The 281,884-nt window shown below is 41.6% G+C and overlaps 5 protein-coding genes and 1 pseudogene across 8 annotated transcripts in view; 3 read left to right on the forward strand and 3 right to left on the reverse strand.

Annotated features, from left to right (window-relative positions):
- Window positions 1-2,966: 2,966 nt before the first annotated feature.
- Acer2 (alkaline ceramidase 2) lies at window positions 2,967-39,768 on the reverse strand. The gene is made up of 6 exons (XM_027400385.2): window positions 39,513-39,768; window positions 27,234-27,348; window positions 26,334-26,475; window positions 21,915-22,052; window positions 10,750-10,887; window positions 2,967-7,053 (listed from the first exon to the last, which is right to left on the reverse strand). The coding sequence occupies exons 1-6, from the start codon at window positions 39,618-39,620 to the stop codon at window positions 6,867-6,869; spliced, it is 828 nt and encodes a 275-aa protein (XP_027256186.1). The 5' UTR covers window positions 39,621-39,768; the 3' UTR covers window positions 2,967-6,866.
- Window positions 39,769-52,291: 12,523 nt separating this feature from the next.
- LOC100759202 lies at window positions 52,292-58,560 on the reverse strand (annotated as a pseudogene).
- A 6,761-nt stretch (window positions 58,561-65,321) lies between these two features.
- On the forward strand, window positions 65,322-68,312 carry Rps6 (ribosomal protein S6). The gene is made up of 6 exons (XM_027400384.2): window positions 65,322-65,470; window positions 65,952-66,083; window positions 66,475-66,685; window positions 66,895-67,041; window positions 67,925-68,082; window positions 68,181-68,312. The coding sequence occupies exons 1-6, from the start codon at window positions 65,465-65,467 to the stop codon at window positions 68,274-68,276; spliced, it is 750 nt and encodes a 249-aa protein (XP_027256185.1). The 5' UTR covers window positions 65,322-65,464; the 3' UTR covers window positions 68,277-68,312.
- Window positions 68,313-72,920: 4,608 nt separating this feature from the next.
- On the reverse strand, window positions 72,921-179,191 carry Dennd4c (DENN domain containing 4C). 3 transcript variants are annotated; one of them, XM_027400382.2, is made up of 33 exons: window positions 178,899-179,191; window positions 162,846-163,167; window positions 154,586-154,838; window positions 152,924-152,993; window positions 151,081-151,250; window positions 149,155-149,393; window positions 146,702-146,768; window positions 145,475-145,533; window positions 143,307-143,451; window positions 138,800-138,975; window positions 136,347-136,447; window positions 135,197-135,415; window positions 126,008-126,153; window positions 124,172-124,207; window positions 123,952-124,082; window positions 121,943-122,075; window positions 117,946-118,152; window positions 115,245-115,373; window positions 114,099-114,243; window positions 113,707-113,853; window positions 108,518-108,637; window positions 107,479-107,625; window positions 103,923-105,097; window positions 102,945-103,122; window positions 101,790-101,899; window positions 101,340-101,515; window positions 92,516-92,698; window positions 91,480-91,675; window positions 88,727-88,972; window positions 87,545-87,662; window positions 76,470-76,620; window positions 74,847-74,911; window positions 72,921-74,149 (listed from the first exon to the last, which is right to left on the reverse strand). In XM_027400382.2, the coding sequence occupies exons 2-33, from the start codon at window positions 163,148-163,150 to the stop codon at window positions 74,013-74,015; spliced, it is 5,880 nt and encodes a 1,959-aa protein (XP_027256183.1). In that variant the 5' UTR covers window positions 163,151-163,167; window positions 178,899-179,191; the 3' UTR covers window positions 72,921-74,012. The 3 variants fall into 3 exon arrangements, with proteins under 3 accessions (XP_027256183.1, XP_027256182.1, XP_027256184.1); XM_027400381.2 differs by having other exon boundaries at window positions 108,518-108,640; XM_027400383.2 differs by lacking the exon at window positions 113,707-113,853.
- A 62,854-nt stretch (window positions 179,192-242,045) lies between these two features.
- Plin2 (perilipin 2) lies at window positions 242,046-264,523 on the forward strand. 2 transcript variants are annotated; one of them, XM_027400380.2, is made up of 9 exons: window positions 242,046-242,197; window positions 243,398-243,453; window positions 243,536-243,731; window positions 247,328-247,410; window positions 249,728-250,013; window positions 251,769-251,950; window positions 253,538-253,672; window positions 254,542-254,832; window positions 264,153-264,523. In XM_027400380.2, exons 2-9 carry the CDS (start codon window positions 243,424-243,426, stop codon window positions 264,231-264,233), a joined length of 1,284 nt encoding a protein of 427 aa, XP_027256181.1. In that variant the 5' UTR covers window positions 242,046-242,197; window positions 243,398-243,423; the 3' UTR covers window positions 264,234-264,523. The 2 variants fall into 2 exon arrangements, with proteins under 2 accessions (XP_027256181.1, XP_027256180.1); XM_027400379.2 differs by lacking the exon at window positions 264,153-264,523 and having other exon boundaries at window positions 242,047-242,197; window positions 254,542-255,407.
- A 2,596-nt stretch (window positions 264,524-267,119) lies between these two features.
- The window catches only part of Haus6 (HAUS augmin like complex subunit 6), a 32,923-nt gene continuing 18,158 nt past the window's right edge, over window positions 267,120-281,884 (forward strand). The window contains exons 1-9 of the mRNA XM_027400378.2: window positions 267,120-267,504; window positions 270,638-270,733; window positions 272,613-272,691; window positions 274,019-274,151; window positions 277,166-277,310; window positions 278,715-278,780; window positions 279,233-279,281; window positions 280,623-280,793; window positions 281,273-281,466. Of these exons, the coding sequence (XP_027256179.1) occupies window positions 267,377-267,504; window positions 270,638-270,733; window positions 272,613-272,691; window positions 274,019-274,151; window positions 277,166-277,310; window positions 278,715-278,780; window positions 279,233-279,281; window positions 280,623-280,793; window positions 281,273-281,466 (1,061 nt within the window). The 5' untranslated portion in view covers window positions 267,120-267,376. The remainder of the gene's footprint in view (window positions 267,505-270,637; window positions 270,734-272,612; window positions 272,692-274,018; window positions 274,152-277,165; window positions 277,311-278,714; window positions 278,781-279,232; window positions 279,282-280,622; window positions 280,794-281,272; window positions 281,467-281,884) is intronic.

Below are 281,884 nucleotides of genomic sequence, written 5' to 3' on the forward strand. Positions count from 1 at the left end.
GTTGGCCAAAGATGGTCAGAGACAAAAGTGTCACTTGAGACAAAGCAGGATGGAGCTGCCAGGACCCTGAAGAGTGGCAGAGGCCTGATACAGGCAGCCCCAGCTACTCTAGAAGTTGATACAGGAGGATCACTTGAGGGCATAAGGGATTAAAGGTGTGTGTCTCCGGCTGGCCAGTTTTTTTGTTTTTTTGTTTGTTGGTTTGTTTTCTTCTATATATAGGAACATACAGTATTTATCTTTCTTTATGTACCTGGCTTTTTTCACTTAATATGATGTCCTCCAGTTTCATCAACTGACACAAGTGTATTTCACTATTTATATGGCTGAAAAATATTCTCCTACACTTATGTACCACATAGTCTTCATTCATTCACCCATCAGAGGACACAACGGTCAATTCCATATCTTGACAATTGTGAATAGTGCCGCAATGGAGTTGGCAGCAAGGGGCCCCTCTGGCATATGGGTCTCGTTTTGTTTGGAATGCTTGGTCTCCTACTAGTCTTTTTTTAAATTACATGTTATTTGTTTGGGGGGAGGTGGTGGTGGTGGTGGTGGTGGAGGTGGTGGTGATGGTGGTGATGTGGTGTGTGAGCCTGAGGTCAGGACAATATGCAGGAGTCTTTTTTACCACGTGGATCCTGGGGATTGAAGCTTGACAGCAGCTACTTTCCCATTGAGCCCTCTCGCCAGTCCCCCATACTGGCACCTTAATGCAATGCATATCTTTGGGTTTTAATCCTTTTCTTTTTCTTCTCTTGATTTTTTTCCCCCTTCCAGAAAAGATCTCACCATGTAGCCCTGGCTAGCCTAGAATTTGCAGCAATCCTTTGGCCTATGTTTCCCAGGTAGTAGGATTACAGGCATGCAACACCACCCCCAACTGTGATGGAAAGTCATGAAATGTCCCTAAAAAAAGAATCAGGGGCTAGGAGTTTAGCTCTGTGACAGAGTGCTTGCCTAGTACATACAAGGCCCTGGGTTGTATCCCCAGCACATACAAGGTCCTGGGTTATACCCCTAGCATACAAGGCCCTGGGGTACACCCCTAGCACATACAAAGGCCCTGGCTTACACCCCTAGCACCACTTAACATGTCTGTCTTAAGGAAAAGAGTTGAACTCCAACTCTGGTCTTTTGAAACAGAGGGCAGAGAAACCTGTAGAATTTCTATCTCCTTCAGCCAGACTCACACAAGCAGACTGCACGGATACCCCAGGGTACACTCTGAACTGTTTCCTGAACACAAAACAACCCCCAACTTCTGTCGCCCCCCAACCAGCCTCTTCTTTAGACAGTGTCCCCACTACCCAGGCTCTGTCCTTACTACCCAGCCTCTCTCCCCACAACCCAGCCTCTCTCCCCACTACCTAGACTCAAAAGATATTGGAAGTCCTATTTTCAGGATCAAGAGACCACTCTCAGAACCAGAAAGGATTCAGATTCTTGCTTAGTCTTGCCACAGAAGTGGTTCTTTATCAAGGTGAGTGACTCCTAGGGACATCATCCCCCCCCCCCCCCGAGAATCACAGGCAGAGAGAAGACTCAGCTTCATCAGGCATCACAAGGCTCCAGGCCACCAGTGTCGCTTCCTCTTAACCATAGAAAAGTACAAAGAGCCCACTGCGAGGACTTTTGGTAATGCTGACCCATCCTCTCTGGTGCTCACCTTATTTAACCTTGATGGCCAATGAATCCTTACATTGAAACAACTGTCACAGGAAATCGTGGGTGCTGCAACAAAAGTCATTGTTGTGAAAGTCACAAGATCTGCTTCCAGTGGCTGCTGGAAATGCACTACCAGTGAATCACAGAATTCCTAATCAGTGCACACTGCTGTTTGGTACTCTGTGCTTAGAACATTTTGGTGTGTTGGTTTCACAGCTCAGAAGGAATCAGCAATGAACTGTATACTTCTTTGAAGCATGTGTGGTCACAGATGCCCAAACCTCTCACCAATGGACTCAGGCAAATACACTGTGTTCTGCAATTCATGAGCTGCTTGCTCAAGGTGGTGTCTCCTGCCTTTAACCCAAGCATTCCTGAGCCTGAGGCATAATGATTGCTTTAAGTTTGAGATCAGCCTGGGCACTCTATAGAGTGCTCCGGGCCAGCCTTGGCTACAATATGAGTTCCTATCTCAAGAGAGGGTGGGATAGAGGGAGGGAGGGACGGAGGGAGGGAAAAATGTAAATTTTCCTTACAGATACTTCAGAAATTTTTTTTGAAGATCCAGGCATGGTGGCTATCTTAGTTACTTTTTCATTGTTGAGATAAAACACCATGACCAAGGGCAACTCATAAAAGAAAGTAATCAATTTCAGAGAGTCATACAGTTTCAGAGAGTCATAATCTATGGTGATGAGCAAAGGCATAGTGGCAGCTGAGAGCTCTCGATCCACCTGCAGGAGGCAGAGAGTGCACTGGGGATGATGGAATATGATTTATTTTGAACCCTAAGCCTGCCCACAATGACACACCTCCAACAAAGCCATATCTCCTAATCTTTCCCAAACAGTTCCACCAACCGGGGACCAATTGTTCAGACATATGTGCCTTGAAGGCCATTCTCAATCAAACCACCACCTTGTAATCCCACTGGGAGGTAGAGGCAGGAGCATCAGAAGTTCAGGGTCATCCTCAGCTGTCTATATAAGTTCAAGACCAGACAAGCCCTTCATGAGACTGTCTAAAAGACATGGGGGCGGGGGAAGCAAATGAAGGGGTTAACAGGATGGCTCAGTGGGTAAAGGTGTGTGCCATACAAGCCTGGCAACCTGAGTTCAACTCCTGGGACCCACGTAAAGGTGAAGGATTGTCTCCACAGTGAGGACCACCACTCATACACGCATCACACATACATGCACACACAGATAATAAAATGTTTAAAGAAAGAAAAACTAATTTCAGAAATAGATACATATACATATTTATTCACAGAAAATGCCAGTTGATGGCTTTAATATTAACTGTGGTTATCAGAGTTCACAAAAAAAAGCATAAAGTGCAAAAGGTCTATAAATTCCCCCAGAGTAATGATTAATGCTACCTCAGCCAGGGTACATACCACCCATACACAGCACACCCTACATAAAAGTATGAAACACAGTATATATCTGAAAATACTCTATTTACTTGGATTACATATTGTGGTTATAAAATAGTTTTCAATCTGACTTGACATGTAGGAAAAGACACAAGCCCTTTGGAGTAAGAGCCGCATTTTAAAGTCTGTGGTAGAATGTCTATAAAATCCAGTGAGAATCCAATGCGGCCAGAGATGTGTCATTGGCTGTTAGGACCAACAGCACCCAGGTCAAGCCCTGGTTAGGAAGAATCCAAGTTCATCTAGAGAAAGGAACTGGGAGAGAGGCCCTGGCTGGCCAAGCTCCGGCCCCTGCCTGTACTCCTGAGATGGTTAGTCGGCAGACCTAAGGAAAGAAGGGTCAGGAAAAGTTCAAACCCCAGTGCTAGCTCGGGATGGGGGTAGATAGGAAATGACTCATGGGGGAGGTTTTAGTCACCTGAGAAACCCAGTCAATAAAATGGGTGGCAGTATTTTTACAAAGCCCATGTTTGACAACCATCCAGCCATGCCCCTCAACACAGCACTGTTGACCCACAATGACTGTTTTAGGCACTTTTCACCAGTGGCCCACACTTCCCCCCACATGGATCACCTTACAAATAGATGCAGACAGAGAGCTTTGGCATCAACCGGGCACTAGAGAAAGGAACTCTTCCCCTAAGAATCAATGATGGATGAAAACTGTAAAATCATGGACAGAGATGATCGCTTACATTCTTGGCTTTCTGTGTCCTGAGATATCAGGCAGATAGGGACTGGAACAGTCTGACAAACCCATGCTGGTAATGGTGGTCATGACCTCACTCATCAATGTCAACTCTGCCGGGAGGGAGGAGACTCTGGATGGCACATCCAGTGGTGAACTCAGCATGTTTTGTTTTTTACCACTCTCAACACATTAAAAACCATGAATTGCATCTTTAACAGCCGTTTACTGTGATGCAGAGATCTGAATGTGAAGTGTTACATGGCAAAGCTGAAATCAGTTCCTGTCTCAGGGGCCACTCAAGTCAGGCTTCATGGACAAGGTATCTCTAGTAGTGAGCTCAGAATCCAGCACTCAGCATTCAAGAGACAGCCAACTTGAGTGTATTCCACTCTCCATGAAAACTCTGGTATTCAGATTCCATTCCAGGATAAATGGTCTAAATGATATCAAATTATAGCTGAAGTAGGGCAGAAAGGATAGAAAGGAAACACACACACACCAAAGACAAAATATTGGCAAGGGATGCTGTAAGGCAACAGAGTTAGGAGTAATTTTTTTCTTCTGCTGCTTTTTTCTAGTGTCCCAACTTCCTCTAAACATATAGAGCTTTAATATAAATATGAACAATGCCCAAAGCCCAGCTCAAAATTAGATTCATATATGTCTAGTTCCTTGCTAGCAAGCTACAGATTTCTGTTTAAGATGGGTGTAGTAGCTCACTCCTATAATCACACCTAGCATTTGAGAGACTGAATCTGGGGGCTCACCATCTGTTTGAGGCCAGCCTGGAGGAGCAAAGCTCTGTCAAGACAGAAGAAAAAACAAAGTGTTTGCCTCCAAACACACTCCATCCCAAGCCAGGTATGGTGGCACAAATGGGGAGAAGTTGCTTACTGAGTCGGGGTGTTATTTCCTTTCACCTAATCATGTTCAAGCATATCCACCAATAATTTTTATCCCTATTCCTAGGGATGTCTGCAGAGGCCTTATGTAGTAAGTCCCTTTCCTGATGAAAAGAAATGATTCTTCCCTGACTTTGAGGACAACACCACTGCCACAGAAGAACCCTTGGGATGAATTAAAACTTGCATCTAAAAATCCTCTCCTACAGCCAATTTTTTAATTATCTATTTTATTTACTCTATGTGTATGACCATTTTGCCTGCCTGTATGTGCACAACGTGCACATCAGAAGGGGGCACTGGATCCCCTGGCACTGGAGTTAGAGGTTGTGAGTTTCATGTGTATGGTAGGAACCAAGTCCTCTGGGAAAGTAACATATACTCTTAACTGCTGACCCAACTCTCCAGCCCCAGCCGACCCTTCCAGACCCAGGCAGCTGGGTGTTGTCTTCAGGACATTTATATAGTGTAAAATAGATAAGATCAGGCTACAAGCCTGGGAATACAAACCAGAAACAAGGATGGTTTGATTTTGCCCTCTGAAAAATTGTAGACTCAAAACCCAAAGGGCTCAGCAGCAATGCTAGTCCATGAGCCCCTAGGTTGCCACAAACATTCAACTCAAAGTCATTTTAAATATGTTTTAAGCTATAATAATATAACATATACACTCACTCAAAGCCAAGTATTTCTGCCTTGGAAATTCCAATCAACTAACGTGTGTGTTTGCTGCCTGGGAGATTTAGTAAACGCTATAAATTTAATAAAAGACAACTTACTTCACGAAGCTGTGTCCCATAAAGATTCGTTACTATAGACAAGAAATAGCCTAGCAAGTTACTTATAAAACTTCAAGGTCACAAAAGTAGAATGAAGTCCATTCATGTAAAAAATTTAAGTTCAGTTTCTATTGTGGACCCTGTGCAAATTCTAGCCAAGGTAAGAGTTCCTGAAGTGTCAGAACCTGACTAGCTCCTCCTGATTCAGGACATGCTCCACCACTCAGAACAATGGCATGACTCCACCCCCTGAGTACTACCCCACTCCCCACAATGGAATGTCAGAAAGCAAAGGTGCATGAGTTACAAACATCCCTGAGATACCCCACCTCATACCCTGGAGGCCCCTACCCACCTGTGACCCCCAATCAGCAAATCAAAGTGTAGTGACTGACAGAAGAGCAAAGAGTCAAGTGCTCTCAGAAACCAGTTAGCACCAGGTATTGTGAGAGAAAAAGCAGGAGGCCCACACCCCTGGAAACAGCAGAGGGATGGCATCAGAGTCTTGGAGGTAACGACATCCCGGAAGCTTCCAATAAGAAAGGCTTTCCCAAAGCTTCGCACACACTCTACAGACAAAACCAGAGCTGCCTCAGTGACTCAAATGAGCTGTTGGTGCTCTCACAGAGGCCAAGTACAAGCAGAGGGGCTGTGTGTGGAGTCTTCATACCAGAGTGGTTGTCTGTGGGTTTGAGGCTATGGAGCTTCAGGGAGAGCAGACACAATGACACTATTTAATATAGTGCTTAAAGCCGAGGGCAGGTTTTGGCATAGAGGGTATTACTTGTTTTACCCTCTGATGCCAAATCTCTATCTCTCAGTAGAGGTAGTGGTTGAAAGGATCCACAAGCTCTTGGAAAACCTGGGAAAGCTGAGAGGTGCAAGTGACAAGCCAGCCCCCTTAGCCACAGCTCCCATGTGGGTTTTATCCACTTGGTTTTGTTGAAGGACAATTTTCCCCCTGCAAATGAAAAGCTCCAGTACTTTGCATCACAAAATCAGGTCTTGTGTATCCCAAGGCTGACTCCTGTGTAATCAGAGAGTGTGGGGATGGTGGGATCTACAGCAAGCCACCTTCTGCAGCAAGATGCTGCCCTGGGTCTCCCAAAGAATTACTCTGCCACTGCCATAATGGACATAACCCAGCAATCCCATGTGCCTGGAAGGGATACTGAGTGACACACCTACTGTCCCTGAGCCCTCCATCCCCCATCCTGGGGAAAAGATGTACCTCCTCCCAGGCACAGTGGTCCAGTTAGAACCCAAAGGAACAGAATTTTAAACAGACACACCCACACCGATTCTTCAACCTCCGTGGCCATCTTTGCTAGTAAATGAAGCCCAGTGCATGAAGAGAAATAAGTAGAGAAGCCACTGCCTTGCTGTCAGGTGATCTTGACTGGAGACTTCTTGTGGGCACACAGGAGGGACACATAGGGGACACCGATAAAAGCCCATTTCTCACTGGGCCAGAATTTGATGACTGGACCTTGCTCAGGTATCTCTGAGGCAGCATCAAAGTAGGCAAAGCACACACAGCCCAGGTATGCAGCAAGACAGATGAGGATGTGCCTGCAAAAGACGGGAGCGGTGAGCCTGACACAATGCCAGAAGGGCTATGATAAATCCTGAACATTTGAGACCATCCTAGAATTAGAGACATTTTCATTTGAATCGGCACAGTAGCTCCAACCTATAACCCCAGTGCTCTAGGAAACCACCTCAAGAGGACTGTCACAAGTTCAAAGCTACACAGTGTTGGCATGTGCCTTTAATCCCAGCACTCGGGAGGCGGAGGCAGAGGCAGAGGCAGGTGGATCTCTGTGAGTTCTATTTGATAATTGGACCAAATACGTTTAGGGCTTCCCAGTGAGACTGTGGGCTAAGGGTAAAATCAGAAGTGCCTGAACCCAGAATAAGATCCCACCTTCTCACCTCAGCAATAAGTACAACCTGTGCTTTTCATCGGAAATCATCCTACATTAAAGTGTGCTTGCAGCTTTATGGGAAAATCCTTTTTTAAAAAATTATCTTTATGGCTGGGCAGTGGTGGTGCACATCTTTAGTCCCAGCACTCGGGAGGCAGAGGCAGGCCAATTTCTATGAGTTCGAGACCAGCCTAGTCTACAAGAGCTAGTTCCAGGACAACCTCCAAAGCCACAGAGAAACGCTGTCTCGAAAAACAAAAAAACAAAAACAAAAATTTATCTACCTGTCAAAAGCTTCAATTTTGATATTTAATCTTTATCAAGAAATAAATCTTTTAAAGGCAGACAGATTTTTTCCTTATACCCTATACTGAAGCCCAATTCCAAAGGAGTTAACTATTTCAAATATGGACCCGTGAGACATCCCAGTAGGTGAAATGATTGCCACCAAGTCTGATGGCCTGAGTTCAATCTCCAGAACCCACATGGCATAAGAAAAGAGCTGACCGGCTCCCAAAAGTTGTCCTCTGACCTCTACACAAGTCCTATGGCACACACATGTCTACACACATATACATACAAGCACAAATTAACAAATAAATTAAAAATTTTCAATTTCTTAAGAAAAGATTTAAAATATAACATTAAAATGGAGTGTTTTAATTTGTATGTATTTGTGTGTCCTGTGTCAGTGTATAGACACACCTGCACAGGCACCAGAAGAGGCGAAGAAGGGGTATGGGGTCCCCTGGAACTGGAGTTACAGGTGGTTGTGAATTGTTCAATCTGGGTGCTGGAACTGAACTAGAGTCCTCTGTAAGAGCAGCAAGTGCTCATAACTGCTAAGCCTTCTCTCCAGCCCCTATGATTTTAATATACATTCCAAAAGACCTATATTTTCATAACTTTGATGGAAGAGGCTTTCCTTAGAATGACACAAAGTCCAAAACCTATGAAGAAAAATCAGACATGTGTGACAATATAATTCCAAATGAATACAGCACAAAGCTATTCATGTGCTTTAAAAAAAAAATAGGAAACTGGGGGAAAATATTTGCCCAATGTGATAAAGAGCTAAAACTAATACCAAAAATGTTATAGATTACAAATGTTGTGTGAGCTGTGCTTTAAAATGGATTTGGATGAAGAGTGGGGATGGAAGTAGAAACAAGACACAGCCCCCAGTGATACGCAGAAGCTGGAGTTAGCGTACGTGGCAGCTCCATGCATTGTCCTTTATCCTTTAAAACCCTCTTCATGCTGGGTACAGTGCTGCACGCCTTATTCCCAGCACTCGGGAGGCAGAGGCAAGCAGATCTCTGTGAGTCTAAAGCCAACCTGGTCTACAAGCTAGTTCCAGGCTAGCCAGGGCTACACAGTGAGACCCTGTTTCAAAACCAGTTATTAACTAACGAGTAATTAATTAAAATCTGCTTAACAAACAGCACATAGCCATTATAGGCAGTAATGGCCGAAGACGAAAACATTACAAGGCATACTTCAAAGGGGGAAAACACGGCAAATTGGGAAGATTGCAATTAGATTACAATCTAAAGCTACCCATTCAGATTATAATTTAAGAGAATCTAGTAACACTAGATTTTTAAAGATATGAAAATAATTTTTTTTTCTTTTTTTAGTTTTTCAAGACAGAGTTTCTCTGTGAAACAGTCCTGGCTATCCTGGGACTCACTCTGTAGACCAGGCTGGCCTCAAACACATAGAGATCCGCCTGCCTCTGCCTCATGAGTGCTGGGATCAAAGGCATCCACTACCACCACCCAGCTCCATTTTTTTTTTTTTCCTATCAGGTTAGCAAAGATTTAAAAGAGTTACTAATCTCTTGCATGTGAACGTGTGGGTTGAGGGACACTAAGAGATGGCAGTAAAGTGATCGCAGGACTGGGGTGTAACTGTTCAGGGTAGGAGTGGCAGAGTACTTGCCTGGTATCAATGATCTCCAGCACTGCCAACAGAAACAAAACAAAGTCTGAAATGGTGGCACTAGTCTCAGTTCCAGCACTTGGGACTGCACAGTAAATTTGAGACCAAACTGGAATACACAAGACTGCCTCAAACAGGAAATAAATAGCTGAGCATGGGTAGCACATGCCTTTAATCTCAGCACTGAGGAAGCTAAGGCAGGCAATTCTCTGTGGATTTGAGCCAAACTGGTGTGCAGAGAGTTCCAGGTCAACTGATACAATATAGTGAGATAGTGTTTGAAAACAAAACAAAAGCCAGGCAGTGACGGCATAAACTTTTAATCCCAGCTCTCAGGAGTCAAAAGCAGGTGAATCTCTGTGAGTTTGAAGCCAGCCTAGTCTGCAGAATTAGTTCCAGGCCAGCCAGGGCTACACAGAGAAAACCTGTCTAGAAAAACCAAAACCAGCCAGGTGGTGGTGGTGCACACCTTTGACCCCAGCACTCAAGAGGCAGAGGCAGGTGGATTTTTGTGAGTTCAAGGGCAGCCTGGTCTACAAAGCGAGTTCCGGGACGGCCAGGGCTGTTACACAGAGAAATCCTGTCTCTGGGGTAAAAAAAAAAAATCAAAACCCAAAACCCACCCCCCTCAAAACATACACACACACAAATAAGAATAATAAGATAGATAAAATAAGGGCCTTGTGCATGCCAGACAGGCACTCTACCACTGAGCTACACCTCTCCACTCCTCCATTTCTTTCTGAGTGTGGATCTGATGTGATTTTGTAACCTCCATTTTCTTTTCTTTGAACTTCAGAGTCATTCTCAGGCTTCCCAAAATATAGATGCTCTATTTCCTTATCATCAAAGAGTGTGAGTGATGTTCAGCAATAAGCTTTAGTCCCCTAGGCTTTGTCTGTAGCTGTCAGAAGAATAGGTGAGACTGTCCCTAGATGACCTGCGAGGTCCAAGCTTTCATTGGCCACACGGCCCCCGAAGGCGTGGTTCCTATTGAGAACCATCCTGTCCTCACACCACACAGGTCCCCCAGCTCCCCCTCCCCCACCATCCATCCAGCCCTTGGAGCTCAAGTTACAGACTCACTTTTCAGGTTCCCTAGTACTAATTAAGGAGCTGCAGGAGAGGCTGCCAGCTTGCTGTGTGGCACAACAATTAGCTCTTGGGCCAGTGGGGGGAGGAGGGGGCCTAGCTAAACCTGCTCCCTGGAGCCATTTTCACACTGTACCTTACTTTCCATTGTTTCTAAAATGTCTGACAGGAGAGAGAAAAAAAGAATGCTTGGCTCTGTGCTCCTCCCCTGAAGCCACCTGTGCACCTGGCAGGGTGCACCCAGGCCAGCAGCAGCAAGTGGGGACACCAGTGTCAGTGCCACCACAGCAGGACAGGAACTTACCACACACAGTGCAGGTATGGAAAGTGAACTGAAGAGAGCAGCTCACAGAAGGCACGGTCGCTGATCCAGCAGAAGAGGGCAAGGGTCCACCAGAGGCCGGAGAAGAGGCCCAGCTTAAACACTCGGACATTGTCACACCTACAAGGCAGAGGGACAGAATGTCAGTACTGGTTCCCTTGGGGCTACCTCTCCTGTATTTCCAAAACTTCTTGTCTGCTCAGCTCTTGACACTGGTGTCCTATAGCTGTAAATATCACGTGTACACACGAGACTCGCATAACCTCACACAGTCCTGGCCCCTGACTCCAGATACATAGAACTGCTACCACCTTGTAAGGGTACCCTGATGTCTAATACAGATACAAAACAGATGCAAAACAGATGCAAGCTCAACTAGTCTTTCCTCCTGCCCACAGATGCCACATCCGGTTTCCTAGCTCTTCCTTCAGAACCCACCCCAGACCTGCCCTCTGTCCACATGGGCCCAGGCCACCACATCTCCTCTCTAACCCACTCTCACCTTTGTCATTGTAGTCAACTGCCAATGTTCTGCTCTGAGGCTTTAATGAGAGAGAGAGAGAGAGAGAGAGAGAGAGAGAGAGAGAGAGAGAGAGAGAGAGAGAAAGAAAGAAAGAGAGAAAAAGAGAGAGAGAGAGCCACAACGTTCACAATGGTCACAAGCCCCATGTGTGGGCTCCCTTCCACTTTGTTGTCTCTCCATGCTTGGGACTCACTCACGACCTTTGCTCAAACTATGCTGTTCCTCAAATGCTTCAGGCCTTGGCATGAATGGGCCCTACAACCTCTGCCAGGGTGCTCTTCCCTCGCATAGCCATGTGGCAGCCTGTGTGGCAGCCTCTGTGGTTTGAGACCTTCTCATTAAATGATCCCCAGTTGGGAGTGAGAAGGTGTGACCTTATCAGAGGAACTATGTCACTGGAGGTGGGCTTTGAGAGTTTAAAGACTCATGCCATTTTGAATTTGCTCTTGCTGCTTCCTGTTTGCAGTTCAAGATGTGAACTCTCAGCTTGCCACCATGTTTCCCGCCATGATGGTGATGGACAAACTGTTGCAGACATGACATGTCATGTGGGAACAAACAGGGAAGATGCTGGAAGGAAACTCATTACAGATGATTGTGACCCAGGAAGGAAACTCATTACAGATGATTGTGACCCATCTTGTGGTTGCTGGGAATTGAACTAAGGGAAGATGCTGGAAGGAAACTCATTACAGATGATTGTGACCCAGGAAGGAAACTCATTACAGATGATTGTGACCCATCTTGTGGTTGCTGGGAATTGAACTAAGGGAAGATGCTGGAAGGAAACTCATAGATGATTGTGACCCATCTTGTGGTTGCTGGGAATTGAACTCAGGACCTCTAGAACTTCAGCCAGTGCTCTTAACCACTGAGCCATCTCTCCAGCCCCAGCTGGAAGGAAACTCAAGGAATGCCAAGTGCACCTTTTTTCTGGGAATCTTATCAAAGCAGAGAAACTTTATTTTTCCTTACTGGGACTTGGGTGGCAACTGAGTCACAGAAGGGAGCAAAGACACCTGAGCCCTGCCCATGCAGTGTCCCTCTGTCCCTCTGTGTCAAGCAGAAGTTGAACAAAACAGTAACACAAACTACTTTCTAATCATGGTTACAGTGAATGCTATAAAAGAGGACACATAAATGGCTGAGCCTTAAACCATAGAGCCAGTAGCAGTTAGCCACACTGAGGGTCAGAAAAGGGAAAAGGGAAATGTGACCAAAGTCCTGGAGCTAGAGGGACCTGGGCTCAAATGAAGATATAGAAGTCAGAATGGTAGAAAATGGAGAGAAGGGTAAGCTTCGTGTGTGTGTGTGTGTGTGTGTGTGTGTGTGTGTGTGTGTGTGTGTGTGTGTGTGTGTGTGTGTGTGTTGGGGAGTGCTCAACTTATGGGGGCAGCAGAAATGTGTGTGACAGACTTTGAATTTTATCAGTATTGCCATGCCAACAGGTAGGACAACGACCAGGACCTGAGGAGATGTTCGGGGAATACATCTTCTGACTTGGACATCTGGACATATAGTACTCCTATTTAGCACAACTGGAAACACTACAGAGAAGATAGGGATAGGAAAGACAGGTAAGGACACAACTTTGTCAACTTGAACTTTCCATACCTGTGACTCTTAAAATTATAGGAGTCAGGTAAGCAGCTAAGTAGAAAAAATAATAAATAAATAAATAACCCTAAAGATAAGAAAGACAGCATAGCTTTTAATCCCAGCACTCCAGAAGCAGAGGCTGGCGACCTCTGAGTCTGGGGCCACAGAACAAGTTCCAGGACAGCCAAGCTTAGGCAGTGAAGGAAACTATGGGAAACAGAAAGCTGATGAAGATGTAATTGAATGACGGGGCCATGTTCCAGCACCAGCAAGCAGCAGAACATGGCAGCTTCAGCCACGTGGTTCTGGCTTTAGAGTCAAGGATTAAAAAAAAAAAAAAAAAAAAAAAAAAAAAAGCCATTATGGAACCTTCCTCTGCAACTAAGGAAAGCGGCTGAGGCCAGGCATGTTTCAGGGGTGTTCCTGAATGGAGGACTGGAGAGGCCATTGCATGGAGCTATGAAGGTGAAGCCAGCATAGCCTTGGAGACCCCAAGATGTTAGAGATGACAGAACTGTGGGATAACTAGCCAAGGAGAGCTGCTAACAGGGAGTGAAACCGGGCGAAGAGAGGGAAGTGTGTTGCAGTCCACAAAGCTGAAAGGAGTTGGAGATCTGAAGAACATTTTGACGTCAGACATGGTGATGCAGAGTTTGGAGTCTGCCCAGATGGCTTGCTTTGGTCCAGTATTTCCTCACTGTGCTTCCTTCCCTATCATTTTGAAATGATAATGTATATCCTGTCCCATTATATGTTGTAGGTATGTGATTTGTTATTTTTTTTATTTTGATTTTACAGGGGATTACATTTAAGAGACTACATGAATCTCAAAAGAGACTTGGAACTTCAGACTTTTAAATAAGTTTGAGACTGTTATAGAATATGGAAACTTTTGAAGTTGGACTGAATGCATTTTTGTGTTATGATATGGCTACAGGCCTTTGGGGGCCGGGGAGTAGAATGTGGTGGTGGGGAGTGGAATGTGGTGGTTTGAAAGAAAATGTCCCCCATAGGGAGTGGCACTATTAGGAAATGTGGCCTTGTTGGAGTCGGTGTGGTCTTGTTGGAGGAAGTGTATCACTGTGGAGGTGGACTTTGAGGTCTCATATATGCTCAAGTCATGCCAGCGAGACAGACCATTTCCTGTTGGCCTACACAAGATGTAAAACTCTCAGCTACCTCTCCAGCACCATGTGTGCCTGCATGTGCCATAATCGACCATCATGATAATGGACTAAACCTCTGAACTGTAAACTGTCACCCCATTAAATGCCTTCATATGTGTGTGTGTGTGTGTGTGTGTGTGTGTGTGTGTGTGTGTGTGTGTGTATGTGTGTGTATAAAAACTATATATGAGTAAAAAAGATAGACAACATAAACACAAAGTGGTGGTACATGCCTTTTTCCCAGGAAGCAGAGACAGAGACAGGCACATCTCTGAGTTCAAGGCCAGCCTAGTCTACATAGTGAGCATAGTGAGTTCCAGGACAGCCAGGGCTACACAGAAAGTCCTGTCTCAAAATAAAACAAAACACAAAACAAACATAAACAAAAAAAACCAGCTAAATATAGAACATTCTATTCACTTCAGACTGAATAAAAGCCAGTATCACTAGACTGAATACTCCAAATATAAACTATTTTAGATCAATTGCTTCACCAGCGATTTAGCTACATGTCTTCCACAGATCTTTAATATTTGTTAGTATCCAGGGTTGGATAGATGAAGATGCATGCAAGTAGACCCCGAGCCTCAGGCACCAGATCCTTAGGCCACAGATAACGAGAAAATGCAGTTCAGTGGGCATCTCCAGCCAAGAACACAAGGGAGGACCCCTTGAGAGGAAAGGAAAGGTCCGTACAAGAGAAGCTGAAACTGAAGGAGGTATTTGTCTCTCTTTACATTGATTGGGGTTCTTGCTGAAGCTTAAGGACAGGAAAAGGAAGGCAGCTAGTGTGGTGGTTTGAATGAGAAATGCCCCCATAGGCTCAGGTGTTTGAACCCTTCGTCCCCAGTTGGTGGTGCTGTTGGGGAGGTTGAGAAGGTGGGGCCCTGCTAGAGGAAATATGCTGCTTGGGGTGAGCTGTGAGAGTATATGGTATAGCCTCTCCCTACTTCCAGTTTTCTCTCTCTGCTCCACGCTTGCTGTAAAAGATGTGGTGGCCTTTCTGCTTCTTGGCTCCTGCTGGCATGCCTCTCACTTGCTAGCATGCTTCCCTATTCACCATAGACTCATCCCTCTAGAATTGTAAGCCCAAATAAACTCATTCTTCTAGAAGTTTCTGTGGTAAGGATGTTTTTATCAAGGCAATAGAAAACTAAATAATAAAACTAATATTTCTTTTGTGTTTATTTTTGTTTTGAGACATTCTCCCTGTGTAACTCTGGCTGGCCCAGAACTCACTAGGTAGATCAGGCTGGCCCCAAACTCACAGAGATCTACTTGCCTCTACCCTGAGGCTACCTCCAAGTGCTAGGATTAAAGGCAAGCATTACTATATACAGCCAAAACTAGTATTTCTTGGATATCCATCTGACAAATTCTATACTAAATACAACTTGTTTATACTCACTAGAAGATCAAAAGAAATAAGCTTTGTTTGTGAGTTTCCTTGTTTGTTGAGAGAAGTTCTCTCTAGAGTTGCAATTCTCCTGCCTCAGTTTCCTAAGTATTGGCAGTGCCCCAGCTTTGTTTACTCATTTCTTTAAAGATTTATTTATTTTCTGTTCATTTATATTTGCCTGCATGTATGTATGAGGGTGCTAAATCCTCCGGAACTGGAGTTACAGACCATTCTGAGCTGCCATGTGGGCATGTTTTTTGGAAGAGCAGTCAATGCTCTTAACTGCTGAACCATCTCTCTAGCCCCCTATTTACATTTTTAATAGACCTAAATCTTATTATGGAAGACCCAAGGATGTGAAGAAAACATCCTGAATTTCTAAGCTACTGGAAGGCAAAGCCAAGCCCCAAACTTAACACTGTCTGAACCCATTTATTCTAGCATTTTCCATTGAATGCCTGCCTTCTCAAGTGATTGTGTGAATCTAGAATGAAAATAGCAACCTAGCAACCACCTGGGGAATACAGACGAGAATTTTCAGAGGTAATGGATACCTTGGAAAATTTGCAGATATGTATAATTTCTGTCTTTGAATAATACTCCAGAAAGAAAGAAGGAGGAAATTGTCCATATTCATAAGAGCACACACTGAACCCAATACAAAGGCACAGGGTCCAGGAAGAAAGACACATAGCTAGCTGAGGAAGAGGAGGGGTGAGGAAAGCCTCAAGAAGGAGCTGATATTCAAGAAGCTGTTGGGTGGGGGCGGTCTTTGCAAAGCAGTGATGGGAAAGAACCATCGACTGGGAGAACAAAGTTTGAGCAAGCATGAGCTGAAAAGAGAAAAAAAAAAGAAAAGAAAAGAAAAGAAAAGAAAGTAGCCTGTCCATGTCACCAGGTACGAGGAAGGAAGCAAAGACAGAGAAGGCTGAATAGTAAGGAGCCACGGAAGGGTGGTGCACACAGACAAAGGAGTAATATGAAAAATACCCTTTAAGGAAGAAGACTAGGGGAAGAAGAGAGGAGGCAGGAAGCAAATGCAACAGCCTACTGGAGAGGTGTGAGGGTGGGGAGTGGGGAACGGGAGGAGGCAACAGGGGAAGCACTGTAGAAAGAGGTCCTATGGTGGAAGTCAGAGGTCTAAGTGGCAGGAGATGTCATCAAATGGCATTAGAAACAGTGGTGCCTTTAAAATTATTTGGAAAATTTTGTTGTTGTTTGGTTTTTTGAGACAGGGTTTCTCTGTGTAGTCCTGGCTATACTGGAACGCACTCTGTAGACCAGGCTGGCCTTAAACTCACAGAGATTCGTCTGCCTCTGCCTCCCAAGTGCTAGGATTAAAGGTGTGAGCCACCACTGCCCAGCTTGTTTATTTGTTTTCATTTGGGAATTTTAAAATGGAATTTGGGGAGAATGGTGAGAAAAACAGTAAAGAAACAGGGAAGAGATGGAGACAAACCAGCAGCCTTGAGTACTGGGAGACAGTCTAATGGAGAATACCCAGCAAAAACTGAAAATAAGAGGCTGAACTAGCTGGTGGTGCACATCTTTAATCCCAGCACTTTGGAGAGGCAGTCGAATCTCTGAGTTCAAGGGCAGCCTGGTCTACAGATCGATTTCCAGGATAGCCAGGACTACACAGAGAAACCCTGTCTCTGAAAAACAAAATAAACAAAACAAATAAAAAAGGAGGGGGGATCAGAACCATAGAGGAACATGATGCTGGACTCAGGTGAATGAGACCTTCAAGAAATAAACCAAAAGGCTCAAATTTGGAGACTGGTTGCCCTCAGAAAGGCAAGGAGGACAGTGAGAACAACCAAGTGGAGCAGTCTGGATTGTTGAGGTCACAGAGCCAAGGGAAGAAAGTAAGGAGGAGGGTGGCTTTCTGAGTCCTCATTCCTGAAAAGAAACTTTACTCAACTAAACAAAGGTTCTTTGTTCCAATTAGGAAGTTAAAAGTTGTTATACAGACTAAAATACACAAAGATGTTCATTACCTAGGTATTTATAACAATGGAAAACTAGACTCTAAATGTTTAAAAATTAACTAAATTTAATGTAGCCATAACTCCGATTCTCATTGTTCTCCCTCTTCCCCAACCCACCTCCCTGTGTGTTTGTTTGTCTCTGAGACAGGGTATCAAATAGCCTACACTGGCCTTGAACTAAATATGTTGCTAAGGCTGGCTGCTGCCTGTACCCAAAGTGCTAGAATTACAGGTGTACACCACACCCTAAGGTGTTAAAGAAGGCCTGGAAGGTTATACTTCTTTACCGAGAAAGATATCTATAATACATCCCCAAGTGAGAAAACCAAATTTCAGAGTACCTTGAAAAGAAGTAACCCATTTTTATAAAGCTGCATACTAGTGAGCTAATGTTTTAGGCAAATATGTAAGATGGCAAAGAATAAAGACTCTGGAGGCAGAGGCAGGCTGTTTTCTATGAGTTCAAGACCAGCCTCGTCTACAAAGTTAGTTCTGGGACAGCCAGGATTGTTACACACACACACACACACACACACACACACACACACACACACACACACACACTGTCTAAAAAAAAATAAAATAAAACCTAGAAAAACTAATAGTTACCATCCCAAGACCATGAGGCAGGTTTAGTTATTTTTGTTCAGTGATATGAGCAAGCACCACCAAATAGTTTACTTAATAAAAGATTGTTTTCTTTTGTGCTTGTGTATATTTTCCAATTTTTCTCCAACAAAGTAGTTTCTTGATAGGAACCATCTTTTGAGCATGCTCATCAGTAACTCCACACTGATGAGGAGGGAAGCCCTGCTTCAAGGAAATGGAGAAGGTGTGGCTCAGAAGGAAGCCAACAGATAGAGATAACACTCAGAAGCCTAGCCAGGTAGGACAGAAAAGCAAGTCACTGTGCCCCAGAGCTGCAGACATAGACTTTAGCCAGTCACCCTGGTCACAGGACAGGCATGCATATATCTGAGCAACCTGTGGTCACTGTGGCAAAAAGAAACCCAAGGGCACACTTCAGTGATAGCTGAGTCTTCCATGCACATCTCACTGAGTGAGTGAACATCGTCAGGGAGGGCACTGGATCAACACGAGCTTTATTCAAAGATCTGTCTCTGAGAAGCAGCCTGGGTTCTGTGGTAGAACACAGCTCCAGACTTACACAGTATTCCTGGTGATGAGGTCACCAGGAATTTATTATAGGCTACGCTTTCTCTCTGTCTACATCTCCTCATCACTGAGAACAAACTGCTACAGAAAGTAGACAAAAGCTGACCATCACATGTGGGAAACATGTAGTTTGGACAGATCCATGGTTCCAGAGACAGAAACACCTGTTGTGTTCCTGGAGCTTGCTGTTTTGTTAATAGTTTTACTGGAATATAATTCATGCACTGTAAAATCTACCCACGTAAAGCACACAATTCAATGGACTGTAGAATATTGAGAGGTGTTTAGCCATCACCTCCATCCAATTTTACAATTTTTCCTGCAATGGACCAAGAAACCCTTGCTTTATTTGCTGTCATCCCTTTTCTTGCCCCACCCCTACCCTGCCATTACCTCCTCACAAGCCCTTCTGACTCTATTCTTAACCCCGAACAATGGGGTTTTAGCCATTTAAACTCTCAGATGCCCATAATTAAGTTTATAGCAGCCAGGTGCAGTGGCACACACTTGTAATCCTAATACCCAGGAGATTGATAGAGGAGGGGGGTCAGTTTAAGGACACCTTACTATATAGTGAGTTCAAGGCGACCCTGGGTCTCATGAAAACGTTTCTCCAAAAAAAAAAAAAAAAAAAGGGAGCTGTCACAATAACTCAGTGGGTAGTGGCACTTGATGCCAAACCTGACAACTTGAGTTTGATCCCCAGAACCCATTTGGTGGAAGAAGAGAAACAACTCCCACAAATTGTCCTCTGACCTCCACACCTGTGATTCAACACAGGCATGACCATCCATGTGTACACACAATAAATAAATGAATAAATAAATAAATAAATGTGGGTCTTTTATTAAGCTTATTGGAGAATAGGAACTTCTCTGGTTTATTCAGTTATATGCTTTTATACTGCTATAGTTGTTCTTCTAGGGCCAAGTCGGTTGATTTCTAAAACAGGTCTCTTACAAACCTATCCTTACAGGCCTCACAGAGAAGCCAACCAAAGGAAACCTGACAGTATTCTTTTGCTGCCAGGCAGCACGTTCAACTGCTTCTTCCCCCACTTCTGCCCCTGGATGCTATTGCTGATGATCAAAGCAGCTCTGGGAAGCAAAGCAGCCGCAAAGAAATTATCATTTCCTAAACTGAGCTAACACATGACACAGTATTGCTGTCTGAGAAAGACCAAACTTCAATTAAGACCTCACTCAAAACTGTGGTACTGTAAACCTAGTCAAACCCATGACTGAGGGAATCTTGGCCCCTAAGTGGAAACTAAACTGAAATGGTCCCAAATTGCCTTCTAAGTATTTGTGTTTCTATTCATAGACAAAGCTGCTTCCTCAGCTTCCTCAAAGAAGCAACGAACAGCAGTGAACACAGAGACTTGTGGCTGCTCAAGTGCCGAGGGTAAGTGATGGCTAAGCACTTGGTGTGAAACAGGACATCTATATCACCGCTTCTAAGGCTCAGGGAACATGGAGAAGAGGAGTTGGAAAGACTATAAGAACTGGAAGATAAGAATGAAGAAGGGCTGCAAAATGCCATCTTCTGAGCAGGCATAGCCATTACAAATATGATCACACAGCAACTGTGATTGCTGCCTTCACTGGGTCTACACAGACTGGGCCTATCAGTCGTCAGTCTGATCAGAGAGGGCTCCATGGAACCCTACCCCTGCATAATGAACTACTAGCAACTGGTGGATTCTGGGGGGGGGGGAGCAGTCATTGACTTCGGTTGTGTACTCATAGGTGTGCCCATCAGGTTCCAACAGACAGTTCCAACCCCATATTCATACAGACAGCCCTGGTTAAACTCAGTGGATTAAAAAAAAAAAAAAAAGACAAAAATACAAGAAATGAATTTGTAGGGAAGAATGAAAGGTATTGACAAGGAATGGGAGGAAAATAAAAAAAAGCAGGGGTGAGAGAAACCAGAATATATTATGTACATGAATGAAATTATCAAAGACCAAATTTAATAAAAAAATATTAAAAAAAAATACTTGGGGACTGGAGAGATGGGTTGAGGGTTAAGAGCACTGGCTGCTCTTCCAACATCCACATGATGGCTCACAACCATCTTTAACTTCAGTTCCAGAGAACCTGGTACCTTCTTCTGGCTTCCCCAAGTACAAAGCATGCAAGTGGTACATAGACAAACATATAGACAAAGCACCCACACACATAATTTTTTTGTTGTTTTTAAAACCTCACTCACGGACCCATTATTATCACACTTACAATCCCAGCACTAAGGACGTTATGGTGGGAAATCAATATGAGTTAGTCCCCAGCCTGGCCAGCCTTGGCTACATAGCAAGAACTGGTTTCAAAAATCTAAGATATTCAGGGTTCAATGTAAGAGAAAGTATGGGTTAAAATATATTTTAAAGTAACTATAACAAAAACAATGTTTTCATCAAATCTTAAATTAGATCAGTGATCGTATGTATTTTGTGGCTAGAAGACCCACACACAAGACCTAAAATAAAATATTTATTTTTCTATTCTCTTTATTTTGTGTGTATGAATGTTTCACCTGGATACATGTGTACCATGTGCATGCCTAGTGCATGCCTAGTGTCTGCAGGTCAGAAGAATGTGCTGGGGGCTTGGTAGATGCTGGAAATGAAACCAAGGATCCCTGGGAAAGCAACAAGTGCTCTTAACCACTGAGCCATCTCGCCAGCCCACATAAAATGTTCCTGGAAGAACTGGAGAGATGGCCTAGAGGTTAAGAGCACCCTGTTCTTCTAGATGACCCAGGTCTGGTCTCAGCACACAAGCCAGGCAGGTCATAACATACATGACCCCAGTTCTGGGGCCTGGACTACTCTTCTGGTCTCTGAGGGCCCCTGGTGCATACACATGCAGACATACACACACACACACACACACACACACACACACACACACACACACACACACACACAAAATAAAATATATGCACTTTAAAAATATTTTTAAAATAAAAAACAAAGCTGGGCGGTGGTAGCACACTACTTTAATCCCAGCAATTGGGAGACAGAGGCATGAGGACCTCTGTGAGTTTGAGGCCAGCCTGGTCTACAGAGCTAGTTCCAGAACAGCCAGGGCTGTTAACACAGAAAAACCCTGTCTCAAAAAACAAAATAAAATAAAATAAAAATAAATAACAAATATTTCTTAAAATGTTTCAGCATATGAACCTGAAGTCTTCATCTACAACTTCCCAGAAGAAAATGGTTACCTGGGCAACAACAACAACAACAACAACAACAATAACAAAAATAAAACAGGAAAAACGGCACCCACCTCTTCAGTTCTGCAATGAGTAGGGCAGTGCATGGGACCCCTAGAGTCATCAGAGAGATATTGTTGATGGAGGGCTTGACAAACGCCAGGCATGTTGTAACTGCAGACAGGACACACACCACTGCCTTGAACCTGCCCCTGAATCAGTGGAATAAAAACCAAATCCATTAGCAGAGGAGATCCTGCTTGTTTAATAACATGCTACCCCAACCCCAATCTGAGGATTGAACCCAGGGTCTTGTGTATGCTGGGCAAGTGTTCTCTCATTACTGTTACTATTGGTAAGGTGCAGCCAGCACTATTTGTACAAGCTAAGAACTTCTCAAGCTTCCTAATGCTGTGACCCTTTAACATAGTTCTTCACATTGTGGTGACCCCAAACTATAATATTATTTTGTTGCTACTTCATAACTTTAATTTTGATGCTATTATGAATCACAATGTAAATATATAAGCTGTGACTCCAAGGGAGTCTTGACCCGTGAGTTGAGAACCTAAAGTATTATTAGGTCACAAATGAACCACATCTAAAAGCCGCCCACTCTACTTCCAGGAGCTGATTGCTGGGAAGTCAAAGACTTTGAAAACATTAAGCTGTGAACATGGTTAAACCGCAATCAACCTAAGGCTCTGGGGAGAGCCCCTGACCATGATTTCCCTGATCTTATCTGTGTTTCTTCAGATGTTCTTGACAGGACTTGACAAACCTCTTTTCTATAAGCCAGACACATGGCACAGGACTGTAATCCCAGCACTTGGAAGGTAGAAGCAGGAAAATCAGGAGTTCAAGACCAGCCTCAGCTACATAACATGTTTTAAGACCCTGTCTTGGAACTGGAGAGATGGTTCAGCAGTTAAGAGCACTAGCTGTTCTTCCCATATGGCAGCTCACAATTGTCTGTAACTCCAGTTTCAAGGAATCTGACACTTTTGCACCAATGCACATAAAATAATTTTTTAAAATGACCCTGTCTCAAATTAAAAAAAAAAAATCTATAAAGGGGCAGAGCATTTTAGGTTTTGCAAATCCCAAGCTCTTTGCTGGAGCTACTCAACTCTGACTTTATACCAGGCTGTTCTGGAACACACAGAGATCCTCCCATCTCTGTCTCCAGAGCACTGAGACATGCACTATCACCACCCAGCCATGCGTGACTTTTATGAGACAACCAAAGACCATTAATAAAGCATAAGCATTACTACTTTAAAAGAAAAAAAAAATCCCTGTGTGCCCAGCCTTTAAAACTAGGTTTTGGGAGAAAAAAAATCAAGTGAATATTTCCTGGCAGTCTAAAGGTCTAGCGTGAACTAGAAGTCTGTCTTGATAAGTTTTTAACATGATAGATCACTGACTCTCTCACAGCCTGCAGAGAAGTGGAGGCAGCCAAAAGTGGCGACGTGATCCTGGACACACTTCTTCCTCTCTCTGGGGACCCTGTTTCCTGATCTATAGAGCAAAAAGGCCCTGGCCTAGCCACTCTCAGAGGCCTTATCCATGACTTCAATTAAGGAGCACATGATTTTCCTGTAGTTTCTGTTATTTGTCATTAGCAGAATTTGTTTTGGCCAAGAGCACTGGAGCAGGTCACAGTTAGGAAACTGATTGGAATGGAGTTCTATTATAAAGAAATCAAAGAGCATCGACCCCTCAAAACACAAATTTATCTTCTAAAGAGGAAAAGCATTTATCATCAAGGCACAGGAAATCATTGATCAAGCTGCCAACCTTCTGACTGGAATGAACGGGCTTTGTAACCCTGAGCCAGAAGGGAACAGACATGTGTGAAAGGAAACAGGCAGCAAATGCTCACTTGGGAGACTCGTGTTTTCTTCCTGACAGCCCAGAACTCTTCAGCTACCGGAAGCAAGGCTGCCTGTCCAGCCTGAGGACAGCCCCACCAGCACCAAGCACATGGATGGCCTCTGGGGCACTGGGGCACTCTCCCTGCTCCTGACGCACCAAGGCTAAGGCCTTATGCTGGTCTCTCTCTGTTCTTTCTCTCTCCTCTCTTTGTCACAGGACAAGCCCATGTGTCTCCTTACTTCTCATTGTACCCCACATCTGTGCATTGTTTTACCCTTTAGTCCTCATTGTCAGTTTTCTTTACTATGAATTATTCTACACCCCCTCCCCTTCGATTGGAAACATGCAGCCAGAGGTTAAGAGGCGAGAGAGAAAGCTAGGCTAGCATAGTTCTTCCCGAGTATGCATTAAGCCCTGGGGTCCCCTCTTGCATCTCAAAAACTAAGTGTGGCCGTGCCTATTTGTGATCCTAGTACATGAAAGGAGGAAGCAAGACCTTCCTCAGCTAGCAGGCTTGGACTGAGTGTGGGACACCGGAAACATTGTTTGAAAAACAAATGAAAGAAAGGGAAGGAAAGGGGCAAGGAGGGAAGATGTGAGAAAAGAAAATAAATTTGCAAGGTATATCTCCTCCCGTACCCAGAGGATTAGGATTCAGGCACAAGTTGGAAAGAGGAATACAATGTTTAAAAGCACTGATGTTTCTGATGGGACAGATATACTCACAAACCCAGCTCCACTGTTCAGTGACTATGGGACCTCTGCAAGAAGCTTAACTCCTCAAGCCTTCCCGACTTAAAACTGAACCACTAACACCCGTGGCATTCTTGTGAGCACTTCAGCCCTTAACAAAGGGTCCAGGATAGGTGATGTGCCAATAAGACTCTTTCTTAGAGGAACTACTATGTTAATAATATCACTATTGTTGAGCTGGCCATTGGGGTTCATATCTGTAATCCCAGCACTTAGGAGGCTAAGGCAGGAGGATTGCTATGAGTTGGGGCCAGCTAGACTAAGAGCATGATCATGTCGCAAAACGAAACAGAACAAAGCAAACAAAACAGAAAAAAAAATATTATTGCTGAAGGAGTGCAGGATGGACAGCCATTGTAATTCCCAAAGGTTCCATCCAAGTAATACTGCCAAATAGTTTAAAGGCACATACTTTAGGAGACACTTGCAGACACCTCCCCACACTGGGTCCAGAGGGAGTGGAGGAATGTACTGGACAATGAGGACATCCTGTCCGAACACACAATTTAGCAACTAGTCAAAGTAAACAGAGGTCACATGACCAAGAGAAAGCCAGCCACGCCAGCATACCCAAGCAAGAGTCACCACAGGCCCTAGGTGTTAGAGAGATAGAAATTCCAGGAGCGAGGGGCCCTGACAGTGTGTGTCCTAGACTGTGATGGCAGGCCCTCCCTACCTCGGTCCTGTGTTTAGCTGTCAGCCCATACAATCTCATGCTAGAAACTCTTAGCACCCCCTTCTTCCGTATTCCCCAAACCCAAATCTAGCAATCCAACTTCCTGGCCATTATCTCACAATAAAGTTGGTACTGTTATCGTTAGCTACCTTCTAAAGAGGAGGATTTCCACCTTAACTGACCCTGGGGTTTTTTTGTTTTTTTAGTACTTGGTAACGTCACCTTTACTCCTACAAAGTGAGATGGATGTTATAGAAGGTAAAACCTGCCATCATTTATGGGTAATAAAACCATGCCCGTAAACTTCTGACACGTCCCTTAAGATGTTAGGGCTCAGTAGTTTCAACGATCACAAAAGAAACATCACCTACTTAAAACAGGGCTCTTGTCATGTCATGGTACTACAGCACTTGGCTCTGGGAAGGGCTTCAGAGAGCTCTCCCATCCCTGTTGTTTCCAAAGTGAGGCACCAAGGCCCAGAGAATTTACGCTTCTAGCCTTATGCTTGCTAAGACAGACAGGGCTAGGGCTGAAGAGATGGCTCAGAGGTTAAGAGCACTGGCTGCTCTTCCAGAGATCCTGAGTTCAAATCCCAGAAACCACACAATGACTCACAACCATCTATAATGAGATTTGGTGGCCTATCCTAGAGTGCAGACAAACATGCAGGGAGAACACTGTTAACATAATAAATAAATCTTCAAAAAAAAAAAAAAAAAGATAGGCAGGGCTTAGCCTGCTCCCTAGCCATTCAAGATTCTAAAAGTGAAATGGACTATGAAATGAGGGCTGGCTGTAGGTTTTGTAGAAGGGACTCAAAAACTCACATGTACGGCTGCAGAGGTGGCTCAGTGGTTACTGGGTTCAATTCCCACCACCCACATGGCAGCTCACAACTGTCTTCAGTTCCAGGGAGTCTGACACCTCCACACCAATGCACATAAAATAGTTAAATAAACTTTTTAAAAAGTGCACATGTAAGGGGTTATTTGGGAAGTATAGACAGCTCAACTGCATTGTCAGATCATGAAACTCAGTGTACAATGAGCTCTTTGCTAGCTGAGCTCACTCATGCAGTAATTTGCTTGGTGAGTTACATTGCTAACTTGATGAATGTGTTCTGTCACCAACTTGATGAGTGTATTACATTGGTAACATCTACCAAAAGTCTTTAGCACAATCTTACCTGTCATTCCGAAAGATCTTTGGTAAATACCTCCTGGGAAACCACATGGCCAAAGCACACATGAGAACCCAAAGGATGGCAAGTTCATCAAGCATCTGACCCAGGAAACTGAGAGTTGCATGGAAGTAGACAGATCCAATTCCTAGAAACAATCACAACAAACAAACAAAAAAGTTAATGCAGAACAGACTCACACAGGCCCACTGCTTCAGATAGCCCTGGATAGCCCTTCTCTAGGTGCTATCAGACTCACCAGATCACTCTAACAAGAGAGACAGAGAGAGAGAGACAGAAAGAGAGAGACACACACAGAGAGAGAGAGAGAGACAGAGAGAGAGAGAGACAGAGAGAGAGAGAGAGAGAGAGAGAGACCTGGAGGCTAGAAAGAGGGTTTCAAGTTGGGCTCAAATGTCATCAAAGAATTCCATGGCCAAGCACACTCTGTCTCCATCCTCTGAACATTCACGATAACAGGCAGTAAATAAAAGTCAACACTATCTCCCTGTTAAGAGTTCCCAAACTGCCAGAGAGGAAATGGAAATCACATAGTATTTCACAGAACAATGAGGGACCAACCATCTAAATATTTTTCTTTCTTTAAGTCCTTTGGAACCAAATCTCATCAGGCTTCAATTGTTTCAGAGGTTCTTCAGAAGTTCTCAGAAAACCACGCTGGCACACCACCAGTGGCTGCCCACAGACCCTTAGTGCTAGTCTGTGATAGTTACAGGCAGCCTTGTTATCAAACCGACACTCAAGAGTCCTTTTGGCATCAGGGGAGCAATGGCTAAGACGTCAGAGTGGCTTTGGTTTATAAAACATTATGTTCAAAGGGGACAGGAAACGTTCGGGGTCCCACTTCCTCCCTTTCAATCCCGGTTCCCACATGACTTCACTTACCCACTACAACTAGGAGAGTCCATATTAAGTAGATGCCGCTGTTGAAACACGTTGCATACTGGCGGAACAAGCACATGCAGATGGGTGGTAAAATGAAAAACAAGATGTTGCTGATCTGGAAGGGAGAGCAACATGAAAAGATGAGTATTAAATGAAAGCATGAAGAATGCTTGTTCCAAGTGTGTCCTTTGCAAACCGGGGTGAATGTGGCCATGCACTTTTCGAAATCTCTTCACTTTTTAAATTATCACAGTGGGGGTAAAACATAGAACATCTTTTTTTTTTTTGGTTTTTCGAGACAGGGTTTCTCTGTGTAGCTTTGGAGCCTATCCTGGCACTTGCTTGGAGACTAACTAGGCTGGCCTCGAACTCACAGAAATCCGCCTGCCTCTGCCTCCCAGTGCTGGGATTAACAGCGTGCACTATCAACGCCCAGCTAAATCATAGAACATCTTAAGGTCTATGTAAGGGGGCTCCTGCTATGTCTTTTGATCATAGGAGCAAATGTAAACATCAGCTTCAAGGCTAGAGGTGTAGCTCAGTGGTAGAGCCCTGGTCTCGCATCAAAGCCATGGGTCAATTCACATTATCTGGCAGGAGAAGAACTTGGAATACTTTGCTCTATGAAATATTCCAAAATTCCTCGTTTGACTCAAAGAGCTGATAACTCTTGCTTTCTGCACGAGGACAGCTCTCTTTCTATGGTGCCTCTTAGTTACACTGTCATTCTCTCATCCTTATCAAAACCTATTTTTAGAAGAAAAATCAAGTTTGTATGCTTCTCCCCAGCAATAAGACTGTTTGGCTGGGCATAATGATACCAGAACTCAAACTGAGGCAGGAGGATCAGGAGTTCAAGGATAGATTCAGCCACTGATAATGAGCCTCTGTGACATGAAACTCTGCCCCCCATCACACCACCTCCCACCCTGTCCCCTACCTGTACCTCCCCCCAGACAAGAAAGAAAATTTCATTTTAACTTGCAAATTTTATTTGAACTTTAACCTATTGTGTCTCCCAGGAAGCACTCAACTTCTTAAAAAAATTAATAATGCTTTAGCTAATGTAATATTGTAATCACTATTAAAATATCATTAGCTTGTAGTCATATCCTAATTCCTTGGGAAGCTGAGGCTGGAGGACTGTAAATTTAATTAGCTGAATTTATGGAAACAATGGATGGATGGATAGATAGATAGATAGATAGATAGATAGATAGATAGATAGACAGACAGACAGACTGACTGACTGACTGACTGACTGACTGACTGACCGGGGAATAGAGAGATGCCTTAGCAATTAAGAGCATAGGCTGGTTTTCCAGACCTGGGTTTGATTCCCAGAACCCATGTGGTAGTTGACAACCCTCACTCCAGTTCTAGGGAATCTGATGCCCTCTCCTGGCCTCCAGGAGCAATGCATGCATGTGTGCACAGACAGACATGTAGGCAAAAACACGCATACATATTAAATAAAAATTAATAAATCTTAATAAAAAAACAATAAAAGAAAAAAATCAGTAAAAATAGTGGTGAAATATTGTACATTCTTTGGTTCATACCAAGGCTTTTAAACCCAGTGTAAATTTCACACACATAGCAAGTCTCAGTTTGGGACAGTCACATCTCCTGTGTTCAGAAGACATACTGTTAAAACGCAGTTCTACAACCTCACTCTAAGTTTTAAGAGCTGGAAATATATCTCAGCTAGTAAGATCCTTGTCTAGCATTTATGAGGTCCTGTCTTCAATCAACAGAATCACCATTCCTCACTCCTACTCCCCTGCTCAAAAAAAAAAAAAAAAAAAAAAAAAAAAAAAAAAAAAAAAGGAGGAAGAAGGGGGAAAGAAAAGGGAGAAAGGCAGCAGCTGAGAGACAATGCCCTCACCAAAAAACAATCGCTGCCATGCGCATGCGTCTCTAGTCTGCAGAACCATGAGAGCCTTCTGATATTATAAACAAATGGGTTTAAAATATTTCTTATAGAAGCAGGACTAGATTTGGCATTGATGACTTGGTAATTCTACATTCAATAGCAAGTTTTTGAGGCTTTTCGCTTTTGTTTTACACTCCTACCAACAGTATACAAGGGTTCTAATCCTCGCTGAAACACATCATACTAATTAAGAAAATGCACTACAGATTTGCCTACACTGCAAGCCAATCTCATGGAGATATTTTCTCAATTGTGAGTCCCACTTCCCAGACGACTCTAGCTTTTTTCAAGTTGACTAGCATAGTAAGTAAAGATGAAAACTCACAAACAGGGTTAAGAAGGTTTCCAAAAGAAAGGTATGACCACCCTGTTGGCTAATCTAGAAAGGTGACTTAGACGATGGATGACTCAAAGGAACCGTGTGGGCACCTGAAGTCCAATGAAGACAGAAGGACATCAGGGCTTTTCCTCAAACCTCAGAAGCCACACTGGCAATGTCCCAATAAATGTGTCACAGCAGGGACTGGGGAGATGGCTTAGTCAGTGAAGTGCTTGCCACACACGCATGTTGACTTAAGTCTGGATACCCAGCACTCCAGCACCCATGTAAAAAGCTGGATTTGATGCTGTCATGCAAGTGCTGGGGAGGCAGAGACAGGGACTTTTCAGGCTCACTTGCCAGCAAGTCTAGCCAAATCTGTGAGCTCCAGATTCCACAAGAGACCACATCACAAACTAATAAAGTAGAAAGAGATTAAGGACAGCAACCAACTTCAAACTCTGGCCTCCCCACACGAGTATACACATGTATGCATATGTCACACACACACATACAGCAAGAAAAAAAAAAGTGTTAGCAAAGTCCAGAACTTAGGCACCCCTTGGAGATGATACAGTTTTTGGAAAGAAAGAAAGAATGTGAAAGAAATAAGCAAATAAAAAAATTGAGAGAACCGAATCTTTATGTGTGATTGATAACATTGAACGAAATTGAATAAATGTTCTCAGAGGTCCCAGGCTTGGAAATAGAATCAATTCTCATTTATAAGAAGTAAGCAAGCTGGCCGGGAGTTGGTGGCTCATGCCTTTAATCCCAGCACTAGGGTGGCAGAGGCAGGTGGATCTCTGTGAGTTCGAGGCCAACCTGGTCTCCAGAGCGAGTGCTAGGATAGGCGCCAAAGCTACACAGAGAAACCCTGTCTCGAAAAACCAAAAAGAAAAAAGAAAAAAGAAAAAGGTAAGCTGGCCAGTGGTAGCCCCACACCTTTGATCCCAGCACTCAGGAGGCAGAGCAGGCAGATCTTTGTTGAGTTTGAGGCCAGCCTGGTCTACAGAGGAAGTTCTGGGACAGTCAGAGATACACAGAGAAACCCTGTCTCAAAAAAAAAGGAGAGAGGGGAGGAAGGGAGGAAGGAAAGAAGGAAGGAAGGGAGGAAGGAAGGAAGGAAGGAAGGAAGGAAGGAAGGAAGGAAGGGAGGGAGGGAGGGAGGGAAGGATGGAGAGAGAGAGAGAGAGAGAGAGAGAGGGAGTCATGGGAGAGATGGCTCAGTGCTCAGTGGTTAAGAGCGCTGGGCTATTCCAGAAGACCTGGAGTTCAATTCCCAGATGACTGCTCACAGCAATCTGGAACTCCAGATCCAAGATCTTTAACACCCTTCTGACTTCCAGGAGCACAAGGCATGCATGTGATACATAGATATAAGGCAGGCAAAATACCCATACACATAATTTCTTAATTGTATAAAGAATAACTTTAAAAAATGATGTTTAAAGAGAAAAAGAAGTCAGGGTAGGGCTATAGTCCAGTGGCACAGCATTAGCCTAGCACGCATGAGACCCTGGGTTCAATCCCCAGTACCCGGGAAAAAAAAAGACTAAGGTGGAATGGGGCTTACCTTACCTACTGCATACATACCAATTTCTGTTCATGCTATGAACACAGCTTCTCACTTCTAGTGAAAACATTTAAAGACCTGGGGCTGGCTGGAGAGATGGCTCAGAGGTTAAGATCACTGGCTCCTCTTCCAGAGGTCTTGAGTTCAGTTCCCAGCAACTACATAATGGTTCACAACCATCTCTAGTGGGATCTGATGCCCTCTTCTGACATAAAGGTGCACATGCAGATATATATTAAAATTTTCAAAAAGACCCTTCGACCCTTGCTTTCAGGGGATATGGAGACCCAGAAGGCTCCTCCCACCGCCATTTCCAGGGTTCACCTCCAACTGGGCCATTCACATGGGAACGTCCACTTTTTCCTTCACTAAGAAGACTGAAGGCCATCACTCTGTGCTCACATGCCCCATCACATGATTTAAACTTGAGTTTCATATGGTGGGGAGGACAGGAGATGAAATGGAAGAAGGTGTAGAAGGAACAGAGAGAGAGGGAATAGAAAAAATGAATTGCAGCTCAATCATTTTCCCTCGTGTTCATGAGCAAGCATTCCCTCTAAGAAACATCTTAAGAGTTAAAAACTCCTTTCTACCCTTCTCCCCAGAAGCAAACACTGTTCTGGATGCAAACCCTCAGTCCGTTTCCTTGTATTTTGTGAAGGAAAGCAGACCTGTACCACACAGCAAGGCTATCATTCGGTGAACCTCTTCATCCTAATGAACTTGGATTTAGCTCAGTGTTGTTCACTGCTGCAGAGAGCAGGAGGGTTTTTGTTTGTTTGTTTGTTTGTTTAGCCATTTTTCAGGGGAAAGGATCCAATTTATAGAGTCTCCTTTTCAATGCTGGGAAATATAATGCACTTGGGGATGTGTTTGCTTGTTTGTGATAGGCTCTCAGGGAGCCCTGGTTAGCCTTTAATGCACTAGGTAACCAAGAATGACCTTAGACTCCTGATTTCCTGCCTCTACCTACAAAGTACTGGAGTTACCAGTGTGCACAACATGCCGTTCTACCATGCATCCTGACCTTTACTCCAGCATGGCTCTGTCCCCTGAAGGCCTATCACTCTCTCATGCCTCAGCCAAGTGCAACTGTGACTGGCAAGCTGTTCATTACATGGCTCTATAGATTCATATTATCACAAGAGAGGGGCAGTCTTTTTTTAAGATTTATTTATTTATTATGTATACAACATTCTCCCTCCATATATGCCTGCATGCCAGAAGAGGGCACCATATCTCATTACAGATGGTTGTGAGCCACCATGTGGTTGCTGGGAATTGAATTCAGGACCTCTGGAAAAACAGCCAGTGCTCTTAACCTCTGAGCCATCTCTCAAGCCCGAGAGGGACAGTCTTATCACACATAAATGTGTTCTTATGCTATTGGTGAAGTCATGAGTTCATTTACTGCACCTGCAGTAAAATTAGACTTCAACATTGTTATTATTTATTATTTATTTTATTTTTTAAACTTTTAAGACTGATCTCACAGTGTAGGCTAGACTGATCTCAAACCATCACAATCTGCTGCTTCAGTCTTTCAAATGCTGGGACTACAGGCATTTTCCACCACGCCCACATTATTTTTAAGTTCACATATGAGCACTGTTCTGATATATGCCCCCTACTAAATCACATTTAAAAAAAAAAAAAAAAAGAACTTCTGAACAGCCTATCTACTTGGCTTGCTGGCCATCACTACTCCTTTTAAAGACATCAATATATGGAAAGGAAAAGCCTAAATTAGAGGGTGACCGTTCTCAAAACAAAAAGAGGAAGGAACACCAAAATAAATACGGAAAGACAAATGAGTTATGGCTACAGGCAGACTCTGTGGCTCCATCTCTACTGAGAGACAAGCTCTCATTCAAAACGATGAGGGTCTCTGAAGCTGTACGGCAGTTCGGCTAAATGGAGATTGTATTTTAAGTTCATTGCTCAATTATTCCTTGAAGAATTGGTTTGTTCCCTGTCTAAAGAAGATTTTTTTTGTTGTTTTGTTTTGAACTACTTCAAAATGCATTCATTGTTTCCTTTAAGAGTTCCCTATTCTGTGGATTCCAAAATCTTCTCATGAACATATCGAGCTCTCATTCTGATGCATTAGAACGAGGTTTTCCCATAGAAGTGGGGAGACCAAAGGCATGGTCAGGAAGCTTGCTAAGCATGGGTGCCAGCAGCCTACGACTAAGTGTGTTGTCTGTACCTCCTAACTGTGTGCAGATTCCCAGTCCTCCACTGAGCTGTCCCACTCCTGCCTGTGGTGTGGCCAAATGTCCTGGTTTGCCAAAAACTAAACGGGTCTTCCAGAGCATAGGACTTCCAGTTATAAAAATCAAAAAAATTGGGCAGGAGAGATGCTTGCTGCCACACCAAAGGACCTGAGTTCTACCCCTAAACCCAAATGGTAGGAGAGAGCTGACTCCTACAGGTTTACCTGTGACTTCCATATGTACACACACACACACACACACACACACACACACAACTAAATACATAGGGGTGGATCTATAGCTCAGCAGTTAAGAGTGCTGGCTGCTCTTGCAGAGGACGCTAAGTTCCCAGCACCACATAGCCACTCACAACCCCCTGTAACTCCAGTTCCAGGAGGATCTGATGCCCTCTTCTGGCCTCCATGGTTACTGCTCATACATGGTACACATACATACATACATAGAAGCAAATATTCATACACATAAAATAAAATGTAAAGAAATTAAAATAAGTAAACAGAAATGCTTTTTAATTAAATTAAATTAAAATTTTCAAGCAAAATACTTAGGATAAGTTTGGTAACCCTACTCAGATGCCTGCTTGCAACCCTCCTCCTAGCCCCACAATGCACACGCTGATGCCACGAGCTAACAACATCACAGCAGCTTGTATGTGCCACAATTACGAACCCCAATGCCCAGTTACTATTTCCAGATCTGGTTTATGTGACAGGCACACAGCAGTAAATGCTTAGGCAGGCTACCAGCCAGGCAGATTCTGTCCAACAGAGAGGGGGACCCTGACATGGACACATATAGAGAGCTTAGCTTTTCTTGTTGGGATAGTTGGGTGCAGAGGAGGAGGTAAGAGGCTGTGTGCTGATTTTATGCATATATTTCACTTTTCTTCAATACCTGTTTATTTCTGAGTTTATTTCCCAAGTCACTGGTCAGCAAGGGAGCCTTCAAAGGCCAGACCCAGTGATCACAAAGCCAACTCTACTTTTCTCAAAGCAGCCTGTGTAGCAGAAACCCCAAAAGGAGCCAGACATATTGGCTCACACCTGGAAGCCCAGCACTTGGGATGCTGTAGCAGGATTTCTGTGAGTTCAAGGCCAATCTGGGTTAGAGAGCGAGTTCTAGGCTACATTGGGCTATAACATGAGACTCTGTCTTAAAAACCAAACCAAACAAACCCACATCATTCAGCCCAGTAAGGGTTGTATGTAGAAGGAAAAAAACAGTATCCTAGATGAAGAAGGGAAGAGAAGGAGTGGGTTCTTTTTGCTTTCTGAAACAGTGTGTAGCCCTGGCTCGTCTACAACTTGCTATTTATACCAGGTTAGCCTGGATCTCTCAGGAGACCTGCCTGCCTCTGCTTCCTGAGTGTTAGGATTGAAGGTCTGTGCCACTACACTAAGTGATGACTCCTTGGAAGAGACACTGGTATTTATTGGGAGCCAGGGATGGATGATAAGAAGACAGCAGGCTAACAGTGGGAGGACTCTCTCTGGTGGGCCATTTGGCAATAATGGTCAGCATTTACACTGAACCTTTTCAAGTCAGGCATGACTATTCATGCCTGTAATTCCAGCACTTGGGAGTAGAGGCAAGAGAACCAGGAATATATTGCTATCCTTGGCTACACAGGGAGTTTTCCTCAACTTGAGCTACTTAAAATCTTGTTTTAAAAAAAATCAAAAATAAGCCAGGTGATGGTAGTACACACCTTTAATCCCAGTACTTGGGAGGCAGAGGCAGGCAGAACTCTGTGAGTTCTAGGCCATGCTGGTCTATAGAGCTAGTTCCAGGACAGCCATGGCTACACAGGGAAACCCTGTCTCAGAAAAAAAAATCAAAATTAAAGTAAATAAATAATACAGTGAACACATTTATCCAGACAGGTGTCAAGATGCCTGCAATCCCAGTATTTTAGAGGCTGAGGTAAGAGGATCACTGGAAGTTTTGGGTCAGTATGTTTTACATTAGTAGGTTCCAGGCCAGTCAGGACTACTGACTGGTAAAACTGTGTCTTGAAATAAAGACAGAAGCAAAAGCCAATGAATACTCTCAGCAGAGCAATTCTCTGATGAGAGTTAATGCTTGTAAAGCACATCTATGTGGGCCAGATATATAGCTCAGAGGTGGAACACTTGTCTACCATGCACAAGGCCATAGGTTTGATTCCCAGTGATGAAAAGAGAAAGAAAAAAAAAGTATATCCAGATGTGTTTATGTGGACTTTCTCTGTATCCCTCTTCAAAAGCCAAAATGAACACAATAAAGCATCCAGAAACACTCATGTTCATGAAGAAGGAGTTAAGTGGCTAAGTGAGCCTCGTCCAATCTATTACAGGGAGCATGGGAAGAGGAAGGCAGCTCTGTGCAGCCAGTGTGACTGTTGGGAGCACAAAGGTCCTTGCACTCACAGATAAGCACTAGGGAAACCAGAAATGGTAAACACACAGTATTGTGTCTTCTGTGGGAGAGATGTATAACCTGTTTTCTACCCAGAAAGCTAGGAATGGAGGTAGCTAATAGCCTGGGTGATCTCTGTTCTATCTGTATGGCCAGGGGCTCCCCCAAGCTCCCACAACTGGGACCAGAGGTGATTAATAGCCCAGGTGACCTCTGTGCTATCTATATGACCAAGGCCACACCAGATACTCCCCTAGATCCTTAAGATAACACATGCAGCCTATCTATAGAACCCACCTCATGGAAGAAGTGACATGTACTTTGAGAAGAGTTTCTATGTAATTATGCCTCCTTGTGCATACAGGATTGGGTTACACCAGGAAACTTTTTCCAAATTGTACCTTATCAAGTCTTTCTCTGTCCCGCCAGCCAGTTCCCAAATGATGACACAGAGACTTAATAATTATGAAAGCTCGGCCTTAGCTTAAGCTTGTTTCTAACTAGCTCTTATAACTTAAATTAACCCATTTCTATTCATCTATATGCTGCCACATGGCTCTCGGCTTTTACATCTCCTCCTGTCTGTCCTCCTTCCTCTGCATCCAGCTGGTGACTCCCCTTTCTTCTTCCCTGAGACCTCTCTGTCCCCAGAAGTCACAGCTAACCTCTTCCTGCCTAGCCATTCAGTTCTTTATTAAACCAATCACAGTGACACATCTTCACACAGTATAACAGAACATTCCACAACACAACATAGGTACTGATTAAACAGTACACACATATACACATAATATAAATAAATATAATATTAGGTACTTACAGAAGCACTTACATTTACAAGAGAACTCTTGGCAGAATGAAAGGGACTAAGCTCTGACTCCATCTCTATCTACCATTTTCTTGACTTCAGCAAGTGATATAAATTAAATAGGCCCTGATTTTCCTCCTTTATCTAATGAATACACTGGGCATAATGCTTGTGGTGATGACAGAATACCCAATGGAGCCACAACATATATCAAACAGCTAAGTGTAGCCAGTAGTAACTGAAGTTCTATTAGTTACCGATTACCTTCTAAGACTCACAAAGAAGGCTCTAGATCCCTCTCCCACTCTTCTCCTGCTTTAATTGTCGATTCTTTTAATTTTTCTCAACTCCTTTAACTTTTTCTCAAAATTAATACTAATTGCCAATTTTGTACAAAATAATTAGGCTAGGCACGGTGGCACATACCTGAAATCCCAGCATTCTGGGGACAGAGGCAAGAGGATCTTGGTGCATTTGAGGACAGTATAGGCTACATAGTAGGGGCTATACAGTAAATTTAAGTCCAGCTCTGATTACATAGGGAGACCAGTCCTAAAACAAATGAGATGAGCAAGGTGATACATGCCTTTCATCTGAGCACTTTGGAGGCAGAGGCAGGCAGATTTCTGTGAATTTGAAGCCAGTCTGGTCTACACAGTAAGATCCAGGCCAGCCAGAGCTACATGGTGAGACCCTGTCTCAAAACAAACAGGGGCTGGAGAGATGGCTCATCAGTTAAGAGCACTGACTGATCTTCCAGAGGACCTGGGTTCAATTTCTAGCACCCACAAGTCACAGCTGTCTGTATCTCCAGTTTCTGGGGGCCTGACACCCTCACCCATGGATACATGCAGGCAAAACACCCAAAGCACACAAAATAAAAATAAAAAACACAAATAAACAAATGAATAATGAAGTCTGCTGCCTTATGAGGACCTTAGGAGGTGTTTATCATCAACAATTTATTGCTTGCTATTCTCTGTGTATGAGAAAGAAAGGTTTGGGAAAGTCCTGTGGTAGCATCAGCACTCCGGCAGAGTCATGGTGAGAAGGAAATGGTTTTTGGCCTTACACATAAGAACCAGCTGCCCAGCTATTTCTCTGAGACCCTCCACATTCCAGAGACAATGTGGTGATTTATTAATCCCAAAGGAAAAGTTTATGGGTAGATGGGCTAGATTAAGCAGCCACAAACACTGCAGCACTTTTCTAAAACAGATTTTGGTACTCACTGAATACAGCTCCGGGAGGTAAGACTCAATAGAAAAAAGCAGCCAGGTGCTTCTTGAGAAGCTGAGATGGGAGGACCTCCAGTTTAATTCCAGTCTGGGCTACGGAGGAAGACATTTGCCAGAAAGAGAAAGGCTAAGAGGAGAGGGCAGGATGGGAGGGAAGCAAAGCAGAGGGAAGAAGGAAAGGGAAGGTAGGTAGGTCATCACCCCCTCCTCCAGCACTGGGAGTTTTTTTCAAGGTTGGCACAGAGCAGCTATGCAAGAGCTTTGGGGGCCCTAATGACAGGGCTCGGCAGGCCTCACACTCCACAGGAAACTGCCATGGTGGGTGTGCGAGAACCTAACACCAATCTGTCATTCCTTCAACTCTGGTGAAATCTTTAGTATTTCTCAGCAATTTTCCACTTGTTACTACTAGTGTTTCTCCTGGTTCAAAGTACCTTGCCCAGCTCCAGCCCTTCTGTTGGTGCCTGTGGTACCTGAGAGCAGTGTGCCCCACCAGGTTGTATAATAGGAAACGTGTGGCTATTTCCACTAACTAGATCTTTTCCTATGTCTCTGAACTTCAAAAATCTGGTTTTCTTAAGCAAGTAACCTGACCATATAAAAAGACGGAGGTATGCTGATATGGAGGACAACTGTAAGGCACGTTAGAGAATTCTGGGTTGTAGCCCCAGACATACCAGCATGTGGGCATGACAGCTCCCTGCCCAATAGCCTAATCTTTTCGCCATGGGAATAAAAGAGCAATACAAACAAAAACGGGGTGGGGGAGGGGATCAAAAGTAAAGGGGAGAATAAAAGAGACCAGAGATCTATCCAGGCAATAATGCCTGATTCTCGATGAGGACTTTCTGTCCAGAAATCCAAGAGAGGGAAAAAATCCTAAATAACAATCTCAAACTCACAATGACTCAAACCAGGAGTTCCTGTTTTCTGTGTCTGAACAGCAAAAAAAAGATAAGCCAGAAAAATGACCATGCAAAGTCACATTGGGTACCAGAGTCCTGAGCGACTGGCACAGGGAAAAAGCAGGGATATTTCCTCTCCTGGGGACAACCCTTCCCTCCCACAAAGACCAGAACCCTAGGATTCTGTAAATTTCCGCTTGTCAATATCCAGGGACCTACGCAAATCCAGAAAACCCACCCGGTATCACTCCCAAATTTCACTGCCACCATCCGGAATTGGCTCAAAACTGGACTCTGAAAGCAACAAGAAAAAGAACTCAAAGTAATTAACTTGATTCCGGGCAGAAATAATTCGATCAACATCGTCATAGTTTAGTGGAAAGGGCACGCCGACTTGTGGGAGTGGGCCCAGCCCCTGGATGTGCCCAGGGCTCCACTCTCCCAATGTGCCAAAGCAGGTAGGTACTCAGGGCAAAAACGCACAATGAGATTCAGGTGCCTTACGCCACAAAGATCCTAGGCAGGGAGCAAGGGAGCTGTCCCTGTGGGTTCACATCCCCAAATGACCTAAACTGAAAGAAAGGGTTGACGCGGACCCCCGGCTCCCGGACTACGGGAGCCAAACAAGACAATAGAGCCATCAGAAGAAAAATGACAGGAAGAGCTGGAGGAACCCAGATGTCCTGGATAGGGACCGGAGAGGGGTGCAGAAATAGCGCTGGAAGCAGCGCCCAGAGAAGGGGGCGTGGAGCGACTCCTGCCTCGGACATCCACGGTCACCCGCTGCCTGCTTCCAGGCGCCGCAGCCACGGAGACAGCTCTCTCCCTCCGCCCGTCTGCCCTCCCGCTCCCGCGTCCCGCACCGTGTTGTAGAACTCAGCGATGGCAGGCACGATGGTGTAGTTGTCCTCGCACCAATCCACCTCCGAGCTGCCAGCCCGCAGCTGGTCCCACCAGTGCGGGACGCCCATGGCCGCTCTGGAGCATCGGAGCAGCTTCTCGGCAGTGGCGACCGGCCCGAGCGGCTGCGGGGCACACTGTGCGTCTGCCGCTTTATGCGGTGCGGGTCTGCCTCCGGATGCGGCGCCTCCCCGCGGGCCTCCGCAGCCGGGCTGCTCCCTCCCGCCACCGCCGCTACAGACCCGCCCCGACCCCGCCCCCGGGAGTCCCTGAGCATGACTGCCACGCCCACTCGGGGAGGGACCTGACAGGCTGAGAGCCCCGAAAGGGAGGGGTGGGGGGGATTGGGGACTGAAGCCACTGGCTCTCCAGCTCCGCGCTGGTGGCAAAGGCCTTTAGAGTCGCTCTTGTCCGCGTGCGACCAGGTTGTGTTAAGAACGCCAGAGCCTGCCCCGCCCCGTAAAAATGTAAAATATGGCGAAACGCAAGGACCCCTTTGGACTCCTAGAGCGTCCACAGCAATTCGCTTCACTACGCTTGGGACGCCGGCTCTCAAGCCTAAAGAAGGCTCTTGTTCCTCCTGAAGGCGGGACAGTCCTACCAGGTGGCGACTCGCTGCGGTGGCTGGGGCAGAAAGATGCTCCAAGCTGTAGCAACAGGTTCTCTTGACCCTCCCAAGCAACCTGGGCCACCCACTCCCTAGGGAAGCGTTTCAGCAATACTGTGTCCCTGTCCTTCTTTAGTCGTTTATGGGGAACACAGACTTAGGGCGAGTCTTCTGCCATCCCAACCCACAGAGGATGCAGTATATACAGCAGGTAAGAACGCACAGGGCAGGCCATAATACATATATAATACTATAGTAATATGTGCCGGCCACTGTTGTTGAAGTGTTCATATGTCTCCTATTAGGTGTCCCCGCGGGCATCCCGCGCCTTGGGTTCTGTTAACAACCCTCTTTCTGCCAGTGTGTTAGAGCTAATCAAGTTCAGGCAGGATGACTTTCGATCTGTTCATATATATGGCTTGCGTCTGTGATTACTCTGTAGTTTCTAAATACAAGCTCACTGGTTCCTAAGATCTTGAAGAAGTCCATTTTATTCTTTTTGGTGGCAACTCAAGGCCTTCTTCGTGGGAAGTTCCAGGTAAGGACAGTGGCAGATAACACCCTGAACAGCAAACTACACTGATTGTCATTTCCTTCCTCAGACGGACCTCCCTTCTCTCCTAACTGGAGCATCTGTAAGCGGTGCATTGTGTCTGTCTGCCACAGATTCCCACATAGCCACTCCTGTTTCCATGGCAGGCAGAAGCTGCAGGTCTCCACCAGGAAATCCAGCTTTAATTTCTAGGGGCCAAACCATCCTTCGTGTCTTCATTGTCCCATCTTCTGACCCTTCTTTCTTTTCCAGAGCCATTTCCACCGTCACCTGGAACCCAAGGAGGAGAACATACACTATAGCCTTCTTTTAGGGTCAGTTATGGGCCAGCAAGAGTGAGCAGGCCAGAGCCACAAAAGAGAAAGGCTCTGTTAATGTCTCCCTGTCAAATACCAAACACCAACTGTCCAGCAACAGAACCGCTTTCTCATAGGATCATATTTTACTCCTCCCAATAGCTTAGGTGAAAATAAGCTAGGTGTGGTATCACACGCTTGTAATCCCCCAAAGAACAACAGTCCACATTCATCCATTCTAATAATATAAAACAGGCTTTCTCAAACTGTAGTCCATAAAGTCAAAATGTTTCCTATAGATGCTGTGACATTATCTACTATTGACAATATTTTTGTTTTTAATTTTTTGAGACAGGGTCTCATGGTGGCCTCCAAAGTGCTGGGATTTACAGGCATGTACCACCACATCCAGCTCCCTTATCACTTTTTTAAAGAACTAATATGTATTGTAATTTTTCAGAGGCAGTAGTGTGATATATGGACACCTAGTAGAATGTTTATGTGTTCATAGGTATTAAATACCTCAGATTGATAGGTAGGTAGGAAAAGATGATGGACCCTCATAAACAAAGGTTATTCAGGGTCCTCAATACTTTTTTTAGAGACTGATTAATGTGGACAGGGTATCTGTGTGAGTGTGTGCACACAGGGGGAGTGCTGCACAAACTTGTTCATGCATACAGAGGCTGGAAGGCCTGGGGTGCATGCCTCCAGCACTCTCTGCCTTTACCTTTAAGACAAGGTCTCTCCCTGAACTTGGGATTTGCATTTTCTTGACTAGGCTGGTAGCCTGCAAACCCCAGCACTATTCTGCTTTTGTTCTCCTCTGGGCTGGGGTCCAGTCATGCATCAGACACCCAGTTTCTTTTCTTGTTTTTTTTTTAAGATTACTTATTTATTTATTATATATACAACACTCTGCCTCCATGTATGCCTGAAGGCTAGAAGAGGGCACCAGATCTCATTATAGATGGTTGTGAGCCACCATGTGGTTGCTGGGAATTGAACTCGGGACCTCTGGAAGAGTAGCCAGTGTTCTTAACCTCTGAGCCATCTCTCCAGCCCCCAGACACCAAGTTTCTTACATGAGTTCTGGCATCTGAGCTCTGCTTCTCATAATTGCATAGCAAGCTCTCTTAACTACCAATTCATCTCTTTTCAGCCCCTAGTGTCCTCCGTTTTATTTTTATTTATTTTATGTGTATGGATGTTTTGCCTGCCTACATGTTTATCTGTTCACTACATGTATACAGTTCCATTGAGACCAGAAGGGGCACTGGGCCCCCTGAAGCTGGAGTTATAAATGGCTAGGAGCCACCATACAGGTGCTAGTAATTGAACCCAGGTACTCTGGAAGAGTAGCCTGTGCTTTTATGGAGCCATCTCTCCAGTCCTTCACTGGAGCACATATTGTCAGAAACAATTCTAGTTTAAAGATCAAAGTCCTCTACTGTGAGAGAAAGAAAGCTCTTTTACCCCCTTAGTTCTTATGTAGGGTCTTTGGCTAGACTTAGAATCCCAATCAATACAAAAGTTGGTTTGTTGACAAGAGAAAAGCATAAAAGTTCTGTTAATTTCACATATGCCTGGGGGTCTTCACATGAAAATAAATTTTGAAGAAATTCCCAAAGAATGATATTTTTGTATTTCTTAAACTAGAGCAATAACTTTTTTTTTTGAGACAAGGTCTGGTTGGCCTTGAGCTCACAGAGATGTGCTGCAGTGCTGGAATGAAAGGCATGAGCCACCATGCTCAGCCTAAAAGCAATAACTTTGTAAAGTGAGTGGACAATGGATCTAGAGCACTGGCTCTCAACCTGTGAGTCTTGACCCCTTTGGGGGTGAGTCACATGTCAGATATCCTATATATCAGATATTTACATTCTGATTCGCAACAGTAGCAAAGTTATAGTTACGAAGTAGCAACAAAATAATTTTGTAGTTGGGTGTCACCACAGCAGGAGGAACTGTATTAAAGGGTTGAAAACCCCTGCTCTAGGGGCCCTACTTAGAGAAATATGGGGCAGAAGATACAGGCACTCGGAGAAGAATCAGCTTACACAATGAGCTTGTTTATCTGAGTCCACATCACCGGACTCCAAGCTATTTTCTAGTCTTGATATGCATAAAATATCCTTCCCCTACCAAAACTCTTCTCATCATTTTGTTTCTGTGGTGCCGGGGATATAATCCAGGGCCCCAAACATAGTAGGCATACTCCCTCCTACATTCCAAGCTATCCTCCAAAGCCCCCCTATGACTTGTTACTTATAGGAGAAAGGCTTGTTGCATATAGGGGGAAAGGCCAAATGGCCCTTTATGAAGGCACAGCTCCTTAAGTGATTTCAACTTGAAATAATCAATATACCAGCGCAGCATTTTCTGCCTTAATGCTTCCACCTCCTTAATGCCTTCTCATTACAAACGCACAGTGTGAGCCACTAGCTGTGGATGAGCGGCAGAGAGCACAAAAGTTAGGGAATCCTCCAGTGACACCAGTGCTGGCCCGCTGACCACTAGTAAAATGTTTCTGATAATTGCACTTTTCCAATAACTACAGTATACTAACTTAATATTAGTAGCTATTGTCAGGTAATCCATTTTGAGATTGAATTCCATTAATACTGTGGTACTTGAAAAACTATCCAATGGTTTCATACTCAATTCTGATATCTTGCAAACAGTTTTCAGGTGTGTGTGGGTGGGGGGTTAGCAACAGTAACGAAGCCCACTCAGTTCTGTGATGAGTTTGCTTATAGTACCTTTGGTCTAAATATGAGTCACTGATAGAAAGCCATGAGACCAGGTTCTGGAGAGTCACCACGCAAGTGAGCCAACATGCCCATGATATCTTCGATTTTTACTTAGTGTGCAACAATATTTACCTAAGCGAATATCTGATGGGAAATATCCGGCTCAGCTGGTTCCACAAGTGAAATTTATCAAATCACAGCATCTTTACTGGGAAAAACAAAACAAAACTGTAGGCACCTGAGTAAGTAAAGCAAGAAGGGCCTAATCAAGGATGAAATTCTCTGCATTTTCCCGGTTGGCCAGAGTATCGCTCAGCTCAGTTGACTTAGGCTGGTGATTCCAAAGGTCAGGCCAGCAGCAACAGCAGCAGCTGGGAACTTCTCAGATGTGCAAACTGCCTGGCACTCACCACAGACACACTGGATGAAACGGAGCAAAACTCCCCCCTCTATATGCAGGCAAGTTCAAGAAGTATGAAAAGGGGGGGGTACAATTTCACTCTGGACTTAGATTCTTTAAAAATCCAAATCCCCTAACAGTGGATGAGGGGCTAGATGAGAACAATGTGCAGTGACTAAAGCATAATCTTTGTCACCTTGCCTGGATTTGAAATCACGGAGGAGATACAGAAGAAGGAATGAGGGACCCTGAATGCGGGTGATTCCATCCTGCTGTGGTTCCGAATGGAAGAAAGAAAACCAGCTGAACACCAGCTTTCACCTCTCACAGCCTCCTGACAGGAACACACTGTGACCAGTTTGCATTATGCTTGCACACATCACCATGTTTTCCTTCTATAATGGACAATATTTCTACGAATTCTGAGTCAGAATAAGCCCATTCTCCTTGGCATAAACCTTTGTCAGACATTTGGTTGCAGCAACAAAAATAATTAAAACATATGTTTTAAAATGTCATAATGAAACCTATTACTTACTCGAGATCCTCTTGCCTCTCCCTTAGGAATGGTACAATTATGGCATGCACCACCTTACCTGTCTCTTTGCTTTTAATTTGAGACTCTAGGGTCAGGGATGAGGAAGAGGGCTCGTTGTAAGTCTCTCTCTCTCTCTCTCTCTCTCTCTCTCTCTCTCTCTCTCTCTCTCCTCTCTCTCTCTCTCTCTGTGTGTGTGAGTGTGTGTCTGTGTGTGTCTGTGTGTCTGTGTGTCTGTGTGTGTCATGTATGAGGTCTGGGTTCTAGCCCTTCACCAAAAAAGAAAAAGAGAAAGATTAGGAAGAGGAAGAGGGGAAGAAGAAGGGAGAAGGGGAAGGAGAGAGAGAAAAGAAAGGAAGGAAGAAAAAGAGGAAGAAAGGAAGGAGGGAGGGAAGGAAGGAAGAAGGAAGGAAAGAAAGAAAAGAAAAGAAAAGAAAAAGAAAAAGAAAAGAAAAGAAAAGAAAAGAAAAGTGGGGATTTGCAGGCAGCAGGTCCTTGCCAGGAAACACTGCAGCCACAAGTGGGCACGTGGTTGCTGGGTCAGGTGCATGCTTCTTGTTTGCTGACAAGCCCTTGATGGCTGCTATAAGTGTCCTCTTCTGGCTATAATCTGCGCTGAAAACTACAAACAATGTTAGGACTGGATAAACAATAAAAATAAGTGGGCTTGAGGTTGCAGACACACTTCATTTTGTAGGATGCTTGCCTAGCAAGCCTCATGGCCATGGACATGAGGCCCAGAGCTCCATCCTCAGCAGCATATAAAACTGTGTGGCAGTGCACCCCTATAAATCTCAGCATTTGGGAAAAGATGGCAGAAGGGACAAAAGTTCAAGATCCGGGCTGGAGAGATGACTCAGTGGTTAGGAGCATTGGCAGCTTTTTCAGAGGACCCAGGTTCAATTCCCAGCACCCACATGGCAGCTCACAACTAACACTAACCCTAACCCTAACCCTAACCCTAACTGTCTGTAACTCAAGTTCCAGGGGATCTGACTCCTTCACAAAGACATTCGTGTCAAACACCAATGCACATAAAAATTAAAATAAAAATAAAAAGTTCAAGATCATCCCTGGCTACACCGAAAATTTGAGGATTGCTTGGGCTTCATCGGACATTGCCTCAAAAATAAAATAAAACAAAAAACAAAAACAAACAAACAAAAAAACAAGGAAAAATGTAGAAAGCTTTGCCCGCTTGAAGAGCATAGTATAATTACGGTGTGTTTTGTCTAATGATTCTGGATAGATGGCTGTTGACTTACTCTAGCTTGCAAAGACTTAGCAGGCAGCTCTTAAGAATTTCCATATTAGCCGGGCGTTGGTGGTACACGCCTTTAATCCCAGCACTCGGGAGGCAGAGGCAGGTGGATCTCTGTGAGTTCGAGACCAGCCTGGTCTACAAGAGCTAGTTCCAGGACAGCCTCCTAAGCCACAGAGAAACCCTGTCTCGAAAAACCAAAAATAAGAAAAAAGAAAAAAAAAAAAAGAATCTTCATATTAAGTGATGGATAACATAAGGCCAATAAAAATACTACTCTTGGCTCCAAAGAACCCAATCCAATAGCTGGATGTAATAACTCAACCCTTTTCCCTAGCATGAAGAATACAGAGGCAAGAGACTTGCTGCAAATTTGAAGCCAGATGAATTCCTGACAAGGCAGAGCCTCGGGGTGAGACTCATTAAAAGAACAAAAATGTAACAGGATTAATTGGTAAAAATTGAAGGCTCAGTATGGTGGTGAATGCTGTTAATCCCAGCCCTTGAAAGGCAGAGGCAGGTAGAGTTCAAGGCTAGTTGACACACCCTCAACTGAGGCTGTTCCTTGGTCTGGATCTTAGAATGAAGAAAATTCATGAAGTAAATCAGAGCTTCAGGTGAATACTGGGCCAATACCTAACTTGGGCAAGTGTACTATGTTACAAACTACTGACATGAAAGAGGCTTTGTCCTCACCCCAGCATGACTTAATAAAGGCTAGCAAACACAGGAGAGTCAACAAAGCTAAATCCCTAGGAAGAAATTAAGCCATGAAAGAGTGGGAAGAAATAGAGACAACTTCGAATGACCTGAGTAGTCCAAAAGGAGATTACTAGGCCAAAAGCCAGATAAAAGGGAAAACTTAGATTCATTTTGAGTCAAGGTACAGGCTGAATATCTGAGAAAACACAAGATAGGAGATTAAGAACATATTGGGATTAGAGAGATTTGCAGATCATGGGGATGAGACTCTTGAAAGCTGGAGCAGGGGAGGAGGGTGGGAGATAGGGAGCATCTCCTTGGGCATGCTGACATCTACAGCTGCCCTACGGGAAGCCACAGGGCCTGGATACTGAGCAGTTGGAGGGAGTTGAGCAGTGGGCAGGGCTGAGAAGCAAGAGATGAACTGTATGAAACTAGGAGAAGGGGTGGTCATGGTGACAGCCAAACCATCAGGACTACTTCTCAATCAATAGACATGGCGGTTCATGATTATACTCCAGCCTGAGGCAGGACGATGAAAGTTGGTTGCCTGAAGTTCAGGCCAGCTTAGATCTATATTATGAGACCCATTAGGAGGAAAAAGATCCTCACTTACATCTTACTACCAACTTCCAGCAACAGAAGTGTCCTGGTGGACCTTGCTCAGGGTATTCATGCAGATTGTGATTTAGTAAGCCAGGTGCACAGCTCCACAGCTATATTTTATTTATTTATTTATTTGTTTGTTTGTTTGTTTGTTTGTTTATTGTTGGGGGTTTAGAGACAGGGTTTCTCTGTATTGTTTTGGAGGTTGTCGTGGAACTTGTTCTGTAGACCAGGCTGGCCTCGAACTCACAGAGATCCGTCTGCCTCTACCTCTCCAAGTGCTGGGATTAAAGGCATGCACCACCAACGCCAGGCCTATATTTTATTTTTTAATACCTTTTTTTCTTTTTATGTGCATTGGTGTTTTTCCTTCATGTATGTCTGTGTGAGAATGTTGGGTCTCCTGTAACTGGAATTACAGATAGTTGTGAGCTGCCATGTGGGTGCTGGGCACTGAAACTAAAACCTCTGGAAGAGCAACCAATACTCTTAAAACTGCTGAGCCACCTCCCCAGACCTCACAGTTATGCCTTTTGTTTGTTTGTTTGTTTGTTTGTTTTGTTTTGAGACACAAAGGGTTTCTTTGTGTAGCCCTGGCTGTCTTGGAACTAGCTCCTGTAGACTAGGGTGACTTCAAACTCACAGAGATCCACCTACCTCTATCTCCAGAGTGCTGGGATTCAAGGTGTATACCACCACCACGTGGCCAATTATGTCTTAAAAGGAGGGCTTGTAAAAGGCTACCACGACTTCATTTCTATGACATTCCTGCAAAAATAAAGCTATTGTAGAAAGCATATCTGTGGCTATCTGGGATGGGTGGGAGAGGCAGATGGGCACAGAGCCCTGGAAGATGACAGAACTTTATGAGATCATAAACTTCAGGACCGTATTTAAGGGCAAATCTGATCAAACTAAAAAATAAACAAAAAAGGAAACTTGTTTAGAGATACAGACTGAAGCACTTACAGTAAAGTAGAACATGTGAGATCCGTATTGCAAAAGTGGGGGAGAGTCTGGTCTGGTGAGAGGTACAGATGGAGGAGCACTGAGCAGATGGGTAACTGTTCAAACTAGGTAGCAGGGGCTTTGGACTAGTGTCTTTACTTGATGCGCCTCTACATTGTTTTCAGAAACAAAGGGTTTAGCCATCTGTAGTGGCGCACCCCTTTAATCCCAGCACTCAGGAGGCAGAGGCAGGCAGATCTATGTAAGTTCAAGGTCATCTTGGTCTCCAGTCAGTGCTACAGAGAGAAATCCTGTCTCAAGAAACCAAAAGCAAAACAAAAAACAAACAAACAAAAAACAACCCAGAAACAGAGCTTCTATAGATTGTCTCCAAAATGCGTCACTTATCCAAGACCAAGAGAAGTTAGACGCAAGGGTAGTTTCTGATCCAGCTCAAGATTGTTATCTTTCATCTTCATTCCAGAGAGCACAAACAAAGCAGCCAAGGGTTACCCTATCTGAGGACACAAAGGACATCACTCACTCTCTTCCTGGGAAAGTCTGGACCCAGAAAGCTCCAGTAAACAAGCTACTGTCAGCATTCTGGGTAGGTCTAGATGGTTCAGTGGCCACAGATAAGTTAGAAAGGTCAGGAACTAGTCAGTGTCACAGTCTTCAGAGGAATGCTGAAGGCAGGTATGAGGAAGCTAACACTGCCCATCTTATCTCTGGGAGATAGCTATGTGGAGGTGGCCTACCCAGTTCATGTTTCCTCACTCTGTCAATTATCAAGAAACACCTGAGGGAAATGGAATTAACATAACACTGAAGGAGGATATAAAGAAGAACTAAGCCAGACAGGGTCAAGTGTCATCAGAGGGCAGCTGACATATGACCCTGAAGGAAGGCATGTAGATTGAGCCAGAGCTTAAAGGGTGTAGGGTATTCCTTTTGCATAAAAGTTTGGGGCAAATTGGAGCCCAGAGAAAAGGGAGCTTGGGTAGAAGTATTTTAAAATGTCAAAGAGCTGGTTGTAGTGGCACACACCTTTAATCACTTTGTTCAGGAGGCAGAAGCAGATGGATTTCTGTGAGTTCAAGGCCAGCCTGGTCTACATAGTGAGTTCCATGACAGTCAAGGCTATATAGAGAGAGACCCTGTCTCAAAAAAACAAACAAACAAATAAATAAAAATGTGAAAGAAGTCAGGCATGATAGGCATGGTGATGCATACCTTTAATCTCAGCGCTCAGGAGACAGAAGTAAGTGGATCTCTTTGGCTTTGAGGCCATTCTGGCCTACATAGCAAGTTCCATATAAGTCAGGGCTACACAATGAGACCCTGTCTAAAGATAAAGGGAAGGGAGAGGGTACACAGGAGAGATGTGTCACAGAAGAGACATATCACTGTAGAGATGTGTCACTGGGTGGGAAACACAGGAGAGACTTCTCACTGGGTCAAGGCACTGTTTGCTGTACTGAAAAGCCCGATGCCTCTCTGTCTCCCCCCGCCTATGCCGATGCTGGGTGTTCTCTCTGGAGCAGCCGGGATGGGCTGGGAAGAGCAATCAATAAACCCTCTTGCTCTTGCATCCAGAGTTCGTGGTTTCGCTGATTCCTGGGTGCGGGTCTCCTTCTACGAAAGTACCTCTTCTGAGGTCTTTCAGTACAAGCCTAGTGACCTAGCTTTAACCCTGGATCCAATACAAAATGGAAAGGAGAAAACCATGGCCTACAAATTGTCTTCTGATCTCTGTATATATCTACAAACACACACACACACACACACACACACACACACACACACACACACACACACACACACACACTCCACTCACCCTTCCCCTAAAGAAAAGGTGAAAGAAAAAAAAAAGACAGAAATGAGAGAAAATACTATCAATTACAAATTTGAGGTATGAGAGTGAGACTGGGAGTGAAAAACAGTGGGAAAGATTGGGACCAATTAGCTCATGCTACTATTTTTCTTAGATATTTATTTATTATTTATGTACGTGTGTTCTTTGCATGAGTTTTACATGCACCACATGCACACAGTAGCCTGGAAAACCAGAAAAGAGGGTCAGACCAGAACTGAAGTAAAAATAGATGTTTGTGAGCCACCACATGGGTGTTGGCAACTAAACATGGGCCTTCTGTAAAGCTGTAAGTTCAAGGCCAGCTGAGTCTACATAGTAAGTTCCAGGCCTACCAGGGCTACATAGAGAGACCTTACGTCAAAACAAAACACAAAAGCCAAAGTAGTAAGTGCTCTTAAGTGCTGAGCCATCTTTCCCACCCGAATCCCTAACTTCTCTGACCATTATGATATGAGAGGCATGAGGTTGAGATACAAACCAGGATATTTGGGTGTGTGTTCGTGGGAAAGTTTCAGACTGGACAACAAAAACAAAAGTTTGAGTCTTTTTCTTTTCTTTTCTTTTCTTTTCTTTTCCTTTCTTTTCTTTTCTTTTTTTTGACACAGGGTTTCTCTGTATTGCTTTGGAGTCTGTCCTGGAACTCGCTCTGTAGACCAGGATGGCCTCAAACTCACAGAGATCTGCCTGCATCTGCCTCCTGAGTGCTGGGATTAAAGGCATGCACCACCAACACCTGGCAAGTTTGAGTCTTATTAGCAAATGCAACCTTGGGAACAATTATACCCTAATTAAGAGACACAATGCTCCTCTGAAGTGTGTAAATTTGCAGAAATTTCCATCTAGAAATATTTGGTGATTCCCTAAATGGACTTACTGACAATTTCCATTCACAAAGGTACTAATCTTAGCATGGTAGGTGAGGCTGGTCCCATACTTCTCTTCCAGCCTCCACCTGCCATGCAAAGGGGAGACAGTCATGCACCCCTATACTTGACAGCATTTCTTTCTCTCTTTTGTTTTTGTGGGGGTGTTTAAAAATAAGCTATTTACCAGGGTGTGGTGGTATCCAACAACAGACAGGATTCTGTGAGTATGAGGCCATCCAGTTCTACAAAGTGAGCCTTTTAGAAAAAAAAAAAAGATTTTTGCCTGGAATGGTGGCATGTGCCTGCCATTTCAGAACTGAGAAGGGTAAAGAAAGCTTGAGAGTTTAGGTCTGCCTGGACTATATGTACATATGAAGACAGAATGGATTTTGCCTTCATTGGTTTCTTTTTCAATATTTCTACTTTCTTTACATGGGAATGAGTTCTGTCTCAAACAATTTTCTTTCTCTTTGAAAAATGTATTTTCATATTTCTTGTAAACCTGGTGTGGTGCCTTTCATCCCTGCACTCTGGAGGCAGAGGTAGGAAGATCTCTGAGTTCAAGGCCAGCCTGGCCTATAGAGCTAGTTCCAGGGCAGCCAGAGGTATAGAAAGACCTTATCTCAACACCCCCACCCCCAAAAAAAATCTCTGTGAAAGGGACTAGCAAGATGGCCCCCCAGGTAAGGAAAGTTCATCTTGCTTCTCTCCAGTCTCCTTGAGAATCCTGAGACTTCTCCCTTCTCCTTCATGCTCCCTTTTTGTCTGTAAGTTCCGCCGAACCTCTACCTGTCCAGCTATTGGTCAATTATTTTCTTTTTTTTTTAGATTTTATTTATTTATTATGTATACAACATTCTGCTTCCATGTATATCTGCACACCAGAAGAGGGCACCAGATCTCATAATGGATGGTTGTGAGCCACCATGTGGTTGCTGGGGATTGAACTCAGGACCTCCGGAAGAGCAGCCAGTGCTCTTAACCTCTGAGCCATCTCTCCAGCCCCCCAATTATTTTCTTTATTAAACCAACCACAGTGCCATATATTCACACAGTGTAAAGGAATATTCCACGAATGAGGAACCTTTCTTTCTAATTTCTTTTTTAGGTTTATTTATTTGTGTGTATAAATGTTTTGCTTGCATGTATGTATGTGTACCACACACATGCATGCTACCAATGGAGGTCAAAAGAGGGCATCAGATTCCCTGGAACTGGAGTTACAGATGGTTGGGGGCCACCATGTGGGTTCTGGGAATCAAACTGCTGCAAGAACAACACATCTTAACTGATAAGCCTCTTGTTTGTTTTCTGGATAATTATTTTAACTGAGATGAGATGGAATCTTAAAACAGTTTTAATTAGTATTTCTCTGCAAAGAGTGTTAAACACTTTAAAAATATACTGGCCTCTTATGTTTCTTCTTTTCAGGGCTGTATTCAATTTATTTTTTTCATTTATTAATCAGAAGACTTGCGGTTTTGTTTTGTTTTTCCAAAAGCACTGTTTTATTTATACAGAGTCCTAACTAGTTCACAGGCAGGAGGAGTGGAAGAGGTTCCATCTTCAACCCAGAGGCCTCTATGACGTTGGTTTGCTGTTACCACACACACAGGCAAGCGGCATCATGGATTTGGTAGACTAATAGCAACGTTCAGTCTCTCTCTGCTAGAGCAACAAGGTGGGCATCGATCTCTGCTTCTGAGAGAATTCTGAATTTAGGATTTTCAACTGTAACTACTCCAACTTCAATTTCTGAAGGTTTGAAATCAATCGGCAGAACAGTAGACAGGCATGTAATTGCAGTTTCCACTGTTTGTTCAAATGTCCAATCAAATTTCTCCTTTACTTTTTTTTTTCAAGAAAGATGGTTGATCTGTCTGTTTAACTCCTGCTGTGATGGCTTTAAAGCCACAGTAGTAGCCTGCAGGATCACACTTGTACACTTGAGGGCCTTGTTCTTCGTCTATACCAATTAAAATCATACAACAACCAAGCAGCCTCATTTCAGCATTCTGTGTGTAGACTTGAGAAATATCAGCAACTCTTTTGCACAGCATGTCCACAGGAATCTCATAGCTGTATTTGTATTTCCAATTAGCTGCCTCATAGCGTGCCCTCTGTACCTGGGATCTGCTGTCAGCTGTCATCCCAGTCATCACACAGCCAGTGTTTTCAGTTATTTTGAACAAGTGAGTCACGGTGCTGGAATCCAATAATTTGTCAGTGAAAGACCCCGAAGAGGCACTTTCGTAGAGGGAGACCCACACACCCAGGAATCAGCGAGGCCACGAACTGGATGCAAAAAAACAAGAGGCTTTATTGGAGACGCAGGTACCTGGGGCGACTTAGCTTCTGTGTGGCTAAGCGCGCCCGCCCCAAGGGAAAGGCGTCCTTATATAGGGAAAAAGGCGCAAGCTAGGAGCAGGGATTCTATTTGATGGTTCAAATGAGGCACAGAGCCATTCCAGATCAGCATATTCTCAAGGTCTGGTGTCTGGTACAACAGACTTGATTCCTCCCTCCGCGCCCAGGTGGCTGACCTTGGGGGCGGAGACCTTGGGACGGAGCGGTCCGGCGGGGGCCGGGGCCGGCGGCGGGGAAGTGCCGGCAGCTGTGGGGATCAAGGGTCAGGGGGTGCAGGAGAGGATGTATTCGCCAGCTGCATGCGGGAAAACTTAAAAGAGAAAGCTAAGGGCGGGGGTCTTTCATTCCCCCATTTCTCTTGTAACTGAATGGAATCTTTCATTCAGAGGTCTCTGGTTAAGTCTTTCTCTAAGCTTGGCCATGCTGTCTCTAACTATTAAAAATAATAAATCTAACCCTCGTCTGTTCTGCAGGACTACCTCAGAGAGTGATGTTAAGGATTTCTCGAGTGCATTGACTGACTCTTTTAGGACCTGGATATCTGTGTGCATGGCTTGTTGTAGAAGCTTAAAATGATTAATTCCCTATGCCGGCTGCTATGCCCCCCACTGTTATCCCTCCTAATAATAGGGCCACGGTAAAGGATATTGGCTCCCTCTTATATCGGGTTGATTTCCCTAATACGCTGTAAAGGAAATAAGGAGAGGCATAGAGGTGGTACCGGTGGAGCCCTTTTGCCACCCTCTGGTTACCTGAATCTTGTCCCATGAGGATGAAGGCTTCCAGTGAGCATCCCCTGTCGTTTCGCATCCCCATGCAAGGGAGTTCTCCTTTTGACTTAGCATTCTAACCAGGGAAAATGGACGGCGAAATTTCTTTCCAAACTGCTTCCTGCTGACTTTGGGACGAAGTTAGGGACCCCAGAAGGTTGAAATGCTAGTCAAAAGCAAAAAGGAATTTAGGCAATGGGGAATCCATCAGGGGCTTCTGGTTAGCAGACACTGTTGCAGAGATAGGGGGTGTCCACATCAGCAGACTGGTTCATATCCATAGCAAGTCCAGGGCTCGCAGTCTACTTAGAACAGCCTGTAGTCCGCAACTGATATTCAGATGTCTGTCAGAAGCAGAAACCTGTTTAAGACATATTTAAACTGGGAACAGAGGTTAAAACTTATTTATTGAAGCCCACAGTGCAGAAAAAGCAGATATCTGGATATCTGTTCAAACAGCAAGAACATATTTATAACTTTGAGTCCTAGCAAGAACTACAGATTTGGGCTATAAGCATGTACATTTTTCTTCTGTCCAGAGAGCTAGGTATGGATTGGACAGGGGTGCCTTTGGCCTGATGAAAAGCCCTTTAAGTTTGTACTTAGATGACAACCAAAATAAACTTAAAAACCTTGAGCTTGTGCCTGAACAGTAGATAGTCATTATTTTATCAGCTAACATACTGACTAGTCTATAGTGGATCTGACTGTCTGATGCTGTCAAGCTGACAACCAGTAATATTTCAGAGATCTGAGAAGGGTATATTTTATCCGAATCTACTAAAAATTGACAGAAGCCAGTTAGAAGCAAGTCCATATACAGTTAGCCAAACCCAAGTTTCTCCATTATCGTTGGAGGCAGCTGTCTCAAAGAACAACAATCTTCGCCAGGCCTATACTGTGAGAGGTTTTATTTTCTCTCTGTGGAAGAGGGACATGGAAAAGACTGACCTTGTTTTGTCTAGGCAAAGGGGTACAATCAATTTTCCAGCGTCCAGCAGTTTTGTCCACGGTCTCGGCCAGGTTCTGGCAGGCGGCAGGTTTTATATCTGAGCATCTCGCTCACTGGTCCAGGTGCGGGAACCGAGGTGCCTCGTAATCTTCGGGTCATTGTCAGGATCTGGCAGTCTGTCTGACATTAAAAACTTTAAAGATAACAATTTGAATGCCATATTCTGAAGATCTCTGAAGCATTAGAGGTCTGTTTGTCTGTTTTAATTACTTGCCTTAAGCACACATTAAGTATCTACAGGTGGCTAGGTAAGGTCTTATTTCTGTAAATAATTAGCACCTGCTCTAGAGAGGTACAGGTGATGCAAGGCCAGGGCAGGCACATCTAAGTGCCAGGATTCCTTAAACAGTAGCTTAACTTCTTTCTTAGGCAGGGTTTTTCTGTGACTTGTAACAACCTTTTCTCTGACCTTTGACAACTTTCCTCTGACCTTCTATAACTTGCTTTAACCCTCTGTAACTTTCTGTGACCTCCAACAACTTGCTTTAACCCTCTGTAACTTATACCGCTTGCTTTAATTCTCTATAACCTTTTAGTTCATTTCTCTGACTCTCTTAGACATTCTTAGACAAGTTTCCTTTTTTTTTTCTTTCCCTCTTTATTATTTAAGTCTCCTATATTTTTTTTTTCATTTCTCAGTTAACATCAAAATTTTATCAAAGTCCTTTTTACAGTTCTTAATAACTTTAAGGCCGTTTAGATGTCCGGATCAGGCCAGATAAGTTTATACGCTCGAGCTGAGGAACAAAGAGTAATTCATTTGCGTTTATGCACATCAATTACAAAACAAAGGCCAAACAACACAGAACACAGAACAGGTTTTCGCAGCGCGGTTTCGACAGAGAGTCGAAAGAATTGAGAAGGGGGTGGGGTCGAAGAAGGGGGCCCTCCTTCTTCGCCCCCAGTAAAGATTGCAAATCCCTCAAGCCGAGGGCCTTCTCCAAAGAGACTGGGAAGATGTCCAGTCATAGATCTAAGTTCAAAGTACAAATCCCTCATCCCGAGGGCTTCCCAAGTTCAAAATACAAATCCCTCATCCTGAGGGCTTCAAACGCTACCAGGACGTCTCCTGGAGCCGCGGTCGGGAGTCCGAGCTCGTCAGCTCCTCTCGGATCCGCCAAATACAAATGTACACAGCTGTATACTACAAACGCAAGCGCAATTCACAAAACGGACTCAGACCAGACAAGACAAAACAGCGGATCCGCACAACACTTACCTCCCAGACGTGGGTCGGTGGTCCCTGAGTGGGGGGTCTCTAATCCCGGACGAGCCCCCAAATGAAAGACCCCCGAAGTGACACTTTCGTAGAGGGAGACCCACACACCCAGGAATCAGCGAGGCCACGAACTGGATGCAAAAAAACAAGAGGCTTTATTGGAGACGCAGGTACCTGGGGCGACTTAGCTTCTGTGTGGCTAAGCGCGCCCGCCCCAAGGGAAAGGCGTCCTTATATAGGGAAAAAGGCGCAAGCTAGGAGCAGGGATTCTATTTGATGGTTCAAATGAGGCACAGAGCCATTCCAGATCAGCATATTCTCAAGGTCTGGTGTCTGGTACAACAGACTTGATTCCTCCCTCCGCGCCCAGGTGGCTGACCTTGGGGGCGGAGACCTTGGGACGGAGCGGTCCGGCGGGGGCCGGGGCCGGCGGCGGGGAAGTGCCGGCAGCTGTGGGGATCAAGGGTCAGGGGGTGCAGGAGAGGATGTATTCGCCAGCTGCATGCGGGAAAACTTAAAAGAGAAAGCTAAGGGCGGGGGTCTTTCAGTCAGGTACTTTCTTCTGTGTGACAATTACTGCACAGTCTTTTCCTCTGATGGCCACAGATGTGAGTCCATCTTGGTTAATAGTCTTAAAAGCATATTTTACCTGGTAGAGTCGGCCCTCGGGAGAGAAAATAGAAATGTGGCGGTCAAAACCGGCGCTGGAACCACGGGACATGATGTTCCCGCTATTTCAAGCACACACTGCACCCCATAGCGCACACACCAGGCACACCAACCCCGCCCCAGATGTGATTGCCCCGGTTTTGTTTTTTGTTTGTTTATTTTTTTTTAATTTTGGAGACAGGGTTTCTCTGTGTAGCCTTGGCTATCCTGGAACTCACTCTGTAGACCAGGTTGGCCTTGAACTCAGAGATCTGCCTACCTCTGGCTCCCAAGGTAGGATTAAAGGTGTTAACCACCTCTGATAAGCAAGGAAGACTTGTTTTTTTTGTTTTTTTTTATGCTTAAATTTTGATATCCTTTATACATTCTAGATACTAACCTCTTCCTGAAGTATAGTCAGTCAAGCCCTGCCATTCTGTAGACCGTCTCTTCACTCTGCTAATTATCCTTGGCTACTCAGGAAGTTTTACATTTTCTGTCCTCCCTGTTGTCCGTCCTTAGGTGCTGCTGTCGGAGTCCTTTTCAGAAAGTGCTTGCCCATGTCCGTCTTTAAGTGCTCCCCATTTTCCCCTAGCAGCTTTAACACTTAATTTTTATATTAAGCTCTTTGATGTTTAGTCTGTATTAGAGTCCATAATCTTTTGAATTGATTTTTATACAAGGTAAAAGATATGGATCTGCTTTTGTTATTCTGCTTGTGGCTTGGCTATCCAGTTCCTTTTCACCATTTATTGAAAAGGCTTTGCCCTCTAGTTTCTGACACCTTTCCAAAAGGAGGCTGGAACTGTGTGGACCATTGGATTGCTGATGGAGATTGCATTGAATCTGTAGCCTGTTTTCAGAAATGTAGCCATTTCCACACTATCCAGTCAATCCACGAACATGGAATCCATGAGCCTTTCTACTTCCTGGTGTCTTTCTTCTTAGATTTCCCAATGTCTTCCTTTCTCTTCTTTGGTTTACTTTGAGCTGCTTTTAAAAAGCTGATGTAAATGGGGTATTTTCCTAATTTATGTCTTGGCAAGCTTGTTATTGGTATGTTGAAAAGCCTCTGGTTTTGTATGTTGATTTACCATCCTGCTGCTGAAATCCAGCAATTATTTTACAGCTTTGTTATAAAGGATGGGAGGGAGGTTCCCCCAGGAAATGGCAGTTAGATGAAGTTGTTTAGTCAGGATAGAAGTTTTAAAAGCAGAAGATACCAACTTCAATATGGCTTTAGGCTGGTGGGTGACAGGGGAATGATTTCAACACTTAAATTGTTTCCCACCTTTGCTGTATTTAGTTTACCTTTAAATTTCTCTGTTATAGTTGCCTCCTTATGCCTGCCTGCCTCTCCCTCCCTCCCTTGCTTCTGTCCTTCCCAGTTCTGGGATGAAACCCAGGGCCTCATGCATGCCAGAAAAGTAAGTAGTCTTCTAGTCAACTTCAGCCCTAGTTCCCTATCACGCCCCTTCCCCAGTTTTGTATTTTTTTTTATTTTGAGATAAAGTCTCTCTTAAATTACTCAGGTAAATGCCTTTAATCTCGGCACTTGGGAGGCAGAGGCAGGCCAATCTCTGTGAATTTGAGGCTAGCCTGGTCTACAGAGTGAGTTCCAGGACAAACTCCAAAGTTACATAGAGAAACCCAGCCTCGTAAAAGCAAAAAATAAACAAATTAATAAATAAATATTTTTATTTATAAATAAAAATTTTAAATTACTCAGGCTGGCTTTGAACTCACTCAATAGCTTACATAGGCCTGAACTTATTTTCTGCCCACTCTCCCCCATCATAATAGGTTTCTCTGTTGATGCGCTAAGCTGGATCAAGCAGAACTGAAAAAGTATAAGAACAGATTTACTTGAGAATAGCAACTCCCAGGCAGGTTCTCCTGTCCCAGAGATCGAAGCCAGAGAAGCCACTCGCTCAAACTAAAGCAGGCAGAATATATAGATTGTAGGTGAGGGGTGGTGATGAGTCTACCACAAGCTGGGTTTGTGGTCAAAAGCTGCTGACCACTGTAGGCAGGGACTGGGGCAGCTGGCAACTTCAGGGGAAGAAGCTGCTCTGACCCTAACTCTAACCCTAGTCCTAACTGCCAAGAATTTGGAACTGAGCTTCTTGGCACTTTTCCTTCATTCAGAAACTCGGAGTGGATGGGATTAGGAGAGACATACAGGAATGGGGTTTTCAGGATCAAGCAGGGGCAAGCTGGAGGTTCCAAACAAACAGTGGTCTTATTTTTGCCTTTAGGATTAACAGCATACATGCAGATAAAATGCTTATATGCATAAAACAAACAAGCAAGCAAGCAAATGCCAGATCTGCCAGACTTGGAGCTACATGCCTATAATCCTGGTGCTCAGAAGCCTGAGGTAGGGGGATCAGAAGTCAAGACTACCCTCATCTAGTTTGAGAGTAGCTTGGGCTATATGAGACCTTGCCTCAAAAGACAGACACAGGGACACAGAGATACAAAAACAATATATCAGATGTTATTTTTCACACCTCTGTAAAAATATGTTAGTCCCTGATCCAAAGGGTGAGATATCCATGGCAATTTCTGCTCCTGAGGACAGTTACAGAAGTAATTCCAAGGGGTTCCCAACCTTCCTTATGTATGATAAAGTGTTCCACGCTTTTAAAATAGTTTTTTCCTTATAAGTAGAAATTGTCCTTAAAATTGAACTGTTTAAAATCTTTTTCTCTGTTTCCAAGACTGGGCTAGAAACAGCTCTCTGAAACACTGGAACCCATTTCCTCCCCTACAACTTCTCGTCTGGAGTTTTATTGTTTTTTGAGAAAGGGTCTCACTAGTTAGCTCAGGCTATTCTGCAACTCACTACTTAGCCCTAGGCTGGCTTGAAATTCATGATCCTCCTTTCTTAACTCGACAAATACTGGAATTAGAAACATGCACCCACCACTGACTGGTTGGTTCGATCCTCAGCTAGTCCATATAATTGAGGCTAGCCTTGAACTACTGCTCTTCCTGCTGAACCCTCCTGAGTACTGGAGTACAGGCACACACTACCCTTCCCGGGTTGGTGTTTCCTCTTCCAGCTTCCTTTCATGGAAGCTGCATTTTCTAGATATAATAATCCTTTTTTGTTTGTTTTGTTTTGCTTTTCGAGACAGGGTTTCTCTGTATTGCTTTGGTGGTTGTACTGGAACTTGCTCTGTAGACCAGGCTGGCCTTGAACTCACAGAGATCTGCCTGCCTCTGCCTCCCGAGTGCTGGGATTAAAAGCCTATGCCACCAACACCCAGCACAATAATCCTTTTTTTTTAAGGTTTTGTTTGGTTTGTTTGTTTGTTTGTTTTTCCGAGCCAGGGTTTCTCTGTGAAACAGTCCTGGCTGTCCTGGAACTCACTCTGTAGACCAGGCTGGCTTTGAATTCACAGAGATCCACCTGTCTCTGCCTCTGGAGTGCTGGGATTAAAAGCCTGCACCACCACCGCTCAGCTAGATACAGTAATCTTGAATATTTGGAAAAGGAAGAGCTACAGAGTGAGTGCCGGGACAGGCTCCAAAGCTACACAGAGAAACCCTGTCTCGAAAAAAAAAAAAAGCAAAAACAAACAAACAAACAAAAGAAACAAAACAAACAAACAAAAACAAAAAGAGGGGGCTGGAGAGATGGCTCAGAGGTTAAGAGCACTGACTGTTCTTCCAGAGGTCTTGAGTTCAATTCCCGGAAACCACATGGTGGCTCACAACCACCTTGAATGAGATCTGTGTACATAATAAATAAAATCAATAAAAAAGAAAAGGAAAAGGAAGAAACTGCACACATAGTTAAGATTTGTAGACCTTTTCTTGCTAATACTCTCCTAAAAATACAATAAAACAGCCATTTGTATAACATTTGTACTGTTTGGGGCATCATAAATGATCTGGGGATGGTTTAAATAACACAGGAAATGGGATGTGTGCAGCACTGTTACGCTCTTTTACATAAGGAACTGAAGCATCTATGGACTTTGTATCCACAGGTGTTCCTGAAACCAACAATTCATAGAAAGTGAGGGACAAGACTCCACATTTGCTACATGCCTAAGGCTGACCTTACACTCCTGATCTTCCTGCCTCATCTAGAGTGCTACAATGATGGCAGGTCTGTACCACCAAGACAGATGTATGATACCAATATTTAAAACTTAAAGCCAGGCCGGGCATTGATGGCACATGCCTTTAATCCCAGCACTCGGGAGGCAGAGGCAGGTAGATCTCTGTGAGTTTGAGGCCAGCCTGGTCTCCAAAGCAAGTGCCATGATAGGCTCCAAAGCTACACAGAGAAACCCTGTCTCGAAAAACAAACAAAAATACAAAACTTCACTTTATTTTGGGGAGACAGGTTCTCTCTACATACCCTTGGCCTCAAACTCACAGAGATCAATATGCCCCTGCCTCCAGAGTGCTAAGATTAAAGGTGTGAGCCACCTTTTTTAAGACAGGGTCTCCCTATGGTGCCCCAGACACTCGATCATAGGTAAAGTGTGTGTGTGTGTGTGTGTGTGTGTGTGTGTGTGTGTGTGTGTGTGTGTGTGTGTGTGTGTGTGTGCGTGTTGTTTTGTTTTTGAGAGGTCTTGCTAGGTTGTGGAGGCTTGCCTGGAATTCGTGACTCTCCCACTTCTTCTTTCTGAGTATTAGTTTTACAGGCCCAACTCTAGGAATTTTGCAAAATTATGACAATCAAAACAATTTGAACTGACACTGGACAAATAAACAAACTACCGAAACAGGTCAAGTGTGGAGAAATAAACTCATACCACTAGTACTAAATCTGTGAGATAGAGCCCCCATCCCATGGAGTACTGGAACACCTAGATACCCACATGCAGAAGGAGGAGGCTGACTCCACTCGGAAGAGACACATTAGGATAACCACTCCACATTTACAACAGTGTATGTCTTGTCATTCTAGTCACAGGAAGGCTGGGACAGGAAGACTGCTGGAACAACAGGAATATAGTGACCAAGAGGCCAGCCTGGGAAACTTAGTGAGACTCAGTTTCAGAAACAAACAAACCTCAAAGTGGACCAATGACCTAATATAAGAACTAAAATATGATGGGCATTGGTGGCGCACGCCTTTAATCCAGCCCTCAGGAGGCAGAGGCAGGCAGATCTCTGTGAGTTCAAGGCCAGCCTGGTCTACAGAGCAAGTGCCAGGATAGGCTCCAAAGCTACACAGAGAAACCCTGTTTCAAAAAAAAAAAAAAAACCTAAAATAATTAAAAATAGGGACCAATTTTTAAGATCAGATTGGTGGTAACACAGGTCTACAATAATCCCAGCACTTGAGAGGCATCGCAATGAGGATCAGGAGTCATCCTCGGCAGCAATGTAGAGTTTGACATCTGCATGAGCTACAGTGAATGCCTGACTCCAGAAAATACAGTAATATCACTCCCCCAAACCCAATCTCACTCATTTGTTTGTTTGTTACTTGAGGCAGGCTCTCACTATGTACTCCTGCCTGTCCTGGAATTTATTATGTAGACAAAGCTGGCCAGGAATTTGTGGCAATATTCCTATCTGCCTCCACAGTGCTGGGGTTAAAGGCACATATCACTAAAGGTAGGCCAAACAATCCAAATTCTAAAACAGGCAACAGGACCTCAATGTTTAAGAGCAGTAGCAACTGATTACCATCTTTAACTCCAGTTCCAGGGGAACAGATGCCTTCTGATATCATACCTTCTTCTGATGTCTGAGGTTGAAACATGCAAGTGGTGTACAGACATACATGCAAAATATCTATACTCATATAATTGTGGTAGAACTGTCCATTGGTAAAGCCTTTGTATAAGATACATTTTTTAAAAGATTTTATTTATTACATATACAACATTCTGCTTCCATGTATATCTGCACACCAGAAAGGGCACCAGATCTCATAACAGATGGTTGTGAGCCAGCATGTGGTTGCTGGGAATTGAACTCAGGACCTCTGGAAGAGCAGTCAGTGCTCTTAACCTTTGAACCATCTCTACAGCCCCGAAGATACATTTTTAATTCCTCAAAATTTAAAACCGGAACGACTTCCTTGCTCTTTGGAGGAATAGGCAGAATTATGAGTTCCTAGCACAATATAATCCTGTCTCAAAAAATTAAATATAGAGAAAGCTACAGTATGTGGATATATATATTCAAAAGCTACTCTATGTAGGTATATATAATCCTGTCTCAATATTTGTACTCCAGTGTTGATTGCAACACTGTGTATAATAGCCCAAAGGGAAGCAACTTGAATGTTTGACAAAAGAACACACACACAGGATCACATGCTAAAATATAAACTGTGAAGACTACATTTAGTGAGACCAGCCTATCATAAAAAAAGACAACTACCGTATGATTCCACCCACTTGACATGCTCGGGCAAAATTTTAGAGACAGGAGTTGGTGACACAGTGGTGAGCATAGCTGCCTTCTAAATTTTCAGGGGCAGAAAATTGAAGGGTGAGTAGGTAAGATGTTATTTAATCAGTATGAATTAATAGACTGGAGTGATGGCTCAGTAATTAAGAGCACTTGCTGCTCTTGCAGAGGACTGAGTGAGTTCTTAGCACTCCTGTTGGGTGGCTCACAACTGCCTATAAACTCCAGCTCTAGGGGGATCTCTGGTTTCCTGCAGCACCTGCACTTATATGCACATGCTCACCTACATAAACATAATTAAAAATAGTCTTTTCCTGGGCGGTGGTGGTGCATGTCTTTAATCCCAGCACTCGGGAGGCAGAGGCAAGCCGATCTCTGTGAGTTTGAGGACAGCCAGGGCTGTTACCTAGAGAAACCCTGTCTTGGAAAAATAAAACAAAAAAGTCTTTTATCAAAAAAATGTATGACACCTTTTACAAGATGAAAATAACTGAAAGATGTTTCAAAACAAAGTACACTTAACATTCCTGAAATGTACACTGAAAATAGTTAAAATAATTTTACATTTTACAATAAAAAAACATACAGTTTTTGAGATTCATTTGTAGTTAAATGTATCACGCCCATGTGGACAGGGTATGTACACATGCAAGTCCCAGTGCCAAGAGAGCCCAGGAAGCCCACTGGATTCCCTGAAGCTGGAATTACAGACGTTTATAAAACACAGGATAGTGTTTTCTTGAAGTGAAAAAAAAATCGTTAAAAATGTAATAGACAAGCCGATCAGTGGTGGTGCACACCTTTAATTCCAGCACTCGGGAGGCAGAGGCAGGAGGATCTCTGTGAGTTCGAGGCCAGCCTGGTCTCCAGAGCGAGTGCCAGGATAGGCTCCAAAGCTACACAGAGAAACCCTGTCTCGGGGGAAAAAAAAGAAAGAAAAAAAAAAATGCTGTTTAGAGATCCCGCTCCTGGCTGGTTCCATATATTCTAAACTAATACACATATGGCTGAAGTTATAAATTAACAGATATTTACTGAACACTTTATTTAGTGTCACGTACTTAGCCGTGTTCTGAGGATGCCTGAACTTTAAACCTGAGAGCTCTGACTAAATTTATCATCTAGTACAGGGGCAGACCAGACCATTCAATCATGTATGCGTAATCAGCAATCAATATAAAAGCGGTGCTACACTCCAGGAAGGAGGGGGTCCTATTTTAGGTAGAATGCTTAAAGAAAGGTTTAGAGCTGATATTTAATCGATCTACATAACATCAGCTGGCGTCTGTTCGAGTACAGCAAAATGAGAAGGTTCGCGAGGCCGTGGTAAGAAGTTTGAACAGCAGGCTGGTGAGAACAGCTCACACTCCTTTAGAAGCACGCAGACAAGAGTTGCAGACGCAGTCGGGAGGCGGTGGCGCACGCCTTTAATTCCAGCGCCCGGGAGGCGAAGGCAGCCTCGGGGTTATGACCCCTACCCGACCCGCAAAAGGGAAAAAAGGTGGCGTGATCGAGAAAGCAGGGAGACTCAGACCACGAAGCAGCTGACGGTTGCCCGTGCTTGGTAAACGTGACTACTTGGCTTCTGCGACCCGGAGACTGCGGTAGTCACTCCGGTAGACGCAGAAAAAAGCGAGGTTTTCATAATTTCTAGCTGTCGATCGCCGGAAGCAGGACAGAATCCTCAACTGGAAAACTCCCGCAGACATGACAGGCCCGCCCGGGCGACAATTCCGGTTGTGCTTTCCTACTTCGCTATATTATACTAGACCTCGGTCGGGAGCTGAGGTTCGACTCCTCCATGTAGACCAGACCCTCATCCCAGGCCGCGCGGGGGGGATTAGCCAGGAAGCCGCTTGCCCTCAAGACCAAAGACAGACGAGCTCAGCGGAAAACCCAGTAAACAAACCAACCACGCCGCAAAGAGCCGGCCTCGGGGCATCCTAGTAATCCTGTCCCCCGGAAGTACCGCCCCTCCGGACTGACTTCCGCCGCCCTCCGCACAGGCCAGTCTCGCGAGAATTGACAGCGCTATGTGACCTGGGTTAGGCGGAAGTTAGGTCTCTTTTTCGTGGCGCCTCCTGCGCGGTCGGCTGCGTCAAGATGAAGGTAGGAGGTGGTAGTTGGGCCTGAGTGAGGCCGGGGAGCTTAGTTCGAGCCCCAGAGAGCAGCATTGCCTCCGCCCCAGGCTTTCACAAATCCCGCACTAGGTGGAGAAGGGTCTTGAGGCAGGAGGAAGCTCTCTCTCGTGGGCTTGGGGCTCCGTGGGACAGCGGATGGCGGCCGATTGCAGCGTTGGAACGGCGGGCGTAGTCCAATGGCGGCGCCCGGCTCCTGGCCCGGCCTGCGGCGGGCAGTCCGGCTGCTCTTGTACTCTCGCCGCCACTTGCTCTGCGTTCCGGGATCGTGAGGGGCGCAGAGCTGGAGGAAACCATGTCCCATTAATGGGGTACTTAACCATTCTTGGGCTTGCAAGAATCCGCGTCTCCAATTTTCTGCCGTGTATAGGCGATGCATCAACACGTCGTGCGACTGAATTGTTGGTGTTGTGTAGGTTTCCTAAGGTTTTGTTTTTTGTTTTAAATCCTAGCTGAATATCTCCTTCCCGGCCACCGGCTGCCAAAAACTAATTGAGGTAGACGACGAAAGAAAGCTTCGTACTTTCTATGAAAAACGCATGGCCACAGAGGTGGCTGCTGATGCTCTGGGTGAAGAGTGGAAGGTAATGTTATTCGCATTATTCCTAACTCTTGACAGTGTTGTAAGTAGTGTTGCCATCTGGCAGTGATATGTTAATAGGGAGTTAAGGTTCAAGCTGGTGGGACTATGTAGTAGATAAAGCTGAGGGAAGTGCCAAGAGGAGTACCTTGTTTTCTGTTCTTGACTGTTATAATTCAGGTACTTGAAAGTCCTTCGTGTTCGCTCAGGTAAAACTTGGGTGATTAGTAGTGCAGCCAAATGGAGAATTTGCTAGTTGAACTTAAATTGGAAATGTGAGGTTGAAATTGGTCTCAGTTATTCTCCTTAGGTGTGGCTCACGAGAGGTCAATCAAGATCGTGTATTTTGTAGATTGGAAAAGACTGGTAAATGTACTATTTTGTTTTCAATGCAGGGTTATGTGGTCCGAATCAGTGGCGGGAATGACAAACAAGGTTTTCCCATGAAGCAAGGCGTTTTGACCCATGGCAGAGTGCGCCTGCTGTTGAGTAAGGGGCATTCTTGCTACAGACCAAGGAGAACTGGAGAGAGGAAGCGCAAGTCTGTTCGAGGATGCATCGTGGATGCCAATCTGAGTGTTCTCAACTTGGTTATTGTAAAAAAAGGTGAGGCTTTTGTTTAATTTGTTGGTCTGGAACTCAAGATCTGGCTCTGCCTCCTAGGTGGTGGGACTAAAGGCCAACACCAGTGCTTCTGACCCCAAAGGGTTTTTAATTGGGATTGTCTGTATGTTGGTCGATAAACAATTAGGAATTACTAATTAAACATTATGCTGGTAAAACTTAATATCTTTGTTCTGATTGTTTCTCCTAAGGAGAGAAGGACATTCCTGGACTGACAGATACTACTGTTCCTCGTCGTTTGGGACCTAAAAGAGCTAGCAGAATTCGAAAGCTTTTTAATCTCTCTAAAGAAGATGATGTCCGCCAATATGTTGTGAGAAAGCCTTTAAACAAAGAGGGTAAGAAAGGATTATGTCTTTTGGAGGCATTTTGTACTTTTGTAGCACTGTTGCCATCAGCCTGGAGTCTGATTTACCAATTAAGTTCATGGCTTTGAGTTTATGAGTGACAAAGATAGGAAGTTGTGAGGTTACAAAAATATTGTGTGCGGGTTCAGAACAACTTGCAGGAGATCAGGTTCCAATTTGGTGCTTTGGATCAAAAAAAGAAACACCATCTACTGATGGGTGGGCTGGTATTTTTAAGTCTCTGGGATATGGATTATCCTTCATAAGGGAAATGTCTGATTTGGGGGTACAAATAAGAACACATGCATACTTGTTAGCAACATATTCATTAATAAAGAGCCATAGCATCAGGGAACAATGTTTAATGTTTCTACAGTGAACATAGCATTTATATTAAATACAATAACTCATGACTGTTGATTTAGACATGTAGTAGCAGAAGTATGGTACTAGAGAAAATATTTAAATTGACCCTGGGCTTCAAACCCCTGTGTGCCACGTTGTTCCTTTGTGGGCAGAGTAGCTCAGCTATAGTGGAACTTGCATGTCCATCTATATATTTGCTTTTGGTGGTGAGATTACATCAGATTTCTGTTCTGAATGTGAAGAATTTCTGTCAGAATTGTGGAGTGCAAATCCACAAGGCTAAAATAAGTAATCATAGTAGCCCTAGACTTGTAAGTAGACAGGTGAATGGGAAATTGAAAATAAGGTGGAATTATGTGAAATTGGAGACCACAGGAGCAGAGTGCAACACTTGTATTAGGTGGATGATAAGGCTTGAATTGGGGCCTTGTGTGACAGGCTAGTGCTATACCATTGGGTATACCCCATCTAGCAAGAATATTAAGCATTAACTCACTTCGATTTTTAGGTAAGAAGCCCAGGACCAAAGCACCCAAGATCCAACGACTTGTTACGCCACGTGTCCTACAACACAAACGTCGTCGTATTGCTCTGAAGAAACAACGAACAAAGAAAAACAAGGAGGAGGCAGCAGAATACGCTAAACTTTTGGCCAAGAGAATGAAGGTAAGGCAGTGGATAACGAATGCAGGACTGCTATTAGGTTTGCATTTTCACCCAGGAAAGCTTTAACTTTTTTTTTTTTTCTCTTTCATTCTGTTTAGGAAGCCAAAGAAAAGCGCCAGGAACAGATCGCCAAGAGACGTAGGCTGTCTTCACTGAGAGCTTCTACTTCTAAGTCAGAGTCCAGTCAAAAATAAGTCTTTAAGGATAACAAATAAATAATCACACATTGAGTCTCTGTTATTTGATTTTTTTTATTAATGGTGTAACTGGGTAATTGAAGTTGGATAAAGTGAGTTGAAAATGAATATACATACAGGATTGTGCTAAGAATAGGGGGAAAGTATTCCTATGCGTTTAGCCCAAGGCTGCTAGAGGCTTGGGTTGTGTTACCTGTTGTGAGCAAGTGCATTCATTCATAGACCATAAGACTTAAAGAGTCAATGACTCACTAAGGCCTGGGTGCTGGTGGCACATGCCTTTAATCCCATCACTGGGGAGGCAGCCTTGCCTGGTGGTTCTGGATCTCCGAGTTTAAGGCCAGCCTCGTCTACAAAGTGATTTCCAGGACAGCTAACTAAAACCTGTCAAGGCTTTATCTTTAGATGACACATGACCCATTGTGCTTTTTGAGGTGTTTTTCTGTGGTCCAGGTTGGCCTTGGGAGTAAGAGCTTCAGCCAACATCCCAGCTTTGACTTCAAAGTGTATAAAACAGGTTTTTCTAAGGCAAGGTCTGGCTGGCATGGAACTCAGTATGTGGCTAGTCTCTGCCACCATGCCTGGAAAGAGCCGGATCTTAAGGTATATGAAATTCAAATCATGTAATACAAGCTCAATTTCCCTATAAAACAGGTTGAAATAGCCGTGTGTTGGTGGCGCATGCCTTTAATCCCAGCACTCGGGAGGCAGTGGCAGGCGGATCTCTGAGTTTGAGGCCAGCGTGGTCTCCAGAGCGAGTGCCAGGATAGACTCCAAAGCTACACAGGGAAACCCTGTCTGGAAAAAACCAAGGGAAAAAAAAAAACAGGTTGAAATAGTAAAGTAATACTTGTGATCACCAGAGGGTCTGCATGCAATGCAAATTTCTATACACTGCTTATGGAAGGCAATAGCAAGCCTGGCCTGTACAATGAATTCTGGGATAGCTAGGGCCACATACTTTTCAACCTTTTTAAAAGCCAAAAGGGATTTTGTATGTATCATGAGATTACGTTCCCATATATGACCCAAAGAACACCCTTGCTTTCTAATTGTAGGGATGCAGAAACAAAAATGAAATTTGCCTCTTGTTCATGATGAGGGAATTTTAAATATTAAATGAATTAGTCACTAGAGAAGTACAATCTTAAACTGGGGTTTGTAACAGCAGCCTGTAGGCCTAGCACTCAGGAAGCTGCTTTCATGGGGTATACAATGAGGTGTTGGTTAACCATGTAGGTTGTCAAACAAAAATAAGATAAATCCGCTTGGCAATGGTGGCACACACCTTTAATCTCAGCACTTGGGATACAGGCAGGTGGATCTCTTGAGTTCAAGACCAGCATGGTCTACAGAGTGAGTTCCAGGATAGGCTCAAACAAAAATCCAAGTACCAAAAAACCTAAGATATTTTCTTAATTTTGAAGGTTGCTTTTAGAAGTCAGCCTACCTGGTCTATTTTTTTTAAGGTCTCCTATAGCCCAGGCTAGCCTCAAACTCTGGATCCTCAACTTAAATTCTGGGATTGGTAAAGGTGCTAGAGAAAACCTCTAAAAAATTGAACACAATCGGTGACAGTGGCACATGCTGGCAGAGAAGCAGGCACATTGAATTTGAGGCCAGCATGGTATACAAAGTGAGTTTCAGTACAGCTAGGGCTACACAGTGAAACCTCATCTCAACACAATGTTACACCAAAAGATTTAACTCCATATCTTAACTGTCTCATAAACATAAAGTACTTTGGCAAGAAGCAATTCAGGTTACAAAGACCAGAAAGAAAAAAAATCCCAAAACAGAAAAAGGAGCCCAATCCTAGAAATTGCAGCAGCCTTAGAAATGCAGCAGACAGACGAGATTGGGCACGTTCAAGGGTGGTATGGCTGTAAACACCTTCAGCAAAGTGGCAGGATACAAGATTAACTCAAAAAAATCAGTAGCCCTACTATATATAGAAGATAAATGTGCTGAGAAAGAAATCAGAGAAATGTCACCCTTTAATAACAATAGCAACTAACAACAATGTATCTTGGGGTAACACTAACCAAAAACCGAGAAAGACCTGTACAGTAAGAACTTTGAGTCTTTAAAGAAAGAAATTAAAGAATAAACCAGAAAATGGAAAGATTCCCCATGCTCTTGGATAGGTAGGATCAACATAGTAAAAATGGCAATCTTGCCAAAAGCAATCTACAGATTCAATGCAATTCCCATCAAAATCCCAACACAATTCTTCACAGACCTTGAAAGAACAGTACTCAACTTCATATGGAAAAACAAATTGAAAACCCTGATACTAATCCACACACCTATGATTTTTGACAAAGAAGCTAAATTTATACAATGGAAAAAAGCATCTTCAACAAATGGTGCTGGCATAACTGGATACAAACATGTAGAAGACTACAGATAGACCCAAGCCTATCGCTATGCTCAAAACTTAAGTCAAAATGGATCAAAGACCTCAACATAAATCCAGACACACTAAACCTATTAGAAGATAAAGTGGGAAATACCCTTGAATTAATTGGTACAGGAGACCACTTTCTGAACATAACACCAGTAGCTCAAACATTGAGATTGACAATTAATAAATGGGACCTCCTCAAACTAAGAAGCTTCTGTAAAGCAAAGGACACAGTCAACAAGACAAAATGACAGCCCACAGAATAGGAAAAGATATTCACCAACCCCACATCTGACAGAGGGCTGATCACCAAAATATACAATGAACTCAAGAAGCTAGCCACCGAAACACCAAACACTGGGATTAAAAGATGGAGTGCAGAACTAAATAGAGAATTCTCAACAGAGGAATCCAAAATGGCTAAAAGACACTTGAGACAAGTGCTCAATATCCTTAGCCATCAGGGAAATGCAACTCAAAACCACTCTGAGATACCATCTTACACCGGCCAGAATGCCTAAAATCAATTAATACCAATGACAACCTATGCTGGAGAGATGTGGAGAAAGAGGAACTCTCCTCCATTGCTGGTGGGAGTGCAAACTTGTACAACCACTTTGGAAATCAGTATGGCAGTTTCTCAGGAAAATGGGAATCAGTCCACATCAAGATCCAGCAATCCCTCTCTTGGGCATATACCCAAAGAATGCACACTCTGCACACTCATACAATTAGGACGTATGTTCAACTATGTTCATAGCAGCATTATTTGTAATAGCCAGAACCTGGAAACAACCTAGAAGCCCCTCAACTGAAAAATGGATAGAGAATATGTGGTATATTTACATAATGGAGTACTACTTGGGGGGGGTGGAATCTTGAAATTCGCAGGCAAATGGATGGAACTAGAAGAAACCATCCTCAGTGAGGTAACCCAATCACAAAAAGATAAACATGGTATGTACTCACTCATTTTTGATTTTTAGACATAAAGCAAAGGATCACTAGCCTACATTCCACCCTGCCAGAGGAGCTAGGAAACAAGGAGGACCCCAAGAGAAGATTGCATAGTCCCTCGAAGAAGGGGATGGGGACAAGAACCCCTGACCAAATTGGAGCCTGTGGGCAGGGAGAGGAAGGAGAGTCTCCATCCAGTTGCTGTTCGAAGCAGAAACAGACACCCATAGCTAAGCACTGAACTATACTACTGGAATTCAGTTATGGAGAGGGAGGAAGGTTGAGCAAAGGAGCCAAGACCGGGATGGAGAGACCTGCAGAAATAGTGGACCTGACCTACTGATAGCATGGAGACCCTTGTCATAAAGCTGGGGAAACAGCATTGGACCAAACCAAACCCTCTGAATGTGGGTGCCAGCTAGGAGTCCAAGACAGTCTATGGGTCCTCTAACAGCCAGTCTTTATCCCTAGAGCACAAATGGACTTTGGGAGCCCATTCCCTACTGAGGGATACTATTGCAGCTCAGATACAGCAAGGAGGGTCTAGACCCTCCCCCAAACAATATGACAGACTTTGAAGGTCCTTGGTAGAGGACCTCACTATCCCTGGGGAGCAGTCGGGGGGGGAGGTGGGAGGGAACATGGGAGGGCCAGGGAATGGGGGGGCTGGATATGTAAATATGAATAATGAAAAATAATTTTTAAAAAGTTGAAAAAAAAAGAAATGCAACAACAACAAATTTAAGATTTTTCTTTTTATTCAACTTTAATTTCATATATGCAAGATAAATTTATTGGGTCAATAAGTGTTAAGGTATAAGCTGTAAAAATATATATATTTGAAACAGTAAAAGATCCAATTTGAATGTAATAAAGACTTTACAAAATTTCTGATAAAGTTTTCATTTAACACTCAAATTCAGACTAGAATTGTCCAAAGTTCAGATTAACAACTTTCTAACATTGAAATGCTGGTACATAATTTTTAAAAGTTCCCACCATGTGGAAGAGATTCATGCTATAGATGTGTACCATATTGAGGTAAGTTTATGTGTCAACTGGTTTAGTCATCTGCATACATAACCACATAACCACTGAGTTTCTAAACCATGTAGACAGTTAAGGCAAATTTGCTGTTCTTATGTTAATGAATGTTTTAAACAAGCACAATAAATGTCAAGGTGGGGCATTCAAGGTCATGATTTCTTAAACCTACTGGCAATGAGTTCAATAAGCTTTTAAGACTTAATTGATTCAACCTAAAAAGAAAAACAGTATTTACAAATACACACTTTTACACTTTTATTCACAGGAATATAAATCAAAATATCATACAAGAATAAAACTTTTATGTGCAGTGCAAATTCTCCATCCCACAGTTTTTTTTTTTTTTTTGTTTTGTTTTTTTTTTTGGTGGTACTAGGAACTGAACCTAGGGCCTCACATATGCTAGGCAAATGCTCTACTACTGAACTACATTCCCAGACCTACCTCCTTTCAACTTTTTATTTTGAGATAGGGGCTTACAAAGTTGTTCAGGCTGGCCTTCAACTTGATATCCTCCTGCCTCTGCCTCCTAAGAAACCAGGACTATCAAAAGTAATCAATACCAACAAGTGGCAAAGACTAAGCATTCTAAGCATGTTCTGGATAATTTTGGTAGGTTACAAATTTAATTTCATTTTACCCATTGGATTCCAATGGAAGCAGTGGTACTGGAAGAAGGAAAGGAGTACCTAGGTATCCAACATACAACCTACTAAGCAAGATAATACATAATTTAAAATGTAAAGACACAAAATTTAAGTCAGAGTGAAGGCAGTTGTTATGACTTAGATGCCTTTGGAACTGCTGACTACAAAGTTAGTAGTCCTTTACTGAGCAATGAGGCCTCCTTAAGAAACTATTGCAACATGTAATCTAAGTATTTTAATAAATAGACACACACATACCTCCTGCATAGCCCCACACATATACAGTCATACATAGTTACTCTTATAATTGAAATATTTCAGTTTTGGGGTTAGGCAAATTTAATTTGCCATTTTCCAGCCCAGCAACTTCAATAAAACCAAATATCTAGAAAGATCACAATTTTGTTATTTCTTTTACACATACTGTGAAATCCAAAAATAGTTTTCAACAGAGGCAGAGAAATAGGTCAGGAACTGAAAATAAACCTCTGGAAATTGAGTAGTATTTCACATTCTGAGATGATTTGGTATGAATTACAGTTCATTTGTATTATTATACCCCAAGATTTACTTCATTTCAGCTTTCACCAAGTCACGATTTGGAAAAAAAAACTAGAAAGTTTCCAGATAGGATCTACTCTCCCAGTACTCTACCAAAATTGGAATGAATCTTATTCAAATGAGAGGTGCTCCAAAACACTTCCTGCACCATTCCATACTGACACTTGGTGGGGCATCGATTTTCTGTAACTTTTCAAGAATCTCTGAAGATAGACTTCTGTATGCGAGTCCATATTCATTGTCAAAAGCCTCTGAAAGACATTTTCAAAAATGCAGTTGTAATTTTTTTTAACCAAAAGCTATATACTTTTTTTTTAAAAAAAATCATACTAAGTCACATGACACAGACTACACTGTCTATTTAAAAGTACTAATTATTTAGTATTTTCTGAGTTGAAAGGTTTGGGGTGGAATAGAGTAGGGAATACATGCCACAGGGGACAATTTGAAGGATTCAGTTTTCTCCTCCCATCATGTAGGTACTGGGGACCAAACTCGGTTATCAGGCCTAGTGGGAGGTGGCCTCTACGCACCGAGCCATCTCACCTGCTGTTTTAAGAATATAGCTCACTGCCCTTCAACTTGTGATCTTCCAATATTAGCCCCCAGGTGCTGAGAGTATAGACACCAGGCCCAGCTAAAGGAGTAATCTATCCTTCTTTTTAAAGAAAGGCTTTATTTTAGCTTATAGTTCCAGAGGATAGTCCACAATGGCCTAGAAGGCTTGGCAGAGGTAGGAAGCTGTCTGATTACATCTCAACCTTTCTAAAGGCAACAATTCACTCAAACAACTACACTTTCTTCTTTTGTGTGTGCTGGTGAATGAATCCAGGTTCCTGTATGCTAGACATGTGGTCTAACACTTCTACCAGCTCCATTTAAAACAAACAAAACAATTTTAATCAGTAAAACTAAAACCTTTTAATAATTCCCCATTAATCAACTTACCAATATCAATATTTTCTCTTCCAAGAGATACTAATGATAAGAAAAGGATTTCTCTGTATAAACTCCTATTAAAAAAAGAAAAAGAAATTCTCTGAAGTGGCCAACAACAACAAAATAGGCAAACAGCAAACAAAACATATGCTGATAGAGATTTTGGTTTGGGGATTTCTTTATGACAGTCTCACTCTAGCCCAGGGTGGCTGGAACTCACTTTGTAGTTAAGACCAGCCTCAAACTATTGGCAATCTTCCTGTCTTAGCCTTCTAAGTGCTGAGCTTACAGATATGAACCAGCACACCTGGCAGTGTACAGTGCAAACACATTCAATTCCACACTTGGTTAATAGCTCTGCAATTATTTCCTGCATTCATGTAGTGCCTTGTGTATATGAAGTCTCTTTCCAGAAGCTAATTGAGGGGTATGATAAACTCTACATGTAAAAAATATCCTGTGAGCCTCTAATTCAAATTTTAAACATTAAAAAAAAGTTGATGGGGGTTGGGAGGTGTGGCTCAATCACACAGCATTGGTTGAACATGCACAAGCTCCTTGGGTTTGAACACCAGTGTAAGAATTCAGGCATTATGCTGGCCTACCTGTCACCTGGCAGAATGCACTCAGGCACCCTGGTCAGACCAGGTGCAAAGGACCCCTTTAAAAGAAAGACCTCCACCCACTTACACTCTCTTTCCACTCTCTCTCTCTTGCTGTTCCCCTGAGGCAGACGACTTTTCCTGTCTCCCTCTTCTGTCCTCTGTCTCTTCATCTCTTTTCTCCCCACCTCCTTTTCTAATAAAACTTCTCACTTAAGCTCTGTCTGCCTGGCATGTTTGTCCCTCCATCTTGCCTGCCATGGAATCTGCCAAGGTTCTCCACACTGTATTCCTAACAACCAGTACCATTGCTCTAGGGTTGTGGCAAAGTTGCCTAGCATGTATGAGGGCCAAAGTCTAACCCTTATCTAGCTATGGCAAACACTAAAAAATAAAGATGAGGTGGACCTTTGAGATGAATTTATATCAAGGAGGGCATATGTCTGTAATCCTAGCACTTTCTGAGTTCAAGGTCAACCTGGCCTATATACTAAGTTCCTGGGCAGCCAAGACCACATAGGGAGACATGTCTCCCACAAAAAAAGACTCTGGGAAAATTCATAATGCTTGATATAACTATGCCCACCCTTTCCAAAGCTTCTACAACAAAATGAACTTAGTCAAGATGAAAATGTGTACAGATCCTAACAAAAAGGATCTGGAAAGTAGTTTCACATCTTGGTACTTTATTATTTGTATAATTTCCTAAACTGATCCTACATCTCATCTCATAAACTTTTATATCCAACAAGAAAAATTATGTGGTCATCACAGCATGGTACAAGTTGTACTCATGTATTTCAAAGTTTAGAAATTCAAAGACTTCCAGTGAAGAGGAGAAACATTTCCAAAATACACACCTTAATGATCAATGACTAACCTAGTCTTTGAATGACTGACAGTGCTTGTGATCAGACATGAATGCATGTATTTGAATACTCATTTGTTTTACAATTAGAGCTATTAAAAATAATATATACCATAAAATGTTAATTGAGTGGCATCAAGGAAAAGATATTGAGATTGTTACCTTTGTCTTTTCACGTTTGGCTTCAGTTGCTGGGAAAGCAGATTGATGGGTTTAAGAACGTCATTCTGCTGAATACTCTGCCTGATAGTCTCAACTAAAGCATTGGCTGCCTGCTGCTCCTCTGACAAAAACGACAGTTTCTTCTCCGAATCTAAAGAACAACACATGGAAAGCAAGTTTCCCAACAGTAACAAGGTTTCCAGAGCTATGTCATCTCGAGTTGTCTATTTAAAATCACCTCCCATTTGCCAGTAAAACCATGTGACAATGTGCTCACTAAAACATATTTCCAGCTTTCTTTAAATAGATTAACCCTCTTGCCTTTTCTCAGACTTATAGCTTCTTCCCAGAGGCTGGGGTGTGATATACTATATATATTCCAGAAACTGTAGTGGGACCAAGGAGCAAACTTTACTGATTGTAAAAGTGAATACAACAGAAGGAGCCAGAACTCCCAATGATAAAGGAATTGCTTAGAAACTACCCAGTTCATGAATTTTCACTAGAAAATAAAAATCAAAGGCTGGGCAGTAGTGGCACACCTTTAATCCCAGCACTCAGGAGGCAGAAGCAGGAAGATCTCTGTGAGTTCAAGGCCAGCCTGGTCTACAAATCGAGTTCTAGGACAGGTTCCAAAGCTACACAGAGAAACCGTGATGGAGGGGGAATTGAGTTGAATCACATGCATAAATTTTAAAAGTGTGTGCTTAGGGACTGGAGAGATGGCTCAGCAGTTAAGAGCACTGGCTACTCTTCTAGAAGACCAGGGTTCAATTCCAAGCACCCACAGGGCAGCTCAAAACTGTCCAGGAGATCTGACACCCTCACACAGACACATGTGGGCAAAACACCAATTCACATAACATAAAAATCAATAAATCATTAAAAAAAAAAAGTGTGTGCTTAGTATGGGAGAAAAGGTACTTTGATGTAGATATTTCAGGTTTTGACCAGGAACTTTTGATGTTGTCTGGGCTGACCTTGACCTTGTGATCTTCCTGTCTCAGCTTTCTGAGTGCTTGAACTATGGGCATATGCCATCATACACAGCTAAGGAATTTCTGTGCTAGGGACTTAACTCAAGGCATCTTGTGTTAGGAAAGTGCTCTGCTTGTACCTGAAGTCCTCAAATTTTAAAATTTTATTATGTGCATGTGTCTGCACAGCTGTCCTTGAATCCAGAAAAGGGTATCTGATATCATCTGGAGCTGGAGTTACAGATGGTTGTGCACTGCCTGACCACTCACTTGATGTGGCTGTTGGTAACTGAATGCCAAGCAATTACTCTACTCTTACTGAGTCATCATTCTAGTCCCTCCATTTTTTTTTTAATAACAGTTATTGAGACACAATCACTAAGTCAAGCAATTCATCTAAAAAAATTCTTTTGGAGATGTTATTTTGTATATTTCTTTTATTGGTTGATGAATAAACACTGATTGGCTAGGCAGGAAGATAGGCGGGGCTAGGAGACGAGGAGAATTCTGGGAAGTGTAGGCAGAGAGGAGTAGTCATGTGAGCCCGGAAGAGGACTCCAGTCAGGCGTTCTCTAATAAGATAAAACCATGTAGAAATACATAGATTAGTAGTTATGGGTTAATAATTAAGACAGAAGCCCAAGTGACTGGCCAACAGTTTCATAATTAATATAAGTATTATGTGTTCATTTGGGGCTGACACAGCTGTGGGACCAGGCTGGCGGGAAGAACAATCCATAACACTTTTGTGCATGTGTGTTCATACATGCATGCATGCCCATGACATAGCATACATGTGGAGGTCAGAGGACACCTTTCAGGAATTGGTACTTTCCTTCCACCATGTGGATCCTGGGGTTAGATATAGAGGTGAGTGCCAAGCCATCTCACTAGTCATCTTTTTTGTTTTGTTTTGTTTTGTTTTGTTTCTGCCCTATGGTAGGGACATGAAGCTCACCTACAATTATTTTTATTATCTCCTTTTTCCTAAAACAAGTCTCCTTTCCTCTTAGTCTTTTTCTGTCTTCTCTAACCTTGCCTCCCCTTTCTTCCCTCTCTTCCTCTGTCCATTTCTTTTTTCTCATTATAACCTTTACTCTAAAGTTTGTAACTTCTTTTTGCCATTTTCTTTTCTATGGTTATCAGTAGTAGTTCAGAAGCTGGCTTCAATTGAGTTGAAGTGTATATCTATGCCTGATTTCATATGATGCTGTTGTTATCATGGTTATTTTTTCCACCTGAGAAGTACTGAAGATTGAGCCCTGAAGGAAATACTGCTCACTAAAACCCCTAAACAAAACTGGAAAAGATATCCATATGTAAATTTTAACATAAAAACAAGAAACAACAAGATGACAAAGGCCAGTAATCCCAGCACTGGAAGTCTGATTTAAGAGACTCCAGGAAGATGGCAAATCAGTTAGCCTGTTATATAGAACAATTTGCTGTCTTCAAGGACAACAGAAATACACCACACAACAAAATAAACAAAAAATCCCCAAAGTACTATGAATCCCCCCAAAGCTTTAAGTTTTCAATTACCAAACTCAAGACATTAAGATGATAAAATGCTAGATGAAAAATATCCAAGTTTATCTCTGAAACAGATCAATGTTTTCAAAGAGAATACAAATAGAAAATGAAAGGAAATAATTTTCAGGAGATAAGAAAGTCAGCAATATAGATGAGAAAGTTGTAAATATGAATTCGTAACTGAGATTAAAAAAAAAAAACTAGCAGTGATAGAGATGAACTCAGTCAAATTACAAACACAAAAGAAAGCATCCTGTCAGCAGAGAAGGATCAAACAGAAGAAAGAATATCAAGGATAGGAAAAAGGTTGAAGAAATGTTGCATCCAGATACCAATGAAGGATAATAAAAAATAAAGACCTAAGATAGCTCAGCAGATCAAAGTGCTTACTGTGTACTCGATGTTCCGGCTGACAAGAAGAATGTTCCAGTCCCTGATGTTCCTTCTATTATTCCCCCCAATTCTATTGTTGCAGGGCTATTTAAGCCCACTCTAAGCCCCAGTAAATCGAGACCTTGACATTGCACAGACGGACTCTTGTCCTTTCTTGCGCCGCTTGGTCTCCATTTCTCTCTCTCCCCCATTGACCCCCCTAGGTGACATCTCCTCGAGACCCACAAATAACCTGGCCTGCTGGACGGGTCAAGTGGCGCCCAACATGGGGCTTGAGGTACGGTGGTCTCCTGACAGCACCAAGAGAAGAAGAGATTAGTCGACCCAAAGTGGAGACGCCCTGCATCGCTCGTGCACCGGTCTGTCTCGAGGTAAGTACGGCTGTCCCATTATAGTCATGGGCAATACAGCCTCTAAGGAGGCCCTCTTTATCAGAGAAGTAAAGAGTAGTCTTAGGGAGAGAGGAATAAGAGTTAAAAAGAAAGATAAAAAGGAGTAAGAATTAAAAAGGAGAAGATAAAAAGAAATAAGAGTTAAAAAGAAAGATTTAGTTCATTTTTTGTTTTATTAATAAAGCTTGTCTATGTTTGATTTTAATGGGACCAGACATAGCTCCCCAGACCTGGGAAAAGGTTGGGAGAGATTTAGGTAAGATGTATGAGTTAACCCCCCCAAAAAAAAATGTTCCTGAAGTTATTCTTAATTATTGGGCTCTTCTCAGGGACGTCATTCAGAGCCCTGAACTCGTTGGTGAGAGGTCTCGCCTCTTGCTGACTGTTAAAGACTTCCTTCAGAAGTCGCGACCATTGTCATGTACAGAAGCCAATGACTGACCTTCCCCTATTCCCTCAGCCTGTGCTCTCACCCTCCCGGGGCTCTGCATACTTGCAAGCCACGGAGGACTCACTGGTCTGCTCCTTGCTGGCAGCATTTCTTAGAGGCGGTCAAGCTTGAGGGCTGCAACTTGCAGCCTTGGGAGATGCCAACATGGTTGATGGCTAATTAATGTATATAAATGCTATTGATACAGCCAGACAGAAACTGTTTTTGAGACTTATAGAAAAGAAAAGGCAACATATTTAAGATCAGAATTGTTCAAATTTTGGATGCTCATATTTCAATGATTGACTATAAGCTACTATGTTAAAAATTTCAATTAGGATTTTTCTTTTCTACAAGCTGATCATGACCTAGGCAAAAGGAGAAATGTGAGACGTATGCAAGTTATGAATGAATGGTGTGGCCACACCTGGATGCGTGATGTGATTGTGAATTTATGAATGTGGATGAATGGAAATGCCTAAATTGCCTTGCATATGATTAGAGATATTTACATTGCCTTGGATATTGTTTAAAAAATATCAAAATCACTTTAATAGAGTCAAAAAGAGCATCCAGTTAATGAGTCAATGTCTTAACAGGAAAAATTATGATTTGAGCCCTAGGAGATAGTCAATTAAAAAGTTAGCAAAAGTTTATAGCATTAGCTTGGAGATATGAGGAATCTATGATACTATAAAATTTGGCAGATGAGAGGATATAGGTCTTACTAAATTTTTATGGTTAAAAAAGGACATCTAGAAAATAAGGGTTGATGCATGATTTTGAGAAGGATTTATGAGAAGCCTCAAAAAAGAGCCAACCTGTTAGATTCACAGCTTGGCAGGTCAGCTAACATGCAAGTGAGGTCTTATCAGCTTGTCAGCCTCAAAGATTAGATTAGAAAAGGCTACTCAAAAACTCTAAATAAATCTAGAGAACTGTTAAAGACATATGTTATATTCTAAAGAAATTGGGGATTAATAGATAACAATTAGAAAAGATAGTTTAAAAATCTTTTAAATGACTTTTTAGAAATTGTTATAAAATATTCATTGGTTAAGTATTTTTTTTTTGGGACATCTAATGATGATTTAAATCCTTTAAGGAAAATTCTATAAGGAGATAATGATCCAGATATACCTAAACAACTAACTAGAAAGGTAGACAAGTTCATATCTCTCTCTCCCTGATGGGGATGCTGGAGAGACAACAATTCCATGATTACGCTATGCTGCCCTAAAAGAGGAGTGATGTTAACCATTCTGGAGTTATTAGGGATTCCATGGCCAAGCTCAGAGAAAGACTCAACCATCGGTGAAAGGAACGGGAGTTCCAACAAGGCTGGTTTAAAGGAATCTCCACCCTCTTAGGACCCCTACTTATTCTTTTACTGCTGCTTACTTTTGGGCTATACATTCTTAATCACCTACTCCGATTTATTAAAGAATGCTTATCCATAACCCAAGCCCTAGTTCTTAATCAGCAATATCAGGCTCTCAGGCAATAGGCAGGACCATGGGTTTTAGGATTAAAACCTCACAAAAAAGATGGGGGAATGAAATATTTTAGTTTACTGAGAAAAATTAAAAGATTTTAGTTCACAGAGAGAAAAAGTTTCCCACAGGCCTTGGCCCATTACAAGGGGGTTGGCCCCAACCCCGGGCACGTCCCATGGTTTAGACAGGGGCAATCGCCAAGACAATCCTCTTTGGGTCACACCTGGCTGGCCAACAGACAATCAAGGACTTCCCAGGGTACATTCTATGGTTTTTCCTTTGTAGAAAAGCAAGTCACACCTGGGTGACCACTCTAACATGAGATCATACTTTGTAATCAATCACTTTATGCCCCTTGCCTGTATGCTGATCTGTGGTTTTTTTCTGTATAAGGCGCCTGTAACCCTTGCTGGGGTGTGCAGCTTCCCCGATATTGCTGACACCTTTCTGAACCAATTGAACGCATTCGTTCAATGTTTTAAAAAGTATTTTAAAAGAGAACCAAGTATGATACATGTCTCCTACTCTAAGCAACAGTTTAATTGATGGTTTCAGAACAATGATTTATGGGTGATTGTCTTTGCTCAGTTTTCAGGAAGAATTAATAATCAGTTTCTAGCTCATGAACTGTTACAATTTGCACTAATGCATTTTTGTATTTCCAAAATTGTAAAAAGCAGTCCTATAAAAATATGCTATGTTAATTTTTACCAATAGTTCTATTGGGAGAGTCACTTACATAGGTTATTAATAGAAAGAAATAGATAGAGCAGACAGCTCTGGTTTCAGCTCAAATAATTAAACTGCAAGCTGTTATAATGGTCTTTTAAATCCTGGTAAATAATTCATTTAATTTATATACTGACAGTCACTATGTCTTCAAGGATCTTATGGTAATAGAGACAATTCCATACATAGGATCCAATATTAGATTAATTTGAGCAAATTCAAAATGTTATTCACCTAAGAGAATTATCATGTTTATGGGTCACAATGGGAACCTATTAAATAGGCCTTTCACTGATTACTGGCCAAATGGAATGAATTATCTGATTAACAAAATCAGTTGATTTGCCTTAAATAGAAAAAGCTTGACAGGCTTGTAACTTTCTTCATCATGATAGCAAGTCTAAGAAAGAAATTTGGCTTAACCAGAGAGACTGCTGGTCAAATCATCAAACAATGTAAAATAGATCCACAATATGGCTATGGCTAATTTAAGGATGAATCCTCAAGGCCTGCTCCCCAACCATTAATGGCGAATAGATGTGACTCACATTACAGAGTTTGGCAAGTTAAAAATGTGCCACTCCACAAACAGGAGAAGCCACCAGGCATGTTATAAGTCACTGTTTAAGATGTTTTGCTTACATGGGAATGCCAAAAGTTATAAAAACAGATAATGGGTCTGGATATACTAACAAAGCTTTCCAGCAATTTTGTGCTTAATTCCTGAGACCGGTGCTACCGGGACAGCCCTTGTGACCTAGTCCCGCCCAGCGTGCATGGACCTGCCTGCCGAGCCCATGGCGATGGGCATGGCTGGGCCTTTGGGGATGCAGCATGCCGCTGACTTGGGGGAGTGCCTCCGTGCTTCTGTAGCAGCGGCCAGACATGAGGCTAGCCCACAAGCCAGGCAGTGATGGGGCATGCCTTAATCAGCCGAGGATAGCCTCTGGCATCCATCAATGGCTCAAAATTATACTCAAGCCTTATGGAAAGATCCCCTAACTTACAAATGGCACAGACCAGATCCAGTCCTCATTTGGGGAAAAGGACATGCATGGATTTTTGATACTCAGGCCAATAATGCTAGATGGTTGCCTAAATGCCTTTTAAAACTAAATAATCCACCCAGGGGAAGCCCCTGAGAAGCCTTCTAATTCTGCTTAATTCTAGATAAAAGATGCTGTCTTTTTGGCTACTTGTGTGTTCCCACCTTCAATTGCCATTGCCGCTGGAAGCCCTTATCAGATCTACAACTACACCTGGATGATCCTCAACCAAACCAGTGATGCTGCCAATGCTTCCACAACTATTACGATTGCCCCCTCCTATTCCCCCCTGACAGTTGATTTATGTGCTTTAGCCTTAGGGGCCTCTCCAGACTAGGGAACCCCTGACCATTTTCCCCCCAGGACCTCCCTCCTCCGATGACCTTATTATCTCCTTAATTAACCCTTCTGTTCAGGCCCTTCATCAAGCCAACCACTCCCTTATAGAGGACTGTTGGGTCTGTTATTCTTCCACCCCTCCCCTTTATCAGGAAATTGCAGGCACTTACTAATTCCTACCTTGCCTGTTCTACTTGATTAACTACTTAAATTGTCACCTCTACCTTTTCAAAAACTAACCAGATTCATTAAGTCTCAGATTGACGCCATCCTCGAAAAACTGGTTTTGGTCCACTACCATCTCCTAGAGGCATTAGATTCTGAGCTGCCTGACGACTATAAAAACCCCCACAGTCCTAAAGGACTGGAATTCTCAGGCCTTAAATCCATGGTAAATGCTTCTGCTTTAGCCTTACAGTCCCTTAATAATTCTCCTATCAGGAATGCTGGATTTGCTTTTCCCCTCGGCCGCCCTTCTATGAGGACATGCTAACTTTCAAAAATCTTCTCTTCACTAATGAGACTTCCTCACTAAGATGGCATTCCGTGAATCATGAGGGCTTGACCTTAAGTCAGGTCTCAGGCAAAGGCTTCTGTATTAGAGGACCGGAACTCCATTTCCCAGAACTCTTACAGCCAATGTGCAGCCAAACTATCATTATTAGCCAGTCATCTACATATGTAGCTGCACCTGATGGAACTTATTTTGCTTGCTCTCAGGGACTCACCACCTTTTTTCCATCTTTCAGTTTCTAGAGAGTAAAGATTATTGTGTTTTGGTACAGCTTTTGCCCCGCCTAACAGCACAGGCTCCGGAGGAGCTGCTCCCTAGCTGGGAGGAGAGGCCCCGTCACAAGAGAGAGTCCATTTCAGCCATCACCTTAGCTGTCATGCTGGGCTTAAGGGCAGCTGGAGCCGGAACAGGAATAGCTTCCCTAATAACTTCCAAACAGCAATATGCACATTTGACTCAACTGTCCCAAGCAGTAGATAAAGATATAAAAGAACTACAAACAGGACTCCAAAATCTAAAGGACTCTCTGGTCTCCCTGTCAGAAGTGGTACTGCAAAACAGGAGAGGACTGGATTTAATTTTCCTCACAGAAGGCGGACTCTGTGCAGCTCTTAAAGAAGAGTGCTGTTTTTACAAAGATAAAACTGGATTAGTACAAGATAATATAGAAAAAATAAAGAAAAACCTAGAGGATAGAAAGAAACAAAGAGAGCAACAAGAGTCCTGTATAAAAATTGGTTTTCAACCTCCCCCTGGCTTTCTACTTTGCTACCATCTCTCCTGGGACCTCTTATAGGACTATTGCTGCTGATTTCTTTTGGCCCGTGAGCTCTCCAAAGAATGACTCGCTTTATAAAAAGTCAGATAGATTCACTTCTCCCTAAAGATTTTGTCTCCGTACAGTATCACCGGATGCAGAACCCAGGTGATGAGCAGCGTAACGAGCAGAGCAAATCAGGCAACCCCTTGGGCCATCAAGAGAGGCTTAATTTTTCTAAACTGTTAAAGGTCTAGTCACAGGCTTTAGAGCCATACTTGCCATCTCTAGGCATGCAACACTGGTAGCCCCGGGTACAAATGGCCGCCTCAACGACGGGCAACTTCCTTCCCTCCTTGACTAACCTAAGACATGGGACCCCCTGGATGGCGGGTTTTTATCACACTAAGACGGGTAAAGTCAGTGAGGTGGCAAGGTCGAACTAACCTAAGACAGAGACGGTCATGAACAAAGACCCCCTAAGAATGCTACCTGTGGCCTAGTCCTCACCTCCCTCCTTTGTAAAGGAAAAAATAAGGGGGAGATGTAAGGGGCCGTGGGTCCAAAACTATGCGGCTTAAAGCCCACCTTTGTAAGACTTTTAATGACCTGTAAGTTTGCGGCTTAAAGCCAGCTCTGTGAGCCTCCTGTAACCTGTAATTAGATACGGTTTGGCCAAGCGGAACTGCTAACTGCTTCTGTTCCGAGAAAGGGTCTGGAGCTTTTCTGTTCGCTGTTCCAAGAAAGACCACTAGATGTTCCGGCTGACAAGAAAAATGTTCCAGTCCCAGAAAATACCTGATGTTCCTTCTATTATTCCCCCCAATTCTATTGTTGCAGGGCTATTTAAGCCCACTCTAAGCCCCAGTAAATCGAGACCTTGACATTGCACAGACGGACTCTTGTCCTTTCTTGCGCCGCTTGGTCTCCATTTCTCTCTCTCCCCCATTGACCCCCCTAGGTGACACCTCCTCGAGACCCACAAATAACCTGGCCTGCTGGACGGGTCAAATCATGACATATTTTACTCGAAATGCTGACTACAGAAAAAAAAAGTAACCCCCCTTACATGCACTTACATGCACACACACACACACACACACACACACACACACACACACACACACACACACAACATAGCTCAAATAGCCAAAGTGAGAAAGAAGACTTAGAATAAATAAAGGTCACTCAGTATATTTTGGTCTGGACCACATGGCAACTACTGCTGCTTAACAAAGTCCCTGCATTTCAATACTGAAGACCACACTTCTCCGGCACCTTTTAACTTTCATTTTTAATGATTCTCACTATTAATGCCTTTCCCTTTGGGAAATTTTGTGTGGGCTTTGGTAAAGGAAATGCCTACACTTTAAATCCAGAGCCTGAGGCCATTAAAGACAAGAGTTCAGTTAATATAGAGAAACCAGAATGGTATACAGTATAATGGGAAAAGAGAAAGACATCAATCAAGACCCTTCCTTTTGGGAGCATTGTGAGGGGAACAGGCCCATATAGTTAAGACTAAGACATAGTAGTGTTTGCTCCCTAGAAGAAGTCCTTTTCCAAGATCAGGCATTTGGATAAGGGTCTCCATTCCCTCTGGGGATTAAGGAAAGTTCCTGTTTGATAAAGCAGTCATTCTCCTTATCTCAAGAAGAACTTGTGGCCCTTTCATTAACATGTGACTGGTGCATATTAATTTGTTAAGGTCAAAGGTAGCTTCCCAATCCCCGAGCTCAAACTAGCTCACACCCCTTCTCTCCCGTTTAATCCTATGTGCAAGTAGACAGTATAAAAGGTAGTATTCCCCTTTCAAATAAACACTGCTGCAGCCAACCTGATTCACCCTCAGATCATGTCTGTTATCCCCTCTGCCCCAACTTCACACATACTCTTTGGGACCTGAACCCCACCACTGAAAGAGGTCTCCAGCAATATTTTTTTATTTATTGTGTGTGTCTGTGTATACACATGTATATATGGGGGCCATGATATGTTTGGAGTCAGAGGTCAACTTCAAGGAGTCTCTTTTTTCTACCATGTGGGTCCCAGGACTGGACTCTGATGGCCAGGCTAGATGACAGAAGCTTTACCTGTTCAATCATACTGCCAGCCCTGTTTCATCTTTATTTTAATTTTTTGGTTTTTCAAGACAAGGTTTCTCTCTGTAGCCCTGGCTGTCCTACAGAACTCACTCTGTAGACCAGGCTGTCCTTGAATTTAGAAATCCACCTGCCTCTTCCTCCCTAACCCCCCACCCCCACCCTCACCCCCCAAGTACTGGTATTATAGGTGTGCACCACTACAGCCTGGCTCTGCTTTGTCTTTTTTATAGACAGGATCTCATTATGTAGCCTTGACTGGCCTGAACTCACAGAAATCCACTGGCCTGTGTCTCTTGAGTCCTGGGATTTAAGGAATATGCCAACAAGCCCAACCCTGATGTGTCTTCAACTCTCTTTTACTTACTCAAGTTCCTCCATGAGACATACAGAGGTTCTCCTGGTTCCTGATGAAGGTTGATATTATCCCACAACAATTGTATATACACAAGTTTGCTGTCCTGGGACAAAGATGACAGAGGAAGCTATAAAAGAGATCAATAAAATTAGTTTCCCAAATAAAGTGTTATCAGTAATAAGAAAACCTAGTAAGGTTTTTGGTTTTTTTTTTTCAAATTCTAGACCCAAAAGTCTGGCAAGTTTTAATTCTTATTAATGCCTTATGATAAACTGTCTTGTTATTTTCAGGCACATAAGTTTTGTTTTTCTGACATTAAAAGACTGGATGAATGATCTGGTAAATGGTACAAAGGTACAGGAGAGGCTAACCATCATTACAACAAATTCTAGAAAGACATGGTATGAGAGTGTCTATAACTTTACAGGGTAACTTTTTCAGTCACTACTTGTTAAAATAAGCAAGTCAAATTAGAATGTATAATACTTTATAATACTTTAGGAAAGACTGTTATGTGCTGAGTATTTGGACCTGGTGTCTTCCAATGTACAGTATTATAAAAGTATGTAAAAAATGCAGTTGCCTGTTGTCATCAGTGATCCCAGGAAGAGCTTTAGGAGGCAGGGGCTGGAGGTGGCTTTAGTTTGATCACTAATGAGGCATTTACTTTACATAAATTACTTAGCTTTCTTTGCTTTTAACTTTATTAACTGAAAATTATGGATAAGACCATATTATCTTCAAATAAGATAGCTGTGCATATTTCAGGAGACACAATGTCAGCTGATGGTAAAAGCTTTTTTTCTAGCCACCTGTGCAGCTAGACAGAGCAACCTAAGTCCAGACCATATCGATACACACATGTAGAAATACTATGTACAACTCCATGAGCTCTAAGAGAGAAGACACTCTCTTGGCTATCAGTTTTCTCCTCACTGCTGGCTGGGATATGACTAATAGCCTGAAGACAGAAGTCAGTCATCCTGGACCAGAACACCTTAAAAATAGAGATCATATACAGCTAAGAAAAACAAAACAAAACAGAAGGCTCTCAGATCCCAAACACTGTACCACCCCGTCCTAAGTCTTATCTACTACTTTGTAAAGCTACTGTTATACATTCAGTAGCTTGAAGCTCAGCCTCATTCAAACTACACTAGTGTAGTCCAAGCATACAAGGCAGTATCTCACCTGCACACCTTCATTACAATGCTCAGATGTGAGAATAAGTCCTGGCAAGTTGCTAGGAAGGTCCAAACGTCTGAAATACCAAACCAGGTTCCAGAAAATGATTGGATGTTGATTGATGAAAGAGGATGTATGAATAACCTGATCGCCTTCATTTTCTAGCAGAGATTCAAGTTCCTTCCGAAGCACTAGAGGACTCAAATAGGGCACAGACACAGGCGGAGGATTGGGCCTTTTTCCTAGATGGTCCTTTAAAAATACATAAAACGTAGACATTATTTAATTCTGTATGTTTGCCAGTACTTTGCAGTGAGAGTCTCTATCCTGTTAAAATTGTATTTCAGGCTTACTATATGCAGCAAATATGCTAATGAACAAAAGCAAAGAAAGCCACTAAGTTATGCTTAAGCTAAATCATTACAGGAGAAAATAATCAATATTTCAATGGACTCTTTAAATAAATATAACAAAATAGTTTTGTTTTGGTTTTGGTTTTTTTGAGACAGGTTTTCTCTATGTAGCTTTGTAGACTTGGCTGGCCTCAAACTCAAAGAGATTTGCCTGCTTCTGCCTCCCAAGTATTAAAGGTGTGCAGTACTACTGCCCTACAAATACCTTATGCATTTATTTTTATTTTATTTTATGTGCACATTTGTTTATGTGAGGGTGCCAGATCCCCTGGAACTATAGTTTTGAGCTATCATGAGGATGCTAGGAATTGAACCTGGGTCCTCTGGAAGAACAGTCAGTGCTCTTAACCATTGAGCCATCTCTCCAGCCCCAAAATAGATGTTTTTTTTCTTTTGGTTTTTCGAGACAGGGTTTCTCTGTGTAGCTTTGGAGCCTATCCTGGCACTTGCTCTGGAGACCAGGATGGCCTCAAACTCACAGAGATCTGCCTGCCTCTGCCCCCCAAGAGCTGGGATTAAAGGCGTGCACCACCAACGCCCAGCTTATTTCCAAGTTTTTATAAGAAAGTTAATTTTAGAAAAAAATTAAAACAAAGCAAAATACCAGAGTTACCAAGCTTCCAGACTCAAATGCTAATCTGTAAGGTTTCAGACTGTGGGAACTTCTAGTAGTTAAAGGGAATGGGTCCAGTTGTTTTTTTTGTTTTTTGTTTTTTTTTTTTTTGTTTTTAATGCTTTATTTGCCAGGCGGTGGTAATGCAGGTGTTTGATCCCAGTACTCAGGAGGCAGAGGCAGGTGGATCTAGGTGAGTTCAAGGCACTACAGATCAAGTGCCAGGAAAGGCTCCAAAGCTAAAGAAACCTTGTCTGGAAAAACCACACACACACACACACACACAAAAAAAAAAAGATTTATTTTTATGTTATGTGCACTGGTGCTTTGCCTGCATGTCTGTCTGTCAAAGTGAGGGCTTTGGATTCCCTAGAGGTGGAGTTACAGGCATTCTAAGCTGCCATGTGCTGGGAATTGAACCCAGATTCTCAGGAAAAACAGCCAGTGCTCTTAATCACTGAGCCATCTCTCCAGCCCCCATGGATCTAGGTGTATCAACAAACAAATTATGAGGAGAAAAAAGGCGCCTACAATTTAAAAACTGAAGTTTACCAACCAATTGCAAGGCCTACACTTTACTTCATTCACCCTGATGGCTAAAACTACACCCTACCCCATATAAACGTTTGACACTACTATAATGACTAAAAGTCAACACAAAGACAGAATATCTAATGACTACCTGTTTTGTGGTATGATAATAACATTGTGATTATATTTGTTAACGTCATCATTTACAGATATATGCTGAAATATTTACCCATAGCATATATATTGTTTGAAATTGCCTTCAAAATAATCTAGGTATAGAAAAGTGAATAAACTTGGTGGTGCACGCCTTTAATCTCATCACTGGGAGGCAGAGGCAGTTCGAGGCCAGCCTGGTCTACAGAGCGAGTTCCAGGACAGGCTCCAAAGCTACAGAGAAACCCTATCTTGAAAAACAAAACAAAACAAAACCAACCAAACAAAAAAAAACCAAGAAAATAAGTAAAAATGAATAAAGATGTGCCTGAAAGAATGGCCTTAAGCTGAAAATTAATAAAGGTTAAACACTACGTCAAGAGACTTATTAAACAAAGTTGGTTGTGGTAGTATACATTACTTGGGAGGTAGAGGCAGGAGGATCTCTGTGACTTTGAGGCTAGCCTTGCCTACACTGTAAGACTTTGTACATTTTTGAAAATTTCCATATTAAAAAGTCTAAGGTAGGTATGATGGCACATGCCTGTAATCCCACATGTGGAGACCAAAGTTTGCCACTGGGTATTTCCCTCAACCAACCTCTACCTTATTTTTGAGACAAAGTCTCTCACTGAACCTGAAGCTCACCAATTCAGCTTGACTGACTGCCTAGCAGGCCCAAGGATCTTCCTGTCTCCATCTACATGGTGTCTGGATTACTAGGCATGCGCCATCATATGTTGTTTCTTACACCGGGTCAGGGATCTGAACGCAAGTTCTCATGTTTGTGCAGCAGCACTTTAATGGCTGAGCCATCTCCCCAGCAAGACAGGGTGTCTTGCTATGTAGTTCTGCCAGGCCTAGAACTCACTATGTAGCACAAGCTCACCTTAATCTTTCTGTCTCAGCTTCTTGAGTACTGGAAACACAGGTGTGAGTTACCAAAAAAAAAAAAATTGTACCTATCACTTTTCATGTGATACCATGAAATTATGGAGTGTTCCAAGTCATATTACAAGAGTATTCAGTATGATTACAATGATACATACCACATCTTCTTGCAGACTATTTGGAAGACTAACTGTTGAAATGCCATGAAATGGTCGCTGGGAGAAGTCAATATTTTGCAAAGGACCTCCAACACTATGACTTCGGGTCAATGATGCATTTCGTTTAGATAAATTATTAGGCACTGATGAAATTTTCACACTTTGAACATCAACACTGGTTTTCTTTATTTCATCACTTAAAAAAAAATGAAGCAATGCTGTTAGTCATGAAAACAATCGAAATCTAGAGAGGTAAAGAATTTTCTACAATGGATTTAATGTCCTGAATCACCTGAATTGACATCTGTTAGAATTAAATGTGATGCTGGAGAGATGGCTCAGTGGTTCGGAGCACTAACTGCTCTTCCAGAGGTCCTGAGTTGAGTTCCTAACAAACATATGGTGGCTCACAACCATCTATAGTGTAGTCTGATGCCCTCTTCAGGCATAAAGGTGAACTTGTATATAGAGCACTCATACATAAAATAAATAAATCTTAACAAAAAAAAAAAATCCAGTTAAATGTGAAGCTAAAGTGTGGCTCAATGGTAGAGCACTTGCCTCCCATGTGAGCCTTACCATTCATTCTCTACCATCCTTCTCCCCATAAAATGAGTAAACATTTTCCAAGCATTTTCAAAAGCTGGTCAGATAGTTGACTAGTAAAGAGTGTAAGACATGATGTAAGTTAAAAAAAAAAAAAAATTAAGTGCCTATTCAGTTGCTTTATTCAAACATTATTTCATCTTTATTAGCAAAATCTCAAAGAAGTATCAAATGTATGCAAATACAGATTTGCTGAGAGGCATTTAATTTCTACCAGGCCACGATCCAACTAAGAACAGAGACATGATCTGATTAACATTGGCTGTGGACAGGGATGGACAGGCTCTCACTGATTGGCACAGATTGGCCTTGAACTTGCAATCTCCCTCAGACAGACATGCACCTTCAAGCCCAGCTAGGCTGTCTTTAAATACACAATGTTTACAGAATACTTCATTGCCTACAGTGAATTCTGTGCACCCAGTGGTACCTTGATTTGACTGCATAGCTTGCTTCTTCTATTATGGTTTGGCTGTGTTTTGAGAAATCCATAAAGCTGATCAAGTCAGGTTCTGCTGAGCTGGACACAGGTTTGTGTTCTGAGGGTTCATTTGCTGATGGAATGCTGCCACTTTGTAAACTGTCACCAGATGTACTTGGTTTCAAGAAAAAGCTAAATAAGGAACAGAAAGAAAGAAGAAAAAAAGCCTTACATTTTTTTTCCCCCGAGAGTCTAGGTTATCTCAGTGAGTAAACATGCTTGCTATGCAAAACTGAGGACCTGAGTTGGAGTCCTAGAACCCAAAGTGGAAGGAGAGAAACAACTCTGGAGGAAGTCACCCTGTGACCTCCACACACGCCTGTTTCCACACATATACAAACACACACCCATACCCACAACATACATTTTTAAAAGCAGGGCCTTACTATGAAGCTCTGGCTGGCCTGGAACAGTATGTAGACCACGTTGGCCTTCAACTCCAAATCCCAGGGATTTTCCAGCCTCTGCCTCCCAAGTACTAGGACTAAAGGTGTGTTAACCAATTCTTCTCTTTTAAATCCCTAACTCCTCACATGATCTTACTTAGAATTGCTGCTTTATAATAAAATGATCACTAGTTGGGATGTGTTCCCTACTCAGATACACACTTCTGCACTCCCCGCATTTTTCATCCTAAGATCTTCAAAGGAGAGGGTGCTCTGGCTTCTGACACTATGAAAGGAAGCAATGGAAAAAAATATTTCCAAAAATATTTCCTAAGTTAAAAAAAAAAAAAAGGCATAGGCATGAGGGGTGGAGAGATGGCTCAACATTTAGAGCACTTGAGTTCCCAGCACCCACATGGTAGCTTACAACTATCTGTCAAACTCCAGTTCCAATGTTCCCTGGGTACCAGGTGGACACATGATACACATGTATACATGAAGACAACAAAATAGTCCTACATACAAGATAAATAAGGCTAAAAAAACTTTTAAAATATAGTAGAAGCATGCTAACACAACAAGCCTTTAATCTGAGAGGCAGGGAGACCTGGAGTTCTAGTTCAACTTGTGCTACCTGACAAGATCTCATCTCAAAAACTCCCAAACCAAACCTAGATGGGGGAGGAAAGCAGGCAGGCAGGCTGGAAGGCTGGTTCCAGGAGCATAATGTTTCATTCTGACCCTGTGGTATACTGTGCTACACACTAATTAATAATAATAATAACAATAATAGTAATAATTTACATTACCCTTTAATGTAATACTCTTTTATAGACCTCCATGTTATAGTCTTAGTTTTCTCTTTCCTTCTTTCTCTGGGTAGGCACTATGTGATGGTAGTGCCATGCAAAGGGCATTATTATCTGAGATAATGGTAATGTTTTACTCTTGGTAAGGGTTTGATTTCCACTAATGTATACATTTATTCTTCAAATGATATATTTTAAATTTGCCCATTTTATTGTATGTAATGCTGTGGTTAATGACACTCACATTTAAATCAAGAGGTACATTAACATCTTAACCTTGTTTTATTTGATTTAAAATATTTTAATTTTCCCTATTATTAATGTGATGCAAGATCCTGGAGATCAAACTCAGGTCAACAGGTGTGGGAGCAGGTGCCTTTACCCACTGAGCCAGCCATTCTCAGCCCTTTGCTGTTGCTTCTGAGACAGGGACTCACTTTAGCCCAAGTTGACCTTAAACTTAAAGCAACCCTTTGCCTCAGCCTCCCAAGTACTGGAAATCCAGCCATCATATCTGGTCTTTACTTTTAAATGAATAAAGGTGTAAGAGATTAATAAAGAGATGGAGAGACTGATAGCTGTTAAAACAGATATATTAAAATGTTAACTAGAAAGCAGATGGTGATAGCACACACCTTAAATCCCAGTAGGCAAATCTCTGAATTCGAGACCAGCCTCATCTATAGAGTGAGTTCCAGGACAGCCAGGGCTATACAGAGAAACCCTGTCTTACCACCATTCCCAAATTAATTGGAGAGTATGAGGAGAACATTTAGGAATTTATTATTAATGTTCCATTATACCCAGTTAGCAAGTATGAAAGACTCCTAAAATTATAGCTTAAAGATGCAATTACATCAACATAAAAGTTTAAGAACATTTGAAGCAATGTTGAAAGCTCTAGTAAACGTCATAAAAGATCTATGAAAATATGGAGAAAAATATGCTCATTAGGTAAGAAAAAAAATTTTGAAAAAGTCATTTTCCCCAAGTTAGCCTATAACTCTTACAATCTCAATGAAGACTGTAAGCTTTTGAAGAGAAGGAATTCCAAGTTGGCCTCAAAGTCTACATGAAAGAATAACTGTAAATCCCAAAGAAGGAACATCCTTTGCCTACCAGACACAAAGGTTCAGTAATAAAAATAATGTATTCACAAAATAAACACAAAAATGCTCAACCAGAGAGCCTCGTGATAAAGCTGATACCACAAATCCATTAGCAAAAGACAGAAAATCTACATGTTGGGATAAGTAGTTTGCTATATACAGAAAACAAAAGCTGGATTTCTGCCATCATCCATAAAGGAGGGTCCTAGGTAAAGACTTAAATGCCAGAGAAGTAAAAATAATATTGAGCCCAGCATGTGCAAAGCCCAGACTTCAATCTCTTCCACTGCAAATGACAATAAAACCAGGAGATGAAGATTCAGGGAGAAAATCTTACTTATGCATGGGGAAAAACTTTAAAGAGAAAACTCCCAAAGTACAACTCATAAGGCACAAAATTAATGCACTACTGTATCAAAAGTAATGATTTCTCCTCAATACTAAAATACTGAGAAAATCCAACCATTCACTCTTAGCAGCACATTGTGAACCAGGCATCACTGCGGCTCATATCAATGTTCTGACTTTTCTTCACCTTTCTCAGCTCAGGGAAGCAGCCAGGCTTATAGCTGCTCCAGTTCTTGCTATGTATTGTCCTTCAGCATCTGCAGATTCCCAACGCAGATGTATACACAGTTATGGCAAAGGACACCAGCTCACAGCAAGCTATCAGATCATGAAGGTTGAAGAATGTCAAATGTAGATTCTAGGTTGTTGGGTTTTTTTTGTTTGTTTGAACTATCTTTAGCAAAATACATCCAAACCAGAACTTGAAGGTTATAGAAATAGAAGATATGGAAACAACTGCCAAATAAGCTGCCCAAACATGAATGGCTTCTTGTTACAAGGGGAGAGTGCTATGTCCTTTGACCATTTATATTTGCCTAATTCAAAGAATCTTAACCCTGTGAGGGCTGCACCTAGGAGTCCCATTTTCCAATTTCTTCTCACTTGAATGCAGGAGAATCAGATGCTGTTTAATAATTCTTCTCTACACTGTGAAAATGTGTTGCTCTCATTATAAATAAAAAGCTGATTGGCCAATAGCAAGGCAGAGTTTTAGGGGCAGAGAGAATGCTGGGAAGGAAAAGGGTAGAGTCTGAGGAGTCTCTAGCAGACGCAAAGAGAAGCAAGATGAATGTGCCATGTTGAAAGAATGTACCAGCACATGGCAGAAGGTGGATAAAATATGGGTTGATTTAAAATGTAAGAGTTAGCTAGTAACAAGCCTGAGCTATCGGCTGAACATTTATAGTTAATATTAAGTCTCTGTGGTTGTTGTAGCAGCTGCTGGGACACAGAGAAACACTGCCTACAACAGGATTTTAAAGTATGTTCATGTAACAGTTGGTATTTTTCTAATTTAATTGCTGCTTCTGCTCACAACCAAAATAATCTCAGATAATATTAATCATTTTATACACCTTTTCTTTTCTACAACTCCCAATGAAACTAAAAAATGAAGATGGCCCTGCTTATACTAGCAAATTCTTTAAAGAATTTTAATTTATGGAATAGTAATTATGTTATTGGAGTCCCTCACAGGGTCAAGCTGTTGTGGAACACCACCAAATAACTAATCTGCAAACCTTAAAAATAAAAAGAGCTATATACACTCACATACTATGCTACATTTAGCTATGCTAACTTTAAATTTTTTCACGTTAAAGGATAATGCTTCTTCTGCTGCAGACTAAAGTATATGTTAAATGGAAAGATATAGAAACTAATCAATGAAAGGGCCTGATGTTCTCCAAACATCAGGAAAAGGTTATGCTTGTGTCTTTCCAGAAAATGAACGAGGTCCCAGATGGCTTGTGATCTGATGCATCTGATTAGGCTAGCATCCCGGAGACCACTGGACAAATGAAGCATCTTAAAATAGACAACAAACCCATCAAGAGGAGATGCCCCAAAAGGCAGAGTAAGCCAATGACTTGAGGAGACATCAAGGCTAACTCATCGAGCTGAGAACTTGGGGAGACAACAAGGGCACAATACTACTGACCCAAAAATGATGTTGTTATGTTTACTGACTATATTACATGTTAATTCTCAGCTTGTCAGTACAGAATCCAAATGCCTTTTGTCAGAGGAATAAAAGGCATGCCTGTAATAGGAGACAGTATGATGTTTTGCCATGCTAATGATTATTTTTCCCCCTTTTGGGAACAAGTTGTCTGCACAAAGGATGGAATACAAATATTTAGTCACATGGATGGAGAATATTTTGGTTGCACTAATTTAACTGATTGGTCCAAACAAAATACAGATTTTAGCATAATTAAGTTTAGAAAGCTTTAGAAAGTGGAAATTTTAGTTGTATGAAGATTTAAAAACCTCTGGCTTCATTTGCCACATTGCAGTCAACAAGAACAACCTTTTTGTATCAGAAGAGACCTGTCTATTCCTAGGCTCTTAAAAGGAAATTTATATGGCATAGGAGTTACTCATAAGCACTATGCACAAGTAAGGGGACAAAATAAGAGAGCACTTGCACCCATATTCATAGGTGTCTTAGTTAGGGTTTTATTGCTGTGGAGAGACACCAATGACTGAGGCAACACTTGCTACCCAGGAACTGTCTTTACAGACCAGGCTGGCCTTGAACTCAGATATCCACATGCCTCTGCCTTTTGAGTGCTGAGATTAAAGGCATCCACTACCATGCCCAGCTCTAAAGTAAACTATTTAATTGGAACTGGCTTACAGTTCAGAGATTTAGTTCACTGCCATCATGGTAGCATGCAGGCAGACATGCTGCTGGAAAGGTAGTTGAGAGTTCTCCATCTAGATCAGCAGGCAGCAGGAAAAGGGTGAGCTACTGGGCCTAGTTTGAGCTTCTGAAACCTCAAATCCATGGCCAATAACACACTTCCTCCAACAAAGGCCACCACCTAATATTGCCACCACTATGAGCCTATGAGGGCCATTTCATTCAAAACACATCAGGGTCCCCCTGATATCCCTGTCAATGGTGATTTTTTGTTTTTTCAGTTCACATTGTTTATAATTTAAATGTATTTATATCCTGCCCTTGCAATTCCAACTCTAATAGTACCCTTCCCTCTGGTAAATGATTGCCTTTGGTATGGACTTTTTTTTTTTTTCTTTCTGGTGAATATGCTTCTTCTGACCTTCCTATGGGTTACAAAGGTTGAGGTGGGAGTGCACACCTGTAATACCAGCGCTCGGGAGGCAGAGGCAGGTAGATCTCTGGGAGTTTGAGGCCAGCCTGGTTGACAGAGCTAGTTCTAGGGCAGCAAGGGCGGTTACACAGAGAAATCTGTCTCAAAAAACAAGCAAAAAGTTCATGTGTGATAGGCCATATTACACCCACTTTGCTTAGTAAATTTTTGTAATAGCTCTACAGAATTAAGAGAGCTCTCCCCCAAAATTATGATGATTCTTTGCATCTACTGATTCCTGTAATGGTTACAGCCACAACAGCTTTTTTATTGTGGGTTCTAGAAATGATTACTAGAATACAGGTAAAGGTCTCAAATATGGCCTGTATAATTAGTAAGGCTACTACTGTCAAAGCAAAAATATGAGCAGAAATTAATCAAGAGATGGGTGAGTTCTAGTTTTACAAACTAGAACTACTTTGTATTATCTATTGCTCAAGCACAATCTTAGAGGGTGTCATCAATTCCCTGGCATGAGTTGCTTTAATGTGTCAGATTTCTCTCACACTAACGATGGTCAAATTAATGATCTGCATAGGGAGATAAAAATCTCTCAAGTCAGCTTTGCATGGCCATCATGGTGAAGGTGGCTTTCCCCTTTCCTTGGTCCTCTGTTAGCTACTCTTTATAATTTTGTTATGTTTGCCTATATTAGACTAGCCATGTAAGCAATGCAATCAACCTTGGCCTCTATTATAGCTACAATCCTTTAAAACATTTAAAAAAAGGGTGGGGGGGATATGGGAGTCACAGAAGTCCTTGTACTCACAAATAAGCACTAGGGAAACCAGCAAATGTTAAATTCATAGGGTTGTCCCTTCAGAGAGATGTATAACCTGTTTTCCATCCAGAAGGCTGGGAGTATATGTGGTTAACAGATCTGGTGTGGCCAGGTCAGACTCTTATAGTGAGCTTGTCAATCTACAGAACCCATCTTTATGTCACATGTACTTCACAGAGAGTTTGAATGTACTCATTATTTCTTCTTCTTCTTCTTCTTCTTCTTCTTCTTCTTCTTCTTCTTCTTCTTCTTCTTCTTCCTTCTTCCTTCTTCCTTCTTTCTTCTTCTTCTTCTTCTTTTTTTTTCTTTTGTTTTTCGAGACAGGGTTTCTCTGTGGCTTTGGAAGCTGTCCTGGAACTAGCTCTTGTAGACCAGACTAGTCTCAACTCACAGAGATCCGCCTGCCTCTGCCTCCCAAGTGCTGGGATTAAAGGCGTGCGCCACCACTGCCCAGCGACCAGGCTGGTCTTGAACTCAGAAATCCACCTGCCTCTGCCTCCCGAGTGTTGGGTTTAAAGGTGTCTGCCACCACTGCCCGGATGAATGTACTCATTTCTTTTTTTTTAATGTCTTTTTTGTATATATTTTATTTATTATGTATACAACATTCTGCTTCTCATAACGGATGGTTGTGAGCCACCATGTGGTTGCTGGGAATTGAACTCAGGACCTCTGGAAGAGCAGTCGGTGCTCTTAACCTCTGAGCCATCTCTCCAGCCCGAATGTACTCATTTCTTAAGCTTTACTGTATACAGAGGACTGAGTTAACACTAGGAAGAGTTTCAATAAATTATGCTGTGCTATATATACCTAAAATAAACTACTTGGGGTCAGAGTCCCAAAGTTTGAATTGACATCAGCCACTTAGAATTCTGCTGGTCATGGTGTTCACAGAGACCCCCACACTTGAAGTTCCAAAAAGGTTGGTCACTCAGGCTTTCCAGATACAAAAGACAGTGTGAAGAAAATATAAACATGATAGCTCTTTGCATCAGCACCTTTCAAAGCTTGGAGAGCCCTTTCAAGCCCATCCCTTAGTATTTGATTCCAAAGAGACAAGCCCTGTGGAATTAGGCTAGCTCAGTCAATAGTACTCTGGGTAGCATTGAAGTACTGAGGAATGAACAGCATCACACTATGTGTAGAAAGAAGCTGGCCAGTAGGCATAATACAACAGCAAGGACACCAAGGAACTTCCAGGAAAAGTCGGTGGATCAAGTGGTCTCAATCTGTCTAAACCCAAGTTTTCATTGGCCAGGGTCTCCTTTCACTCTATGTGGGAAGATGTTGGTCAGGATCCAGACAGGAATGTTGAAGGAGAAGATGCTGATAAAACCTCCTCCAACAGTCCTACTGAGATGAAGCCAAGATGCAACTATTTATCACTTCAGTTTTGGGGTTTACTTCCCTGGGTGACAATTTCCACATTCATCCTGCCAACATCTGAAACCCCTGGCAAGGGATGCTGTATTCACTTTCATGACAACACCATGGGGTCCAACACCCTCTTTTGCCCTGCAAGTGTGTGACCACGTGCGTGCACACACATACAAACTAAAAAAAAAAAAAAAAAAAAAACCACAAAGTAACAATACTAAAAGCTGGGAAAGAAAAATCACTAGTTAATATATACAGGCAGAAACATCAGAATAACAGATTTGCCACCAGCAACCCTAACAGCCAGGAAAATATGAAATAAATAATATATTCCAAATCTTGGAACTAAATACTTGTCAACCAAGAGTTCTTTTCCCAGTCCCAAAGCAACCAACCAAATAATAAAAACAACAACAACATGGAGAAGTAAGAATATTTCAAGACGGAGCTAGCTCAGTAGTTAAGAGCACTGGATACTTTTCTAGAAGACCCAGGTTTGATTCCCAGCATCCACATGGTGGCTCACAACCGTAACTCCAGTTCCAAGGAATCTAATGCCCTCTTCTAGTACTGGAGGACACCAGGCACACATGTGGCGCATAGACATATACACAACCAAAACATTCATACACATAAAAATTAATTAAAGAGTATCACAAGACAAACAAATCAAGGCAATTCATGACAATTAAATTCTTAAGGTAGTGAAGGAAGTCAGTTTCACACACAAGAATACAGGATAGAACCCGGTCCATGAATGCAAGAGAACAGGGAAAGATCAGTCATGCCCAACATAGCAAACCAGTGAACATCCAACACTATCTGGGGAGGGAGGGAGGGAAGGAGGGAGGGGAGGGAGGAGGGGAGGGAGGGAGGGAGGGAGGGAGGGAGGGAGGGAGGGAGGGGAAGCGAGATGGGGAGCGAGAGGGGGAGCGAGAGAGAATCCCTAACTGATGATTTGGTTGACAATATGTGTAACAGTACTTAGATATCATATACATTCAGAGTACAATGGGTATGTGGGGATGAAGGGTTATGGACCCAGCTGTGAATGTTTTACCTTTACCCGAAGAGCCATGACTTCAGGGCACATACCTCCTGTGGGAGTTTGCACAATACTAACCTGGCAGAGCCTCTTAGGTCTTTAAATTCTACATTGAGAAGAGGCAAGAAGTTGCTTTTACAGAATGGACAGGTTGTATTCAAATTTGAATCATCTGCAGTCCATCCAGCCATGATTTCTTCATCATAAACCAGAGCTCCACAAGCTCTACACTGAGAGCAACTTGACATCAAAACCTAAAGGGAAAGTAGGACACTGAGAGTTTCTATGGTGTAAATGAATCTTAATGGTCTATTCTACTGAAATATAATGAAATTTTAGTTATTCTACTTGTTTCAACTGGGGTTAACATCTCTTCTATATTATAGACAAAACTACCAGTCTATTGCGTCAAAGATATCAAGCACTCATACAACTATTCACATGGATCCCATTGAATCCTATTAAGTACTAGTACAAGATAATAATATGTTTACAGTCACTTTAGCACACATACTACAGAATCTTTACCTCCATTGCACAATTTTGATAGATGCTAGACATACTGGTATTCTGCGAAGACCCATGATCTAATTTTTCAAAGTCCTGCCCTTTGATGTTTCTTGAAAATGGAACTTCACCTAAAGAGGAGTAAGAAATAGAACACATAATGTAGGAGAATATTCTCAATGTTTTGGAAATATATACTAAAGTATTAAGGAGAGAGGTACCATAAAATCTGGTATTTACAGATGGTTCACTATATAAATGTATGTGTGCTCATAAATAGAAACATTGATAAAATAAAAGTAGAGGATATATAACTGTTTATTACATAATTCTCTCAACTTTTCCTATTCCTAATGACAATTTAGATGATTACAAGTGTATACCTGTAATGACAGTATTTGGAATTGGGGGAGAATTATGGGGTGCAGGCCTGTGCTACATGATGAGACTTTTGTCTCAAAGAATCAGAAAAAAAGAGAAGATAATAGTTGTTTTTAATAAGAGGCAAAAAATTCAGGCTGGGCGTTGGTGGCACAAGCCTTTAATCCCAGCACTTGGGAGGCAGAGGCAGACGATCTCTGTGAGTTTGAGGCCAGCCTGGTCTCCAAAGCGAGTGCCAGGATAAGCTACACAGAGAAACCCTGTCTTGAAAAACCAAAAAAAAAAAAAAAAAAAAAAAAAAGGCAAAAATTCTCTCTTGAAATTGCAATTGTATCCCCAAAGATCCTTAAAATCTTTCAATCACTAATTTGCCCAGAGAACAAGTTAAAAAATGTGTATTTTCAAGGTCCCATTCCATAAATTCAGTCATAAAGGCTTTAGCCAAAGGTGGAGGGAGGGAGGGATGGTAAAAGGAAGGGAGGAGGGGAGGGAGGGAGGGAGGGGGAGCAAGAGGGAGAGGAGAGGGGGGAGAGAGAGAGAATCCCTAACTGATGATTTGGTTGACAATATGTGTTAACAGTACTTAGATATCATATACATACATATACATGTATACATCATATACAATGGGTATATGGGGATGAAGGGTTATGGACATTTAAATTAAAAGTGAGTTCAAGTGTAGCTAAGTGGTAGAACTGCTGCCCTATATGCACATGCCTTTATTCAATCTTCAGCACCACAAATAAGTAAAAGTAAGCAAAACACAAAACTCAAAAGACAATCTTCCCATACCTGTTGGACACTGCAGTTTTCCAACATCTCCACTGCTATTACTACTGCCAAGGCTTGTGTTGCTCTGGGTAAGTTCACTGGGAACCAGTCCTGAGATACTTGCATTAGATGATACATTATCCCCCAATATATGATCTTCTAGGCCGGCTGGGAAACTATAATCTTTATTAGTTTCTTCCTTTAAAAAGAATAAAACCCACATATATAAATAATGTTTTCTGCAATAGAAATATATTCACTGCTCCTTTCAGAATCAAACTCCACATCTTAGAGAAAATAACCCCTGTTTTTTCAAAACTTTAAAGCTATTTCAATTGACTTTTAAAACTTACATAGTTTAAGATATTCAAAAAGTGACCAACCGGATGGGGTGCTCAAAAACTGTCCCCTCTCAAAGTGACCTATTTCAAAAGACTGGGTTACGCCCTAGGTGCACTAATCACTTTACTTATGTATTATTACCTAATTAGTAAATCTTCTATTGCTTGTGTTTAATACATATTTTAGTTTTTAAGTTTTTTATGTACATGGGGGTTCTGCCTCCATGTATGACTGCACCACTTGTGTACAATACATGTGGAGACCAGCAATGATACAAGATCCTCTGGAAGTGAAGTTACAGACAGCTGTGAGCCACCAATCACTGAGCCATCTCTCCAGCCTCCCATTTTTCCTTTTTAAGACAGATCTCATTTGGTCCAGACTGGCCTTAAACATACTACATATCCAAAAATGGCCTTGAGTTCTCGATCTTCATGCCTCTACTTCCCAAGCTCTGAGATTGTAGGTGACTGCCAACATGCCCGGCAATTCTGACACTGTATTTTTACATAATTAATTGTCTTAAGTCATGTATAAAGTTTTAAGATATAAAAATACCATTAACAGAAATCTCTAGATTATACAAACACAAATATATACACTAAGGCACTACAAACATTCCTATATTAGACAGACTATGCAGTAGTATATTCTTACCTCGTCGTCTGAGTAGCTGTAGGCAGATGCGACAGCCACCCACATCTTACTGGCTACTGTTGCTGCTTGTTTCATACTAGATTTTAGGACATCTATCTTGGGTCCTGAGAGTATATTGTCCAACTTTAGCCCTGATAAAGAATTTACTACAGAACCCAGAGAGCTATTTGGTGAAGAACGCACTAATGCTGATAAAGAAGTGGACCGGTCTTTGTAAGTGCGATAAGGAGTCTGTGGCTTGAAACGCCCCGTCAATGTTTTAGATCTGGACACTGTAGGGGAGCTTTTCTCAATGTCTGGACTGTCTTGGGCTGGTGGGCCATGTTCTAAGGGCAGACTCGATCTCCTTTCTAAAGGGTGAGCAAATGTAGTAGCAGAGCCAGACTCTTGGTTTCCCTCTCCATGCAATTCCATACTAGAAGATTTACTACCCAGAGGACTTTTTAGGTTCATGTAACTTTCAATTTCATCAGCCAGATTACGTGAAATTACTGGAGAAAACTTATCTGGAGAAAACTTATCTTCAGAATCAGAAGTTTTTTCTACACATTCAGTGGCTAATAGAGACAACGGATCTAGTCCAATTTCAACATCTTCCCTCTCAATGGCTTTCCCCACAGCATATGAACTATTTCTCTTATTCACTGGATCTTGGGATCCTGCTTTCCTGTCTCTGGATTGGTTATTGTCACTATCATTCTGTAGACTGTCACATGTAACCTTTGCTGAAGTCTCTGCAACATTATTATCAACCACAGTTTCCAGGAGCTCTTGGCTTTCCTCCAACATCTCTAGCACAGGAGATGATCTGTGCTCACAATCCCAAGTGCCATCTGACATGCGAGTCCTGGAATCAGCTGGATGACAGGTAACATTCTCAAAGCTATGAGTTCTGGAGACACGAAGTGGAGAAGTCTTAGGACATGTCAGTGCTGCTGTGAGGATCTTGGCATCTGCTCCCATCATGGTAGCCATTTCACTGGAGTTCAGATCCAAACTGCTCTTCTTCAGCAGCATCCCCGCTCGACTTTCGGAACTGAAGCTACAGCTCCTCTCTGGGAAATGCTTCTGTCTTTTTTCTCCTCTATCACCATTCTTCTTAAAATTAGTAACCTCACCAAAGACTGAATCTTCAACTAGAGCTTGAGTAGAAAATAGCATGTTTGATGTACTACCTAAAGGGGGCAGTAATATATTAAAGTGAAACATCAGTATTTTCCAAAGTAACAAATGAAATGATTATTATTCTGATTATGCCCATAGCAAAGCTACATAGAGGATCTGGAAGGTGTATAGAAGCAGCATCCCCCATGGGGTCTAGCAGTTAGGATGCCTGGTTTTCATCTAGCAACTATATAAAAGGTGTGGTGAAGTACACCCCAAATCTACCCAAGCCTGCCTCTTATAGGTAACATTTAAACATCTACCCTCCTCCTCTATGAAAACATAGCATGCAGTCCATACTGGATATGCCTGCATTGTCACCCTTATCAACAAACATATGCCTATGCTTCTTAAATTTTAAGAGTAAATTTACAAAAAATAATGTGTTAAATACCAGACTCCAAAAGAAATACTCTCTTCTAATTTAACTTTCATCTATCCAAGTCAGCAAATACTTGCCAGAAAGCTGGGGATATAGATGAGTGGTAGAGCACTTACTCAGGATAAAAAAAAAGAATTGGGCTTGATAACACACACACATAAACACATACACACACACACACACACACACACACACACACACACACACACACATACACACACACACACACACGTTTGTAATTATGGAGAAATTACACATTTGTTACAGTCAAAGCATTACTAAACCAAAGTAAAAGAAATGCTTCAAAGTTAAAAAAAAATCAGAAAAATTCTTAAAAGGTTCATGAAATCCTTAGTGAATTTTGTATTTGATCCTATAGCAAATATGTGAATGCCTACTAGTTATTAACTATATGAGGTGCTAAGAAAACAATGGCAACTAAAACAGACTGAGCCATTAGGTAAATAAAAACATGCCAGAAGTCTGTTTTATGGAAGCAAGTGATCTTTTTTTTTTTTCAATTAAAAAAATTGTTAGGTTCATTTTATGTCTTTGAATGTATTGCTTTAGTTTTAATCTTTCAAACTGGTTGAATTGTTTTTTATATATTTGTGAACTGTTTGTTTTTAAAATAATTTATACTAAATTTGTTCTTTGGCAAATTTAAAAAAAATGTCAATTAGTCATAAGCACTGAGAAAAGTTTTAAAAGGTTTTAGAGGAATTAAAGTAACCTATTACACTCTAAAAATAAACTCACTTTGACACCTTTCTCAATACATTAGGAATATGTCTTTGTAATTATTCAGGCTCTCTAGTCTTATCGTAACTTGTTATGCTATGTTTGGTTAATATCCCTGGGAGGCCCACACTTTTCTTTTCTTTTTGGAAGGGAAACTGATGAGGAATGGATCTGGGTGAGAGAGGAGATGAGGAGGAAGGGACAGGGAGGAGTGGAGGGAGGAGAGAATGCAGTCAGGATGTAATGTATGAAAAGAATAAAATGTACTCAGGCTCTCATTGTAGTTCCATAGATTATTAGCACAGTTTATTTTCAATTTTAAAATAGTCCCATTAACACCTCTTCCTTTCTTTATGAAATAAATCTTCTAAGATCAAGATACACTCTATCAAGTCAGGCATGGTAGCTAGTTCATGCTTGTAAATCACTGTGGCAATGGGTGAAAGCTAAGTGATCACTGCAAGTTCAAGGTCAGCCTGGGATCTACATTCAAGACTCTGTTCCTGCCTCAATCCCATCCATCCATCCATCCATCCATCCATCCATCCATCCATCCATCCATCCAAAGACTCTGACTCACTCTCTCTCTCTCTCTCTCTCTCTCTCTCTCTCTCTCTCTCTCTCTCTCTCTCTCTCTCTCTCTCTCTCTCATTCATTCTTCATTCCAGACAGAGTCTCTCTGTATAGTCCTGGCTGTGCTGGAACTCACTATGTAGACCAGGCTGACCTCTGCCTCCCCAGTGCTGGGGTCTGTTCAAATCATTGCCTCTGTTCTCGACAAGCACAGGAGACCTTATAGTACTCCCATTATCTATGATGAAAGGAATGACCACCGAGATCAGGTACCACAGCAAGAAAAGCACACCATGTTAACAAACATACCTCACACCAATCCTTCAAAGGTTAAAACAGGTGACAATTAAAACACACCAATGCCCAATTCCCTCATATAAAATGGCATTTTCATATAACTTACATATTTTCTCATGTCTGCTTTAAATTACTATTCCATATTACTTTTGTGTATGTGTGCCACCATGCAAGACTCTCAATTGTCCCTCTGAGTCACAAATTTTAACTTTAGCCCACTTATAGAATATAGTCTCATTCATGGCTTCCTAGTGTGTCCATTATAATAAGCAAGCAGAACTAATAGCTTTAAAGACACTCTAGCTGGGCATGGTGGAGAAAATGCCAAGATCAAGGTCAGCTTGACTACAAGGTGAGAGGCTCTATTTCCAAAGTGGATGAAGGTCATTTTCTACTTACCAGTACTACTTGTCCTATTGTTGGTGTCAAATAACCCAGATGGAACTTTCACAATACTGCTGCCCCATGCAGGAGGTTCAGTAGGACTCTGAGGTTCTGGACTAGGTTGTGATGATTTTGAGACAATGGCAGACACATCACACACCTCTGAGAAAAAATATTTGGATGTTACCATTCCTACTTTTGACAATAATGATCAGAAAACAGAGATTTTTTTTTAACATATGGATGTAGTCTTTCTTCAAGTAGGGACGAGTACATCACTATTCTTCACTGACTTACTGGATCTGGCTTACTTTATATCATCAATACTAAGAGTACTGACTGACACAGTGTTTTACTCTAGCACTCAATAATCAGGACTTGAGTATTTCTCAGTAAATCAATTAAGCTCTTGGCCTTGATTTCTATTTCTTCCATTATCAAGTAGCTTATTTATAACTCTAGAGCACAAAATAAGTATTATAGCTGGGTGGAGTGATGCACACCTTTTAATCCCAGCACTACGGAGGCAAAGGAGTTCAAGGCCAGCCTGGTGTACAGAGCTAGTTCCAGGACTGCTAGGGCTGTAACACAGAGAAACCCTGTCTTGGCAACGGGTGTGGCGGTGTGTGTCAAAGGAACCCATGGCCTGAGCATGCAGTGTTTACCTTCTGAGATCCTGGGAATAACCCTCAGGTCTGAAGTTGAGAAGGGACAAAGAACAGGAAGTATCAGTTTTGACAGCTCAGAAGTTTAGTCTTACTGCTTGCTGGGCATAGTGACTGGCATATGCCTATTGTCCCTCTTAAGACAGAGGTGGGAGGAACAGGAGTTCAAGATCAAAATACAACAAAAGTTATTAGTCCTAGTTTTGTCAAAAAAATTATCTAACAAACGTCATTTTTTTTTCAAAATTAAGGATGATCTACAAACTTTCTAAAGTCTACTAAAATCTAATGAAGTAGGCCTTAAATTCCTAATAATTACTGCTGAAATCAAGTAAAATAAAGCAATCTGAGCATGCTTTCACTCAATGCTCACAAACATCAGTACTTGCCTTCAATGTGCAGCTCTGTGGCAGTCAGTTCTTGTGACTCACACTCCTCAGGTGCAGGAACCTCTGCATCCTCCTTTACTAGCTCATCCTTGGAACCATAGCCTTGGTCAGACTGACCGCCTGCTTAAAAGATGCACACCTTAAATATTTTCTTATGTTTAAAATACAGTTATAAACAGAAAATGCCACAGATCTATACAATTAAACCCAACAGAAAAAATGAGAATAAAATAAAAAAAATAACTCTCACAGGACACATTTCAGAAACAGTGATAAGCAAAGGTGAGGAGAGCAGAGCAGACTGGAGATGGCTCTACAGGTAAAAGTATCAAACCTTCATTTCCTCACCTAAAAATCAAAAGCAATTTGGACAAAGCAGTTTGAATCTCTTATGAAGAGGGAGGGTCTATATCATATTGTCTTATTTATTTATTTATTTATTTATTTATTTATTTATTTATTTATTTGTAAGAACAAAAAGGGACTGAAACACATACCTGCCACTTCTGCAAAAGAAATGTAGGAAGGGAAGTAAAATTTTTACTGTAAGAAAACAATAAAAATAGTTTACCTACGAAGGGTGGAGGAAAACAGATTTTTTTTTTTTTAAAGAGGAAACTTCCTAAAGAATGGTTTACTGTGTTGATTTTATTTTTAATATTTTCTACATATTCAAAAAGTTAAGTCAACAAAATTGGAGGGGGTCTCTTAAATTTATGCAAACAGAAACATATACAGCCAACTAATACTATACATCCAACAACATAAACTTATTTTATGGGTCAAGAGAAGGCTAATCTACATAACTTTTTAACCAAATGTTTTAAAACTACATTTCTCTTACATTGGGGGTGATGCATATGTGGCGATCAGGACAATGATTGAGAAACTGATTCATTCTGCCATATGGTCCCAAAGATTGAACTCTTGTCATAAGATTTAGCAACAAGTACCGCCTGACCCAGTGAGCCATCTTGCCATCCCCTGTATTGAACTTTGTTTCTTTTGAGACAGTGTCTCCTATAGCCCATGTTAGCCTCAAATTAGATATGTAGCTGAGCCTTGTCTTGAACTTCTGATCGTCCTGCCACCATCTGGCCTACAGGTATGTGTCACCATACCTAAATCCAAGTTTAGCTTTAAATACTTGGAATCCACCCACACTCTAAACATGGAAGTAAGAGTCAAATCTGGAAAAGCTAAGGTTTATTTCCTACGGGTGTGTGTGCTGTGGGCGGGGGAGTAAATTTAAAAAACAAAACAAAACAGCATTCGACATTTTTAAAGCTTTTCTTTGACACTGTATCTTTAGCATATCTGACCCAACCCTCCCCCAGCCCTGAAGCTGCTTTATGCAACAACTAGATGAAATGATATCAGGAGACAGGGTTTTCACCATGGGGAAACATAGGAAGTTTTATGTGTGTGATACTGGGAACTAAATTCAGAGTACTGTGTATCCTGGGCAAGCATTCTACCACCTCCCACCCATTAAAAAAAAAGAAAAAGCAACCGAAGAAAGGTTTTAAAAAAAAAAAAGAAGAAGAAGAAAAAAACAAAACAAAACAGGAATCCTTCGGGGGTTGACTTGAAACTGGAGGTATTTCTACAACACTGCACGTAATGTTTCCAAGTCCTGTCTGTTGAGAAGTCTAAAAGCAGTGCCACAACAGCCAATGAGCACACTAAGACCCAGACTTGGACTTCTAAATTCTAGTCTCCATTGGGGTTGTTGGCGGGTAGGGAGGGGATAATTCCTGAGCTGAGGAGGGTAGGTACAAAAATGAGGTAGGGGTTTGTTGCCCCAGAAAGAACCCTAACCACTCATCTAAGAGACATAGTTATCAAGTTTAAAGGAGCATCCACTCAGCCAATACTGAGGTGTGATCTGAGAATGGGTAATACAGTGATCCATAATCCCCCAAAAAGAAAAGACCTTCCTGAATACATTAGAACGCCACATTCGAAATACAGTAGGGACACCACCACGTTGTAACTACCACAGTAAAGACTGATTCCGGCAAGCATCATAGATGCTCATTTTAAAATGTTTGCTAAAAAAATGGGGTATCACTACATGGTTTCATGGTTTCCCCAGCCCCCTAAAAGTAGCTTATGATCTAAATGAGGTAAGGTATTTATACACAGAGAAACCAGACCACACTGCTATCAACTGACCAAAATTAACACTACTTATAAAAGGCTGATAGGCACATAACCATCTGGGAAGGATAAGCACATATGCAGTACACTAATGGATACACAGAACCTAAGCTAACTGAAAGGAATAAAACATCAACTAAAGAACATTCTACAACACAAGATAAATCTTCCAATAACTTTCTTGTTAAAGTCATAACAAAGAAACACTGATCAGTCTGGTGTGGTGGTGAACTCCTTTAATCCCAGCACTAGGGGGGCAGAGATAGGTAGATCTCTGTGAGTTCCAAACCAACCAGAACTACATAATGAGACTGTCAGAAAGAAATACCGAGGAACTATGTGTCAGGTAAAAGTGACTAAGGAGAAGGACTGAGGTATTGGAGTCCTTAACAACCACTATTTAGAATCACTAACATCAGAGGTGACAAAACAGCTCAGCTGGTAATGGCTCATGCTCCTAAGCCTGACAACCTGGGACTCACATGGTCAGAGGCTCTCTCATCCACACTAGTGTGACGGCACACTGCCTATCTCCCATCCTGTCCTCATCTCAACAAACAAATAATGTTCTTTTTGGTTGGCTTCCTCAGAAAGCCTGTTGTTAAAATATGGCGTCATGTACAGACGAGTAAAGAGTTACACCAGGAGTCCCTGTATGGGCACAAAGGGGAAAGATTCCACAAGACAATGCCCAATGACATAAGCACAATGAGCAGCAGGCTGAAGACTCCAAGAGTCACATGGCTCCACTAGAAACCTGAAGGAAACACGGTCATGGGCAATTTAATATCTACTGCTTAGTCATTTGAAATTCAGCTGAAGGGTTGAGAAAGAAAGCTTAGCAGTAAAGAGCACTGCTGTCCTTCCAGAGGACCCAGGTTCAATTTCCAGCACCCACATGGCCACTCACAACCATCCAGTCTCAGGGTTTTGATGCCCTCTTTTGGCTTCTGAGGGCAGTCATACACATGTGCTGCTAGACAAACATGCAGAAAACATCTATACATACAAAGTAAAGTTAAAACAACGAAGCTGAAAATGTATGAAAAGGTCTCAAAAGTGCCATCCTTACTACTGTAATTGCTACATCAGTAATAGGATACTGGTTTTTGTTTGTTTTCAGTAAAAGATTAAATTGCCTTTATAAGTTTTAAAAATCTGAGGAATAAGGAAAATGAGGATGTATCTCTTGTTATCAGTATTCCTTGTAAACTGAGTTTATAACAAAATTACATACTTGGTCTTTTTTATAAATAAAGTAATTTCAAAATAACTTTATATATTCATGAGGGCTGGAGAGACGGCTCAGAGGTTAAAAGCACTGGCTGCTTTTCCAGAGGTCCTGAGTTTAATTCCCAGCAACCACATGGTGACTCACAACCATCTGTAATCCTCTGGCATGCAGATCTGGCATCCTCTTCTGGCATGCAGGCATACATGAAGGCAGAAGACTATATACATAGTAAAGAAATATTTAAAAAACTGTATGTTCATATGAAATCATAATGAGAAACATTATTTTGTCCAAATAATATATAATAAAATACCAAATAAAAATTTAACATAAAAAATATCTGGAAAAATAAAACAGAGGAAACAAAACAAGCTAGTTTTAAGATAGCTTTCAAACAAAAGTCCCAGGGGGAGGTGGATAAGAGAGAGGATCAGCAGTTGAGAGCACTTCCTGCTCTTGCAGAGGATCCAGTACCCACACAGTAGCTCAGTGTCTTTTCTGGCCTCCTCAAGACACCAGACACATACATGGTGCACACATGTAACACAGAGACAAACACCCATATACATAAAATAAAAACAAATAAAATATTAAAAAAATAAAAGTCCCACAAAAGTTTCTTGCTAAGTTACAGAGTTGAAAAGGTTAATCACTAAGAAGATGGCAACCTATAGGCTCACGTTGTCTTCACTCCTGTAATTGCAGCAAGACAGTTTCAGGCACAAAAACTAAGCAGACTTCAGGAAAGCAGTAAGCACCTCAACAACTGAACAATGAATTCTTTCATACCCATGACACCATTTCATGCAATGATACTACAAACAAATCTTAAAATTATCATTACAGAAAAAATATACTTTATTTCTAAGTGAGACAATAAATATTTGTAAACTGGTCATAAATTATCACATGGAGACTTTTGATATGGTTATCCTTATCTAAAGAAGAAGTCAAGAAATTAAAAATTGTCCCTTAAAATACAATCAACTATCTTTCCCCCACCCTTGAGTGTCAGCAAACTTTAACCTAATAAATGGGAAATTACCTGAAGTGGTTAACATTCAAGGGTAGAGTTAAAGCACACGTGTATCCACAGCTTCAGTTCACAAGTCTGTCTGCCCCACACCTTGACAGCCCAGGACTAATGCAGCACCAAGACACAGCACAGAGAGAAAAGCAGAGCAACAAGGAGCAGAGAAAAGGAAACTTCAGTCATCGAGACAAGCTCATCAGAGGAAGCACAGGAACTAGACTAGGAGTTCTTTAAAGGGTATTGAACACCAGCAACCAGACAACACACACAGAGAGGATGTGCAGACATACACCTGCCCAGTGGGCTCTCATCCCACTACAGTCACTCTGACTTCAAGACTGTCATGGTGCCTGTGGCTATATACATGTAAGCAGCTTCTACAATGAGAAGTACTGACTGTACACATCCTTTTTCAAAATCACTTATTTTCTTCCCTTTTCTGGTAGCCATAATTTCAAAATTATTGATTAAACTTCCAATTTAATGAAAAAAGGGTTTATAAATTGTATCAGAATGTTCAAGTTTACTAGGTGAACGAATATACACATATCATGCTAGTGCACTGTACACTGCACCCCAAAGTCAATTTCACAATCCAGGAAGTGCAGAAGCATAACCCTCAAAGTGATATATACTATTTTCAAAGCATTCCCGTTATGAAAAGTCAAGAAGCGTAGTTTGGTTTGTTTTGCTTTCTTATTTTAAAGAAACACTGACATGGCTGTAAATGAAAGGTTAGTAGAATACAGATTTTAGTACCTGTGCTAGAGTGATTATCAATGGAATCAAGGCTGATTAAGTCTTTGACGAAGACTGTGTGCTCCCCACTGTTAGCATCATTAGAACTATCCACACTACCATGGCTCACTGTGTCCCCATCACTTCCACCTGCAGCATTCTGAGGAGCTGAAGATAAGGACAATGTAGTTAAATAATTCATGTACTGATACCTCTGAAACTAAACATGAATGACCCACAGTTAATTTATAATTACAAAACAATTTGCAGATTTCTGTGACAAAAACATAAGGAAATCTATCTGTAGTTATAAATGAAAGTATCAAAAAGAATTAAGCTCTCTACTTCATAAAATTAAAACTTCATGTTTATAAACCTATAGTTAAAAACATCTTTCCAATCACATGTATTACCTGATATTGAAAAGACCTGTGGTTTTTGCCCAGTCTTTTTAAGTGGCTGCCTAAATTGGGCCAAACCATGTACAACATTCCGAACTTTCGTCCATAAGAAAATACCACTGCGAGTACTGCTGGGCCATGGGCTCTCCAAAACTACCTAAAGTTAAAAACAAAACAAAAAAAGTTATTTAGGACCAGTGAGCTGTCTCAGTGGGTAACAAGCATGCTACATGCCTGATACCCCAGATCCCTAAGCTGGAGGAAAAAACCAAAAGTTGTTTTCTGACCAGCACACAAATAAATTAAAAAAAAAAAAACCAAACAAACTAAAATTAAGATAAATTAAATTTTTTAAAAATTAAGTTTAAGAAAAGAAAAATATGATACATGTTAACAAGTATGTGGAGAAGAGAGAAATTTGCACCATGGTGGGAGTGGAGTATCAATTAGTGAGCCCATAGTGGAAAATATGAAAGTTCCTTAAAAGCTAAAAACTACTAAATACAAATCCACAGGAAGTGAAATCAGTATTTCACATAGGTATCTGTACTCCCCAAGTTCACTGTAGGCAAGAAAGGGAACCAACCTAAATGTCGAAGAATGGATAAGGACAATGTGACGTGAAACGTGACAATGAAACACTAAGCTTAAAACAAAAAAAAACAAAACAAAAAAAAAAACAAAAAAACAAAAAGAAAAAAACCTTGTCACAATAATCCGGGGGAGTCCTGAGGACATTACGTTAGGTGACACAGGTGGATTATAGGAGCTTGCCTTTCACATAGAATCCAAGAGGTGAACACGGGGCAGGGTGGGGAGCAGTAAAGCGATATTGGTCTATGATTAGACAGGAGGAATAAATTTAAGAGACCTATTGCCAACATGGCAACTATAGTTATTAACAATGAATTCATCTTGAAAATTGGTAAGAGTTGATTTTAAGTGTTCTCACCACAAAAATTAGTAAATTAGATAATATGTTAATTAGATCGAAGGAGCCATCCCAAAATATATACCATTTCAAAACATGTTGTACACAATTCATACAATTTCTCTCAATGAAGATAGTAGAATAACCTATTCTTAACTAAAGTTTAACAAATAATAATAAAAAAACTTAAAAAATATACTGCTTTGCTTAATATTAATTCAACTTACCTTATTATAATAGCCGTAAGTAATAGCATTTGGTTTTATTCTAGCAGTTTTCATTTCGAATAAGACTCTCACTGCTAAAACAGGATGAACCCAAAGTCCGCAAAGCTGCATCACTACTCGATAGCACACCTACCAAGAGGACGACAAAGCATTAGTCTTTAGTTTACTTGTGACTTACAGAGATTTTAAAGACTCAGGCGTGGTGCTTATGTGGGAGGCAGAGGCAAGAGTTCAAGGCCATTTTCCCATACATAGTGACTTCCAGGATAGCCTGGGTTACAAAATACTCTTGTCCTAGAAAACAAACAAATAAATAAAATACAACAGCAAAAAAACCCTATTCAATCTAACAAATAATCAACAGCATTAACTATTTCAGGCACATCTTATCTGCTTGAGAAAATAAATCTATATTAGGAAAATCACTACTGTTCTCCATAATGTAAAAGAGAATTCACTTCTAAAACCAAATATATGGTTAAGTACCTTTTGCCCCAATAAGTATGCTTTACATTCTATGTTAAATGAACAGTAGCTTCAGGATGCCTGTTTAACAGATGGGGTTCATAAACTAATATAAAAAGATTGGCAGAGGCATAGGAAGTTATTTCAGTAGCAGAGCCCTCGGCCAGCTTGTGTTCAATCCCCAGAAGGTTCAATCCTCAGAAGGCAGGAAGGAAGAAAATTAAATACAATGCAATATTATTAGCAAAGACAACTTTTATGTTAAATCCTAATCTTGTTTGAGTATCATTTATAACTACTGTAACACCAAAAATCACTTCCAGGCCAGGCATGGTGGCTCATAACTTTAATCCCAGCACTCTGAAGGCAGGAGCAGAGGCAGGTAGATCTCTCACTCAGTTCAAGGTTAGTCTGGTCTACATAATAAGAACTGTGCCAACATGCCCTAAAAAAAAAAAAAAAAAAAAAAAAAAAAAAAAGGCCAGGTGGTGGTGTTGCATGCCTTTAAGTATAGCACTTTGGAGGCAGAAGCAGGTGGATCTCTGTGAGTTTGAAGCCAGCCTGATCTACAGGGTGAGTTCCAGGACAGCCAGGGCTACACACAAAAACCCTGTGTGGGGAGGGGAAAGGGGGAGGGGGGGGAAGGGGGAGGGGGAAAGGAGGGAGAGGGGGAGGGGAGGGGAGGGAAGGGGGAAGGGCAGGGGAAGAGGGAAGGGAAAGGAGGGAAGGGAAAGGAAGGGAAGGGGGAAGGGAAGGGGGAAGGGAAGGGAAGGGAAGGGGGAAGGGAAGGGAAAGGAAGGGGGAAGGGAAGGGAAAAGAAGGGAAAAGGGAAGGGAAAAGGGAAGGGAAAAGGGAAGGGAAGGGAGAAGGGAAGGGAGAAGGGAAGAGAAAAGGGAAGGGAAAAGGGAAGGGAAAAGGGAAGAGAAAGGAGAAGGGAAGGGATAAGGGAAAGGAAGGGGGAAGGGAAGGGAAAAGGGAAGGGATAAGGGAAGAGAAGGGGGAAGGGAAGGGAAAAGGGAAGGGAAAAGGGAAGGGAGAAGGGAGGGAGGAAGGGAAGGAGGAAGGGAAGGGGGAAGGGAGGGGGAAGGCAAGGGGGAAAGGAAAGGGGAAGGGAAGGAGAGGGAAGGGAGGGAGAGGGAAGGGGAAGGGAAGGGAAGGGGGAAGGGAAGGGGGAAGGGAAGGGAAGGGAAGGGAAGGGAAGGGAAGGAAGGGAGGGAAGGGAAGGGGGGAAGGAAGGGAAGGAAGGGAAGGAAGGGAAGGAAGGGAAGGGAAGGGGAGGGAAGGGAAGGGAAGGGAAGGGAAGGGAAGGGAAGGGAAGGGAAGGGAAGGGAAGGGAAGGGAAGGGCTTTCAAAGTGGAGAACAGAGAGAAAAGCTAAGTGCCCCAGGTTCTCCAAATTCCAGCTGGATGATATATTTCTTACAGCAGATCTTAGGCTTGAGAGAGAAAGAATACAGAATGACATCTAACACATTATTTACTAAATGCTAACTATAAACCAGGCATGATTTGTCTATCAACTGTTTGGGGTTTATTTATTTTAAACAGGGTCTTACTATGTAGTTTTGGCTGACCTTGAAATTACCCTGTGGATCAGGCTGGCCAACTGCTGGGATTAAAGGTGTGTGTATTATCACACCTGGCCAAAGCAATAACTTTTAGTATTCTGAACAAACAATATATATTAGCACCAATAAACAGAATAATTTTACCATAAGTACTTCATGAAAATGACTGGGCATGCTGTAAAATGACTAAGCTAATTTTTCTGTTTGTTTTTTCAAGATAGTCGTTCTCTGTGAAGCACTGGTTGTCCTGGTACTCACTGTGTAGACCAGGCTGGCCTTGAACTCAGAGATCCATCTGCCTCTACCTTCCAAATGCTGGGATTAAAAGCCTGTGCCACCATGACCACCTGACTAAGAACTAAATTAACTAACTTTCCTACCTTCCTTTTTGTTTTTTATTTTTAAGACTGGGTGTTGCTCTGTAGCCCAGGGTATGCCAGCCTGAAAGTGGGGACAATCTCCTGCCTCGGCCTCCAATTGCTAGGATTATAATCAGGTATCACCATAACTGGCAAGACCCAAACACTTAAAATTACAGAATTATATGTACTGGCATGGGCTAGGAATATAGCTCACTTGCCAAGCACAGCAAGACCCTGAATTCATCAACTACATTGCAAAAAAAATAAATAAAAATTAAAAGGTAACAATAGTGTGTCTTATACTTGCCTCATCTAGTGGATCCACATCTGTCTTCCTCATCTTAATAAGTACATCATATGCCTGCTGGAGTGCTCTGACCTTAGGGTGAGAAACTCTAACATAGGCTGGGAGACAGATAAACCACAAGCTGTAACAATGACTGAAGAGACACTTGGCCCATTGTGGTGGATTCATATAACATCTCTTTGCCAACTTATGAGCTGTTTTTATCTCCTATAAAGAAAATAAATACAGTGAGTGAAGAATAAAAACAAGGGAAATTCTTAATGTAAACTTAGACTTTAAAAATGAAGCATTTTATAGTCTTAAATCTGTGCCACATGATTCCATGAACTTTGGTTTATAGCCCAGCTTCTTTTTTTTTTTGAAACAGGGATTGTCTGTGGCTTTGGAGGCTGTCCTGGAACTAGCTCTTGTAGACCAGTATAGCCCAGCTTCTTAAACCATGGGTCATAAACCCAAATGGAGTTGTGTAAGTGAATGTGAGAGACATGAAAAGTATGGCAATGGTAAAATGTCTGAGTACACAATGGCCAAAGACTAACTCTCAATCAGATGTGTGAAGATCCCAAGGTGTTTCTGAATGCTCACTGTGCTCCATCACATCGCAAATGCCAACACAAGTGTCTGAAATGCCTTTACTGCTGCTATTCAATACAATTGAATGTTAGGAATCCAATGTTTTTACAACACATGTAGTTCCTTGCTCTTATAGAAACAAGACAGCTTAACTGCAGGGGGAAAAAAAAAGCTTACCATTTCCCTATCACAATTCCTTAGTATGTAAACATCAAATAAGAATGCGGGGCATATGCTCATATTTGTATGTGTGCATACACATGTAGAGGCCAGAGGTCAACCTCAGGTGTCACTACTCATGTATTTTTTTTCATGCTTTTTTTGTTTGTTTATTTGTTTTTTTTTTTTTTTAGTTTTTTTATTTTTTATATATTTGAATTACAAACAAGATTAAATTACAAGACGATCTCAGTTCCCTTCTCCCTCTACCACCCCCCCAACTAAAATCCTACCTATCATATGTCCTTTCTTCTAATCTACACCTGACTCAAAATTTCTGCTTCCTCATGACCTTTGCATCCTTACTTTTCTTCCCTTCTCACTCTCGTTGCTTCATCTCCCTTCTTCCCATGTTCTCAATTTGCTCAGGGGATGGTGACTCTTTCCCCTTTCTCCAGGGGACAAAGTCTGTCTCTTTTAGGGTCCTCCTTGTTTACAGGTTTCTCTGGCAGTATGGATTGTAGGATGGTAATCCCTTACTATGTCTAAAATCCACATATGACTGAATTCTGTGAGAACACTCCTCATGTATTATCCACTCAGGGTTTTATTTATTTTTTTTATTTTTCTGGTAGGCTCTCCCATTGGCCTGGGCCTCTGTGATTAGATAAGGCTAGCTGACCAGCAAGCCCTGGGGATTCTCTCCTCTTTACCTCCTCAGTACTGAGATTACAAATGTGCACCAGCTCACCTGGCTCTGTATGTGGGCCCTGAGGCAAGAACTCTGGTCCACATGTGACCAAGCATGTCACCAACTGAGCTATATCCAGTTTTACTTTTGGACTGTACTACATCACAATGTTTTACTTTTAAAAACTGTTATATGGGCTGCTGACTTGAGTTTTATTTAAAAAAAAAAAAAGTCATTGAATGACTTTTGGCTTAGAATTAGGACAAAATTTCCAATAACTTCTGGACTGATCCTAAACACACTTTTGTTATTCTGTACTATATATTTTATGTAAAGTGGCATTTTTAGCACTAAAGTATAAAACCAAAGTATTGATCAACTCTGCAAAATACTGAGTATGCTGTATATTCTGCAACATTATTCAGTCAAGATTTAATTCTTCATGTAAAAATAAACAAGGACATTCATTTCATTAGCATGTAAATTTGTTCTGATGTTAATATAAAGTAAATTTACACACACATATATACATATAATTTTAAAAAATTTTATGATACCTAGAGTCATATAAAAATTCTCAGGTAAAAAGGGATGGCAAGTGAAAAAATGTTAAAAAAATCCTGGTTTATAGTAATATTTTATACAATTCTACAACTGGCAAGTGTATGATATCCATTTTAACTCCTGATCTTCCTGCTTCCACCTCCCAAATGCTGGGATTACAGGCATGCAGCATGGTGTCTGGCTCTCCTAACTTTTTAGCTTGCGAATGTGTGTAAAATGGGTATATGCACATGGGTCACGACTCATGGGTATGTGCAGGGGTCCAAGAACAACACTGAGGAATCATTCTTTCTTCCACCGTTAGATGGACTATGGGGATAAGCTCAGGTCCCCAGGCTTGCACAACAAGTACCTTCCTTTTGCCAGGCCTTCTTCGGTCTTAAGCAATATTTTTCTCATTCTTCTCACTACTAACCATTAAGGTGCCCAAGGGTATTTCCTGACAAGATTTCCACTTAATTCTCCCTTCTGAGTTTATTGTCTACATTAATTCTCTCACTAAGTAGGTCTTTAAAAATAACTGGTCCAAGGCTAGATACTGTGGCTTGTACCTGTAATCCCAATACTCAGGAGGCTAAGGCAAAACATTTGCCACAATTTTAGTTTATTATGAAGAACCTCAACATATCAGTGTATAAAGGATGTTATTTTAATGTACCTCAGCATAGATTAATCCACTATTCCTAAACCAGATGCTGCTACAGTAAGAGATCTATCTAAGCTGTCCTGTGTTTAACTCCCTTTTATGGAATTTTGTTGTGCTGTACATAAGACACAAAGGAAATACAAATCAAAGCTACAGTGAAGTATCACTTCATATTTATCAGAGGGCAGTAATTTTTAAAAGGCAGATATTAGAACTGATATAAAATGATACTGTAATATCTGACCCCTTGAACAATGTTAATGGAAATGTAAAATAGTATAGCCATTCTGGAAATCAGCTTAGCATTTCTTCAAGAGTCAACAGAGAATTACCACAAAATAAATATAGCTTCTCTCTCTACTCCTAGATATACTAGAAAGACATGAAAACATACATCCACTTGGCAAACACACACATTAGCTTACATCAACATTATTCATAGTAGCCAAAAGTAAGAACTGTTGCATGTCTATGAACAGATAAACTGCTATGTGTATGCAATGGAATACTATTCAGTCAAAATGAAGCATTAATGCTTGCCAGAGGATGAAAAGATTATACTAAGTTAAAGAAGACAATCATAAAGTACTGCTGCATTATTCTATTTATATGAAATGCCTAGGATAGATATACTGCACCTGTGGGGGCAGAAAACCGATTAGTGATTACTAAAGGTTGTGGGAAAAAGGCTGTGGTAGCTAATGGCTAAAATGTGTGGGTTTTTCTTCTGGGGTTATTTGCATTTCTAAAGTTAACTGAAGTGGTGGCTGCATAACATTGAGAACACATTAAAAGTCCCAGAGTAGAAGAAAAGCTACTGAATGATATATACTTTAAGTGGGTAAACTGTGCGGTATATGAATTATATCACAATAAAGTTGTATCTATATGGAACTCTTGAGATCTGCCTGCCTCTGCCTCCCAGAACTGGAATTAAAGGCATGTGCCACTATGGCCAGGCTAAGTTATATACCTTTTATTTTCTTTCTTTTAATTTTTGAGACAGGGCCTCACTATGTAGTTCTGGCTGGCTTGGAACTCGATGTATAGACCAGGCTGGCCTCAAACTCATACTGATTCTCTGGTCTTTGCTTCCTTCGTGCGGGGATTCAAAGCGTGTGCCACCATGTCCAGGAAAGTTACATTTTTTCTTACGGTATGTTTGGTTCCCAAGCCTCCTTTTAAATATAAACGAGCACTTTGAACTTCAGCTTTAAAATCAAGTAGGGTACAAGAAACAGAGTTTAACACATGACAAGCACAGTGGCCTTCAGATAGCTGCTCAGGATTCAGTACTACAAGTTGCATGTCACATATACAGTTTATATTTTCACTGAACAAGGGTTTGGTAAGGAAGGTCTGACCTGTTTGGTTCTTTTAGCCATGAGAGCAGGGCTGTTTGTAATGCTACTCCCAGGAGGATGTCTACTGAAGCACAGTTTCAGCTCCTGGGGGCTGTCAAAAAGCTTAAGATCCAGTACTGGAAAGCATGTGTAACTAAAATAAAAAGCAAAAATAGAACTGCTTATTTAAATTCCATCAATTTCTTCAACTACTCAGTATTCAGATAAAAATTTCTAAACCTCAAATTTCCAATAAAATTCTTGAAAACTTACAATTTGTTTCAAAATATGAGAAAACACAGTTAGAAGCTACAGATTATCCTAACTGGAACTCTAGCTGCTCCCACCAATCTGTTATTTTTAAACAGTTTCTAAAAAGAAAAATCCATGACATCTTACTTAAAAACAGAAACTCTTTCAGTAAAATCCATATGTTCAAGGATAACTATATTTAAAAATACCAGATAGTATATTTTATAATCAAGGTTTTTTAAGACATTAGTTTGTCAGTATTAAAAAAAAAAAACAAAACAAAAACTACAGTCTTATTTGAGAGATATATTTAACGAGTTCTTTACACTGTTGAATATTATTCAGTTACTTCAGAATATCATCAATTAACTGTCTTTGTATATGTATCTTTGTTAACAATTTTATTTAATTTCTTAAAATGAATACTAAACCAAACCAGTGTTTCTCAAGAGAATTGGACTTATTCTCTCCCCACTCCCCAACAAGTAAGGGTTTCTCTATGTAGCACTGGCTGTCCTGAAACTTGCTCTGTAGACCAGGCTGACCTCAAACTCAAAGAAGTCCACCTGCCTCTGACTCCTGAGTGCTGGGATTAAAGGTGTGCACCACCACTGATGGAAAGAATTGAATTTATCAATAGTAGATGACTTCAAAAATGGATATATTATCAAACGCGCCAGTAGCATAGCCTAGCCTCTACTTGGGTAAGTTAAAAAGCTTCTGTTCAACAGTTTGATGTGCATCTCTTTGAATGCTAGAAAAGCTAAGTGTTTTTTTGTTTTTTTTGTTTGTTTGTTTCTTTTGTTTTTACTTGACTGACTCTCCTCAGAAACTGTCTATTGATTTACTTTGGCAAATTTTCTTCTTGGAAAACTTGTCTTTCCCTACTCAACTGTGACTTATTTGTCAGAGCTAAAAGCCTCAACCACACAAGTCAAATAAACATGAATTCTACAGTATGAAATCAAACTAGCATTTGAGTAAGATATTCAATTGCAGGTATAATTCAGTCTCACTTTGCCCTACCGAGATTATAGTCCCTTTGCAAAGGTCTTTGACTTTTCCTTAGATAATTATTATAGAAATATAGCCTAAAACAAACAAACAAAAACATGTGTCGGCAAAGATAGAAAGAACTATGAACAAATCCACAGGAAACAAGGTAAATTAAGTAACTACATACAATGTGATCATTAAAATCATAAGACAGGAAAAATTTTGATGGCATGGAAGAATGTTCAGACCTGTCATTAAAGGCAAATGAATTCATCTAATCAATCTATACACATACCTAAAGTTATTAATAAATCTAAATATTAGTACTAAAATTATGTTAGATTTCCTATTTATTTTTTAAAGTTTATTAAACTATATACTATGATGATTATAAAACGAAAATGAATTCATTGTAATTTCTGAAAAGATTCTTATCCAAATCCTATCTCACTAACTCAAAAATTCCACAGGATTAAAACTCCTAAAGTTTGTAGGGAATCTCAAAAACAAAAACCCCAAAAACTAAACCCAAAACTTTTTCTTCAGAAATGCTAAAGACTGAAATATGAGGAAACACTTAAATTATCAATATTAATGTCTGACTTCCCTTCCAGTAAGACCATTCATTCTTACACTGCAATGCCTGGTGGCAACTCCATAGAATGTTCATATGATTTACACTGAAAACTACCTACACAAATTACCATGTCTTGGTAATGGCAAAAACTGAAATAAACTGTCTGAACGATGTCCAAGTTTATGTCTGAAAAAGTTCATGCTACCTGTACTGAGGTGACAAGTTATTTCCATCATCAGGAGGAGGCTCAGGTGGCATTATAAATACAGTGTGCTCACTCTTCTGTGAATCATCTAGCTCTATCAATTTGGTGTCTTCTGCTGAATCCAAATCAACCTGAAAATAAGTATGTTCTCCAATTAATGTACATATAAGCACTATCTAATTCTGAACTTTGACATTTCAACTAAGAAAAAAAATCATACCTTGTCTGTTTTCTCTACACCTTTATCTGGAAACAACTGGAAGAGGAAAAGAGAAATTCTTAAAACCTCTGCTGAATTCAATGTTTTTTAAAAATTTTTAATCTTGATTTTCTTTTTTTTTTAAAGAAAAACTCAGAGCTAGAGAAATGGTTCAGTAGTTACAAACTTTCATCATATAAGCACAAAGATCTGAGTTTGGATCCCAGTACCCACATGAGAAACAGGGCAGATATACATGCCTATTACCCCAGTGCAGGGAGAAAGGAAGATGGCAGAGAGTGCTACAGCAGGACACCCAACAAGATCCTCTGGCCTCTGCACATGTACGCCACCACACACGTGTGCAAAACACCTCACACATACAAAAAAACGTTTTTAAAAAAATACCAGGTATACACAAAGACATTTCAGAATTAGGTCCTATATGCTTAGATTTAAAGACTACACAACGGGTTATTCCTTTTCTTTAGTTTTCTTTCCTTCCTAACCTTCCTCTTTTTCACTATTCGAGACAGATCTTACTGTGTAGCCACAGCTGGCCCTGAACTTGCTGTGTAGTGTAGGCTGGCCATGTACTTCTCATCTTCCTGCCTTAGCCTCTCAAGCAGGGGTAGGTATGTGTCATCATACTTGACTTTTATTGGTTATTTCATAAACAAACCTTATCAAACATGGTTTCTAAGGCATATGAATTACTGAAGGACAATAAGAATTAAAACATAATAATCATTCATGGATACAATCCCAAATCTTTATATAATTTGTGTAAACAGATGGTTCCTAAATCTATTTAGAAAAACTTTGAAACCACTTGGAAGGTGGAGGCAGGTGGATAAGGAGTTCAAGTCACTCTTAGTTACGTAGCAAGTTCAAAACCAGCCTGGCTCACAAAAGACTAGTTCAAAAAAAACCTTGAACAATAACAAGAAAGCCTTAAAGATATTAGCAAAGTATTCAGAAAGACAAGTAAAGCAAGAAGATATAGTGTACCACTATGCGTAAAACCCATAGCTTTTTAAATAAAACTAGTCATATCCTGTTCATTTAGCTGAAACAAACTGTTGTGAAATAATTCCTTTATAGTATGAATATGTGTCACTGTGATTGGCTTAATAAAAAGCTAAATGGCCAATAGCTAGGAAGGAGGTATGGCAGGACTTTTAGACAGAGATCTCTGAGAAGAAGAAAGTTGGAATTGCCAGCCAGAAGCACAGGGAGCAAGACATGCAAGAGGAGAGGTAAAAGCCACAACTCATGTGGCAACATAGATAAATAGAAATGGGCTAACAAGTTGTAAGAGGTAGTGGGGACAAGCCTAAGCTATAGGCAGATCTTTCGTAATTAATGTCTCCAAGGTACTATTTATGAGCTGACAGCCCAAAGAAAAATCTACCTACAACAAACAAACAAAAAACACTAAAACTTACAAATGTAAGCATACTTTTTTTTTTTCCTTCAAGACAAAGTTTCTCTGTGTAGCTTTGGAGCCTGACCTGGCACTTGCTCTGTAGAGCAGGTTGGCCTCGAACTCAGAGAGATCCATCAGTGTCTGCCTCCCGAGTGCTGAGATTAATGGTCTGAGCCACCACCACCCAGCAAGGTTACATCCTTACCTCTAATAGGCTCAGAGAGAAAAGTAAGTCAATTATAACAGCAAGAAGACACGACAGAGGAAAGATCTGTGTTTTACACAAACACACACACACACACACACACACACACACACACACACACACACCCACCTTCAACAGATTATTTTGAGCTAAAAACCCCTATTATTATAAAGCTAAACCAAAGTGTTTTTTCTTAAAGTTGGGATATAAAACAAAATTTTACCTTTTCAATGCAGTCATCAAAAAATGCTAATCCAGTATCTTTATCACTTACAAAGCTGCATTCCTCAATGAAACGACTAAACATCTGTGTTTTGGCTAGAAGGGCATAGAATTTCATATAGGCACGATCCCGACTTTTTACAAAACCTGAAAAAAAAAAGAATTATAATAAATTTTAAAGAGGAACTAATGTCATAACAAACATTGCTTTATACTCACCTATATTATATTCCCTTTATATAAACCCACATTTATGGAAATTTCTAATAATCATGTAAAGCTCCTGCTTGATTCAACCATGAAAACCCCTGAAATTCTTCTCACTGAATTATTAAATCTTCTAAGGAACCTCAGCCTGACATCCTCAGACAGAGACTCTTCTCAGCTGGGTGCGGTGGGGCACGCCTTGAGTTCTAGTACTCCCGAAGCAGAGGCAAGCAGATCTCTGGTCTACAGAGCAAGTTCCTATACAGCCAGATCTACATAGAGAAACTCAAAAACAAACAAACAAAAATTCTTCTCTGAGATTCTACAACTCTTAAATCAATAGTTAATATATATTCAAAGGGCCATCATTCCTGCATTGGTGAAAATTTCTGTGCAGTTACAGTTCAACCACCTAGCTAGTTGTCCACTGTTTTAGTGAGGTCAGGGGCCTCTCCTTCATTTGATGACTGAAGTTCAGGGGGACTTATCATTCTTACCACCATCACTGTTCACCACTATTGTGGTCTGGACATGAAATCTCACATGAAATGTCGCATGTTTTGAGGCCTAGTCCACAGCTGGTGGCACTATTGAGAGGTGACTGCATCATTCACCGATGGGTTAACCCATTTAGTTTATATTAAACAAGATATTAGCAGGTAGGCCCACCTGGAGGAAGCAGGTAACTAGGGGCAAGTCTGGGAAGGGAGTATCTTGCCCAAGGGCCCTTTCCTGTCTCTCCCTGTGCTTCTTGATTGTAAAGAAGGGTACAGCTTTCCTTAGCCATGCTCTTTCATCTCAGTTCTGGCTTATCAAAGGCCTGAAGTCCCCACCACCACCCAGGCATGTTGTAATAGTGATGAAAAAGGTAACTAACATGCACAAGCCATGAAATATTCAGGGTTCTAAATACCATGGTTCTCAGTGTTCCCATTGTTTATCCCACTCAATTTTCCATTTCTTCATAGTCATACTCATACTTTCTGGTTTTCAATATTACTACTAAATCTCTAAATTTCCACATCACTCAGCTCACTATCTGTTAGGTTCGTTTTCTAAAAAGTTAAATTACTACTACTAGTCCTCGTTTGTTTTTGGTTCTGGTGTGGGTGGAAGACAAAGAAGGTGAGAAAGTTGGCTGAAAACAGAAACCACCAACATACCAACCCTTTTTAAAACGTTTTTTTAAAGATTTATTTGAAGTGTGTGCATGTGTGTACCATTTATGCAGGTATGCTAGGAGGCCAGAAGAAGACTGGAACTGGAGTTAAAGGCAGTTGTGAGCTGTCCCCACATGGGTGTCAGACATTTCCTACAAGAGCAGTTTGCTCTCTTAACTGCTAGACATCTCTATTTTTGAGACAGGGTCTCACTATGCAACACTGGCTGCCCTAGAGCTTTCTATGTAGTCCAGGCTCTTGAACTAACTCACAGATTTGCTTTACCTCTTTAACACTGAAATTAAAGGTACGCACTACCAAGCCCAGCCAACTTATTCTTAATTTAAAATGTGGCCTTCTGGGGCTGGAGAGATGGCTCAAAGGTTAAGAGCACTGACTGCTCTTGCAGAGGTCCTGAGTTCAATTCCCAGCAACTACATGGTGGCTCATAACCATCTGTTATGAGATCTGGTGCCCTCTTCTGGTGTGCACATATACATGGAAGCAGAATGTTGTATACATAATAAATAAATAAATAAATAAATATGTGGATTTAGGTCACTTTTTCTGTGTCTTTCTGTTTTTGATGCCTGTGAGCATTTGACATGCTGTATTACTCATTCATCCCCATCCTCTTGAGGTACTAATCAACAGATAAATTATTCAATAAAATATAAGCAAATTATGGGGGAAAGGGAGAGAGAGGGAAGAAAAGGGAAGGAGAGAAGGAGAAAAAGAACAGAGAGGAAGAAAAGACAGAGGGAAAGGAGGAAGGACGAGAACGAGGGAGAAAGAACAAGCTATATTTTGGTGTTATGTCCCAAAATTACTAAACTTAAATCTTTACTAATCAAGCCTCCAGATTCGTACTGTGTATTTCAGTAACCACACATGGTAACACACCACCTTAAATGCAACTAACAAAAATGTACTATAAATTATAAAAGACATACTGCATTTCAAAGACAATGTGACAATAAAGAATATAAGGCTATTAATAATTTAAATTTTCTGATATATGTTGAAATAATACTGTTTTGTACATGTTAAAGGAAATGTAGTTATAATTAATTTTTCTTAGTTGTTAATTTATTATGGCTACTAGAAATTTAAAACTATTTGTAGTTCACATGGTATTTCTACTAAGCATAGTAGCTCTTAATATAATCAAAATTTACAAAAAATAGATGAAAATGTTGAATAACAACACAATGACATTGCAGCTCATACATGTAAATCTAGGGAATTCTAAAGGTAACAACAGTTACAGAAGAAATGACAGCCATTTGCATTGTACTTTAAACAAAACAGAGGGGAAGGGAATGGATGGGGCAAAGCAAATTGTAGAAGTTAAATGACACCTACGTGGAGGTCTTGTAGGAATCTAGCAGTCACTAGAGCAAACATCAGAATAAACAGTTTTCACGGGTATCTAAGGTAAACATTAGAGTGAATAGTTGTTTTCTAGAAGTACTTTGATCTTGAAGATCAATTGTGGAAAACAGTGATTGCTTGCTGTGATTTGTCTTTTGTTTTTCCGAGGGGCATTTTTGGTCACAAGATGCTATGGCACACCTGAAGCTCTTGGATTACTGTGCACTGTAAACAATACACAATACAGACTGAAGTAGCAGGGCTATGTGATGCTCCCCTTTAGAAAAACATAGATTATATTAGGGATCTTGGTATGAGGAAATACTTTATCTGAAAAAAACTTTGTATAACAATCAATAAATATGCCTTTGTATGGCTGTTCAAGGTTCAGTCCATCAGAGCCTGGACCTCCCTGCTGCCACACAGGTCTAAAAATTTCATCTGGATCTCTTTCTTCTACCCACACAGGCAAACACAGAACACCCCACCCAACACATATAGATTTTGTTTGCATAAAGAGTTAATCCATAGCGACTATCCAATTCCTACCCATTCTTTTTCTTTTTCCTTTTTTTTTTTTTTTTTGAGACAGGATTTCTCTGTGGCTTTGGAGGCTGTCCCAGAATTAGCTCTGGTAGACCAGGCTGGTCTCAAACTCACAGAGATCCACCTGCCTCTGCTTCCTGAGTGCTGGGATTAAAGGCATGCGCCACCAATGCTCAGCCTCCCACCCATTCTTTACTTTGTTATATCTTCAGGAAAGATCTCTTACCAAGATAGCACTCTCAAGTAATCAATATTGTAATTAGTGTTTATAGTACTTTGTTGTCTAATGTCTGCATTACCTAGAACAAATGCTATATTGTTTACATAAAACCTCAGATCAGCCGGGCATTGGTGGCGCACACCTTTAATCCCAGCACTCGGGAGGCAGAGACAGGTGCATCTCTGTGAGTTCGAGGCCAGCCTGGTCTCCAGAGCGAATGCCAGGATAGGCTCCAAAGCTACACAGAGAAACCCTGTCTCCAAAATAACCCCCCTCCAAAAAAATAAAAGCCCTCAGATACAGTGTCATTCTCAGAGACAGAAAGACAGGAGACACTATGTTAGTTAATGACCCACTACTGTCCATAGAAGTCAGTATTTTTAGTCTGTCTTTTAAGGCCTCCAGTAACCTGAATATAATCTTAAATTTGATCTTCCATTTAATCCTTTAACATTTAATCTGAGAACTGACAGAACAACTGAAAACACTAGAGCAAAAAGAAGCAAACTCACCAAGGAGGAGTAGACGCCAGGAAATAATCAACCTGAGAGCTGAAATCAATAAAGTAGAAACTAGGAAAACATTACAAAGAATCAATGAAACAAAGAGTTGGTTCTTTGAGAAGATCAACAAGATAGACAAACCTCTAGCCAAACTAACCAAAAGGCAGAGAGAGAGCACACTAATTAACAAAATCAGAAACGAAAAGGGGGATATAACAACGGACACTGTGGAAATCCAGAGAATCTTTAGGTCATACTTTGAAAATCTGTACTCCACAAAATTCGAAAATCTAATGGAAATGGACAGTTTCCTGGATAAATATCACTTACCAAAATTAAATCAAGATCAGATAAACAATTTAAATCGACCCATAACCCCTAATGAAATAGAAGCAGTCATCAAAAGCCTCCCAACCAAAAAAAGCCCAGGACCAGATGGCTTCACTGCAGAATTCTACCAGAAATTCAAACAAGAGCTGATACCAATACTCCTCAAACTGTTCCGCACAATAGAAGCAGATGGGATATTGCCAAACTCCTTCTATGAGGCTACAATCACTTTGATACCCAAGCCACACAAAGATAAGAATAAGAAAGAGAACTACAGACCAATATCTCTCATGAACATTGATGCTAAAATACTCAATAAAATATTGGCTAATCGAATCCAAGAACATATCAGAAAAATCATCCACCACGATCAAGTGGGCTTCATCCCAGGGATGCAAGGATGGTTCAATATACGAAAAACCATCAATGTAATCCACCATATAAACAAACTGAAAAAGAAAAACCACATGATCATCTCACTAGATGCTGAAAAGGCCTTTGACAAAATCCAACATCCCTTCATGATAAAGATCTTGGAGAGAACAGGAATAACAGGAACATATCTAAACATGATAAATGCGATATACACCAAACCAATAGCCAACATCAAACTAAATGGAGAGAAACTCAAAGCATTTCCTCTAAAATCAGGAACAAGACAAGGATGTCCACTCTCTCCATATCTCTTCAATATTGTTCTTGAAGTTCTAGCTAGAGCAATAAGACAAGATCAGGATATCAAAGGGATACAAATTGGAAAGGACGAAGTCAAACTTTCACTATTTGCAGATGACATGATAGTCTACATAAGTGACCCGAAAAACTCTACCAGGAAACTCCTACAGCTGATAAACACCTTCAGCAAGGTAGCAGGATACAAAATTAACTTAAATAAATCTGTAGCCCTACTGTATACAGATGATAAACTCAATGAGAAAGAAATCATGGAAACATCACCTTTCACAATATCCACAAGCAACATTAAATATCTGGGGGTAACACTAACCAAAAAAGTGAAAGACCTGTACAATAAGAACTTTGAGACTTTAAAGAAAGAAATTAAAGAAGATACCAGAAAGTGGAAAGATCTCCCGTGCTCTTGGATAGGCAGAATTAACATAGTAAAAATGGCAATTCTACCAAAAGCAATCTACAGATTTAATGCAATCCCCATCAAAATCCCAACACAGTTTTTCACAGACATTGAAAGAACAATACTCAACTTTATATGGAAAAATAAAAAACCTAGGATAGCCAAAACAACTCTTTACAATAAAAGATCCTCTGGAGGCATCACCATCCCTGACTTCAAGGTCTACTATAGAGCCATAGTTCTGAAAACAGCTTGGTATTGGCACAAGAATAGACAGATAGACCAATGGAATCGAATTGAAGACCCAGATATTAACCCACGCACCTACGAACACCTTATTTTTGACAAAGGTGCTAAATCCATACAATGGAAAAAAGATAGCATCTTCAACAAATGGTGCTGGCACAATTGGATTCGAACATGCAGAAAATTGCAGATAGATCCATACTTGTCACCATGCACGAAACTTAAGTGCAAATGGATCAAAGATCTCTCCATAAACCCAGCCACACTGAATCTTTTAGAAGAGAAAGTGGGAACAACCCTTGAACAAATTGGCACAGGAGAACGATTCCTGAACATCACGCCAGAAGCACAGACACTGAGGTCTGCAATTAATAAATGGGACCTCTTGAAACTGAGAAGCTTCTGTAAGGCAAAGGACACAGTCAGTAAGACAAAACGACCACCCACAGAATGGGAAAAAATCTTCACCAGCCCCACATCTGACAGAGGTCTGATTTCCAAAATATACAAGGAGCTCAAGAAGCTAGCCACCAAAACACCATACAATGAAATTAAAAAGTGGGGTGCAGAACTAAACAGAGATTTTTCAACAGAGGAATCTGAAATGGCTGAAAGACACTTAAGAAAGTGTTCAAAATCCTTGGCCATCAGAGAAATGCAACTCAAAACAACTCTGAGATACCACCTCACACCTGTCAGAATGGCTAAAATCAAAAATACCAATGACAACCTATGCTGGAGAGGTTGTGGAGAAGAAGGAACACTCCTCCATTGCTGGTGGGAGTGTGAACTTGTAAGACCACTTTGGAAATCAGTATGGCGGTTGCTCAGAAAAATGGGAATCAATCTACCTCAAGATCCAGCCATTCCTCTCTTGGGTATATACCCAAATACTGCTTGTCCATACAACAAGGACATATGTTCAACCATGTTCATAGCAGCATTGTTTGTAATAGCCAGAACCTGGAAACAACCTAGATGCCCCTCAACTGAAGAATGGAAAGAGAAAATGTGGTACATTTATACAATGGAGTACTACTCAGCAGAAAAAAGCAATGGAATCTTGAAATTCGCAGGCAAATGGATGGAACTAGAAGAAACCATCCTGAGTGAGGTAACCCAATCACAAAAAGACAAACATGGTATGTACTCACTCATATATGATTTTTAGACATAGAGCAAAGGTTTACCAGCCTATAATCCTCTACCCCAAGGAAACTAGAAATCATGAATGACTCTAAGGGATAAATGGACCCCAGGAATGGGAAATGGCATGAACTCCCGAGCTAATTGAGAGCATGAGGGTAGGGAAGTGGGTGCTGCCACAATAAGAGCACAAGATGAAGAGTAGAGGAGAAGAAATGGAGGAGCAGATATATTGAGTTGGGGGAAGAATAGAGGAGAGAGAGCAGGATGAGAGATACCATATCAGAGGGAGTCACTATAGGTCCGAGAAGAGATCTGGAACTAGGAAGATCTCCAGAGACCTATAAGGATGACACGATCTGACAGTCTGGGCAGTGGAGGAGAAGTTGGCCTAGAAACCCTTCCCCTAGAATGAGATTGATGAATACTCTCTATGCTATTCTAGAGTCCTCATCCAGTGGCTGATGAGAGCAGAGACAGACATCCACAGAAATACACTGAGCTGAAATCTGGAACTCAGTTGAAGAGAGGGAGGAATGAAGAACGAAGGGGTCTGTACCTGGTTGGAGAAACCCACAGAAACAGTTGGCCTGAAAAAGGGAAAGCATATCGACCCCAGATGCTCTTTGGGAGGACAGTACAGGACTAATCCAGCCCCCTGATCATGGATGCCAATGGGGAGGCCCCTGCACTCCTGGGATTTTTAGACATAGAGCAAAGGTTTACCAGCCTATAATCCTCTACCCCAAGGAAACTAGAAATCATGAATGACTCCAGAGGGAGGTGGACTGGCGTTTTGCCCTGGGAGGGACTTCGAGAGCCCATCCCACTTGAAGGGATTCGCTCTGTCTCTGAACACATGGGGAGGGGCCTAGGCCCAGCACAGGAAGATTTGGTGGACTTGGTGGAACCCTGGTTGGGGGCCCTACCCTGCCTGGGGAGTGGCGGGTGGATGGGGTGGGGGGTAGGTTGGAGGTGGGGGAGAAGGAATGGGGGTGGGGGGAGGGAGAGGGAGAGGGAAAGTATATGTGAAAATATTAACAATTTAATAAAATTAAAATTAAGAAAAAAAAAAAAAAAAAACAAAAAAAAAACATTTAATCTGGGGGGGGCACAACAAATTGTTATGAGCTGGACTGCTTCCCCCCCCCAAAAAAAACAAAGAAACAAACAAAAAATCTTCATGTTAATGTCCAAAATCCTATTACTTCAAATATGATAATATATGGATGCACAGTCTTTAAAATCAATTACAGACTTAAAAAGGGTCATTAGATGGGCCCTGTTCTAACACCATTGGTGTCCTATAAACTAATAAAAAAATAATCTCTTGGGGGAAAAAAAAAGGAAGTTTAGACCAAAAGTGGTAATAAACAGCCATCTATAGACCAAGAAGAAAGGCATCAGAAGAAACCTTGATCCCAGCCTTGCTTCTAAAAGGTCAAAATAAATAAATAAATAAATAAATAAGCAAACCAGCCTCTGGCACTTTCCTACTGCAGCCCCAGGAAGCAACTCTGCAGGCCTACGTGTGTGGTCCCAAGGTTTCTTCCATGTCTTCACCATTATGGTACTAGCTACTACCATAAATACTGAAGGCTTTTTTTTACTAGTTGCTTTCCACAGATTCTCATGCAATCTGGACAGCTATACACAACACCCTCATTTTGTTATGAGACAGGAAGGCCTAAGTACATCTTTATAAATGGCCAAGAAGAAATTCTAACTCAGATGTGACTTTATGGATTCCTACAAAATATTGAATATTTTTCATTTTATAATGAAGTCTTCCAAATTGTTCATTTGAAAGAATACTTCCAGTTTGGCATGATGGCACATTGCCTTTAATCCCAGCATTCAGGAGGCAGAGGCAGGAGGATCTCTTGAGTTTGAGGCCAGCCTGTTTTACAAAGTGAGTTCTAGGACAGCCAGAGCTACATAGAGAAACCGTGTCTCGAAAAACAAACAAACAAAAATGCAATCACTAAAACAATGCATATTTCCTCCAGGGATAAAGTTATAGTTTTAAAAATGAGTAAAAACTGGTGGCTTCAGTCTGAAAAATAATTGTTGAGAGTCTTTTAAAGGCACAAACTGCAAAACTGAGGGAAAAAAGAAAGGCAAGTCCCACATGTGTCTTCCTTATAGCTGACTATTTGGGATTGTGAATGCACGTAACACATTGAACTCTTCAAATTAAACACCTTCAGTTTCATATTTTTAAGGGAAAATAATGGGGTATAAATTTAAAAAATTCTCCACTAATAGAGGTACGTTACAGAATATGGAAATTCCTTACACTTGAATATGAATTTCTATGGATGTTGACTTTAATGAAGGCAACTGTGACCTCACTGACACTCACCCTGTCGATCAAACAATGAATCTACAGCTGTGGCTTTATTTGAAGGAGCTTCTGTGATTGGCTTGAGATACGACCTATACCCTTTTAAAATGGATGCCATAAATCGCAAAAATGTCTCTTGGATTTCCATCTCAAGTTGTGTCATCTTTTTTTGCCAAGAGAAATCTGCTTCAATTGGAGTCATCTCAATTGCTGAACTTTCCTGAGTTTTCCGGTGAACTGACAACAGAAGTAAAAACAAAACAAGGCATTAATATATAATATCTATTTATATAATGACTGATAAAATAGTCAAAGTAAAGCCCACAACTTCCTTTTTCTTTCTTTTTCTTGCGATATTCTAGCTATGTAACCCAGGCTGCCTTCACACTCAACATCTTGCTGTCTCATCCTCCCTAACTACATAGCAAGTTGGAATCAGCTGGGATAAACATGAGATACAATCTCAAAAATCCTAAACAATTAGCACTCAGGCAGCAGAGTGCTAACCTAGCCCTGGGTCCACTCCCCAGAACTATACAAACTGGGCCTGTACTTTACATCTGCAACCCTAACATTTAGGGGGTAAAGACAAAAAGATCGGGAGTTTGAAGTCACTTTTAGCTCTCTGGACAGAGGGTAGAAAGGTCTGGATACAGAGAAAGTGCTTTAAAAATTAACTACACATTGTTTATGTGTATTATGTAATAACTCATTAAGCAGCACACAGTGTTGTAACAATTATCATTTTAACTATCTTTTCTTCCATTTAAAATACCTTTGTAGGGGAGAGGCAGAAAGGATCACAAGTTCCAGGCCAACCTGAACTATATAGCACACTATATAACTATATAACACTGTCTCAGAACAGTGAAAAGGGGCTAGAGAGATGGGTCGTGATTAAGAATGCATACTGCTCTGGCATGGGACCAACCACCCACAATGGACAGCTAAGAGCTCCTAGGGATCTGATACCCTGTTCTATAGGTACCTACACACACACACACACACACACACACACAGAGAGAGAGAGAGAGAGAGAGAGAGAGAGATAGAGAGAGAGAGAGAGAGAGAGAGAGAGAAATAAAATCCTAAAAAGGAAGAAAGAGATGGGAGACAGTTCCCATCTACCTTTGTGGCCAGTGCCCACTCCCTCCCTCCTCATACTCACCTGAGTAGAGCTGGGGATACAGCCTCCTCAAAGACCCAAGCAGACTCTTGCATGGCTTCTTGGGAAGCTGCTTCCAGTTTACGTTCTTCTTCTCATCAGATCTATTAAATGAGAATTAAGAATGTCTGTTATTGTAATTCATTTGTACTAGACAAACTTCTTATGTCAAAGTTAAAAGAAAAAGGGCATACATTCTCTATGCACTGAAGACTGACACATGAAGTGAGGAGGTGCTTTTAGGATGATTCTCTTTCCTTTTCAACAGACCTCAGTCAATGTGGCTGCCTCCACCAAAGCCCCCAACAGCCTTCACTACTGGAGTAAGTACAACACTGACTTAAGTCTGACTTCCAACGGCACGTTTAAATATTATAATAATTTAAGAGTTAAATCAACTGACTTGAGATTGAGATGTTAGCCTATTCGCAGAACTCTAAAGTATGCCCAAACTAAGAAATGGAATTTAACGAAGAAGTAAAATACACTTAGTTCAATGCATTCCTTACAGAGGTGTAGAAAGAAATCAAACACATTATTTAACATAGTCTATGACCAAAAACCACAAAAATAAGCTAAATAAAAGCTAAAATTTTCAAAATTTTATAATTCAGAAATATAAAATACAGCAGAGACAATGGCTTTGGAAAATGCTCTTCTAAAACTCTGCATGTATGTATCAGGCTTTCTTTTAATGTTACACCTTAGTTTTCAGTCTTCAGTGAATAGAAAACTATAGAAACACCAAAGTCTCATCTGACCTAAGGATTAGTTAAGAGAGCCTTGAACTTTAAAGGTCTCAGGTTTGGTCAAAACCAAGTAGGGTGTTAGAACTAAGAAAAATAAAACTAAGATTCATTATTAGTGTTGTCTTTGTTTAGGTTTCAAATGGGAAGAAGGTATTCTCCCTTCGATTACTACAGTCCAACAAAATATTACAAGCACGGTCCAAGAAACTACAAGTAGAAATTAACTTCTAATACTCGCTGGGTGGTGATATCACCAGCACAGAAGCAAATATAGTATCCTCCCCAGAAAGATAATTGACTAAAAGGGCTGTAACAATTCTCATGTTCCAGGTACTGTTAAAAGACACATATTTTAGCAGGGTATGATGGCAAATACCTATGACTTAGGAAGCAAAGGAAGGAGAACAACCCCAAGTTTAAGGACAGCCTGGTATATAGCAAGTTCCAGGTCACTCTGGGACACATAGCAAGGTCTTTCTTTTATTGTTTGTTTTGTTTTTGTTTTTCAAGATAGAGTTTCTTTGTGTAACAGTTCTGGCCATCCTGTAACTCATTTTGTAGACGAGGCTGGCCTCAATCTCACAGAGATCTGCCTGCCTCTGCCTCCTGAGTGCTGGGATTAAAGGCGTGAGCCATCAATTTCTTCTCTCTAAAATGACAATGCTAATGTACCTAATATACAGTGACTGCCACATGTTCACAATCTGTCTAATTCTGGGGACTATCAACTATAAGAAAGGATGTTGGGCTGAGTATATGGTACATGACTGTAACCCTAGCACTTGAGAAAGGCATGAAGAGCTGTTCAAGATCCCCTTGGCTACCACAGCTAGCTCAAATTCAGGGCTAGCCTGGGATATGTGATACTTTCATAAACAGACAAAAATTTTAGAGCTATCTATGAGGCTGAGTGGGATCAGGCTTAACTGACACCAGACCCTGGGTTCAATTCGAAGGAGAGGGAGGGATGTTTGAAACTTACAAAGTGATTCATTACTTCCAAGTTGTCTATAAATCTAGATTATATATATATATAAAATAATGAGCCACTATAGCTGTACAGTTTCAAAACACAGTGGTGAATCCATCTCAACTTTAAATTTTAACTTGAAATTTTTGTGGGGTTATTTAAGGAAATGTCTCACTCTGTAGCTAAGGCTGACCTGGATCTCACTATGTAGCCCAGGATAGTCTCCAACTCATGATGATCTTCCTCTTTAGTCTTCCAAGTACTGGGTTTACAAGCATAAGCTACCATACTTGGCTTCAGTATTATTTTCTAAGCATAATTTTCTTCCTTTCATACAACTATTCTTTCAGTTGACATACGGGTATCTTCCCAAACAACTGTACTGCAATGACCACAGGGGCCTGGAGAGAGAGGAACTCATGTGGCATAAGCTGGCTCCAAACTCACCATATAGTAGAGGTTTCAGGAATTTCTGATCCTGCTGTCTCTGCCACTTGAGTGCAGAGGTTATAGTATAGGCATGTGCCACTATAGCATATCCCTCAGTATTGGAGAGGGAAAACAGGGCTCTAAGAATGCTAAGCAAGCCCTCTACCAACCAAGCTACATTCCCAGCCCCCAGCTTTTTAATCTACATCATTTCCTGCCAATTCAACTTATTTCTAGATGCTTCCAAACAGCTCTAATTATATATGGTGGAAACTACACATGGAAGATAATAAAGATGGATCACTTACACATATATCATGTTTGTATCCAAGTCAATGCAAACAACATCTTGTGGTGGGTCATGAAGATCAAAGTACCTTGAGTCCACTCCAACTATAAACGGGAAAGGTGCACTGAGCACTCCAGCCAGTGAAAGAGGACAAAGGGGGATATATGGGCATTGCCACTGAAATGGAAAGATCATCTAGGGGAAAAGTTTTTTAAAAATTAACCAAATTCAAATTTGCAATGAAAATTACACAATTCACTATTACTGAAAGGGACTGTTGAAAAGCAATGAAATGTTTTAACTTTAAATTTCACTCCAAAATTAAGTGACTATAAATACTACTGGATTAAAATTCTCAAGAATGATGATGATCACGGCACATTTAAAATCCTAACAGCTCTTTGCAAGTTATCCTTCTGACAGCTACACAAATCCCACATGCATATTTTAAGGAGAATCAAAGCAAAGAGATGAAACTGCCTCCCAAATCATAAAACAAACTTATATTTTTATAAACTTAGGCATTTTACCAAATAATGAGCTCTAACCAAAATCAAGCTAAGTGTACCAGAGAGCAGGTGGAGACTAGGAGGGCTGGAGTTAATCTCAGTGGCAGAGTGTTTGCTTAGCATGCTTAGGTTCCTTAGCATCCTTGGGTTCTATTTCAAGCACCACACTAAAATTTTAATTATAACAAGTCATTAAAAACTAAGGAATCCCTTGAGAATCACTTGAAGATCTAACAAAACATTTTCTACACTTCAAACAAACATTTAAAATAATTCAACTTCAGTAAAGCTGAACCTCTTCAAAATACAGTTGATATGAAACATCCTCTGAGACTCAAATGAGCTCTTCTAATTCCAGCAATGGGGAGCAGATGCAGGCAGATCTCTGTGGCTGGCAAGGCATCCAGCACAACCAGTGAGAAAATCAGTCTCAATTAAAAAAAAAAAAAAAAAAAGTGGAATGTGGAATGCACCAGAAGAATGACATCAGAGGTTTGTGTTTGGTCTCCATACACATACACATACACCCTCACCCACATTTGATTGGGGAAGTCCTTCTATGTATAATGTTTGTCTTATTGGTTGATAAATAAAGTAATGCTGGCCAATAGGGAAGCAGGTTAGGTGGACTAGGAGTTGAGGAGGATTCTGAGAAATGTAGTAAAGAGAAGTCTTATGATCTAGGCAGGAAGTGACATAGCAGGCTGACTCAGAATATAAGCAGGGACAAGCAGGAAATCACTCTCTTCCTCCTCCTCTCTTCTCTGGGAGCTGCCATGTGAGCCCAACAAGAGAGGACACATGCTGCTGGTGTCCTCAATCAGATAAGTCTTTATAAAAATATAGATTAATAATTATGGTTGATACTTAAGACAGAGATAGCAAATAAGAAATCCTAGACATTGGCCAGCAGCATTGTAATTAGTATAAGACTGTGTGTTATTTTGGGTGCCCACGTGTCGGCAGGGCTTGGGAAGCTTGGCAGAAAGTCTTATCCTTACATAAACTCATCAACATGAACTAACATACACATACAAACACACACACACAAAAATTAATAGTTTTAATTTACAATTTGCTATCTTAATTGGTGTGTGTGTGTGTGTGTGTGTGTGTGTGTGTGTGTGTATGTTAGGGATTTTTTGGTTTTGTTTCTAAGAACAGTTACTAATAGGTTGCAAAAAAAAAACCAGACTAAGGGTCTGGAGAGATGGCTCAATGCTTAAGAGCACTTGCTGCTCTCGCAGAAGGGCTGAGTTCAGTTCTGAGAACCTGCCTTGACAGGTTCAAAACCTTCTGCAACTCCAGCTCTAGAGGATCTGATGCCTTCCTCTGGCCTTCATGGGTATAGCCCATATATACACAGTACACAGCCACAAACACATAAGACAAATAAACACATCTTTAAAAAAAAAAAAAAAAAGACTAAAGCCGGGCTTGGTGGCACACACCTTTAATCCCAGCACTTGGGAGGCAGAGGCAGGAGGATCTCTGTGAGTTCGAGACCAGCCTGGTCTACAAGAGGTAGTTCCAAGACAGCTTCCAAAGCCACAGTGAAACCCTGTCTCGAAAAACCAAGGGAAAAAAAAGAAAAAAAAAAAAAGACTAAAGTAATATTTTTTTGGTTCACATACAGTTACCTTTCCAACCAAGTATACTGTAGTGACTACAAGGACTCATTCAAAAAAATTTTTTTTATATGAGCATTACATAGCAGAGCTGGCTTCAAACTCACTATGATGTGGACAATGACCATGAATTTCTAGTCTTCCTGCCTCTGCCACCATAATGTGACAACTACCTTTTGCTCTAAGTAAGAATCACCATTCTGTGCCTGGTTCAATTTTCACCTTCACCCATTACCACCCATCCCAAAGAAATATTATATCTCCACCCCCGCCACAGGCATTACAGATTATTATTATTTAAGACTAGGGTTTCTGTACTCAAGAATTCTATACTTAAAGACATGTGAGCATTTATTAGATGCCAAGCAATCTTAAGCAATGGGACCACAGTATCAATAAAACAGACCCATGCCCTCCTAGCTTCAGTCTAGAATATTACTCTACTTTTTTTCTATAAACTGCACAGTATTTTAGGCCTTGTGGCCTTTGTAACAACTACTTAACTCTGCTATTGTACAAGAAAACAGTAACAGGTAATAAATCAGTAAGTAGCCTATGTTTCAATAAAACTTCATCACTTGCACAACTCCTGATAGACATGAACTGGCAGGTCAGATCTGCTCAGTCTGTTGACACCTACTCTGACAGTCTTCAAAGAGGTAGAAAATAAACAGAAGACATAATAAAGTGTGTACTCTATTAAAAAGCGAATAATACTATGGAAAAAGAAAAGGACCCTCATGAACATGGTTAGAGTTCAGGGCAGGTACAGACAATGTGAGTGTCATTATGAAAAAGGACAACTGCCTGAAACACTAACATAAGGAATAAAGCAAGAAAGCAGGGTGACTGCAAATGGCAGCTCCCAACTCTAATCCCAACACAGGAGGCTAAGGCAGGAGAACTGCTAAAGTTAAGACCACCAACCTGGTAAGTTCCAGGCAAACTTTAGCTGAGTTTAAGCCTGTCTTAAAAAAAAAAAAAAAAAAGCAAAACCAGGGGTGGGAGAGATGCCTTGGCATTTAAGATAGAGTACACTCTTGCAGGTATCCTAAGGTATCCTAACCCATATCTAATGGTTCACAACCAACCACCTGTAACTTCAGCTCCAGGGGATCCAATGCCCTCTTTTGGCCTCCCCAGGCACCAGCACTCATGTGTCCAGATACACATACATACATACATACATACATACATACATACATACACACACACACACAATAAATTTTAAAATAGTTAAAAAAAAAAAAACAGGGGCTAGAGATGGCTCAGCAGTGAAAGAACACTTGCTGTACAATCATAAATCTGGAGTTCAGATCCCAGCACCCATGTAACAAGCCTGGTATTTCAGGAATGCACAGGCACACACACAACACACACACAGAGCAACAAAACACTCAGCACGATCTGATTTCTAAACGCAGTAAGAAAGCATGACAGTGTTTTAAATAGAACTTGACTTTATTTGTGCTGTACCCAAGAGCTAAACATATCCTATTCATAATAAAGCCATATAGTGAAAATAGTTAAAAGTTAAAATGAGAAATTAACCATGTAATCAGTTTGTATAATTTAAAATCAACTAGTTTCTTTGATGGTTTGTTCTGCTTTATCATTTATTTATTTATTTATTTATTTATTTAATTTGAGGCAGGATCTTGACACACACACACACACACACACACATATATATATATATATATCTGTCTCAGTCTCCCAAGTGTTGTGATATTGTACAGCAACTTTCTTCCAATTAAGACAATCCGTCATTGAGAAGCAGAGAGTCAAGAGATTAACAGGCCTGGGAAACCTGACTCAGACCCACAAGCCCCTCTCCTAGTACAGGAACAGTAAACAATTGCTCCAGCTCAGTAATCTGGAAGACTCTGATCAACTGCAGAGTCTGCAAGTCCTGCAAGATGGCTAGGCTCCAGCATCCACAAGTTGTCATTTATACTACATTTGAGTTGTCCCTGCTCCTGTGAGTAACCTCTCACCAATACTCCTGTAAGTAGTCCCAATAAACAGACTAGTTTTTCCAAGATGGCCTTTGGTTGGTTCATTACTTTAGTCTCTTCTTGTTTCCCTATTAGAATGATGAGACCTTTATTCATGTCTTCCCATGAAACACGGGACTACAGATAGATACCACCAGTGTCCACTTACAAGCTTTACTGTTATATAATAAAGAAGTATTTACTCTCTGGAGAAAAATAAAATATGAAAAATTAGAATCTGACATTTTTTCCTCCTCAAACACAAGTCACTTTTGTTTTCTTTATCTTTCATATTAATCTGACTGGCCTAGAATTTAAAAGTTGCTTTCTTTAAAGAAGATTACAAATCATATAGTAGTAATTTTGTTCTAAAAGGAAAAGTCTTTACTTACAGCAACAACAGCTTCAGCTACCCCAGTCAAGACAGCTGGCCTAAGAGAATGTAGCAGAATCTTACTCTCAAGTAAAACCAGCAGCAGCAATGTTGCACAGTTCTCAGGACCCAGATTCATCAGTAATGTACTAAAGTTGGCCCCACTAGAAAACAGAAAAAGACAATGTTGTAAACTACTTTGCTAAAATATGATCAATATTTACTTACTAAACAGGTTAATAATCGAATGATGGAGGATGTCCTTCTGTATGCTGTGAACACATGTTTCTCTTACTGGTTGATGAATAAAGCTGTTTCGGCCAATGGACAGGCAGGGTGTAGCCTGGCAGGAAGTATAGGTGGGGCTATCAGACTAAAAGAATGCTGGGAAGGGGAATACAGAGAGTGAGTCTCGAGGGAGATGCCATGTAGCTGCTGAGAAAGCAAATGGCTTGGACATCACGGGTAAGCCAAGACCATGTGGAGATACACAGATTAATTGAAATGGTTTAATAATTAAGAGAGAGCTAGTCAATAAGAACCCTGAGCCATAGGCCAAACGGTTTATAATTAATATAAGCCTCTGTCTGTTTATTTGGGACTAAACAGCTACTGGACTGGGCAAGACAGAAACTTCAATCAACAATCTAATGTTAATTTCAATTTGTAACTTAGCAATGAGAAACAATGTAGCTAATTAATGAGGTAGCATATAGTGTGAATCAAATGAACATTTGTTAAGAAAGATTTTTCTGAAGCTCAAACATTTGAGCTGAGTTCAAAGGAACAGTGGCAAGGGTGTGATGGGGCCAGAAGATAGCATATGTAAAGGCTCAGGAAAAAGCTAATGTCATAATCCAAGAACTGCAAAATAAGGGTGCATGTAAAAATAAGAGATTTGGCTAAAGAGAAATGACTGACCCATTATACTTATATTCATAAGAGGATGCCTTGGTTCCACAGTAGGTTAAAAAAAAAACAAACAAACAAACAAAAAAAAAACTGAAGGATAAGAGTAAGGGTTAGGGGCTGAAGAAATGGCTCAGAGGTTAAGAGCACTGACTGCTTTTCCAGAGGTCCTGAGTTCAGTTCCCAGCATTGTGGCTCACAACCATCTACAATTCAATCTGGTACCCTCTTCTGGAATATAGGTAAAACAGTGTATGTGTAATAAATAAATAAATCTTCAAAAAAAAAAAATAAAAGAGTAAGGGTTAATGGAGCAGTACCCTGGGTTAGTGATGCAGATGAAAAGAAGTGAAGGGGTATGGAGGCGGTTAACACTAGTTCACCATGAACATTTACTTACAAACTGCGTATGGGAAGGGAGTTTAAAAGGGAAGCACTTCCTATATCAGATCTTGTAATTCTGGTTTTATAGAATGAGTGTACATGCACCTGTGTGCATGCAGTATATGGGCTTGCATGTGGTGGTCAGAAAACAGCTTTAGGTGTTGGTCCTCAGCATCTTCTATCTTTTGTTTACAAAAGGATCTATCCTTGGCTCAAAACTTCACCATATGGGCTACCCGTCTGGCCAGTGAGCTTCCAGAATCCACTTATCTTTGCTTCCTGTTTGGCCACTGCTGGGATTACTGGCATGTACCACCCACATAGGCTTTCCACATGGGTTTTATGGGCCAAAATTCAGATCCTTGCACTTGCATAGCAAGTGCTTCACCTACTGAGTCATTTCCCCAGCTTTACAATTTTCTGAAGTGCTACACCACCCACCCAGGTATCAAGGATGGCAATACTAAGGGATGCCCTATCCTTAACTAGTTTCTCATCCTGCCTCTAAAGTACTCTAACCCTTCTTTTTTCCTTTATTGGAGCTTGAATTCAGGGCTGTGTAAGCTAAGCAAGTGCTCTATCCCCAGAACTATACAGGTACCCGTAGTCTTTTATTTTAGGACAGGTCTCACTAAGTTGCCCAGGTTGACCTTAAACTTGCAATCCTCCTGCCTCAGTGTTCTAAGATGCTATGATTACAGGCTTATGCCACCATGACCGGGTCTGGAAAGTATTTTAAAGTATTCTGTTCTAAGCAAATAAATATAGCATTTAAAATATTATCAAATGGGATGAGGGTGTGGCTTTTAAGGCCAAACATACATAAATAAGGTTCTGGGTTCCATCTACAACAAACAAGCAAACAAAACAAGCAAATAAGCAAACCATCATTACCTTAATGGTAAAGGCGTGGAAACTGGCTGTGATAATATTAATGCATCATGGACTGATAGCTTAAACAAACAAAAAGATAAATTAGTCAAACCAATTTTATAGTCTCAATATTTAGATAAAGGTCAAACAGAAAATTGCTCACTATGCAGAAAAGTATATAATTTTAAGCACACTGAGATGTAGGTAGCAGCTGTAATTACTCAGATATTTTTACTAGCTCTTAAATTGCTGGCTGAGTTTTGACCTAGTTAATGGGTTAAATACAGGTATATAAAAATTTGGAATAGTATTTTTTTTTTTTTTTTGAGTCATGGTTTCTCTGTGTAACAGCCCTGGCTGTCCTGTAACTCACTCTGTAGACCAGCTGGCCTCAAACTCACAGAGATCCGCCTGCCTCTGCCTCCCAAGTGCCGGGATTAAAGGCATGCACCACCACCAACTGGCAGAATAATTTTTTATAGGAGCCTCAAATTTATTCACTCAACAGACTAGTTAAGCTAGTTTAGTACCAATTAATACTCGAATGAACTGAAATATATTCAAGACCAACAGTGTCTGACTTAATCCTACTATAGACTGTAGATAATATCTCCGAAGAAATATTAAATGAATTGCTTCATTAGACTATTCAGTGTCTGTTTGTAAACTGTTATGATTCAGGAAGACACAGTAAATGTAGAAACCTAAATATTTAGCAACTTTCATAGTAACTTAATCTCATTCCCATGGCCAAGCAGTCTGTGGAATCTTGTTTTTATTGACCCTATATAGTGTCACAGCTGTGCACCTAATGAGACTTGTCACTTCCTAGATCTAAGAAAGAAGAGGTTGTCCAGCACAGTCTGAAAGCACTGTTTAAACTCTTTTCATTGTTCCCCCAAATAAATTTTAAATATTCAGCACTTAAATATTAAAATACTAAATATTACCAGTGATTCTGAAATAAGGACATGACCATAACGTAATTCTTTGGGACTTACATTATTAAATGTAGCTATGCAAAGGTCATACATGGACCCACGAAAACATGTAACTTACAATGCCATGAATAATTGCAAGTCATACTTACTCCAATTCTATTCACCTAGGGTCTAAAATTGATTAGGAAAGAAATGCCCAGTAAGCTACTAAATAATGAGAGAGTCAGCACTTCATACATACATACTGCTTCATCTAAAATGAAAGAACTCGGCACAAACTGACATGAAAAGACTCCTTCTTCATTACCTGTACAAGGATTCGTGGTCTTTGTGGTGAAGGAAAAGGGATGTTTTGCATAAAATGTGAGATGTGCCTAGAAAAGATTGTGAAATGAGTACCACAGTTACTTTTCTTAAATGTATCACAGATTTTAGCAACCCTTTCATTCCACTATATATGATCCCAGTTGAAAACATTTATTTAAATTCCCAGATTTATTTAAAGCTGAACTAAAGAAATAAACCTATGCCAAGCATGGTGGTGCATTCTTGTAATTCTGGTATTTAAGAGGTTGAAGCAGGAGGATTACTACAAGTAGAAAACTACCCTGGGCTACATAGGCCAGCTTACACTGCAGAGTGTAAGTGTCTAATAAAACCAAACCAAACCAAACCACTATTTTCATCGAGAAAACAATAAAAGTAGTTCTCATAAAGTAAAGAAGCTAATTTGGGGACTGCAGAGATTGCTCAGCAGCTTAGAATGGCTACACTCTTCAGAGAGTCCAATTTCAGTTCATAGCCATTTGGTGGCTCACAACCACCTGTTAACTCCAGGTTCAGGAGGTCCAATGCCCATCTTCTGGCCTCCACAGGCAAATGCATACATGTGGTACACACATGTATGTACATGCACATACACAAATAAAAATAAATCTTTTTTTAAAATATTTGTGCCAGGTGGTGATGGTACACATCTTTAATCCAAGCACTTAGGACGCAGAGGCTGGCAGACCTCTGAATTCAAGGCCAGTTTGGTCTTGATGGCCAGGGTTACACAAATAAACCCTGTCTCAAACAAAAAAATTATTTTTATCGCTCTGGTTATCAGTGACAATATAATGAAGTATAAACAAGATTTTTTGTGTGTGTGTGGGGGGGGCGGTTTCAAGACAGGGTTTCTCTGTGGCTTTGGAGGCTGTCCTGGAACTCAGTCTGTATACCAGGCTGGCCTTAAACTCACAGAGATTGCCTGCCTCTGCCGAGTGCTGGGACTAAAGGCCTGCGCCACCACAATCCAGCTAACTAAGGAATTTAAACCTAAACTTATTAGTAGAACTTTAGACAAACCACCTAAATGCCCTTTCTCTACTTAGAAACAATGTTTCTCAAGTTTCTCCAGAGTTTTATGCTCTTAGGAGAGACAACAACTATCCACAAGGATGCTAACTTGTCACCAGTTAAATTTTACCTCAATGTAATTAATCTGACAACAGAAAGTTAAATGTAAAACTATAAACCAACTTGCATTCTGGGAATAAACTAACTTGCATTCTGGGAATAAAGTGGAAACCCTATTTTTTATACCAAATTTTGATATTTTAATAACATTACACAAACTTTTTGACCCTTCTTGCTTTGTTACTAAAGTTATTACTGTATACAACAATAAACAAAAGCCATGTCCTACTAGAAATCAAAACAGTTTATAACTGACAGGGTTGGGGCCAGAGGGATGACTCGGCAGGTAAGGTGTCTGCTCACCGAGACACATCGTGGAAGGAGAGAACTGACATTCACAAGTTATCCTCTAACCTCTACTAGAGTGCCTTGATGGTGTGTGTACATGTGTTTGTGCACATACATAAATGCACACAAGGAGCAAGTTTTCATTTATTCATTTATTTTATTTACTTTATATATATGAGTGTTCTGTTCACGTATATGTCTGTACATGACATGTGAAGGTCAGAAGATAGTACTGGATATTCTGGATCTAGAGTTGTTGGTGGTTGTGAGCCGTCATTTGGGTGCTGGAAATCGAACCCAAGTCTTCTGCAAGAACAAATGCTCTTACCTGCCCTCCTTCCTGTCCAAATAAATAAATAAATAAATAAATAAATAAATAAATAAGACAGGATGGAGGCTGTGTACATCTATAATGTCCCTGAATTCAGAAACAAAGAGGCTCAGGAGTTTGCAGTTAGTCTGGGCCACAAGGGGAACCCTCTGAAAAAAACAAACACTTCAAAAAAAACAAAAACAAAAACAAAAACAAAGACTTCATTCTTTTATGACTCCACATCTATTTTTCTTGGATTATAAACATTTCCATGACAAAGATAATTATAGGACATTCTACCTCATGCTAAAACCAAAATCACAGTAAACCTCAGTTAATTTACCTTTCTAATTTCCACATGTGTTTAGAGATGAATATTCATTATACCTAAATCTGTACTGGCCACCTACACAATGCACATGTGTGCATTCATTGTCTTGGTTTCTGAAGAAGGAATAGAAGAGCACACACTCTATACAAGTTATTTCCTCACCTGAATTCTCAAAACAGTCATAAGGCCATGTTTACCAAGACTCCAATTTCAAGTTCACGATCAATGACTCAGGTGGAGAAGGAACAAGTAAAAATAGGATGACTATCATTCTCCTTCCCTTTCAACTCTGCTGCTAAGTTAAATAACAATGAAATGAGCATTACATATCTTATTTTTAGACACGACACCTCATCCTTATACATACTTTTCAATGGGAAGAGGATGTGGTCCAGACACAGAAACTTTGTAGATAAACATAAGAAATTTCTTAAAAGCGTCAAAAAAAGGCCAGTGTGAAAGCAAACAAATGCACTTGTTTGAATTGATGGGTTTGGAGACCACTTTTCTCTCCACAGGGGTCAACAGGCCCAGCTGCATAAGCTGTTTCTCTGTTAGACGCTCTCGAGGGTAAGGCTCATAAAATTGGATGGCAGCTCCATACACCTGCAAAGAATTGTTGAAAGACTTGAGATTGTTTTGAAAATTCTTTTTTTTTCTATACATTTTCAATTTTTATATTTCATGCTGGAGATTAAGCTCTAAATCTCAACCATCCTCAGCAAGTGCTCTACCAGTAGATCTTCACACCCAATGCTCTTTTATATATTTAAGCATATTTTTTTTTATCAAAAAAAAGGAGGGAAGGAGGAAGGAAGAGGAGGGAGGGAGAGAAAAGAAAAGAAGAAAGGACAACCTCACGCAGAACTCAATTCCTATTTCCAGATGACTTGGCAACATCTCTATCTAGATAAACATCATAACCCATTATTTTCAAAAGTGAACAAGGACTGGGAGGATGCCTCAGTGAAGTAAGCACTTGACACACAGCTTAAGGCACTGAGTCAGATCCCCAGCATTCAAGTAAGTGTTGGGCACTAAAAACACGTTCTTCTGTCTTTGTTAGTCTGCCCTTTGGGGATGCATTTATTGAACCTTTTATATTTTTATGTTTGCTTTCTGTTTGTTTCTTTGTTTAAAGCAGGGTCTCTTACTGGGTAGCCCTGAAAGGACTAGAGCCAGACTGGCCTCAAACTCAGAGAACCACCTGCCTCCCAAATACTGAAATTAAAGGTGTGCACTACCATGTCAAGCTATCTGCTAAATTTTTAAATTTTTCATGTTTTATCCTTTTCTGTACTATATTTTAGAAAAATCTACCTTTCTCTTCATTCATTCTCCCTTTGGGTATTGACTTGTGTGTTACTGAAACCATTCACTGAAGGCTGGGCATGGTGGAACATGCCTATAATTCAACACAAGAGGCTGAAACAAGAAGAGTCATGTAAATGAGGCCAGCCTAGACTACACAGAGAGACCCAGTCTCAAAAAAAAAAAAAAAAAAAGAAAAAAAAATCAAAGTCACTGCATTTTAATTGTATTTATTTATATCTTTTAATTTTAAAGATTATATTTCGAATTTCTAGTCACCTGGCTTTTTTTTCCTATTTTGTTTGTTTGTTTTGAGACAGGATTTTTCTATATACCACTGGCTATCCTGGAACTTGTGATGTAGACCAGGCTGGCCTCAAACTCAACAGATCTCTCTCAGCCTGCCTCTTTGCTTCCCAAGTGCTGAGATAAGAGGCATGTGCCACCACACCCAGGTAAATTGTATATTTTATTCATTATCGCTTTAATTTTTTCTTTCAACCATTTCAATGTCTTAAAGCTCTCATCCAGTTGTTTTATGTAAACCTGATTCTTCCCAAGGTACCTATGTCTTTAAATCATTACCATGATCTCATTTTGAGACCTGTCTCAAAGTCTCAAAACATCTTATTTTGATACATAAGATTCAGAGATATCAACATATAATCACAGGTTTCACGATGACTTTTTAAAATTTTTATAAATTATTTATTATTTTAAAAAACTCAGAAATAAATAAAAAAAATGTCACACACTAAAATTAACTAGCCCCAAAGTCTGCCAATTCTAACTGTATAGAAGTTCACTGAGCTGTACAGACTTTGGGTCTAGTTGTTTTCAACATCTTACAATGGATGTCCCAGTATAAATGCAAATGTCTTTTATCCAAATAATCCTAACATTCAGATAAAACATAAATCAACCACTTTATAACATTAAAACATGGACAAAACAGGCTTAATCAACTAAGCACAAAATATACCTTTACAGCTGAAGAACCTGTCAAAACAAATGTTGAGAAAACAGGAAGTGGATATTTGGTTTGAGGATCCCAGCATTCAATAGTGGCTCCCATAGGAAGACAGAAGAGAGGCACAGATTCTGAGAGCGGAAAGGACTCATAATCTTCTTCCGGATATCGAAAAATCAAACCTTTCAGAGAAAGATAACATTTCTTTAAAAAAAAAATCACTTTACATAAATTATTTATGATATGCACATATTATAATATCAAATTTCTTAGAAATATTTGTATGAAATTTCAAAATTAATTTTTTCTATAACAGAAATTAAGATAAGTCAATCTATCCTTTATATGTTATTCCTGAACTTATATTTAATTACAACATGAAAATGTATTAAGAATACTAAAAAAAGAGTGAAGTCAATCTTGATCACCAATCAACACATTTTTTTAACCTAAATATGTCAACACCTTGTGAAGAATGGTAAGAAAGTTAAAGGAAAATTTACCAATTATTTCAGTTAGTCTTTGGAAAAAAATTTAAAGAAGGGATAAATGTTATTTAAAAAATGCAAGGCAAGAGAAGTGATCCCAGCCCCTATACCAGTGCTGAAAGCTGCAGTGTAAATGGCATTCAACATGAACAAGACAGAGTAAAGTATGCGAGTCCCAGGAAGGAGGGGCAGGTAGTAGTCCTGAGAGCCCTAACAGAGCTCTTCAGAACACAGAAGCTGTACACCATCAATTAATTAGCCTCTACTGTCACCAATATACTGCCCACTTCCAACCTAAAAACCTGAAAGCAAGATTTTAGTCAAGTTCAGTCTCTAAAACTCTGTATTACACTAAAATATGTATCTCATAATAAGTATCTAAAACTTAGGTTCTAAATACTTTTGTAAACTTTCTGCAAATATTTTAGGTTTGAGCATTATATGTTGATACCTTCTCCCTTCCAAAGAAAAGACTTCAAGTATCATGTATTACAGACATATTACAGCAATATCATATTCTAAAATGATTCTGAATTTCCTATTAGTTGCTTTTGTTTCTATATAAAGTAAATGGTTTATTTCATTAGTATAAATAGTTTTATGAGGACAATCAAGAATTTTCAGATATGGATTTGCCTATTTTCCCTAAAATAAAATTCCTTCAAAAACTGCATAAGCAAAAAGTAATTGGCACTGCTTCTCTTCACAAAGAAGCATTCCAGTATCTTCTATTTACAACTGGAGCATACCTGTGTTTTCAGATTTTATCCCACCATACCAGTGGGATGAAGAAGTCACACTTAAATCTTTACAGCCCTTGACACTTTAGTGTGCAGTTAGAGTGTGGCGATAGATTTCCCAAAAACTTCATGGCAGAAAAGTTTCTCAGGCCCTCCTCTCCTCCAAATAGCTGATTCTTTGCAACAAGAGAGAAAGGAAGCAAGTCCACCTTTCATGGCAAGTAACATGTGGTTCAAATCAGACACACAAAGATAAGAGAAGGAAATATAAGAAGTAAAGATGCAGTTTGACACCTTTATGATTCTCCAAATACAAAGATCAAAGAACAAATTTTCCAATGAATTTTAAATCTATTAGTGTAGACCAAAGCTTGGAGGTTTATGCCTCATATGCTTGCTTGAACAAAAGTTTAAATTTAACAACATACTGAGGGCAGTATTAGCAAATCTTAACAGCATATAATGCATTTAAGAAAACTTCAGCCTTTACATGCTAAAAATTATATATAATTAACAAATCAATCAATTCCACAAAGTACATAAGGAAACATTATTTTGTCTCTTCTAGCCAGCCCAATGTTAGCATTCACTAGTTTGTCAATTGGGACAGATCTTCAATTCACTTACCAGCCTTATATGCTATTGCATTTGAAGCAGGCACAGACTTCTTATAACACAGAAACACATTGGAACCCCACTGTAAAAGATAAATTGAGTTTTCAAAAACAAACAAAAAATGAAAAGGAGGAACTGATGATCTTGAATGTCATCTAGAGATTATTTATCCAGACAAGTCATTTAAAACTCCTAGTTAGCCAGGAGTGGTAATACCTGCCTGTAATCCCATCATTCAGGATGAGGAAGCAGAGGGAAGTGAATTTGGGGCCACTCTGGGTTACAAAGACCCTGTCTTTAAAAACAAGCAAAAAGAGCTGGGTGTCTTAGTTAATATGTTGAGGTTAGGGTATTTGTGAAACCTGGGTATGATCCCCAGTGCCACATAAAATTAGGCATGGTGGTGCATGCCTGCTACCTTGGCACGAGGATGGTGGAGACAGGCCTGGGAGTTCAAGGTTCCCTACATAACCATTTCCAGACAAGCTTGGGATGGGATACATGAGACCCTGTCTCAACAGTAACAAATATTTTAAAATTAAAACCTATGTTTATAAAGGTAAGAATGTAGCTCAGTGTAGCTTTGATTCTAGCACCCAAAAGAATATCAAAACATGGAATAAAGTAAAAATACAGTTGACAATACAAAAGGGAAAGAAACAATTTGGATTTTTTGGGTTTTTTTTGGGGGGGGTTGTTTGTTTGCTTTTAAAGATATTTTCAAAAAGTTTAGAGTTGATGAGGCCAGTGGGATGATGGCTCAGTGGGCATAGGTGCTCACTGTTAAACCTGACAACCTGAGTTCAATCTTTGGGATTCTCATGTTGGAAAGACACTCAATTCCCAAAAGTGATCTTCTGTCCTCCATGTGTACACATGTCCACGGCCCCCTTACCCAGAGTAAAATGTCATTTTCAAAATCTTACAGTTTTGTAATCATTCAAAGACTACTAGTGCTTAAAAGAAGTCACACACAAAGAGGAACCAATATTGGAACCCAAGTAGGAAAGACTGGGTCCCCCAGGAGATTATGGAGTCATCACCTCTACTAATAGTTATGAATGCATGGATTTCTGCCTATCTTCAAGATAAATCTAACCCAATCATAAGTGTTAGTCATATACAACTACAAACCAAATGTGTATGCCCAATTTCCTTTTCTACAAACTCTGTGTGCTTATATAAGGCAGGGTCTGACTTTGTGGCCCATATTGACCTGGGAAAGTCCTCTTCAGCCAAGGCCAGCTTGAACTCCTGGGTACTGGGAGTTTCCTCCCAATCTATCCACAACTGTCCTTAAAGTTACTATTGAAAACCAGAAGTTAATAAATCTCTATGTTGATGTAACAGACAATATCAAGATATACACAGACATACATAAAATCCCAAGCTTAAATTATACTTTTTTGTTCTGTCATGAGAATATTAAAAATAATGATTTATGCACATTAGAAAGGCATGGCTAGTACTCCACAATAAAGGAGCTAGAACTAGATTAGCATGCACAGGCACTCATTTGATCCCCAGCTCCACCAGTCTTTTTAAATTAAAAAAAAATAGGTAAATATATAAACAAGAATCATAGAAATGTGAAAATAAATTATAGAACCAATATTAAACCTTTCTGATTTATTTCCAAACCAAAGTTTGAAAAGGAAACAACTTTTTTCTTACCATGCCACAATTTAAGTTCTTATCAACTTTGCAGAAAGTGTGAGGAGGGGTTTCTCCTTTACTGGTTATAATAACACAGATGTCAGTTACAGCCAAGGAATTCTGGGACCGAGCTGGAGGAGCCCTGCGATAGGTGATAAAGATTCTTTGGGAAGTAGTTGAACTATTGTTGACATTGGCACAGCGACCATAGGGTGTGGCTTGGATCACTTCACATCCTGGAATAAGCCTTTCTTTCCCTTCATATAGCACTCTGCAAGGCAAGGAGGAAAGGGAGAAAAGGGATTAAAGGTTAATGTTGTTTTCTTGAAATGAGCAAAGAAAACTTTAATCATCCCTGTTCCTCTCCAAACTTTTAACAGGAAAACAAAACCAAAATTACTACTTTAAGAATTATAAATCTCTGGATTATATTTCAAATGCTAGAACACAATCTAAGAAGCAAAAACTCAATTTTTTTAAGATTTATTTATTTTATTATGATTTTGCTTCCACATATATATCTGCACACCAGAAGAGGGCACCAGATCTCATAACAGATGGTTGTAAGCCACCATGTGGTTGCTGGGAATTGAACTCAGGACCTCTGGAAGAGCAGTCGGTGCTCTTAACCGCTGAGCCATCTCTCCAGCCCTCACAATGGAAATGGAAGCACCACAGACATCCTCAGGTCGGGCTTTAGAAATTCTATAGAATATTCAATTTGTTGGTTTCAGGAAAACATTCTTCCCAATTCCTGCCAACTTTTATATTTAAAAGTCCTTAGATCAAGAGAGTCCCATTCACTAGGGAGGCAGAGGCAGGAGGATCTCTGTGAGTTCAAGGTCAGCCTGGTCTACACAGCAAGTTCCAGGCCAGACAGGGAGAGAAAGCAAACCACAAATCCATCCATTCACAAATGGTACCTACCATCAAGTAAGAAAAATGTGCCAAGTATCCCAATTGATACACAAGAAGTCCAAGACCTGCCTCGGAGACACAAGGAATTCCAATTCTGCCAGGGCTACAAAGTAAGATCCTGTCTCAAAAACACGAGGCTTGAGAGGCGGCCCAGTGGGTAACGGCACTTGCTGTGAAACTCAGCCTCAGCTTTCATCTCTGAGACCCACATGGCAGAAACAGAGAACCCACTCCTGTAGGCTGAACTACACATGTACCCCCACAAACACATATTTGTAGACACACAAACTTCTTTAATTATGTAACTTCAAAAAAAGTAAAAAAAAAAGTGTGTGTGTGTGTGTGTGTGTGTATATATATATATATACATATACATATACATACACACACTTCATACACAAAATATGAAAAAAATTGCAAGTCACATAAGATAACAGAATTTTTAAATCGATACACACAGGACATGGTGGCACACACTTGTAGTCACAGCATTTATGGGGCTGAGGCCAACTGAATACATAGTTAGACTGTCTGAGGAAAAGACAAGGGGCGGGTTTGGTAATGCACACCTTTAGTCCCAGCACTCAGGGGGCAGAGGCAATGTACACAAGGTACATATGAGTTCCAGGCCAGTCAGAGCTACATAGTGAGACCCTGTCTCAAAAAACAAGTAAGGGGCCTGGAAAGAGAGGTCAGTGGTTAAGAACACTGCTGCTCTTCCAGTAGACCCAGGTTCAATTCCCAACACCCACAAGGTGGGTTACAATCATTTGTAACTCTAGTTCTAAGGAACATGATACCCTCTTCTGGCCTCCAAAGACACTAAACACATACATGGTGCACAGACATACAAGACACAAAGCACCACCACACATAAAATAAATAAATTAGGCCGGGCGTTGGTGGCGCACGCCTTTAATCCCAGCACTCGGGAGACAGAGGAGGCGGATCTCTGTGAGTTAAGAGGCCAGCCTGGTCTCCAGAGCGAGTGCCAGGATAGGCTCCAAAACTACACAGAGAAACCCTGTCTCAAAAAACCAAAATAAATAAATAAGAAAAAATAAATAAGAAAAATTTTAAATAAAACATATAAACAAAAGGGCACAAAGCTAGGTGAGATATATTATAATGAGAACCTCTGTTACCCTTGCAGTTTCTGAATAAAGTTAAACTGTTTCAAACTAAACTGTTTTTTGCCAGAACTGGGGACAGGTAGGCAGGACTGAAAGCTCTAGACCAGACTGGGCTGTGCAGCTAGGCCATGTCTCCAGAAACCAAGTAAGTCCTATTTTTAAAAAAATGTTTGAATAAATAAATAAATAAAATCTTTAAAAAAATGTTTGAAATGAAATGTCCCTATTTTTCAAAAGTAGGCAAAGACATTCAAATGGCCAAAACACATGGAAGCTGCTGAGTATGTCAGATAGAAGAAGTACAAATCCAAAGATGAGCTATCACTTCATCAAGAAGATAAGAGGGCTGGGTATGGTAGCACAGGCCTTTAGTCACAACACTAAGGATGCAGGGGCGGGTGGATCTTTGTGAATTTGAGGCCAGCCTGCTCTACATAGTAAGTCCAGGACAGCCAGGAATAGAGAGAGTCTGTCTCAAAAACAAAACAAAAAGACAAATAAGGGGGCTGGAGAAATGGCTCAGCAGGTAAGAGCACTTGCTACTCAGATCCCAGCAATCGTATCAGGTTAACTCACGACCACTAAAACTCTAGCTGATGGCCTCCTCCTGCCCCTAAGAGCATCTGCGCATACAAATACACACAGATGTGCATGTTGTATGTGTGAATATAGAGAGAGATACACACATTAAAAAAAAAAAAAGACAGATAAGTATTAGTTGAGGATGTAATTAATATATGCAGAATCTTCATATACCACTGATGAAAAGTACTTGATTTAGAAAACAGTTTGATAGGTCTTCAAAAACTTCCACAGAAGCCAACAGTGTACTCTAGGTATACAACCAAGAGAAATAAAAACACAAATGCTCGTAAGATCATTACAGTAGCCAAAATGCCTTGCAATTTAAATCAAGACTCTATCAGCAACTGAGTAACAGAAACAACGAGGGGCCAGAGAGGAGGCTTAGAGGTTAACAGTATGTTCTGCTCTTTCAGAAGACCCAAGTTAGGTTTCCAGGATCTATATCAGATCACAAGCGTCTGAAACCTCTGCTCCAGGATTTCCAACACTCTCTTTTAGTCCCCTTGGGCACCTGCATGCACAGGAAAGGCAGGCAGGCAAACAGGTGCGCGCGCGCACGCACACACACACACACACACACACACACACACACACACACACACACACACACCTATAAACCATAAATTTAAAACAAACACACAGAAGCTTTCGGACCACAGTCATGTAGGGCTATAAGTCTAACCATTTTTCTGATTTATTTATTTTTGTTTTGCCTGCAAATATGTCTGTCACCATGTACATTCACCATTAGAAGCCAGAAGAGGGCATCAGATGCCCTGGGTCTGTAGTTGTGCAGACTAAAGCAATTCTAGCATTCATAAAACATTAAGCAAAAATAAATTTAAAAAAAAATAAAAAAAATAGACGGGTAGTGGTGGCACATGTCTTTAATCCCAGTACTCAGTAGACAGAGCAGGCAGATCTCTGAGTTCAAGGCCATCCTGGTTTACAAAGTGAGTTTCAGGACAGCCAGGACTACTACACAAAGAAACCCTGCCTCAAAAGAATAAGAAAATAGATAAATAACAGTTTTTTTTAATGTACAAACACTATTAACCCAGTATAACAACATGTAAGCTTCTAAGATGAAGAAAAGAAAGTTGGCACATAACTCATTATAAACCCAACTCTACAGTCTTAACTCTCCAACTAAAATATGAACACTGGCTGAGTGGATTAAAAGTAATATTCAACTGTTTGTTGTATACAAGACACTCAAAAACACACAGATGGGAAATGAAAGGATATGAAGCAATACTCCAAGAAAAGGAGAATCTGAAAGCAAACAGGATCACCTATACTCCTATCTGACAAAGCAGACTTCAAGCCAAAATTACTCAAAAAAGATCAAGTCCTTACATACTATCAGAACAACAATTACAAAGATGAGGGCTGGGTAGAGAACACAGCACAATCCTTAGGACTAGAGTTCAGATCCTAGTACCTAAGCAAGAAGCCAGCATTCCTCACACACCTGTAATTCCATACTTGGGAGGCTGAGGCAGGAAGATTACCAGGAGTTTGAGTTCAGCTTTGCCTATATAAAGTGTTCTAGGCCAGTAGGGGTGGGAGTAGGGAGTAGTAAACAATTTACCAGGCCTTTGGAATATACCAAAGGTAGCTAGCTCTAAAAGGAAGATAATGATAAAAACATGAGAGGCTAGCAACATAGCTCAGTGAGTAAAAACACTTGCTGCCATGGCTAAAGCCCTGAGTTTGATCCCCAGACCCCACATGAGAGAAAGAGAGAATTGATGCCCTCAAATTGTTCTCTAACCTCTAAATGCATGCTGTTAAGTTTCAAACCCAGAAATGGCTGAGGTGACTATCATATCAAAGCAGAGCTGGCAGCCAGGTTCTCCCAGCAGCCCTCAGTCCCTACCAGCTACTGGATAGGGATCAGAACATACCCTACCCTCTACCCTGAACTCTCCAGACCAGGGGTTGGGCTGCCCTTCACTTCCCCTAGAGGCTCTTCCCTATATAATCCAGACATTTGGGTTACCTGCCCCTTTTTGTACCTTCAGCCTCCTGGCTGCTGCACCTAGTTCCCCTCTCCCCTCTGTCCTCCCACACATCCCACACGGCCCAGCTCAGCTTGGTCATGTCCACTGTGGACTCTCCCAGATGTCCCTGCTTCTGGCTATGCTCTCCCTTTTATCGACAATAAACTTCCCCTGGACTGAATGTCAGTGGTAGCACACGCCTTTAATCCAGGGGGATCTCTGTGAGTCCAAGGTCAGCCTGGTTTAGAGCTAGATCCAGGGCAGCCAGAGCTGTTACATAGAGAAACCCTGTCTCAAAAGAACAAAAACGCAACAACAAAACCAAAAACAAACAAAAACACAACTTCCCTCTCCACCATACCTAAGAGCAGTCGTGTCCTGTCCTTTCTTTTCTTTCTTCCTCTTTTTTTTTTTTTTTTTTTTTTTTTTGGTTTTTCCAAGACAGGTTTCTCTATGTAGCTTTGTAGACCAGGTTGGCCTCGAATTCACAGAGATTCACCTGCCTCTGCCTCCCAAGTGCTGGGATTAAAGTCGTGCACCGCCACCACCACCTGGCTTCCTTTCCTTCCACCACCTGGCTTCCTTTCTTTCTTTCTTTTTTTTTTTCATTCACATATCATGGATGGATGTCAAATAAATAGTCTTAGATAATGAAGAACAACAGCAGTGCACACCTATAACCAATTTTAAGTGTCAGAAGCAGACCTATCATGAGTTCAAGGCCAGCCTGGGCCACATAATGAGTTTCACAACCTGAGCTACAAAGTAAAATCAGTTGGATCCCTGTTATCCATGGTAGAAGGAGAGGATCAACTCCTGAATGTGTGTGACAGCCCCCCCCACACACACAGGCTCACTGCAACACGAGCAAGTGCTTGCATATGCACAAGCAGACACATATACACACAAAAGTAACAACGATTTCATTACAGAAAGGAATGAATGGTTCAACATATGCAAGTCAATAAACATAATGTAGGACATAAATAAAGCACAAAATCAAATGATCATCAAAATGGATTAAAAAAAAAAAAGCCTTTGCCCAAACTCAACATCTCTTCATAATAAAAGCCCTGAGGAAGCTGGGCTTAGTGACATATGCCTTTAATTCCCAGCACTCCTGAAGTAGAGGCAAGTGGATCTTTGTGAATTCCAGGTCAGCCTGGTCTATATAGCAAGTTCCAGGCCAATAAGTAAGATACTATCTCAAAAAAAAAAAAAAAAAAAAAGCAATAATAGCAAAATCTAAGAACTAATAATAACAGGTATTCTTTATATAATAAACCCAGAGCCAACATTACACTGAGGAAAAACACTGGAAGCATTATTCTGTAAAACCAGACAATGGGCATGAATGTCAACTCTTTTTCTCTCTTACACAATTAAGTATTGAACTTATTATTCCAGAGCAATAATGTAAGAAAATAATTTAAATAAAAGGGATAAAAACAGGAAAGGAAGAAGTCAAGTTATCCCTATTTGCAGACAGTATGATCTATACTTATACTCTGGCACAAAGGTAGACACTAGAATAGTGCAAGAGAATATAGGACCCTAGGACACTGGAGAGATGGCTCAGCAGTTAAGAGCAATGGCTGCTCTTCCAGGAGACCAGGGGTTGAATTCCCAGCACCCACATGACAGCTCAGAACTGTCTATAACTCCAGGTCCAGAGGACCCGATATCCTTACACAGACAAAAACATCAATTCGCATAAAAATAAATAAGTAATTTTTAAAAAGAAAACAGCCGGGCGTTGGTGGCACACGCCTTTAATCCCAGCACTCAGGAGGCAGAGGCAGGCGGATCTCTGAGTTCGAGGCCAGGATAGGCTCCAAAGCTACACAGAGAAACCCTGTCTCGAAAAACCAAAAATAAATACATAAATTAATAAATAAATAAAATAAAAAGAAAAGAATACAGGACCTAGAAATGAACCCATGCAGTTTCAACTACCTGATGCCTGACAAAGATGTCTAAAACACACATAGGGGTGGGGGAAGAAATCTTCAATAAATACTGCCAGTAAAAATGCAAAACCATATACAGAAGAACGAAACTAGATCCCTATCTTACACTGTACAAAAATCAATTACAAATACATTACATTTTTGAATATAAGACCTCAAACATTGAAAGCACTAAATGAAACCACTTGGGAACACACCACACATAGTCAATGACTTTCTCAATAAGACTCCAATAGCTCAAGAAATAACAGCAAGAATTGGCAACCATGACTTCATAAAATTAAAAGCTGTATAACAAAGAAAATACCTAGTGTAATTAACCCAAGGTCAGTTAATGGCTCAGTAAATGCCACCTAGCCTAAGTTTGACACCCAGGATCTCCATGGTAGAGGAGAAATGACTCACACAAGCTGTCTTCTCACCTCTGCATGTAAACTGTGACACCACCATACCCCAACATATACACACAAATAAAATGTAATAATCTTTTTTAAAGTTTCCATTTCACTCCAGCAAGAATGACTATAATCAAGAAAACTTAAATATAGCAAGAGTAAGGGGGAAAGGAACCCTCTTAAGCTGTTAGTGGGAATATAAATTATTCCTGCCACTGTGGAAAACTATATGGAAATTACTCAAAGAAATTAAAAACAATACCACATTACCTAGTTGGACCACTCCTGCATATACACCCAAAGGAATCAGAGTAAGCATACAACAGTGACACCTTGTATACTCGTGCTTATCTCAGCATTATTCACAAAAGCCAATTAGTGATGTAAGGCTAGGTGCCCATCAACAGATGCATGGGTAAAAAGAAAAATGTGATAGAGAAACACAATGCAATTTTGTTCTGCCATCATTTGTAGAGCACTGCACACAAGTGGCCATCATCTACCAGAATTGGAGCGAGAATCAAAAAAACAAGTGTCATGCATTTTCTCACACAAGCAGAACCTATGTTTTTTGTTTTTGTTTTTTTCACTTTTGTTTTTCTTTTAAAGCAGTCCTGAGAATTGGACCCAGGAACCTGTATGTTAGGCAAACCTGGCCCATCTCCACTCCCTAATTTAAAAAGAAAGGAAGGGAGGAGAAATGATGTCCCCTTACCCTGATATTTGAGACAGGACCTCATGTAGCCCAGACTGGCCTTGAACCTGGTATACAAACAAGGATGACCTCAAATTTCTAATCCTCCTGCCTCCACTTTCCAAGTGCTTGGATTACAGGTATGAGCCATCACACTTGGTTTTAAAGGAATGCCCTTTTCTAAAGGTACTTGGGTTTATAATCACCCATCATACAGTGCAAACAGGCCCTTAAACACAGTGTCTTTTATCACAGTTCTTCATATTTTTATAACTAATTAAGATTATGAGCTGGGCAGTGGTGGCACACGCCTTTGATACCAGCACTCGGGAAGCAGAGGCAGGTGAATCTCTGTGAATTTCAAGCCAGCCTGGTCAACCGAGCTACACAGAGAAACCCTGTCTCAAAACAATCCTTAAAAAAAAAAAAAAAAAAAAATTATGCAATATATCCTTGAACTTAATTTTGAAATAAAAGATATAAAACTACCAGAAACTCCAAATTTCTACTACTATGTACCTCTTTTTATTTTTAAATAATTTAATTCCCTTTACCATAACAAAAAAATTGATCATACCCAATATCTGTAAGGGGCGGTTTATCTCTCCCTCTCTTATAACACAGAAAAAGCTCTGGGCTTTTCAGACTTCCATAGTTCAAGTTTGCTTGGAGTGCTGATGGAGTGGCTTCAACACAGGTGTACCCTTCCGGTACAGCTTCCCCAGCTGATTTGATAATAACTGCAATGTCTGTAATTGGAGCTTTAGGGCCAGTTGATTTATTATCTATACGATTTATTTCTTGATCCAAAAGAGTTGATGTATCGGTGAGACCTGCCACTACAAAGTAGTCTGTCACTCTTGGTCCTTTGTCTTCTATCATGACTGCTGTTCTGTTTCCTAAAAGAGAAATAAAGGTATCAACAGTTGGAAATAGTTAATACTGATCAAAATTAAGACATCCTTAAGTTAGGAATAATCAACTACCAGAATCAAACTTCATTCTATAGGTTTTTATAATCTTATCAGCTTTTATCTACAATAAAGTAAGTCTGGTTCATTTGCAACACAATTTCATACACCTATAGCTCTTATTTTAAGACCATTAGCTGGGTGTGGTGGCTCAATCTGTAATCTAAGCACTTGGAAAGCTAAAGCGGGAGGATTTTGAGTTTGAGGCCAGCACTACACTGTAAGACCCTGTTTCAAAACCTGGAAAAAGGGACCATCAAGATGGCTCAAGGGGTAAAACATCTGCCTCAAAATCCTAATGACCTCAGCTTGATAACTGAAACCCACAAGGGAAGAGAGCCAACTCCCCTACAAGCTGTCCTCTGGACTCCACACTCACAATATGTCATGCACATATACACACACACACCTACCCACAAAAAATGAACGCATACACACTACTATTTATTCAGTAAAGATTTATGAGCTGTTGATTTGGTAATAATATGGGATGACTGATGTGAAAACAACCAGACCAAACAAACAAACAAACAAAACGCATATATGATTCTATTACTATTATTTTGAGACAAGGTCTGCTATGTATCCCTGGCTGGCACAGAACTCATTGTGTAGACCAGGCTAACCTCTATCCGTCTGCATCTGCCTCTCCAGTGGTGGAATTAAAACATGCACCACCTACGATGCCTGGCCCCATATAAATTTTAGAAACTTGCTGCAAAAATGTCTCAGCAGTTAAGAACACTAGCTGCTCTTACAGAGGACCTGGGTTCAGTTCCCAGCACCCACATGGTGGCTCAAAACCATCTGTAACTCCAGTCTCAGGGGATCTGACGCCCTCTTCAGGCCTCCAAAGGCACTGCATGGCAAAGTAGAACAAAGGCATACTTGTAGGCAAAACACAGACACACATTTAAAAAAATTATAAAAGCCTGGCATGGTAGCACCCACCTTTAATATCACTTGAGAGGCAGAGCCAGGTGGATCTCTGAGTTCAAGGCCATTCTGGTTTACAGAAGAAGTCCCAGGATGGCCAGGGCTATACAGAGAAACCCTGTCTCAATTAATTAGTTTTTAGAGGCTACATTGATAAAAGACAGTATCAGGAGAAAATAGTGATATCTTCATTATCTTGACTTGGCAATGGTTTCCAAATGTATAGATTTGTGTCTTTTAATATAATATTGATTTAATTATTTCAGAATATCATACAATGTATTTTGATCATACTTATCCCTAGCTGTTGCTTTGACTCCTTCCAGATCTACCCAGAATCTCCTTTCCACCTCCTCAACTTGGTGTCTTTTCTTTTCTTTTCAGAAATAAAATGCTGAGTCCAAATTGTGCTGCCCACATACTCAGGGATGTGAGGCCATGCACTGCAATGTGTAAACCTGCAAGGAGCCACAACCCTTAAAGAAAATTGACTCTGTCTGCCAGAAGTCATCAACTATCAACAGCTCCTCAGTTAAGGAGCTGTTGAGTCCCTGTCCCCTCCAAGATTTGCACATTTTAAATTTGAGTTGTACATTTTATCTATTTATCTTTCAAGTTTTCTATTAGCACATATCAATTATACACAAAATGGGTTTCATTATGACATTTTCACACATGTATACAATGTATTTTGATCATATTTAAGACACCTTGCTGGGCAAAGGAGTACAGAACTTTTTAATGGAGGAATTTAATGATAGTTACTCCATGACTCTGCTAATGTAGGTACATTTAGATTTATTATATTTTATTCTCATTTTTGGACTATCCCAAATGTCTTGAACATTGTTTTTGAGCTTCTCAACGACCCCTACTTCATTTAACAATTCCTAACCATGTTGATCTATTCTGTCATCTCATTTTTTTCCAATTTATTTTAAGACAAACATTCTGCATAATTGAATTTCTTCAGATTTTATTGAATTTCTTCAAATTATTGAGTTTCTTCAAATTACATACATTTTGCATTCAATACCAAACACATTACAATATATTAAATAACAAGTTCTACTTCTAGTTATCTAGCCAGAGTAAAATTGCTATCTTGAGGTGATTACCCTGCACCCACCAGGCTCATTTTAGCATTATGATAGCAGCATAAAGTATGGAGGGGAGCAGCTGAAGCGGATGGCTCAGTAGTTAAGAGCACTTACTGTTCTTGCAAAGGACTCAGGTTTGCTTCCCAGTTCCAGGGGACCTGATACCCTCTTCTGACCTCTGCAGGCACCAGGCACAGGCATGGTGCATACCCATACATGCGTTCAAACACACAAAGTAAATAGGTCTTTAAAAAAGACAAAACATGGGGCTGGAGAGATGGCTCAGCAATTAAGAGCACGGCTGCTCTTTCAGAGGACCCGGGTTCAATTCCCAGCACCCACATGGCAGTTCACAACTGTCAGTAGCTCCAGTTCCAGAGGATTGGACATCCTCAGACATACATGCAAACAAAACACCAATGCACATAACATAAATAAAATTAAAAAAAAAGAGAGGACAAAATGCAAGGGATGCTAATTTGGAAGAAGGGTGTCAGAACACGGTCCAAGAATGGAGTCTTGTGAGAATTCTAAGCACTTGTGAGAAAAATCCAAGAAAACACACTAGAGTCTTGTGATCTCAATTTCTTCAAAACCCAGAATTGTTCTTGGAACACTTTAGTGCCCCTCCCAGGTGTGAGGGATAGGAGTGACTTTACTTCAGCTGTTGTTATTCATATTCCTCTATTAAAACATGTTTTTGTCAGGAGCAGCCTCTTGTGATTTCATACTTATCCAGGTTATTCTTCTTAACCTTCAGAGTATAAATTGCCTGATGCACCAGACTTGAGTTAGCCCCATTTTTAGGCCTTCTCTCCCAAGTTCACCTGCCAATTAGAGCAGTTAACAAAAGGGATCAGTGGGAATGGGTGGGACAGGACAATGAAAGATTTAAAAAGTTTTGTTGCTGTTGATTTTTGAAACAGAGTCTCATTATGTAGCCCTAGCTGGCATGGAACTTTGTAGTAGGCCAAGTGACTCTGAATTGTTGGAGATCTACTTGCCTCTGCCTCTTTTATTTTTTAAAGATTTATTTTTATTTTTAAATTATTGGGGGGGGGTGGAGTGACGGCTCGAAGGTTAAGAGCACTGGTCACTCTTGCAGAGGACCTGGATTCAATTGCCAGCATACATATAGGGCAGCTTACAACTGTCTGTAATTCCAGCCTCAAAGGATCTGACATCCTCTTCGCCTCCAAAGACAATGCATGCATGTAGAGCACAAATACACAAGCAAGCATATCATCCATACATATAAAAATAAATCAAAATTTAAAAAGCATTAAAAATGTATGTATCTGATGCCAGGCGGTAGTGGTACATGCCTTTAATCCCAGCACTCCGGAGGCAAAGGCAGGGGATCTCTGCGAGTTTGAGGCCAGCCTGGTCTACAAAGCTACACAGAGAAACCTGTCTTGAAAAACCAAAAATGTATATATGTATGTATGTATGATGTATCCATATGTATGTATCTGTGTATGGGTATGTGCACATGAATAAAGAAGCCCTGAAAGGCTAGAGGTATTTGGATTCCCCTGAGCTGGAGTTACAGGCTGTTTTGAAATGCCTGGAGTGGGTGCTGGAAACTGAACTCAGGTCCTCTGAAGTGCCTCTAGTGCTCTTAACTGCTAAGCTATCTCTCCAGCCCTGTACTTATATTTTTATATATTTGGGGTTTTGTTTTGTTTTGAGGAGTGGGACTCAGTCACAGCAATCCTTTTATTCTTTGTCTCACCCCCTGAAATGCCCAAATACCAGACACTTAATTCTTTACCATGACCACTTCAGACTACATCTACTTTACAGCTGACACTATTTCTCTGTATATGCGTAACTCACATTTTTATTTTTTCATCTAAAGGACACTAAGTTGTCTCCATACCCTGCTGCTATCATAATGCTAAAATGAGCATGGGGTGGGGGTGGGGTATAGGTATGGCCTCAAGATAGCAATTTTACTCTGACTAGATAACTACAAGTATGATTGCCAGTCCACATAGTGATTCTATTTTTAATATAATTTTTGAGTAATCTCCCCTATTAAGTTCCCATATTTATAACAATGTTCAAGGACTCCCTTTGCTCTAAACCCTGACCAATGCTGTGTAGTAAAAGCTTTTCTGTTTGGTTTTTAAAGACAGGTTTTCACTCTGAAACCTAGGCTGGCCTCAAACTCTCATTAGTCCTCCTGCTTCAGCCTCCCAAGCCATTTAGCTTTAGCAAAGCTTTTTTTAAAAGGTGTAAAAGTCAACTTATGGGGCTTACTAATTATTCAATCTCCAATGTAACAAAGATAATCTTTCATAACTTAATTTCATACTTCTTACTGACTAGCCCCTCCCTTCCATCAAACAGGGCTTCTCTGTGTTGCCCTGGCTGACCTGAAACTCCTTCTGTAGACCAGGCTGGCCTCAAACTCAGAGATCCCCCTGCCTCTGCTTCCCAAGTGTTGGGATTAAAGGCGTGTGCCACGACACATGATGCCCAAGAAATTCATTAATGTAAACAAAACACTATTAGCTTCAACTTACACAACTAAATGTCATCCATACAATTCCTCTCATTGTAATAAAAAGGTTTCTTTCAGAGTTTCAAAGTTTATCTGCATGTTCTCACACCATGCAAAATGAATGATGTTTTTTTTCAATCAAGGAAAGTACCATTTTATCAGTTATTGGCTACATTTAAGCAATGTAAAACAGGGCTTAGTGGTTTCCTTTAGACAGCTCTATCAAAATCAGTTATGCCTCCTGTATCAGAGAACTATAAAACTGAAGTCCTTTCAAACAAAATCAGTTGACAGAACAATGATATTCTCCATTATTGTATCTGTGGCTCCAAGTTTTACACAGGAGTAATGTAAAGAGAGGGGCTTGGGCTAGATAGTAAGTTTCATCCGGGTCAGCCAAGACTAACAGAGTGAGGTCCTATCTCGGGAGGGAGGGAGGGAGGGAGGAGGGAGGGAGGGAGGGAGGGGGGAGGGAGGAGGGAGGGAGGGAGGGAGGAGGGGAGGAGGGAGGGAAAAAAAAAAAAAAGAAAATCGAAAGCCAGGCAGGATAAAAGAGCCTGGAAAGAAGAGGATGCAGCAGCCACTACTAATTGGATAAATCCTGTTGCTAACCGACAAATCCCCTTGGGAAAACTAGAACTTCCCTTTTTGAATGTTATGCAAAGTCAAGATGTCCCGGTGTGGTGACAAAGGCAGAAGGATCACCTGGCCTGGTCTACACAGTGAGTTCTAAATCAGCCAGGACTGCTTAGTGAACTCTCAAAGAAAGAAGGAGGCAGGAGCCAACCTGGGCTTGGTGGCCTGTACCTGCAACGCCAGAAAGGAGGTAGCAGCAGAAAGATCAAGAGTTCCTGGCCAGTCTCATGGAGGGATTGATTCTGAGGCCAACCTGGGCTTCAGGAGACCCCTTCAAGGCAAGAGGAAAGGGCTAAAAGAGGAGGCAATTAACTTTACCACTACAGTTCATAAGCCAAACTGATAATATAACAACATGTCTGGGAAATTTAAAAAGGACAACTCTGGGTCTGGTTAATTTTGGTGTGTGACTTTTTTTTATTTGCAAGGGTTTTTAATATATAATAAAGTTTATTTTTAAACACAGTACTTTGACAAGAAGAACTAAAAAAGAAAATTTGATCCTTACATTTTTGTTTTGTTTTGTTTTTAGGATTCTCATGGTGATATTGGTGTAATAATTTTGAAATTATTCTGTAAGTGAACAATCATTGGAAGTCAGAATTCCTGCTGTAAGAAAAAGGATACAGATTTGGGGAATGTGAAGAAGAGTCGGTGTACTAGAATGAAATTAGAAGCACCAGTGTGGATACACAACTCTAGCACATGCATGCTAAGGCAATTCCATGCCCTTACATGGCTCTGAGACTAGAAAAGGCATATTAAACCAGATGTGGTGGCACTAATCTAGTCTGTAATCCCAGCACTCAGGAAGCTGAGGCCAGCCTGGGTTAAGCAGCAAGGTTCTGACTCAAGAAATCCAAGCAAGCCAAAACTAAGCAACTACTGAATGCTTAGGCATTAAGAAACAGGCCATCTTTATCGACCACTCCAGGGCTAGGAACACAAGGAAAGAACGGGTAGAAAGACACTGCGGGGCAGTGTTGGGGTGGAAGCCTATCACCCAGTGATGACCTGAAGCCTCAGAAGATGTGATTTCCAGAACAAGACCAGACCCACCAACATCCCATATGGAGGGATGATGGAGTTACAAGGTCCAACCCACTCCACGGGAGCTACAGACAGTTGCTGGAGAAAGATATTTTCTTCAATGTCGTTCCTGTAAGTAAACCTGTTACCTGTGCTCCTGTAAACAACCCTAATTAAACTCGTTAGGTCACTAAAAAGACAGAAACAGATGCAAGGCTAGGAGGAAGGAAGAGATTAGGCCAACAATAGGAAAACAAGAAAGCAATGGGGGTGAATAGGATTAAAATGCACTATATGCATGTATGAGGATGTCAAAATGAAACATTATTGTGTACAAATAATATATGCCAATAAAAACATTAAAACCAAATTAATGTATATTGATGTAAAACTAAAGTCTGGACTTTGGTTAATGTCAATGTCATTAGTAGGACAATTATGCCATAGTAATGTAAAATGTTTTATTTTGGAGTTATGTGGGATTTTTGAGACAGGGTCTCACTTTGCAACTCATTATGTGTCCCAGCCTGGTATGGAAAACATGGCCAATGCTCCTGCTTCCGCCTCATGAGTGCTGGGAGCTACTGTGTCCAACTAGTAACATAAAATGTTACCAGGAAACAACTTTTCAACTTTCCTATAAATCTATGAAATATTCAGAAATTATAAATTATTCAGAAATGAACATTTTAAGGGTGGGAATAAATCTCAGTGATAGATCACTTGCCTAGCATGAGAGAAGGCCTGAGTTCAATCTACAGCATCACTAGAATTTGATTTTATTCTTTTTTTTTTTTTTTGGTTTTTTGAGACAGGGTTTCTCTGTATTGTTTTGGAGCCTGTCCTGGAACTCGATGTGTAGACCAGGCTGGCCTCGAACTCACAGAGATCCGCCTGCCTCTGCCTCCCGAGTGCTGGGATTAATGGCGTGCACCACCAACGCCTGGCTTGATTTCATTCTTTATTGGGGGAAGGGAGTATCCATGAGAAGGTGAACACATGCTTGTGGAGACTAGAGGTGGATCCTGGGTGTCTTCCTCAATTGTTTTTCTGCCTTATTTTTCAGACAAGGTTTGTCACTGAACCTAGAGCTCACCAACTGAGTAGATTGGCAGCAAGACCCTAGGGATTTTCCATTTTTACCTTCTCAGTTTGGAGATTATGGGAGCACAATACCACACCTGGCTTATTAATGTGTAGATACTGGGAAGCAGAAACCAGGTCCTTTGCTGTGCAAGCAAATACTTTAACAACCGTGCCAATAACCCTGTCCCAATAACTTAAATATATATATAAATTTTATTAATTTATTAATATGCATGTGAACAGTATTGACAGAAGCAACAGAAACAAGCAAATCAAGGAAACAGCACACATGTCCATCAACTGATGAACAGACAAAATGTGATACCTACATATAATTATCTATACAGTGGGGTGTCATTCAACAATAATAAGGAATGAAGTGTCAACACCTGTTACCACAAAGACGAACCTTGAAAACATTCCACTAAGTGGAAGCTAGTCACAGACAATCATGTGCAATACAGTTTCACTTCAGTAAAAATGCTTAGAACATTAAATCTAGAGAACAGGAGTGGATGAATAGCAGACTCAGGCAGGCAGGGACTCAAGATAAATGCAGAAGGACCATAAATGGATAGGAGGTTCCTATTCAAAATGCTTCTATACAAGCCAGACATGGGAGCACATGCCTATGATCCCAGCACTAGAGAAAAAAAGAGGAGGGTTGGAGATGTAGAAGCCAACCTGGACAACAAGAGGTCCTGTCTCAAAACAAATAATAATAGGTTCTAGAGCAGGGGTTTAAAAAATGGGGATTAGAAAACACAGATATTTACACTACAATTCATAACTGTAGCAAAAATACAGTTATGAAGTAGCAGTGAAAAGAATTTTATGGTTGGGGGGGTCACCGCAACATGAGAGGAACTGTATTAAAGGGTTGTAGCATTAGGAAGGTTGAGAAACACTGCTCTAGAGATGGCTCAGCAGTTAAAAGCACCAGCTGCTCTTCTAGAGAACTGAGTCCAATTCCCAGAACCCACAGGGGGAGAGTCACAAACATCTGTAACTCCAGCTCCAAGGGATCCAACATCCTAACACCCTATCATGTCCTCTATGGGTACCTGCATTCATGCACATACCCAAATGCAGATACACATAAGATATAAGAAGTAAAAAAAAATTCTATGTATGTCCCTCCTAGTTCTGATTGCTTAAAAACACACCCAGAAGCAGTGTCACCAAAACAAACAGTGCTTAATCCACCCCTACAGTAACACACCAGGGCAGGGCCCCTTAGAGAAATGACAAGGCTGAAGTGAGTCAAGGAAAATACTTGGTACACCCAGAATGCCACATGCAAAGGACAAAAGGCACTTCTAACACTAATGGGGTCCTGTCAACAGTCACAGGAACTAACTTAAAGAGTCTCCCATAGGACAAACTGTGGATGATCTCTGAATCAAAATTGGTGGCAGGAACTGGAAATATGACTCAGGAGTAAGCCCATGCTTAGCATACAAAAAAAGTATAGTAGAAATGAGTTATAAATATATTAATTATACAATATATAATAATATAATATATTCTGGTCCTATAAAATGAAGGGCAAAAAGACTTTTCACAAAAGAATGTCAACAGATATTTTGGATAGCAGGAATGACAAAAAATAAACATTTAATAATCATATATTCAGATTCAAGAGTGCTAGGTTTCAAACCCAGCATAAAAGGCTGAGGAGCCTACTTAACATATCAAAGTGGATCTGGCTCCAGGCTCTCTCAGCACCCCTCAGTCCCTACCTGTTACAGGGTCTTCCTACAGGCTGGCATACCCCACCTACTACCCTAAACTTCTCCAGCCCTAGGATTCTCTTTGCAACTGCCCTTTCCTATATAATCCCACCACTTTGGTTAGCCCTTCACCATTGGGTCTCCTGGCTGCTGCACCTGGCTCCCCTTCCCTGCCCCTTCTCGCACGGCTCAGGGTCATGTCCACTCCCCACTCTGCCAGATGTCCCTGCCTCTGGCTATGCTCTCCCTTTTATCTATAACAAACTTTCTCTTCCACCACACCTAGGAGCAGTCATGTCCTTTCCCTTTTTATTTTTTTTCCTCATTCAATGAGTCCTGAGTAGAAAATTATATAGCAAAAAAACATTGGTCTGGTGAGAGAGAGCACACCTAGAACTCCAACATTCAAAATGCTGAGACAGGAGGATCTTGAATTGGAGGCTGGCCTGGACGAGATATGGAGCTCCAGGCCAAACTGGACTAGAAAGAAAGATCATGTCTCAAAATCCAAAACAAATAGGTCAGTGAAATAGCTCAGTAGATAAAGGCACGTATCACTCACTATACCTGACAACCTGGATCTCCAGGCCTCACATGGTATAAGGAGAGAATCAATTCCTGCAAATTGTCTTAACCTATGACCTACTCTCTCACTCATATACACACACCAACCCTCCCTCCCTCCTCCCCCTCCATCTCCTCCCACACTTTCCCTACTCTCCCTCCCCTCCCCTCCCCCTCTTGCTGTTAAAAAAAGGTCAGGGATGGTCCGTGATTAAAGTTTTTGCCGCATAGGCAAGAGTTTGATCCTCAGAACCCATGTAAACTCTGAGTAAACTTCCAGCTATCCTGTAATCCCAATCTCTGAAGTCAGAGATGGCATCCCAAAAGTAAGCAGGCCACTGAGACTAGCTGTGTGAGTTCTTCGTTTGATCTTGCCTTGAAAGAAAAAGGTGGAAGAATGACTGAGGAAGATTCCTGATATCGACATCAGACCTCTACATTCACACACACACACTTGCACACACCGACACATACATGTGCTTCACACACACAAACACATGCATACCACAATACACACACAAGCACATGAGAAAGTTTTAAAATAATAACATCAGTAAACAAAAACAAAAAAGAGCCAGGCTTGGTAGTGCATATATTTAATCTCAGCACCCCAGAGACAGCTGAGGCTGGGTTATTGATCTCTGTAAACTCAAGACAGCCTGGTCTATAAAAGTTCCAGGCTAGTCAGAACTACACAGTGAGACCCTGTCTGGAGAATAGGAACACTTCTAGCCAGGTATGGGGCTAAGGCAGGAGGATTTTTCTAGTCTAGGCCAGCCTAGACTACAAAGTGAGACCCTGTCTCAAAAAGAAAAGAAAAACATAGGAGCTGGAGACAGGACTCTGTGTTTAAGCCTTTAAGAGCACCAACTGCTCTTCCAGAGGACCTGGGTTTGTTCCCAGCACCACATAGCAGCTCACAACCTCTATAACTGAAATCCAGGGGATTTACATTTTGACAAAAGACCCATAAATACAATTTTTTAGTTAAAGAAAATGCTGGGGATTATAGGTGAGAATATAGTCTTCCAGGAAAAGAAAAGAAAGAACTGTCATGCGATGAGGGAAATGCTTTATAAGAGAGAAGAAAGCCTAAGTCTTTGTCTGAAAAGTAGAGAGACCCACAAACCTCAAATATGACTTATGGTTACCACTGTGTTATAGTCTACAGAATAAAAAATGTGACCATATCATTCATTCATTATAGAAAAGTTAAATTATTGAATAATTCTTTTTTAAAATATTAACATTTATTTGTTTGGGTTTTTTTTTAGGGGGGGAACAAGCTTGCCACAGCATCCATGTGGAGGTCCAATGACAACTTTTCAGGAGCCGTTCTCTCCTTTTACCATGTGGGAAGCAGGGATCAAAGTCAGGTTGGCAGGCTTGACAGCAAGTAACTTTATACACTGAGCCATCTCACTAGTCTCTGAATAATTCACCTCTGTATATATTAAAATTTCCTATGCAGGGTTGGGAATCTAGCTAAATGCTTAAGTACATGATAACCATGTAAAAGTGGACTCCAAATTCAATGACAGCACCCTTAAAAAAAATTAACCTTAGGGGGAAAACATCTACCTTTCGTTTTGTTCCATTAGCCAATTCCCAAGCAACATTCGGTTCATTGTAATAGGTCTATGTGTTTGGATCTAAACTCCCTCTCTTCCTCTTATGAAAACAAACAAACAAACAAAAAACTTTTCAGGTTTATTCATTCAGGCTTCTAAGTTTCCAGAGGAAAGTAGGGCTTGCTTAGTGGTATATACCTCATGTACTCATGTAATACAAACCTCATGTAATCATGGCACTCAAAAGGCTAAAGAAAGTGAACTGTCCATGCAGATTGTGAATTGCAGGCCAGCTTGGGATAAAAATCTCGTTCAATAAACAAAAAACAGGAACAAAAGATTTTGGAGGGAAGCAAATGGAGATTTTTATTCATAACTTTTTAAAAAAGATTTATTTTACTTCATGTGTCTGAGTGTCTTAGTCCCTTATCTATATGTATATGTACCAAATGCGCTCAGTGCCTGTCCATGGCAGAAGAGTCAGAAGAGCTAGAACTACTAAATGTGCAAGCAATTGCAACAGAGAACAAGCTAGATCAACAAAAACTGAGAGCCTGTAATCCTACAAGTAGGGAGTCAGAGGCAGGAGATCAAGAAGCCAAGGTTAGACTGTGATAATTAGCCCAGCCATACATACTATAGCTCCCACATAATCTCACCAGTGCATGGCCACCTCCACTATAAACAGAGCCTTCAGAGTAGAGTACTTCTGGATTAATTAATAAGTGATTAATCCGCTGCATCCACACAATGTCATCACCCAGAGTCTCTAATTTATATCAGGGGCCCCTTTGGGTGGTATACATTCTATGGCTTTGAACCAATGAATAGTCCATAATCTATTACTATAGTCTCACATGTAGTTTTAGTGCCTTAAAATTTTTCTATGCTTTGCTTCCCTCTTCACCCCCCTCCCCCAATCGTTATTGTTTTTCTTTTCTTTACTGCTTTTTTGAGACAGGATATTCTCATAGCCCAGGCTAGCTTTGAACTCATAATCTTCCAACTTCAGCCTCCCAAGGACTAGGATTACTGGCAAGCCCAGCTTTTTGCTGTTACTGTTTAGTTTTGTTTTTTGTCTATTTTTTTTTTATTATTTACTTCTTTGTGTATGTGGGTGGATGCTCGTGGTACAGCACATGCATAAAGATCAAAGAACAACTTGCAGGAGTCACTTTGCTCCTTCTACCCCGTGGAACCTAGGGATCAAACCCAGGTCATTAGGGCTGGAGAGCAGACCAGTGCCTTACTTGCTCAGCCATCTCACTGGCCCTTATTTTGTTTTGAGACAGGATCTTCAACAGCCAAGCTGGCCTCAACCTCACTCTGAAGCTGAGGCTAGTTTTGATCCTCCTGTTGCCACCTCCTAATTACTGGGAATTACAAGCATGTGCCGATCATCAAGCCCAGCTATTTAATTCCATTTATTGTTACATGTTTCAGCGTAGGGCCACTAAAATTTCTAAACTATGTATGTGAGCTGGAGTGCATAAGTTTCTGGGTTCAACCAAAAAAAAAAACAAAAAAACCACAACAGTAACACAAAGAAGTCATGCATGAGAATTATACTCCATTTCCTTCACCACTGTAATCTAACCAGTAGTAGTAAAACAGGAAAAAAAAATCATACCAATTTGGGAGGAGAAAGTATTAACAGCTTTCTTAGCAAACATTACAAATGAGCATTCGAGAGAAAAAAAAGAAAAAAAGAAAGCTAAGAGAAACTGGAAGTCAAATATAAGTTTATATCAGGTGATGAAGACCGGAAATCCCTGCACTTGAGAGGAGGAGGCAGAAGAGTTTAGTAAGTTCTAGATTCCCTAGGTATTTACCTTTCCCAGAATTTAAGAGGCCCAGGTAGGGAGACAACAGCAAGTTTGAGGCCACCTTGGTCTACACAGCAAGTTCCAAGCATGCCTAAACTATACAGTAAGACTTGCTAAGAAAAAAAAAAAAAGTTTCAAACTGGGCATGATATCTCATGCTTGCCTTTAGTCCTCACACTGAGGCAAAGGCAAGGGGATTATAGAGAATTCCCACAAATACTATTATAAATTTCAAATAATAAAGTATCTAAATTTGGAATTCCTTATACTATGAGGCTAAAAGACTTCTTTTACTAGGCTATAATACATGAAATTCTTTCCCCAATTTTCAACTCTCTTTTTTGGTGCTCTGTTTTTTTTCCAAAACATGGTCTCACCACTTAACCCAAGCTGGCATTTAACTTGTTTGCTGAGTAGTGAGTGAGGCTGGCCTCACACAATCATCCTGCCTCGACCTTCCAAGTGCTGGGGCGATTAGAGATGTGCAACACTACACCTGGCTTCCCAAAGTTTAACTGCATAAGAACATCCCATTCCATCAAGACATCCATCCCACTGCTACCAATCTCTAAAACTGACAACCTGAAAGAAGGCACAGCTAGTGAGGCACCTTCCCAAAAGAGGTAACATTCTAACTTGTGTACTATGAAAACTTGTGTCCTAATTATAACAGACATTCTGTTTTCACATCAGAACAGTCAGATGTTCTGCCACTGACTCAGCGGCTTTCCTTTTCACTTTACAACCTGCACTTGAGATGCAAGAACAAGATGAAAACATGACTTTGAAAGTGAGCAGCAAAGCCAATATGGTATTTGTCTTGGCAGGAAACACCAATGAAAACATGAGATGCTTCAGTCTTGGCTAGCGGATATACAAAAGCAAGGCTGCCTTGTCATTATTTACCATGCAAAATCCTCCATGCATAAGTAGCACACTGCCTTTTACTACAGATGCTGAACGTGTTTCCTTAGAAAGATCACCTGCCCAAATAACCATCCAAATCTGGAACCATGAATTGTTACAGCCTGCACAACATGCCAGTTCCTTGTAACTTAAAACATCTGCTTTAAAAAAAAAATTTTTTTTTAAAGTCTCTATCTACAACTTTTAAAAAAGTCTCTATCTACAACTTTTCCACCAACTTCTTCACCTACAAACTCAAGTTTATACTATAAAATACTTTATTTATTCCCAGAATGAACTCATTTACAAATGAGTAAATTCACGGGAATAAATTGTTAAAATACAAAGACATCAACATTTCTGACACCCCAGGCAAAGTACTACCAGCCAAAAATCAAATGACAAGGGATTATTTCACTAAAACAGGTAATAAAGACGATTAGACCCCTTAATCTCAATCAATTACTTTATATCAAAGGAGTCACCATGAGGTGGGGAGTAGACTGAATAGCAGAAAATCTATTGCCACTAACTAAAAAAAGACTCAAAGCAATCCAATAAGAGACAGGTCATGTTCATAAACACAAATCTAAGTTTATTTCTGAGTTCCCAGTTGTACATCAAGAAGGCAGTTTGCCAACTTTTTAACATTAGTATGGGGAACCGAGCAGAAAACACAGCGGGTTTTTATGGTTATAATGACTGAGATACAAAGAAAGGTTTTCCTTTTGCAATTCGTTTACAGAAATGTCACACAAAGCGTTCTAGACTTGAGGTAATTTAATATAAATGATTACCTCAATTCAAATGTTTACTGAAAACTTGACAACAGCACATTATACCTAAGGATCCTTTCTATCTTATTTCTCTTTGGAAACAGAGAGATAGAAAGGGAATACCTATCTTAGGGTTAACTGGAGTGTGAGACCCTCTAAACTCCAGCTGCACACAATTAAGCAGACTCAGTATCTAACTGCTCAGGCTCAGTGCATGACAACCTCTGTAAGCACAATAGCACAAGCTGAGGGAGATGACACCTTCCCTCACATTTGCTGAAGTAACTACGGTAACTGCCCTAAATTTTCCCGTGTGAAACCAACAAAATGTGAGGGAAGAAAGGGAGGGGGCATTTTAAAAACTGGGTCATTCCTTATTTGTTCTCTCCAAGCACATTCTTCGGGAAACGGCCTACGAAGCACAAAAAAGGGGAGGGAGGGGGGAGAGGTGACAGCATCTCCAATGATTTAAAGTTACAGTTCTTCAAAGAGTCGGCACTAGGGGCTCATTAGTTGGCTTTATTTGCGTTTCGTCACTCCGGAGCTGAATGGAGCCTTCCTATTATAAGTTATCCCCAACAAGGCAGCCCTAAGCATCGGCCACAGTCCGGCAGACGAGGAAATGCCCTGGATTCACCTGCGGCACCTGCCTGCGCCCGGGTGCCTCCACCTCCGGAGCGTCAGCGACCCCTACGCTCCACCCCAGCTCCCTGGAGGCACCGCCACCGCTCGGCAACCCGCCGGCCGGGCCAGGGCCCCGGAGTCCCGCTCCCGCCCCACCCCGGCGGCAGAGGCCAGGCCCTGGCCCAGCATTGAGGCGCTCCTCACGAGGCCCTCCGGCCGCAGCCCGCAGGTTCTGGGGACCTCCCGCCCGCTGAGAGCCTAGGCCGGCCAGCCCGCCGCTCCCCTCCTCTGACTCGCTGCCGCACGCTACCTGCGCGGCCAGGCGGCGCGGGAGGCAGAGGAGGGGTGGTGGTGCGGACTCACCTGCGCCAGCCCCGTCAGCGACGGCCCGACACTGCAGCTTCCTGGGACGAGAGAGCGCCGGCTACGCGGCCTGGGCACCCTCAGCAGGCAGGGCCGGGACTCGGGCGGCCCCTCTGCGCCTGCGCCTCCGCGCGGCCGGGTCTCGAGGGGCACAGCCTGCAGCGAAGGCAACTGCCGGCCGAGGGGCTCGCGGGCCGCGCACGGGCGCTGCAGGAGGACCGATGTCTAGACGCTGCCCGCGGCGAGCCTATCCCGACCGCAGACCGCCATGTTTCTGTTCCCTTTTCTTTTTTGCCTTCCTCTCCTTCCGCCCCTTTCCACAGAACACCACTTTCCCTCCCTTCTTCCCTCTCCCTTTCCTTCTGCGGGGGCGGTGGAAAGGGCGCGGGGAGGGCGGGGTCCGAGGTCGGTCCCGCCCCCTCTGGAGCCACGCCCCATGGTTAGGCCCCGCCCAGTAGTTGACCCACGCCCCCAGACTTGAACCAAGCCTTGAGCTCAGGCCACGCCCCTGCGCCTGTGCCGGGCCGCGCGAGCTCCTTGGCTGCGCAGGCCGGGTTTTCGTATCCTACCCCTCCTCCTGGCAGAGGGACCCATCCTGGCGGACCTCGGGGCTCACTCATAACAGTCCTGACCCCGGCCCCGCAGACCCCGAAGCGAGAGATGGCTAATGCTCCTGGCGCTGCTTGCAGCCTCCCCTACATACGCTCTGTGTTTATTGCGGTGGCCTGGGGCAGGTGACCGCTGCTTCTCCGGGCTCGAGCTTTCCAAGACTGGAAAAGTGATACTGAGTAGTTCAAGGTCAATGAAAAGATTGCCAAGCGAGACACGCAGTTCGCCTTTAGCAGAGACTGGAAATTCCACTCATAACTGGGTGACTCCAAAGTCCTGGTGACACTGGAGGGCTGCTCCTTTACAAGCAGCCACAGACCTCTGGAGAGATCTTAGCTGCGCTGGCTTTCGCGTAGAACTCTTTAAAATAATCGGTACCCTGAGGCCTTCCAAAGGTAGCCTAGATATGTAGGTACACATTCTGTCTTCCCTGTAATGCAATTTTGGCAAAGTATTTCTGACTTTTGTTGGGGGCGGGTCTCACTCTCTAGCCCTGGCTGTCCTGCAAGTCTATTTGTAGACCAGGCTGACCTCTAACACTTAGAGAGCCTCCATTGCTGGAATTAAAGACGTGCGCCACCACTCGGTGACAACTTTTTAAAGGTATCAACTTTTCAAGGAATTAACGTCTTAAAATAAGTTATAGCTTTTTTCCTCCTGGCAAAAAGGATTGGCCAGTGACCCGCAGCTGATTGAAATTACAACTGATAAGATTTTGGGGGGAAGGGGAAACAGCGTATAAGGAATGACAGACATGTGTGAACATGCCTTAATGAAACGCGCGCGTTCCTTTGTAAGCAGTTAAAAATTCTCTCTCTCTCTCTCTCTCTCTCTCTCTCTCTCTCTCTCTCTCTCTCTCTCTCTGTTGTCTCTCTCTCTGTTGTCTCTCTCTCTGTTGTCTCTCTCTGTTCTCTCTCTCTCTCTCTCTCTCTCTCTCTCTCGCTCTGTTGTTCGAGACAAGGTTTCTCTGTAGTTTTGTAGACTAGGCTGGCCTCGAACTCACAGAGATCCACCTGACTCTGCCTCCTGAGTGCCGGGATTAAAGGTGTGCGCCAGTGCCACCCGGCCTCACTAAATTATTTTAAAGATTTATTCATATCTGGTTATTATTCATATACAAAATGATCATTTTGCTCAGAAGTACTCCGTATTCACTATTCTTTCTAAAAAGTGGAACATTAAGTCTGATTGATACATGCCTGGTTGTCGATTTATTTCTGAAGTTTACTGCAGGTTTGAAAATTTTTTGCGTTGACTTCTGTACACACTGTTTTCCTAACCACATTAGCAGTCTGAATTTGACTCAAGAAGAAACACTTAGCAGTATAACTGCAGCTCCATTAACACAACTTAGGAATTAGTCTGGGGCCCTGGAAAAATCCTAACAGTAACAATCTAGACAGCAGAGATTTTAAAAAGACATTCTTAGTGGAAAACCTAACTTGTGGACTTCGTATACTTCCTCACCAAAGTGAAAATTAATACTTTCAAAATATTTAAATAGAGTGATGGGTTTAGTTTAATGGAAGAGAACTTATTTAGCCCACATGAGACCCTAGGTTGGATCTCTAGCTCTGAAAGAAAGTGTTATTGGATATGTATCATTAGCCCTCAGGCATGAAAGGGCCTCCCTTTTCTCCCCAGGCCCGTTCTTTGGTACTGACAAAAATGAAAAAACGGATGCTAGAGAGATGACTCAGTATTTTAAGAGTACTTGCTGCTCTTCCAGGGGATCAGAATTGAATTTCCAGCACCCTGTCCAGAGACTCACAATCACCGATAGCTCCAGTGTCAGGGGATCCAACACCCTCTCTGACCTCCAATGTTACACATACGTACATATACATATTCACACAGGCATACATATAAATAAAATTAAAATTAAAACTAAAAAACCCTTAAAAAGCAATAAAGTCAGTGTTCTTGGTGGTTTTGTGTTGACTTGACACAAACTAGAGCCTGCAGAGGAGAGGTTCAATTGAGAAAATGCCTCCATAAGATCCAGCTGTATGCAAAATGCCTGTGGAAATTTTTCTGAATTAGTGATTGTTAGGGGAGAGCCCAGCCTTGTGGGTAGGGTCAACCCTAGACTGGTGGTCCTGGGTTCTAAAAAGCAGGCTATCTTAGAGCTAGTATTGTTGTGATGAAACACTATGACCAAAGCAACTTGAGGAGGAAAGGATTTATTTGACTTATACTTCCTTATCACTGTTCATCATTGAAGGAAGTCAGGACAGGAACTAAACAGGGCAAGAACCTGGAGACAGAAACTGATACACAACCACCTGTGCCTCCAGTTCTGGGGAACCCAATGCCCTCTTCTGGCATTTGTGATAACCTGCACAAACATGGTATACATACAAATAAATGCTCAAATACATGCAAACATATACACATAAAATGGAATAAATTCTTACAAAATCAATAAATTATTTGCATTTAAAAGCTGAAAGAGAACTGGAGAGTGTGGTGATGTTTTCTTTATGCTCTAACAAATAAAGCTTTCCTGAAGATCAGATTGCAAAGTTAGCTACACTAGTCAGCCATAGAAGCCAGTCAGTGGTGGCACACACCTTTAATCCCAGCAGCCACACTAGTTAGCCATATAGGCTGGATGGTGGTAGTGTGTGCCTTTAATCCCAGCACACAGGAGACAGAGGCAGATATACCTCTGTGAGTTCAAAGCCATCCTGGCTACATGAAAGTGAGTCAGTCTAAAAGAGAACTCACACCTTTAATCCTAGCACTAGAGAGAATATAAGGCAGGAGCTCAGAGGGCAGTCTTAGTGAGTCTGAGGAGCAGCGCAGTTTGGAGATGCAATCAGAGGACACCATCACCCCTTTCGTCTGAGTATTGGTAGGGGTAAGCTGCTTTGCTTTTCTAATCTTCAGCTTGAACCCCAATATCTGTCTCTGGGGTTTTTATTATTTGTACTGCAAGAAAGCTCAACAACCACGTAACTGATGTAATCATTATAGAATCACAGTTTCCTTTGAGTTTATAGATACAAGAATACACACAGGCCAGACATGGTAGCACATGCATTTAACCCCAGCACTCAGGAGGCAGAAGCAGGTGGATCCCTGTGAGTTTCAGGCCAGCCAAGACTACAAAGTGAGACCCTGTCTCTAAATACATACATACATACATACATACATACATACATACATACATGCATGCATACATACATACATACATACATACATACATACATACATACATACATACGGAAAGAGGATGCAGCTCAGTTGCAGCCCTCTGCACAGTCTGTGTGAGGTGCCAGGTGTGATCATAACCAACTTCACAAAAAAAGGATGGGTGAGTGTGCGTAGGAGCAATCAGGCCAACTACCTGAGAAAGGAAATGACATTGTAGCAGAAAGCTCCTCCTCGCTCTCTGAGTGATCGTGGTCACTGTAGATTCCTGTGAATTTGCAATGGAAAGGAGCTAAATGGAAATGCTGAAAATTTTTCCTTCAAATAGGCAGGAGGTTTTAGTGGTCGTCTTTACTGCTACATCTTATAGATGTCATTTGCATCATTCTGCTTATTCTCTTCAAAATCTTCTGAACATTCCCGTGTATGATTCCTATGACCTGCACAGCAAGTTTGGAACATGCTTGGTGAGACCCTATTTCAAGAGGAAGGAGGAGAGTGAGAAGATTGTGAAGTTATGAAAAAATACTTGCTCTTAGGTTGTGTCTCTCACTGTTACAGCTTAAATATGAGGGGTCAATGCTTGAAGGCTTAGTTCCCAGCTAGCGCAGTATATGGGGATATTCTGAAAATCTGACTTAAGGACAAGGTTATAGCTCAGTGTTTGAACACTTGCCTAACAAATAAGAGGTTCAATCACCAGCCCCATTAATTAATTAGCTAATTAATTAATTTCAGCCTGATGTGGTGGCACATGCCTATAACCCCAAGCATTCAGGAAGTTACCAAAAAGTTTGAGGGAAGCCTGAGCTACATGGTGAGTACCAAGTCAGCCAGGGCTACATAGCAAGATCCTGTCTCAAATAAAAAAGAAAGGAAAAGAAAAGAAAAGAAAAGAAAAAGAAAAAGAAAAAGAAAACTATAATGACACACTCAACAACTCACTCTGGAGTTGTTGCTTGCTCTGGAGAAGAAAAACAACTACCATGTGAGTGCAGCCTCCTGAGTCCTTCCCTCCTGAGCAAGAGCTCCAACTGTGTCACTCTTGAGTTTTCTACTCATGGAAACCATGAGATAACATTTCTTCTTTCTAGCCCAATATTTGGGAGTAAGTTGTTACACAGCAATAGCTGACTAATCTAATTCAGTAGTACATGGAAGGTAGCAAGAAATCATTAATGGTAGCACTTCTTACATTGAATATTATTCTGGTGTCTGCAGGTACCTGCACACGTGTACACACACATACACTTTTTTTTTCTTTTTTTGGTTTTTCGAGACAGGGTTTCTCTGTGGCTTTGGAGGCTGTCCTGGAACTAGCTCTTGTAGACTAGGCTGGTCTCGAATTCATAGAGATTCACCTACCTCTGTATTTAAAAAAAAAAAAAAGTGTTGATGGCAGAGGCAGGCAAATCTCTGGAAATTCAAGGTCACCTGGTCAACATAGGACAGTCAGGGCAATCTAGAAAGATTCTGTCTCCAAAAACAAGCAAACAAGAAGTAGGTGTTGAAGTGGTTTCTCTGGTACCTGGGAATTCTTTACAGTGCTTAAAAACAAAGGTTTTCCATAATGGGAAAATATGTTTTCATTATTTCATGGATCCTTAAGTTTAATGCTCAAGGGAATATTTAGAGAGCACATAGTCTAACAAACTCATTTGGGAAACAGAGTAATTAGGTTTTCTATGGTCAGAGTCTCTCTCTGTATCTCTCTGTGTTTCTGTCTCTCTGTCTCTCTGTCTCTCTCTGTCTCTCTCTCTGTCTCTCTCTCTGTCTCTCTCTCTCTCTCTCTTGTTTGTCTATTTAAAACAGGGTCTCATATAGTATAGTTGGCCATTGATCTTCTATGGAGCCAAGAATGGCCTTGAACTCTTCCTGTCTCCTCCTCCCAAGTACTGGGATAACACCAAGCCAGACATTGTGTGTGAGTGGAGGGTGGGGGGTAAGGGGGTGGGGGGTGTCAAGGGAGACTAGGTCTTGAATATGTCAGGCATGTGTTCCACTGAGCTATACCTCCAGCAATCTGCTTTGCTCCTATGATATCTTGTAGTTGTTTTTTTTATTAATTTTTTTTAAACTCTACTCTTTGGGGAGACCACCACCCAGTTCCCAAATAATCACATAGAGACTTATTCTTTCTTATGAATGCTTGGCCTTATCTTGGCTTATTTCTAGCCAGCTTTTCTTAATTTAAATTATCCTATATGTCTTTTGCCTCTGGGCTTTTACCTTTCTCTATTTCTGTATATCTTTTCCTTCTTTCTTATTCTGTGTGGCTGAATGGCTAACCCCCAGCATCTTCCTCTCCTCCTCTTCTTGATCATCTCTTTTCTCTTTTTCAACTATTTATTCTCTACGACTGGCAACCCTGCCTATCCCTTTCCTGCCTAGCTATTTGCTGTTCAGCTCTTTATTAGACCAACCAGGTGTTTTAAACAGGCAGAGTAACATAGCTTCACAGACTTAAATAAATGCAACATAAAAGAATGTAACACATCTTTGCATCATTAAACATATACACCGCAGCATAAAAGAATATAACACATCTTTAATATTCTACAACAATACCTAAATGACCCAGAGTGCTGGCAGGCTCCACGTCTCTCTTCCCACACCTTATCTGCACAGACTCTGTCCCTACATTATCAGGACAGGCTCATGTGAGAATCTGGTGCTACTCAGTACATTGTCTGCTCAGCCTCCTTTCTGAGGCCTCTCAGGCAAGCTTGACTAGACACAACTTGAGCTGAAGGCTGTGAACACTTGCATGCTAACAGTCACCATAATGAAGCCGGACATTGGTGGTGCACGCCTTTAATCCCAGCAACTTGAGAGGCAGAGGCAGGTGGATCTCTGTGAATTTGAGGCCAGCCTGGTCTACAAAGTGAGTTCCAGGCTCCAAAACAATACAGAGAAACCCAGTCTTAAAAAACAAACAAACAAACAAAAAAAGAAACAAAACAAACAAACAACAGTCACCATAATGAAACAAGAACTTAAAGAGAATAAGTGACTGAATTCTGTCTTATCAAACTTCAATGTTGTTCAGTTTATGTTCAGTTAATCAATGTTGTTCAATTTCAGCTCTTGCCTGGCACTTACATTAAGTATTATTAGAGTATTTTTTTGAGCTTGTCAAAGGAAAATTTGCATTTCTTTTAGTTACCAAAAGCAATTGCTATTTTAGATGCTCTTTTGGTGTATTAATGAGCATTAGCTATGAAATTAAAGAAGACAAGTTTCTACAGACATTCTAAATTCATTTCCACTGTGCTCCTAAACTCCACATTTGTTTACTTGTGGTGATATTTTGTTTATGATCTAACAAATAAAGCTTGCCTGAAGATCAGATTGCAAAGCTAGCCACACTAATTAGCCATAGAGGCCAGGCAGTGGTGTCACACACCTATAATCCCAGCACTTGGAAGACAGAGGCTGATGAATCCCTGTTAGTTCAAGGCCACTCTGAGCTACATGAAATTGATCCAGTCTAAAAGAGAAATAAATCACACAAAGGTGTTCCCAGCACTTGGAGTGACATGACATGCCTTTAATCCCGGCACTAAGGAGGTGGAGACAAGAAGATATATGGCTGGGCATTGGAGAGAGGAATATAAGGCGGGGGAGACGGGAGCTCAGGCAGTCTAGGCTGTTGGTCTGAGACCGTCAGTCTGAGCATTCAATCTGAGGACTCGTAGAGTCAGGAGCTAGTGACCCATAATCAACATACAGTGAAGACATTTAGAGCATTAAAAAGAGAGAGATAATGCCGGGTGGTAGTGGTGCACACTTTTAATCCCAACACTCAGAAGTCAGAAGCAAGCAGATCTCTGAGTTCAAGGCCAGTCTCATCTACAGAATGAGTTCCAGGACAGCCAAGACTGCACAGAGAAACCCTGTCTCAGAGAAAAAGAAAAAGAATGATTCAGGGGGTAAAGGCACCCTCATAAAGGTGAAAGGAGAGAACTTCATAGTATTGTCCTCTGATCTTCACAAACGGCCACACGCATCATATATACAAACATAATAATGATGATGATAATAATAAAAACAATAAATAATAATAACAAGAAGAAGTAATTTTTTTACTATTTTATTTTAGTTTTTCAAGACTGGGTTTCTTTGTGTAGCCCTGGCTGTCCTGGAATTCACTCTGTAGATAAGGATAGCCTTGAACTCAGAGATCTCCCTGACTAAGTTTTCTGATTGCTGAGATTAAAGTATGCACCACCACCACTTAGCAATTTTTTAAAATTAAAAAAAAGAACTACATATGGTCTACCTCTACCATTCCTTGATATTTACCCTAAGGAATCTAAGTCGATATACAAATCTCTGCACACCCATGTTTCTCAAAGCAGAACTATTCACAATGTCCAAGCTTTGGAATCAGCTTAAGTGCCTGTTACTGGATGAATGGATGGAAGAAATTTATATTATCAATGGAGTATTATTTGATCAATAATATGATATAGAGTTTATATGATCACTGGAGTAAGCTAGATGTGACGGCTCTCACCTGTAATCCTAGCAAGCTAAGAAGGAGAAGTTCTGTGAGTTTGAAGCCAGCTTGGGAGACGTTGTGAGTTTCAGGTCAGTCTGGGCTGCAGAGTGAGATCCGGTCTCCACCCCCGCCCCCAAACAACAAATCAGCTGGGCATGGTGTCGTGTGCCTGTAATCCCAGCACTTTTGAGACTAAAGCAAGAAAACTGCAACAGGTTCAAGACCACCTTAGCTACATAGTGAGTTCCTGGCCAACCTGAACTACAGTGAAGAGACCCTGTCTTAAAAATAAATAAAAATCAAGTGACTCCTTTCAGGAGCCCACACTCATATTCTCAGTTTTGTCTTGATTTCTTAAAGCACCATACTTAACCCTCTTCCTTAAAATCCATATTCAAAACATCATTCAATAGGCTCAAGTTGTGATTTTTAGAAAAACTTATAAGAAATAGACTGAAGGAAAGGAAGCAAACAGAGGTGATCCAGTGTTTGTTGATAAGAAGGGCTTGCTTTTTTGAAGAAAAGACTGGGTTGTTAATGTGAGGCTTACTCTGTCAACATAGATGTGTTCTTGTGACTACAGTCTCTTTGTTCTTATGCCAAGTGGAAAGAGAACGAAGCAGGCAGAAGAAACTGATAAGGACCCCAGCTGTTTGGGGAATCAACTAAAAAACTTAAAACTTAAATTAATTCTTGATGTTATTGTGTATAACCCTGAAAACAGTCTAATCTTATCAAGATAAAGAAAAACTTCAATGTGCTCCTGTTACCAAAGGGATGTTTGTTATGGGATATTCCTTTACACTGTGTGAAGATATATCTCTGACTGGTTTAATAAAAAGCTGAACAGCCAATAGCTAGGCAGTATTTCCAGGCACAGAGGACGCTGGGAAGAAGGGTGGGAAATCTGCCCAGATAAAGAAAGAGTTGAACACACAAAATGGGATAGAGGTAAAAGTCACATGATAGAATGTAGATTAATAAATACATGGGTGTGTATGGGTTTGATGTGGGGAGGGGGGACTGTAATGAGTCTTTCTCTGCCCCACCAGCCAGTTCCCAAATAACAATGCAGAGACTTATTACTGATTATGAAAGCTCGGCCTATAGCTTAGGTTTATCCCACTAGCACTTATATCTTAAATTAACCCATTTATATTAATCTACATTTTGCCTCATGGCTTTTTACCCCCCCTCTTTCTCTGTTTCTCTCTGTCTCTCTCTGTCTCTCTGTCTCTCTCTGTCTCTCTCTCTCTCTCTCTCTCTCTCTCTCTCTCTCTCTCTCTCTCCTCTCTCTCTCTCTGGCTTTCTCCATGTCTCATTGTAGTCTCTCTGCAACTTGATTCTTTCCTCCTACTTCCTCTCTCTGCGCCCAGAAGTTCCACCTGTATCTCCTGCCTAGCTATTGGCCATTCAGCTTTTTATTACACCAATCACAGCAATACATTTTCATACAGTGTGCAATATCCCACAATAGGGGCACTTGTGGGTCACAGAGTTCTGTGTTGGGAAGTTGGGTCCCTTTCACCATGGGCTCCTGGGACCAAACTCAGAATGTCAGTCCTGTTTGATAAATGCTTCTCCCCACTGAGTTATGTGACCAGCCCTACTGTTCAATTTTGACAATAGCTTTTTGGAGCATACAAATAGCAATTTAAAAAATTTATTTCATGTATATGAGTTTTGTGTGTGTGTGTGTGTGTGTGTGTGTGTGTGTGTGTGTGTGTGTGTCTGTCTGTCTGTCTGTCTGTCTGTCTGTGTGCCACACTCTACCTGTGGAGGCCAGAAGAGGACATCTGAGCCCCTGAACCAGAAAAACTGATGGTTTTTGAACCAACATGTGGGTGCTAGAAACTAAACCCTGATCCTCTGCAAGAGGAGCTGGTGCAGCTGGGCGGTGTCAGTGCATGCCTTTAATCCCAGCATTCTGGAAAAAGAGACAGGCAGATCTCTGAGTTTGAGGACAGCCTGGTCTATGAGTGACAGCAAGTGCTACACACACACACACACACACACACACACACACACACACACACAAATAAATATATAAGCAAGTGCTCTCTTAACCACTGGGTATCTCTCCAGCCCACAAATGGTGATTTTGCCTGGTAATTTATATGTGATGATGTTTCCACAAAATAACACAATGTTTTCTAACTACAAACCTCACAACTGAAAATTAATTCTCAGAAATTCTTCCTGGATATAACAGTGTAAACAAACAGTCATGAGGCAAACTATTTACTCACTGTTGTTGGCTAAACAGTTATATGGGTTGATTTAACTCACAACACACTGTAGTCAGGTCCACCACAAACCACTGGTCTAGTGAGGGATGCAGTGCCCTCAGCCCACATCCTGTCTGTACAACCCCCCCACATGGTAGCTGTTTATGTTTTTCAGTTCTCTTAGCATGCAGAGGCTTTACAATTTGACCCTGGTCTTCCCATATTCCCTTTGTATTCTGAATCTTATTTTTCAGTTTTCCTATTGATTTGTGAGCTTACATTTGGACCCTGATTTATCTATTAGTTTCCTCATTTTTAAAAACCTATTTGTGGAATGTTTTTCTACTTTTGTTCCATTCAGGGCTTGCATCTAATACAAATTCCTGAATTTGAACTCCAACACCATCACCACCCCCACCACACACTTTTTTAAGCTTAAATCCAGAGCCTAACATCATAGAGGAAATATCAACAGTTAGAAAAAGCTTCATTCTTTTTGTTTGTTTGCTTCAAGACAGGATTTTTCTGAATAGCCCTGGCTATCCTGGAACTCTATCTGTAGACCAGGCTGGCCCCAAACTCATAGATTTGTCTGCCTCTGCCTTCCAAGTGCTGGAATTAAAGGCATGCACCCACTTTGGCTAAAGCCTCATTCTTAATATCTACATAAAATCTGTGTATCATCCAGATGGCTCAGCAGATAAAGGCATTCCCCAGCAACCTGACAACTTGAGTTTGATCCCTGGGACCCACAAGAAGGAAGAAAAGAACCAATTCCCACACTAACTCTGGCTTCCACAAGCTCACTGTGTGCCCCCCAAAACAATAAGCAAATAAAAGAAAATAGATAAGATCCTTTATTAGGTGGAATGTCCTCAAGAATGGTTCTAAGTCTGCAGCAGATGTGGTGATGCTCTCTTGGAATCACAGCTCCACAGGAGGTTCAGGTGCAAGGATTGAGAGCTCAGTGCTTACTTGAACAAATTAACAAAATCCTACCCAAACCTGAAATTCAGGCCAGGGAAGATAGCCAGCAGTTAAGAGCACTTGCTGCTCTTCTATGGACCCAGGTTCAGTTCCCAGCACCCACACAGCCACTCACAACCATCTGTACCTGCAATTTCTGTAATTTCAGAGGATCAGACACCCTCTTCTGGCCTCTACAGGCACAAGACACACAGGGGATTCGCGAGTGAGTTCGCGCGCGCACAGACACACACACACACACACAAAGGCAAAATATACAAGTAATATATACAAATAATATAAAAATAATAAGTAAGTGAAATATTTTTTAAATCACCACCAACATCAAGAACCTGCTAGACTTGTTGTCACTGCTGAATTGAGAAAAGATTCATGGAATCCCCAGTTGAAACCTGTCTTTCAATTAGCACTCACCCCCATATTTGCTTATCAGACACAGGCTCACTTGCCTCAACAGTTCTGTCTGGATCAAAAATAGTTTAGTAGGAGGAGCCAAGGTTTTCCAATGTTGTCACTACCCATTAGTTCAGATACAGGCTTCTAGAAGGATGTATGAATGCCAAGAGCAGTGTGAGTATGATTACTCAGTATGAATTTGGCCAACTCTTTGCTGTATGAGTTTGATACTAATTTGTTCCCATTATGTTGCTGGATCTTAACGGTTTTCTTGGGGGAGGAGGCAAGAAAGCATGAAGTCAACAACACAGACCTTGGGAGTCAGGTTAAAGGAAAACAGCAGACTTGTTTATTTAGCAATGGGTAAAACTTATATACTCTCCCTGCACCCAGATGTTCTGATCCATTGGCATTTCCTAGTCGCCCTTCATTGGCTAGGCACAATCAGGACCGATGACAGCTCCTGTTGCTAGGGCCTCACGCAGGATCGGGTAGTCACCCCTCATTGGCTGGGCAGGATCAGGACCACTGACAGCAACTGTCAGACTCACGGTTGGCTCAACTCACAGCCTGGTAGGCCTTAACTTCCTACACCATTATAGAGTTAAATTATATTAATACTCATCCTGGGTGTGGAGGTGTTTGAGCCTCTTACTTTCTGAGAATCTAGCATCATCAATTTAATGCCTTATGTTGGGAAATGTAAATATGGCAAATAGAGACAGACTTAATGTGAAATGTAGCATCAGCCTGTCTAGATGTCTGAAATTCCTGCTATTGGAAGTTTATATATTTTCTAAGATTATTATTATTATAGTTTTATTTATTATACATATATTTTCCCTGCACGTATATATGTGAACCACACACATGTCTGGTGCCCATGGAAGTCAGAAGAGGGTGTCAGATATCCTAGAACTGGAGTTAGACGGTTGTGAGCCACCATGTAGGTTCTGGGAATCAAACCTGGGTCCTCCGCAAGAGCAGCATGTGCTCCAAACTGCTGAGCCATCTCCCAACACTGTTGTTGTCATTTGAAGCAAGCTTTCACCGTGTAGTCCTGGCTGGCCTAGGACTCACTATATAGACCAGGCTAGCCTCAAACTCACAGAGATCTGCCTGCTTCAGTCTCCTGAGTGTTGGGATTAAAGATGTATGGTATTCCACCACACCCAGCTACTTTTATGATTTTAAATTATGTGTATGAGTGTGTACATATGTATGCATGTACGTTCAGGAACCTGCGGAGGCCAGAGGTGTTGGATCTCTCTTGAGCTAGACTTACAGGCAGTTGTGAGCCACCCAACAACACAGGTGTGGGAACTGAACTCCAGTCCTCACAAGAGCAGCCAGTGCTCTTAGCCATTGAGCTATCTCTCCAGTCCCCAAGCTTTCTATCCTCAAAGAACTCAAAATAGCTAATAATGGCTTGGTGGCTCATGCCTATAATTCCAGGATTCAAGAGACTAATGTCGGAGGATTGTCACGAGTTTGAGGCTAGTATGAGTTACATAGTGACTTTGAAGGTAGCCTGCACTATACATAAAGACCCTATTAAAACATCAACAACAAAAAGTATAGGGAATCTCAAAGTTGGCTCAAGACACCCACCCAAGACAAGTATTCAGCACACAGGAGATTTATTTGCCCCAGAGGAACAGAGGGCAAGGATAAAGGACAAAGACAGGAAATAGATGGAGAGAGAGAAGCAGAAGGGAGCAAGGGAGAGGGGAGAGGTGGGAGGGGTATTTGTTCAGGGGTGAGGCAGGAAGACAAAGGACTGCCTCTAGATAGAGAAGAGACAAACATGACCCATAGACAAATGGTGATTTCTTAAAGGTAAAAGGGGAAGCCCTGTTTTAGGAAGAGTTGTTTAATTTTAATTGTGCCAGCCAAATGGGTCTTTTGATTGCTGGACCTCAATACTTTGATAGCTAGATCTTGGTAGTCAGCCTCAGAAGGAGGAAGTGGCTAAATAAGGGAATAGACCTTGGTCACTGGCTTTAAGAATGCACTCTAATGGCTTTTAGCAAGGCAAAGGCAATGGGAGAGAAGGACAAGGCCATGGTTGACTAGAGTCCCTTCAGTCATGGTAAAACTATCATATTTCATGGTGCTAGTTAGTATATGTTGTTGGTTCAAAATATAGCCTCTGCTTCCCAAATGCTGAGATTACATCACATTCAGCTATGTTCCATTTCAATATTGGGTAAATTTATCCTTCTGATCATGAGAATTTAGGGATTAAAGTATGGCAGGTTCATAGCCAATCTCTATGCCATTTTCAATATGTTTATAGAAAACCAGTCTGTCTTTCAATTGCTTATTAATCCATTCATTTAGTTACATATTCACCTAGCCATATGCTAAGTGTCTGCTAAATTTGTGCTGAGGGTTGTAGGAACTAAGCGAAGTCCTGGGTCAAATGTTGACATGTGCATGGTCAAGTCAAGTACCCCACAGAGCCTCAGTCTCAAGGGAGTGGCATAGCCTTCCCAGAATGAAGCTCAGAGGATGGCAAACCTTCCTCTGGTTCATGTATGGATATTGACAGCATGTGCAGAAAATGTCCATTATAGCTTTCTGTCCACCTCCTCAGACATTTACTATGGCCTGAAGACTGCTCCCTACAAAGATTACCCCTAATGATATTAGCTAAACCTGTCTCCTTGATTTACTTGTATGCAATAACCTGCTGCCCTGTTCAAATACATGTAATAAACAAACTGAGTTTCTGGGATGCTATGGTCCTCACCAGATACCCCAGTCCAGACAATCCCAGCTTTTCTTTGTTCATGTTTTTTCTTCATTCCCTTCCTGCCCCAGTCAATCCAATTCCTGGAGCCATGTAGCATGTGGCAGGGTATGGTGGTGTGAATAAGAATGACCCCCATAGGCTCATAGACTTGAATGCTTGGTCACCACTGAGTGACACTATTTGAAAGGTTTAAGAAGTATGGCTTTGACCAGGCATTGGTGGCGCATGCCTTTAATCCCAGCACTCGGGAGGCAGAGGCAGGAGGATCTCTGTGAGTTCTGGTCCAGCCTGGTCTACAAGAGCTAGTAACAGGACAGCCTCCAAAGCCATAGAGAAACCCTGTCTCAAAAAAACAAAAAACAAACAAACAAACAAAAAAGAAGTATTGCTTTTTTGGAAGAAATGTGTTACTGGGGGAGGGGTGGAGTGGGGGGGGTGGACTTTGAGGTTTCAAAATCCCAGGCCAAGTCAAGAGACTCTCATCACTCCCAGTTGTTGAACTCTCAGCTATTTCTCCAGCACCATGCTTGCCTGTATGCCACCATGATAATAATGGCCTATACCTTTGAATTTGTAATGCAGCCCCAATTAAATGCTCTCTTTTGTAAGAGCTGCTGTGGTCATGGTGTCTCTTCACAGCAATAGAACATTGATTAAACCACAGGCGATATTTTGAAAAATAAACCTGAGGTAGTCTTTGCCCAGAAGTGTTCACAATCTAGTATGTTATGGCCTATTACCCTTACCAGTTGTATCTATTTTGCATCTTTACCATAATAAAGGCAGACAGTAGACTGTTGAGATCTCTTAGCATGTAAAGAAAGGCACTTGCTGTCAAGCCTGATGGCTTAGGTTCTATAACCCTGGACCCAACTCAAGAAAGTTGTCTAATGGCAAAGGAGCATGTGCCTGTCAGGAATCTCTGCTCTGGTCTCATTCTCCCATTCCAAATCCCACCTAGATGTTTAGCTGGGAACCCCACTTTGGCCTCACTCTCCCCCATTCCAAAGCCTGCCCCTTCTCAGAAAGCCTGCCCCTTCTCAACACTCAAAGGTTGATTAGAACTAATCTATATGTGTACTGAGTTTTCCCAGGATTGAAATAAGGCTACCTTTTCTTTCTTTCAAGTGAAATAACTTGTAAGAGTTGATCTCTTGTTTAAGACTTCGGGATGGAACTTACATCTGCAATGGCTTTAGGACACAGGGGTTTTTCCCATTGCCAGTACAGCCCACATGATTGATGACTTAAAGTCTATGAAGCTAGCATTCCAGCCAGACCCAAGCTTTACTGTAGACAATTACAAAGACCCTGCAAAGACGAAGATTTCCTATGCTGTCCTGATATGCAGATTTCTATTAGTTAGATGTAAATTGAACCTGAAATTCTGCATTTCCAGTGAACTCAAAAACTCCCGACACTAATTTTACAAGTGGCCGTACTGTGTCTTTAGAACCATGCCTGCTAAAATAAAATTCCCTTAGCTGAGAAGGTGTCACACCCTTGTACACCCTCTGGTGTTCCTCTGTGAAGGCTGCATGCCTCATGCCTCATGCCTCATGCCTCATGCCTCATGCCTCATGCCTCATGCCTCACGCCTCATTAGGGCTTCAGGCTTCCCTCACTTCAACAGCGTCTTGGTCTGGCTAGAGAACTCTGCTCCACCTCTCCCACCCCATCCCAGCTGTCCAACTAGTTTCTCCCCAACACGGGAGTGCCCAGTGGTATGCTTTTCTGCAGCTCTCTTACCGAGCTCTCCTCTTTTTGGGTAGTAGGTAGACACTGTATTTATTATGGCTCATTAGCAGCCGTTTATCTATGAGATAAGAAGGCTAAGTGCAGCCAGCTGGCCTTTGTTCAGCTCATTTCACTTTGATGTTCACCTTAGCTTACTCTGCATTTTCTCCCAAAGTTTGCTGTTTGTTTTGTAGGTAGGGAAAAGTGGTTGGCGGCCAGGGCTTGTTTGATCTTTGTCACAATTTCTTCAAGTGGGGGTGGCTGATAAACATTTTAGAAGCCATTGGACCACTAGCCTTTATTTAGGTTCTACCAAGACCCCCAGAATTGTAGATTTTGACAGTACTAAAGAAAAATATTTAAGTCTCCTTAAACAGTCAAGGCTAGCCTCTAACTCCCGATTATATTGCTTCCACTGCAAAGTGCTGAGATTAGATGTTAGCAGTTAAATACTAATTCTATGGCTTTTTAAATTTTTATTTTACTTATTTTTGAGTCCTAGTCTCCTGAAACCCAAGTCATCTTTGAACTTGCTCTTTCTCACTCTCCTGCCTCCATTTCTTGAGGATTAGAATTATGTGCCTCTGTACTAGGCTATCTATGTTTCTCTGAGAGAACCCAAGTGCTAGACCACATCACACCTAGTTTTTGGTGCAGTTGCTTATGATGGAAACATTTTTGTTTGTCATTGTTTTTTTGAGACAGGATCTCAAGTAACCCAGCTGGCCTTCAACTCCTTGTGACAGAGGGTGGCCTGGAAATGCTGATCCTTCTGCCTCTACCGACTCAATGCTGGGATCACAAACCAGAGCCATCACTCCCCAGCTTTCATGTCAGTTTTTAACATCTCTGTAGTTCAATTCTTTCAGTGAAAAATGTTTTTTAAGTTGGCATGTATACAGAGAGGTATGAAATCAAACCTTGTGCTCAGGAAATCAAATCATCAAATCAAGGGAGCCAGAGAACCACCCCAAGTTTAAGTATCATTTGAAACAATAAGATGAGGAAGATTAGAGAGTCATGCTACTTTGATGTCAGATGTAATCATCTCTGTTTAATACTTTGGTCAAAGTTCAAGAACTGATTATCTTTATATAAACATCCCTCTCATTTTAAAAGTTTTATCACCTTTATTTATTACATTGTGTGTGTGTGTGTGTGTGTGTGTGTGTGTGTGTGTGTGTGTGTGTGTCATGCTCAGCTCTCTTATGCCATAACAAGTGTGGAGGTCAGAGGACAACTTCTGAGAGTCACTTCTCTTCTTTATAGTGTTACTCTAAGGAATCAAACTCAGGTCATCAGCCCTGGCAACAAGCACCTTTACCCACTGAGCCATCTTCCTGGCTCTGTTCCTGTTGGAAGCTTATCATAGCAGCTCTAAGACTTTGGGGGTCCTATGTTTAAATTTCAATGCCAAAAGTTATCTTGCAGCAAAGTCTTGCTGTTTTGCTGAGCTGCCTCTAGCTTGCTATCCTCCTGTTGTAGCCTCTTAGATGTTAAGATTACAGATGTGTGGTATTATACCTCCCTAAAATCAAATTATTTTTATTGGAAATGTGTTTGTGCCCAATTACTTAAGAACTTTGAGCCAGGGGTGATGACACATACTCCATATCCAACATTCAGGAGACAGAAGGCAGATTTGCAGATCTCTGTAAGTTAGAGGCCAGCCTACTCTATATACAGAGCCCCAGGCCAACCAAAGCAACACAGCAAAATCCTGTGTTTAAAAGAAGGAAAAGAAAAGGAAGAAGAGGAAAGAAAGGAAGGAAGGAGGAAGGAAGGAAGGAAAGAAGGAAAGAGGAAGGAGGAAAAGAGAAGGCCCCACATTTACTGCTATCACAATGTTACAATAGGTACTTGCCGTTGGTGCTATCTACCTCATTTTTTTTTGTTTTGTTTTATTTTTTTTTTGTTTTTTGAGTCAGGGTATTATGGAACCCAGGCCTTGAAGTTCTTATATAGCCAGAACTGGTCTTGCACCGATTGCCTTGTCTCCGTGTGCCCAGTGCTGGCATTGCTAGTGTGTACCATCATGTCTGCTCTTCAGTTACATTTTCTGTGACCCTCATTTGCTATTTCTCATCCTCCTGAATGATCTTCTTCCAATACCTTTTCATTGTTCTCTGACTCCAAGGACCTAGACTAGTATTTTGTAGTCCCATCAAAATGCAGTAGAAAAAGAGAAAACAAAAACAAACCCTTCTCTTCTTGCCCTCCTAAGTTCTCTATCTGGACCTGAAAAACAGACAAAAGATTAGTAAGAGAAAAATTAGTAAGTAACAGAATTTACTTACTTGTGCAAGGGGCCGTTAAAACTTACGGTTTAGACACCTTCATGAAGAACAATTCAGTTTCAGGGAAATGACAGACAAAGGAGGCCACTTCAGAGTTTTAGGGCAACAGACTGTGGGAAAGTGAATATATGGGGAGTGTCCTGATAGAAGACAAGGGTCATTTCTATATGGTTTGTTATTTTGACTCCTCCAGCCAGCCTCATCTGGCCTCTGGTTGGATATGAATTTAGGCTGGTAACAGTCTAAAGTGATCAAGAGTTTCTCTCCTTTTCCAGGATGAGAGAGGGAGACATTTTTACAAATGGAAACTTTTTTTTTTTTAGAGACTGGGTCTCTGTTATATAACTTTGGCAGTCCTGAAACTCTATGTAGACCAGGCTGGCCAGTAACTCAGTGATTGCCTACTTCTGCTTCCCTAGTGCTGGGATAAAAGGTATGAGCACCACCATGCCCAGTTTATAAATGGAAACTTAAGTCTTGATTTTCATCTAATACAGGCAGAGCTGTTTCTCACATGGTTCTGCTCAATATACCAATAATCCAGAATAGCAAACTTAGAATAGCAAATTACCATCCCCTAATATGCAACTGACTGTGTCAACAGGAAACTGGGCCAATGTCAGTACTTGCTCTCAAGTTGTTTTTGCTTGTTTTGTTTTTGTTTGAGACATAAGACAGGGTCTCGCTTTGTCTGGCCTAAAACTGACTATGAAGTCCAGGTTCTCCATGAAGTCATAAAAATCTGCCAGCTTCTTCCTCGGAGTATCAAGATTAAAGGTGTGTATCACCATGCCTGGCCCTCAAGTGGGTTATCAACCTTACTTGATTGGTGGGTTGAAAAATTACATTTTCAAATGTCCCTCTGCATGCCTCACACAGTGAAGCATAGCAGAAGAGTGTGCCTAATTCTAAAGAAATTGTCATGGTAGAAGAACCAGTTTTTTTGTTTTGTTTTGTTTTGTTTTGTTTTGTTTTTTAGAACCAGTCTTACAACATGGAATTGTGGCCAGAAAATTTTATAAATGAACACTAGCATGTGCCTCAGAAATCATCTCACCCACTACTGCTCACAGGGGAAGCACAGAAGAGCAAAAAGGCAACATTGTAAACCTGCAACATTGAGCAATTTTCTTATCTTCTTATTTTTAATCTCTTGAGCTGATCTCACTATTTCCCATACCTCAAAAGGATATTGCCAGGAATAAATGAGATAATGTAAGTGAAACAGAGAGCCCTGTTTAGCCCAGAGAAGTCATCAGGGAAATATACAGTAGCTTTAAAAATATGACAAAACGTTCTGAATTGACCATTAGCTTTCTTTTTTGCCATTTTTATTTCATTTATTATTATTTTATGTATATGAGTGTTTTGCTTGCATGTATGTCAGTGCACCATGTGTATAGTTAGTGCCCACAGAGCCCAGAGATGGTGTTGGGTGCCCTAGGCATAGAGCTACAGTGGTTGTAAACTGCCATGTAGGCACTGGGACTCAAACCTGGCTCCTCTGGAAGAGCATCCCTAAGTGTTCACTGTTGCATTGCTTCAGATCAGACACAGAGTCCCATGCATTCTGTGCAAAAAAAAAAAACACTCTAAAACAGAACTACAAGTCATCGGGAGCTCACACTCCTTTTCTCTCTCCCTCTCACCTCCTCTCGACAAGGCAGTATTTTAATGAGTTATGTAGTTTGGAACTCATGATCCTCCTGCCTGAGTTGCTAGTATTACAGACCTATGACCCAGGTCCAAGTCTCAATTTGACTACTCTGTGAACTGGGAGGGTTACAACTCCCAGTGAAATACTGTAGAGCCATAGCATTCCCCCAGAGGAGTGCAGGGACAGGATGAAAGGAATGCCATTCAAGCTAAATGCATGCCCTTTTTTAAGCGAAGCTAAGCAGTTCTCATTTTCTTTCTTTTGTTTAAAAAGAGTTATTTATTTTGCCTGGTAGTGTACACCTTTAATCCCAGCACTTGGGAGGCAGAGGCAGGTGGAGCTCTGAGTTTGAGACCACCCCAGTCCACAGAGTGGGTTCCAGGACAGACAGCCAGGGCTACACAGAGAAACCCTGTCTCAAAAAAAAAAAATGTATTCACTTTTTTTTGGTATGTGTATGTGTGTCCCAGAATGTGTTTGTGCACACTATATGGGGGCCAGAGGGTGTCAGATTTCCTAGAACTGGAGTTACAGAAGCTTATGAGACACCTGATGTGGATTCTGAGAACCCAACCTAAGTCTTCTGGAAGAGCAGTAAGTACTCTTAACCACTGAGCCATCTCTCAAGCCCCTGGCTTTCATGTTCTTTCTTTTTGTTTCCATTATAGCTCTGCCAAAGAAGGCTGGAAGGATGACTCAGTGGTTAAGAGCACTCACTGCTATTCTAGAAGACCCAGGTTAGGTTTAATACCCAAGTCAGGTGGCTCACCACTGTCTGTAACTGCATTTCCAGGGAATCCAACACCCTCTGGTCTCAGGCTGCATTTGCATAGAGGTGCATAGAAACTCAGGCAGTCATGCACATGGATGCACAAATAAGGATAGATAAATCTTTACCAAAAAAAGAGTTCTGTCAAATAAATAACAAGGCTACTTACTAAAATTATCTTCAAGGTTCTTTAAGCTCCAAATCTTTGCAAAGATCACACTGTCTCCGTTGTTATGGTTTCAAAACAAAGCAAAAGCTTTTAAAGTTTTCTGGATAAAATCAACTTATGACCGCAGGCAGAGAGCCAGGACATAACTCTCGGTCTCCTGATACTAAGGAAGAGATAGGATGATCTTTCTGGGCTAGCGGAAGTGGATAAAATGATTCATACTTGGTAGTAGCTGTGGATATTCCTGTGTTCTGCTTATGGGGGAAAACATTATGCATTTTTGCTTCTTAATTTTTATTTTTCTCTTAGTGTGGGACTAAACTGAACCCAGGACTTCGGAACTGATTGAATCCCCAAACCTCCTTTCAAGTACATTGGTGTGCCGATGAGTCCTCGGTCTGTGAGTATCATACTTAATACCCAACACTTCCCTGAGTAACTGTTCACTGAGTGATAGCTGATTGATAAAGAGGGGCATTGAGGAGGGATTTCCCCATCTCTCCCACCCCTATGGTTTTGGCAACTGTGTTATTATTTGCTATTGAATATTTTACCTTTTGTGGTATGCATGTGTACATGTGTGAGTGTGAGGGTGTGTACACCCATGACTGAGTATGTGGAGACCAGATATCAAGGTTAGTGCCTTTCTCAATCTCTCACCACTCTTATTTTTTGAGACTAGCTCTCTGACTGAACCTGGAGCTCACCATTTTGCTAGGCTTACTGACCAGTGAGCTCTTGGGGTTCTCTTGCCTCTTACTTCCCAGCAAGAGGATTCCAGGTGAGGATTCTGTGGATTCAAACTCAGGTCCTCATGTTTGCCTTTCCGACTTCCCAGCTCCCTTTTATTATTATTTGTTTTATTATTTGTGTCTATGCACCACATGCATGCTTGGTGCCCAATGTGGCCTGATGGATTCCCTGGTACTGGAGTTACAGATGGCTGTGAGCCACCATGTGGATGCTAGGAACCTAACCCAGGGCCTCTTTAAAGCAACAAATGCTGGTAAGAACTAATCTATTCCTTCAGTCTTTATTTTAACTTTTAAATTACAAAATAATAGGTTCCCATACAGGACTTTCATACATATTTCATTTTGGTTGAGACTTCTGCCCTTGCTCTATCATCTATTTACCTGCCCTGAAGGTCTTTCCCTACTGTACTCACTGGCAACCTCTGATCCTTCTTCCAGTTTGTCCTATTGTAAACCCCTTTTCCCTAAAAATGGGCCCCTTTCAACATCCCTGGCCTTTACCACATTTACTTCCACCTAGATACACAGATATTTAAAAAATATATATTTTTGAGAGTTGGTTTTTTATTTGTATTGTTGTTTTGCCTGCATGTATGTCTGTGTGTGTACAGTACCCATGTAGGCCAGAAGACAGCATTGGAGTCCTCTGGAACTAGAGTTACAGAGTGTTGTGCCACTACCTGAGTCCTCTGGAAGAACCACTGAGACATCTTTCCAGCCCTCAATATACTTTTTTTTTTTTTTTTTTTTGAGACAGGGTTTCTCTGTATTGCTTTGGAGGCTGTCCTGGAACTCCATCAGTAGACCAGGCTGGCCTCGAACTTATCTGCTTCTGCCTCCTGAGTGCTGGGATCAAAGGTATATGCCAACACCGCCCAGCCTCAATACACATATTTTACAGTTAGATGTTAGGATCTGCATATGGGAGAGGATGTACAGTATTTGCCTTTCTGAACCTTTGCCTTCCATCATATAATACTTTCCAATTTCCACCGATATTCCTGAATTTTTTTCTTTGTGACTAAATAAAATGTATTGTGTGTACATTCCACATTTCATTATCCATTCATCTACTGATGAACAGTTAGTCTGATTCTATTTCTTTACTGCTGTGAATAAAGTATCAATAAACATGGATGAGCAAGTATCTGTACTACAATTGGGAGTCTTTGAGCATATGCCTAAAGGAATAGAGCTGGTTCATGTGGCAGTTCTGTTTTTAGTTACCCAGCTTGTTTTGATTTCCAAAGTGGCTGTACCGGTTTACATTCCCACCAATGGATGAGTCTTCCCATTTCACCTCATCTTTACCAGCATTTGCTGATTTCTCTTTTGTTTGAGACAGGTGTCCAAGAAAAGACTTAAGATGATACAGCAGGGGGCTGGAGAGGTTAAGAGCACTGACTACTCTTCCAGGAGTCCTGAGTTCAATTCCAAGCAACCACATGGTGGCTCACAACCATCCATTATGAGAGCTGGTGCCCTCTTCTGGTGTGCAGATATACATGGAAGCAGAATGTTGTGTACATAATAAATAAATAAAATCTTTAAAGAAAAAAAGATGATACAGCATATTGAAACAACAAATAGCTTCCTATGTTTGGGTAACATTCTTTTCAAATAAAAGAATGTATAAAAATTATATAGTAGGGGCTGGAGAGATGCCTTAGTGGTTAAGAACATTTGCTGGTCTTGCAGAGGACCTGGATTTGGTTTCCAGCAGCTGCATGGCGGCTCACAACTGGCTATAACTCCAGTTCCAGAGTGTCCAACATCCTCTTTTGATATCCCTGGGTACCAGGCATGCATGTCGTACACATACATACATACATGCAAGCAAACATTTCACATACAAAGTAAAAATAAATAAAAAACTTTTTAAAAAGAAAATAAAATCATAGTTAATTAAGTATTTCTATTCGTTCAAACTTCTGAATATACTCAGGTATATGTCAATAAATACTAGTCAACTTTATTTCTAGAAAACATTACCCATCCTTAATATAATGCCTTTAAGTAGCAGAATGAAATAAAAAAAAAAGACTCCCTTTGGAAAAAAAATAAAAGCAAATAATAACAACAAAAACAATAACAAAGAAAAGAAAGAAGAAACTAGCTGGTCATGGAGGCAAGACCAGCTGAATAGGAAGACTGCCTGGAGTTTGAGACCAGCCCGGGCTACATAGCAAGTACCAAGCCATCCAAGGGCAACAGGAAGACTCAAAAAAAACAAACCAGTAAGACCAAACCAAGCAAGCAAGTGAACTTCTGCTTCCTGTACATTGTTTCATATGCACCTAGGAAGAAGGCTGAAGAGGGACCCACCCCACAGCAGCAGTGAAAATAAACTCAAGAGTGATTAGCCATTGTAACTGTGGTTGGGAAACTATTGAGACAATCACACCAGTCAGTTAAATGATTTTCATTGCTGGTTTTGAGACAGGATCTCACTCTGTAGTCCAGACTGGCCTTGAATCCACTGTGTTTTTCCTGCCTCTGTCTTCTCATGCTTGACAGTGTTAGCGTTACAGGTGTGATCCACCAATACCCTGTCAGCTAAAAATCTCCATTAAGTACTTTATGCAAACAGGCATTGAGTTCAAGGGTAGAGCCCTGACTGAAGTTCAAATGCATTATATCTCAGTATTGTTTTCTGCTAATTGGAATAGGTTTTGAACAGTTTAAAGTTCTCAAAGTTTTAAGGTTTCAAGAAGCTGTCTTGAAATTTAAGCCTATTCAACAGGGAGAAATATATATATATATATATATATATATATATATATATATATATATATATATATATCCGGCAACATTCTCCAACAGCCGAAGAGAGGAGAGGACAGAGAAAAATAAAGAGTGGCTGTACTAAATTTCTACATATAGTATTTCCTTACTAAGCAGTCTAGGTTCACATTTTAAAGATTTCTTAGGAAAATGGACAATAGTTATAAGGAAGTATTGCTTTTGGTTTAATGTTTTATCCTGTTAGTGCACTCCACCCTTCAATGATGCTGGTGACTAATAGGGTTGGCACCAGTCTTACTTCCCAGATGAGAAGTCACTTACCAGCTTGGTTTTCATTTTTGTTGTTAATTTGTTAATGATCAAAACAGAGTAAAACTTTCTCTTTCTTCCTTCCTTCCTTCCTTCTTTCCTCTCCTCTCTCTTTCCCTCCCTCCCTCTATCCTCTCTCTCTCTCTCTCTCTCTCTCTCTCTCTCTCTCTCTCTCTCTCTCTAATAACTTCTTAAAATAAAGGAGAGCCAGCAATGCTGCAGTTAGTTGTTCTTTCATTTCATACCAGCCTGGCAGAAAGGCCTTACCTACGAGTCAGATGGTGGTTAGGCAGCCTGATGTTTGAGGATTCTCCCCCAAGCCACAATGACTCAGAAGGCAGATGCCAGAGCAGGAAGGCCTGAGGCACATGTGACAGGCACCAGCCTTCACCAGAGCAAACGGCAGGCAGCATATTGCCCTCCTCAACTGAGGTGTATGATGCATCTCGGGAATTTTTTTTTTTTTCTCCCTCAGACTGCTCTAGATTTTTGCTTTGACCTAAGTCCACCTCTGTAGAAATGTCCAGAGTGGGCTGTCAAGATTCTGCCTGGGCCTGCCTCACTGAAGAAGGCCAACATTCTCTTTGTTCACCAAGAATGGGAAAGTAAAAAAGAGGTTTCTGTGCTCCAGAAATTGCTGGCCATGCTGCAAAATGAATCAACTCCTTCCAACAGGATGGGGGTGGGGTGGAAGGTGGGGGTTGGGTTATTTTCATAGTGCAAAAAAATGTTGACTAGCTGTTCTCTGACACTTCAAAGGAGACTACACACAGCTCCATTGTCTTGCAAATTTAGGTCATTGTTTTCCAAAACATAATGTGAAGATTACCTACATTAAAAAATAAAAAATCTAAGAAGGATAGCATTGTCTCTAGGGAAAGACCCAGTAAGTAGACTGTGTGTGTGTGTGTGAGGGGGGGAGGATTGTTTTATTTCTGGACCTTTTTTTTTGAGTCTTACTCTGTAGTCCAGAATTACCTTAAATTTGCAATCCTCCTGCCTCAACCTCTGGAGTGCTTGGATTACAGGCATGCACTACCATACCTGATGTGATTTGTTTTTGTTGTTAATTTGAGATAGGGTCTCTCTCTATTTAGTCCTGACTATCCTAAAACTTTGCTTTGTAGACTTTGTAGAACAGACTGACCTCCTACTCACAGAGATCTGATTGCCTCTGCCTTCTGAATGCTGGGATAATGGCGGGTGCCATCATACCTGTCTGCAATCTGCTTTTTCCAAGTGCTAAACTCACTTTCCTGCAGAAAATAAACTCACCTAAGCCAGTGCTCACAAGCATTCATGAGTAACTAGATCCAGAGGAGAGTCCTAACCCACCAGGTATCCAAGCAGTTGGGAGGTTGAGTTGTAGGCAGAGTTTCTCTGTGTTTTGGCAGTCTCTCCCAAATAGCCACACAGAAACTTTTTATTAATTATAAATGCTCAGTCAAAAGCTCAGGTTTATTACTAAGTAGCAGTTACAACTTATATTAACCCATTTCTATTAATCTACATTCTGCCATGTGGCTCTTGGCTTTAGCTGTCCTCCAGCATTCCCTGCTCCCTCTGCATCTCCTGGCAACTCCTCAGACTCTGCCCTACTTTTCCCAGTGTCCTTGGTTCTCCTGCCTAACCTTATCCTGTTCAGCCATTGGCCAGTCACCTTATTTATTAAACCAATCACAGCAACATATATTCACATGGTGAAAAGGAATAGTCCACATTTCCCCCTTTTTGTCTGATTAAAAAGGAAGGTTTTAACTTTAACATAGTAAACTTATATACAACAAAAGTTTTTTAGTAAGAATTACTTAAAGTTAGATAAAATACTCTATTATTTATCTTTGTGAGTCTAAAGTTTTATACCTAATTTACCTTTACCATAACTAAGGAAAACTTTAACTATAACTATCTAGTCTTCAACTCCATCAAACACCCCAGAAGGGTGGAGTGTTATCTACCAATAGGAACATCTGGCTACCTGGACAGTCACCCAAAGTTATTCTGTAACATTGGGGCATCTATCTTTGACCTACAGGCCTAAAATATCTGACAGACTTTTCTGTGAAGCAGGAAATTTTGGAGGACTGTGCTATTTTTCTTAGCAGTCTCTCTCTCTCTCTCTCTCTCTCTCTCTCTCTCTCTCTCTCTCTCTCTCTCTCTTCTTTCTTTTTTTCTTTTTACATCCTGCTGGTCCAGTTTGGACAGTATACTGTCAGCAATTGAGGCAAGGGCATTTTCTTTGCCCAAATGGCTAGCTTTTGCCATAAAGAAAGTAAACTCCAGCTCCTCTTTGGCCTTCTCCACCTTGGCTTTCCAGAGGAATTTGTCCAGGAACAGAGGCGCCCCAACGCCGGCTGCAGGGAGCGGCCATGGCTGTAGGACGATGACAGAGAGACTGTAGGGTCTGAGCGAGATGTTTCCGGAGAGGGTCCTGTCTGCTGCACGAGCCACCTTTGACCTCTCACTCTTCGTGGCTCAGAAGGCGTACAGATTCTCCTGGGCAGCTTTGTGAGTTGGGACCAGTTCCTTTATGATCCTGGTACTTCCAGTTTGAGACGGTAAAGTTGCAAATAGAGCAACAACAGCAGCTGCAGCAGCGGCAGACACTCTTGGAGCCTAACACAGGGCTGTCAGGAGGAATGCCACGGGCTCTACCTCCACTTCCAGGAAAGATCTAGATTGTTTCTTTGGTATATGTCCTGGTGGGAGAACTTTGAAATTCAGTTGAACTGCTGATTGTTTGGACTTTTTATCCTTCCTATTTTAAACTTTGGCACATTTATCTATTTAAATCTGGTGGGAACTTTCTCCGTTTCTCATGGAGAGACTCCAGTTGCACCTGTGCCCTCCATAATGTTCTCACTTATTTCCTGTTCTCAATCTGAGGCTAGTGTACAGCCATGTGGAAGGCTATTCCGTGCTATCCCGTTAGTAAATTGTTCCAATCGAAGTTCTCACACACCCCATGTGGGGAAGAAGTAAGCATCCCTAACCATTAAAGAGGGTTTTTTTTTTCTTTTTTTATGAATGAAAATCTCTGGGATGTGTAAACAATGTGGAACTTAATAAAGTCCATTACAGCTGCAGTCACCGGAATCCCTGTATGTTGGAGAGAAGGGAGGCTGGCTGTAGCTTTAGCCAGATGGGGACTGTGGACAGACAGAGCAGGCGCTTATTTTCCTCTGCACATCTGGCTGTTAGACCTGCGTGTTGTGTAAAGAAGTCAGGGCTCACTTTTTGTGTTTAAATATTAAAAGAACTCCAACTGACAAAAAAAAAAAAGAGGGCGTTGGTGGTGCACGCCTTTAATAGAAAGAAAGAAAGAAAGAAAGAAAGAAAGAAAGAAAGAAAGAAAGAAAGAAAGAAAACTCCATACAGTTTCTTCAATGCTTTCTTCTTTGAAGTACATTGGTGCTGTCAGGAGCAGATGTGTCTCACTATCATGAAAAGCCTTAGGTTATTAAACATATTAAATGCTATATTCTGTGGGTCTTTGAACTGTTTGAAGACCACCTGTCCATCTAAATATATCTGATTATGACCTTGAAACATACCTAACACGACTACAAGTCTGACTATTATAGATGACTACTAGTTGGTATTTCTTAATTATACATTACATTTTTAATTGAGCTGCATAAGCCCAATACCCCAAACAAGAGTAGATGCATACATATAGTATAGCAAATATGACTTTAATTTTGTATCAATAAACCAAAGTCCATAGCAATGTAAAATATTCTGAGACTAATAGTTGTTTTTTGGATTAAAGTAGATTCAATAATCTACCCTTTCCTATCATTCGTATACCACTTGTGCTACAGAATGAGACCCTGTCCCAAAACAAAAATAAACAAATAAAAAACACAACACATACACAATTAAGAACACCCCCCCACACCCACACACACGCATGAACATGCTAAACAACAACACTCCCAAGCACACAAAACAAACAACCAAAGGAGAGACAGAGGACCTCTGACTGGGGACAGAGGACCATAATATTTATGCCTCCTCTATTCCCACCTGTATGGCAGCAATATTCTTTTGGTTGTATTGATTTAAAACAAAACTAAGGTGGGTTTTTTTTTTCGGGGGGTATTGCATTTATTATTTAGTGTGTTTATATATATGCACATTAAAATACTTTGTTTACATTGTGGGTATGGGTGTGTGTGTGGGGTATGTGGGAGGTTTGTGTGAGTGGATATGTTCATGTGAGTGTAATTGTGCATGAAGGTCAGACTCAATCCCTCGGGAGTATCATTACAGGTGGTTGTGAGCTGCCAGATGACGACGCTGGGAAGCAGTATGTGTTCCTCACCAAGAACAATGTGTGTTCTTAGCTGCTAAACCACCTCTCAATCCATATTGCTTTTCTCTTCTCTTTCTTTCTTTCTTTCTTTCTTTCTTTCTTTCTTTCTTTCTTCCTTCCTTCCTTCCTTCCTTCCTTCCTTCCTTCCTTCCTTTCTTTCTTTCTTTCTTTCTTTCTTTCTTTCTTTTATGATGGGCGCGTCTTATACAGCCTTAGTTGGCCTGGAACTCACTATGTAGGCCAAGCTAACTTCAAACTCACAGAGATTTGCCTACCTCTGTCTCCTGAGTGCTAGAATTAAAAGCCTTGAGCACACTTGTGTGCCCCTGAACACACGCAAAGGTCAGAGGCCAGTGTTTAGGAATTGGTTCTCTCCTTCCACCATGTGAGCCCTGGGGAGTCAAACTTACTTAAATGGTCAGGCTTGGCAATAGGTACCTTTTACCCACGGAGTCATCTCACACGCCCTCAAGGCTGATTTTAAAGAGCAACAGAAACTAGACACATAGTGTAATATAGTATATAATAGCTCAGTAGGTAAAGGCTTGCCTCACAAGCATGAAGAGTTGAGTTTTTACTCCCCATATCACCTTTGAAAATGCCAGGCATAGTGGTGCTTGCTTGCTGGGGAGCCAAGACTAGAGAATTTCTGGGACTTTCTGGCTAACCAGTCCAGTACACACATGCATGTGAAGCTGCTTATGCATAACTTTTTCAAAAAAGCACAAGGGCAGTGGAACAGAAGGCTTAAGAACCACAAAGCCTGTGAAAATAATACACCACCCCCCTTCTTCCCATTCTTCTTATATGGTAAGGGACCTGGAAATCCACATTTGTAAAAGTAGCATCATTCAGTTGCAGGTTATCTGGAAGTACAATATGGTATAACTTGTTATGATGTTACTTAAGGTACTGAGTCCTGGGGCTGTAAGTCTCAGTCCCTACCTTTGGTACTGTATCCAGGGCCTTCAGCATGCTAAGCATGCAGACCACCCTGAGCAACACCCTGGTCCATCTGACAGCTTTTCTCCAAGAATTGTTCACACAAAGAAGATATTTGTTCAGGAGGCTGGAGACATGGATCAGCACCTAAGAACAGTGGCTGCTCTTCCAGAGGCCCTGGATTCAGTTCCTAGCACCCGCATGGCAGATCACAAATGCTTGTAATGCCGGTTTAAGGGCATTCAATGCCCTCTTCTGTCATACATAGCAACTGGGCATACACCTCATGTACAGACATATGTGCAGATAAAACATCCATATACATAAAAATAATATTTTGCTTTGTTTTTTGAGACAGATTTTCTCTGTAGTCTTTGCTGTCCTAGAACTCGTTCTGTTGACCAGACTGGCCTCTGCCTCCCAAGTGCTGGGATCAAAGGCATGCACCACCACCCAGCCCTTAATTATACTTTAATGAGTATAACTTCATTTTATAGTAGCAAGTATTGTTAGAAAAGTCATTTTGTTTTTCCTGTCCCTAGCACTGCCCTTGGCTCCCTTTTGTCTCTCTTTTTTTCCTTCCTTTCCTTCCCTTTCTTCCTTTCCTTTCCTTCCCTCCCTTCCTTCTTTCTTTCCTCTCTCTCTCTCTCTCTCTCTCTCTCTCTCTCTCTCTCTCTCTCTCTCTTTCTTGCTTTCTTTCTTATTTTTCAAGACAGGCTTTCTCTGTGTAGCCCTAGCTGTCCTGGAATTTGCTCTGTAGAGAAGGCTGGCCTTGGGAGAGCCTTCTGCCTCTGGGATTAAAGGCATGGGCCACCACCACCTGGCTCTGCTTTCCATTTTTTCAATTGCTATTTTAAATGTATTTTGATGGTTTTATTTTTCTTTTAACTTGAGAGATGCTAGAGAAACTGAGGCAGGAAAGATGCCACACTCAAACAGGCACCAGAAACAGAGTGGAGGAGCAGAAAAAGCATATTATATTGACAGGCTCAGTGGGGTTGTCACTGTAACAGTGAGCAAGGGCATAGGGATTTTACAGAAGTGGTAGACTTTTCAGCACTATTTTTAACTATTACATCATTAGTGGGCTTATGTTTCTATTAGTATTAGAGAGTACAGATGACTAAAATCAAAAACGAGAAACACCTTTTTTCTTTCTTTTATTTATTTATTTTGGGTTTTTTGAGAGAGAGTTTCTCTGTATTGTTTTAGAGGCTGTCCCGGAACTCTCTCTGTAGATCAAGCTGGCCTCCAATTCAAAGAGATCCACCTACTTCTGCCTCCCATGTGCTGGGATTAAAGGTGTGGGCCACCAATGCCCAGCTGAGAAACACGTTTCTTGTGGTCAGGCATGTTGATAGAAATGGATGAAAAGTGCAAGGTGCCTGACTCTTCCCATTTTGAAAGACAGGGTAATTGTTGACAATTGTTTCACCAGCAACTGTAAGTTACATTTTCTTCATTACTATTATTTCATTTGATTATAGGCATTTTAAAATCCTTTCTTGATTTCTTCAATCATTGGTTATTCATTAAAAAGTGAATCACGGGGCTAGGGATTAGCTCTGTTGGTAGAATGCTTGCCTGGCATACACAAGACTCAAGTTTGATCCCCAGTGTCACATTAGTGCACATACCACCACCACCCCACACACATCATTAAAAATCTTTTTGAGCCAGGCGTTGGTGGCACATGCCTTTAATCCCAGCACTCGGGAGGCAGAGGCAGGCAAATCTCTGTGAGTTCGAGGCCAGTCTGGTCTCCAGAGCGAGTGCCAGGATAGGCTCCAAAGCTACACAGAGAAACCCTGTCTTGAAAAACCAAAAAAAAAAAAAAAAAAAAAAAAAAAAAAAAAAATTGGGGCTGGAGAGATGGCTCAGAGGTTAAGAGCACTGGCTGCTCTTCCAGAGGTCATGAGTTCAATTCCAACAACCACATGGTGGCTCACAACCATCCGTTATGAGATCTGGTGCCCTCTTCTGGTATGCAGATATACATGGAAGCAGAATGTTGTATACATAATAAATAAATAAAATCTTTTAAAAAAAATCTTTTTGTGCCAGGTGGTGGCGGTACACACCTTTAACCCAAACACTGGAGAGACAAAAGCAGGCAGATCTCTGTGTTCAAGGCCAGCCTGATCTAGAGAGTTAGTTCCAGGACAGTCAGAGCTACTAAGGGAAACCCTGTCTCAAAAAACCAACAACAAACCTTTTGTTGTTGGAGCTTGCTATTCATATCCAAGTGTATGTGCAATTCTTCCATTTTTCTTGCAGTTAATTCCTAACCATGTTCTACTGTGATCTGTTCCTAAGATATAGAACTTATTTTGGTTCTTTTCATTTGTTAAAGCTTGCTATGTGGCATACAATATGATCAGTTTTAGAGAAGGCTCCATGGACTGCCAAGAGAAGAATGTATAATTTGCATTGGTTAGGTGGAATTGCCTGTGCTTGGTTATAAAATTCATTTTATCTGTGGGAGTTTAGTGCTGAAGTTTCTTTCCTGATTTTTGTTCTCTGTATTAATATATAGTACTCTTCTTGTTTGGGGCTCTGTTTGTTTATTAGGTTTATTTCTGTCCTTTCTCAGTTTTTGTATGTCATGGCTAGTAAAGTGTGTTTCTGGAGAACAACGGATTGTTGGGTTTTTAAAAAACGTGTGTGTGTGTGTGTGTGTGTGTGTGTGTGTGTGTGTGCCCATGCAGTGTGCACAAAGGACAGTGGCATTGGATCCTCTGAAGCTAGAATTACAGGAGTTGTGAGCTGCTCAACAGGGGTGCTTGGAATTGAACTCAGGTCCTCTGCAAGAGCATTACTTACTCTTAGCCCTCTCTCTTACTTGGAACTTATTTTTTAATCCAGACAGTTACTTGGTGTCTGTAAAAGGATGTGTCAAAGTAATTTGTATTTAAGGCTGTTATTGAGACAAGTTTTTTATTATTATTATTGATAATTTGTTCTTTCTACCTCCCTTACTATTACTAGGGATTTCCTGATTTCCTGCATTGGACATGATATATTCCTTCTTGGCTCTCCTTTGTTAATCTATTCTCTTCATGGATGGATTCTTGCCTGTGCTCTTGTGAATATTTTTTATCTTAGTGAACTTTCTGTTGCTGTGATAAACACAATGACCAAATGTAACTTGGGGAGTACAGGATTTATTTTAACCTGTCCTCATGTCACACTCCATCATTGAGAAAACTCAGGGCAGGAACTCAAGGCAGGATCTTGAAGTAGACATTGACCATAGAGGGATGCTGCTTACTGGGTGGCTCCTTCTGGCTTGCTCAGCTTGTTTTCTTGTACAATCCAGTGCAGGAGCAGCACTGTCCACAGTGGGCCTTGCCCTCCCCCAACAATCAACAACCAGGAAAATCCTCCACAGACATGTCCACAGAATAACATGATCTAGGCAATTCCTCAGTTGAGTTACATTCTTTCCAGGTGACTCTGGGTTGTGATATATACCTCAACGATCTTTCTTGTTCTTCTGTGCATATCCTTTAAGTATTTTCTGAAGTAATGGTTTTGTTGTAATGAATTGCCTTTGTTTGTGCCTGTCTTGAAATGTTAATATTTTTCCATCAATATTAAGAGATAACTTTGCTATGTATAGCAAATTATTGAGTGGCAATTATTTACTTTCTGGGTTTGAAACATACCATTTCATGCTTTCTTGGCTTTTAGAACTACTGATGATGATTTTGTTTGTTTGTTTGTTTGGTTTGGGTTTTGGTTTTTTGAGACAGGGGCTGTCTGTATAGCCCTGGCAGTCAGGGAACTTGCTCTGTAGACCAAACTGGCCTTGAACTCAGATCCAACTGCCTCTGACTCCCAGCACTGATCTCATGTGTTTGCATATATATATATGTATATATAAATATATACATATATGTATATTTTTTCCCTGAGACAGGGTCTTGTCATCCCAGCCTGCCGGCCATGAACTCTGCCTCCATAATGCTGGGATTAAAGGTGTAAAGCACCATGCCGACCCAGATTTGATATGTTTGATTTGGTTTCTGTGTTGGTGCTTCCCTCTTACAGCTTTCCACATCACCTCTTTGCTTGGTATTTTTGGTGTCTTTACTGCTGCATTGTGGAGAGGATCTTCTACAGATGTATATATTGGGAGTTCAAACTGTCTCCTGTATTTGGATAGCCATTTTCCTAAGTTTGAGGGAGTTTTTGCTATAATTTCATTGAATAAATAAATTATCTGTGCTTTTATCTTAGCTCCTTTTCTACCCTGTGGTTTCTTAGGTTTGGTCTAATGACTGTATCCCAGAATGTATCTTGGAAGCTTGGTCATGTTCTTTCTTTTTTTATTTTACTGAAATTGTTATTGTTTTGACCTCCTCTTTCATCTCTAGAACTCATTTTTCTGCTTGGTCTTGTGGGTCAATTGATGGCTTTCCACTGTGTTTCTTATTTTGTTGACTGATGCATTTCTAGCATTTCTGTTTACTTCTCTTTCAATGTCTCAGTTTCCCTAGTAAACTTTTTCTCTCCATGCTTTGGAGTTTCTCCTCCAACTCACTGAACATCCTGTTTCCTTTGCTAAGTCATTACTTGATTACCTTACTCCATCTGTAGATTTGAGTTCTCCATGTGTCATTAATCCTTCTTAGAGAGTAGGATGCTGTTCTATGCCAATTCCCAACTTCAGATAGTCTCAAATAGCATCTTAGGAAATGTTCTGTTCTTTTTCTTTATTTTATTTGATTATTATTATTATTTGTTGTTGTGTAATGTTTTGTTTCTCTTTGACAAATAAAGTTTGCATGGTGATCAGAGGGGGAAGCTAACCACTAATTAATTAATCATAGAAGCTGGGCAGTGATGGCTCATGCCTTTAATCACAGCACTCAGAAGGTAGGGACAGGAAGTGATAAGGTGGGTTGGAGACAGGACCTCGGCTCCTTTTGGTCATTGGAGAGGTAAGAGGTCACTGGTGGCTGCTCCTCTGTTTCTCTGATCTTTCAGATTATTAACCTGATATCTGACTCCAGGTTTTTATTGATAAGATTAATTAGATTTATGCTTCAATTATTATGGTTTTCCAAGACAGGGTTTCTATGTGTAGCCCTGGCTGTCTTGGAACTCACTCTGTAGTCCAGGCTGGCCTCAAACTCAGAGATCTAACTGCCTCAGCCTCCTGAGTGCTGGGATTAAAGGCATGTGCCACCACCGCCTCTTCTTTTATTTATTTATTTTTTAAAAAAATATTTTTCTTTACTTTTTTGGATTTACTTATTTTATGTGCTTAGCTGTTTTGCCTGTATGAATATATGTGTACCATACATGTGCCTGGTGCCTACAGAGGCCAGAAGAGGACATCAGCTCCCCTGGAGATGGAGTTACAGATGATTGTGAGCCACCATATAGGTGCTAGGAACCAAACTCCAAGTCCTCTGAAAGAGCATCCAGTGGTCTTAACCACTGAACCAAGTCTCCAGCCCCAACACTCTCTCTTGCTCTTCTTTTAATCCCATACAAAGACTCCTTTCTCAATTAATTGTCTTCATGCTTTCTTTTTGGTTTTTTGTTTGTTTGTTTGTTTGTGTTTTTTTGTTTTTGTTTTTCAAGACAAGGGTTTCTCTGCATAGCTTTGGAGCCTATCCTGGCACTCGCTCTGGAGACCAGGCTGGCCTCGAACTCACAGAGATCCACCTGCCTCTGCCTCTCGAGTGCTGGGATTAAAGGTGTGCACCAGCAACGCCCGGCTGTCTTCATGCTTTCTTATCTTTTCCACTGTATTGTTTGATTATAGATGACTCAGAGAGTGACATTGGGGTTGCTTCTGGAAAAGGAAGTGAGGGCTATTTACAGGAGGGTGAGTACCTCACCAGTGACTACTCCACTGAATAAAATCCCTCCTTTCCCCAGAAAACTGCCTATCGATCCCCTGACAGGGGTTGAGCTCTTTGAGCTCCTCCTCCCTGGCAATGATTATCCTCAGGAAGAGAAGAGACCTCATGATGGAATGGAATGTTAACAGCACTAAGCGGGTGAGGTCTCAACTGCCGAGAATTCAAGAGTGTAACACTCATGTCATGCCCAGAGGACACCATTCCATGACACTCCATGCCTTTCCCCAGCACTTAGATCTTTCACTCCCTCTTCTGCCTTGTTAAGAGTCTCTGCAGTAAGCATTGCCCACTACAGAAAGAAGCTTCTATGACCAAAGCGAAAGAAGCTTCTATTACCAAAGCTGACAGCACAAATCTATGACTACAGACAGAAATACTTAGAAGGCAACTTGACAGGGACTTCATGTTCATATAGCAAAACAATAACACTAGCTTCCCCACTAGGGGCTGTTGCCACACCTCCAGCTATGGACATTTGACCATTCTTTCCTTCTTTCTTTCATCCTTCCTTCCTTCCTTTCTTTCTTTCTTTCTTTCTTTCTTTCCTTCTTTCTTTCTTTTTCTTTTCTTTTTTGTAAGACAGGGTTTCTCTGTGTAGCCCTATTTGTCCTGGAAATTGATTTGTAGAGCAGGCTGGCCTTGACCTCACAGAGATCCACCTGCCTCTGCCTCCCGAGTGCTGGGATTAAAGGTGTGCACCACCACCAGGCTTTTTCTTCTTCTTCTTCTTCTTCTTCTTCTTCTTCTTCTTCTTCTTCTTCTTCTTCTTCTTCTTCTTCTTCTTCTTCTTCTTCTTCTTTTTTTCATCAATGGGCACATCTTACCTGTCAGGTTGGAAGCAAAGCAGGCAAGGTCCACAGCTGAGTAAAACTCTTGGTGACAGTTCTCCATTAGCCTGCTTTGTACCTCTGGCACTAAGAAAACTGGTCATGAGGAGTAAGTGCTTAGCTCAGTTCCCAATTGACTTCTGTACATCCTGCTACCAATGGGTCTTTCCATCTAGTTCTGGTGGGCAACCAACAGCAGTGGCAATCCTCCTGTCTATGTCTCCTGAACGTTGGCATTACAGTTATGTACCACCATGCCAAAGGAGAATGTTTGGTACTACTCTGAAGATTTTTTTTTTCAGATTTGACCATTTGACCATATGTCTTCACCTACACACACACACACACACACACACACACACACAGAGGGGGGTACAATAAAGATGTTTAGTTCTGTTATATAAAAATAAATACTAGGGGCTGGAGAGATGGCTCAGAGGTTAAGAGCACTGATTGCTCTTCCAGAGGTCCTGAGTTCAATTCCCAGCAACCACATGGTGGCTTACAACCATCTGTTATGAGATCTGGTGCCCTCTTCTGGTGTGCAGATATACATGGAAGCAGAATGTTGTATACATAATAAATAAATAAAATCTTTTAAAAAAAAGAAAAAAGAAAAAAAAGAAATACTAGAAATAATCTCATGTCCATCACACAGGATGATGGTTCAATTACGGCATATCCTATAGTAACACTGCATCTTATAGAAAAGGATCCCCAGGTCCTAAAGGACTCAATTCTTCAAAATTAAGACTTTCTGTTCTACCAAAAGTATTTTAGATCCTGGGTTCGAGCCACAGAATTGCACATACATAAAACTCAATTACACTCAAAGGAAACAAATGACAATTTGAAGGGATGCAATTGAGGCCTCCTTAGTGGAGGACTTGCCTGGCATGCATGAAGCCCTAGGTAGTGAAAGTGTTTGCCTGGCATTCATGAAGCCCTAGGTAGTGAAAGTGTTTGCCTGGCATGCATGATGCCCTGGGTAGTAGAAGTGATTGCCTGGTATGCACAAGGCTCAGGTTCAATCCTCAGCACCATCTCCCACTGAAAGAAGACAGTTACAATGTTGCAACATTTATTTATTTGTTTACTCATTCATAGGGAGGGACACACATTCATGCCACATGCATGTGTGGAGATAAGAGAGTAACTTGTAGGACATGGCTATCTTCTAACCTGTGGGCCATAGGATTGAACTTAGTTCATTGGATTTGGTGGCAGATACCATTTACCAAGAGTCATCTTGCCAGTCCATATATATACACACACACACACACACACACACACACACACACACATATGTGTGTGTGTGTGTGTGTGTGTGTGTGTGTATATATAAATGGCATTTTATTTATTTGTGTGTGTGTGTGTGTGTGTGTGTGTGTGTGTGTGTGTGTGTGAGTGCGTGCGCACATGCATGTGTTGGTGAGTACATACCACAGTGCACATGTGGTGATCACAGTACAATTTATAGGAATTGGTTCACTCTTCCTACCATGAGGGTTCTGGATATTAAACTCAGGTCATTAGGCTTGACACCAAGTATCTTACCTTTTTCCTGTTTCAGCATTTATACTCAGCCAAAATTGATGTTGTATTTCTGATGTTTGGATTTTAATGCTCAGCTTCTGACTTAAATTAAGCAGATTCTGGTGTGTTTACCAAGCTAGACACTGTACAAAGAACAACACTAGAGGAATGGTAGACCTTCATTCTGGATGTATGATTGCTAAGATGTCTGTGTGGAGAGTTGGAGAGGTGGTTCAGTAGCTAAGAGCACTGGCTGCTTTTCCAAAGGACCTGGGTTTGATTCCCAGTATCCACAGGCAGCTCCCAACCGTTCATAACTCCAGTTCCAGAGGATTAGGCGCCCTCTTGTGGCCTCTGCAGGTGCCAGGCACCCATCTGGTTTACAGGTACACATGTAAGCAAAACACATTAAAGATTGCCTGGCCTCAAGCACACAGCAATCCTTCTGCTTCAGCACTTCTCATGTGCTAGTGAAACACTGTCTCACAAAGCAAAACAAAAACTCGCTCTCCAGTTTTCACTTAGGAATGAGGATCAAGAATGTTATGGCATTGTGGGTCTTTTTATTTATTTTTTATTAGAAATTGAATCTAGATCTTTGTGCACAAGCAATCTGATCAGTGTGTTAGGTAGTCCCCCCACCTCAGCCCCTTCCCTTTTTCTTTTTTCTTCTCTCTCTCTCTCTCTCTCTCTCTCTCTCTCTCTCCCTCTTTTTCTCCCTCTCTCTTTTTGTTTGGTTTTTCGAGATAGTGTTTCTCTGTGTAACTTTTGGTTGTCCTGGAGCTTTCTCTGTAAACCAGGCTGGCCTTGAACTCACAGAGATCCACCTGCCTCCAAAGTACTGAGATTACAGGCATGTGCTACCACTGCCCAGTACTCTTTTCCTTTTTATTATTATTATTATTATTGCTTTTTAAATACAGGACCTCTCTTTGTAGACCTGGTTTTCCTAGGGCTTACTGTGTAGAATAGGATGACCTCAAACTCTCAGAGATCCTCCTGCTTCTGCTTTCAAATGTTGGGATTAAAGGTGTAAGCCACTACACTTGGCCTGGTCCTCATTTTATTATTAATTTAAGACAAGATCTCGATAAGTTTTCAGGGCTGACCTTGAACTTGGCTGTCCCTGGTAGCCTTTGAACTTAGCATCCTCTTGACTCATCTTCCCAAGTAGCTGGTTTAACTGGTCCATGTCTGCCAGCATGGCTAAGGTAAGCTTTCTTTTTAAAATGTGTATGGAAGGGGACTGGAGGGATGACTCAATAGTTAAGGCACTGACCACTCTCTTAGAGGGCCTGAATTTGATTCTCAGCACCTACATGGTGGCTCACAGCTGTCTGTAACTCCGGTTCCAGGAGATCTGACATCCTCTTTTGGCCTCTACAGGCCCTTCACACACTTGGTACACAGACATAAAGGTAGGCAAAGAAGTCACACACATAAAAATAAACCTCAAAAAATTAAAAATAAAATATAATATGGGACTGGAGATGTCCCTCCTAAAAGTGTTACCTAGCATTTATGAAACACTGGGTTTAATCCCAGCATGGTCTAAATTGGGTGCGATGGTGAATGCCTTTGATGCCAGAACTTGGAAGGAAACAGGAACAGAAGTTCAAGGCCATCCTTGGCTATGTAGAAAGTTTGATGACATCCTGCCTACATGAGACTCTGTTTCAGTGAAATAAAAACAAACAAATAAAAATAAATTTTTTCTTGACTACTAATGAAAACCCAGTAGGTGTATTTCCCTGATTTGGCCATTAGATGTCACTCAAGACCCAGAAAATGGGAGAAACAGTATTCTGCATTATGAAGCTCTTGCTTTGCCTACATTTATGTCTGTGTGAGGGTGTCAGATCCCCTGGAAGTGGAGTTATAGACAGTTGTGAGCTGCCTTGTGGGTGCTGGGGATTGAACCCAGGACCTCTAGAAGAACAGTCAGCGCTCTTAACCTCTGAGCCACCTCGTCAGGCCCCAAGGGATCAATGTACTCGTTAGCTGAATTGCCACTCATGTTCCAATACCCACTCATGCCTCCTCTTGATATGTGTGGGACAGCCAAAGATGTAGATCAGTAATAGGGCACTTGCCAAGAATGTGTAAGGTTTCTACATTCTTATTTATTTTTATTTATGTACCTGTGTATATGTAAGCACACACATGTATATGTCTGTATGTATAAAATCACTCATGTGTACAGGTGCCCATGGAGACCAGAAGCAAGCATCAGATCCCTTAGAGATGGAGTTAAAGGTGGTTGTAAGCTGCTTCAAGTGGTGCTAGAAACTAAACTCAGGTCCTCGGCAAGAGCAGCAAATGCTCTCAACTTCAAAGCCACTTCTCTATCCCAAAGGCTCTGGGCTTAATCCCAATTAGTTTGTGTTGGGGATGGGGGAGGAGGAAAAGGTAGAGAGAGGAAAGAGAGCCTGGTGTCGTGGTGCATACTTTTAAATCCTAGCAGTCAGGAGACAGGGTCAGGCAGATCTCTGTTAAGTTCAAGGCCAGCCTGATTCACAAAGCAAGTTCCAGAACAGCCAAGGCTAAAGAGTTAGGCCTTGACAGAGAGAGAGAGAGAGAGAGAGAGAGAGAGAGAGAGAGAGAGAGAGAGAGAGAGAGAGAAGCACCACATATACCACATATGGAATCCTAACAGTTGGGTGGTAGAGGCAGGAGAATCATGAGTTCAAATTCATCTTTCCCTACATGGTAAAATTCAAGATATTCTGGGCATGAAACTCTATGTTAACAAAGCAGAGAGGACAATGAGATGATTCCGTGGGAAAAGGTTATTGTCACACAAGCCTGAAGAATCTAGGAACAGTTTTCCTCCTTATTCACTGATGCAGGGTATCTCAGTTGAACCTGGAACTCACAGTTATTATAGTCTCACTAGCTGGTTTATTCCAGGGATCCTTGTCCCCCGTGTGCTGGGATTACAAGTAGATTTCCATGCCCACCCAACACTTTTATGAATTCTGGGGGTTGGAATTTGGGTCTAAATGCTCCAGTGTTGATGAACCATCTCTCCAGCTGAGCTCAGATCTATTTTTCTGGATCCCTTCATGCAGGATCTGAATAAAGCAAAGGAGCACCATGAGTATAAGGAGTCTTGGGCTACAGATTTTGTTCTGTGCCAGCTTTGGCTATAAAGTGAGACTACGTCTAAAACAGACTGAAAAAGAGCAGAACATAAAACCAGTGGGGGGGGGGGCAAAGAGATGACTCTGTGTTTGAGAGTACTTGCTGCTCTTGCAGAGGTCTGGAGTCTTGTTCCCAGGACCCTGATGGGATAGCTGAGAACAGGCTGCAAGTCCAGCTCCAGGGTATCTGATGGTGCCTTTTTTGGGCACCATCAGATAATTTTTAAAAAATCATTTTAGAAAATGATTAAAGGGGCTGGAGAGATGGCTCAGAGGTTAAGAGCACCAACTGCTCTTCCAGAGGTCCTGAGTTTAATTCCCAGCAACCAAATGGTGGCTCACAACCATCTGTTATCAGATCTGGTGTCCTCCTCTGGCCTGCAGGTTTACATGGAAGCAGAATGTTGTATACATAATAAATAAAATATTTTTTAAAAAAGAAAATGATTGAAATTTTAATTAAAAATCATTTTAGAAAAATCAGCTTACAAGAAGCAGATTGTAGTAGTACACACAACACTAGGGAGGCAAAACGGGCAGATCTCTGAGTTGAGGCCAGCCTGATCTACATAGTGAGTTCCAGAGCATCCAGGGATACATAATAAAACAACAAAAAACAAAAAGCTAAACAACCCCTCCACAAAAAATTCAGTTTGCAAGAAACTCTCTCTCTCTCTCTCTCTCTCTCTCTCTTTCTCTCTCTCCTCTCTCTCTCTCTCTCTCTCTCTCTCTCTCTCTCTCTCTCTCTCACACACACACACACACACACACACACACACACACACACACACACTTTTTTAGGCTAGTCTTACTGTGAAACTCTGGCTGGTGACCTGGAACTTGAGAACTTACTTTGTTTTAGGCGCTCCTTGAACTCACAGAGATCTGTCTGCCTCTGTCTCTTGAGTGCTGGCACCCAAATAGTCTAGTAGAAAGCATTGGATCTCCTGAAGTTACAGACGGTTGTGAGCCTCCTCACATGGGTTCTGGAAACAAAACTTGGTTGCTCTTCAAGTGCAGTATGCGTTTCGAACCATATTGCCATCTCTCCAGACCTCTGGTTCTCCCACCTGCTCCCTCAAAATGTTTTTTTTTTGTTTTGTTTTGTTTTGTTTTGTTTTAAAGATTTGGGGTGAACTGGGCAGTAAAGAGCACAGAGGTGGAGGAAGAAGGATCAAGCGTTCTATATTACTAGTCTGCTTGTGTGGGGAGCGGAGGGAGAATGAGTATGTCTCCTTGTGAAGATTGATGTGAAGGGGGAGAAATAGTAGCATGGAAATACTTTTGGAAGGTAGGAGAAAGGGAATGTTGGCAGCAGGGGTTGGGGGTGGAGGGGGAAGGGGAGGGCTAAACTGACAGCTGGGAGGTGAGCGTTTGGAAGCCTGCTTACAAGACCAAAGGTCTCTACAGCAGTATCTTTTTGATCACTAAATTACCAATTCTCTATAAAGTCCCTGCCTCCCTTTAGGTGACAGTGTTTGGCGTTTATCACCTTCACCCACCCCCCTTCATTTTCAGAGTTCTATCCTTATCTTTGCAGAGTACTTTGAATAGTTTTGAGTAGTTTTTAACTTCACAGCTTGCGTGGGAAGCACCATTCGCAACCTGCTCCGTGCGTGTGTGTGCCGCCCTCACCACACGAATCCTGAGTGTAAGCACAGCTCCACCATGAGCTTGGCTTTGGTCAGATGTTGAATCACAGCATTGCAGGTTTTACTCATCCACAGGCAAATTACTTAATATTTGCTCCCATTTTCACTGGTTCTTTTTTTTTTTTTTGAGAGAGAGAAGAACTTTATTCTTTATTAAGATACCATGCTAGAGGTTATGAAGGATTTTTGTTGGAACACCTTTAGAAAATAGAGTAGCTTTAGTTTTATTTGCATCTCACATGGTTGTTACCAGAAAACAAATTCAGATACATCTTGGATAGTCCTCCCTGACTAAAATGTAACAGCAGGCCCACATTAAAACAAAAGTATGGAGGAACTAGGGCTAAGGCAGTTACCTACCTCAGGCAGCTCACAGCTGCCTGTAATTCCACACCCTCTCCTGGCTCCTGAGGGCTGCACGCAAAGGCACACACACACACACACACACACACACACACACACACACACACACATAAATAAAATATTTTAAAATAACTCAGAAGTCTGGAGAAGGGACTAGCATTAGCAACAAGCAGAGCTGATTGGGTTTTTGATTTCACATAACCAATCTGATGTCTGCATACTTATTCAACAGACAGATACTGAGTACTTGGCCTTCCTTTTAATTTTCTTCCTTGATTTATAACTATGTCTGGATTCCATGTATTAAATAAGCCTGGCATTATTTCACTTTTTGGGGGTGGGTTGAGACAGGGTTTCTCTGTATTGCTTTGGAGGCTGTCCTGGAACTCTGGAGACCAGGGTGGCCTCGAACTCACAGAGATCTCCTGCCTCTGCCTCCCGAGTGTTGGGATTAAAGGCGGGTGCCACTAATGCCTGGCTCTATTTCACTATTTTAAGTAGTGTGTGTGTGTGTGTGTGTGTATGTGTGTGTGTAGAGAGAGAGAGAGAGAGAGAGAGAGAGAGAGAGAGAGAGAGAGAAAGTAAGAGAGAGAGATCTGTTTAAACTTTTCCTTAGCCTCGAGCTTTGGTTTCTCTCCTCACAGCTGCCCTTTTTTCCTTCTTATAATTCACTCTTTGCCTCGGACTCCAATGCTTCCCTTTTGTTTCCTCCACTGTCTCCCTCTCTGTTCTTGGAAAAGGGGTTCCACTTTTCCTGTGGCACTCCCACCCCCATTTCTCTTTTCTCTCTTGCTAACAGAGATTGAACTTAGGACCTCATGTACCTCATACATAGCAGTCAAGCTTTCTACCACTAACACCCTAGTTTGTTTGTTTTTTTTAAAGATAGTCTTGCTGTGCGGCCCTGACGGCTCTCAAATTCTTCATCCTCCTGCCTCTATTTCCCAAGTACTGTAATTAAGGTGAGTGCCAGCATGCTCACTTTATCATTCTCTTCCCTGGCCAACCTCTGGTACACAGTCTATTTTGGCTGATGTGAGCCCAGAGTCTTGTGCGTGCTAGATTACAACTCTACTAATTTGGCTACAGGCTACAGGCTTTTCTGAAAGTACATTCAAGTTGAACTATCGGCAATAGGATCTGAGGTCCTCACTGCTGTCAGGTTCCCAGCTGTTCTGGTGGGTGTGTATCAGTGTCTCTGACTTTGTGTGTCCCCAGTGTCTAACTACAGTGAGCATCTTCCCAAGTACTACTGGACAGTCACTTGTCTTCTTGGTAAAATGTTCAAATCTTCATTTCTTTTTTTTGTTTTTGTTTTTCAAGACAGGGTTTCTCTGTGTAGCTTTGGAGCCTATCCTGGCATTCGATCTGGAGACCAGGTTGGCCTCAAATTCATAGAGATCCGCCTGCCTCTGCCTCCCAAGTGCTGGGATTAAAGGTGTGCGCCACCAACGCCCAGCTCTTTTTTTTTTCTCCATTTTTTTTTCAAAGCAGAATTTCAAGTGTCCCAGGCTAGCCTCAAAGTCACTACTTAGCCAAGGATGAGCTTGAACTCCTCGTCTTCCTGCCTCTACCTCACATTTGCTGGAACTACAGACATGTGAAACCATGCCCAGAAAAAGCTTCATTTTTTTTTTTCTTATTTTAGATAGAGTCTCACTATGTAGCTCTGACTGGTCTGGAACTTGCCTCGAACTCACAGAGATCTGCCAGAGCATTGGAATTAAAGGCATGAGCTTGTGTTCCACCATGTCCAGTCTTACATTCTTTTTTTTTTTTTTTATTGTCAGTTGATTGCTAAGACTGTTACTCTTGTAACAGGGATGCTAAATAATAAAAAGTCAAGCTATTTAGCCAGACATCACGGTGTATGCCTGTGATCCCAGCCTTCAGGGGTCAGCACAAGTTCAAAGGTTTCCCTAATCTACACAGCAAGCTCCAGGCCAACCAAGATTACATAGTGATGCCCAGTTGCATTTTGAATCTTTGTGCCATTGTAGCGGGGGATGTGAAATATAGAAATACAGAAATAAAGTCTGGAAGCAGCACTTTCACAACGAAATCATCACACTCCTAAACACCCTTCTGGCGTGACTTCTCATGTTTTAAATGTGTAGTGTTTCTTACCACCCTGGTGTGACTGGGCTTCCAGGAGGTCAGTAAGTATGTGGTTCAACTGGGGAGAAGGTGAAGGAGTAGGAGTTGTAATTAGAGGATTAGTGGAGTGAGATAAGACATTTTTGAAAGCTTTTGTTTCTTTTTTGAAATAGTGTCTTACTATGTAGACGAGGCTGGCCTCAAACTCAGAGATCCATCTGCCTCTGTCTCCCAAGTGCTAGGATTGTAGGCATGAACCACCACACCTAATTTTGAAAGGTTTTGAACAGAGGGTTATGTTGATGCTGTGTAGAGAATACAGGTTTGACAAGTGGGGGGGAGGGGAGGACTTCCTTAAGAGACTCCTTAAGAACCATCGTTACTGGGCATAATTCTATTTGCTTTGGCAGGAGAATCTCTAATCAAAGCCTGCCTGGGTTACTGAGTTCAAATAGAAAGAGGGCTAGTGTATGACTCACCAGTACATCACTTGCTTGTCTTATGTGAGGCCACATGTTCAGTCCCAAGCATAGGCAAACTAAACCAATAACACAAAGCCACTGTAAAGTAGGCATGGCAGTGTGCTCCAGAGGGGTATACCCTATACTCGGAGGTAGAGTCAGGAAGATTGCTATGCATTTAAGACCAGAGTTGTCAAAAAGGAAAGAAATGGCCACTTAATTCCACATTCCATTATTCATTTATTTAAAATGCACCCTGTCTCCTTTTGAGATAGGATCTCATGTAGTCCAGGCTGGTATTCAATCCTGTGTAGCTGGGATTATGAATGTGTGCCCACGTCTGGTTACAATGGGGTTTTGTGTGTCTGTTTTCTCCGTGCTGGTGATGACACCTGATGCCTCCTTCATGCTGGTTATTACTAACTTTGCCACCGACCGCAGACCCAGCTTTGGTCGTAGCTCTGAGGGCTGCAAAATGGATTGCATACCAGAGTCTTGAGCAACAGATCACTCCATTCATCCTGCGTGACACTTAACACAGATCATTTTGTCTTGCATAATGTTTCATTGTTCATGGTACTAACTTTGGTCCTGATTTGAGTCATTTCCTGATAAAATTTTACACCTACCTTGTGATACTAAAAGGATTACTGGTCTTAAAAGAAAAACAAATAACTCAGCAGCTCAGTCAAGCTCTGAACTTTGCCCTAGTTTTTGGTTTAATGACCTGTGCTCCTATATGTCTGATTCTTTGAAATTATGAATAGTAATCAAAGTGAACCTATTAGTCATTTTCAGTCTATCTAAATAGATCCTAATCATACTAGCACATGTATTTTAAAATAAATACATCTGTTTTCTTCCTTTTCTGTTTTTCTTGCTTTTTGAGACAGTCCCGAATTTTTCAGGCTAACTGAGGATGACTTGAACTTCTGATCCTCCAGCCAACACCTCTTGAGTCCCCAAATTAAAGGCATATGCCACCATACCCAGATTTATTCTGTGCTGGGGATCAAACCCAGGGCCTCAGGTGTATTAGGTGAACTACATCCCTAGCCCCAAAAGGGTTACTTCTATCTTAGCCAGAGAAAGGAATGATTCTACTTGTTTGTTTGTTTGTTTGTTTGTTTGTTTGTTTAGACAGGGCTTGTCTAGCTCACACTACTCACTATGGTAACAGCCTTGATCTTGAACTCTTGATCCTCCTGTGTCTACTGCCCAACTGCTAAGATTACAGGTATGAACCAGCTGTCTTAGTTTCTCATTACCTTGCTCTTTTGAGAGAGAATCTCACTATGCTTACACTCCCAACCATCTAGAGCTAAAAAAAAAAAAGGATGAGTCCTTGCTCCAGGTATACAGACAGCCTATGCATACAGAGATCCTGTCTAAAAAGCCAAAAAGCTAAAATGTGCTTTGTGCTGCCTCCGTTTAGTCATTTATATTTTGGTAGCAGAGACTGATTCCAGCCCTGCTTAAGTGCCAGGTTTACACTGAGCCACATGCAGTTTCACTCACTTTGCAGACTCTCCCCTGTAGCCCTGTGGCACAACTCCAGATTCCCATAATCACCTCCAAGAGAAAGCCTCCTCAAACAACCCTGAGCTTTGTAAGTGAACAGAGGCAACAGATGCAGTCTGAAGCTTACACTTTGAGAGCAAAGTTTGAGACTAGAGGTTGGAAACCTTTGTCTATAAATGGTAAATGTATTTGATTTTCCAGGCCATGGGTCCTCTACGTGATTACTCAACTCTGTCGCTGTAAACTGAAAGCAGCCAGTGTGCTAACAGATGGATACAGCTGTGTTCCAGGAGGGTTTGTTTGTAATGACAGCTGGCAAGCAGGCGTTGTGGTTTACTGGTCCCTGCTAATCACTGACTTTCAAACAAGCCCTTTGACAACCCATAGGGTTGAGAAGGGGACAAGAGGAAAAAGCTGGGTAATTTTTCCACACTTACTTCAACCAGAGATGTTTGGCTTTGGTAGCTTTTGCTTACGCTGGTAACTAATTTCCACAGTGGAGTTGGTCAGCAAAAAGTAATGTTTGTTGTAGTTCATTGTAGATGGAGACTTCCCCTTTCTTCAGTCCTGTCACTCTGCTTTGACTCACTGTGTCTACCTTAGGAAATTATTTGGTATCTTACTTCTTTTTTATTTATTTATTTATTTATTTATTTATTTATTTATTTATTTATTGGTTTTTCGAGACAGGGTTTCTCTGTGGCTGTGAGGCTGTCCTTGAACTAGCTCTTGTAGACCAGGCTGGTCTCGAACTCACAGAGATTCGCCTGCCTCTGCCTCCTGAGTGCTGGGATTAAAGACATGCACCACCCACACCCAGCTCGCTACACCCCTTTTTGTCTAAATAAAAAGGCAAGCTTTTAGCTCTAACATAAAACTACAAACGATAAGAACAATTATCAGATATCTTTATGGAACCTGAGAAAATTGAGATAGTGGTCAAGTCCTGGTAAAACTAGCCATAGTGTTTGTTGTTCAGTCTCTGTGCAATGGGGAAGTACAAGGCTTATTTTTAGTCCTGTCTGTGAGGCTGAACCACCTCAACCAGCAACCTTGAAGCTGTTCTGAGTATAGAATTCTGAGGAAACTGCAACAGGGACACTCTGGATCACCTGGGCTACCTGTTTTCATTGGCATCTGGTCCCCTTGCACTGAAAACATATAAACTTTCAAAGGTAACATACATATCTACATTAACACAAGTGTGGAGTGTGTAATGTACACAAGCCAGCCAAAGATGATTTTTTTGTTTTATGTTTGAACAAGTAAAATACATGACACCTGTCTTGTAGTTTTCCCTGTTTATCTATCTATCTATCTATCTATTTATTTATTTATTTATTTATTTATTTTTTATGTCTGTAGCCAGGATTTTCAGAGGGTCTTCCCCAATCCAACCTGATCCTCTTTAACCTTGAATGAACCCACAGCCTTTCATTTTTTCTGTGGAAACAAAAGCATAACCTCTTCCATTTTGAAGTTAAGGCATTCCTAAAGTATCTAGTCTGGTTTAATTCAGCAGTCCCTCTTACAGTCCAATGTCTCTCAGCAGCTATCATTCTCTGTTTATTAGCATTCAAAAAAATGCAAAATTAACAAAGCACCATATAAGGTGTTATATTATTTTCCGTTCTTATGTGGCTTATTTTTATATGATTTTATTCTCTCTTGAGAGACTTTATTTTATTATTTACAAATTATTCTTTTTCTATGACTGTCTGTACCCATTTTCTTTTCTTTCTTTAGCATTTAAGCACATTTTTAAACATGCTACATCACTTCAGAGGCTTTCTTGGTCTGGACCACTTTTACTAAGTGTCTGCAGGATCACACTTGCATTCTCTGACACATGTGAGACAAACCTTAAACTGTTAAATGGAGGGTAGGCCCTCCACCACTAGCACATGGCCTGGTGGCTGGCTCCACCCCATTTGGGTCAGTGAGAGCAGAGCCCCAACTCCTATAGGTGCCTTTACTTGGTCTCCTGCCACTGAGTAGTGTGCTGCTACTCACTGCTCATAAACCCCATTTAAGAGCTCAGTAGCAGGGTCTCTAAAAAGAACAGTGCCTCTGAGCACTGAACAGCCTATCTGAGAGATCGCTTTCTTAGGCCATATGTGGAAATACGTGCACTCACATTGGACGCCATTTGTAGACAGATTTTCCTCTGGGCCACCAGCTCACAAAAAACAACATGGAGACTTGTTATTGATTATGACAGCTTGGCCTATAGTTTAGGCTTGTCCCATTAGCTCTTATAACTTAACTTAATTCATTTCTATTTATCTAAGTGACTGTGGCTTTGCCTGCCATCTAAGTGACTGTGGCTTTTACCTCTTCTCCTGCATGTCTTGCTTTCTGTTTGTCTGGCCGGAGACTCTGCCTTTCTTCTTCCCAGAGCTCTCTCTGTCCAGAAGTCCTGCCTATATCTCCTGCCTAGCCATTGACCAATTAGATTTTCTGTTAACGCAATCACAGTGACACATCTTCACACAGTGTAAAGGAATGTAAAGGAATATTCCATAACACATTGTAAAAAAGAAGCCTTCTCTGGATCTTACCTGCAAAGCCTTTTCAGAAGCAAGAAACCACATTTGAATTCTTGGGGAAGACTAGCCTTTATGGCTGTGGGTTGAAATATGAGACTAGAAAAGGGCTGAGAGGCGCTTAGCTTTTGCAACAGGCTGTTGACATTTGGCAGTTTCAGCAGCAACAATATGGGAATAAGCATAATACCTAAGAAAAGCATAGATTGTTAGTTATAGACTCTAAGTATTGGGTGTTTGGGTTTTCACCTACAATGCTCTCTGTTGCAGAAAATAAACCTTATTCCATGAAATGCCTCAGGAAGCTCTCATAGTTAACTCTGTGTCGACTATGTTAGGCAGCCTGTCTCATGTGACCTAGGCTGACTTCAAACTTTCTGGATAGCTAAAGATGACCTTTGAACTCCCTTTGCCCCTTCCTGTGTTGGGATTACAGGAATGAGCCACTATGTTTGGTTATAAAATAAAATATATATCAACATAGACTTTGAGGTTGTCTGCTTCCTTTCATTCTGCATCCCATATTTTCTTCAGTTATGAATGCCCTTGTGCTTGCAGTTATGTGGCCTAGGGGTTAGGATTTAAGCAGGCCAGAACTCTCATTTGCCCGTTTATCAGAGAATGTTACAAAACCACAATGCTGGGCCATGGAGTAGCAGTCTTAACTGTTGAAATGGGGTCACTAGAAGAATGGGGCCATTGTAAGCTCTGGGCATAACTTAGAATAGGTAGGAGGCAGAGGAACAAGAAGCTTGCTACCTCTAGGCGCTTCTTGGAATTGGCAGGCTGGCTAGGAATGGCTATTGCATGAGTTCCCAGTACTCTGTTGAGTTTAGACTTACAGAAAAGAATATTTTGTCAGAATGATTGGGGCTTTCTTCTTAAAGTCTTAATGGTTGGCTGGGAAAGAAGCAGGAAGCCTCTGGGGCCAGTATAACACTGGTTGCAAGTGGTGTACCTGAAGTGGTTCATGGAAAAAAGGCTGCTGAACAAACATGTATGGAGAGGGTTTATACCAAGAGACAAACCAATCTATAGGAAAAAACAGCCCTCATCAGCTTGGGCAACTTGTCAGTGCATCATGAGGCTTATCTTCTGCTCAAGCCTCACGGGGACAGGAAGGGCAGCTGGAGAGGAGGAGAGGGCCAAGAGCAAGAGGCCAAAGTAGAGGGCAGGAGCTGGAGCGGCATCACCTGACCTGGTGGAGAAAGGAGGCTTGTCCTTGAGAAGCTGTGCTTGCAGAAGATTGGTGACAAGATGTGGTGTTCAGTATGTGAGGAGAGAAAAAGGAGTGCCGGAGGAAGAGAGAGAATCATTCTCACCCTCACAGAGATCTCGGATAATAGCTATAATAATTACATATTTTTAGTTCTTGATTTCTTTCTTTTATTTCTTTCCTTCCTTTCCCCTTCTTCTTTTGCTGTCACTCTCTATTTTTTGCTTTTGTTTTTGCTTTCTTTGCTTTGTTTTCTTGAGAAAGGGTTTCTCTGTATAGCTTTGGCTGCCCTGGAACTCACTATGTAGACCAGGCTGACCTTGAACTGACAGAGCTCCACATGCCCCTGCTTCTCTAGTTCTGGGATTAAAGGCATGTGCCACCACTGCCTGGCTCATTCTATTTTTGAGACTAACTCTCACCATATAGTTCTGGCTCTCACTGTGTAGTCCTAGCTGGCCTGAAACTCACTGTGTAGGCCTGCTTTCATGACGCTTGCAGCCCCAGCCTCCCTTTTGCTGGGATTCCAGGCATGTGCCACCACACAGAAAACAGTCATTTTGAACCTGTGCAGTCTTGCATTCTCAGTGGCACCCAGTGCAAACTTTTATACTTGGCAGGCCTTCCTCAATGAAGAAATATTATTTTGGGGGTATGATAAAATACAGGTTAGTAAGCTGGTAATGTGCACTGTGCTAAACAATTTGCATGCCTATGAGTATAAAATTTCCCCACCTCACCCCTGACACTCTTCCTTACACATTTTAAGGGATCTAGTTAGCAGTCCACCCCCACCCCTTTTTTTGTTTGGACAGACTCTCAACTGTGCAGGCCTGGAACTTACTATGTAGATCAAGCTGGCCTTGAACTCACAGAAACCCACCTGCCTCTTCCTTTGATGTTCTGGTACTAAAGGTGTGCACCATAGGCCTGGCTCACTATTCTACTTCTAAGATATATTTGACTAACTGTGAGGTTTGTGTTTTTGGCAATTAATACTAATTAAACCTCTGTGACCATTATCTACTTGTGGGGGGGGGTGGCTGGAGAATCAACCATAAGCAAAAGGTGCTAAAGGGCAAAGGGGTGGGTAGGCAAGGCCTTCGGGAGCTACTCATGTGGATAAAGACAGTTTCCATAGGTCAGGAGCTACTCATGTGGATAAAGACAGTCTCCATAGGTCCAGGGAAGGAGTCATAGGAAAAGAAAGTCCTGGGGCTTCTGGTCAGATTTCTATCTGCATGATTTCCTACCATGCAGAGGGAGTAGAGTCCTCCACAGCCTGGGAATTGTGGGACTGTGGGCTCCAGGTTCTCACAAGATGCAGGATTATCATGAGGAAGGCAGGGTGAAGCTAGTGTGGTAGCTCTTGATCTATTTGCTACATGGCAAGCTGGTGTGTGTGTGTGTGTGTGTGTGTGTGTGCACTCCTGTCTTTGTTGGTGTGTATACTCCTCCTGAGCATGTGAGTGTGTGGGGATCTGTGTGTGCTCCTGTCCATGTTGATATGTTGTGTGTGTGTGTGTGTGTGTGTGTGTGTGTTCCTGTGCATGAGGGTGTGTATATAAGTGTGGAAATAGCAGGTTGATGCCAGGTGTCTTCCTCTATCATCCTTCACATTAATTTTTGAGACAGGGTCTCTCCCTGGACCTGGAACTCACTGGATGTCTAGACAGGCTACATAGCAAGTCCCAGGGATCTTGTCTCCACCTTCCCAGTGCTGGGATCAAAGACATGTGAAATTAGCCTGTCTTTTTTATTTTTTATTTTTCATCTTAAGAGATGTTCATTACCTTTAATGTGTGCATGTGTTTATGTGGGGTATGTCTTTTTTTTTTTTTAATCTTTTTAGTCTTAAGAGATGCTCATTGTCTTTAATTGTGTGCATATGTTTATGTGTGTGAGTGCACAAATGCAAGTTTCTGGCCCTTTGGAGCTGTAGTTACGGGCAGCTAAAGTCTCCAAAGGGCAGTTTAGGTTCTTAACTGCTGAGCCATATCTCCAACCCTCTGCATGTCTTTTCTTTTTTCTTTTTTTTTTCCGAGACAGGGTTTCTCTGTGTACCTTTGTAGACCAGGTGGGCCTCAAACTCATAGAGATCCGCCTGCCTCTGCCTCCCGAGTGTTGGGATCAAAGGCATGTGCCACCACTGCCCCGCTACATGTCTTTTTAATTACACTTTTATTTACTTATTTGGGGTGGTGCCATGAGTGGAAGTCAAAGGACAACTTGTGGGAGTCAGTTCTCTCCAAAATGTGGGTCTTGTGGATCAAACTGAGGCTGTCAGGCTGGAGGCTTTACTCACTTCGAGGTCTTCTGGTCCTGCGCCTGATGCTGAAGATCTGAACTCAGATCCCATAGCAAGCACATGACCAATGGAACCGGCTCTCCAGCATTTATTTGTTTGTTTGAGACAGGGTCATGTGCCCTGGCTAGCCTAGAACTTACTATATACACCAGTCTAGACTCAAACCTGTGACAAACTTCTCCCTTTGCCTCCAGAGTACTGGGATTCCAGGTGTACGTGATCACACTTTGACACTGGTTTTGTCTTTTAAATTTTTTGTGCTTTTGTGTACAAAAATAGAAATACAAATTCACAAAACATTTTCAAACTTTTTTGCTACCCCTGCCCATCTGATCCTAATTACCATTTTGAAGTATTTGATGTTTCTCAAAACAGTATGCTTTGGGATTTTTCTTTTTTTGTTGTTTTTTGTTTTTTTTTTGTTTGTTTGTTTTTTCAAGACAGGATTTATCTGTATTGCTCTGGCTGTCCTGGAACGTGCTCTGTAGACCAGGCTAGCCTTGAACTCAGAGATTTGACTGCCTTTGCCTGTCTCTACCTCCCAAGCCCTGGTGTTAAAGACAGGAGTCTTTTTCTCCCCAGGTCACTTTGCTTCAGCAACAAAGGCAACTGTTTCTGAGTAATTCACCTTGTTCATCTCTTTCTGGTATCTGCACATAATGATTCAGTATTAGCGAGAAGTGCATTGTTTGTCATTTCCCATCTGTGTTGGTGCTCATTTGAAAAACTAAAGTTTTCAAATATTAACTCTTGGGGGAAAAAAAAAAAGACATGAGCCACCATGCCCTGCGCATGCCTTGGGGCTTTGAAGAAAATTGTGTCTTAAACCACACAGAATCTCTGACCAAAAGAAACTGCACCACAAACTGAGATTCCTTGTGGTTGAGATTCCTTGGGGTTTAAGGTATATGTTCCAAGGTGTGTGTGTGTGTGTGTGTGTGTGTGTGTGTGTGTGTGTGTGTGTGTGTGTGTGTGTGTCTAAGAGAGAGACAGAGACAGAGACAGACAGACAGACAGAGAGGAAGGAGGAGAAGAAGAGGGAGGAAGAAGGAGGAGGAGAAAAGACTTGGGGAGGACGGGGAGGAGGGGAGGGAAGAAGAGGGGAAAAATAACCTGTGTTTGGTTTGGCGCTGGGGGCTGGGAATGTAGCTCAGTGGAATTGTTTCCTTAGTACCCCCAGGTTCTGAGTTTTGTTCCCAGAACTGTCTATGTTCCTCTTCTGAGAAATAATCTTCCTCTTCTTGATTCTTGCCCTTTCAATGATGTGTATTTCCCAGTTGGAAGGGATGCAGTGACAAACTCCTCTGTTGGTGAGGCCAGAGCCTGGCAGATCCCACAGGACGATAGGGGAAAGGAAAGGAGGGGAGGGGAGGCACAGGAGACAACACCCAACTGTGTGTGCATTGGCTCTGGGTTGGGCCTGGCTGGGTCCAGAAAAAGCCTGCTCAGAGATAGTATCACTGAGAGTCAGGGCAGAGGCAGCGGGCCAGCTCAGGGGAAGACACAAATGGTGTCAATATTGACAGGCCAAGCAAGAGGTTTCAAGCTTCAGGGACTGGGTGAAATAAGGCTTAGTCACCAGCTTTGAACCACTGAGACTCTGCTGTCTGTGGAAAAGGGCCCTTAGCATGGCATAAGTCAGAAAAGGAGAGACATAAATACTGCTGTCCCTCAGTTGTGGCTGGAGTTGTTCATCCGCCCTGGCCAGGGCCAAGAAGAGGGGCTGATTGAGCAAGCCAGCAGGGAACAACAGTAACTCACTGCAGGGTCACTGGGATTGAAGTCACAGATAAAGCAAGGACAGTGAGGTCACATGCTCAGTCTGACCTGGCAGTGAGAGTGAATGGCAGCCTCCACCACATGTTCCACGTGCTAAGGCACTGTGGTTAGACTGTAGCTGAATAGTCCAGGGAGCAGTAAGGAGGGAGGGCATCCTTGTCTGTGTACCACACTGTCTCCAGGCCATCTAGTGTCAAGCCAACTCAGGCTGCGCAATTCAGTGCTCTAAGACCCCTAGAAGCCATGGCCTATTCAGGGACTGGGGAAGGATGGACAGAGAGAATCTGGAAGAAAACAGAATAGGGTAGGGGCCTGGGGTGCCAACATCACTTCTGCACAGGCACAAGCAGCAATGTGACATTAGAGACCACAGGGGCCTGTGGGTGGGAGGGTGGAGAAAGGGCAGGTAGAGCTGTCCCAGTGTGAACCTGGAAAGGTCAGTGTGGACAGTAGAGTGTGTGTGTGTGTGTGTGTGTGTGTGTGTGTGTGTGTGTGTGTGTGTGTGTGTACTTTGATTTGGATTGAGAAGAGGGGCTTGGGGCTTGTTGGTTCTTCTGTCTGTTTTTAAATATTTATTTATTTATATATTTTATTTTATATGTATGGTATTTTGCCTATCTGTGTACCACATCTTTCCCTGCTACTTGGATTCCCTGGAACTAGAATCAAAGACAGTTTTGGGTGCTGGGAATTAAACCTCAGTCCTTAGGAAGAACTGGCAGTACTCTTAACTGCTGAATCACTTCTCCAGTACCATTCCCCCAATACCTTTTAAAAAAGAGTTTTAGGCCGGGCGTTGGTGGCACACACCTTTAATCCCAGCACTCAGGAGGCAGAGGCAGGAGGATCTCTGTGAATTCGACGCCAGCCTGGTCTCCAGAGCGAGTGCCAGGACAGGCTCCAAAATTACACAGAGAAACCCTGTCTCGAAAAACCAAAAAAAAAAAAAAAAAAAAAAGAAAAGAAAAGAAGGAGTCTTATGTATCCCAGGCAGGCCTTGAACTGACTGTGCAGCTTGCAGGATGACTTTGAAGTCCTACCGCCCCACCCCAACCCCAGCTGATCGTAAGTCATGTAGCACCACACTTGATTTCTATTCCTGGGGAATGTATCTCCTCACCAAGTTGTTGTCTTTCCAGTGTGTGCCAGATGTACTTCATGTACTTCCAGAAGATCTGTCTGTGCTCCTAGAAGGAGACTTTTTTAAATAGATTTTATTTATTTATTATGTATACAACATTCTGCTTTCATGTATATCAGCACACCAGAAGAAGGCACCAGATCTCATTACAGATGGTTGTGAGCCACCATGTGGTTGCTGGGAATTGAACTCAGGACCTCTGGCAGAGCAGTCAGTGCTCTTAACCTCTAAGCCATCTCGCCAGCCCCTAGAAGGAGACTTTTATCTGGTTCTCCACACCCACCTTCAGTGTGAACACTGCTTCTTGAAACCTCAGGGTGGTGTCAAGGGACCAAGGGCTCTGTTGAACACCAAACTCAAGTGGGTTATAAAGATCCTGGGAACAGGCTAGAGTCGATGTGGGTTCCTTCTAGGCCATGCTCACCTCCAGCCTGGAGCTGGGAGGAGAGGGGAGTACAGGGGAGGAAAGGGAGGAAAGAAAATGGGTGAGAGACAGCAAAGCCCTGGAGTAACAGCACATGCCTGTGGCCCATCACTCAGGGGGCTGATGCAAGAGGATTGTGAGATCTTACCTATAAACAAATCAACAAGTATATTTATTAAATCGGCTTTTAAGCCAGGCCCAGGGCATATGCCTGTAATCCTAGCACTTAGGAGGCAGTAACAGGAGGATTACAAACTCAAGACCTGCTTGGGCTTACAAGACTCTGTTTTAGGGGGGAAAAGCATCTGCTTTTAAACATTTAAGTAAGACTCCAGCTATTTGCCTACAGCACACAGCTGGCAATCTGGGGTGTAGGCGGACTTTTCCCATAGCTTCTATGATGGATACAAAGTACAACTCAGCAATAAGTCAGCTAATGGAATCAGTTTCGTGTTATCAACTGCCCTTGATAAGACCTGCTTTTTTTTTTCTACTTTGCAGCTCAGCCTTATTGACCCCCCAATACTAGAGTGGGAACCAGTTCTTGAGGTCTCGAGACCTAAAGACCACAGGGATACGAATAGAGCAGCTGGAGCATGAACAGCCCTTGGAAAACACAGATTGAGATGAGGGGTGGCATTTGTCTCTGACGACCTAAGCAGCCTTGTGTACATGTGTCACTGCTTATCAAAGCCCAAGCACAGGAAAAACAAAGTGATGAAAAGCTTTTTTTTTTTTTTTTTTTGTAGACAAAAATCTCATGTATCCCAGGCTAGCCTCAAAACCTTACTGTATAATTACATATATGAGCCATCAAACTCAGCTTTTCCTTTTTTTAATTTTTATTTTTGAGACAGGGTTTCTCTGTGTAGCTTTGGCTGTCCTGGGATTTGCTCCGTGGACCAGGCTGGCCTCAAACTTGTAGATCTACCTGCTTCTAGGAGGCATGTGCAACCACTGCCAGGCACTTTTTTTTTTTTTTTAAGACAGGGTTTCACTATGTAGCCATGGCTGGATTGAGACTCATTTGTAGACCAGTCTAGCCTTGGACTCACAGATATCTCTGCCTGACTCTGTCTCCCCAGTGCTGGATTTAAATGCAGGTGCCATCATGCCTGACTCAAACCCAGCTTTTGAGAAAAGGTCTTACAATGTAGCCCAGGTTGGCCTGAAACATATTGTGTAATATAATAGGTTAGCTTTGAATTTGAGAACTCACCAGGTAGCTGAAGATGATCTTGAATTCCTGATACCCCTGCCTCCCTCGTGCTGGGATTATAGTGTCAGGCCAGTTTATGAAAGAGTGAGACACTGCCTCAAAACACACCAACCAAGCTACCAACAAGCCCAGCTCAGTGGATAAATGTGCTTGTTGCCAAGCCTGACAAGCAAGACTGATTGATGAGTTCAGTTCCTGGGACCCCATGGTGGAAGGAGAGAACCAATTCTTGAAAGTTGTCCTCTGACCTCCACATACTTCATACTGTGGTACATACACTTTATCCCCACAAAGTAGTCATAAAAATGTAACAGCAAACCAGGCAGTGATGGCTCACGCCTTTAATCCCAGCACTTGGAGATCATTCCATGCCACCAAGACTCTACATTGTTGGGTTTTCTACCTTGGCTCTCAGGTGCTGACTCAGCAGATCAGGAGCAGGAGGCAAAAAGCCTCTGATGAGGTGACTCAAGTGACTTCAGACCAGACCACGAGAACCAGGTTTGTAGAGATAGCTTTTCCTGGGCATGGCTCATGCCTGTATTCCTAATACTCAGGAAGCTGAAGCAGGAGGATCACTGCAAATGTGGGATCAACCTGGGCTCCATGGTGAGTTTAAACCAGCCTAAGCTACAGAGTGAGACTTTGTCTTAAGAGAAAAGAAGAAAAGCAACTCGAAGCCACCCCTATTCTCAGTTCTTTCTCATTTGTTCTTAATTAATTTGTTGGCTCTACTTAAATGATGATAAGAACATCTGAGAGCCAGGCACAGTGGATGTCAGCAATCCCAACATTCCTCAGGTTAAGACAGGATTTAAGGCCAAGGTCAGCCTGGGCTACACAGTGAGTTCAAGACCAGCTGGGGATACATGGGAAGACTCTGTTTCAAAACCAACCAACCAACCAACCAACTAACCAACCACATCTAAGATAAATAGTAGAATGATACTCATAAAAAGAAATTCAACATTCAAACTAAAATTTAATTTGACAACTATTTACTGACCCTCCTGCTTAGTGTGGATTTTATTATGTGTACAAGACATTGTAAAGGAAAGAACTTTTTTGTGGGGGGAGTGAGACAGAATGATTTTGAACTCCTGATGCTCCTACTCCACCTACTATATGCTGGGATTACAGGGAACCTCACCTATCCAAGGAGAACTTTTTTTTAACTTTAAAGATTTTCATTTTCAATTATGTGTATATGTGTGTCAATGTGTGGGTATGTGCATGTGTGTGAGTGCAGAGTGCACATGCCTGAAGAGGCCAGAAGAGGACTCTGGATGCCCTGGACCTGGAGTTACAAGTGTTTTTATTTAATTTTTATTTTATGTGCATTGGTGTCTGTGTGAAAGTGGAGCTGGATCTGGAGTTCTAGACAGACCACAGTGAACTGCCATGTGGGTACTGGGAATTGAACCCGGGTCCTCTGGAGCAGTCAGTGCTCTTTTTTGTTTGTTTGTTTGTTTTTGTTTTTGTTTTTGTTTTGTTTTTTGAGACAGGGTTTCTCTGTATTGTTTTGGAGCCTGTCCTGGAACTTGCTCTGTAGACCAGGCTGGCCTCGAACTCAAAGAGATCTGCCTGCCTCTGCCTCCCGAGTGCTGGGATTAAAGGCATGCACCACCAACAGCCTGCTCAGTCAGTGCTCTTAACCAACCAACCAATCAACCAACCAACCAACCAACCAGCCAACTCTCCAGCCCCTACAGGTGGTTTTGTTGTAAGCCACATGTCATGGGTGCAAGGAACTGAACTCTGGTCCTCTGTAAGAACAGCAAGTGTGCTTAACTGCTAAGCCATCTCTCCAGCCCTGGAGAAAAAACTTTTTGTTCTCAAACTAAAAGAAATGCTAAAAAGAGTACAATGTAGCCAGGCATGTTAGTTCTCTCCTTTAATCCCAGAATTTGGGAGGCAGAGATAGGAAGATTTCTGAGTTTGAGTCCAGCCTGGTATACAGTCCAGGCCAGCCAGAGTCACATGATGAGATCTTATCTCAATAAAACAAAGAAAGTAAATCTTAAGACAGACAAATAGACTTTGTATAAAGAAGGCAAACAACATGCAGTCTCAATGCAAGGCTTTTGAGTTATAGATTCCAAAGACAGGAGTGAGAAGTTCCTGCTTGGGGTGGTGGGTATGAGATGTTGTCTGCCTAAGGTCTTAGAATTTCCACTGAAAAAGACAGAATGACACAAAGGAATTCTATACCAAAATATGGTCCAGGGGCCATAAAAATGTGCTGTTGTTTAAGACTTAAGATAGGTAGAGATGAGGACTCAGGAGGTCACCATACCCAAGACCAACTCTCCCCAAATGCCTTGCTCTACTCTAATGGAACCCTCCCACTTCTGAATGTTGCTTTTGCCACTGGCTTCCAGTTCTCACATTAGTAATAGTGAAATAGAATGGAGCACAAATTTGGTGTATTCCACCATTTGTGGGTTAGGATAGTCTGGTTCCAGGCAAATAAAAACAGAAGGAAAGCCAGAGGTGGTGGTGTGTACCTCTAATCCCAGGACTCAGAGGTAGAGGCAGGCAGATCTCTGTGAGTTCGAAGCCAGCTGTGATTTACAGAGTGAGTTCCAGGATAGCCAGGAATACACAGAGAAACCCTGTCTAGAAAAAAACAAAACAAAACAAAACAAAAAAACAACAGATCAACCAATCAAACAAACAAAAAACCCCACCACCACCAACAAAAAAAAAACAAAAAAATAGAAGGAAAATTGCACAACTTTAAAAAGGGGAAGTGACTCACTGGCTTGAAATTTAAAATGAGGCCTTTTGTAGGGGAAAGGGCAAAAAAGAGGTCAGATTACAAAAAGTCATAAGGGTAGGGGTGGAGTAACAGTGGGCAGACCAGATATTTGCTTGGAGTAGCATCAAAAATAAAGCAATTATTTGACTGTTTTTTTTTAAAAATTTTTATATCATCATCATCATCAGAATTTTTTTTTTTTTTTTTTTTTTTGGATGGGGAGGGTTGAGGGGACAGGGACTTGCCCTGTTGGCTTAGTACTCATTATGTAGCCCAGCCTGGTCTCAAACTTGTAGCAATCCTTCTGCCTCCTTAGTGCTTCAGCTCACAACCACCTGTAACTTCAGTTCCCAATTATCCAATGTCTTCTGATCTCAGAAGGCATCTTCATGAATGTGGCGCACACACACACACACACACACACACACACACACACACACACACACACACACTCACACGCCACAAAACAAAATCCTTATTTAAAAAATACTCAGAACTTCTTTGGACTCTCAGAGATGTTATGGCTTACTTTTTAAAAAAATTATACAGTGTCATCTTTTATATTGCTGGCGCTCAATCCAGGCATACATTTTTAAGGAGCCAATTTGAACCTTTGGACCTTTGAAAAAACAATAAGCAGCACCCATGTACGTGCAACATTGGTTAGGTGACTGATGTGGAGATGAAGGCTGCTCAGAGTTCAAATTCCACAGCTGTGAAAGCAACTTCATAAGCCTTGCTTAGTGCTTCTCTTACTCAATACTTTGGTGACAAGGGACCTGAATGGCTAAGGCATGAGAGTTTCCTTCCTAAACCTGTTCCCTCTAGTTTCCTTTGTAAGGAATCAGAAAGCCTGCACCTTTACCTTTTCCCCCAGAAAAGACATTCTCCGAACCCTTATGACTCCAGATGGCTGCACAACTTTCAATATCAAATAACCTAGTTCACATCCCTGTATCCTACACAGGGTGGAAACACCTCAGATGTTGACCAAATTCTCTTTAATAACAATAACAAAACAAAAACAAACAAACAAAAAACCCATTGCATACCAGTGGTGGTGGCACACACCTTTAACCCCAGCATTCTGGAGGCATAGGCAGGTAGATCTCTGAGTTCGAGGCCAGCCTAGTCTACAGAGTGAGTTCCAGGATAGCCAGAACGACATAGAGAGACCCTGTCTTGAAGAAAAACAAAACAAAAAGCATTTCATAAGTCACAACAAAGTTGGCCGACTTCCTAAGTGTTGGCTGCTACCACTCCAGAGCCATCTGGAGTTGTCTCAATGAAAACACAGAAGGCAGTATCAAGCTTTGTTTTTGGAAACCCAGATTAACCTTTCAATTAGAAGCATTTGATAAATTGTCTCTGAGAACAGGGTATTTTTCTGGCCCGGAACTCGCAACTAAACTCCTGCAACAATTTCCTAAATGCTGGAAATTGCAGACTGGAACCACTACCACATTCCATTGAATTGTTTAAATCCAAAGAGCAGTAAACCGGCAATCTCTACAGGTCGTTGTTGTGTTGGAATTTCAAAGATCTTTGTTACTTTCTTGGCCCAAAATAAAAGGTAGAACTACGACTTCATTTCTGAAGCCTTCTTTCCTGAAGGCTCTTGTTAATTTGTTTGTATTTTCCAAAATCCCAAGGTGCTCTGCACCTTTGCTACGCGACTTTTGCAAGACCCCTGACCTAAGAGAGAGGACAGCCGAAGGTCTCCGGGTCTCCTGGCACTGGGCTGGGATTTCCTGGCACTGGACTGGAGTCCTTTGCCAGGGAAGCGTCTAGTCTCCTGACACTAGGTTGGGGTCCCCTCGCCCGGCCTTGTCTCTGGCCTCCTGGCATTAGGCCGGGGTCGCTCGTCCCGGCAGGGTTCCCCTTCTTTCTGGGCGGCTCCAGAGGCCCAGCCCAGCCAGGTTTTCGTTGCTGTAGGGTTCAGTTGCCCCAGGCGGCTAGGCTGTGACGCGTCGCGGAGGCCTGGGCGGGGCAGCCAGGAAGTATTTAGTGATCGCTGGGGCCTCTCTGGTGTGCTGCGGGCTAGACCGTGCGTGCGGACTTGCTCTTTGTTCTGCTCTCCCGGCCGTTAGGTAAGTGCTGCACTAGGTCAGGCACCCTAGCAGCTGCCGCTCTGCTGGCTCTGGGCTTCCGGACTCCAACAACCGGTGGTGGCCCGGGCTGGCTGGGAAAGCTCTCGCTTTTGTTCTAGAGGTTTACTTTCTGCTTGCACTTCGGTCTGGTCTGTGGTGGAGCAACTTGGCATTTGTCCTGCAGAGGCATTATTTAAAAGGAAACTCCTTACAGAAGTACTCATGGGGGTGCATAATGGGAATGGTCTCGTTTTCCTAATTTAGTGTCTCACTAGGCAGCCACATCTGCCTTCCGGCTCTCTACAGCCCAAGCTAGCCTCGTGCTCTTACCCTGCCTCAGAGCGCAGGGATTATAGCACCACCATACCTTCGGAGAACGTTGTAAAGGGTTATTTTATGGGCCTCACTATGGATTGGATACTGCTCGAAGCTTCCGCCTTCAGGGCAATTGTTTCCTGTGGAACTGGGACCTTTGGCAAGAGGCTGAGCTGTGTCTAGACAGGTTCTGCTGCTGGGCAGTTTCGTGTGGGTGTGGGTCACTGGGGGTGCTAGATTTTATAGTCCGCTCTTGTCCCGAGACGTTCCTAAATTCCGTGGAGCGACTCCTTCTTGAGTTCAATAGGCACAAGGAGTCCACTGCCCTTAGTTTCAGTCTTGTTCATACCGATGGTAAACACTAAAGTGTCACAGTCTGAAAGTCCCGAGGCTGTGAGCCGGCGTGGTGACTGGCCTGTGCCTAATCCCAACACTAGGATGATTGAATTAGGAGGGCCAGTCTGTGCTTTAGACTGCCCGAGACTTGAGTAAATCAAGGACATGGCTTTAATCATCTATGAGTCGGAGGCCAGCCTTGCCTACTTTACAAGTTAATAATCAAGGGCTGGTGTGTGGGGAAGCAAGATGTCTTCTGTTTGAATGGAATTGTTTGCCTTTCTGTTAGCATGTTTGAAAACAGGCTGCCCTTCAAAGGTATTTCTAGTGGTCCGGTTAAGAGAAGGGACGTGTGTCAATGACTGCTCTTCCTATGGAAAGTTCTTAAACTGCTCTGTAGCCTCACCTAGTGGCAGACTGTTGGCCCTGCAGAGGGCTCTGAGTTACAGGGTGGGAAACTGAAACTTTTTCTGCTGAAATTGAGCATCTTTGTGGGTTGGGGAAGGAATGGCTTCCCGGTGTTCTGAAATCAGTTTCTTTTCTCTCCAGGTTTCTTTTTTTCTCCAGGAGGAAAAATGGCGTCGGTTGCAGTTGATCCACAACCGGTATGATTTTTAAATACCTATTTCTTGGCTCCTTTTTGTCTTCTGTTTTGAGTCATTAATATCCACTCCTCTCTGATTGCAGAGTGTGGTGACCAGGGTGGCCAATTTGCCCTTGGTGAGCTCTACCTATGACCTCGTGTCCTCTGCTTATGTCAGTACAAAGGACCAGTATCCTTATTTGAGATCTGTGTGTGAGATGGCAGAGAAAGGCGTGAAGACCATGACCTCCGTGGCTGTGACAAGTGCGATGCCCATCATCCAGAAGCTGGAGCCACAGAGTGAGTTCACATTTGCTAGTCCATATTGGACCCAAGGGACTAGGTAGTGTGAGTTCCAAGTTAACACCAGGGAACCCTCAGGCCCTCATGAAACACAATACTGCCTCTACCTGGAAACTGTCTGGTGACCTTCATTGTCTCAAAGGGACTGCTTTGTAGCATGTTCACTCACATTACTCTAATAGAAATGTCCCAGCCAGGCATGGTGGCTCATACCTGTCTTCCCAACACTTTGGAGAGGGGGTGGAGGAGAAGTGTCAGCTGAAGGCCAAGCCATGGCTACATAGTGAACTCTAGGCTGCCTGGGCTGCAAGAGGCGCTGTCTCAAAAAGAAGAAAAACAGGTTGGACTTGGTGTTGTATGCCTTTAGTCCCCAAACTCTGGAGGTGGAGGCCAGCCTGCTCTACCTAACAAAATCCAGACTAGGCAGAGCTAGAGAGTGAGACCTTGTCTCAAGACAAAAAAAAAAAAAAAAGTAAATTTCAAAAATGCTTTCGTGTTAGCACCTGAAATTACAAAGGAATCATCCAGGGGATGAACTGACTACATTTTAATTTATTTTGCATCTGTATGTGTCTGTGTTTGTGTGTAGTGCATGCCATAGGCATGGTCAGAGAACAACAGGGATCATTTCAGGTCACCAGGCTTGGCAGCAAGCACCCTTACTCACTGAGCTGTCTTGCCTTCCCAGACTTTTCTTTCTGAGACAAGATTGCCCATTGTAGCTCATGCTGGCCTGGAACTCACTATGTAACTTTAGCCCCCAAACTCCAGGATATCCCCCTACATTAGCCTCTCAAATGGCTGAGATTACAGGCCTAAACCAACATGCCTGGCTTATGCAGTCCTGGGGATGGAACTTTGTGCTTATTGGGCAAGCACTCAACCCACTGAGCTACATCATTAGTCCAAAACTTTGTGTTTTTAATACTAACATTATTGAGATAAGAAAAGCACACTGAACAATGAATCTACTTAAATTAAAAATGTCTGTAGCTCAACGGTAGGGCACTTTCCTGGCATGTATGAGAGACCCTGGATTCCATTCAAGAACTGCAAACTATGAGAGCAAGTGCATTTTCATCAGCAATCAGTCTCCACTTCCTTCTACCCCTCAGGTTGCTATTAATTTATTTCTATATGAGATTATTTCTGGCATCTGGTACAGAGTCATAAAAAATGGTCTTCTACCACAGGCTTCTTTCACTTATCTTAGAGGTTTTCAAGACCGATCTGTGATATAGCTTTGCATATGCTTCATAGCCATGACAGATGTTCATGTTGCATCTGTACTTAATCCCTTTTTTATTGAGGAATAATATTGCATTGTGTGCATAAGCTATATTTGTCTTAGGGTTACTGTTGCTATGATGAAACACCATAAATCCCAAAGCAACTAGATGAGGAAAAGGTTTATTTGGCTTACATAACCTCAATCACTGTCTATGGAGGGAAGTCAGGACAGGAATTCAAACTGGGCAGTAGCTTGGAGGCGGAGCTGACTCAGAGGTCCTGGAGGAGTGATTCTCATGGCTTGCTCAGCCGACTAATAGAACCCAGGACCACTAACTCAGGGGTGGCCCCACCCACAATGCATTGGGCCCTCCCCCATCAATCGATAAATAAGAAAATGCCCGATGGGCTTGTGTATAGCCTGATTCTATGGAGCATTTTCTCAATTAGGTTCTCTCCTCTCTGATGACTCTAGCTTGTGTCAAGATGACATAAAAACCAGCCAGGACAATACTCTTCCCCACTTTGCTAGGTCAGAGTGTGTTTCTGTGTGTAGGCATGTGGAGATGTGAGATTGATGCCAGGAATCACCCTGGATCACTCACGTTTGAGGTAGAGTCTCTCAATCAAAAACTGTAGCTCACTGACATGGCTACTGAGGTTAGCCTGTTTGTTCTCCTGGTTTCCTGGTTGTGCAGAGACTATAATTACAGAGGGCTTGCAATCCACATTATGGAGATCTCAACTCTGGTCTTCAGGCTTTTGTGATAAGCACTTTAACATTAAGCTATCTCCCCAGCCCCAGCATTTTATCCATTCATCAGGTAGCTTTTACTGTGGGAAGGTGATGAATGATGCTCTGTACACAATATGTGTGTACACATTTTGAGGTGAATAATTTCAGTTTTGTTAGTATGTATTTAGGAGTAGAATTGCTGGGTCTTTAGTAACTCTGTTTAAATTTCAGAGGAATTGGGGCTGGAGAGACTAATCTTGGTGAGATTCTTAGCACCCACATGGTGATTCACAATTATCTGTAGCTCTAGTTCCAGGGGATCCAATGAAGTTTTTGGCCTCCCTTAGACACCAGGCTTGTACACTTGGTGCACAGACATACACACAAGCAAAACACCCACCTATACATATTTAAATTGTTTTTTTCAATTTTAGAGGAATCACCACATTGTTTTCCCAAGTGGCTATACCATTTTACACTCCCACCACCAAATCTCTCCAAAACCATGAACTACGTTTGACAAACATTTGAATCAGTCTCCAGAGAGTAAATTAGGGCCATGGTGTAGCTAGTCTTTCTCTGTCCCATCAGCCAGCTCCCAAATGACACAGAGACTTCTTATTAACTATGAGAACTCGGCTGTGATAGCTTAGGCTTGTTTCTAACTAGACCTTATAACTTAAATTAGCACACTCCTATTAATTTACTACCTTTAATTAATAGTTACATTAATTTATTAACTTTATTTACTCTGTACTGCCCACGCTACTTTCCTCCTTCCTCTGTGTCTGACTGGTGACTTCCTTCTTCCCAGCATCCTCTCTGCCCAGAAAATCCTGCCTAGCTATTGGCGGTTCAGCTTTTTATTAAACCAGTCAGAGTGATATAGCATCTTAGTGTACAAAAAGATTATTCTTGCCGGGTGGTGGTGGCGCTCGCCTTTAATCCTAGCATTCGGGAGCCAGAGGCAGGTGGATCTCTATGAGTTCGAGACCAGCCTGGTCTACAAGAGCAAGTTCCAGGACAGCCTCCAAAGCCACAGAGAAACCCCGCCTCAAAAAACCCAAAAAAGAAAAAAAATATATATATATATTCCACAACACATTGGCTCCTCTGAGAAGCTATCCCAACAATACTAATTCTCAAACGGATTTGGTGTGAATGCTTGGCCTGCTATCTTTAAGGGGGATGCCGAGACTGAAATCTGGGCCTTGTTAGGGGGATTCAGGGTGCTACTGTTCACTGCTGAGATCTCAAAATGTACTGCTGTGTACTGAGATAAATAGGGATCAACCAGCCTGGAAATGTGAATTTTGAGAGTTTCTGTTACTTTATTTCCTGAGGGAAGGTTCAGTGGAAGCTTGCCTACTCTGTCCCTGACATTGAGGGGCTTCTTCCTTAGCTGCTTTTCCTGTTCAACCCCTTATTTACCTGTCACTGGTGAGAAGTCGCCAGCAACCTACCTGATTTCCTCTTGTCAGAGCTGGAGAGACCAGGAAGCAGGTTCTGTGGTTTTAAGCAAAACAAAACTGCATCCTTGCTGTTATTGTAAAAAAGCCCTAAGGTATTGTCTTGTGTGTTTGTCCTGTACTAATGGTTTTTCCTGTGTTTCCTATATTTCCTGCAGTTGCTGTTGCCAATACCTATGCCTGCAAGGGGCTAGACAAGATCGAGGAAAGACTGCCTATTCTGAATCAGCCAACAACTGAGGTGAGCTTGGGACAGTGTCTCGGCTTGCTGCTTGGCATGTGTTCATATTCTCTTTAGTCCAGGCTCTCTGTGCCACAAACACACAAATAGCTTGCCCTTAAGCTTGGGCTGGTGTGGTTTTGGAGAAGTCATGGTGGTTGCCTGACTTCCTGAACTGCTGTCGGGTTAAGTCCAAGAAGCAGAGAGGAACTGCCACTTTTGGTTAGAATGCTTTTATAGGCCAGTCTCTCTCAGTTTGTAACTTGGCTCCCTCTGTGAAACTGCTCTTAAATAACTGATTCCATATGGTGCTGGATGTATGTACAACTTAGAGCTGGTCAGGGCTGGCTTTGGGCAATGCTGGTAGGAACCCCATGTATCTTGACAGCTAGTCAGTGTTGGCAAAATGATTGCCTCATCCATCCTAGTGATCCTGTAGTTTAGATAATACCATAAATTTTCCTTTCTGGTTAAGAATACAGCATTACACAAAATAACCAGGGGAAAACCAGGCTGTGTCTTTCACCATTTATATAGATGAGTTCAGGATACAACTTTTAGAAAACTTTGTGTCTTTAAAATTTTCACTTATGTTGCTTGAGGCTATTGTAAAGATAGGAATTCTTTTCCATTGGGGTACTTAAATTTTGATGAATGGTTGGCTAGTATGACTTGAATCCCAGGGTTCTAAGCAGAGGCAGGCTGTTCTCTGTGAGTTCAAGGCCAGCCTGGTGTACATAGCAAGTTCTTGGCCAGCAGGGCTACACCCTTTCTCAAAAAAAGGGGGTGAGGGGAGATTTGATGGTTTGTTTATAATATCCAGCATAACTTATGAACTGGGGTTATAGCTCATTGCTTGCCTAGTGTGTATAATGCCCTGAGTTTGACCTGTAACACCACAACAAAAATACTCAACTTACTGTATTTCAAACTAAATAAAAAGTTTGGTTGGGATATTAAACCAAAAGCTTCATAAATTGGGATCTTATTAAGAGGTAAATTAGAGAGTTTTGTTCCTTGTGGGTATGTGCCACCCTCCCCTGTATCTCTTGCTGTCTTTTCTCCCTATCATTCTTCTCTATAACCTAGACAACCCTAAGTGCCAGGACCTAGAGGACCAAGTTCAGCTTGGTCTGCAGTTTCCTTTCTGGAATGAATGGTGTGACTTCTGAATGAGCTATATCTAAAGTTATATAATCTCACCAATAGGTAATAAGTTTGCATTTTTGTTTTGGGGGGCTATAGGGTCTCTTAGCCTAGGCTGTTCCTTGAACTCCCTTTGTAGGTAGGGATGACATTAATCTTCTGATCCTCCTGCCTCTACCTCCCAAGTGCTGGGGCTATAGTCTTGTAGACTACCATGCCCAGTGTTTTGTTTACATACTCTCCTAACCAAGCTACATTCCCAGCCTACCACCCTTCTTCAGTGGCTTTTTTCCTACTTTTGTTTACAATGTAACATTGTAAAACATCTCCTAGATTGTTCATTTGGGGGGGCGGGTAGGGCAGGAGCTGCTGAGGATTGAACCCAGGGCTTTTGGTTGTATTTTGGTTTTGAGTCGAAGTTTCCTCGATATCAGAACTCAAAACTCCAGCCTCAGTCTCTTGAGTGCTGGGATTATAAGCATGCGCCACCACGTCCAGTATAAGATGAAGTTTTGAAAAATACTGAATGTAAGTTAACTTTTTGTGGAGTAAAAGGGAGTGTCTGTGCCAAAGTGTATGGGTGGAGGTCAGAAGACAGCTTGAGGGAATTGTTTCTCTCCTTCCACCATGTGAGTTCCAGGGGTAGAACTCAGTTTTTCTGGGCTCAGTAGCACTTCCTTTTGTCTGCCAGGACATCTTATTAGCCCTAAGATAAATTCTTTTTTGTTATTTTTGTATTTTGAGACAGTTTTTCCACATAGCCTTGGCTGTAGACCAGGCTGGCCTCCCAGGCTTCTAAGATAAATTATTAGTGGGCAAAGCCAATCATAGTGGTGCACGCCTTTAATCTCAGCCTTCAGGAGGTAGAGCCAGTTGGATCTGAGTTCCAGGCCAGCAAGGGCAATGCAGTGTGAGACCCTGTCTCAAACAAGAACAACAAAGCCCAAACTACTTCAAACTAATTAATTCCATGTGTGTCTGCACATACAACAGTCCTTAAGGAGTAGATGGATGGTAGGACAAGGACACCTGACAGAGCCATTTAGTCTCATTGAATCTTAATTCCATGCCTAAGACCGGGAATAAAGGGGCTTGTTCAGCCCATCTTTAACCCTGCAGCCTTTGTAAAAGCATAAGTGTGTATTCGCCCATTTTTTCTCACAAGCCTGCTTGTCTGTTCTGATTCTTACAGATTGTTGCCAATGCCAAAGGTGCTGTAACTGGCGCAAAAGATGCAGTGACGACTACTGTGGCGGGGGCCAAGGATTCTGTAGCCAGCACTATCACAGGGGTGGTGGATAAGACCAAAGGAGCAGTTACTGGCAGCGTGGAGAGGACCAAGTCTGTGGTCAATGGCAGCATTAACACAGTTTTGGGGAGTCGGATGGTGCAGCTTGTGAGCAGCGGAGTAGAAAATGCACTTGCCAAGTCAGAGCTGCTGGTAGACCAGTATCTCCCTCTCACTCAGGAGGAGCTGGGTAATGGCACTTTTTTGCTGAAGTTATTTTTGATTCCCTTTTAAAAACTTCGTTCATTTATTTAGAGACCAGTCTCACTATCTAGCCCTGGATTCTCTATGTAGACCAGGTTGGCCTTGAACTCAAGGAAATCTGACTGTCTACCTATAAGTGTGTACCACCATAACCAGCTCGAAGCTGCCATCCACCTTTAAGTTAGTTAATTAATTAATCAAATTCCATTTTATTTTGTGTGTGGTATATGTGCAGAAGGCAAAGGACAAGTTGCAGGGGCTGATTGTGTCCTGCTTGTGTGTCACCGTTGTATGGCTGTGACAAAACACCATGACCAAGGCAACTTATTAAAGAAAGCGTTTAATTGGACTTAGGGTTTCAGAGAGTTAGAAGCCATGATGGTGGAACAAAAGCATGGTGGCAGGACAGCCCAGAGCTCACACCTTTTTTCTTTTCTTTCTCTGAGACAGAGTTTCCCTGTGTAGCTTTGGAGGCTGTCCTGGAACTGGCTGGTCCCGAACTCACAGAGATCCGCCTGCCTCTGCCTCCCAAGTGCTGGGATTAAAGGTGTGTGCCACCACTGCCCAACTCGAGAGCTCACATCTTGATCAGCAGGCTAGAGGTGGAGAAAGCACACTTGGGAATGGCACCAGTCTTTTGAAACCCCAAAGCCTGCCTGTGACAGACCTGCTCAATCAAGGCCACACCTCTTAATCCTTCCCACACAGTTCCAGCAACTGGGGGCCAAGTATTCAACCAAAAGCCTGTGGCCATTCTCATTCAAACTACCACAGTGTGGGTGCTGGGGACCAAACTCAAGTCATCAGGCTTAGTGGTGCCTTGCCCCACTGAGCCCTGTTTCTGGCCTTTAATTTTTTTTTTTTTTTTTTTTTTTTTTTCTTTTAAGACAGGGTCTCACCTAACCCAGGCTGGCCTTGAACTTACTATGTAGCTGAGGAGGACTTTGATCCTTTAGTCTCTACCACATTCTTTGCCATTTATTTATTTATTTATTTATTTACTGAGACAAGGTCTCACAGATCCCAAACAGTCCTCAGACTCACTAGGTAGATGAACTCCTGATCTTTCTGTCTCCATCTCTTAAGTGATGGTATTATAGGTGTGCACATTGTTAAGTTCCAGACCAGCCAGGGTTGCATAGTGAACACATCTCAAAAAAAAAAAAAAAATCGGGGTTGTAGAGGCTTATGCCAGCACTAGGGGGGCAGGAGGCAGGAGGAGGATCAAGAATTTAAAGCCAGGATCTGAAGAAATGGCTCAGTGGAAGAACCTGGGTTCAATTTTCAGGACTTACATGGGGACTCACAACTGTCTAACTACAGTTCCAGGGGATCTAGTACCACATACTCATCTGATACACAGATGTACATGGAGGCAAAACGCTCATACACACAGACTAAAAAATAAATAAATCTTAAAAAAAAAAAACTTAAAAGGTTTCAAGCCGTTCTTGGTTATATAGCAGGTTTGAGACTAGCTTTAGTGGATAGTGGTCCTTAGTTAACATTACTACTTGTACTGTATACCAGGGTCTGTGTTGCTAAGAAGTTCATGCTGATGGGAGGGAACATATGTAAACACATGCATGTATGTATGTATGTGTAAATATATAACATACAGTCAGGGTGGTGAACCCAACAGTGGAGGTGAACAGTTTCAGGGAACTGAAACATCTTTGTTGGGATCACAACTGAGATCCCTTGTTTATTTCCACTTTTCCTTTTTGTTCATTATTTCCAGAGAGAGAAGCAAAAAAGGTGGAAGGATTTGATATGGTTCAGAAGCCAAGTTACTATGTAAGGCTGGGGTCCCTGTCCACCAAGCTCCGCTCCCGGGCGTATCAGCAGGCTCTCAGCAGAGTTAAAGATGCCAAACAGAAAAGCCAGGAGACCATTTCTCAGCTCCATTCCACTGTTCATCTGGTGAGTATGGTGACTTTTTAAGGGTGGGAGTAGATATAATTAGGAAATTTAAGAATTTCAGTATTGTATATGAATAGCCCAGTGGAAAAGTGGAGCATGTTCAGATGACTCTAGGAAAGGAAATAAAACTAGATCTCATGGGGCTCAGTACAGCCACCTACCTCACTGTCCTGTGACACAGCAGCATGTGATGCTGTAGGTAAAGATGCAGAGACAGGGTTATGAACTTCTGCAGAACCCCAGGGCTGATAAGAGCAACTTCTGTGGGGCAGGAAAGAGGGCTTAGAAGTTAAGAGCACTTGCTACACCTGCAGAATACCCAGATGGGTTGTCAGTATACACACACACACACACCAGCTCAGAAGCACCTGTAACTCTAGTTCCAGGGGATCCAACACCCTCTGAGGGCACCAAGAGAACCCATACATACATACATGCAGACATACACTCATATACATAACATAAAAATAAGCAAGCTGGGTGGTAATGGTGCCTTTAATCTTGGGAGGTAGAGGCAGGTGGATCTCAGTGAGTTTGAGGCCAGCCAGGTCTACAGAGTGAATTCCAGGATAGGCAGGACTGTTACATAGAGAAACACTGTCTCAAAAAAACAAACAAAGAAAAAAAGTAAGTCAAAAAAAAAAACAAATAAACAACAACAAAAAACCCACTTACTTTAATACCAGCACTCAGGAAGGGAAAGGTAGTGGGATATCTGTGAGTTTGAGGCTAGCCTTGTCTACATCTCACATTCTGGGACATCCAGGACTAAGGCTTTGTCTCAAAAACAAACAACAACAACAAAAAACCCCACTAAACAAACAAAACAAGCGGGATATTCTAGGAAGTTATAAATGTATATCTTGTGCAGTTTTTCTCTTGGAAATTTGCCTTTCGGATACTTCCTTTACAGTTGGAAGAGACACTAACAGTGCACAGCAAGGGTAGGGGTGGGTTTGTGCAATACATCACAATAGATTATTGTGCGTTATTAAAGATTGCCAAGTTAAAGAATGGCAGGTACAGTGCTGAACATCAGTTTCTTCTTGGAAGAACAGATGGTTGGTGACAAGGAAGAGAGGCTGAATTCTTGTCCTCTTTTTTTTCTTTCTCCCTTTGCTTTTGAGACAAAGTCTTGCTGTGTAGTTCAGGCTGGCCCAGAACTTGATACACAGACCAAGCTAGTTTCAGACTTGTAGCAATTCTCTTGCCTCTGCCTCCCTAGTGCTGGGATTTCAGACATGTACCACTATGCCTGGCCTTTTCCATGTCTGGCCTTTTCCCACTATTTTCCCCATGTGTTTTTCTTCTTTTAATTCTCATTTACCCTTTGTGCAAATATAAACTGTATTAACGTTTTACCTGTCCTAAACAGGAGACACATTTGGCACCAGCAATTTAATAGTTGCATAGAGGCAATGAAGAGCTACTGCTACTTGGCTGACTGCCAATTCAATAAGGAAGTGCAGCTGTCATTAAGCTCTTCCAGCAATCCGTAGTATCTATGTTACCTGTGTATGCCACAGAGCTGCAAGCAGATGGCAAAGGAAGGGATGACTGCGCTCACCTGTTTTATTTTCATCACAGATTGAATTTGCCAGGAAAAACATGCACAGTGCCAACCAGAAAATTCAGGGTGCTCAGGATAAGCTCTATGTCTCGTGGTTGGAGTGGAAGAGAAGCATCGGCTACGATGACACTGACGAGTCCCACTGTGCTGAGGTAAGAAAGAGTCTTTCACTATCAGTTTCCCTACGAATCCTCACAGTATGTGTTTCTGTCAGCCCAGCCTGGTGGCACAGACAGGGAATCCCAGCCACCTGGGGTGTTGAGGCAGGAGGATAACAGGTTCAAGGCTAGCCTAGGCCTATCTGAAAATACAGAAAGGGGCTGGTGAGATGAATAAGCAGATAAGGGTGCCTGGAACCCACATGGTAAAAGGAGATAACCAAGTCCCTCAGGTTCTCCTTTGACCTCTGCGTAAGTGCTCACAATAAATGTAGTTTAAATATTACTTTTAGAAGAAAGGAGCAGACTGGAGTATAGCTTAGTGATACAAGCTCCTGCCATCGAATGATGAAATGGTTCTTTGTGTCCCCAGTGCCAGTGTGCCTCTGAAATCAGTACCAATTGTTTGTTCATATTGCATCTTCTTGAGAATAGAATGTCTAAATTAAGATAACAATAGGGAGTGTACGTTTTGATGTCTGCTCTCCCCTACTTGCTGTTCTTCATTTTAAGGTGATGACCTTTGCAGTCACAAGTTCAAATCTCCCACCTAGCTACTTTCCAACTATTAATAGAGTGAATTACTTAAATTCTAAGCATATGTTCCTAGCTGTGAAATATGATTAGTGCTGCTGCATACAGTATCGTTATAAGGGTTATTAAAAAAATCAAATTGGTTGGGGGCTTAGCTCAGTGACAGAGCATTCCTCCCTGGGGAAAAAGAAGCAAACAACCAGCAGTCAAAGCAGCTGTATGAGTCTTGGATGTCTGTATAGGTACACAACCAGCATACTGTGTTTGGACTAAATCATACATAGTACTGTTAGATCCATGGCTAATTCTTGAGTTTGTTTTATTTTTAGCACATCGAGTCACGTACTCTAGCTATCGCCCGCAACCTGACCCAGCAGCTCCAGACTACATGCCAGACTCTCCTGTCCAACGTCCAAGGGTTACCACAGAACGTCCAAGATCAGGCCAGCCACTTGGGGGTGATGGCGGGTGACATCTACTCAGTGTTCCGCAATGCTGCCTCCTTTAAGGAAGTGTCTGATGGCTTCCTCACGTCTAGCAAGGGGCAGCTGCAGAAAATGAAGGAATCCTTAGATGATGTGATGGATTACCTTGTTAACAACACACCTCTCAACTGGCTGGTAGGTCCCTTTTATCCTCAGTCGACTGAGTCTCAGAGTACAGAGGTAGACAAGACCAGCCAGAAGGTCCAGCAGTCTGAGCTCAAAACTCACTAAACCTGTCCTTGTCACTAGTGCATGATGTAGCTAGGTGACAGCTTTTGCTATTTTGAAATTAACCGAATGGGTGACTTTAGATTGGAAAAGCAGCTAGTTCAAACAAAGGTCCTCACTATGGTCATTAGTGGCTGAATTAAGAGCTGTAAAAGTGCTGGTGTTAGCACAGGAGTTCCTTTTCCCTGGCTGGTAAATGGAATGTGTTAGGCACATGAGAGCCTAGCCAGGTGCACTTACATGTTCTTGTCTGTGGCCTTTGTGCTATCTATCAGCTGTAAATGTCTGTCTGTACTGAATAAAGATTCATTCATGTGGCTTCCACTCTGACCTGACATCTGCTCCTGTGTATTCTGAGCAGGCTTCATCTTTGTTCATCTCAAGGCACATGCTTGTGCAACTTGAATTTATTTTTTTTATTCTCTATGAAGAGATGCCATCTTTGGACCCAATAAAATTTTTGGCAGGATGGAGCACTTTTATGTCATTGTCATGTGGGCTTTGTGTGTTGCTTCCATTGACCTGCTTGATCTGCATGACATTTTTAAGCACATACATGAATTCCAGTTGGCCTGTCGGGGAGTTCAGCAGGGCCATAGCATTAGAAGACAAAATCTGATCTGAAGATGTCAAACAAATCCAAAGATAATATGAGGCTGGACACACTGTTACTGCTACTCAGAAGGGTGATGGGAGAGGACCACTTGAACCCAGGGACTTGAGAGCAGCCTGGGCAGCAGGGAAACCCCCATAGAGGTAATAAAGGGTCAGTAAAAGGGTTCAGTGGGTAAAGGTGCTAGCTGCCAAACCTAATGACGTGGGTTCAAGACCCACCCCATGATGGAGAGAACTGACTCTGAATGTTGTTCTCTGAGTTCCTTATGCACAAGAATGCACACACCACACACACAGGCCAGGGGATGGTGGCAAATGTCTTTATCCCAGCATTCAGAAGGCAGAGACAGATGAATCTCTTAAGTTTGAGGGTAGCCTGGTCTACATAGCAAGTTCTAGGACAGCCAGGGCTACAAAGAGAAACCCTGTGTCCAAAACAAAAACACAAAAAAGTGTGGGGTGTCTTATTTTTTTTTAAATAAATTGTAAAAAGGGGGAATGACTAGAGGGATGGCTCAAGGATTAAGAGCACTAGTTGGATTTAATTCCTAGCACATACATGGCAGCTCAGAACTGTAGCTCCAGTTCCAAGAGGATCCGACACACTTGTAGACAGAACACCCACTCATATAAAATAAGGAAAGAAAGGAAAAGAAAGAAAGGCATGATACTATCTAAAAAAGCCAGAAAACAGTCTATGGGCATACTTCCCGGTACACTCTTTTGAGCCTGGAAAAAACAAAAACTCAACAGAAAACAAAAAAACAGGGTATGATACCATGGTGGCACTAGTCTTATGAGCCAACATGTAGATGCCCAGGAATCAAATCCCTGGTTCTGTGCAAGAGAAAAAGGCAGAGTTCTCTTCAGATGGGCCTTCTCTCCATCCACCCTGCCCCACAGGGATTTTTAAGCCAGTAAAAAAAGTCTACTCTCAGGGGGCTGCTTTGCTGAAAAGGAATAAAGAAAGGCACGAAGCAATTGGGTGGTTTGCATCACTTTCCCCAAAAGAAAGACAGCAGATTTTTTTCTTCCCCAAGAGCCCAGTTAAAAATAAGTCATAAGTGAGATTGCTCATTGTCCACTTGGCTGGGCTATTTTTCTGTGAGAAAACAATTTCCATCAGTCATTGGTGAGATGCCCATATGAAGCCATGTGAAGATAATTAGAAGTAAAAGTCTAAGCAATCTGTCTATGGTAGCCAAGCTTCTAGTCCCTTTAAGGGTGACCTGTTGTTTAGAGCTGGTCATGAGTCTCCTTGGAACAAAGCTGCAGTCTTATAAAACTTTCAAAACTGTGAATGCAAGCTGAGGATGTAGCTCAGCTGGTAGAATGCTTTCCTGGCATGCACTAAACCCTGGCGGGGTTCAGTCTGTAACACTCAAAAAGGAGGTGTGGTCACTCCTGTAATCCTACCATTTTGGAGTGTCAACAGGAAAAGCTGAAGTTCAAGCTCATCCATGCCTACAAAACAAGTTCAGGGACAGCCTAGACTACATGTAACTATCAAATTCCAGGGCTGAAGAGATGCCTTATTGGTTAAGAGCACTGGCTACTCTTGCAGAGGACCTGATTTCCATTCCTAGTAGCCACAGCTGCTGGTAGCCTAGTTCCAGTGGTCTCTTCTAGTCACTGTGGGCATTGCATGCACATGGTACACATAAATACCATCAAACAAAATACCCCTATGTATAAGGTAATAGCTGAAAAATAGAATGTTTAAAAAAAAAAAAAGAAAGAAAGCAAATTTTAGAGCCACACATGCTGCCTGTCATGTTAAGAAGTGAGTGGGGCTGCCCTTCACTTGAACTGAATTATAAGAAGGTGGTCTCTGCCCTGGCTCATGCCTTCCCATGAAAATAAGAAAGAAAGAGGGTGTGACTTTACCCGTGCCCTTGATGGGGTGCTAGGACTTGCTGGCTTCCTGGTAGCTGTCTTTGTTTGGCAGTTAAAGACCTTTTGACTCCGGAAAGGTAGATTGTTCATGGGTCTTTGCTTCTTAATTTTTTCTTAGTTCAAATTAGCCATAATCTTTCCATTCTGCACCTCAGAAGTATGTGGGTAGCTTATTTCACTTGATAAGAATAATTGTATATATGGGTATAAAATGCTTTTTACATTTATTTGCTTTAGTGTGGGTGTATGGGTGCCCAGATGGGCATAGAGATTAGAGGACAATTTGTGGGAGTTCATTTTCCCCTACCGTGTGGGTTCCCCATCAAACTCAGCTCATCATACTTGACTGCAAGTGCCTTTTATCCTGTGAGTCATCTCACTGGCCCAAGAGTTTTATTTTTGGCATGGGGGTCTTATTGTGCTACCCAAGTGGGTCTAACTCCTGGACTCAAGCAATCTTCCTGACTCAGCCTTCAGAGTACAGGAACTGTCAGTGTGCTATATACACCTGGCTTGGAGAATTCATATGTAATAACTACATGCATGCTTTTTCTTGTTGAGACTGATCTTGCTACACAGCTCTGGTTGCCTTCAATCTCCTGAGGACTGAGAATACAGGCATGTGTCATAATGCTTAATTCTGAATGTATATGACAAGAGTTTCAGTGCTAATTAAATTGATTATGAAAAGGAGACAGGTCTGAAATTCTTTATTCCTGAGCAACAGAATGCGGACTAGAGCTGTGGGTGGTGGTGCATGCCTTTAGTCCCAGCCCTCGGGAGGGGAGGCAGAGGTAGGCACATCTCTTGAGTTCAAGGCATTCCAGAACAGCCAGAACCACACAGAGAGATCTTGTGTCAAAAACAAAGCAGCAAAGCCAGACCATAATGCAGATGATTTTTAGAAGGAACTCCTGCTGCTTGTCATGACCTGTGTACACTGGTTGTGGTTTTGTCTGCCTGTGTCTTTCTGTAGAGAATTTGTGCAAGCATGCATGCTTTTCATTGGCTTATCAGTATTTGGTGTCTTCAAATCTTATAGCTTCATCATGGCATAAACTGACAGAAACTTTAGTTTTAACAGATATCCTAACATGGTGTCTTACAGGTCAGGGCAGTGAGTGAGTCATAGTTACATGAACTCTGGTGGGCTAGCCTGTGCAAACAAACATCTCAAGAGTATATGGAGTGCTGTCTGCTAATCTCTTTAGCTTTCTCATCTTTTACAGATCAGTGGTGCTTCTAAGGATAGAAGTTAAATATTGAGGATAGGGGTGTCTTTAAAAATCTTTTATTTCAGCTGGGTATGGTGGCACATGCCTTTAGTCTCAGCACTCGGGAGGTAGAGCCAGGCAGATCTCTGAGTTCAATGCCAGCCTGCTCTACAGAGTACCAGGATATATATATATATATATATATATATATATATATATATAGAGAGAGAGAGAGAGAGAGAGAGAGAGAGAGAGAGAGTGGATTCCTGAGTGTATAAGATATGGACTCTGCCATTGCATTGCTCTGCAGAGCATCCCACTTTGAGCAAGTGAGTGGAGACAGGTGTGTGTCAGCCCACTCAGCTGTTCCTAATTGTTCAGTAAAGGTAAAACAAGTGAGGCAGAACTAAAGGTTCCTACAAGCACACCCTCAAGCTCGAACACAGCCCATTAAAGAGTGAGGAGAGGTTTCCTCAAATATTTGCATTATTATTATTATTACTATTGTATTATATATCCAAACTACAGGCCAGCAAGATGGCTCAGCCAGTAAAGGCACTTGCTACTAAACCTGAAGATACAAAGTCAATACCCAGGACCCACACTTTGGGAGGAGGGACCTGACTCCTACAAGTCGTTCTCTGACCTCCACCCACAAATTAAAAAAAAAAATCTAAACTACTTTTATGTAACAAACTCAAATTGTATGTATTTTTTGCTTCATTATTTACAATCTGTTTCCAAAACAATTCCTGGACCTATATCATAACTATTAGCACCATGCACACACATTAAATCCCTATAGATAGCATTTCCATATCCGTAGTTTGATCATAAATCCAGGAGAAGCACTATGCCCTCAATATGTTTAGTGCCATCTTCTGGAAATTTGTGGTAACAAGTATGTGCATCTGTGCTGTGCATTGTCTGAATGGTGCCCCCTAGGGTTTGCATGGTGAACAGCTTGCAAAAAATAATAAGCATCTCTGGCTACCTCATTAGTGGCACAGTGTGCCTGTCATACTGACTCCACCTTCCATCACTGATGTTTTCAGCAAAACACTTCTTACAGGCCTGCTTTGACAGTACATAAATGCTTGTCCCTGGCCATGAAACAAGTATCTATTTTCTTTTTTAAATTTATTTTTATTTTCAAGTGCATTGTTTTTTTTTTGTTGTTGTTGTTGTTGTTTTTTCCTGCATGTGACTGTATGAGAGTGTTATGTGCCCTAGAACTGGAGTAACAGACAGTTGTGAGCTGCCACGTGGGTGCTGGGAATTGAAGCCCAGTTCTCTGGAGGGGCAGCCAGTGCTCTTGACCATTGGACCATCTCCCAGTCCCAGGTATGTATTTTCTAATTCTGGGAAATGATTTGTGATATATTTCCCAAAGCCCTGCAAAGGTGGTAGGCAAGATCACTAACTTAGAACTTAAACTCACCATACATCATAGACCATGCCTACTCTTTGCTGCCCCTTCCCTCCCGGTTTCCTTCACAGTAGAGTTGGAGACAGCCTAATAGTCTAAAGAAACTTGTGCACTGAGTTGGTGTGGCTATAAGGAAGGTGAATTGTTCATATGACACTCTTAACTCTTAAACCAACCTAAGGCCTTAAGTGTTTGTGTGTGTGTGTGTGTGTGTGTGTGTGTGTGTGTGTGTGTGTGTGTGTTGAGGTGGGGGATACTGGAGGAAGTGTTGGAGGAGGTGTTGGTGTTGGTGGAGGTGGATGTATTGTTGGCTTTAGGCACTAGAATTCTGCAAGAGAAGCATCCAACATTCCACAAAGAATCTGCAAAGTATTGATATATAGATCTATGGCAGGAAATTACCAATACGGAGTCAGGTAGAGAGAGATACAAGGGATTTTAATAGGGAAAAGCCTTACTTAGACAGCGACCTAGACAGCCAGCGGGCAGCAAAACCGGAACCAGAAACCAGCCACCTGACCAACTCATGCCTCGCAGGCATGGTCAGGCACACTTTTACCCAGCCCCTAAGCAGATGTGGCTACAGCATCCCCTACATAGGTCACTGCTGTTTATTAATCCCCTTGCACAAGTGAGCTCATATTAGCTTTATTCTTCATCTCCTAAGTTGGATACTTCGGATACAGGTAGAAAAGAACTAACAAACAGAGTGGAAACTTGCTGCAATGTGTTACTGATGTCTGCATGCATCTTTTCCCCTTTTAGCATTCTAATCCTCTGACAGGAGATAGCTGGCTTTCATGTTTGGCATCTAGAAAAACCCTCTGTTTCTATCTTTTTGTTTTGTTTTCCAGGATAGGGACTGTGTATCCCTGGCTGTCCTGGAACTCACTCTATAGACTAGGCTAGCCTCAAACTCACAGAGATCTGCCTGCGTCTGCCTCCTGAGTGCTGGGATTTACAGGCATGTGCCACCTCTGCCAGGCTTGTTATATCTTTTGTATTATGGCTACATGTTCAGTTTTATACTTAATAAAAATAAATATAGTGAGCCGCCAGTCTGAGGCTATTCTGGGCTATGGAGTCACACACACACACACACACACACACACACACACACACACACACACACACACAAATACATACACACAAATATTTTGTTATTAAATAGATTTAATAAGATAGCAAAATAGAAAGGAATCAGTATTAAAAGCAAAAAGTTTAGTGGATGTTAAAATATACATTCAATAACAATAGCTCAGAGAGAAAGCTAAACAAGTGTATCTTTTAACCTAAAAAGGCTAACATGATAGGTGGCTTTCCTGGCTGATGCTTCAGACCAATTTCTGTAACACTGCTGGCCTCTGTGAATCTCAGGTTGATAGAACCTTTGCAAAGTGAACATTCCTGAAGAGCTAGAATGCAAGTTACTCCTTCAATGAAAAACTTAAGGAATAAATTAGTGAAAGTTGTACCTCAGATGCACAGTTCTCTCAGCTCCTGAGTTCTTAGGGAAAAGTACAGTGAAGAACACAAAAGAGATAAGGGGCCTGTTGAATAGATAAGACTTTCCTTGTCCCCTTGCCCCACATTTTTTCCATATTGTTATGGAATACAATATACCAAGCCTCAAATTTACCATTCTGGGGATGGGGAGATGGCTCAGTTGGTAAAGTGACCAGGTCACAAGCATGAGGACCTGAGTTTGATCACCAGCACCCATATTTTAATCAGGAGTTGTGGTATGGTCTGAAACCCCTGTGTTGGTGGGGATGGATAGGATTATGAAATAGGTAGAACCTGGAGTCCACTGGCCAGCCAGCCTACCAAGTCAATGAGATGAGAGACTCTGTCTCAAAAACTAAGTTGAAGAATGACTGAGGAAGACACGGGACATCAATCTTTGGTCTCAAGTGTGGACACATGTATATCCACACCCACATGCCGTATATAAACATTTTTATTTTGATCATTCTGAGACAGGATTTGTCTGTGTATCTCTATCTGGCCTGATACTGTGTAGCTCAAGCTAGCCTGCTTTTTATTTGTTTCAGACATCGGTTTTCATGCAAGCCAGGTTGGCTTTGAACTTGCTACGTACTTGAGGCTGATCTACTGCCTCACCTAAACGCTGGGATTACAGGTGTGAGCCACATGCCTGGCTCTTGTGAGCCACATTTCTGCTATGTAATTCAGTTGCATTAACATAGTCCAGCTATCAATGTCATTCACTACAGAGACTTTTCTCATTCAAATAAAATGTCTATTTATGCTACAGGGTAAAAACATTAACTCCATAATCCAACCTTTCTTTTTTGAGAGTTTGTTTGTTTTGTTGTTGTTGTTAGTTGTTTTGGCAATTAGGCCATTAGTTTTCCCCTGTTCTTTTTTGCTGGGAAGAGTCTAGGTCTGCACTACCCCCAACTCCTTCTTCCTTTATCTTCCTCTTAGCTAAGCTTTCTGTGTATTGGAAGTGGAATCCAGGGCCTTTGAGATTGCTAAGCACAAGCCTTACCAATGAGCTATAACTCTGGCATCTATGATGACTATTTCAAAGTTTTATTTGAGGCAAGTTTTCTCTATGTAGCCCAGTCTGGCTTTAAGCTTACTACCCACCCTGGCCTCGCTTCCTGAGTGTTGTATTTCAAAATTAGAGAAAAAAAAATTGTCATCTCAGTCCCAAGACAAGCCCTAGAGAAGTGGAACATTGTAATTTAAAAAAGAAGAAGAACTCAAAATGCTCCCTTTCTGTTTTGTTTTTTGTTTTTTCGAGACAGGGTTTCTCTGTGTAGCTTTGGATCCTATCCTGGCACTCGCTCTGGAGACCAGGCTGGCCTTGAACTCACAGAGATCTGCCTGCCTCTGCCTCCCGAGTGCTGGGATTAAAGGCGTGCGCCACCAATGCCTGGCTCCTCACTATTTTTTGAGATAGTCTAATTATGTACACCTGGCTGGCCTTGAATTTACAGATATTTGCCTGCTTCTGCTTCCAGAGTATTTGGGATTAAAGATGAGCACCTGGCACAATAAACAACCACAAAAACACTTTAATAGCGTGTACCTTGTTAGTTCCCTAGTTAAGTTTCAAACTGGTATGGTGCCTGCCTATATTCTCAGCATTCCAGGGGTAGAGGCACAAGGAGCTGCTTTGGACCGGAATGTTTACTTCACTTCATTGCTGCTTGTTTTACCTTTGACCTTAGTCAACACAGAGAAGTGAGTGCTTGTTTTTGAATCTGTGGTGGTTTGAAAGAAAATGGCCCCAAAAGGGAGTGGCACTGTTAGGAGGTATGGCCTTGTTGGAGGCAGTGCATCACTCTGGAGGTGGGCTTTGGGGGCCTCTTTTGCTCAAGATTCACTCCCTCAATGTGACTCCCCTTAACTTCCTGTTGTCTGCAAGACTTAGTACTCTCAGCTATTTCTCCAGACCCATGTCTGCCTGCTTGCTGCCATGCTCCCTACCATGAGACTCTGCCCAATAAGAGTTGGGGTGGTCACCAGGTTGTGGTGGCACACACCTTTAATCCCAGCACTCCAGAGGCAGAGACAGGTGGACCTCTGTGAATTTAAGGCTAGCCTGGTCTACAAAGCAGAGCCAGAATCACCCTTTCAGTTTGAGGTAGAGTTAAGAGCTAGTGGGTAGATGCTTTGCTTATCTGAACATCAGCTTGAACCTCATTATCTATCTCTGGGCTTTTATTTTTCATGTTACATACTGGTGTCCATACATACATACATAACATGTCATGTTACATGTGGGGAGAATTCATGAACAAATCACTTTGAAGTCACCAGCCTAGGCCTGAGCTGCAGGCCGGAGGGACTCCCACCTGAGTCCCTGCTTGGTGGGCTAGGTTTTCTTTTGTTTTTTCCCCCAAGTCTTTGATCGAGTGTGGAATTTTTTCATTGTAGCTTTTCTAAACAGTCTTCAACTCCCTCGGGTACCTGTTCCAGGACAGGTTCCAAAGCCAAACGGGAAACCCTGTCTTGAAAAAACAAACAAAAAGTTGTTGCCATGGTCAAGGTGTCTCTTCACAGCAATAAAAACCCTAACTAAGGTTCTTCTTTTACAGACGCTTGATTTCACTGCTGTTGATTTGACATCTGAGACTGATGAAGTTCCTGATATTATACCTTTGGAAGAGGAGGATTGAGCCAATGATCATGCACTCATAGTCTTGTCCTCTTAGGGCAAAATGCAACATAAAGATAGACTCTTTTGTTGAAAATGTATTGTGTATCAATTTTTTATATTTGCACCTGTGTTTATTCCTGTGGCTTTAGGGAATGTTAATCTACTTTTTTTTTGGCTGTTTGATCTTAATTGTTAATGGACCTGAACTTTTGTAAGAGATCTTGTGCAGCATGTATCATTTTATATAATTCCTTAATGTTTAATTTCTGAAATGGCTACAATAAAAATGGCTGTAGGCCAGTGAGATGGCTTGGTGGGTAAATGTGGTTGCTGGTAGATGGTCTGAGTTTGACCTGTTAGGACCCACATGACAAAGGAGAAAATTGACTCACACACACACACACACACACACCTTGGTAGTGTAATCCTTGATCAGAAAGTCTACTTTTTTTAATTGAATATTTTAATATTCAATATTAATATTTAATATTTTAATTTGAATATTTGCTACATTTTGTTTCTTAGGACATTCTTTTGGTAACAGCATACTTGTGTCTTTGGAGGGCTCAATGGGTCAGCCAGTCATGGTCTAAAGCTTTCCCTTATTCTAGAAATAGCCATTCGAATGAACAAAAGTTGGTCAACTAGGAGGAAACAGGGTAAGCATAGACCACAAATTCGAATCTATCCTACTTATGAGTAACGTTAATCAAGTTGCTTCATTCTTGGTACCTTAATTTTCTCATGTGTAAAATGCAAATTGTCACCAGGGGTGGGGACATGGCTAAGCAAAGCCACCGGGAGCCTGAGGAATTCCCTGCTTAAGGTAAAAGGAGGATGCTTTACTATGCTGACGAAAAGAATTTCAGGACCAGTCTAAGTGAAGAAAGTAAAGACACATCTTCACAGTATACAAAAAGATTATTCCACAACAATTAATGATAGCTCTAATGAAGATTTATAATGAAAAGAAGCAAGCTGAGCAGGGTAAATTACAAAATGTAAATTTTGAGGAGAAAAGGAGTACCAGGAAGTGGAATAGAGCTAAATCCTGTGTTCAAACAGATAAGTGGATTAAGAAAGAATAAAGGGAAGTAGTGACCTCAGGGCAAGATCCCACTGAGCTAAATTTCCCACTTGTAAATAGGAACCAGAGAAAGGCTTAGAGATGGGTGTGGTGGTACACACCTTTAATCCCATCACGTGGAAGGTAGAGGTTGGTATTACTGAGTTTGAGGCTAGCCTGGTCTAAAGAGCAAGTTCAAGGACAGCCAAGTTTAGGCAGTGAGGGACAGAAAGCTGGTGAAGATGTAATTGAATGAGGGAGCTGTGTTCCAGCCACAATAAGTAGCAGAACTTGGCATCTTCGGGCATGTGGTTCTGGCTTTACAGTTAAGGATAGAAGAACCAGGTTATGGAATTTGCCCCCAAGACTAAGGAAAGCCACTGAGGCTGGGCATGTATCAGTGATGTCTCCAAATGGAGGCGTAGTGTAGAGGCCATTGCACGAAGCTGTGAAGTTGAAGCCTGAATTGCCTTGGAGATCCCAAGATGTTAGAGATGCCAGAGCCGTGGGAACCTACCGAGGAGAGCTGCTAACAGTCAGTAGAACCAGCCCAAGAGAAAGAAGTGCGTTGCAGTCAGAAAAGCTGAAAGGGGTTGGAGAGCTGAAGAGCATTTTGACATCAGACATGGAGTTAGAGTTTGCTCAGCTGGTTTTCAGTCTTGTTTTTGTCCAGTATTGTTGTGGAATAGTCCTTTTGTACACTTTGAAGATGTGCCACTTTGATTTGTTTAATAAAAAGCTAATGGCCAATAGCTAGGCAGGATCTGGGGGGCAGAGTGGACTTTGGGAAGATGGAGATGCCATGAGACACAGAGCATGCAGGATGGGCAATATGGAGATGAGGTAATAAAGCCACAAGTCAGAAAGTAAATTAATAAAAATAGGTTAATTTAAGTTATAAGAGCTTAGAACAAGTCTAAGCTACCAGCCAAGCTTTCATAATTAATAATAAGTCTCTAATCCCAGCATTTGGAAGGTGAAGGCAGAATTAGGAATTCAAGGTCGTTAGGAATTCAAAGTCATCCTCCACTAGAATGGGAGTTCAAGGCTAAAAGAAGCCCCTGTCTCAATTCCCAACCTCCACCACAAAAGAAACATTTGATATTACAAATTTTGCCAAACACTGGGATAAGGTGAACAATAACAGCTTTGCGGGATGTGGTGGCTCTGGTCTGTAATCCCCGCACAAGGGAGGTAGGTACAGGATTACAGCAAGTTCGAAGCCAGCTTTGGCTACATACAGAGTTCCAGGTCAATTAGAGCTACACAGTAAAACTCTGTCTTAAAACAACCATAAAGAGCCGGGCGTTGGTGGCGCACGCCTTTAATCCCAGCACTCGGGAGGCAGAGGCAGGTGGATCTCTGTGAGTTCGAGACCAGCCTGGTCTACAAGAGCTAGTTCCAGGACAGCCTCCAAAGCCACAGAGAAACCCTGTCTCGAAAAACAAAAACAAACAAACAAACAAACAAAAAATTATTCGCAGCACTGTCAGATCGAGGCCAGCCTCGAGTTTGTTCCACAATAGCCAGCGCTACACAGAGAAACCCTGTCGTAAAAATCCAACAAAAAACCCAAAGGAAAAGGTGATTTGTTCAGGGCTGTTATTACAAGGGGCTTACAGTGTAACCTTTACCAAACTATCAGCAATCACATTCTGGGCAACCTAAAATAAAATTCTAAGACTCCGGAACCTATAGCCCCACCGTCTCAGCAAAAATAGCTGTTACTGCATTCTGGAGCAAGTCTGGCCACGCAATGCTCTGTGGGACTTGTAGTTTTCTCAGAGAAGACAAGGGCGCATTGCATGGCGGGAGTCCTCTCAGGACAACCAGTCCCGGAAGTCGTGAGGCGCCGGCGCAGTGTTCTCTTCCGCAAGCGCGGGAGTCTCGGTTTACGGGTGGCGCCGTTGTCGCTGGCTTGTTTTCTTGGGCCGCTTGGCCTTTTGTGGTGGCGTGGCTTCCCGCGTGGAGGTAGCGGACGGCCGCAGCGGAGGGGTTGCCGCCACCCGGGGCTGTCTGTAGGAGGGGTGCAAGGGTCCTCTCGGTCTCTGGAGCCGGCGCTTCCCCTCGTCGCAGTCGCAGTGCCTACCGAGAGGATGAGCTCGGCCCGGGACACTGATTTCGAGAAGCAGCATCTCTGGATGTACCTGCAGGCTCTGGGCTTAGATCCGAGCCCGGGCGTCACTGTCGGCGGGAAGATGGTGTCTCACGCGCACCTTGGAGAGTAAGGAGACCAGGGCGGGGGCTCGGTCCCGGGTGGCCGGTTACTGGCGGCAAAACCCCGCGGCTGCGAGCCTGTGGCTGGGACTGTTCGTCACCATTGTAAGGCGGGGAGCGCCTTAGGAGTGCCCTGCTGTTGGGGGCAAAACCGCGGGGCTAGCTAAACCCTGCCTTTGTGGTCTGCAGTTGGTGGGAGGCTCGGGCCAACTATCATAAGTAGTATTATAAGTAGTTAACTATGGGTTTAACTTCGAGTCGGGGGAACCAAAACATGTTACAGTGTTACAGCTAACAACAACAGCAAAAATATCGTGGCATATTAGAATGAAAAAGCAAAAGCCGCTACCCCCTCCCCTTTTGCCATCACTGTTATTGTTGAGGCACAAAACGAAATACTTTGTATTTGTGTACTTTAGACCTGGGCTTCTTAGACTTCTGGTTCCAGACATTTTTTTTCCCGCTTTGGAACATTTTTTTTAAATGATTCTTTTTCATCTTTTATGTGCATTGGTGTTTTGTATGCCTATGTGAAGGTGTAAGATTCCCCTGCAACCGGAGTTACGAAGTTGTGAACTGCTCTGTGGGTGCTGGCAATTGAGCCAGAGTCTCATTTACTCCAGAGTCTTGGAAGTTCATTTAGTGGTCGTGTGTGTGTGTGTGTGTGTGTGTGTGTGTGTGTGTGTGTGTGTGTGTGTGTGTGTGTGTGTGTGTGTGTGTGTGTGTAAAACTCCAGAGTCTTGGAAGTTCATTTAGTGGTCGTGTGTGTGTGTGTGTGTGTGTGTGTGTGTGTGTGTGTGTGTGTGTGTGTAAAACTCCAGACGGTAACAGAGAAACACAGACAGCACTTTAAAATCAGGCATTCCAAAGGTGATGGTACATATCTGTAATCCATAATCCCAACGCTTGGGAGGCAGAATTGCTGCAGGGTCGACGCCAGCCTAGTCTAAGGACAGCCATGGCTACATAGTGAGAGTTTGTCTCAACACTCATGTCTCATCATTAGTTGGAAGACATGCTATGTTTGATACTTAAAGCTCGTGCCACTGTAAAAGCAGGGATCTGTATAGTAACAACATGGCCATTACAACATTCAGTAGTATGTTTCAGGTAGCTGTTGGGGTGAGTGTTGGCATGCACAGCCCAGAGTGTATGCATGTTGTTGTTTGGGACCAAGGCAGTGGAGCTATTACATGATGCAACATGGGCAAGCATCACAGAAACACTTCTGACTTACCACCAGATGCATGTTCAGAAACTTACTGTTGCATTTTCCAGGACCCTCACATTCAGTTATGCTACCCTAATAGGGTGTTGCAACTTGAAATTTCCAGAAACAGGCCTGCAGGCAGTCTCCCTCATGTTTCTCATGAAGGACAAGAAGAACTTGGGATACATTGGTTATCTTCCGCTTGCCCCTATCTAATTGTTTCATCTTGTTTTCTTTTTTCTATTTTTTTCGTCTTTTTCGAAACAGGGTCTCAATATGTATATGTTGCTCTGGCTGTCCTGGATCTCACTATGTAGACCAGGCTGACCTTGAACTCACAGAGTTCCTGCCTTCAAGTGCTGTGACTAAAGGTGTGAGCTACTACTCCCAGTTTTGTTTCTTTTGTTTTTCGAGACAGGGTTTCTCTGTGGCTTTGGAGGCTGTCCTGAAACTAGCTCTTGTAGACCAGGCTGGTCTCGAACTCACAGAGATCCGCCTGCCTCTGCCTCCCTAGTGCTGGGAGTGCTGGGATTAAAGGCGAGCATCACCAACACACGGCTCCAGTTTTGTTTCTTGAGACAGTGTCTTATTCCACAGTTGTCCTTGTGCTTGGGGTGGTCTTCTTGAACCCGGTTCCTCACCAAGAGCAGTCTGTACTCTTGACTGCTGAGCCATCTCTCCAGCCCAGGTTTTTTTTCCCCTTGAAACAGGGTTCTTTGTGTAGCCTTGGCTGTCTTATAGACAAGGATGACCTCAAACTCTGTTTCTGTCTCCTGAATGCTGGGGTTTAAAGGTGTGGGCTACTACAGAATGGCATTTCTCAATCTTTAAAAAACATCTCTCTCTCTCTCTCTCTCTCTCTCTCCCCCTCTCCCCCCCCAACACACACACAGAGTCGATTCTCATGTGGGTCCCAGGAATAGAACTCCGGTAGTCAGGCTTGGTGGTAAGCACCTTTACTTGCTGAGCCATCTCGAACAGACTTCTAAACAAAGCACTACATATGCTAATAGTAGTAACTTCTAAACAGTTACCAAACCAAATTACAACTTCTTTGAGGGCTAATATTGCATCACATTTATTTAAAAACAGTTAACAAATTTTTTTCACATCTGTGGCAAACTTTGTAATTCTGTGTTTGTAGTTTGTGTTGACATATATTTGTGAAACCACTGTTGTTATAAATTTGAACATGCTGAACTGACCCAGTTGTTCTAGGCCAAGACTGCATTTAGAAAGTCTCATTAGTTTTGCCAAGGAGTAGAACAGAGGGGAAGCAGAGTTGCATAGTTATCTACATCTGAATAAATTATAAATTGACGGTTGGAATGAAAAGAGAGGTGATGTATGTGTTCATTCAGCAGATATTTGTTGAATGCAGTATCCCACCTGGCATATTTTGAGAAGGGACTTTTTTTTTAGCATCTGTAGATTAAACTTTTGTATATATAACAAGGACAATCAAATTACTAAAATAATCTTAAGAAAACAGTATAGTACTTTGAAGAATTCAGGATAAATTGTTCCCTGTAAAAGGCATAAAATAATGTTGGACAAATACCAAGTTCTCAAAAATGTTAGCTATTGTTACTGTTACTTAGTAAATGTCAATCAGTACCATCTTTATCCCATCAGGGCATGCCTTGCCATTAATTAGCTTTTACATCCCTTTTTGTTTAATATTTTATAGCAATAAAGCAAAAGGGCTAGTTTTCTATTTGGATCTCTATTTTCAGAATCAGAAAATAAAAGCTTGTATGTTTTTTTCTTAATGGAGTGTAACATGTACCAGAATGAGAAAAACTAATTTGCCTTGACCTCTTGAAGAGAATGAAAAAATGCCAATTTTGAGTGCAATGTTTAGACAGTTTTTGATGTTGTATAGCTTTATTAATTGTCTTATAATTGTTTTCCCATTCTAAACCACTAGGAACATGTTTGACAAACTGAACCGTGATGCCTTTTATATAGTTTCTTATTTTTTGTTTCAAACACTGGATGGATCTCTTGTCAAAGAAGTTTTCAGGTAGGAAAAAAGTTATTTCATTTTCTTCTTTTAGTCATTTTCAGATTTGAAAATAGACTATTTTTTTATGTAAGCCCGAATTCTAGCTTTGGACATTATCTTGTCTTAAATGAATGATAAAATTCAGGTGTGAGCCTTAAAAATGTATGCTTAGCCTTTTGTAGCTGTCTGAGTGCTTGGGTTGTGTGTGTGTGCATGGATATGCTTATCTTAATTGTATATTTCATAAATACAGATTTTGTTCCTGGTGTTCTTAATAGTCTTTCTGATGTGAGGATTGAGACAGGTCTCACTGTGTCACTCTGGCTAACCTGTGTAGACCAGTTTAGATCCACCTGCCTCTAGTTCTGGGATTTAAAATTTGTGCTACCCACCACATCAACTTCATGGTCTTAGGCCTAAACATTAATGGGTTAATATGTGCTTATTTTCTCTCTCTCTCTCTCTCTCTCTCTCTCTCTCTCTCTCTCTCTCTTTTTTTTTTGTTTTTGTTTTTTTTTTTTTGTTTGTTTGTTTTTTTGAGACAGGGTTTCTCTGTGTAGCTTTGGAGCCTATCCTGGCACTCGCTCTGGAGAACAGGCTGGCCTGGAACTCACAGAGATCCTCCTGCCTCTGCCTCCCGAGTGCTGGGATTAAAGGTGTGCGCCACGCCCAGCTTATTTTTTTCTCTATAAAATTTTTATTTTGGGGCATTAGAGAGATGGTTGTGATTAAGCTTACTGGCTGCTCTTCCAGAGGACCTGGGTTTGATTCTCAACACCCACGTGTTGGTTCACAACCATCAGTTCTAGGGTATCATACTTTTCTGGTCTCTGAAGGTACCAGGTGTGGAAAATGGTGTATAGATATACCTGCAAGCAAAACAACAGTACACATAAATATAAACAAGTTTTTTTTTTTGAGACCAGAATCTCAATTATGTGGTTCTGGTTACCTGGAATCTGTTAGGTTGAACTCTCTGGCTGTCCTGGAACTAGCTCTATAGACCAGGCTGGCCTTGAAATGACAGACATTCATGTGCCTCTGCTCCCATAGGTTCATATATGATAGGATTAGAAGGGTTTAGCCAGGTGTGGGGGTGTACACCTTTGATCCTAGCACTCGGGAAGCAGAGGCAGGCAGATCTCTGTGAGTTTGTAACCAGCCTGGTCTCCAGAGTGAGTTCTAGGATAGGCTCCAAAGCTACAGAGTAAACCTGTCTTAAAAAAAAGAAAAGAAAAGGAAGAAAAGAAGGAAAGGAAGGAAGGAAGGAAGGAAGGAAGGAAGGAAAAGAAAAAAGATGTTGTACGAGTGCAAACAGTTTGATTCTTTTTTGGGTCTCTCTGTAGCCATGGTTAGCCTGGAACTACGAGAGATCCTCCTGCCTCTGCCTCCCTACTGCAGGGCATGCACTACCACATTGGGCTAAAAAGCTTGAATCTTTGGATAAATATTTATGCCCCAATAAATAATTGGGCAAAAAGAGGTTATGGAGGGACTAATAGGTAAATTGTAAAGTTATTTATTTTTCTTTTTAATACGTAGTGTCTCACATTACCTCTGGCTGGTCTTATACTCTATCTGGATTGTAACTCAGAGCTCCACGTGCCTCTGCCTCTCCAGTACTAGGATTAAAGGTTTACACCAAGACTAGCTTACTTTTTGGTAAATCTCTATAATAATATATGATTATGTATAACAAACTGAACTCAACTTACAAATGTTAACTTCAGAAAAAGAACTATTTTCTCTTAGAGTGCATTCAGTTGAGTTTAAGAACACTAATTTAATTCATTTTGCTTTAATGTTTCTACTGTGGAGAATAAATTTCATGTCTTTTAAATTTTGCTAAGTTTGATTTTTTGGGAGGGTTCAATAGTCTGCTTTTATGTTTTTTAAGAGATTGCTGGCCTCCATTTAACCAAAAACGTGACACGGAATTCCGGAAACATTGCTGTGAATGGTTAAAAGAGATTTCTGTAAGTATAAATTTTTTTTTTTTTGATAGAAGATTCATCCTTGAAGAAGGGTCAGGAGTGCCTGTAATCCCGTACTTGAGAGGCAGAGGCTGGAGGATCCAACGAAGCTTAAGGCCAACCTGGTGGTCTTTGTGTTGGGTTCCAGGCCAGCCAGGGTGATATAGTGTAACTGTCTTACAAAAATAAACAACAACAAAAATCCCTTAAAGTTGAGGATATAGCTCAGTGGGCTACTTGCCTAGCATGTGTAAGCCTTGTGTTCCATCAATAGCACTGTAACAAAACCATCCAAACCAAACCAAGAACAACTGCTAAACTACATTATTCTTTTTGTAAAATGAAGCCTCTGTTGTGTCTGTGTAGGCCAGAGATTGATTTTGTATGTTTAGATGTCTAACTTGATCCGAGTGCTGGGATCAAAGGCTTGCAACACCAACACCCAGCCATGGAATCTGAGAATTTTAATTTATCTACTGGGCCATCTCCTTAGCCCCCAACATGAAATCTTTTTTCTGAGAGACAGGTTTCACTATGTAGCTCTGGCTGGCCTAGAACTGATATGTAGATTAGGCTGGTCTCAAGCAAGCTCTCAGAGATCTGTCTACCTGGCTTCGCCTGAGTGCTCAGGTTAAAGGCCTTTATTTCCCTCCCTAGCACTGGAATTATGTGTGTAACACTGTACCTGGCTTTCTTAGGTTTTAATAATGGTAGGAGAGTGGGCTGAGGTAGTAGCTGGTTGAAGCTTTATGTTTTCTATTTTCCCTTCTGCTATGGAAATTGAGCTTTCTAAGTCACTGTGCTGTGAAGGGGGAATGCTGTACCTGGCTTTCTTAGGTTTTAATAATGGTAGGAGAGTGGGCTGAGGTAGTAGCTGGTTGAAGCTTTATGTTTTCTATTTTCCCTTCTGCTATGGAAATTGAGCTTTCTAAGTCACTGTGCTGTGAAGGGGGAATGCTGATGGTTTACTGTCCTACAGTGAAGAGCTCATGTGTGGCCCACTGCAAGATTATCACAGACCCTTTAAAAAGATAGAGCAATGGGGCTGGAGGGCTGGCTCAGTGGTTAAGAGCACTGGCTGCTCTTTCAGAGAACCCAGGTTTGATTCTCAGCACCCACCTGGCAGCCCACAAGCACCAGTTCCAGTAAACTCCAGTTGTAGGGCATCTGATGTCCTCTTCTGGCCCTACCTCCCAGTGTAAGTACCAGGTACACAGACATACATGAAGGCAAAACACCCACACATAAAATAATAAAATTTTTAAAAAGTAGTGATTAAAATTGTGACAGTTACTGTTGGTTGAATCATCTCATTTATGTCTTCTCCTAGGCTGAATGTGGAAGTGGTTTTCCTCAAGTTGTTGGTTCACTGTTTCTTTTTCCTGGTGGTCCTAAGTTTATTCATCTGATGTATCATTTTGCAAGATTTGTTGCAATCAAATATATTAAAACAAAATCTAATGGTAAGTTACTCATACTTTGTTTTTCAAGATAGGGTTTCTCTGTATAGCTTGGCTGGCCTGGAACTCGCTTTGTAGACCAGGCTGGCCTTGAACTTACAGAGATCTACCTGCCTCTGTCTCCCAATTGCTGGGATTAAAGGCCTGGGCAACCACTGCCTGGTGCCTTTTTTTCTTTCTTTCTTTTTTTTCCCTGAGATAGGATTTCTCTGTGACTTTGGCAGCTGTCCTGGAACCAGCTCTTGTAGACCAGACTGGTCTTGAACTCACAGAGATCTGCCTGCCTCTGCCTCCCGAGTACTGGGATTAAACGAGTGTGTCACCACTGCCCAGCCTGTTTTTATTCTTGAATTGTTACTGTTCATGATTTGAAATCAAGATCAAATTAAGTTAAACCATTCATTTGCCTGAAAAATCAAATGGTTAATATTTTACTCACCTATGGTTGAAACCTCATAATGAGCCTGTTAATATTTATGTTACTCTAGTATGTTCTGTTGCAGGGATTAGGGTACCTTTCCATAGGAAGGTTAGATAAATATTTTAGGCTTTAGGGATCACATAATTTGCTTTAACAACCTGTTTGAAATACAGAACTGCCAGCATGGTGGCATATAGGTATAATCCTAGCACTTGGAAGTTGAGGCAGGATGAACAAACATGTAAGCTAACCTATGCTATACAGCAAGTTCCAGGCAAACCTGCACTACCTAGTGAGAACCTGCCTTTAAAAAAAGTGTAGAAATCCATTCTTACCTTGCTTGGCTTAAAAAGAGCCATTGAGACAAATCAGGTCTCTAATCCAGTGTGGTGAATATTGTTAGAAGTTTAGTTCAGTAATTGGCATTGGGCAATAATTTTTATTTCAAATTTTTTAATTCATTGGTTCATAAAAATCAAATAAATGAATTCTTACAGTTAATAAAAGTGAGTAGTACTTATAGTTTATTAACTATGGTGCTGTTTTATTTCTGCTCACAAATATGGACAGGTACAAGGCAAAAGTGCTGAAGTACTGACCCCTGCCTGTCTTCTGATTTCCTGACAATGTCCTGTTTATTCAAGTCATTTAGTACACACTGTTAAAAATAAGAATGTGAGAACTCACCCTGTTCTTTAATTTTGACCCCCCCCTTTTTTTTTCTTTGATTCAGGACCTCTCTACCTAACTCTGGCTGTCCTGGAACTCACTATGTAGATCAGGTTGGCCTCAAACTCAGAGTTTCCTGTCTCTGCCTCCAGAGTGCTGGGACTAAGTGTGCAGGACCAGGCCTGGCAATTTTGATGTTTTCAGTTGTATAAGCAACAGCGTAATGAGTTCCTCTCTTCCCTCCCTTCTTTTACCCTTCTTATACCTTCCCTTTCTTCTTTTCTAGTCTCAGTCTCTCTTGTACTAGGATTACAGATATGTGCCACTTTGACCAGCAATTTTTTAAAAAAAAGAAAAAAAAAAAGAGTCAAAACAGGCTGGAGAGATGGCTCAGCCATTAAAGGCTTGACTCACAACTCAAAATATTAAAAAACCATATACACATGTGGACAAGCAGGCATCCACACATACACACATTTAAATAAATAAATAGATCTAGGAATGGCAATTCATGTGTATAATCATCTAAGTTCTAGAAGGCTGAGGCAGGAGGATCTCAAGTTGAGGGCCTACTTGTGGTGCATAGTGAGTTTAGGCCTCCTTCATGGGTGACATAGGAGACCGCATATGGTGTTGCAATACATGGTTTTAATTCTAACAGTTGGGAGGCTGAGTCAGGAAGATTGCTAGTTTGAGGCCATCCTAGGGACACAATGTAAATTCTAGGCCAGCTTGTGCTCATAGTGAGACTGTTTAAAAAACACTACCCAAACCAAATTAAAAAAATGAACGAAGCTCATAAATGTCGATATAGCCCTGGTTTTGGATCTTTTTTCCACTTGGATATCATTGGGTATCAGTTGATAGACCTTTCTACTTTTTTTCTAGAACTGCTTTTTATTATACTGAACAAATCACCCTAAATTGCTTACCCAGCCTATTGCTGAGAGGCATTTGGCTATCCTTTATAAGAACAGTGCTACAACCCAAACTAGATATGTGTGCATTTGCCTGCTATTTCTAGGCATGATGTTTTCAAACATCTATGATCAAACTTTATAAATACTTACATATTTTAAATTTAATGCAACATTAACATTGTGACAATTTTTCTGTAAATAGATAATTTGTACTATTACATGTAATCCAAGCTATTTTACATAAAATATATATGTTTGGATTTTTCATTGTTTTGTTTGGAGTAATCTTGGCTGGTCTTAGTCTCCCTTTGTGGCCAAGGCTGGCCTTAATCTCCTGATCCTCCTGCCCCTATCTGCCAACTACTGGGATCATATGTATACACCACCATGCCCAGCTAAGTATTTAGATTTAATAAGAATTTATTTTGTATTTGGACTTCTGAATTCAACTTCTGATTTAAAGTAATTTTAGTCAAGATTTTCAATGTCTAGGTGCTTTCTGAATTCAGTGAACTAATTTCCTTCATGTAATTAGATATTGTGGAGGTTTCTGTGCAGCATGCTAGGATGTGGATATGTTGTCTTTTTGTTTGTTTGTTTTTTCGAGACAGGGTTTTTCTGTGTAACAATCTTGACTATCCTGGAACTCATGTTGGAGACCAGGCTGGCCTTGAACTCACAGAGGTCACCTGTCTCTATCTCCTGAGTGCTGGGATTAAAGGTACCAACTACCACCTCCCAGCTGGGTAAGTTGTTTTAAGTGTAGTATGGAGACCCTGCCTGGGAGAATATCCTTATCTTTATTGTTGATCTGTCTTTACAGTAGGACTTATAGATAAAAATCTGACCTGTGATATGGATTCTCCTTCATTGGTCATCAGTAACAAAGTGAAGAGTTGCTTAAAAAATGACAGGTTTTATTTTATTTTATTTTATTTTTCCTCTTGTTTGTCTTGCTGGAAAGATGAGCTCATGTGATGTTATCTGTGATCTTGTCTTCCATATAGATTCTCTACGTATTGCAGAAACATTTAATGCAAAGCCACAAGATATGCACAAGTGCCTTGCCAGATGCCATGTAGCACGTAACAGATTTTTACAGATTTTGCAAAGAGAACATTATGTTATCCAAAAATACCAGGAAAATGCACAGTAAGTAATACTTTAAAGTTAGAAAAGTTTTCTTTTAAATAAATACCAGTATAAACAAGCCTAGAAATAACCTATGCCTACTTCAAATTCTTGGTTATTAATTAATATTGCATTTTAATTATACAAACTTTAAAATTATTATTTTATGTGTTTGGATGCTTTGCCTACATATGTCTGTACATCACATGTACCTGGTGCCCACAGGTCAGAAGAGGGTGTTTTTTTGTTTTTTTTTTTTCCTCCTCGTTTTTTCCAGACAGGGTTTCTCTGTGTAGCTTTTGGAGCCTATCCTGGCACTCGTTCTGGAGACCAGGCTGGCCTCGAACTCACAGAGATCCGCCTGCCTCTGCCTCCCGAGTGCTGGGATTAAAGGTGTGCGCCACCAACGCCCAGCCAGAAGAGGGTGTTTGATGTCCTTGGAAGTAGAGTTACAGACAGTTGTGAGCTGGAAATTGTCCATGAAGGGCAGCAAGTCCTCTCAGTTGCTTAGCCATCTCTTTGGTCCTGGGGTTGTATTTTTGAGTTCTAATTGTACTATTCATTCTGTAATTTTTTTCATGTTTCCATTATGTATTTAATGTTTATTTCATAGTTTGAATAAATATTTTATACCTCCTAACAAGTACTCCATATTAGTCATTTTATAGTAGAATACTAATCTATCTATCTATCTATCTATCTATCTATCTATCTATCTATCTATCTATCTTATCTATCTTTGAGAGGGTCTCACCATGAAGACATGGCTGACTTGGACCTTGCCATGTAGACCAGGCTAGCATTGAATTGTGTTCTTCTTCTATATTGTATATATAAATACTGCAAATGGGCACACTCCGGTTTGTAGTATTTATATGTGTATTTATCTACTCAACAAATCTTTTTTTGGGTGTACTGGTGTCACAGCATGAAATGAGACAGGTAACTGCCACAGAATAGTTTGTCCCTTTACCTTTACATATAAAATAAACTTACTTGTATTGTGTGTACACTCCATATTGTGCAAGTGGAATTAAGAGGACAACTTTTTTTAAAATTTATTTTTGTGCATTGGTGTTTTGCCATGGGTGTTGGGTCCCCTGGAACTGGAATTACAGACAGTTGTGAGCTGTCATGTGGGTGCTGGGAATTGAACCCAGGTCCTCTGAAAGAGCACTCTGTGTTCTTAACCACTGAGCCATCTGTCCAGTCCTTAAGAGGACAACTTTTGAAAGTTGATTTTCACTTACTGCTGTATGGTCTGGGGATTGAATTTAGGATGTCAGGTTTGGAGGCAAGTGCTTTTCCCCACTGACTCATCTTGTCAGTTCCTTTCAAATATTATAGTTAAGAAAAGAGAAAATAAACAAATGGGCTATACCAGTTCATTGTAATTGAAATGTTCTTTTCTGTTTTGTCTTGCAGTCTGTCTATTAAGCAAGTACGAAATTTGAGATCAGAATGCATGGTCTTACAAAACCAAATTAAAAGGCAAGTGACTTTTAGAGCTGGACTTTACCTTACACAATATTTAGATCTTGAATTTTACGAGTGATGAAACTACTAAAAATAGAAATAGAATAAATGCCAGGACTAGAGCATTTTTTCTCTCACTTTTAATAAAGTTCTCCAAAATCAGTATTAATGCTTTTAGTTTGAGTTCTTTTTGTTTGGCGACAGGATTCTTACAGTGTATGTAGGTAACCCTGTCTGGTCTGGGACTTTATATAGATCAGGCTAGCCTTGAACTCAGAGATCTGTTTGTCTTTGCCAACTGAACATTAGGATTAAAGGCATGTATTACTAAACCCAGATGAGTACTAATTTTTTTTTTATTTTTAACTGAAATGCTTGTTAGTAGATTTGTTAGCAGATTTCTTAGAATGTAAAATAACCATGTGAATTTCTTATGACTAATTCAGTTGTTTAATTTTTTTTATTAGAATGGACCCTTGTGATGATCAGAGTAATATACAAGAGAAAATTCAAAAGGTAAGATACATTTTTTAATAGCAGAGAATCTGTCTATTGTGGAAGTCTTTATAGATTATTGATGTTAGCATTTTCTGTGTCAGTATATTTCAGAAACCGGACAATGTAATCCCAAGTGAGAAGCAGCAACAAAGAACATATATAACAACTTTAATTTTGTTTAAAAATATAATTTATGTATATACATAACTACATACCTGAATTAACAGAATGTTAATAGTAGGGCATTGGTGGAAAGGTTTTGTTTTCTGTGTTTTCTAAGTTTTCTGTAATGAGCCTTAGCGTATGAGGGCAAAATGTTACTTCAAAAAGCATAAGGAAGAGCTGGAGAGATGGCTCAAAAGTTAAGAGCACTGGCTGCTCTTTTGGAGGACCCAGGTTTGGTTTCTAGCACCCATACAGCCCCTCACAGTTACCTGTAACTCCAGTCCCAGGAGATCTGATTTCGTTTTCTGGCCTTAGCTAGCTGTGCATGAATCTGGGAAATGGACGTATGTGAAGGCAAAACACTCAGACACATAAAATAGTAATAAAAAAATGTTAAAAAAAAAACCCACGTCATTGTTTTCAAAGGAAACTAAGTTCATAATGTTTACACTTATTTTACCTTCACTGTGAAAAGGCTGTGACTTGCTCACTTGCTTTTGTGAGTTTTTCTCTGCCTGAATTCTGCTTATTTATTTCATCTTTCATCTCTCTCTCTGTCTCTCTGTCTCTCCTTCTCCCCCCCTCTCTTTTGAGACAGAGTCTGGATCCATAGCTGTGGCTGTCTTGGAAGTCAGTATGTAGATCCAACTGGCCTAGATCTCATAGAGATATGTCTGCCTCTGCCTCCTGAGTACTTAAAGGCATGTGCAACCACCATACCCGGCATTTGTTTTCTTCATTTTTGAGCTTGCCATAGGTAGTACAATTCTTGAATGGTAGTATAAAGATTTCTTAAGCTTGTTTGAAAATTATATAAGCTGTATTTTTCCTAAGAAATTCTTTAGGTCAGCTGTGATAGTACGAGTCTTTAATCCTAGCACTCAAGAGACAGAGGCCGCCTGATCTCTTAGTTGGAGGCTAGTGTTCTTTGCTAGCCAAGGTTATGTAGTGAGACCCTGTCTCAAGTCCCCAAAAAAGAAAAAATAAAATTCAAGAAAAATGTTTTTTCAAGCTCCTTTGGATATCAATACTTTAAACAGTTAGAATACAGTCACTTAATTTACTTTTCAGCTCTATTTCTTTTGTTAGTAGGGGTGAACTAATATTTATGCCGTTCTCTAAGAGTACATATATGTTATATATTTTTTCTTTTTTTATTTCATATATGTTACATTTTATGTTTTGTTTTCAAAGGTTCGGTTTTTGTGGACTTCAGTGAATGAGACACTCAAATTTTTGGAAAAGGAGAGAGAAGTTGTTAGTTCAGTCTTCAGTCTTGTTAACCAGTGTGTTTTGGATGGAACTAATGTTGCTATTAATATTCCAAGGCTCTTGCTTGACAGAATTGAGGAGCAGATATGCCAGGTAAACTTTGCTGTTAAGGAAATGTGTTAAAAGAGTGTCACTGCTTCTTAAACATTTCTTTTCAACTGAGTGATTTCCCACTGCTTCCAGCATTTGTGTTCTTTATTATCTCTAGTGAAGCCTTCATAAAGGTCCTGGCAAAGGTGTGTGCATTTGTATCCATTTGCTTTTCTTATGTCTTCGTCATTGCAGTTTTGTATAGTATAGAGAGCTTAAGACTGCTTAGTATGAAGATAGTACTGTTTTGGTTCTCTCTCTCTCTCTCTCTCTCTCTCTCTCTCTTGCTCTCTCTCTGTGTGTGTGTGTGTGTGCGCGCGCGCGCGCGCATGTGCGCATATATCTGCATGGGTACATGTGGGTGGTGATTGATTTATTCCCTAAGGTAATGTTATTTAATAGTAAAAATCATAAATATGTAACAGTTTATTACTATAAGAACCTACAGATCTTTGCTATTTTTGCCCCTTCTGAATATTTAGTTGCAGATGGGAAATGTTTATGAGGCTGGAAAATTGAACCTCTTAACAATTATTCAGTTGTTAAATGAAGTCTTGAAAGTAATGAAATATGAACATTGTAAGACTGGCCAAGCAAGATTGACAATAGACCTTCCTTACCTTGAAAAAGAAACCAAATTTCAGAGGGAAAGATTGTCAGATATGAAACATATGAGGTATGCAGAAAGATCTTTTGTTATTTTACTATGGGGTGAATAGGGAGGTTTTCCCAGCAGTAGTTGTGTGTAATTCTTCAGTTTTGTCAAGAGTCTTATGTGATAAATTTCCAGAGAAAAATATGAGGTAAAGGGACAAATAATATAGTTACTTTCTTGTTTGGAATAAATTATTTGCCTTATGATAATTCTTTTTGTTTTTGGGATAGAATCTCACTTTTTAGCCCTGGCTGGCTTGGAACTCACCATGTAGAACAGGTTAACCTTGATCTCATACATGGCTTTACATGCCTGTAATCCTAGTACTTGGGAGGTTGAGACATGAGGATTGTGAGTTTGGGGCCAACTTGTTCTATAAAGTGAGATTCCCCTGAAAACTGAGCATGACAAAAGTTCTCATTTGAGTAGGGAGACCATG

This window comes from Cricetulus griseus, chromosome 2 (genome assembly GCF_003668045.3).
Source record: "Cricetulus griseus strain 17A/GY chromosome 2, alternate assembly CriGri-PICRH-1.0, whole genome shotgun sequence".
In the NCBI taxonomy this organism is placed as follows: domain Eukaryota; kingdom Metazoa; phylum Chordata; class Mammalia; order Rodentia; family Cricetidae; genus Cricetulus; species Cricetulus griseus.

Coding starts and splice junctions, on each gene's coding strand:
- Acer2 (XM_027400385.2), bottom strand. CDS start 39,620: ATGGGCGTCCCGCACTGGTGGGACCAGCTGCGGGCTGGCAGCTCGGAG. Junction 26,476..27,233: donor GACTCTCCTAGTTGTAGTGG/GTAAGTGAAGTC, acceptor GATTGTTTCTAG/GAATTGGATCTGTCTACTTC. Junction 22,053..26,333: donor AAGATCTTTCGGAATGACAG/GTAAGATTGTGC, acceptor CCACTGATTCAG/GGGCAGGTTCAAGGCAGTGG.
- Rps6 (XM_027400384.2), top strand. Junction 66,084..66,474: donor CTCTGGGTGAAGAGTGGAAG/GTAATGTTATTC, acceptor TTTTCAATGCAG/GGTTATGTGGTCCGAATCAG. Junction 68,083..68,180: donor TTTTGGCCAAGAGAATGAAG/GTAAGGCAGTGG, acceptor CATTCTGTTTAG/GAAGCCAAAGAAAAGCGCCA.
- Dennd4c (XM_027400381.2), bottom strand. CDS start 163,150: ATGATAGAAGACAAAGGACCAAGAGTGACAGACTACTTTGTAGTGGCA. Junction 143,452..145,474: donor TCCACGCCTTTACCATTAAG/GTAATGATGGTT, acceptor TCTGTTTTCTAG/TGGGGCCAACTTTAGTACAT. Junction 115,374..117,945: donor ATGTGGATCCACTAGATGAG/GCAAGTATAAGA, acceptor TCCTCTTGGTAG/GTGTGCTATCGAGTAGTGAT.
- Plin2 (XM_027400379.2), top strand. CDS start 243,424: ATGGCGTCGGTTGCAGTTGATCCACAACCG. Junction 243,732..247,327: donor CCAGAAGCTGGAGCCACAGA/GTGAGTTCACAT, acceptor TATTTCCTGCAG/TTGCTGTTGCCAATACCTAT. Junction 247,411..249,727: donor TGAATCAGCCAACAACTGAG/GTGAGCTTGGGA, acceptor TGATTCTTACAG/ATTGTTGCCAATGCCAAAGG.